This window comes from Aquila chrysaetos, chromosome 2, assembly GCF_900496995.4.
Source record: "Aquila chrysaetos chrysaetos chromosome 2, bAquChr1.4, whole genome shotgun sequence".
In the NCBI taxonomy this organism is placed as follows: domain Eukaryota; kingdom Metazoa; phylum Chordata; class Aves; order Accipitriformes; family Accipitridae; genus Aquila; species Aquila chrysaetos.
In genome coordinates, this window is record NC_044005.1 from 56,597,687 (window position 1) to 56,838,560 (window position 240,874).

Below are 240,874 nucleotides of genomic sequence, written 5' to 3' on the forward strand. Positions count from 1 at the left end.
CGATTGTGGGGGATCGAACCGAGCGGCGGAGAACGACACAGTCCCACCCGGCTAGACCGTAGCCGCCCCGGGAGGGCCGGCCACGGCGTGGCGCCTCTCCCTCCCGTGCGGGACGGCCGCCGGCAATGGCGTCCCGCGCCCTGCGGCCGCTCCGACGGCGGGATGAGGCCGAGGTTGCTCATGGCCGAGGGGTTTGCGGTTGTCCGTGTTGCCCGGGCCTGGGCTCTACTGGGCTGGGGGATGCCGGGGGCCCCCTGCTCGCCGCTGGGTAGCCCGCCCTTGGCTCGCAGATCGTGGTCTGAGCTGCTGCAACTCTCCCTGAAGTCGCTGAGGCAGAACTGCTCCCGCCTTGTTAACTCTGCTCTCACGGCACCTCGGGCACCAGCTCTTGGGCCCCTGCCAGCTCCATTTTTTTTTGCAGTGGGTTTCTCTCGCAGAGCGGTTGCCACTGGTGTGAGGTTTGCCTCTTCCCCCGTCTCCTTTTTCTACCCTGAAAAAACTTAGCCAATAATACATAATAGTAGTTTAGATAAATATTACTCAGTAATAATCACACACGGACCTTACCAGTCTGCATGCGACACTTGCAAATTGTTGTCCAACTGTCCTCCAGTCAGTGCTAATGCCATCACGCGGGGAACAACACGGTAGGAGTTTGGGTAAGTCCACGATAAAACATCTGTATTATTAGGAGGGAAACGTGGTAAAAATTCTAACCCTTATCTTCAGTATCGTCACCTCCAGCTGCACTGTAGAGAGCACCTGGAGAAGGATGTTTGGTCATCCCATCACTTCTTTTGGTGGACTTGGCAGTGTCATGTTTGCGGTTGGACTCGATGATCTTAAAGGTCTTTTCCAACTTAAGTGATTGTTGTATTCCCTCCTGACCACTGGGGAGAGTTCCCCCTCTGCCTCTCATATTCCCTGTCTCTCTCTGCCCTTTGTTTTTCCCTTAGGCAGCCTGAGTTAATGTGTATCACCAACAGCAGACTCTGCAAATAAAAATTTGTTTGTGTAAATCTGCCTCAACGTTTTGTGCAATGCCAACACAGGCAAACGCTGGGAAACCAAGACAAACATTCATGCCTGCTTGTAATAAAGGAGAGCCAAGCTAGAGCTATAAAGCAAATTTTAGTATGGTTTTGATTTGAGAAAGGCGCCATCAGAATGAAAGGACAGATGAAAGAGAAGAGTTATAATCAGGAAAATTCTCCCCTGTTTCTCCTAAGTGTGAGCTGGACTTGGGCAGTAAAGAGGAAACCACCAAATAAATCCCCAGCTTAATCCTCCATTTTACTTTCTTTCCTGAAGGTGTTTTAGTGCCAAGAGCCAAGAGACCAATAAAAATTCAGAAACTTTAAGGCAAGCTACCTATCATGACTACTGTGTGAGCTCCGGAAAGGTCTGTAGGACTGTTGGTAATACATAATTTGGGTATAGAGCTTTCTGACAAGCTTCTGTACCATCACATATTGTGGTGCTTCTGGTAGTGGGCAGGATTGCTAATGCTTTGCCTTCCTGCAAAGAAGTCTTAGAGTGAAAATATAAAAAAAGGGCTGCAAAGAAAACAACAGAGAATCAATTTTGCGATATGAACAGGAACCGTGTAGCAGCTGCAGTGAAATGACCAAACACGTTTTATTGGATGTAAATGTCAGTGACATCCGAATTTAGTTCTTAAAAGTGATAAGGTGACTGAAGTCACACACTTACTTTAGTTATCTTTCATTCTGCATTCTACTTTTTACCATAGCTCAGTTGTTCCTGCAGTATGATTAAAGTTGCTGGCTTTTTAATGAGAAGAAATAATTTTCATATTCATTTTTAAAATACTGTGTTTCTGTTCTAACTTTGAATAAGCAGCATGTAAAATAAATTGAAGAGCAGCATAAATAGATATTGCAACGTAACGGAAACTGCAGTGAGCATTGAATATGGGAGTTTCCTATGGCTTCCACTCATCCCTCCTGGCCATGCCTGCAGAGATTTTTATGTCCTGGGAGAAGGGTCTCCTACTGGGATCAGGGCTTGATTCCCAGGATCTCTTGTGATTTCACCAGACATGTGCCATTATTTGAACTCAGGTTTTCCTTTTTGCAGTTCTTGTGGGTTATGATATTAAATACATCTTCAGCAGTTATCGTAGTGTTTTATGAGGAATGCAGTGGCAGTTCAGTTGATGTGCTGGACACATGAAGCATCATTGTTGCTGCAATCTGCATTTTGTGAGGGCTATATACTAAAAATCTCTCCTTTTTTAGAATGAAAACAAATAGGACATATGTTAAATGTGACTGTTAAAAGACAAGACTCTAATCAGTGTGTATATATATATATATAAGGAAAAATGGGGAGAAAATGAAGTACGTAATAAAACAACTAAGATTACCAGCAGGGCAAGAACTACAGCTACAGCACATCTCCACAAGCAAGTGAAAACACGTCTATCATGTAACCCTGGGGGCTGGTGGGAATCCAACTGAATGATAAATGTGGTTTGTGTGTTTTTTCTTAAAGTCAGCATCTTGGGACTTTGTTGTAGCATACAGTCAGCAGGATCATGGCAGTCTGGGTTGTTGTTGTTGGATTTAAAATATCACATTCATCACTGTATTCATTTTTCATTGCGCTGTTATATACTTAGTGGTTAGTAAGGCATTTACCTCTGTTTTGAATCTATAAGGAATTCCAAGCACCGCATTACTGGAAATTTATGTAAAGTCCTTGGCAAAAATGGGTAAAACCTCAGGGTCTGCAGATGTCCATTTTAAGGAAGCACATCTTAAATGTAGTAAATGCCTAAGATTCACAGCAGACTGCGTTGTATCAATTGGTGCTTGGCAAGATGTGATAACAGGGCTTTTGAAGAGGTTCCAGAGGAGCGTAGCGCAGTTTGGGGTGGTAATAATAAATGAAAAAAAATTTAGTAGATAAGCTGGAGGGAACATATATTTAGTTCAATTTGTAAACATTTGTTCTCATTTCCAAATTGTCATTTCACCTGTGTGGAAAGAGAAGTGTGTGTGAAGTGTAAATACATGGTGGGTGTTTTAATAAGGAAACTACACCATCCAAAGAGGTTTGGGGGTATTTCATACCATTACATAACGATGCATTATTGGATTCTAGTGCCATTCACCGCCTTTGTAATCGTTCAGAAATAATGCATCGACTCCTGTGCTCAGAGCTTCGTAACCTTAGCTAATCCTTGCGTTTGTGAGACAGGTATGGTAGTAAATCCCGCTGTAGAGGTGGGGCTGGATGCGGCCCCAAGGCACGTACGGGGTTGTGCGTGCCATGCTGTATGACACCTAGGTGTGCATTTAAGGTGCCCACGTGTCTGTCCCCAGCAGAAGTTCTGGGTGAGGGCATGGGCAACTGCCCCGTACAACGCACTTGCCTGAGGCAAGCACGGCGGAGCTGTGTCTGGTGTCCCCTCACACGTGCTGTGGTACAGGCACTCGCTCAGCCCCACCGGGTTTGGGGGGAAAGGCTGCTTTTAACATAAGGAACAGGTAAAAATATATATGCAGAGTGGTAGTGAGGATGTAATAATGCTACAAGATTTTTCGTAGCTCTGTTAGAGATAGTGATACAGGCCAATGCTTTTAGCCTAAGGCAAGCCAAAGAGAGATGTCTTGAGACGAAGAATGGAAGGCAACAGGTAGAGGTGGGATGAAGCAGAAGGAACAGACATTTCACCTGCACAGCTGGGACCAACCACAGAATGAGGTCAGGCTGGTTTAGCTAACCAAAGAAAAATAAGGCTAACGTTTAGACGGAGTCTTCCTGCAACGGCACATCTATTTACCGTATTTGTAACGTGCATTTTTCTGTTGGCAATGGTGTAATACAGCAGTGGGCTCCGGCCAGCGTCAGGGCTGGAGCATGCCCCTTGCTCCTGGGAGTTTAGCTGTGTGCTCAAGGCTGGCTGGCTGATAGAAGATGCCTTGGCCAGCCTGGGAGCTTTTCAAGAGAAGGAACCTCAGCAGGAGCTCCCCAACATTTTCTCAGTAGGTGCTTTTAGGCTGAGGCTCTTGCATCTGGCCCCCGCCTGAGCTGCAACCCCACAGGTGTTGCAGCCCTGCCCATGCCTGGCCTTGGGCCCCACTGACCCGGCCTCCGGCTCTCACTGCACCCTGATGACCCGGACCAGTGCTTCTTCCCTCACAGCATTGGAGGTGCGGGCACGATTGAGCTCTGTTGAGCTGGCCACCCATTACTGCTTCTTAACATCCTAAACCTTATCAGAATTACAGTATCAAGATTCTTTCTATTACGTTTGTAAAATCATTCCACTTACCCGCTTGCTTCATGCAATAGCTGTATCACATCATTCCGATCCATTTGATATGCTGCATAGTTGATATTTTCAGTAAAGTTCTTTCCAAACCAGTCCTTTGGAGTACCTTTTTTCTCCCTGGAATTGGTGGCAGGAACTCCTTTGTCTCTGACTTATGGCTGGGGGTCAACAGTGGTGTAGTTAAGTGTATCCCAAGCAATCAGTATGTGAAGGACAACAGCAGAGAGCTGTAGCCATCACAGTCTAAAAATGAAAGTGAGGCTGGTCTGTAGGAAGATGAAATATGTTGTCTAAGACCCACCTGATGCATTTAAAATGAACATATACTTCAGCGATCCCAGGGCTTCCCCAGATCAGTGTGGAGTACCTACATAGCTGAGGAGCCGCACTTCTAATTTATTGGCCTTAGCAACCCTCCTGGGTCAGATTCAGAAACCCTCCGGCCTCAGATTAGGTGAACTACATTGTAGTTAATGACTTCATCCTCCAACTTTTGTCTGATCAGTACTTGAATTAGTAAGGGGTAGTGATTGGAGCCTACTGTCCGTGGTTTATTAGCAGACTGTCCTTGCAGTGTTAACACATAAGCCTGTATGAAGAAAATAACTTTTTATGTAGCCTGAGGGCTTCTTTCATCACTTTTCATTTAGAGCAGTTTCTAAGAGAGTGTTTTGCTGGAGTAAGAAGATCAGCATAAAACTAATAAAGCAAAACTTGGAAGATACCAATTTTTCTTACAGCAGTGACACATTACATAAATAAACCACTGTATAATCCGGTAAGATAATAGTTCTCTCAGGACACAGGTTGCTGCCATCTGCCCTTTACAGAAGGGAGTTTTTTTATATGGTTGCTGGGAAGGGAACTTCTCCAAAACCAGCAGCTGGCAATGGAACTCTTCACCTCCCCATCTGCAGACCGCCCCTGAATTTCCCAGCTTTTTGGAGACGCCGTGGCTTGTTTCTGGACTTGCATGTCCTCTGGATGCTTGCACACATCACTTCTCTGGTCTGGCTCTCTCAGAGGAGGCAATGCATTCCTACTGACTTGATTGGAGATGTAAGTTACAGTAGAAAATATGGCACAAAACATCATTTTAGATTGAGGTTAAGACAATTCTTCCTTGCCTGTTTCATTGTTCATCGCCTTGGGCTCCTTAAGCATATCCAGCTTGCAGGCACTGGGGACTCAGGGTTGAAAGGCACACTCTTTCTTTTAGGTGACCTCCTTAATACCGGATGAAAGATTTTACCACATTTTTTCTGGCAGAGTGTCCTGTCATGACCAATGCAAATACAGTAATTGTGGCTTGCCTGAAAGATCATTACGCCTGAAATTCAAAATCTTTCCTGATTGTACTCTCCTCATTATAACGTTTTCCATCTGGTGTAACTTCAACCAGTTGTCCCCTGCCCAGTGACCCTGCGTGGCTCTCCTAGATCCCGAGCGTACAACACCCTGTATGTCGTACATCCAGCCATCATACGTGTTACCAGGTCTGTGACTTTTGGCACAGGATCAGCTTTCTGATACTTGATCAGGCATTTGTCTGCCCTGAGGGATCCTGAACACTGCCCATTGCCAGAGCATGAGTTTCTGTGTTCTCACTGCTGCTCAGACCAGGTTGTTTGGACTCGAACCACATGCTGTGCTCTGGCTCGGTCCCTCATGGGGACACTGGGGACACCGGGGTGCAGCCACGCTACAGAGCAGAACGGCCGTGGGCGACCAAGCCAACAGCAAATAATAAAATCAATTAACTGGTCTTTTAGCATTTAACTGGTCTATAGCTTATGAAAAGTATTTGTCAGGAAATGTGTTATTTTATGAAGAAAATACAGCACTGTATTTTCATCTTTGACCCAGAGCTATGAAGTGAAAATAATTGCTCTCTAGGCAGTTCAATTGATTTGAAATGTTCCTACAGAAGACTTCCTATATAGTAGTCTATGTATAGATTGCAGAATGCTTTAGAAAATAGCAGGATAAAATGTGTTAAAGGCTCCTTAGCTAGCTACAGATACATAAAGGTATTTTAGGTTAAAGAATCTTTTTGGTTTGTACCACAAGTAAAAAAAAACCTAAATCCCCTTGCTAAAATTAAGACGATCTCTATACTCACTCAGAGCATGTGGAGATCACTCCAGGTCTATGCCCGCTTCAGGCATTCAGTTAAACATTTGCTGATTTGTTAAATTCATTCCCATTTAGCAAATACACTTAAGACCATTACTTCTCATTAAATCCGTGGGCTTAAGCTCGGACAAAATTAGGTCTTTCCTAATACTTGTCTAATGCAGCCTTTCCCACCTTACAGCGATGCTGTTTTGTGGGGTTCAGCGGCTCATGCGGCGAGCCGAGGAGCAAAGGTCGCTCAGCACAGAGCTCTTGGCAGCGCTGGAGATAGAGGCTGTACGCGGACGGTGTCCGTCTAGCCCTGGCACAGCAGGGCTGGTTTAGCCCTGGGTCTGCATCCAAGCCCAGCGAACCAATGCTCTTTCCTTTGAACTTCCAGTGCACTTGGTTATGGCCTCTCTTTCCAGGCTGCATTTTGATCTTCCACACATCTTCTCATCTTTTAATGCTTACCTGCTATCCTCTGCTGAAGCCATCCATACCCAAGCTCTGCACTGTACGTCAGAGAGATCTTGCATGTAAAAAAATCACTGACGCTAGCAATCATTGTGCGTTATATATTTGCATCCCCACGTAACCTTAAAATTTCCTGTTTTGCACTAACTTTATAAACAATATTTTTCTCTGTTTTAGTGGCAATAGTCACATTTTTGTTATTTGAGACCACCTGCCAAAAATAATTACTTAAAGCTTACGCCTGCTCTAGCATTTCCTGGTTTTAGCCTGATGCAGCCCAACCTGATTTCTAGGGCGTTACTTTTAGTTTACAGTAGTCAGTGCAGGATCAAATGTGTGGCATTCAGATAGGCTGCAGTCCTCCAAACATATTTTTTCCCTCCTTCCCTCTGAGATGTCTGAGTTACCATATGCAGACTACATCTGGTATCTGAGCTACACGGGGCAAACCTGGCAGGGCAATTGTGCTGTGGAGGTTGTGGTAGAGGCAGAATTTAGCCAGGAACAGTTAGCTTTATCCCTATAGGTGTGTATCCATCCGTCCACCTGTGCTTTAGCCATATGTGCATTCTGCCATATCTGCTTGTCTCTATATGATCGTATTGACACCATTTCCCATAAACTATAGACTGGCACTGAGATACGTTCACAAGTCTTTTTCTATACTCCTGTAAAAGTGCTTTTTAACAGCTTATGAACAATTTTTTTAAGCCAAAAGAACGTTTCCAAGCTATTCACATGTGCCAGTAGCGCTTTTATTTTTGCCTTAAGTAAAAGCCATCAAGGTCTGTAAAAAGCTGAGTGGAAAATAGCGCTCTACCTTACAGCAGGCAGGAAAACCAGCTGGTGATCATGGCTCAAAGGTCCCACAGTTAATAATCTTGCAGGCTACCGTAGGCCTTTCGTTGTAGGTAGGTACGACTTCCAGTCTCTGGAGGACCTCCGTGCCCTCAATCAGTTGCCTACGGGAGGGAGAAGGGCACAAATGATCCGTCTCCGTCCAGAGCCAGCTCTGCAGCCTCCGGCTTGTGGGGGGCTGTAATAAACCCAGGCGCCGGTTTCCTACTGACAGGCTGCACCCGCTCTGCTCTTTAAAAAGTTGTTATTCTCAATGAGGTTGCAAATGCCATCAGTTCTTGATTAAGTAGCCTCTAGTTGGCGTTTTAGGAGAGGTGGAAATACTATGGCTTTATGCAGCTACATTTATTAAAAGAAAAAACGTTGTACCGCGTGCCCCAGCTACAAATGGCCATTACTTTTGAGGAGAAAGAAGTCAAGAGACACGCTGTCAGAAGTGACAGCATTAGAAGTGACTCCCTGAGAAATATCTTTCATTTCCTTCATTCACAACGCCAACCTGAATCCTGAAAACAGTCCAACATTTTGCAATCTTTACGATTTTCAGCCTGTCCTGCTCCCACGCTACGGGAGCATGAGCTGTGCCTGCTGCAGGCGCCGGCACGGCGATGGATGCCAGCAGTGCTCCGGAAAGCTTCATACCATATCCCATCCCATCCCACCCCATCCCAGCGGTACCAAGCGGGGAGGACACTGCAGGTGGCCCTTGCCCAGGCAGGGACGTCAGAAGGACTGAGCAGAGCAGAGCTGGAAGGTGCCCAGCCGTCCTCGTCATATGCTGTGGCTGCTTTTTGCTCCCTCAGGATTAAACCCCCACCCAGATTTAAGAGGGCTTGGCTATAAGATCACGGACCCTGCACCTTTCAGATTATACAGAGCTGGTGTCAAGGCTGAAACTCGAGGTGAACGCTGCTGGTTATAAGTATATCCAGCCAGCAATTGCTTTTGGTTTGTTCTCTGTAGGTTAAATGGTTGTGCTTTTCGCTTCCTTTAAATATGCTGTCTTTCTCCATGATGTGGTTACATGGAAACTGCACTTGCTCTGTGGCAATACGTATGTATTTCATTCTCTTACAGCAAGCAAACAGCTCAGAGCAATAATCTTCCTTATTATATTCCTAAAAATCTAACCATCTTAACAGGGTCAGCCCCATACGTTAACCTACTGAGAACAAACTCCCAGCGTGCGTTCGCTAAAATAATTTCTTTCAGCTCGTGAGGCCCGGAGGCTTTGGTCAACACCCCCCCTGTCCCTCAGGACCCAGCTTCAGCTGACACCAAGCTACGCGGCCATCAATTTGTAGCCTTCGTCCTGGAGAGGCCCCGGCAGCTTTGCCATAGGGTTTTCCAGCTTGAGCAAGCCAGGCCAGGGCAGAGGAATGGCGGGATAGGTATCATTAGGTACTGCAAATCTGACTTGTCCATCCTCGCCCTGGCCAGAGGCATCCATCCGCGTTGCAGCTGCCGGAGGGATTTCATGGATGCTTCCTCCCGGGCAGCAACGTCCTGCGGGGCCAGGGCGAGCTCCCGCGCAGCGCAGCGGCGGCAAGCTTGTGCGTACTTACCCGAAAGCCACGTATTTTTTGTCCAGGTAGGGAGCTGGCTGGAGGGTGATGTAGAACTGCGAAGCGTTGCTGTGGCGGCCCTTGTTGGCCATCCCAAGGACCCCTCTTCCCTTGTGACGGATGGAGAAGCTTTCATCTAGGGAAAGAGTTCGGGGATGAAAGGCCGCAGTTGCGTTGCTCCCTTTGCTCCTATTCCCTTTTGCCAGCTCCCGCAAGCTCCCCTTTCCTTCTTCCCCGCTCTCCCTTTCCCTTCTCCTTTTCCCCCAAAGGTCTCGTTGACTCTCACGCGAGCCAAGTCCGGTTTGAATCCATGTCCTTCCTAGAAAGAGCTTCCCACTACTGCCTAGTGCTTAAGCCGGTAAAGAAGCTAATGAAAAATACCCATGAAAAAGCACTCTAGGTATTTCTGAATGTCACAGCCGCAGCAGCGACGCCTCCGGCTCTCCGTTGTCGGACCGTAATGCCTCTCGCTGGAGGAGCTCGGGGCACTTCGCATGGCATTTCCCCGCGGCTACTGGGGATTATTCCCACTGTACGGATGCGGAAGGCGGGAGGCGGAGCGGGTGCTCGAAGAGGACGAGATCCCCGGTGAGGGCAGGCAGGGCTGCGAGGGCAGGACTGGTCTCGCTGGGGAGGGATGCCCGGCTGCGCCCAGTGCTCGGCGGCTGGTGCGGGAGGGTGAGCGGGAGACTTCTTTAGCCAAATAAAATGACGGAGCTGAATAAATGGAGAGCAGATATTTAGTTAAGGAGGCTGGGGTGCTTCCCAGAGCGGAGGCTTTGTTCCAGGGCGAGGAGAGGAGGCAGGCGATGGGAGCGAGAGCTGTGAGGAGGTGGAGAGGGTCCTCCGTGCCGGCCGGGGAAGGGCTGGTGAGGGAGAGAAGAAAGGGCTCTCAAGAGGGATGATTGGGGAAGGATAGGCATTAGGTGTGGTTGGGCTTGGGGGATGATGGCAAGGACTTGATTCCTTCTTCTCCGTGGAGGGAGCCCGGCTACGAGGTGGGGAGCAGGGGGTCCACGGATCCTGACCTCCTCCGTCACCCATCTCTGGTCTGATCACACCGAGCAGTCAAGAGCCCCATCGAGCTCTCAGCAAGCTTGAAGAAATATTTAGATTCTATTGTTCTCTGATTTTTTTTTTTAATTCTTTTTACCCTGTTTGAGTGCCTTTCTCAGAAACTGATTCATAAAAATGGTAATTAAATTTTAACTGAACAGTTACTCCCTGACCACTGCCTTGCGGTTTGCAAAATGACTTCAGCAGACTAATTTTGGAGCAGGATGCTTTGTCCAATGACATGACGCTCCAGTCTGAGTGATTCTCTGTAATTACCTCAGTCCTTTCAGCTCATTACAGTAAAATGCGGTTGCGTCCCATTAATTTCAGCAAGCGCTGCAGCGCCCAGATGCGTGCCAAGCACGGAGTCTCCCAGAACATTGCTGGCTGACAGAGGCATGTCTCACCCTTTTCAGATATCGAAGATATTTGTCCTCTGCCCTCAGTGTAAAACAGTTTTGCGGGAAGTACTGGGAAAGCAATCTAAGCCTTAAAATAGAAAGGCATACCCAAGGGAACACCTTTCTCAAGGATGAAAAGCAACTTTTAATTAAAAAGGGGGAGGGGAAGAATTAGCAATCCTCTCCAATACATCAACACGTGGAGTATGTGCAGTATGGGTAATAAAACTCTTCCAGGGACACTTTCAAGGTTGACAGATTCCAAATTAAATCCACCGTAAAATCACTTAAGCGATTTCTGATGCATTGTCACCTTCCCACATGACACGGCAGCTTCTTTCCTGGGTGGCACAGGGAAAGCACAAGCTCTGCCTGGAGGAGGAGGATGGAGCTGGGCTGGGGCTTCGTGCGGCAGCGCGGGCAGCGCGCGTGGGGCCGTCGCTCTCCTGTATGCAGAGGTGCCCACGCACGCTCAAACTCGTTTTCCTCCACGGACGATTTCTACCCGAAGAGAAAGCGCGAAGGGTGCGAGATGCGCACTAGCACAAATCCATTAAGTAGCATTGCTGGAAAAAGAGGATTCGCAAACTTTTAAATCCTCGTTGACATCCGCCTTGCAAACAATTTAACAGCCAGTCCTATTTTTTTCCCAATACCAGCTTATGTTCTTTCTCAGATGCGTGCGTCCCCGAGAGTCTAGGCTTGCTGCTATTTCAGGAGCTCCAGCGTCAAGAAAGTGACTTTTGCCCCGTCCTGCCCGCTCGGGGCAGCCCGTAGCATTTACCCCCTTAAATCCCGCACGCCGGGCTTCCACCTCCAGCGGCGTTCCTGCCCGCCGGCGCGGCGACTCGGCCGGGCAGAGCGGGCCAGCGACCCGCCTCCGGACGGGTTTTGCTCCGTCCGTCCTGGGGCCTTGAAGGTGAGAGCGGCTTCCCCTCACGAGTGGGCTCTTCAGCCTCTTGGGAAAGAAAGTTTTCAGCTACGCTTGGCATTTCTGATCTCACTGTTGGCTGCTGCCCAGCCTGCTCAAATGTCACATCGTTTGCGCCATTGGCGGTGGGAAAGCTTTTATGTTAAGGGAGCATAAATCACTTTCAAAAGTGCTTTATCTGTCATAAAACTTCTTCGTGGGTAGCATTAAATCTAAACAGAAGATCCCAAACGTCTGTGTCAATTATATGGGTTGTTTTTCTTAAATATCGCATGTTACAATGTTCTTTTTTTTTATATTTTATTACTTTATACCAGTATGGGGGAACATTTTTTGTTAAACTTAGCTTATGTTTGTCATTTCTTGACTTTCATGGTTTTATGTGAGACTGAGAAGTAACTCCCCTTACATTCGCAGTCACATAGCTGCTGGCAGCGATGCCTGCAGCGTGCCCAAGCCTGAAAAGCTGCCCGAGGTCCAGGAAATGTAGAGTTAAAGCTGACTTACTTCCATTGCTTTAAATGCATTTAAACAAGTGGTATCAGATGCCTGGAGATCTGTAGCTAATCCACTTCTGCATTTCTAAGGTCCTACCCCCAAGGCGAGCATTTGCAGTTTGCAGGCAGCGGGTGACCACCAGCCCTCATTGAGGCAGGGACGAGGGGCTGGTGGACCTGAGCCTCGGGCAGGGGACACCAGAGGAGGGGGACGAGGTTACAGATCAAAAAGTGACCTCGCTAAAGCAGTCTGCTCATGCTAACACAAGCGGATAACGATTCTAACTGAAAAGCAAACCCTTTTGCTTTAGGGAAATGAAAAGATTCCCAGGTTATTGTGTGAATAAGATCAGGTAAACAACTTGATTTTTGTGGAAATTTGCCATTTTCGCAGTGAGATAGCTGAGGAAACATACCTTCAAAGGTGGGGCCATAAATTGACTCTCCTCCATCTCCCTTTCCAGTTACGATGTCTGCAGGGTGGATAAAAGTAACCATCAGAGACCAGGTTTATCACAGGCGTTATTGGGAGCTGTCAGTGAGCAGCTCTGCCGAGGTCAGACGCGGGCTGCGCATCAGCCTGAGGGAACGGCTGCATCCATCTTTCTGTTATACTACGAAAACGTTAACAGACCTTTGCTTCCATCCCAAGAGATGGTCTCTCTATGGAGAACTACTTCATGGGGTGCATTTAATGGCTGCCCCTCTGAGAAGGTCCAGCATCTCCTGCTGGGAGAGCTCCTGCGGTGGCAGCGCCCAGCCGAGGAGGGGACGTCCTGGAGAAGGACGTCTGTCAGGGGAGCAGGGTTAGAAGAAGGAAGGGTGAAAATGCAGCTGTGCTGTTATGGTGAGTTAAGACCACTAACTTGCCTGAGAATAGAGATTTGATAAGAGCGAAATTCCTGTTGAACCAGATTTCTGATGAGTGAGGCACTAAAGCAACCTGATGCATCTATTTTTAAATTTTTTTTTTTTTTAAAGAAGTCTGGTTTTGTTACTTTAGTTACACATTGTCTTACACTATCAGGTTATGGTTAGTCCTCTACAGTAGCAAGCTTGTAATTTTAGGTTGCTTTTATGGACTACATAGGCATCTGCATAGTTATTCATGAAAAGTAGGAGGTGTATCTTCAAAGTATAAACTTGAAATGGATTTACACACTCACAGTTGGAGCAAGGCAAACACAGCTAAGAAATACAGGTAGGTAAGATGTATGATAGACCAAAAGGGAGTAATGAAGGAAATATCTTCTGATACACTCAACTACCTTGACTTCCCTGAGGATGTCAGTCGGGCAAACTGCGTGACCCATCGTTCGTGGTGCCGTTCTCCTTGGTGCCACACTCCAGGCACTGAACTGGCGTTCAGACAACTCACCAGCACGTTTGCAAGGGTTCTGACACTTGGCTAAATGCCTCCCTAAGGTAATCGCTCTATAAGACAAGTAATATGTTTTCCTATGGATATCCTTAGTTTTTTCATGTTTCCAGTTAGTTTCCTAATCACTTACCAAAGAACGTCATGGAAAAGAGTTTTAATGTTTTCAAGTAGTTTCCTAAATTCTTTTGAAAAACTCTTGGATAATCAAAAGAACAAATTATCTAAACTTTTCCTATGTTTGGAAAGTGAGATGGCTAAAAGAGAAAATGTTTTCTGGTTTTTACATATATATTAATTAAGAGCTTGTCCTGCAGAGATTAGCTTTGTCATGCAGTTCAGCTCTGTCTCCATGGATGAAGGCTATTATTCATGCAGACCATCCCACCCTCACTTCTGCTGGAACTTGGATTTACTCAGGACACCTGGAAACTCACCTCCTCCTTGGATCCACCCGTTTTTCACGAGGCGATGAAAAAGGGAGTTTTTGTAGGTGAGCTCTCGGCCGTCGCAGGGAGACTTTGCTCCTCCGGCGCACAGGGCACGGAAATTCTCACAGGTCCTGGGACACGCATCTGAAAAGAGCTGCAAAAGTGAGAAGAGGAAAAAATGTGTGAAATTCCTAGCTGATGTCCACTGGCCGGATTTCCGTCCCCCCCTCCTTCAGCAGGTGAAACCACCGCGCTGGCTGTGCTTCTTCCTCGCTTTTGCTTTTCTCCTCTGCAACGTACCTCAAACAGCAGCCTCCCGACGGGCTGTTCCTCAATGGCTATCTCCAGGTACACGAACACGTGCTGTTTAAAGCAGAAAAACAAACGCAGTGAGGGAAAGGCCAGCTCTCTGTGCTGCACTCGCTTCCTCGCGCGGGCCAGGGTCCAGCTGCCTGGCGTGAATGGTCTCGGAAAATGTCCGTGGGATTGTCAATGCACAGCAGCGTTCCTACTATTTTGTTTAAATAAACAAAAAACTAGAGGATGTTTCACTTCATTCTGGGCAGAAATAATCCCAACAGTGTGTTAAAAGCAAACTACTGGGCAGGGCCCGCTTCTTCATCTCACGTTTATTTACATGCCTGTTGCAGCCCATACGATACAGGCAAGAATAAATGAATCCGCAGGAATAGCGGCCATCCCACCAACGTGGACATTTCTCACTCTTCCCAGGCAGCCTCAAATCCGCGTGCAATCGATGCTGCATCTTCTGCGGCATTCGTTTTGGTATGACATTTTATTTTCCTCTGCTCTCAATCCTGTGTCAGCGCTGGCAGCATCGCACCTTACGACGCCACGGCATTTCAGGGGGTCTTGGCTGGGAAAGGAGAGGCTTGGCAGTTGGGCTTTTGGTACCCAGGAATAAGGGCATCCAAGAATTTTGGTCGCTAAGGGCTGGGCGGTTTGGGATTTCAGAGCAGGGCATTTGCAGCGTGGTCAGCAACGCGCTTTCGTCAGACTGCCCAGCCCTGCAGCAGTTAATACGAGTTGGGCATGAGGGCTAGCGTTTGCCCTTTCCTGGCTGCCAAGAGGCACGGAGGCACTGCCGTCCTCAGCAGGGGATGCTCCCCATCAGCCCCTCCAGCCCCGACCCCACCGTCACGGGGCAGAAAACCAAGAAACCGCCGCCGGCGGGCTCGCTCTCCGTCCCCCTCGTGGTACCTGCCCTCTCATCTGACAACCTCTCCAGCCACTTTGTACCTTCGGGTAAAACACTGCCACTTGCCTGGCTGTTTTTCAGATGCTTGACGTAGAAATCCTCAGCAATCGCTTGGTAAAGTGCCTCGGGCTTGAAGTCGCGATAGTCCCACTCACGGTAAGACCACTCAAGTAGCTCCTTCTCGTCCCCCAGCAGCTGGCCGGCGATGAAGCACATCACCGAGGAGGCGTAAGCCCACACCTCGCCTCTCAGCTCCTGCATTTCAGAGAGACGACAAAGCCTCCAGGGATTAATTACGCACTTAGTGAAGAAGCAGTCAGTAATATCCACCGCAGGTAAGGTGGCCTGAAAAAATAAAAATCATCATTTTTATGCCTTTCCTACTTTAAAAACCACAAATCCCGCCAACTGGAAGGGATCGGGCAGCAGCTTTCGGTGAGGCGCGCTGACGTCGCACGCAGTTACGTACCCTGAAGGTCCGGATCCTGCTGCTACGGGACGGTATCGTGACAAGAGTCATCTGGGTATCGCTTTGGGGCAGCGCAGACTGAGCGGGAAAAGCGCCTGGAGAGCCCCATCCTGCCTTGAGGGTCTCTGAGAACGTTCAATAAATCGGGGTGGAAAAGCTCACTTGCGAAATCCGGGGGTGGCTCGGAGCTGGGAGGAGGGCTGCAGCCCCAGGGAGAGGACTCGTGTCTGAAACAACCGGAGGACGCAAGAGTTACCTTCTTTTTCTCCTGTAAATATTCACGCCATGCAAATTCCGCTAAAGGCTGTATTACAGGATCTGTAAACTTCCTTGGAAATTTCAGCTTCAGAGCCTGTATTTTCAAGGTGAGGAAAAAAAAAAAATTGTTTACAAGCAGTTTAATACCCTCCCACACTTTATCCTATCACAGCTTGTATTTCACTCATGAACTACAACCTAAGCCACGTTCTAATCCAGTTATTGCTCTGCGCCCCTCACGCCTCTGGCCTAATTCCCGACACTTGCAGAAGTACACGCAAATTGCTCTAAATCCCCGTTTGCGGGTGTAGTGGGTGTCTTGTTTTTCTAGGAAGGGCTGCTTCACAAATATTACTGAATTATACTGGTACCCCCCCGCCCCTCACGTGGAGTGGAGGTAAGCGGTGAGATATTCAAAGACGTTGCTGAGCATCATCAACTGCATTTTTTGCACGCATTCTTGCGTGCACGGGGGGTCACAGTCCCCTACTGTCCCAGGAGATTGGGCCCAGGGCCTTGGGGCGAGCGAGTGGCTCGGTGAAGGCTGCAAGGTGGATGTTTCCAGACCCTGTTTCTTGTACTATTCCCTCGGGAGCACACCGCTATTTAGATATGGGACATTCCTGTCCATCAATTTAGCCTTATCTCCATGTGGGCTGCGGCAAGTGCCACAAGCTGTGGCTCAAAGCCAGCCGAGCTGGCCTTAAAAAGAATAAAGCAAAGTGACTTTCTATTCAGCTCACGGTCCCTGTTGCTGTCGTTGGGATGGTGGCTGGAAAAAAAAAAGGAAAAAAGCCAAGAGGCACACACCCCCTGCAGCTATCAGCTTGGCTTGTCCTTAGGGCTGCTGATAGATTGCAGAGCTTCGTCAGCTGTAAATAATGGTGGGGAACGAGCTTGGCAGATAAACTTGTACAGGCAGGGAGGGCATAAAGGTCAGCGCTGCGCACCCCACAGCGGGCTGTGTGCTGGGCATCTGCCGCACAGCCGAGCTTCTCACGAAAAGTCTGCGAAGCCCCGTGAGGTTTGCAGCTTTTTGCTTTCTCATTTGCACCAACAGAGCTGCAGTAAGGACTTGTCAGAAGCTGCCGAGCAAGTCGGGCAGAGCTGCGATGTGCGTAACACCTTAAACAGCATTGCACGGCTGTAAAATCTCCTGGGGGTGTAGGAACGAGGAGGCGAGGATGCTGCAACAGACACCCCCCCCCCGCCCCGAGCAGCACCCCATAAAGCCTCAGTGCCTGCGCCCGGCAGCACCGAAGAAGAGCAGAAACCCAAAATTCGGAATATTTTCTTTCCGAGAGCCTCTGCCGCGCGCAAGCGTTCTTCTGCTTATTTACTTCCAGCCCACGCCGCTCCCCGCCGCTCCCAACCCGGCGCTGGGGTTGAAGCCCGGGGTTTACCTCTGCCGTGCACTTGGCCACGTGGAAAGCCGGATCCCGGAGCAGTCCCACCACCGTCAGAGCCACCGGCACCCGCCGCGGGCCCATGGCACCCTGGCCACCGCGACTCCGAGTCCGTCAACAGAGCCCGGCTCCGCGGCAACGCCGGACACCAACACACACACACTCCCCCGCCGCGTTCCTAAGCGCTTCCCAAGCCTAACACGAGCAGTTTCAACCCTGTCAGAGTGTGGGAAACGCTCCGATTTCTGTTTTTCCCTGAAGGAAGGAAAATGAGGTTATACAGAAAGCATGCGGCGGAGCAGAGGACCGAAGCCAGCTCTTTCCAGAGCTCACGAGGGATGCCGGTCAGTAGGGGTTCATTTAAAAGAAACGATGAAATATCCTGTTGCTAACGGTGGCTAATAGCAGACGCGCAGCAAAAAGCGGCGAGGATAAGCAAACGCGAGAGCAGTGCTTCCCCGTTACACTCCCAGCCTCTGCTCAAGGATTTCCCAGGATTTGTGTTTAATTCCCCTTGGTGGCTCTTTTTCATGTGAATTTCTTCGCTCTTCAGGCAAATGTAAATACCCGGACCCGCAAAATCCCGTGGCAACGAGATTTACAGCTTAATTACCCCCCGTGTAAAGCGTGCATCTCCTTTTGATGCAGAAACTCCTTCCCACGGCTGCATTCACCGGGCGCTGCCGGGACATCGTTCCCGCCGGCGGCGTGGGCAGAGCGGTACGGGGCACGGACGGAGCGGTTCCAGAGAGGTCACGGCTCCCGCACCAAAGATTTGTGCCACCGCGGCGGTTTCGTGCCCTTTCGGCGAACGCAGCACGTGCACGAGCAGTTTTGTGGGACAGCTGTAGGGTCAGCACGGGCTTCTGTCAGCGCGCCTGGGTCAGGTCGCTTTTCGTCTTTGAGGAGGATGAATTTTAGGAGACGCCGGTGTTCGAAGTGACAGAACTGAACTGTGTGTCGTGTCAAAAATTGGCGTAACTTTTCGTGACATGGTGGAGCGATGGAACAATCGCCACATCCCCAGGAAAAACATGTCTTTGACACGTCAAAATCCTATTGCAGATGAGACAGTTGTGATTTTCACGCAGAAAATATGTTCTGCAGAACAAACGTACGTTAAATGCAATAAAAACTGTATTAATTTCTCATCTTAATAACAATGCGCACTCTTCTTCTTTTTCAATTGTATATCCAAATGGCTTTACAAAGTGCTAAATTTGTACATAACCACAGAGTCAGAACCAGAAAGCCTATAGCCTCTTAGCTAGATGTTTCTCAACTACCCGGGCCTGTAAAAAATTCAGACTGAGAAAAATCATAGGTTGCAGAAGGGCTCCCCCACGTAGCCCTGAAGTTCCTCTGGTCCGCGTGTGGCTCAGTGAGATTTTCTTACAGCGATTCATTAGGGCAACACTTTTCTAACTATTTTGTTGGGATTTGCAGCAACGTTGGATCTGAAGAGCTCCATCCTCACGGTACCAAAGACGGTGAAGGTGATCAGATTCAGAAGGTTTAGCCACCACAGCCGCTCCCTTGCCTGAAAGACCCGTGCGCAAGATGTTATCATTTCATATTATGAAGTTGTCCTGCTGAAAAAAATGCAGAAAACTGAGGGCTATTGGACAATTTGGACAACGGGACATATTCCAATCCTACGGTAGACGAGGCAGTTTTAATTTACACGCAGATACTGGATGGCAGCAGACGAGCCGAGGCGTGACGGTCGCGAACCGCAGCAAACGGCGTGTGCGACTGCAGCTACGTTGTGTACAGGCTGTGACTGAGCGATGCAAAGGAAAGCCCTTTCCTTCCTCCTCCCGAGCTGCCAGAGCCTCTGCAGAACCTAATTTTAGTAGCCAGACCATATGGCTGCTGCTATTGCCAAAAAGAGTCTAGAGCAGCCTTATATAAATTCAGGAAGAGAAGCAGCATACCCGGAGTCAAACACAAAATCAGTAATGCTTCAGAAAATACTCCGCTATCTATTTTTCTCTACATCCATATTTTTAGCTTGATACAGATTAATACAACTGAAGTTTATTTGGCCTTTTAAAAAATGTCTCTTTCCTCCTTTTTGTACTACAAAACATAAGTATTAAAACCAGAGCAATCCACTGCATATTATTTTCAAAAAAACAGATTGATGTCTGTGTTTTGTAAATATGCTTAAATTTACACATAAACCCTGCTCCTGAAATTTAGTTCTGCACATACATATGACTGGCTCCTGTTTACTCCTTCTTCTTTAAAAAAAAATAAATATTTAGCTGGGGTTTTTTTACTGATAATTTCTAGCATGGAAATTCTTACTGCCATTGTGGGCAAGAAAGGGAATTAACTATAAGTCTAAGTCAATAAGAAAAGCAACAATTAGCCAAACCAGCGTAACATTATTAGCCAACGAGCTAGTAATATCACTAGCTGTACAGGACTGTTTTCTGCAAATTTATGATGGGCTTTTTTAAAAAACAAGAGCAAGCCCAGAGCCATGGATTACTTGCTGCCTCTATCCATTCTGGCTTTTATTTCTCCCCTTCTTTTCACAACATGTTGCAATTCAGGTACGTTAAAATCTATTCAACAGGTTGCCAATCATCATGATTACATATATCAAAATCTTAAACTGGATGATTACTATTCATTTCAGCCTCTTTCTGCTACCTGTTTATGACCAGATGATGATGCTGTTCTGCAAGCTTATTCATATTTCTTAGATGAGGACAGATGTTTTGCTGGTGTTAAGAGTCAGACGGGAGTTTGCCAGTCCCGCTGTGCTCTGCCAGCTGCGGCGGACGCGCCGTGCTGCATTCGGTTTGGAGACAGCGACGATTACCATGAAGAAAAGTACGGAAAGCACAAGAAGTTGTACAGCACATTTAAACCATGACACTGAAACCCTTTCAAAGGCCATGCAGCAAATGTTCTTGGAAACATGAAGTCCTTTGAAATGTGCACATGTGCCCTGACACGAGACCCGAGAATTTTGCTTCTGTGTGATTCTGAAGGCCTCCACGCTCCAAACCTCCCCACCTGCTGCGGCTGCGGCCATTTCAGTTCCTTTCAGTCCAAGATAGCATCTGAAAGAGACTGAGAAAGAGAACAGAAAAGCAGAATGGATTAAGAAAAAAAAAAAAAAAAAAAAATTTGAGAGCGATCCCGCACCTGAAGGTACTCTGGCAGGAGAGCTGCTAGGGGTCACGCAGCATCACTGTGCTGAAGGGTCACTCAAACGACTACGGCATCGCCCTGCTGAAAGCTGCATACAGAATAATGCTGCGCTTGTTGGAGACGCAAACGCCAAATAACTTCGCAGCAGATACCTGGAGAGGAAACACTGCACGGCTTCTCTGCTGAAACTGCTGAACCACAACAACGTGCTGCGATGACTAGCGGGAGGGCCACCGCCGCCGTTTCACGCCAGGCCCTCGGGCTGCCGCAAGTCCTTTCCGAGAGATGCTATGCAGGGAAAACGCAGCTGCCGGATCACCCACCAGTCGAAGCGAACGTGAGAGACTTCAGAAAAGGTCTTCCTGCTGCCAGGGAACGAAGGACAGATGCAGCTCCAGAAAGAAGGAAGACCTCTTTAAGCTTAGTCTTCCAGGTAGGAGGCAGAAACTGACACCACCTTATCAAGAAATTCAAAGCAAAGCCAAAGGGACAAGCTGATTTTGAAGATGACAATACACTAACAGGGCTGTCCGCAACAACCTGAAGTTCTCCAGGTGACTGCTGTAACAGCCACGAGGCACGCTGCCTTCGAGGGCAAGGAGGATCCCGTGGCTTGAAGGGAAGACCCATGAACACGTAAGAATCAGTCCCCTTCAGGAAGGCACAGACAGTGGGATACAGTTGCGGTCGTTAGAAAAACTTGCAGGACAGGGTAGGGAGCTGCTAACTAAAGCAAAACTCTGCAACCTGCTATTCCAAACATACTTTCAATTAGGTAGGATGAAAACACTAGCCAGAAATGAGAAGTAAGCAAAGTACAGCGAGATGCTGGTGTCCTGCTTTTGGCTGGGAAAGAGTTAATTTTCTTCTTAGTAGCTGCTACAGCGTGTTTTGGATTTAGTGTGAGAACAACGTTGATAACACACTGATGTTTTAGTTGTTGCTAAGTAGTGCCTATCCGAAGTCAAGGATTTTTCAGTTTCCCATGCTCTGCCAGCAAGCAGGTGCACAAGAAGCTGGGAGGGAGCATGGCCAGGACCGCTGACCTGAACTAGCCAAAGGGATATTCCATACCATAGAACGTCATGCTCCGTATATAAACTGGGGGGAGTTGGTGGGAGGGGTGGATCGCTGCTCAGGCATCAGTCAGTGGGTGGTGAGAAATTGCATTGTGCATTGCATGTCTTTTCTTGGGTTTTATTTTTTATTTTATTATATTCCTTTTCATTACAATTATTATTATTTTACTTTATTGTTAGTATTATATTTTATTTTACTGAACTGTTCTTACCTCAACCCACAAGTTTTAGTTTTTTCCCTGATTCTCCTCCCCATCCCACTGGGAGGGGGGTGGGATGGAGCGAGCAGCTGTGTGGTACCTAGCTGCTGGCTGGGCTTAAACCACGACAGCTGGTTCACCTAGGATATGCCTGGGTGGTTCTTCCATCCAGAAGACTTGCTTGAGCCAGAGGTGAACAGTGGTCCCTCTGTTGTAGAGCACCATTTATTGTTCACCATGTTTTATGGAGGATCTGAACAGGGATGGAGCATATAGGATCCTGCGTCATAGCTCACAGGACTGCAGGTCTGCAAGAAGCAGACTCTTTAATGCCTCTAACGAATAGATAAAAGAGGCCCTGAAATCATAGCTATGGAGATTATGGCATTACCTGTTCCTTCTCCGCTCCCGAAGAGAACGTGCGATAGCAGCAGGATTGGCAAAAAGCCTGCAGGGACGGACTTCTGACCACGGGAAGATAAGCGTCTCCAGGAAGCACCCCGACGGCTGCCCAGCTCCGGGGCACACCTGCTTGGCAAACCGGTCTCCTCCCAGCCGCTCCCAAGCGGGACTCGGCTTCTCCTTACACAGCCAGTGAGACAGTCTGCTGCAGAGATGGGAGACGTGGGGAGACAGAAAACGTACCAGGCTGCTATGTTCACATGGGCATTGGGTCAATGACTAGGAACGAATCCCATGCTAGCTTTCATTTAAGGCGAAGTGGGGGGAAAAAAAAAAAAAAAAATCCCAGCACACTAGGATAGGTCTTAGCAAACACCAACCATGAATTTGATCATGATGACTAACCAGCTAAGACAGTAAAACAAGCGGTTTACAAAGAAAGAGATGCAAGCAGAACTCCTTCCTGAACAACTGGCAAGGTCGACGCCAGGCTCAACACCCCTAACTTAACCTGTGAATAAGCATTCAGTTTGCAAAGAGTTCACGGTGAAGCAGTCATCTCCTCTTCCACTTAGACACTAGGAGGTTATTGCTGTAAAACCCCCAGCAGTGCTTTTTTAGTCCCTCTGAGCAGAAAAGAGAGCATAAAACAAGTATTACAAAACCCCCCAACCTTGCCAAGTAACACACACTAGGATGAAGCTTCTCCTCCTGGCAGAATAATTTGCTTTCACAGCTCACAGGAAATAAATATTCTGGTAGACACCTATCAAAAATGAGATGTTAGACTGGAAGGCCCACTGGACTAATCCACACTGCCAGCGTCTCGGCACAGAACTTGAGTGCCGAGGTCAAGAAATGCTACTTACAGCTAAACCATGAATATAATTGGGAAGCAGAGTAAGTGTACACACAATAGGCAAACACACGCTTAACACAGCCTGTTTGCTCTACCCCTCAAGGATTTGTTTCAACTTTCACCTGGGAATCAGCCAAAATCTTCAGAAAAATCCAAAATTTCATAAACTTGTAATTGAAAAAAGAATAGTAAAAACCTTTTAGAGTTCAACTACATGGGGTAACTTACAAATGGAGTTGAAGAAACACACAACGGTGCTAACTGCTCACAAAAATGGACCCTTCTGTAGTCATCTTATTGTCCCGCGTTTATGTCTAAAATCCTAATCTCATTTTAACATAGTAAGCAGTGAGATGGATTTGTTAAGATTAGTCTATGTGAGAAAATGAGAAGTTAAGATGTTTACTGGCTAAGGAGTAAAGCTATTTAGAGAGCTGCTTTGAAATGTAGTTTTTAAGGGATGCGTTTTTTTGCTAAATAGTTCTTAGTGGCAGCTGGACTAAAAAGCAAAGCTGAAGGGGTTTCCTTTCAAACTCAAAGCAATCCTATGCTTCATTTGCAGCCTTAAAAATGCACACACAGAAGAAGGATTCATTTTCATCTTTCATAGAAATGCGTTCTCTAGAAAGGAAGCAAATGGCGTCAAAAAAGCAACATTTGTGGTATGAGAACCCACACGAGCTTCTCAAGCGCAAGCTACAATGTGGGCTGACAGCTTAAGCAATGCAGGGTGCAAGATTAGTCACTGCTGTGCTATTCACAGCAGCTCATTTCTTCACTGGTCATTTGTAGAAAAACGTAAGAAAATTCCAAACCCAAAACTTCACTTTTTTTTTAGCTATAGGGAAAGCATCGAGCAATCACTATGTGATAGTGGCTCATGCATAACTACCACTGTACTTAATCCTGCAAGGATAACTTCATAATGAACAAATCAAAGTTCAAAAGAAGAGGAAAGTATTTAACAGTTACTTCACTGGTAGCCTTAGAATTTAGCTTGTAACCAGCTTTTAAGCATTTCAGGATTCATAAATATACGGCAAGAAGAATCTCAGTGCAAGCTCCTGTAAATTTATGACTAGACAGTATTATGGCTGCACATTACAGTATTTTAGATAAAATCCAAAGTTGTTAGGATGAAACTGCCAGAATATTTATTGTAAGCTTAAACTTATACAATTAATCAGTAAGATTTTCATAGGTGGTATAACAAGCTTTACTGTATTATTTCATCTGTTCTTACAGCATCAAGACTTCAAGCTTCTCAAGTAGAACTGCAGAATATGCTGGTTCTCTCTGGTGGCAGAAAGTATACAAATTTCATTTCTCCATTCTGAGACGAAACAAAAAGTGAAAAGCCTAGAGTTTTGCTGTGGAATGGATTTTTTTTTTTTTTTGCATTGATTTATTCCCACTGTCTGCCCTTTTCATGATCCATTTATATAAAACCTGATCTAGTACTTTGAAAAAATGGAGACACTTACCCAAACTCCTGCAGCATGCAGTCAGGAGCCGGCTGAGTAGTCTAGACTTGAATGAGGAACATCATCCAGAATTTGGGCTCCCCAGAACAAGACAGACATTGACATACTGGACTGAGGGCAGCAGAAGTCCACCAAGGTGATTGAAGAGCTGGAGCACGTGATGGAGAAGGCTGGGCAAGCTGGGTTTGTTCAGGCCTTAAGAGTAGAAGGCTCTGGGATGACCTTACTGCTGTCTTCAACTACCTAATGGGAGGGCGTAGAGAAGACACTTCTTGGAGGTGCAGCGGTAGGACAAAATGCAGTGGACAAAAACTGGAACATGGGAAATTTCAATTAAATATAGGAAACTTTTTTTTTCACTGCAAATTCACTGGAACTGGTGGCCTAGAGTGGTTGTGGATCTCCATCTCTGGAAGCATTCAAAACTCAACCAGACAATAGCGACATGATCTAGGCACACCTGCTTTGAGGAAGGTGATGGACCAGATGGCCTCTGGAAGTCACCTTAAATTATTCTATCGTTCTGCGCACTGGGCTTTTATGCCAGTGACTCTCTCTGGGCAGTCATATAAGCCAAGCACGCACAAAGATCTTTTGTTTTGCTTTTAAATTCACCTTAAGTTTTACATTCTTCATTTGTTAAAACATAAAATATCAATGTAAATCACAAGTATGACATTTTAAAAGTAAAGTGACGATTGAGCACATTGCTTTAAGTACCAGTGGCATTTTATCTGGATTTTAACACACTAGTACACTATGTGAGATGTTACCAGTAAAAGAACTTGAAAATGCAAAGCATGTATTCTGGCATGGCATTTTATTAAGATGTCAAATCTTTTTTGTTAGCAGTCAGTCAGTCATTGAAAACAATCTGTACACATCTAATCTAGTCAGCGAAAATAGCTGTACAACTTCAACATGATATGCCCCATTTACATAGCTTATTATGCTCTGAAGTGATTCTATTCATTGTTGAAGTCCCCACAAAAACAATTACCAGCTTTAACATATATTAAAAGTAACATTACATTCTGCTCTCAAAAGTACAAAAAAATAACACTTTAAATATACACTGGCTCCTAAGCTTAGACTGAATCCTGTCAGGAAGAGACTTTTGCACTTCAATAGACAGTGCCTTCAACATCAAGAGCTCTTCAAAGTGCTTGCCAGAGCGTGTGAACGCCATCCCCACTTACTAGATGATGAAATAAGGCACAGAGGTCAACTACCTTGCCCACAGTCATACAGGGAGCGAGTGGTAGAACCAACAGAGCAGAATTTGGGCTTTTCAGTTGTCCAGTGTAACCACCACATCTCTCTGCCACTATTCAAGTGCAATGGCTTAAGCACTTCTGAGGAGCAAAACTTGCACAGCATACAGTAAACAGAAAGAGCGATCCAGGGCCAGTCAAAGGCTGCAACAACTTCAACCCAAACCAAACAAATTTGGTAGTCAAATAAATCAAAATGCACTTCAGGGAATGATCACATAGAAAATCATACATTAACCTGCAGAGAGAAAGCTCATTAAACATAAGACATAAGGTGTTAGCTTTGCAAAAAGTACTGGTTATCTTAAGCTTGACAGTAGTTCAGGTAATGTTGACTTCATCAGAGAAGTCATACTTTCTGATCAGCAGACATCTTAACCACCATTCTTCTACCAGCAAGGGACACTACTCTGGAGAGTCACACAGAAATGCAAATAAGGGGCCAAGTATCTCTTCTGTAGGCATGGATGTGTATGAGGCACAAAAAACCCACATTAATCGCTTGTGAGGTATGGACTAAGTAGTAGAGAAATACCAATCTGGAAAAATAAAAAAAGTCTAAAATAAATAAGCTTAAGAAAACTGAAAGTCACCCATCAAAATCACCAAGAAATGCATCTTCAGATAGATTATGCTGCAGAAAAGAAAGTGTGATACATGTAATCACTGCTTGGATGAGAAGCATGCTATAGCCTAGCCCTCTGATGACAAATAAGCATTTCAGAAAGCCTGTCCTTGCATAGGATGCTCATGAGATGACTCATTTACGGATAGAGACTGCTGATGGGATTCAGAAACATGTACAGTTTGATTCTGTTCTTCACTGATTTGATGGGAAGGAACCGTATCTTGGCTAGAGTGAGGCTGTTGACTTGATTCCTGAGTCAGCTGCACGTGCTGAGCTGGATGTGAAGATCCTGCTAAGTGGACTTCTTCGTTTTGTCCGTGATGAGCATGGAGATGTTCTAGTGCTTCCTTGGAAAGAGCGATGACATGCATTTGTTCAGGCTGGGCAGTCTCTATTTGGTTTGCAATCATATTGATACTTTGGATTTGTTCCGCTTGCTCCTGCTGAGCTGAAAGCAGCAAGTTTTGCAACTGCTGTGGTGGCTGAGCCAGCAGCGTGAGGTTAGCAGCCTGCTCTGTTGTCATATTTGGGGCATTTTCTGCAGTAACAATACTAATGCCTTGACTATGACTAGGCATGAAGTTTATATTATGTACAGCATCTGTAACCAAGAGCTGAATTTCCTGCCCTCCAGAGGTGGAAAGTTGATACTGCTGCAGCTGAAGAATGTTTCTCACTTCTGAATTAGTGTTGGTGCTTGGGGCAGCACTGGCTTCCTGAAACTGCTTTTCCTTGCTATGAATTTTCAAATGAGACTTCAGGTTGTCCAGACGAGCAAACTGCAAGCTACATTCTGGGCAGGAGAAAGGCTTTTTGCCTGTGTGTAAGATACAGTGTCTTCTCTTAGCACTGGAATCGGAGAAGGATTTTCCGCATATACCACAAGAATATGGCTTTTCTCCTCTGCAAAAGAAAGTATTTGATCTCACTAAAATATTCACTTTGACAGTGCTGCTTTCTGCAACTTATTATAGAATAAAAAACTTAAATTATTATTTCGTTTTGCTAAATCATAAGCACTTAAGAATAGTGACATTAAAAATGTTCTCTATTTGACTTCCTAATTATTTCTATTTGACTTCACAAACCACACAACACTTTCATTAGCATATACTCAAGACCTCCAGAGATAACATAACCGCCCTCCTGTCATAATACCAGAGGTACAAACTCCATGCTGCTAGACCTTGACAAGAATGCAACAACTTGCTTTGCACAATTGTAAGCACCGACCATTTTAAGAACACTCATTAACAGTGTGGGTTTTAAAACAAAAAGAAGTGTCCAAATCCTAACTTACTGCCCAACTCAAAGGGATGAGAAATTTTACTGGAAAGGTTTTCTTTTACTTAAGGCCCACAACAGTTCTCCAATGATTTAAAAATCTGACACGCCTTTATGCAATACATCACACTGACATGGGTAAAAGATAACTAATGCTGTTAAAGAGACACGAGAGACTACAGGGAAGCAGGACAACGCTCCAATAACCTTGTTACACCATGGCTACTGTTCTGCTGTCAAACAAAAATTGACAGTAAAATTTTCACATAAATAATATAGCAGGAAGTACATTGTCATTACACAGAAAAAATTCACCAAAGAAGAATCTTACAATGTCTTGGCACAGTAGTATTTAACAGTGCAGTACTTACCACTACCAATTATTTCTTTAAATAGATTAAAGCAAAAATGTTAGTCTTTAACCATTCATCCAAAATGCAAACAAGCCCTGACCATTCTATAACTGAACAAGCACTACATACAGGTATCAGACTATAAGTTACATTTTTAAACAATGTAATGAAAATTAGACATGCTCTACCTGTGAATTCTAATGTGAGTCTGAAGAGAACTTTTAGCTGTAAATGATTTGCCACAAATTTCACAAGTGAAGGGCTTCTCACCTATCAAAAAGAAATTTGACATCACTTTTTATATAGCACTTCCCACCAATACATTAAAAAACATTTTATATTTTACCATACACAGTATCAAGTGCATACTGTCAAATCCTCACACTTCTGCCATGGGTCAGGACAGATATATGAAACTGAACGAACTCTCTAGCTAAGTGAGGGTATAGTATTTTAAATGTACATCCCTGACGTTTCTCCCCTTTGAAGATAAAGAATTAGATGATCCAAGCCCTCAGAGCAGCAAAAGACGTGCCTATGATACAGATGCAGGTGTTCCACGTAGAACAGGCAAATTTAAAAAGGCTGACCCTGAACTAGTCAGCATTAACGCTAGGCTCACGTGCAGCACCATGCAGATGAGTAAGCCTGTATTTCCAAACCTGAAAAGTGAAGCCATTATCTTAACAAGTTGGCTGGCTTCCTGTAAGGATCCATCATCCCAGGCCTATGATATCCTGGGAACACCAGTCAGAGAAAAATTAAATTATGGTGGGTTGAATAAATTGTGGGTTTGGTTGTCTGGGTTTTTTTATTGCATTTGGAATTTTTGTGTCTCATTGAGTAGAAGCAGAAGAGCCAAATTAAATAACAAAAAGGTTCACAAGAAACAGATACTACCCAATCAAAGCGAATCCTAATTCACACCATAACATTGTTGCATTGAGCTTCTTTAAGACACCAGACATGAGAATCCGGATCACCACTGTGGTAATTCACACCATCAAAGCACACCAAAACCAGGGATGGGGCAGGAGCAAGTTCCCAAGGAAGCTTCACATTTAGCACAGAACTGCAATGCTTATCAGCTTTCATATGGCTTTGGAGGGCAGGGGTAAAGGATGAGAGAACAAGAAACATTTGTCAGAAAGGACCTGTAGTCATCCAGTCCCAGCCTCCTACTGAAAATGGGAGTAACCTCCTAAGTAGACTGTATTCTTATGACATGGTGTTACAAAACTGCTGCCAAAGAAGAACAGTCGTATCAGTGTTAACACCTGTCCCCCAGACTCCTTAGAATTTTAATTCTTGCTTTTGAGATGGGACAGATCGATTGTTGTTTCTGCATTGTTAATATTGGTATCTGGCCTGTCTTTTCTGGAAGCAAAATACATTGCAAGCTAGTTTCTGCTAGAACGCATCTTAGTTCATCTATTTTTGCAACTTAACTTGCTAGTATGGTTCCTCTTCTCATTTCCCACCACCAAACTCATTTCCCACTACATTTATAGAGCTGTATCAGCTTCAGATACAAAACTGTTGTGTGTGTCAACAAATACTATGTTCTCTTCAACAGAAAATGCAGCATTTTTAAGTATAGCAGGTTAACACTACTCTGGATACACCAAAACCTCCCAAAAGCATGAGTTCTGACCCCATCATATCCCCGGGGAATTTAAAGCTGTGTTGTTTTCACTGAGAAAAAGAAGGAAATGAATGAGATACATAACTCAATCTTGTGCATACTTTATTACAACCGCAGGCAACATGCTTAAGAATAATTTGATTTTGGGAAGAAACAATCGCTAATGTTTATAGCTATTTTAAAAGAAAAAAATATTCACACATCATCTTATGAACTTATCCTTCACAGAAAATTATTTTAAGAAGCTTATGCTTTGTTACCATGAGAGGGTAGAGCAACATTTTTATCTCTGTTATCCAGCCATTCAAGTATCACCTTGCCCTCTGAATCTCTTAAGACACCCTCTGATGCACTTGCATTAAATCATCCCTCCCAGCCCATCTCCTGCCAACATCTGGTTTATTACAGCACAGTAAAAAGGTAAATGGAAATAATTATTTTTCTGGTCAGCAGCATTTTTCATAAGCACCCATCCCTCATAGACAGGGGTGCCCAACTCGTTTAGGACATACACTTTCTGTTACTAGTCAGCTCACTTCAAGCCCCGCACACGCTGGATGCGGCTCGCCTGATAAACTGAATTCCCAGTCCAGCATTCTATCACAGGAGAGCTAACTGGCATTTTCTGCAGCAGGCTTTATAAGAATGGGAAAAAAACCCTCTTCCTGTAACAGGCACTGCTTCTGCGCTGTTGTAATACAAGCTTTTTTGTGCTCCTGCATTCTTCATGTCAAATCTGTTCATTAGCAATACAGGCATCATTATGTGCAAGTAGAGCAGAAGTTCATCCCACAGAGACAAGTGTCATTTGCCTAACATCGTTTTGTCTGTCTGTCTTCAAGAAAAAAAGAAAACAACCAACAAAACATGATGGACTATATTACCTGTATGTGTTCTTAGATGTTTCTTTAACTGAGCTGCATCCATGAATTTGCGACGACACTGGTTACATTCCGGCAGTGAATGGCCTTGTCGCAATAACAAAAAAAGTGTCAGTGCATAAGTGATCCCCTGTATTTCTTCAGTGATCTTTGTTAAAGCACTTTCCTGTAAAATAACCACTTTGATATAATATAGAGGTAAAACAAAACGTGATTCACTGCCTCCTCCCTATCTTAACTGCCACACTCCTATTTCTCTATTTGATATTATCATGGCAAAAGAGGGGACTGACACCTGCTTCCCCCCCCAAACACGCTTTCTCCTGAAGCTTTGTAACTTCTGATTTTTGCTACCACTTCCTGTGTGTGTAGCTTAATCTCCATCCTGCTCCAGAAGTGAGGACACTTCTTAAAGCTTGTTTGCCATTACTAGTTCAAAGTAGTGGGAAACAAGGCAATTTGCACAACAGGCAGTGGACACAGTTGTTTATACAATTCCTAGCTTCTGGGCTAGGAGAGCAGGGCTAAAATAATTGAGTTGTATGTCAAATACGGCATAACTAATTTCTAATCATTGTAAGAGTCCTTCTCGATTAACTATTTTTCTAAACATTCCATTTATTATACACCATTTTGTCTTTTTCACCCTACTCACTGTTATATCAAGATACCACACATCAGGGTAGCAGAGACTAAATACATCACTGAAGAAGAATTTTTGGCTTTAGCCAATCTTCAGAAGGACAAATCACACAGACTGTAAGCCAGCTCTTCAACCCAAACTTGTTATACCTGTGTGTACTCGATAGTGGCTCTTGAGCTGTCTCTTTTGGCTGAAGTATTTCCCACACTGGTCGCACGTAAAAGCCTTCTGCCCTGTAAAGAAAATCACTTATTAAAATGTAAGCCACATACAAAGCAAGCGTAAGGAAATAAATAAATAAAACCAGCACACAAGAGAGCGCCTTTTTCCAGAAAGGCAAATTCCTGGGGGAAGAGCGGTTAGGTTTGCCTTGAAATATTTACCTGTATGTAGGCTCATATGCTCCAGAAGAGAATGTTTTGTTGTCAGAGCCTTACTGCAGACAGTGCAGGTGTATGGCCGTTCTCCAGTGTGCATCCGCTCATGGACTTGAAGGGAATGCTTCTGGGAAAAGCCTTTGCCACACTCATTGCACTTAAAAGGGCGCTCCCCTAAAAGCAAAAGATGACATTTTTAAGTATAGATGCATTATTTCTCACTAGATATTCTAAGCTGATAGTGAGATGCACTGCAATGTAGTAGCTACCAAAAAATGACTTTTGAGTAGCGATAAGGAGAATTAAGAGACAAGCTTCACACAGCAATAAAATAATTCTTTAAGTATTGCCATATAATTCAATGTTTAAACAAAGAAATGATTAACTAAACCGCAATCAAGGTAAGACATAAAGGCAACGAGATCCGCTGACAAGAATAAAACAGCAAACGCAGGAGACACACTGTAATTTGGATCAGCGTGCTATTTTGGACAGTTCTTGCTGTAGACAACAGCCCACGTTTCAACAACTAGCTCGCATTTAGCAACAAGTCGCTAAACCCTAACCTAGAAGCAGCAGTCTCTTAATGCCTACCTGTATGACTTCGCTGATGAATAGCTAAGAAGTGATTATATTTAAATACTTTGCCACAGTCTTTACAGCGAGCTTCAGGACCTGCACGTTTTCTTTTTCCATCAGTTCTCTTTGCCAGTCCTTTCTCATCCTCATCACCGAGAAGTTTATAATCTTTTAGTTTGATTGATCTCCTTATTCTACGTTTGCTATAACGGCTCTGAGTGCTCTGTACTCCTTCAGATTTGGGATCATAATTCTCATCTTTCTCAGCTGACAGATCGACAGCAGCTTCTGAGCCACAAGCAGGTTCATTTTCTTCTCCATCTTTCCTCGCTGGAGCGTGTTCGCTGGCAACTGTTTCTTCTGCTGCAGTGTCTTTTTTCATAAAATTTTGCTTATTTTGCATGGAGTTGTTCTCTCTCAGCTGCACATCTTCGGCAGAATTTGCTCCCAATTTTTCTTCTTGAACATTCCTGACTTTCCTCGGTCGCCCTCGTTTTCGCTTCGGTGGATCTTCATTCTTCTTGTCACTTGCAGTAACGGCTACAGAGGCTCCACTGTTAGCCGGAGCTGGTAACGTGTTACTTGGGCTACGGCTGGCCTGATAGTCTGTACAGGCCCATACCAAGTCAGTCACTTTCAGCAGCTGTGCAGTAGCCAGAATTTGTTCTGTGCTTTTTTCGCTGGCACGGAGGCAACCAGTGTAGATAAATTCTAGCAGTGCTCCAAAGGTGTCTGCAACCATTCCCTCCAACATGTAAATTGACTGCCCTATTTCACCTTCATCTACAAACATCATTGAGAAGTATTCACTGCTGGCAGCAAGCAAAGCTTTATGGGCTCTGAATTGCACATTCTCCACTATTAGTGTAATGTCACAAAGGAAATCCTTTTTCCTTTGTTCTTCAAAATTAGCTAGAATGGTATCTTTGTGAGCTTTGGAGTGGATGACGACCAGTTTCTCAGAAGCATCAGAAGTCGTTTCTGCCATTTTTATTGTGAATATGGAAGGAGAGGCCTGCAAGAACAGAATAGCTTTAATAAAGAAATATTTTAGAAGTCTGCATTATAAGTCACCAAGTACCATTTGCTTTACCAGTCAACAGAGTTCAATGGTTTCTGAACCAACCCTGAAGCCTCTGAACTTTCTTTAAAAAAATCAACACTAATGCTGACACAGATTTTCTTCAAAAGTGTTTCTAAATCCTAAGAAATGGCTACAGATAGCTGCTCAGTAATCAGAATTACTATTATTTCACTTCTGTCTGATGTACTGTGAACTGTATAGCATCTAAAAAAACGGCGACCCCTTCTCAAAACTCCTTGCACAACTAAAACAATCGGACAAAAAGAACTCTTTGTTCACAGCTCCTAAGTGGAAAAAAATAATGGGGGTGGGGGGAGGAAGGTCAACTGCAGCTTTACCACTGCAGATGCCACGTTTCAGATTATTCAGGGGCAAGGCTACGAAACCCTGTAATCAATGACAAAACTTCACTGGCATCAGTGTGGCAGGACTCTGTGCCTTCTTTTACCCACTTCTGAAAATTTCTCTTTCAGAACACTTAGCTGCTAAGCTTCAGCCTACAGAGGTAGGCAATAAAAGCAGAAAACCAGCAGCTTTTTAAAGAGCTCCATCTAAAATAGGGTTGCCTATGCTAACTATTAGCCACCAATTTGGCTTGCTAAGCTTCTTCAATTGTAAATAGGCAAAAATTGAAAACAAGCAAAAAAAAAAAACCAAAAAACCAGCAATGTCAGAAAAGTCCACCAAATACTACCATGGAAGAGATGTGCCAAAAACGTCCACTTCAAGAGCATCAGCTGAGCCAAAGGTGAAACAGATCAACTACCTGTCATCCTAACTTATAGAACTGTCACATTACATACAAGTACGTGCTCGTATTTGTATTTAGTGAGCGCAACAGTGCCAATCACTTGAGCGAGTGCTGTAAGAAACAACATATGCTCCATACAAACGATACTTAAATGCTACTGAGGTGGCTAACAGGTGATCTTTGAGCCCTGCTCAGCTACCAAACAGTTTGTGCTGGAGCCAGATTGTTTTATCTGGGAGCTTTAATTTCTGGAGGTTGCAGGTCTGACCCAACTCTGCCTTACAGGACCTCCTGAAGAGGTGCTGCCAACTCTGCCCGCAGCTTTCCCCAACATCCACACGTGTCTCGGATCGACCGGGTAGCGCACGTTTCGATCGCACGAAGGACTTTGGCACCCGATCGCGAGGTCTTTGGCACCCGATCGCGAGGTGACCTCGTCAGTACTTTGACTGCGAGATCCAAACCAGTACGCTTACCTAAAAAAACCCCTAATAACTCTAGGGGAAGGCTGCACGCAAGGGGAAGGCACCCGCACTGCCGGCACCGTGCTCGGACACGCTCCAGCCCATCTGCTGACGGGCTGCGCAAGGGCTCACGAGCAACGCGCCCGGTTTTGGGGTTTTTTTTGGGGGGTGCTGACCCCGCCAGGCCTGCCCCTCCGCAGCAGCAGCGCGGGCAGGCCCGGCTCGGCCGGCTCCCTGCGAGCGGGAGGCGGCCCGCGGAGCAGGCCGCGCTGCGGGGCGGGCTGAGGAAAAACCGGCGGCGGGGAGCGAAGACCGGCGGCACCGCAAACCCCCCCCCCCCGGCTCGCCGCCCCCCGCCAGCCCCGAGCTCCGTAACTCGCTCCCGCAGGTTTACGGCCGCCCACCCGGGTGAAGGCCGCTCAGCCTCCTCAGCGGGGCGAGGCGGTGCCGGGGGAAGGAGCGGGCGCTGAGCCGCCGGCCCGGGTTCCCTCAGCCCCGCTGCCGCCCGGCCCGTGGCCCCGGCGGGCCGTTGGGGGTGCGGGGAGGGGGGAACGGGACGCCCGCGTCTCCCGGCACTCACCGCCCCGCCGCCGCCGCCGCCGCCGCACTTCCGGCCCGAGCGGGCAGCGGCGCGCCTCAGCGTCCTGACGTAGGGCCCCGCCCACGAGGGGCGCGCCGACCCCGCCCACGAAGGGCGCGCCGGGGGGTCGCCGTAACAAAGGTGAAGCCAAGGCTCGACTTCGGAGAAGAGATTTTAATTTTAAGATGTCGCGGTTAAGCGACCGGGCCGAGAAAGCGTGGTGCCGTTCCCCAGCCGCGGGGGCGGCCGCCGGCGTTAACCGAAGGGAGAGCCGTGGGGCGGGAAGGACGAAGCAGGCAGCCCACGCTACGCCAAACCGGGGCCGGCGTCTTTCAGGGCGAGAAAAGCCTGCAGGCTGCCGTCAAAGCCCGGGGGCCTGGCCCGCGGCCGGCGGTAGGGCCCCGCCATGGCCGCCCCCAGGTAGGGGAGGAGGCGGCAGTGCTCCACGAACCGCGCCAGCTTCCTCTGGTACCGCTGCCGCGCCGGCTGCGAGCTCCGGGGGTTGTGCGCTGCGAGAAGGGAAGGGGTAGTTTAGCGTCCCCTCTTATCTTGGGGGGATTACGTTAGAGAAAGCGAAAAAGGGGTCAAGCCCGCAACCCATGTTTTCGTCCTTGGTGCCGTGGGCCGTGCCCGTCGATGCCAAAGCAACAAGTGGAGCCTGGTAACTCAGAAGCCCCTAACGCCACAAGGGTAGCCATACTCGGAAAGGTCGAGGCTTTTGTAAGCAAAAAACCAAAGCTACGCTCAGCTGCCTCAGCTTCCCGCTCCGCGGGGCCGTGAGGGGCCGGTGGTGCCGCGGGCAGTGACAGACGGGGGTAACGGGGCACGCAGCCTGCACCGGCGCCGTGCGGGGATAGCCCGGGCACGGCGTGGCTGGCGATGGGCCGCGGCGTCCTTGGCACGAGTGTTCTGTGACCTGAATGCTTTGTCCCGTAAAATATCGGGAGCTGACCGATAGTTCAGAGGAGGCAGGAAATGTGGAGGCCAAGAACTTTGCAAGGAAGATGGCGTTGTTTCTTTTCTTTCTCACTTCTCCGCCCTAAGCCCTGTTTTGGCGTACGTTAGTATTGAGTGCCAATCCTCAGAGCGTTCTTTATAATTCTAATTGTTACAGTGAGGCAAAGGAGAAGGAGTGATTTAAGACAGCCAAATCACAACACTTTTTTTCCTGTGGATGGTACTTCATATCTCATTACAAAACTGGACAACATGAAGAACTACGCTATCAGACACTTCAGCCCCACTAGCTTTAAATTGTAGACAACTGCATTTAACAGCTTCTGAGTGATTTTTCAAGCATAGCTATATGTAGAGCTCTTACAGGAGTCAAGTTTGAAGGGCACTAAATCACTCTAGTGATGTATGGTTTCATACTCTCTTTCTTTCTGGGACTAAGTCTCTCTGCATTTATGACTGATCGCCTGTACCTTCTCTTCTCGGATACTGAAAGCAATCCAGTATTGTTGTTAGAAAATCTGCAGGAGCAACTAAACCACTGTTTCTTGTCCCGTATTTAAATGTGAGATTAGAGAGTAACATAAGTTGCAGATGAGAAAGTCTTACTTCAGATAGAAATGGGATGTAAAAAATTTCCAAGGGACCACAACGTGAGGCACTTGGATCAAGTTTTTGATCAAGGATGGCGTGACTACTCTGAAGAGACACACAATAATAAATAATACTGTATTTGCAAGGGGGATTTTTCAGTGTACTGGAATGCTGTATCTTAAAGTTGGAAGCAGTTCTACCCAGCGTTAGAAAAAGATAACTTGTTTTCCAGGATTCCTGTGGTCAAACTGTTTGTCACTGCATGAGGAGAAGAGATTTGTGCACTTGCATAACCTCTCCAGTTCATCATCCGGTGCTAATAATGATTTAATGATGCAATATAGGAGCAAAGCATTCCTAGCATGGACATCATTACGTTAGCAAAGCTGTGCTAACAATAGAATGAAAACAGCCTTTGTGGGTGAAACAAACTACAGTATAAAAGCAGTTTTGCTGGCTTAAGAACTGTACGTTTATACAGGGGCTTATCATGTGCCGACGCTGTTCAGTGGTCTTCCTTAACAAAGCTATACTAGCAAAAATCTGCGATAGTCCAAGAAAATGCTGGAGGGCTCTGGAAACTGCATGAGGAAACACAGGATGTGAAGAACTTTAGACAAATAATAAAGATTGCCATTATCTAAAAGAATAAGTAAAAAATTTAAAATAACAAAAGGCAAGGTAAAGTTCAGCCACTGAACAGATTGGCTTATAAAAGGCAAAACTCATGGGTTGAAGAAGTGGCAGTTTTGCTCCAGAAATCTCCAGCAGTACTGGAAACCAGACCAAAGCTGCAGCAGAGCTGCAAACTAGGCTGTTGAAATCCTGAAAGCTGGCACTATTTAGGCTGATTGCAAACTGTTAAAGATTATTGGCTGCAACTGCTATCTTGGACTCCAAAAAAACCAAACAAGCAAAATTTCTAAAAAGTAGCAAATATGAACACAGAAGACAAAGCTTGAGCAACTTTCCTCAGTGGAGTAGTCCTAATCTCTGGTAGCTCCATGAGATGTTTTACTTTATCATTATTTTGTGGGCTGAGTACAAACCACCTAATTTTAATTTTGGACTGTTTATCTTTGTTACGGAAAAGTAAGGTGGTCAATTGGACTGTGGATTAAATAAAAAAAAGAAGTTAAATATAATCAACATACTGATACTCTGAACCACATTAATATTCAGATCTTCCCAGAAAATTTCACAAATAAGGAGGCTGATAAATAACATTTCATTTCTCTGTGCTAAAAACTTAAAAATCTAATTAAATCTGCATGGACATCTGTTCTTCTGTCCTGTGTAACTTAGTGTGTCAGTACTGAGCCCATGCTAAAGAAGAGCTTTTTTGAAAATGACAGGTGTTCTATGTGCACTTAAGCTGTTTTTCAATACAAAAATACAAACAGACCTCTCATTTACATATGTAGCTGATGTGTTGTTGGAGATGTGTATGATCAGAAATTTGTCTTCATGTTATCTGCAAAGCAAGGTTTGTTAATAAGTTTTACTTGACCACCTGATACAGTTGAAAAAAGGCAAGCATTCAGGCACCTAAACTATTCCTCAGATAGTATTTCAGCAGCCTTTTATTACAGTAATTTTAGTCAATTTTAAAGGCAACTCAGGTTGTCCATGACTAGTTTAAAATGTAGTACCACCTAGATTATAACATTTTACTTTCTGTTTAAAAACTCCAACAAAGCATGTTAGAAATGTTTTCAAGGCCTTCAGGTTGTTGGTGATAAAATGTCATTAAAGTCTCGTGATTTGTGAGAGACCACTTACCTATCTACCTATCCTATTAACCTTATTTTCCTCCCTGGTCCTTACACATTGCCAAGAAACTTGGCTGTGTGTACTTAAATTGGTATATAACAGTATTTTCCCAAGGTGGACATAAGAAAACTACACAAATTGCTTGTCAATGTTATATCAGATGATCGACTGCATTTATGTAATTAGTTATTTTTATAGCATATTATTTTATACACTACCTTTTAAGTGGCAGGCGACAAACAGCAGAGCAGTTTTTTTTACACTTAGGAATGGAAACTTCGGCTTTAAGCAGCCTACTTCATTCAGAGCTTTTATTAGAGAAGTTGCTACTCCCTAAAGAAAGAAAACAGTTTTAACAGACCATTACAGAAATCTTGAACAAAAATATATTTAAAGCCTGATCCTGTTGTCATGCAAATCTAACAATACAGGATGATACCTAAGTTGGAGAATTGTAGAAGATAACAAATAGTATAAAATAGGGAGGAAAGTGTCCATGAATCATTTTTTATTTCATATTCATGTCTCAAAATGTAACCAACTATCCTTAAATGATTCCAGATAGGCTTGTGTCTGTCCTGGTGTTAAAAATCAAAGTAAAATGTAATCTTAGAAGATACGATAATCAAAAGAGTCAGAAAGTCCATCATATGATATTGCAGATTATTATTCTCCTCTGATGGTCTTACTTGTATTTTTTCCATTAAAGCTACAAATATCTATTCTTTTAAAGCTTTAAAAAAATTCCTCTCAATTGCAAGTACGCAATTTTCAATTTAATATAATCCCATTAATAAACATAAGATTCATATTGCATTAAAAATGAAATAAACTGGGTGGGATATACTATACATTGCAAAATCGTGTTTTAAAATAGAAAAGCAAAAACTGGCCTGTTCAAGGTATCCAGCCAAAGGAAGTGCAGTGAGGAGTATTGGCTTCTTTACTGGAGGGAGTTTATGTGGAAGCTTCAGATTCCAGTACTTCTCTGGTAATCTAAGCAGGTAAAAAGTAAGCACTTTTAAGATGTTGTTGTGGTTTAACCCCAGCCAGCAGCTAGGCACCACGCAGCCTCTTGCTCACTCCTCCCCCACCCAGTGGGATGGGGAGGAGAATTGAAAAAAAAGAAGTAAAACTCAGGGGTTGAGATAAGAACGGTTTAATAACTGAAGTAAAATAAAATATAATAATAATAATAATGAAAAGGAATATTAAAAAACAAAAAGAAAAATAAAACCCAAGAAAAGACAAGTGATGCACAATGCAGTTGCTCACCACCCACTGACCGATGCCCGAGCAGCGATCCGCCCCTCCCGGCCAACTCCCCCCAGTTTATATACGGAGCATGACGTTCTGTGGTATGGAATATCCCTTTGGCTAGTTCGCGTCAGCGGTCTTGGCCATGCTCCCTCCCAGCTTCTTGTGCACCTGCTTGCTGGCAGAGCATGGGAAACTGAAAAACCCTTAACTTAGGATAGGCGCTATTATTTAGCAACAGCTAAACCATCAGTGTGTTATCAACATTATTTTCACACTAAATCTAAAACACACTGTACCAGCTACTAAAAAGAAACTTAACTCTATCCCAGCTGAAACCAGGACAGATGTATAAACTGTGACATGATTAAAGATTAAAATACAGTTAGTATATTCACCTCATAAACTTCAGAAGTTTTTCTTCACTTTCAAAAATATATACCTTATCTTGATATTTTGCTGCGTACTCGATGTTGCCAGGCACCAAAGCTTCATATCTGAAGAGACGGAGCAAGAACGACTATTGATTCACAAGAAATGTAAAACGTTTGGGCGGTGTAAATTCATGAGCTACTGAGAGCCTTCTGGTATTTTAGCAAGTACAGGAACTACAAAAAAGTAGCAATTGGATCATCCAAGTTTCTACCACGTGACTGACAGTTACAAGGCTCAAAATCTGAGAGAGTCTCTGCCTCAGAATCTGCTTATTAAGCAGCTTTTATAGTGCTTCTTTAGAGCTCCTCTAGTTAAAAGGCCAATCGTAGTTGTTCAGCAGATTAAGAAGGGACAGCATAGAATTGACTGTTACGGTTCTACCTTGCTGAGAAATTCCTGCACACTGAGGAAATCAGTGGGACTTTATGGTAGAGCTTTACGGATCTCTTATAAAAATCGTAGTAGCTAGTCTTGCATTTACTAAGGTTTCGTGAGATTTGTTTGAACTTTTGAAGACTTACGATAGACAAAACTCAAACTATATCCGAGGAGTCTTCATCATAAAAGACAGTAAGCCAGCAGAGATCCTTGTGGAACCTGTAGCCATATGAGTTTCAAAAGGTGATTTTACATTGATTTCCAAAGCCACAGGAACAATATAGAGATTTGTAATTGCTTTTCCTGTCCAAGCCCTGAACACTATTAAAAAGTACTTTGGAAGTATTTCCTCATTAATATGTTAATATAGGACACATAGTCTGTAATTCAGATTATGAAAACTGCAGTGATGTACCTCTGTTTTCCATCTAGGTAAGTGACTGGACAGTATCCCTGCATTTCAGCACTTATAGGGAATAAGGCCTTCACTTCTGCCGCTGTCAGTTTCTCTGGTAGCATATCTGGGGGTGGGAGAGGGTGAGGTGCCAGCGGTGGCACATAAACCTCTGGTCTGCTCAAGAATTTCTGTACAAAAAGAAATTAAATGTTTTTATAATGAAAGAAGCACTGTAAGACTGTTAGTCAAACTCCAGAGGACTGGCTCACACAATTTAGATACTTGTTTCTTCTTCAACACCTTAGTGTGCTGGCACTGCTGCTGCTTTCGGCTAAGTAATTTCTTTTCCAACCCACTCTCAGTTGAAGTCATCACTGTCCGCCCACCGTCCATCACTATCCATTGCTATCATTAGCCACTGTCTACCTCCAGTCTCCCCAAAACAGATGGAGAAAGGAGGAAACGGTTGTTTTAAAATGAATGTTTGATCTATGACAATTTGTTAGAGGAGATTTGGTTTGAATGGACTCTGCTGCATTTTGTCTGCCTAGATGTTTGATAGCAGAAGTACACAGAACAAAAGCTTGAATACTAACAACGCTAGTCTAATTCAGATTACATATTGCTTGTTTCTGTATGGAATCAAAGAATCTAAGCAACAATGTTCCCTCTTCCCGTAATCCCCTCCCAACCTGCTTTTTGACACTTACGTCCAGTTCTTCCTGTGAAGCCATTTTGTAATAGTGTCCTCGGAATTCCGCAGCAAACTGCAATGATGACATTACAGAGCAGTCAACCAGTTCACCCTTTTCTGCAAGGCTGACGGGACAGTACTGTCCAAACTCCCCCAGCCGATACTGCAGCTCTTCAGGAGTGATACATAAATCAGCAATGCCAGCTGCTTTTCCTGTTAATAAAAGCAATTAATGATAATGTTTTATTAATGAAAGACATAGAAACATCAAACATTTATATTCAGAAATGTTACAGTTTAGAAGATACTATAATTCATCATGTGAAAGTTACATGAAATAATGAGACTTAAAATAGCAGTTTTTTATAGATTGATACTACAATGAAGTTGCAACCCATTTTACCAATTAATTTTGATAACATTTTTCTAGCACTTAAGAAATATAATGATTATTAATGATGTGGGATCCTTTGCATGCTTAACTTATTAGTCTGTCTTCCCTGGGACAGTTTTATTTACGATTTATTGTTTTATTCCTTTGTGTTGCTAAGGAACATTTCAGCTATTATTTTATTTCTTTACACTGCTGAAGAAGAGTACAAGGTGTGATGAAAGCCTCCCCTTTATTCATCCATGTCTTGCAAATGCTACAGTCTATCTGGATGAAATATATTCAAAATCTTGAATAAAATGTCATATAAAACCCAATTTAAATTTAAAAATTGTGCTTTTCAAGATTGATGTGAAAAAGTTAAATGTATTTTAAATTTTTTTTGGCTTATGACTTCAATTTTTAAGAAGGGTGCAGCCACAGACATGTAAAGGTTAAATCCAAAAGGTGGGTATAAGATAAGGAAGTCTGTTTGCCCTTCAGAGGAATTCTAGTTAAACTGTACAGGCATGTTTAAAAGGCACATTTAATCCTGACCAAAGCTGACACACCAAAATGCAAGCGGGAACCATGTCATTTTAGACTAAAGCATTTTTCCTCCCACAGCACAAAAATTAACTTAGATGGCATATTTAACCTTAATTCTGAATTTATAATTAACATTTTCCCCCTCCTTCCCTCTTCCTCCACTGACACTTAAGTGAAACAGCAAGTCATCGTTCCCGTTGCATACTTTGGCTACCCTTTGTGATTTATCACCCAATGTTGAGGAATCTGCTGTGGACCTTGAGATCTCTGATGTCTTTCAGCTGTATTCTGTTACCCTGTTCTTTGGAGGATGTCCTGTAGTTGGTTTTTTCTTCGCCCTCTTCAAGAGATCTTTTCAAGATCTCTGCAGATGAGGTCAAAGAATTTGAGGGTATATATGTGCCCAAGAATTAGCTTCAACCAAAGCAAGTTGAAGTTGAAATGCACTCATTACATTGCAGCTTCTTAACAAAATGAATATTATTCTGAGAAATTTTGTTTCTCTTTTACCTTCTTTTACTCTTTCCAGGTATATCTGGATTTCTTTAACAACCACTTGAACTTCCTGCAGTACTTTGTTCCAGATCCACCACTTGCTCTGAAAGGCATCAATCACACACCAGTTCTGATGCTCCTTCTTATAGTAAGTCCTAATTGCATCAATGTGCTGTTTATAGCAGGAATTTTTAATAGCTAGAATCTGTGAGCTGTCATGTTCAGGGTAGAAAGGTCTGAAGAAAATGAAAAATAAAAGTCTGAAGATTAGATCGTTTCATTGAATTTCAGATGTAAATTCTAGAATTCACTTTAAGTCCTTTTTACAAAATTCTGCTTATTTGACACTGTAGAACATATTTGAGAAATGCAACTTTCTTATTAAGAATATTACCAGTTACATATGAAAAGCAGCATACTTCTGATCACACAGTTATGTTGAGAAACAAACAAAACTTTTGCTATTAATGTCCTAAATACAACTCAAGAATTTTGTAAAGGATTTGGAATGTATCATCACATATTAACTAACACACATGACCAATACACCTTTAAATGGTACCCTAGACAAAATGCTATGAGACTTTAAAACGGAAGTCAACCATTTATTGAAAAACAGGCTTAATTTTGAATTATGCTGTTGTTTGAAATCAAGAATTAGCCATAATCCTTGAATATATTTTGAAAACTATCTGTCATATTTTGATACACATAAATGAAAATAATCCATCTGACCTCTAAAAATACTATGCAAGACCAGAAGAGATATTTTGACTAGAGCATAGAAGCATTTCCTGTTCTGGTTCTTAATTTAAGTGTTGCCAAAAAAAAAAGATAAACTTCTGTTTTAATAGGATTAATTTCTCTGTAAGTTGTACCTTTCAGAAATATCTGATATTGCACATTTGATTTGTATTTAAGCCTATGAAATATAATTAGTTTGGTATTTAAAATGAAAAGTTTAAAGGAAATACTTTCAAAAAGACAGCATTAATTTAATTTTTTGCAATGCAAATTGCCTTTAAGCTTTCAGTAAACAATTAAGCATTGTACTAATTCCTTGATAAAAAGAAAGAGACAAAATGAAAGAGACATGCAATAATGCTCTAAGCTCTCTGGAACTTCTTAGAAACACTTCCTCTAATGAGAACCAGGTTCTTATACAATTAAATTTTAAGGTGAATGTTCTGTTCTTTTTAATTCTCTGTCTGTTTATAAACTACTTACTGCTTTTCCTCAAAAACAACCAACAGCTCTTTAAACAGAATATTTATCTCCTTAGAAAAACAAAGGAGAAGGGAGCGAGCTGAACTGAAACGTTTAGATGAGTAACTCATGAACTGTATACATTATTAAAATAGACATTAGTTCCATCTTTTGAAAAGAACTCCAATTAAAACTTACAAGAGAGCTTATTAGATGAAGTATCAATTTCCCTTATGATGATAATAATTGAATTGATGAATAATAAACTTCAGCAGCAGAGTGAACTACTAACATTTCTGATGCACGATTTCATTAAAACCAGTTTAACTAAGCAGTGGGTGCACAGCATTGCACATCTGTGACCTCAGTCATGCAATTGGGGGATCTGGCCAGAGAATGCCACAAATTCCTTATGTCTCCATTTCTGGTCTATGGAAATCAAAGCATTAGAATGTAGAGAGACTGGTGCCCATGTCTTTTCATATGTGGAGTTCGGAAACAGCTGGGTTATGGACCAGCTTAGATGCAGCCTCTCTGGGTATAGCCCTGAGGCACATAAATAGAGAAATGACAATATAATGTGGATAAAAATATTGCTCTCAGGGAGTATCACTACCTATTCGTGCTTTCCTTATCCAACAGTGCTCTTCTGAACACTTCCTTTGAATCCATTTCCAATTCAAAGATTTTCACTGGAATAATCCTAGCTGATTCCAGGAGGTTTACTTGTTTTCTTGTTACAGGATATCCATCAATTATAACTCTGCATACAAACAGAAACAAAAAGACGGTTTTCCTAAGTCAGTTTCTAATTAACCATTAAGACTATGTGTATTCCTAGTACATTCTCAATAGAGACAAAGGTCTACACCCATGCCATGAAGTTTTTGCTGCTCTGACTTGATAGACACAGTCTTCACTGCTAAGAATTTATAATAAAATAAAAAAAAAATCAAGTAGATAGAATAAGAAATAGTAAAGAGTAAAGAAAATACACAAAGGGCTGAAGGTATAGAAATGTAAGTGGATGGCTCTGAGTTATAAAAATGGTGGACTTTAAAATTCTGACACGTCAATCATTCAGAAACATAATTTTAACTATGGGAAATCTCCATATGGATTGGGAGGAGTAGTCTGCAAAGTGAAAAGTAAAATGATTTACAGTACTCAAAGAGTTTTTTAAATTGTATTGAAAAAGAAATGCTTTTCACATATTAGGCAATACTGGGGCTAAATATACTGAAACAATATTCCAGTATTTAACATGAAAGAAAAGTTGAAAGAATTCTGATCTCAAGCTCAAATAACTTTCAGAGATGATTCCAGAATTGCCTTTCCCTGTAACAATTCTCCTTTTTGGGGAGAGAAGTTGAATGTCATGAAATCATGATCATGAAGCTTTTTAAGTCTGCCCAGTTTGGAAGGTGTTTCAGTGGTGGAGAAAGAGCCTAGGAAATCAGGATCACATATGGATGAAGTGGAAAGACTCACTGGTTTCAGTTCCTCCTTAATAACTTCGGTTGTTAACAAAACCAGAAAAAACCCTGAGTACTGAACCAGTCTGCATGACCAAAGAGAATCAAATGTGCCCAAGTTGGTGCTGGAGTTGGTATAAGAGAGATAAAATAGTAGTTCTCAAAGGATAGTAGAAAATACTGGTTTAGTGACTGAAAAAAAAGGTAACTTTCATAAAGCTTATTACTTGAATTTACTGGAATATACTTACTTGAAAATTGCAGAAAATTATGCTTCAGTCTGGTTTCCCAGAGTAATATGAAGAACCTCATTTTGTATGGATTATTTTCGTAATGCATAAACCACTGATGTGTTTTAGTGAAATCATTTTACAGTGATAACATGGGAATCACTGCCTATGAAGGGACTGGCATGTCTTGAAAAAACCCCCGAAACCCAGACAAGACTCTTACCCGGTGGTATTACACACGTGATTCATCAGAGCCACATCAAGAGCCTGGATGGCCAGTTCATCAGGTACGGTCAGTCCTTTGTGAAGATGCCACTTTAACAGAAGTGCCAACTCACTCTCCGGCTGATTGTTTAACACTAGCCGTATGGCATCTCCTATGCTCAGGCGCAGTAACCCATATACACTTGCAAATTTCTTGGCAACTGCAAAACATTTTGATTTCAACACAGGACTTTTATGTAAGCAACATCACAAACTAGCAGTCTGTTAAAGTATGTCCTTAGTCTTAGAAGCTAACTGCTCAGCTCGTTCCCTGGGTCATTTCCAATGCATAATCTTGGTAAGTGGGTACCTAACCTTGCTTAGGCCCCTAAAGGGCCCAAACCTTTGCATACGTGCAGAGCATGCCCAATGCACTAACAGCGTTCCATTCAGCACAAACCTCAGCAGCAATAGTCAATATTATTACAAAATATCTTAGAAAATATGCTTCCACTGCTGCCTCTTTTACAGAACAGCCTAGCAGTTAGATCATACATCGAGGAAATGGGAAATATGGTTAAAAATTCCTCTTTAATACGGGAGAATTTGAACCTGTCTCTTCTTTTTCTAACACCCTATTCTAATCATTAAGCTATGGTGTAAGCTGAATTTTTTCCTCCTCCAGTTAAAGGCAGAGACCTGTGAATTGAAAGAGTTGTAGAGAAAGAAGGAGAGGGGAGAAAGACAGAAATCTTGGTTTTTTAGTCTAGAAGTTTGGAAACAGACTGGGGAATGTGGAGTTTTGGGTTCTGGTCCTTGATCCTAGGAATATTTCTTTGTTTTACATAAGATCATATTCACTGAAAGAAACAATTAGAAAAGAATCAGAAATAATACAAGGGGTATAAATAGTGTAAGTCTGGATTTTCTAAGTGCCAGTCCAGGTCACTAACTTCTTAAGAAGCTGGGGTAAATTTCAGATGGACAATGCATAAATATCTGACTGTAAAATGAGACACTAGAGAATGTAAGTAAAGGATTCTATGCTCAGCAAGAAGAGCAGGAAGCTCAACAATATTAATGGTTTATGATTTTTTAATAGCAGTAATGACAGATACAGCTTCAGTCATTAGATAATGTTTTGCTTTATAGATAATACAGGCTCCTACCTGTAGTCTTTCCAGATTTTGGAGGTCCCACAATTGCAATCTTAACTGGCACAGCTGGTTTAGGTTTTGGCTGACGAATATATTTGATGGGATTTTTCATAAATGTTTCTTTATTTTCTTTACTTGAAAAGAAATAAATGTATTGTCGATGGATTACAGGAAAGACTGTGTTTCCACGGCTTTGTTGTGGCTTGATTACATCTCCTTCACTTAGCTGTAGCATATATAAAATGGAAGCAGTTGATTAGGTTTGACAAAGCCTCCTCTCCCTCCATCCTACAGAAGTGGCTTTATAGGCAGGTAGAGGAGTACCAACTGTATGAAACAAACCATCAAAGCATTCTGAAATTCATACATATGGACATAATATATTGTCCGAGTCTGAGGAACTTCCATACATACACAATTCTTGTACAAAAAGATGAAGCAAACATTGAAGAAAGAATATTCACTATTTCCAGTAGGTGGTACCATAACACTTTCTGTCCGTCAAGAGAGTGTAGTCAGAGGTATAACATAATACTTCTTTTAATTTTCAAAGAATAAAGAAAATAATTTTATTCCTCTGTGAATTAAAACCACTTATCTGCCTGACAGTAGAAGATACACTGAGAATATTGTATTCAGCAGAAGTCATGCACAAATGAAGAAAACAGAAAAGAGTATCAATACTTACATTGTGGTGAAGTGTAAAACCACAACACGGCAAGTCAAAAAAGCTTTTAGTAAAATACATAGACACTGCTGATGAAATCTTTTCAAACACATCAGACAGCCCAGTAGAAAGTCTGTAGTGTTCGTGCATCATTGAGATGTAAGAGGAGCACTAATGGCAGAAATGGTCATTGCAGAAATACTAAATGATTTCCTTGCACCACTGTTCACTATGGAAGAACTTGGTCTATGTCTCTGTTGCAGCCCTTCTTGGAGGAACTGCCTTAAAGTGCCAATAAAAGATGTTTTAAAACAAAGTGTTGACATCTGTAGAAAAAATTGCCCAGACCAGATGGCATTCACCTCACAGTTCTAAAGGGACTCGGAAGTGAAATTTTTACTGACTAATGTGTAACCTATTGCTTACGTTGGCCTTCCTTCCACAAAAAAGGAAGGTGGAGAAAGTGATTGTTTTTTGAAAAGGCCTCCAGGATGGATCCTGGCAAACATAGTCCAGTAAATCTGACCCTGTACTGAGTAAATTGAAATATATTAAGGAAAAAAACAGTAGTTACAGGCATACATATGAAATAATGGGGAAGAGTCAACTCAGCTTCTTGTAGAGAGAAATCATACTTCACAAATCTATTAGTATTCTTTGAAGGAGTCAGTAAATATATGTAGATAAGTTGATCTGGTTGTTACAGTAAGAGATGAGGCTGTTCTACTGCGCAACATTACCTTGCCGGAGCCTTCTCTGATTCTTAGGTTCCTATTCCTGCATCAAGTCATTTCGGGGTGCTTGCCCTCAATTTTTAAGATGTCAGGAGTCTGTTCTACTGTATATCTGCTCCCATTCCTCCCTCAGCTCATCACTTTTATTCTCTGCTTATCTAATCAGTTGCATAACTACTTCCCTCTCCCCCAAATTTAATCTAAAAGTAATTGGCATATACTCTGTCTGCCTTTCTACAAAAAAACCTCCAGTCCTTAATCAATTTCATCATTTCTATTATATCCTAAAATACCCTCAAAATGATCCTATTTCCCTTTCCTTATTGTCAGCACATACATTTCTACTGTCAGCACACCACTCTGATTTTATCTAATAGCTTTCTATGACTTCTTTCTTCTAACTGAATTGTACTTTTTGGTTGGTAAAAAACCCCTATACAGCATGAATGAATGAATTGGAGAGATGGAATGACAAAAATGTAGCGAAATCTAATAGAACAAAGTGCAAGGTCTAGCATGTAGGGACTAATAAGAATTTCACATATAAGCTAGGGTTCAGTAATTGGAAATGACAGAAGAGAAGAAATATCTACTTCTATTAATATGTCCCTAGATTACTAGATGCCAATCTGATGCAGCCATAGAAAAGGCAATTCTGATCCTAAAACATTTTAAGTAAGTATTTTCATTATACAAAGCTATAATAAGAGCTGATCTATATACAATTCTGATTGGCAAGATTAAAGAAAGATAAACGTAATCTGGAACAGGTGAAGACACAACATGATGACTATACAAAAGGGAATAAAAGTTACTTGATTAATTAGTGTAGTAAAATAAAGGCCAAAATATGTTTCCTTCAGGAAATTCCTGTTTCCTGTATCTTGTTCACTGTTTGGTTGGTTTTTTTATCAATCCTCTTTTTTATTTCTGATTTACTTACAATCCAACCTGCTTTTATTTCTAGCATTAAAACCAAAAATTTACCCGCTAACATTTCACTTGCTACCTATAAAACTGTATTAGCCCACTTTTGAGGATAGACATTGTGGACACATATTTAGCTAACGGTTGCAAGAGCATTTCAGATGCCTTTAGAAGACCTTGAACAGAATAAACAAGAAGACAAAAAAAGAAAGATGCTAATTAGGAGAACGCAGGTGCACATTCCATGATAAAGGGAACTTGGCACAAAGAACCTCAATTTGGCAGTTTATCTTGACCAATTAGACTGAGACAAGTTTTGCATGTTTTAGTTGGTATAACCAATTACGTCCTATGTTTATGCGCGTGTACAGAGTTGGTATAACCAATTATGTCTTATGTTTATGTGCGTGTACAGAGTTGATATAACCAATCATATTTTATGCTTGTGCACATGTACAGTGACTTTGCAGAATATGTGATTATAAATATGTGTGTGTTTTAGCAATAAACGTCGTCTGCTTTCAACTTTACAGGCGTCCGTTTATTTCTACCTCCTGCAAGACATGAGTACTTTCTGCCCTCAACTTTCCAGATCTCTAGTAAAATACTATGGAATTAGATTTGTTGCTCTTCAACATTTCTAAATTTTGATAACATACAATTTTTGCTGATGAATTGCCTACATTTAACATTTTTGGTTTACTTTTTTGTCACTGCTATGGTTGGTGGCCACCTGTGTGGCTTCTTACAGATTCAAAACCCAAATCCTTTCAGTTTGTTTTCACTGCTTCTGGAAGGCTTTAATACCTCTGTTGTCCTGTGTTTTGTAGATCATTAAGAATTAGGCATTTCCTTCTGATTTGGTGATACCTTTAATTGTGTTGCTAATGCTAATGTAACAGATTTTACTAAATGCCTCTCAGCCTTAATTTAGCTGCAACACTTTTGTGACTAACACTTCTTATTATAGAATCATAGAATCATAGAATCATTTAGGTTGGAAAAGACCTTCAAGATCATCGAGTCCAACCATTAACCAAGCCCACTAAACCAAGTCTTGAAGTACCCTGTCCACTCGCTTTTTTAATATCTCCAGGGATGGTGACTCAACCACTTCCCTAGGCAGCCCATTCCAATGTTTGACAACTCTCTCAGTAAAAAAATTTTTTATCAATGCTTGCTGTATTTTGTGTATATTCAGTGGTGTAGTTTTGATTCAGTAATGTAGTTTTCATTAAATATTTCTGGTATTAGTTGCTACAGTCTGATAATATTTTTTTAATGTGAAATACATTTTTTAAAAGTATTACTTATTGAAAATATTCTTCAGCTATTTAAGAACATTACCTTGATTGGGTCCCACTGACCAAAAGAACTTGGAAATTTATACGAGAAAACTAGCATCTTATGTGCAAGTGGCAAACTTATTGGGTAACATTTCTCAAAAATGCTTGCACGATTTTCCATTAGAGAATTCAGCTTGCTATATATTTGGTAGCATACGATGTGAGGCTTCCGTCCTCCATTGATCTCAATTTGTGGTATTAACAATTTTTCAAGTTCTTCCTGGTTAATGAAAACATAATGAAATATTAGAATCATAAAGATGATCAGATTTTTAATAATGACTGACAGCAAGATTTTCTGTGAACTATCAAGGATTTCTTGAGCATGTTCTCAGATACTGTAAATCAGCAAAATTTGATTTGAGATGAGAATTGGTCTTCCTGCCCATTGAAGTTTAAATTACCCAGCCTATATTAATATCACACTACGTAAAAAAAAAAAAAGGACAATTTGACAGTTAACTTTGAGGAATCAACTGTGATAAAGCTAAAGCTTGAGAAGTATCTTTTTTTAAAAAAATAATCAAATATCATTCTTTCCCTACTCCAAACAATTTAGGATGGCATATTTAGTTGCTTTCTAAAAATCTTGCTGCTCTGTGGTGACTTCTTATTCTCCAGCTTATTCGGTAAAATATAAAACCAATCCATTTTCTGCAGAGTTTTTTGCAGTGACCTAAGACTTTTAGAATGCTGCTGTGTTTTAATGTCGTCATTTAGTTTTCCATAAAAGACCAAGATTCCATAATGTCAAAGAAGACAAACAATTAAAGAATGAGAGAACAATAAAGAAGAGTCTTGAATAATGAATCAAAAATAGTAAATTATTTAAAGTTATTTATAAAGGCATAAATGTTCTTGGAATTAAAAAAATAATGGGAAAAATACTGAGTAAGCTGTAATTAGGGGACATTAGTAGTATCTAGTCCCAATATGTAATTCTTTGTATGATACTACTTCTGTGTAATTCCTCAACTTACATTTAATATCTATATAGATCCACAGTCTTGGATCTTTCCACTTACTGTCATAAGCAGAACTCAATATAATGACAAATTCTAAAACACTAGTCACCTCTCTTATCACTGAGATTTATGTACTTCTTGAGAGAAACAAAAGTTGCTGACTCTTAATTGCTTGTTCCTTTTCTGATCAAATTTTTCATCAGTTTACTAATGCAACAAATTATATGCTCCCAAATGAGAGAGAGGAAAATGCTCCATGAGCTACAGTATTCCACTAGCTTTAACTTGAAACGTATTGTTCACATAAAGAGCTAAGTTTGTTACCGGGATTTCTTGTTTATTGTCTCTTGTGAGCCTTACCCTAAATTCTTTCCAATTCTATTTTGCAAATTCAGTTTATACTCAGGAAGGTGAAATTGGCAACAAGCTTCATTCAGAACCCCTAAAATTATTTTTGTGATTATCATTAGGATAGATGATTATATGCATTGAATAGTTCAATAAAATTATGACATTTTACAGTCACTTTTGAAAGTTGAATGTAGTTTCAATTCACCTTCTTCCAAATTTAATGGAAAGGTGAATCTTTCAGCACAAAACAATCTTTCCCACACAGCTTACACTTTCTTGTAGTGCAAAGAATGTTAGGAGTTTATTCTTGATTCATCTGACATTTAATCCATTAACTATTATAATAAAGTGAACCTTGAATCAGTCACACTTATGGTGTTGGTAAAGGTTGGATTTATTTTGCAAATCTTACATCTATGTCTTGGCTATCTACTTCTGTAAACTTTCTCTCTGGTCAGTGGGTAGAGTTTCTTCTAAATCATAATTAGTTTCCTCCTGAAGTAAGATACTTAGTTTATAGTAAACAAATGGCACCAATCTATTTATTGCCTTAGATGTGGGCATTAATGTTGCAGATATCTAAAGTTAGATGGGGTTACCTCGCCATAGGTAACTGCACTGATTTAAAGAAAATCACGTTATTAAGAACTGTATTAAAAAATTAGAGTTGTCTAATAAGAATTTTGCCTTAAAAATTATTTTGAAATACTGTTCATATATTTATGACTCTCTAGATTGGTTGCCTGCATCAACTGACCTAACAAAAAGGAAATAAGGACCCCAAGACTGGGTAGGTCTACCCAAAAGTTTCCTTTGTTTTTTTTCCCCCCCAATATTAGTCTTATAAATTATATACTTTTTAAAGTACATGCCTTCTCACTACAGCCTTCATCTTGCTCACATATTTAGATCATGAGTACAGCAGCATGATTTTTTAAGCCCTATAACTTTTGAATTTGACAACTAAAATAAAACTCTTCTTGCATCATGTGATTATACAATTTAACAAAATAAGCAGTGGATTAGTTACCTGTACACCTTGTAAACCGTCTAGTTCTGAATCAAATTTTTCTGCAATTTCATTTTGTATGCGGTCAACAGCATCAATCTCCTGTTCTTCTTCAGCCTCTTCTTCTTCTTCTTCTAAAAACTCTTCTTCAAGTATAGCTTCAACATCTTCATTTTCATTCTCATCTTCCTCCTCAGTGGCTTCATAATGGTCCTTATTTGCTAAAGCCTATAAAAGTAAAATATTTTGTTGTTTCATGTCTATGATACAGATGTTTTCAAGGAACATATGGTATACTTGCCTCTTTTAATTAGAAAATCATTAATTCAACAAAACCTCATTTTGGAGTATCCTTTATCGTAAGCAAAAATCTAGTAAATTCTAGAATCATATTTCAGAAGAAAATAGAGGTACTGCATATTACATACAGTGAAGCATTGTACCAGTTCCAAGAGTGCTTAAAAAAACTGAAGTGCTACACTGCAGTTTTGATAAGAGGAGTATTTTTTCATACATAGTATCGTAGTTTGGCAGGACTTTGTTATAAACAAGCTTATTAGCTGCAAGTGTAGGTGACAAGTTCATGAGCAGTCAAGTAGTACATTAATGCATTTATAAATATACTATGTAATGGAGTTTGGGCAGAAATCCTGGTACAATCCTATTCTGGATTAACCATGGATTTGACAGGGTACTTAAAACACATGCCTAATTGCAATTAGTGGGGCTACTCTTATGCTTACAAATTAGATGCATAAAACACATTTGTAAGTATTTTGCTGAATCGGAGCACATATTGAGAATTCTTTTAAAATTGTTTTTAGTGTTCATGAGTCAACAGTTCCTAAAACAATTTAAACATGTCAAATTATTTTTGAAAGTGGAAGTTTCTGACAGTCCATCACATTTTTACTATTCTACATTGTCCTGAAAACTGACTAAAAGCTCTAGAAATTTCTAAGATATGAATGCAAACACTTCTATTTAAAATCTTTTTATTAGCTTGTTTTCTTACCTCCTGTTTCTTTTGGTTTTTTTCTGCTAAAAGTTCTTCTCTTCTTCTAGCAATCCTCTCATCCTGTTAGTGAAAAAAAGATGTAAGAAGACAATGATATTTGCTAATAAAAACTGTCCTCTGAGTATTGGTAATGTGACCTAGAATGAATGTTGTACTTTCCACCTAAAAACTCTGTTTCTAGTTGCTTCTAATGTTAAAAAATATTATCTCTGCGGCTTGAAATTTTGCAGACTAGATATACCTCTCTACTAGGTGAACATGTAAGTAAATTTTAGTAAAACTAACTTGGCAACTTCTGAGATTGATATTGGGGGGGGGGAAGACTGTGATTCTGATCACACTGCAAATATAATATTTTTATTGGTAAGCTACAGAGTTTCTAAATTTATAGGTGGTCTCTGCCATTTGGCAAAGGGGTAGTATTAAATGTGTGCTGTTCCCTATACCTGTTTAAAACTGCCCAATTTTGACCAAGTTATAAGCAGTTGAAATATAGTCCCCCATACATACTCAGTAGATAAATGTCAAATACCTGATGGCTAAATCCTAACTCGGAAGTGATATGCAGAAGCATTCTACTTAAGGCCAGTGGGGTTGATGGGGATTCAACCTGTAATTGCTGTTCTTGCACACTGTAATGCTGTCACCTGAACTGAGATCAGAAAAACTGAGTATATCAACACAGGCAATAGTGCAATTTTAGAAATCCATGTTAACACCAAATGAAGTGGCCTGGATACCAGAGCATTCTAACCAGAGCAGCAAGAAACTCTGCACAGACTAATTTTCTCTACTTTTGTGACTAAACGCTGGTATTCCTGAATGACACGTCACTGCAGGTGTACTCCTTGCTCTCAGTATCCTGGTGCCAGCTTCTTTCAGTGAAGAAGGAATCTCTAGGGTAGCATTCAACTGGTCCGTCTGCTTTTCCCAGACTCTCTGTATGTCCTCCAGCTTTAGTAACAGAAGGAGGGATAACAGTACACCCAGCAATGCTGCATTCTCACAGCACCATCCGACTTGCTCACCAACTGGATGCTATGGAAAAATACTCAATGTGTAACTAAAAACTATATTGCAATGCACATAAGCAAAAATATCAAATTACTGTTACTCAGGAAATCCTGATTCTGATCTTTACTTACTTCTTAACACCTTTATCAATTTGTATCATTGTTCCGTGTATGTGTTTTAAATAGGAACCTGTTACTTTCCTTTGTCATCAGGAGCCATACTGATGCCTACACCGTTCATTCAAGTTTGGACCGTAGGATCTGTAGCACGGGTATTTACCACTTGAATTATCAGAGTAACTGCTTAGGGGGTGAGCTTAGTACAGCAGTGTAGGCTGGTCACTAGAATGCACCTTTTCCAGCAAGACTTTCAACTTGCATCAGGAAGGACTAAATTGAAAAAATACTTTAACTCTCATGATTATATGCATTCTCAGAGCCAACATTTAGCACAAGCAGTTCAGAAAACTTACTGGTATTGTATGAGCCTTGTACCAAATTCTGTTGTACTAACTTCCTGTGTGTCAGCTGCTCTGTAGTAACTTATGCTCAGACCTTTTCTGATAGTACATGTGAAGTACTTTATCTCACTTTTATAGAAAGCCAGGAACCTTGAATATATTGCATGTGCTGATTGTAAATGTCTGCATAGAGGTTTTCAGGTTACTTCAAGTAACTTGTAACCTGTTCAGTAGTAGGCATAGCTTTGTTCGAATGGGAGACTGTGCAGCTGCAACAGCACTGAGAATGTGACTTAGTGCTATTACATTTCTGTGCAGAGTATCACAGTTGGAAACACAGACACGTACACTGTACAGTACCTATGAAGTCAGCCTATGGGAGATGCAGATCAACTGAACAGCCCATGCGCAGGGAATCTGGGATGCAACAGCAATACTGTACTTCAGCTGTGTATTTGATTTTTCATGGCCATATTCACTCTCCATCTAGTTGCCTTTTGTCCAGGAGTTTCCAGATGCCGGCATTCTGTCAGACACTTCTTGGGCTGTGAGATATCTAAACTCCTGCATGAATTAATTGCACAGAGGAGGAAAGGAGCCCTAAATTATTTTTCGTTCCTGTGGTGAATCTAGGAATGCTGTGAATGTGTGGGGCTGTGTCTCCTGGCTCCCATATCTGTTTCTCTGTGTGCTCTTCACTGCTTTGGGAGTTTTAGAGTCTGTGTTCAGACCTGTGCTGCTGAAATTACAAAGAAGTAGACAGGACTGAAAACTTACCCTTATTTTTGCTTTCAGGTCTTTCAGTCTCTTTTTATTTTCCATTTTTTTATTCTGTCTTTCTTTCCATTTTTTCAGACGTGGAGGAAAAAGACGGTCAAGAACATCACTTTCTTCTACTTGAATATAAACTGCAACTTCAGGACAGAGTCCTCGTTCTGACAAATACTGGGCTTCATCTAAAGTACGAGGGAAACCATCCAGTATAAATCCTGTAGACCTAATTGGAAAATATTTATCATTACACAATGTAGTCTAAAGTGCAACACAGTGAATATGCAATTAATTTGGAACCCCCCCAAACCTCCCTTATTAAATGTGTATGTTAAGAGTAAACTTAAAAAATACTTTCAGGTATTATCTTCTGACAATGTAAAACTGATACTTCACTATGTATTTTAATTGGTGTACTAACATGTATTTCTTCTGAGGTTTTAATGTGCAGAGATTAATTATTTTAAAATAACTTTAAAAAAACAAAATAAAATGTGTCCTCAGTATTGCTTCTGTGATGCTAAAAACTTCTTAGCCACTGCTCTCAAAAAAATGGAAGGTGGCCCAAACATTATTTTGGTAACACCTGCCACAGAAAGCTTGTCACCTGAAAATTTATTTTTCAGAAATGCTGACAATTTCTCCTCTAGTGTAGAATAAGAATTTTGCCACTCAGCATGACCTACATCTCCCATCCTGCAGATACTAAAAACAGATAAGATATGTCTGGAAAGCTCTATGGCCTGTTGGAGCTCTTACAGTCTCAAATTAGATAAGGAGTTCTGTAAAGCTGAATGTTGTGTTAATAAGAAGCTAATATTTCTCTTCATTACTTTAGACATTAATAGGATACATTGTAAAACTGCAGAAAACCAAAGCAGCTACAAGGAGTAGGAGTGGATGGAAGAACAGGTGGTCCTGGATGCTGTGGGAAAAAGTTGGGGGGAGTATATCAATCATGATATACATCGTGATGAAGGTTCCCTTCTGCTATACAGTCCCTGATGAAACTGAATTTATATAATATAATATCACAACATTATGTGTAATTCTGGATATTTTTTTGTCTTTTTTCCTACAACTGATCTCCCTATTTTTACACCATTAAGAGAATGTTATCCACTATCTGTGAGCTGACAGGATGAAAGTTTATTTGAGGATCTTGTTTATTCTTTTTAAGGCATTTCTCGTACTGTTAGGAATTGAAACCTAATGGTCAAACTGCCAGCAGCTATGATCTGGATGGAAATGAATGGAATAGACAGGACATGGAAAAAGGGATTTTCCCTGCTGAAATTACATCATGAGTCTGCTTTCTAGCAGTCGATGATCTTATTTATTTATGCAACAATAATCCACATCTATCACAGTGTTATGCATGTACTTTCTGATAAGAAAGGAAATCTGTTGTGGATACATCACTGGAGTGCAGCTTGTGATGAATACACAACATAACCTGGTTCTGTGTTATTTTGGAGACCACTAATACTTTGTCTTTGCTTTCCACACAATATTTACAATATATGGAAACCCATGGTTACAGCTGGATTCCAGCTCTCCATGTTTATTAATTACATGAAAACACAAAAGGTTTATTTACATATCTATCCTGTAAGCCCACAAAAACTACCCAGCTATTCAGGAGATTTAATGCAATTCAAGTGCACTAAGCACTTTTGTCCAGTCCTGTGTAGATAGCATGAGACATTATGTTACTGTCAAAGTACCAATCAAAATAGAGCAACAAAACCAAGACTGAGAGGTAGGTCATAAGATTCATAAGAAGTACAAGAGCATTGAAATAATCTCTGCAACAGTTATTTGTAATTGTGGACACAATGGATGATATACTTCCTAAGATTAATTAAAGAAAGAGAGAATCTAATTACAGTTACCGAAATGGCTCTTTCCTCCACCAGTCAAGAACAATGTTATCAAGGACTTCTGGAGGTAGTGCCTCATTATCCATTAGATTTGCTTTGATTGCTTCTTCCTCATCAGTTAACTCCACTTCCTTTATATAAAAAGAAAATCCACAAATAAAAAGAAAAAAAAAAAAAACATAGAAAGAAAGAAAGATCTACCTGACACATTTATTATTTTTGACTGAGTAAGGTAGTGTCTTCATTTGATTTAAACCAGCAGAAACAAAGTAAACTCATTTGCCACATTTCACTATACTACGTGATACAATTTGGGATATTTTCCATGAGCTTGGGGTTGGGTACTTCCCTAGAGTTGGGGCAATTGCTGCTCTATGAGTTTTAATGAAACCTAAAACCAAGCACAATTGTTAAGTATTTAATTATACATATGCTCAGTTCAGAGGAATAGAAACTGAAACGATCACAGTTTCTCTTAATTGCCTACAAGAAGTTTTCCACTTACTTATACATGGTTTCATGCTGGAAGACTATCTGCTCTACATCAGAATGTTTTTTACCTTTTAAAAGCAACATTTATCTTTTGATGCAATCCAAAGAAAGATGTCAAAGAAAGATATGTAAGGTTACTGGGTATAGGCACATGTCCTGGTTTTGGCTGGAATAAAGTTAATTTTCTTCTTAGTAGCTGGTATAGTCTGCGTTTTGGATTTAGGACGAGAATAACGTTGATAACACACTGATGTTTTAGTTGTTGCATCCAAAGTCACTTGGAGAGAAAACTTAATGTGCAGCTAGGTATTCTCCTGTCCCTCTCAGCATATGGATTTAAGTTGTTCCCTGAGATTCTTTTGTGAATTCATTACAAAATTCTGCTGTCCTTTCCTCATGCAGCAGTCATATTAACCCAAGCAGCTCAAGAATTTGTTAGCATAACCTGTCAGAAAATAAAGGAATAACCCTTTTTAACAAAAGGATCCAAGGTGATTCAGGAACCCTCAAAATGATGGTAGGGAGCTGCTTGCTGCAAGGACTTGTCTGAGTAAGAATTCCTATGCCTGATAATGTAGCCAAAAGAACTTGAGAATATGCTGGAAGCCACAGGTCTAATGTAGTGTGTCTGTCAGTAATATTTCCTCTAGTGCCTGACACAGTGTATATATTAAAACATATTAATATGGCATAGCAGATACCTAAGAAAGCAAAGTGGTAGCCATATCTGTAACACAAAGGCATGTCTTGAAAGAAATGTGTGAAGTGGGAGAAAACAGTAAAACCCATATAAAAATGTATCACTGACCTCACCACTGCAGATGAACTGTTGAAGCGGCAATTGTATTTGACAAAAGAAAAGAAATGCAAGATGTATATTCTGGGTACAGAACACCCTGCACAGCGGTGGTTTGAAGGACAAGGCCGCTCCCCAGACCTGTCAATGCTGTGACGGGTTTGGCTGACGCATACTAAAACAACCAGGATGATATCTTTTTGCTAAACTTCCCGGACTGTATGGTATGTTTTGTTTGCCTTTAGTGTTTTTGCTTTGAATATTATAGCTGACATTTACCTTAAGCTGTGATAGATACGCTTGTAGTGTCTTGCGCCAAAGTGAATGATATAAATGAAGTTAAATGAAATTATTTTGGAGAGGTAGTGGGTCAGTGAAAAAAGGGATAGTCAGACAGTCTGGTAGTAGTCATACTCAGAGAAATGCTTAGGGAGTCCATAACCTCATCCTCTAGAGTTTTGTGCATGGACCAATGAACGGGTTTCTAAACTGAAACGCAATTGCATCAGCTGTGCTCCGGTCATGCCATCAGATAAAGCGCTTCACAAGAAGTGCGAGAAAAAATACTAATGTAGAAGAACATTGTTTGTCAGCAGATACAAAGATGAGGAAAAAATACTAACAGAAGTGCCTTTCTGTAAGACATGTCTTGATGACAAAAAAATAAAGCTGAGTGAGAGACAGCCATAACCATCGGTGACAGGAACACTTGCCTTATTTTTGGCTGTGATGACCAAGCTGTAAACTGACTTGCCAAAAGAACCTCCTCTTAGATTTAACTGATGAAAACCTGAATCTTTATTCTGACATCCATGATTTTAATCTGTACTCCATCTGTGTTGAAGCATTTGCTTCCAATATTACCTGCTCTTGTACTATTTCATCAGGAACACTACCTTCCAGTGACCAGGGACCTCCCCTGCTTTTCAAGACAATAGTGGCCTTGAACGCACCTTCGGCAGCTTCCTCGGCACCTGTGAATGCAACTCATTGACATGTATATGTCCAGATTACATAAATGATCCCAAATTTGATCCTACTCTGCTCTGAGTAGTACTACTCTTTACGCATGCTTTCCTATTAGGTACAGAGACCTAGAAGGCCACAGACTAGACTGTACTTGTAAAGACCACAATAAAGAAGGCATTGAGCGTCTCAGCCTTTTCAGTGTCTTTCATCAAAAGGTCACCTGCCCCACTCAGTGGCAGACTCATATTTTCTGGGTCTTCCTTTTACTACTGTTCTGTAGAAATTCTTCTTGCTACCCTTCAGATCCCTCACTAGTTTCCACTTCAATTGAGTGCTCGTCTTCCTAATACTGTGCCTGGATGTTGTTTCTGTATGCTTCCTCTGTAGCCTGCTTCCTCTCCTGCATGTTTCCTTAGATCCTGTAGTAGGAAGTCTTTGAAGGTCTTTGATGACTAGTAACTTGAAAGAACATGGCAGGTATCAGGAGTACAAAAAAAAATGGTTCTTAGAATGTGATGCAGAAACTTATTTCTTCCTGAAGCTTTGAGAGTTGAATAAACCCTCATTTGTATTGTCTAGGAGGTAGATTTTCAGTTTCTTTGTACTGTGCCTTTTTTCAAAGATTTATATGCTGTGTACCTGTGTTGAGGCTTCTCCACACAATAAAGGCTTTTATTATATCCATTGCTGTCTAAAGAACAATTCATTTGCATTGAAAACTTGTCTGTTTTTCCCAATATATCACTGCCTAGTAAAAGAAATCACTGTCTCCTGATAAACATTTATGTAAATGTTTATTGTTCAGGGAAATTACACCCTGTAAGAGATGGGGTTTAGAATGTATATTTATAACAATTTTGAACCAGTATTCAATCTGATTAAGAAAAAGAACTAATTTTCTGAAGACTATCATTCATGAATTATTTTACCAGTATCATGAATATCCAGCTATTTGAAACAGTTTTTTAACTACAAGGCATATTTTATGCTACTTAAAGATTTTTTTCTGGTTTGAAACTCCGCTGCCAATAGGCAAAGACAACACTATAATCCGGATTAAAAGACCTACTATATTAAAAAAATATTAACTTGCCCTGAAATATTTCTGATTTTTTGACAAGGGATGATCAGACTGAAGGGCTGGTAGAGGCATTCTAGTCTTTTGCCCCAGGAAAGTGCAGAGAGCACTGCTGGTGAAATCTCTAAACTCCTGTGCAATTGGAGCACATGTACCTGACTGAACCTGGGTATTATAAATACTTAAAGGAAACCATACCTTCCCATTAGTATTCTGACCTTCATTTTTTTTTTCTCAGTTTGTCTTCCTTTGCCCCATTTAGCATCTCTCTCTACTATTTAGAAAAAAACCTATACATCATTCTTGGAAATGTTTTGAAGAATGTTTGTGGCATTCATAAGAAAACATTGTCAAGAACTATTATTTCCAAATTTCATCAAGTAAATAATTTAACATAAGTGATTTTTATCAAGCTAGAATTTTATAGGAAATTCCTATTATGGTCTGAAAATGGTTATTTTGTGTATGGACATGAAAAAGATCAGATTATTACCTGTTTGCTTTTTTCAGTCTCAGTTTTAGTCATGGTCTGAGAGAAGTCTTCCAGTTCCTGTGATAGAATTGGCATTTTACTGTCATCTTCTTCAGGTTCTTCATCAACATGGGGCCCAACTTTCTCTTTAGTTTTGGGTAAGATCAGTTCCTGTAGATATTCTTCAAACTGAATATGGAAAATGCCTAATTTGTCTGCTATCCGTCGTGCACAAGTAGTTTTACCTGCTCCGTGAGTCCCAAGTAGACACACCCGTAAAGGAGGAGCCTATAGGAAAATATCGGTATATTTTGTAACAATTTGGAGTTTACAGTGCACCCCCTACTGTTTTTCACTTCCAAAATATCATTATAAAAATTGCATCAAAAACAGTCACATAACTTTGCATTTTAATTTTTCCAGGCTTTCTATTGCTGTTCCAGACAGACTACCTGCTCTCTGGAAATACTGAACAAATACACTATGGCAGTTGATTCCAGTAGGTAAAAATGAAAATTCATTAGACAGTTCTGGTAAATCTTCCCTTCTTTTACCCTTCGTCCGTTTACAAAAAAGAAAAGACTTAAAGGTAGTAAAAAAAACCCCAATATATGTGATTCGTTAACCACATTTTAGGATTATTGTAAGCCTTTATAATCTTCCTCTCTTTTCTGCTTTATTTGCATCATTAATTCAATGTGTACACTAAAAAGTCACTAGGGAAGCAATGTGTTGTATTTGTTTCAAGGACTTGCCTGATATATTGTTACCTAGAAAAAATTAGCAATAACAAACAATTATAAATGGGAATGGAAAACAGTGATTTTAATCTGTTATTATCTGCTTTAAACAATTTTGAAGATTCTCACTTGTATTGGTTCATTGTGAGCCACATACTCCTCAGGGTTCTTCAAAAATTTATCTCTGTACTCAGAAGTTGAAAAGTAATACATCTTTTCTTGATATTTAGCTGCATGTTCATAGCGTCCTGGGTAAAGGACAAAGTTCTCTTTCAGACTGACTGGACAAAAGTGTTTTGTGTCTCCCATGTGCCTTTTATTTTCCTTAGTTTTTTCTTCATCCTGAAAATATTATGAAAATTTTCAAAAACTATTTGAGTTCAGTAGTTCACTTAGATTAAGTAGATCAAGTAGATCAGATTAAGAAATGTCAAGTACATCAACTGAGCATTGAATGAGCATGGTATTCTCAGACAGTTTGTAAGCTGAATGCAAGTCTATGAAAATACACACTTTTTAGATTCAGAGTCAGGAAACAAACTGTCCAATCTAGTGAGAGAATTATTGAGAAAAGAATGACCATTTTAAATTTGAAATGATAATATCATAGTTACCTATTGAAGACCAAAATTAGGCTAGAAATATCTATGATAGAATCTTTTCCTGCTGTGATCTTGAAACTCACTTTCTGTTGCTTCTAAATGTGCAGAAGTAGACCTCTTCAGAAAAGGCAATGAGAGCTGGTATTATGCAGTCAGATTACTCATCCAACAAAATTAATTTCTAAAAAATCTATCCAATACTGCTCCAGTACAGTATATGGATATCCTGTACTGTCAAATTGGGGGATGGGAATCTCCCAATATAGGATGAAAATAAAAGAAAGGTGAAGCTACGCTTTTAATTTCATTAAAGTGGATGTTTGAAAATTATCAATAGCTGAGATGAAACAGAGGATTGCACATCAGGACTCTGCATCTTCTGATGTTTACACGATTGCTTACAGAATCATTTGCTGACAAATCAAAGTTCACATTTGTTTCTTTAATAAAACCCCTCTTTGCAATCTGGTAAAACAAGGTACATTCATTCTCTATTAGCATGGGGTATTTACGCTTCTCGCTGGAGTAAAACTACTGTCAGCTAGAACATAGGAATACAGCAAAAGTGGTCTTGAAGCATATGCTGATATTTATTCTGTAAGAAGGCTAAAACTGGATCATACAAAATCGGCTGCAAAATCTGACTTCTCTGGGGTTATGTTCAAACTGAAAATAAATGAGTTAAAAGCATAAATAGACAAAGCGAGCATGCTTACCTCTTCATTTTCATTTTCCTCTTCTTCAACTTCTTCATCTTCCCCTTCAGCAGCCAGATCTTCTGCTTCCTCATCTAAGTCTTCAGCAGATAATTCCCAACCATGATATTTAAAAGGCTCTGAAAAGATTAATTATTTTTTTTCTGTTTCAGTATTTTTCATTTGGCCATGCCAGAATGTATTCTCTTTGTCCATAAAAGTAAGCACATATGTGAAAGCAAATCATGCCAACTGTATGTTGCATTTCTCCTACTTATAAAACAAAATGTTCTCCCCAGATGTAGGAATTAATATATTGCTTCCTCCAAAAATGGAAATTCTACTGGTTGCTTTTTGGTTGGAGTAAATTAGTATTTTCAGTGGGAACTTGTAATACAAAACTATTATACAAACACATGCAGATAGTGCCATTACTGTTTGCAACAGGTTTTTTCCTGTTGTTCATTGGGGGAGATCATCAGTCAAATTTTATTTGATTGTAAAGCTAGCACAATAGATGTTTTGATTAATAAAACACTTGCATTGTAGTAATGATAGGAAAAATGTAGTATTAATATTTTTATCCAGTACTCAAAATTGTTAGAGATTTGAGCACACAAGTGAAGAAAGATAATTTGCCAAAAAAATATCAATACTGTAAAAATCTAGTCTTGAAACACAATCTATGCAGGTGGTTAGATTAGATTATTACACACCCTGAAAGTCTCCTTGACTTCAATGAATATTGTACATTAGTGAACCTTTGATATCTGTACATGTCTCAAACCACTATCCTGACATGAACAGATAGAGCAAGTAACTTTGGAAATGCGCTGTTAGGGAGCTATTATGTACATATTTGTATAGCCATATATAATTTTTTTCAAATATATACATTCCCCACTCTTCCTATGTCTTATAGGCTGCTAGAGTGCTTTTCAGCTCACCCACAGAACACAGCATGTCCTTTTTCCACTTCATGTGAGTAATACAGAGCTAAGTATAACCTACCCCCCCAATATATTCATCATACAAGCTCTCCAAAATCCCTCTTGGTAAGTTAAGTGTAAATCACATAAACTGTATTACTTACTTTCCATAACCAGCACAGTCTGATTAAGCAGACTTTCTGGAGTTTGCTCAGCAATCTCTAAAACAACAACCTGAACTAGAGATGACTGCTTGATTTCTGACTCCACGGTTTGCCAGTCATGCATGAAAAGGTCAATCTTCCTTTTAATTATTTCCATTTCTGGTATATCTGGAAAATCATCCTCTGCAAACTCAGGTAGTATGATTTCTGAAAAACAAATAGTGTATAGAAGGCTATGCTCCTCTAAAATATTTTGCATTTAAAAATCATCATTATGCTTTAGGATTATTTTTATTTTCCTCAAATATTATATTCCTCAAATAGATATTGTTAGGCCCTGAAAGTCCTGAGACAAAGTTCTATCTCAGCTAGAAGAAGATACAGAGGTGCCTAGATGAAACCATCACCTTGTCCTTACTAAATCACGAACAGTCTCTGGCAGCAGCAATGTGGTATTGTCACTGCTATTCCCATTCCCTGCACTCATGTAATTTTCAACCCGGATTTTCTTCTTTTTCTTATCATTTTTCTTTTGTGTTCTGTTTAATAAGTCTGATATCAGTGCCTTCAGCTAACAGACAGAAAAGCAGTTGAGAGCAATGACTTAAATGGTGTGATACTACTGTAAGTTTGATGGGACTTACAGTGTATGCTGTGTTTGTCTCTTGCCAGAAATGAAACTGCAAGAAAGAGCTTGAACAGCGGATGGAGTGATTTTCTACTTTGCTATAATTTTCCCCTCCTCTTGTTGTTTCTGTCTTGTTTTGAGTTTGAAAGAGCAGGAACAGATTTTGACACAAGCAACAACAGGTTCAGTCTATTCCAATGAGCTTTTACCTATTTTTACAAAAAAGGACCATTACTACTATTTTTCCTTATATAACTTCCTAAACATAAAAAGGACAGGTATTACTAAAAATGAAAGCCTTACATAATGCCTTGTATGTTAAAAGCTTTGACGATTTTCTTGAAAATACAAAACCCCAAAACATTAAAAAAACAGTGTTTTATGGTTACTCCCTGGCATTAAGCAGGCCAATGCTCACTGAAATTGCAGCATTGTAACATTCGAGTTTGCCCCAGCCTGAAAAATCCAAACAATTTTTCTGGCTCATGAAGAGTTAGATTGCTCTGTTACAATTTTCTTCTTTAAGAAAACTAGTATTTCCTCTAAGAACTGAATACCTCTGAGTCTTCTCTTGTGGATTGTTGAAGAAATCCACAAATGCCACATTTAATTTTCCAAAATAGAGCCAGATCAAAAAACCCTATTACCAAGTACATTGTAGCTGGATTTCAGTGATTAGGTACTGGTAACATTTGGCAGGAAACAAGACTAAACATAATGGTCAGAGTAGAGATGCTGCCTAACTTTCGTCTAACATGCTACCAACTAACGCATCGCCTGGAAGTGTCAATAACAGGTGGGATATGTGAGCGCCTGCAGGACAAGGAACACGTCTAACAAATTTTTCTGACTTGGATGGCTAAGCTACCTATGAAGCGATTATATCAAAGGTCAGTGCCACTACTGTCTTCTAGAAGAAAGCAAGCCAGTGCCCTGCCTCCAGTGAGTTAATTGCCAAAGAGGTAGTTAGGGACTCCTGTTCTTTTGTCATTGGCCAAATTTAAAAAGATGCAGGGTTTCAAATACATGCCTCCTCTTGCCCTTCCTTCATGGCTCACTAAGGCTGGCCCCTTGCTAGTTTGCTACTTGTTGTGCCTATTTCTACAACCCTTAATTCCATATATGAAGCCAGGCACTTAAAAGTTAGTATGGTGGTTTGGGGCACTGCAGTGTCTACATCTCCTTATGGGGCTGGGTCTTAATGTGTAGTCCTCTAGAAATATAGGAAATTTCTAGATACTTAGGTGCTTTTGAGAATTCTATTCTTCCACTTATGAGGCTGAAACTTTTATTCTCTCAATACCCCCATTTACCTCTACTCTACATATGATAAACTGAAATTTGAAATAAATCAGGCCCTCTATGGCAATTCACACGCTGGCTCAGGGCCCCGAGGGCACCCCCAGGCCCGGCTGGGCTGTCCCTGCCCAGGCCCGGGACCCCACGTCAGCCCCGGGGGCTGTCAGCCCGCGCCCCAGCCATGCTGCAGCAGGGCCAGTCTCCAGCTCCCCATGCGCGGCCGTGGGCTCTGCCAAGCTGGGCCCACCCGCGGGCCGACATCCCAGCTCGGCCTCGGCTCGTCCCTGTCCCCGGGGAGGTGCCCAGCGCCCAGGGCCAGAGCTGCCCAGCTCCTGACGGCCGTGTTGCCGCACTGTGCTGCCAGCTCCCTGTTCCTTTGGGAGCAGTTGGCCCTCGCGGTGTCCTGACACGCTGTCCCCAAGATGAACTGCTAAACTTTATTTTAATTGAGCCACTTCTAAATAATAGCTTAACGAATAAGCATTTCAGCAAGTATTTCTGTGATCTTTTATAACAAAGAATACTTAATGCATTTCCCCTCTTTTCTTTACAGCTTTGAACAACACAACTGTTAGATTGACACCTCAGTGGCTAACCTTCCCTCTGTTTGAATGATTATTAGTCCAAACATAAACCAAAACTGCAAAAGGGCATATCATTAAGCAGAAACACCTTGCAGATTTCAAATAGTCTGATCCTGAACTGGAAATCAATTTTTTTCTTGAAAATGTTTATAAACATTTGCATTTTACTAAATTACACATTCATTCTATATGGGTCATTCCATTAGTTATCCCCTGCAATGACATTTCTGTCTCTTGCCATGATTCTAAATAGGAACATGAAAATACCTTCCTTTTTATGTACGTTAAAAGATGTTGTGTAAATGGTACAATTAATTATGTTGCATTATGCAGTGATGTTTTCCAAATGAGATGGAGATGTAGCCAGGTAAAACCTGCTTCAATCTGGGCAGCTCTAATGCATTATGTAATGATGATTCCATTAGGAACACATATTTTAAGAAAATAAGCAAAGGATACATTAATAACTAGGTTACACTAACTGCTTTTTGCACGTGTTATCCCTGGCACATTGACACTGTAGAAATCACATGTGCTGCCTTGTGTACCACAGTCCTATTCAGAGCAATAAAGTATAGAAGATGGTAATGCGTGCTGTCTGGATCTAGCCTTCATCAGAGAGTCTTTTTTAGTCCTGCTCTTTAAAAAACATTCTGTTCTGAGTAGGTCATGAAACTTTGGAAATATATAGGCTATCTAGAATAATGGATTTAAATAAATACTTGACATCATCTGAGACAGAATATTGAACATGGTAACAAATCCACTCAATAGAGTGCTTCCCATATGAACCTTAACCTCAGAAACACTTACAATTCATGTTATACCTCTCTTGATAGGCTGTATTTAGCAAATGCTGGACCAGCATGTGTTCCAGCTTTGATCCTCTACTCTAGGCACATAATTCCATCAGATTACCTCTATCTGAGATTTTTTTTGCTTAAGGAAACTTATCCAGCAGCAATTATTGCATACTTATGGAGCTTTTAAATAGATTACACAGGCCTAAGTGAACTGCAGAAACTTTCCCCTGCTAAGTGGGGAGAAGTAACAAAAGAAGAAAGGATTACATTTGTAGGGAAGAGGGACAACCCAAAAACTGGAAAACCCAAACATTATTTGGTTTTGGTTTAGGTATTTGAACCTTAGCATAACAAAAATGTTGCCTCCCTGGCATTTGGTTTGTTTCAAACTGGGCCTCAGGGACCAAAAATACTGAAAATACTTTAAAGTAAGGCAGTTGTACCATTGCCATTAAATATAAGTTATAATAATTCTGCTTGCAGAGGTGATGTACAGTAAGAAGATATTTTTAAAGAAATAAGAAACATGGTCAAGAAAAATACTTGAAATGACAGTAATGGTTTAAAAATAAATGGATCTAAAAGAGCAAACAAGTTTCCTTCAGAGGAGGTGGTGGTCTATCCAACAGTGCTGTTCTTAATTTCTTTTCCTTATCACAGAGGTGATAGGAAACAATCCTCCCCAGCCCTAAATCTGGAGCTTTCACAGGGAATGCCTATATGGCAATCTCTCATATTCTTTTGCTCTGTGCCTCCTTTGCCTTTACTGAGCATAGTTACCATAGAGACACACAATCCTCAAAGGCCTTCTGCCCCCACGCTCTCTAAGTGAGTTGCTGGGGAAGGAAAGGCTTTAATAGCTTTTTTCCAGTGTTCTGCTAGTATTAGATATGACTTGTCCTGGCCTCAGTCCATATTCAGCAACAAAAAGATGAAAAAATCCTTCTTTCCTTCCCTCTCAAACCCTGCCAAAGCTGAGACAGAGACACCAGAAACCAGCATGTCTTCTTCATTAGAGTTTAACTATCAAAATAAACAGAAAGGCAAAATGTAGGATAATAGTGACACTTCCATTCCTTGGAACTGATATGTATTTCATTATGAACGTATTTTCATTTGTCTTTTTGAAACATGTTGTTTGCTTATACAGACTTTTCATTACTTACTTATAAATATATGCTGCCAAATAATTTTCAGCATGTTACAGTGAAATGTACTTAGTAGGCAAACTTATATTGTGTGTACTGATTTATGGTTTTTGGGAAAAAAACCCAGCTTTGTTTACAGATTGAGTTGATTCTTTCCAATGCATAAAAATGTGGGTATTTAGCAAGTTGCTATTTAAAATAAGATGTTTTATGTTGGATTTATTTCTCTTTTGCACTTCAACATATTCTAAAAATTCTAGTAGATAAAAGCTAAAATGTATATTTTAAAAACTAAAGCAGACTGTCTCCATTAAAGATGAGTTGCCTGCAAAATGCTTTTTGAGAAAAGGCTACTATAGGATTTTGTATATCTTTTCATTGGCTTATGGTTCTATGGAGTTCCCTGTGCTGCCGAATTTTACCTTATACCAAAAAGAAGAAAACATGACTCCGTGTGAAATCTAGCAAGCTATTAATAGGACAATGGATGACTAAGGAAAATACAGGACATATTTTGATCATTCACATCCAAAGTTAAAATTCATCCATTCCCATTTTTCCCAAGATCCCTTGCCACAGGGAATGGTCTAGTAATTTCTGATTAATGTGGGTATAACATTAATTTTAAAAACGGTCTGTAGAACCAGGGTTTGTTAAAATCACATGTAGGTGTTTGTGAATACTGCAATTTGATTATTTGCTGGGGTTTTTTTCCCCATTTTTTCCTGGTATTTTCTTCTTTCTACCTTTTTTTTGGGCGGGGGGGGGTGTCACAATCCATGAGAGTGACTTTCTAAAGTTTTTTTCCCTCTGATTTCCCTCCCTTATCACTTCATCCTGTAGAGAGTGCTCACGGATTTCTGAATACAAGAGCTTATCTCAACCTGGAATTTCAGCAATGCTCACCTTATTTGATATTTCCATAGATCTCTGTACACATTTATTAATTTGGTATTTAGGCAGTAGAGGCATTAGTGCGATTTTGTTGGTTTTCCAAGTGCAAATACCTTGTGCATTATTTTTAACAGGAAATGACAACATGCCTTTAATTGCATTTGTAAGTGTTTAATTAACTTGAACCTGACTATTCCATTATAAACTTCTTTAAAAGAAAAAAGTTAAGGTAAGGAATGATATTTACAGCCAATTTTCAAATATAGTAAAAGCTTGCAGAAAAGGAAGGCATACAATTCTTAATACTAGCCAAGTAAGAGAGATTATATGTGCTACAAGGCCAACCTGTAGGTTTAGATTCTTCCTTATAACCTGCAGAGTCAGTGGACTGTTTCTGGGGCATTTGTTCAGTTTCAGGTGGGAGCTGCTCATCATTGTCTTCAAATTCTGTTGGCACAAATGAAATCATTAGTAACTTTAACCAAGCCATTGAGGGGTGATGAAGGCACTATAGAAATAAAGATATTTTTGGATCACACTGCAAAACTTTTATTTGATCACCTGCAAAAAAGGAGTTTAATTACTCTAATGATCAGGTATTACACACTGACCAAAACATTTTAAGATCAGCTACCTGATCTATGGGGAAAGGCAGACCATCTGTCAGATGCCACATGACTGTCAATAAAGTGGAGAAGTACTTTATTTAATTCAGTGCTTTTATGTAAGAATATTTTTCATTATAATCTATATGTTCTGTGCTCAAACTATGCTCAAAAACAAGATCTTGCAAAAGAGCGCACTTTGTGTTCTACAGAACAGCTCCTATTGGGCAGAAGTGCTTCTGACCTGAAGAAGGGCTTGTGCACCTGAGGGCTGGTGTAATTTTTCCAACTGCATCCGTTGGTCAATAAAGAATATTACTTTTTCCTACAAGCCTTTTTTTTGCTTATGCCCTTAGACCACTGTTAGAGTGATAAAACATCACTAGTACGTCTCAAGTTATGATTACCCAAACCTCAAATCATATTAAACAAGAATGTATTTTAAAATCTGAAATTACAGCATTTGTTTTCAGGTACATCTCTTTTTTGGCAAAGAAACCACAAACATCATGAAAAACAGGTTGGAAGCATTGAATTTCTGATTTATGCAGAATCAGGAAACTTTATCTCGTAAACAAGCATCTTCTTATATGGTTAGCAGACAAAAACCCACAAACTTTAGCATGTGTCAAATTGAGAAAATTCTTCACTTATTCTAGTTCTTCATTTCCTTTCGATATATACAGGAATGCAGTCAAGCAAAATGAGTTTTGATGCTCTGTAATAAATAAATCAAGAGTCCATAATATACACAGAGAGGAAAAAGACATGCAGAAAAATATGTGCAAAATGGAAGACACTTTGTTAAGGCTGTCAACATGCAAATTCTCACATGCATACATAACTTAATCACAGACAGTCCTAGAGACTTCAATGGAAACAGCTGTGGCATAGAAGCTAATCATGTCTAAATTTTTACAGTGTGTCTAAACACTTAAGAGATTTCATTTACAAGACTGGTGCTGGATAAGGTCAAGGAAGACAGATGGACAGACATTAAACAAAGTAAATTAAGAAGATGTCCTTTTTCTTGTAGATATTCAGAAAGTGACAAGAGCTTTCAGAGATGCTGATAGCTCTAATCATAGCTTTTGTTCTTTTTTTCTGAGAAGGAATGCATAGCTGTACTAAACCAATACCCCTTAGCCTTTATTTCTCTGAATGAGAGACAAAAGAATTTAAGAACTGAAGGTACTTGGGATCTAATTGAGAAAGTTGTTCATAACCTTTCTGTTTCAAATTTTGAAATTTCTCTGCCTAAAATGCTGTGATTACAGGTGTTAAAATGTAATTATCATATCTGGCTTATGAAGGAGGGCAGAAAATGGCTTTGAAGATCACGCAACTTTGCTCAAAGACTGAACAAACTGTGAGGTTAATATCACTACAGCTTGCTTTGAAGTTTGTGGTACAAGTAATTTGCTATCCCTTGACTTCAGAATAATAAACTGTCCTTGTTCAAACTCTCTCACTGAAAAGCCTCCAGTTAGAGGTAGAAAAAAACCAAATCAGGATGCAAGCCAGCCAAGAAAAACAAAGTTTTTATTGGTTATATTTATCTCCAAATATATTTAGAGGCTGTAGGACTAAGCACACACCAACTGCCTGCTAAATGTTATAATTACAGTTGATTCCAAAAAGCATTTCTCTTCAAAGACTAAAGAGGAAATGTCCTAACATGCACAGGTTTAATTATTATTATATTTATTTTTTGTTGCTGTTTAAAATATCTTACTGAGTTTAACACAATGATAAAAATGATAAAGCAAGAACATAAAATAAAAGCTGAAGAGATGGATTCAACCCTCCACCATCTGTAATATGAGGAAGGGTGTGTTGGTATCAATATTAAAGAGTTCATAACAAATATTGATATTGACAGCTGTGAAGGATAGTCACAGGAGGCAATGGCTGGAATTATCAGCTCCAGCTACCCATTTATTTCTTGCAAGAGCTTCTGCCCAAATAGCAAGAGTAGCAGAAGAGACATCAGTGAAGATGGGGTTGTACTAACACACCACCCTGAGCTACTGAGGCATAGGCATACATATGCTCCAGTTGAGTTTGCTGTAAGAAGGGGGTAATCTGTGGCAGAAAAGCAGGGCTGACAAATAAAGTACAGAAAGTAAAAGTCTTAAACCATGACAACTGTTTACTTTGGTGGATAAGACTAATTGTATGGGATATTTTATTGCTGAAACGTGACATGCCAAGTTTTACTTCAGGAAGATTGGAATGAACTCACAGATCTACCTGAAGCTGTATAACTCTTCTACAATGCCTGAAATATATTCTCATGAATTCATATAGCTGTCTCCTAGTATAAATAAATCCATACTCATGCAAAGCTGCTGCAAAAATGCTTAAATACAGTAAGAAATTCCTCAAAATAATTTAAGCTTAGAATAATTGTGTCAAGGGACATGAAAAAAGATGTGGGGCTATAATTTTCAGCTAGACACTACAAGCAAGAGTTACCACATAAATTGTTTTGTGTACCTTCAACAGACATTTTCAGCACTGAACCTAGCTTCCTAACCCACTTAAATACATTTGTTAAATTGACCCAAATTCTCCTTCTCCATTTACTTTCACTCTCATTAAGACATGTGTAAGTACCTTGCTCATTACTGGAAACATTTTTTCCTTTTAAACACAAAAAATACAATAAATTTGAATATGTTCAGTCCTGAAGCAATCCCAGTTACTTCAATGTCCCACTGAGGTTACAAAAATTGCAATTATTGAAATGCACCTTTATTTATATAGAATAGAATAGAATAGATGATTTCAGTTGGAAGGGACCTACAACAATCATCTAGTCCAACTGCCTGACCACTTCAGGGCTGACCAAAAGTTAAAGCATGTTATTAAGGGCATTATCCAAATGCCTCTTAAACACTGACAGACATGGGGCATCGACCACCTGTCTAGGAAGCCTGTTCCAGTGTTTGACCACCCTCTTGGAAAAGAAATGCTTCCTAATGTCCAGTCTAAACCTCCCCTGGTGCAGCTTTGAACCATTCCCACGTGATATGATATATGAGACATCAAAAGAGCACAATTAGGGCTCTAGAGTATTTTTCTGAGCTTTCATTTTTATACCATAACTTCTATATTAAAAAATCCCAAACTGTGAACATATCATTCATTTATATTTTTGTAAAGACATGTCACATGGGAGAAAAGCTGCAGTCAATGTGCTGATGGCACTACATGTGAAATAAAACAGATGTCAGCCTAAGAGCAGCATGACTGAAGTGTTTTGGTGAGTCAGTATTTGATTACTGAAATCAAACGTAGGCGTAGGAAAACATGATTTTCTCTGAACAAGGACTTACCACGTGTTATGAGCACAAGTGTGTGTATGACATTATTACTTCTATCATTAATAATTGTTGTTTTGATGTACTCAGATCAAAATGAGTTAGATATTCAAAACTAAGATGAACTTTGTTGTATGAGACAGAGGTAATAGAGTATCTGTGTAGAACCCTTTCTATTTAATACTTCAGAAGTCATTCACTTTGGAGAAGAGCTATGTGTTTTATTAGAAACTAAAAAGAGTTATAATGTAGAAATTTTTTAAAGTTTATATGTCATTTAAAGAACCCTACAAAGCTAGAGTATTTTTTTCAGACAGTAGGTGAAGTGTTACCTAATTAAAAATTAAAAACATGTTATCATATTCAGTCTATCTTATACAAGCTTTACGACTTGGGCCTTGTTACATATATGTAAAATAAACGCCAGACTGGATAACGAAAGAAAGTGTATGTGAGACACATTGACAATAGAGAACTTAAGCTTGGCCATAATATTTTTCTACAGAAAGCAGTATGTTATGTTTGAAAGGAAGACAGTAATGGCAGTCCACAGCTGAGAGGAAAAAAAAAAAAAAAAAAAAAAAGTGGGCATTCATGCACTTCAATTTTTAATTTCAGCTCCAGGCATTAGGTGATAATTTAGGCTATGATGGAGAAACCTTGAGATCCCATAGCAGGGGAAGAAAATACTCTAAAGTCCCCAACCTAGTTCTTAATGTAGAGACAGATACTCGTGCATGGTACTTCATCTTGACAGCAGATCCAAATCAGACAGCAACATTCTTCTAAGAAAGTAGGCAGTGATTAAAGAAGGCAAAAAGGAAAGTACAACCCTGCAACTTTTTTGACTGTTGAGGTTCAAAAACATTGAAACTAACTGGAATTAATTCTAAACCTCGACCCAACTAACAGAATTGTCTGAGTTGCAAAAATCCAGCCTATTTGTGACAGCTGGCCTGCCCCCAAAATCTCACTCCTCACAGATTATTCACTCCTGCCCAGGACAATTATATTTTAATTCCTGGAAACAAAGTATAGCACAATTCTGGTATAAAATAGGATCTTTACAGGAAGTAAAGAGTGGCTAAACAAAAAATAATGTGGTTTTGTCAATACAGAAAGAAGCAACATAAGAAAGTCTTTACTCAAAATGTTTTATTAATATTGTTATTAGAGGGGAAACTTCATGTAATACACATAATTCCATTATTTTTTATGTTGTTAGGTTATGTTATTAAAGGCTAATGTCCATAAGCACAAAGAAGAGGAGGAACAATGACAGGTGGGGGAACCCCAATAACCTAATCAGAACAAACATAACCTTGACTTGGCTCCCCTCAGGGTCATTAAAAAAGGATGATGAAGGCATTGTCTGGGTGTGAGATCTATTGAGATGAGTCAACCAGAGACGCTCTCCCTGGCTGAGGGGGGATTTCTGCCTACAGGGTATGAGATTCATTAGGGGATGCCAGGAAAAGCAGTTTGGGATTGTGACAGATTTATAATATTATAAGGCATTTCTGAGAAGGACCAGAGGCAAGGAGAAGGGGGGATCAAAGTGGATTGAGGAGGAACTAGCATGGATAAAAGAGTAAGAAGAGGATGAAAGGGGAAATGGGAATACATGCTCAGACTCATTACTGCATGGTCCTGGGGACATGGAGCTGCCGCAGCCTCACATCTGCTGGGTGACATGGATTCAGTAATTCATAATGTATGTTGCTACCAGATTCAGCAATTCTTAATGCATGTTAAGAGAGCCACTCCTGAAATAATTTCCATTCCCCTTTAATTGCTTCAGGTTGAGCTTCTTGAAGGAAGAACAGAAAATCAGACAGTTTTGCGATTTTCTTACTAGCTGTTGGCTAAAGTTCTAACAATGTTTTCTAACTTGTGAGGGGATACAGATTTTTTGATGAGTAGGAAGTTTCAATACAGTTAATAACCCACTTAGAAAAGTTACTAGAGGAGACAGAGAGTCCTGTCCTTCAGATTTATTGAAAACCGTAACTGTGCTGGCTGATTTAATACATGTCCCTATTCTGTAACATCCATAAAGAATGACACATAGAAATGAGTGCCTGAATCAGTGAAGGAACGAAAGATAGTAATATAAAGTCATTTTTCTAGATGCTGAATGTAAAAATAAATAAATAAAATAAAATAAAATAAAATAAAACTTGTAAAATCTGCATAAAAACCAAATTGCTAAACAATTTGAAACACATAATTAGATAAAACAGAAGTCAAATGATACACACTTTCACCTTTCTCCTCAGCAGCCTCTAGAGATTGGTCTTCCTCTGATGTCAGTATTTCTTGCATTTCTTTTCTGTAAGTAAAAGATTATTCATCTTAAGACTTATATAAATGCTACTGGAGAAAGTTGCAGATATATTAAATGTAAAGTAAAGATGTGGAAATATACTGTTGGGAATTGAAATATAATTTGAGTTGTACGAAATAAAAATCATATATATTTTATCATCTAAAATGTTATTGTCTCATTGAATCAAAAAGCTGGACTAATGAAAAGCTAATGAAAATGCATTTAGCAAGAGAATCTTCTGCCATCATATTTACTGATCTAAATGAGATATTCCACAAAGTTAACACATATTGGCTTACTTCCTACACATCACAACTAGTCTTAGTGTACTGTTTTAGTACATTTGTGTTGATAAATGCACCGATACCTTTAACACAAAGGCTAGAATTTTCTTGTGCTCATTTTATATGTTCAGATATTTGGAATATTTTACCTTGCTTCTTCATCTTCTTTCTTTTCTAAGGCTTCATCTGTTAGTCTTTTCAAAATCTTAGAATTAATTTCATCCCTATTTGCTAAGTATGTCCTGCGTAGTACACAGGCTCCTGCAGTACAAGTACACAACAGTAACGAGTTTTATGCATCTGTATAAAATCAAAGTTGAGTTAAGAAAATTATTTAATAAATGATAGACAACTTTCTTACTTCTTTTTAAAGCCATATATACCACTGAAATGTTATTATACTGTTGCTTTCTAAGGTTTTAGAGCTTTGCTTTCAATTTCAAGCACCTAATAAACTGAGTCTGGGCTTTGGGAAGGTTATGATGAAGACTATAAGGGGAGACAGCACTGAAAGTATTTGTCTTATATTTCCGTATATCCTGCATTACTCTGGCATTTATTTTGTTTGTATGTGTACAAGGAAAATTATGAAGAAACAAATGAAAAAGATTCAAATAAAAATATAAAGAACGTACATACCTTTAGTACTACAGCTGGTTGACAGAAATAAAGAATATGCCGTTCCTACTAGGAACTCTACTGACTTATTTACTTTGGCAAATAGATTTATGTTATGTGGCTGCGTAGCTGAAATCCATTTCCATTAGTGGAGTTATGCCAGTTTAGACTAGTTCAGCGAATAGCTTAGAAAGTAATGAGTCAGAATGCTGTGAAAATGTGAACTCCACAACTACATTATTATTTAAGCAACAGAAATTAGTGGAAATCAAATAAAGAGTTAACACAATTGCTCAAATGAAAAAAAAAAAAAGAATAAGATGAAACAAAATAGCTGAATTCAAGGAAACATATCCATAAGCAAAAAGCTACACTTTTAGCCAAAACCTATAGCAGTCATTACCATCTAGTCTCTTTCACCTCACTTTACTCATACTTGTTCCTCCCATATCTCACGTGATCACTATGATCAACTAACACAAAATGTATTTTTATCTAAATTTGAACTGTGAGAAACATGTTACTTAGCTGTTAGGAACATTGGTGTTGATCTGAAGCAGATGATAATTTTGTGTGAATGGTTTGTATTTTAAACCAATACTTTCTATTAAATTTATTTTTGAAAAAGGGAGGTTGACTGAAGGGAATTTTTAAAAAATGTAGTTTGTAAACTCATCTTTACATAATTCTGTCTCAGTATTCTGCAAAAAAGTTGTGAGAGCTTTCAGTGGCTTTGCCTGGTGGCCCAGGCACGCACTTTCCCACATTTGTGTTTTCTCACAGTATTATGAGAAGCAGCAATGCCAAAGAGCATTAATTTACTTCATTATTCAGAGTCCAAATGACATTGAACTGAAGTGAAGCAGCTTTAATTACAGGATTATCATATGCAGAACATCCAGAAGAATCACAATTACTATACTATAACTAACCATTCTTTCTTCTTGGGTACCAACACATGTGTTTCTCACTCAAAGTATTCATTATTGTTTCATCTGATGAAGGATTTCAGTATTACTTGATCAAATTGAGCAAGTGACCTATAAGCCTTTAGAATAATGAATATTAAATTAGCAAAGTTCTAAGTGGCTAAGCTGAGAATAGCTGCTACTGGTATTAACCAGAAATAAGCTAGCTTGCTAATGGAGCAGGTTTGTAAGTAGCTCAGCTGATTCTGGTTGAAAGAACAATGTTCTTCCAATGTCCTGTTTTAATGCAACTGGAAGTCTGTTAAGAAAATCTCTATGCTACTATTATATTTCACTTCGATTTGTTATGATAGGCTACAAATAGTATGACTTGTATTCAGTTTGCACATGACTTGTTTCAAGCCAAGACAGTAAAAATATATGCTTTATCATTTAAAGTATGTTAATTCATTTCCTCCCACCAGTGAATGAAACTTTGAAGAAAAATAAGTTGTCATTGATTCATATGAAAGCCTGATACAGCTCCAGGGATAAAATTAGGGTATAGACTCATTATCATCTCAAATACATTAAAAATGGGAATCGTGTATTTATCTTCCAAGACTGAAATCTACTTATACATAGGGCCAAATGGGTTGTAATTAAGAAAGCAGTCTTTTTTGCTGTGTGTTATAAGGACTATAACAGTGTTAGTTCAAACAGAGGCACCATCAGGGTTGTGAGCACAAAATTTAAGTTTCATGAAGGACCTCTCTAAGTTCTAGGAAAGACTTACGCTTATACTTTAAAGAATCTGCCATCTATCAGACTAGAGAAACAGAAGGTGATTGCATGGAAGAGATGGCTACCAAGAGTATAAAATAGATTGTTCAGATTAGAACAAGTAATTGAGAGCTAGGTTTTGAGAGCTAGTGGGAATGGCAGAAAGGTGTACATTGCAGGAAGGAAGCACATAATTTGAAAGCCCCAGAGACGTCTTAATTTGAAAGCCTCTGCTATAGAGGCTTCCTTTCCCAAAAGAAAAAAAATGGGGCAGTTACTATTGACCAGTTTTCAACATGGTTTCCATGAAGAATTATCTATTCCCAAAGTGTCTGATCTAGAATAAAGCCTTTCAGGGACAATGAGACAACATTTTCTTTTATCCAATTAATTCACTAATTTGTTAAATTCTGAGAAGTGAAGAGAAAGTTAATGTAATTCTGAAAGCATCTCTCCCACCTCAGTCCTTTCCCTGCAGAAAAGGCTAGAGCTTGACTACTGTTGTTATTTAGTACACTGTATTAACAGTACATTACTGCATGCCAACTACACGAATAAGGTGCTTTTTGTGGTTGTAAGAAAGGACAATGCAGTGTGTCCCAGAAATCAGGTTCATGAACATTTCAATATGCTTGAAATGTCTGGGAAGCAAAGATGAGGCATGGAAATGCAATTTGTCCTTAAGTTCTTTCTGTAAGTATCTGAGATGAGGTCTTCTTGAGTCATAGGAACAGTAAATACAATTTTCCAACAAACACTGGATCTAGAACTTTCTCATAGAAATGTTCAGTCTGTATTTATTCTGTATACAGGCTCCAGCCACACTGGAAGACTTTTAGTTAAGATGTTTAAGGTGTTACAAAATTTTACAAAGCTATGTGACTCAGTAGTTTAGGTACCATAGCTGAGTTGTGAGGATGATTAGCTGACCAGAGGACATGCTTCTGAAAAGCTTTTTTTTTTAATGAGATATCTGTTCTGAGTAAACTGTGTAACCTTGATTTGCTCGGGTTGATTTTTATATTCAGGGACAACGGTTTGAAAAGGTCTCTGGATTGAATCTAATATCAGGCAGTTACTGAGCTTTCTTGAACTAAGTGTGAATAGACCTATCATTCTTTTCTTGAAGGGAAGTTTCTACTACTGAAAGGCCTTTTATTAAAGGACTGAGTTGAACAGGTAATGACCAAACATTGCCACAGGGCAATGAAACTTGTGGTGTGGTATGAATCAAGCAGGCATAATCCATTAAGACATGATTTGGCAGGCAAAACTTTCAACAGTGTACAAATCTGTTCAGTTTTTCATGCCAGGTACCAACCTTCCTTCCTGCTTGAAACAATATGGTAAAAATCCCTTCCTCTGAATTCATGGGTACTAAGCTATTGTATCAGTCTGTATAAGAAGTTGCTCAACTTTTTTTGACCCCAGGATGGGGAACAGGATACACCTGCATATAGGTATTTCTCCCCTCCTTTTCTCTCAAGCAGAGAAAGTTCACATCTATAACCTGATTTTGCAAGTGAGGAAACCAGTGCACAGGCAGGGAAATTTGACTGAGAGCCACATTGCAATCTGGTGGCCAGCCAGACATGGAATACAAAAGTCTGAAACTGCAAGAGTCCAGTGGTATTTACTGCTGATTGTAAATAGGATTATAAATAGGAGGAATTTCCTTTACTGGAATACTAAAGCATTCCTGTTTTCAATTCTGTGTAATTCCCTTAATCCAAATTGTAAGAAATTTGGGGTACCCTTGTTGATTCACTGGATTCTTCCTTCTCTAGACCCCTGAAAATTTATAAATGGGACATAACTACTAGTTTTTCTTATAAGTGTGTTTTATATACAGATAGCAACACAGAAAAATAAAAATATTAAGTGTCATTAGTGTGCATTTACTAACCATCTTTTTCTGTATCCTTCAGACAGACAACAGTGTCAGGTAGGAGTCCTTTTTCTGACAAAGCTGACCAGTGATCTACTGACAGAGGGTAGTTATCCGCTACCCATCCTCCTTTTTCTGGAGCACCAGGAAACCTGTCTTTGTTCTTCTTCATAAGCTGTTATGAAATGTCAGGTTCAGTAACATAAAAAGACTAAGATAGTCTGTGAATTGTTAAAAAAGACTGCACAATAAAAATTATTTGCTAAATCTTATGATTTTTCCCTATTGTCATTTCAGGTCAATAAAAAGTAAGACATTTGTAACTTTATATGACTGAATGAAATAAAAACATTTTAAATAAAAGGAGATTAATGTGCCAGTGATTTTTAAGGTTACCTATAAAGAATTTAGATTCCAGTTGCAAACATTTTAACACAAATTTAAAACAATTCGAGATTCTTGGATAAACCTTATATATAATTCTTTTCAAACACTTTTATCTGGTGTTGAGCTCTTTAATAGTCACTAAGAGTATAAGAATAGGGGAAGCATACAGTGATACTTCCCTCAGATAATTCTCCCAGCCTTTAACAATGTGTAGCCCAGGTACTTTGCAAGACAGAAATAATTTGTATATATACATATAGTCGTCCTCAATAGATTTGTCTTTCATGATCTTGCTCAGTCTCTCCTCAATCCTACGTAAGCTTTCAGACTATGTGATATAAACTAAACTGATCTTTCAAATGGAAAAATTAATAACATATATTGATAATGTATAAACTGTTACAGGTTGCTCTTAGAAAAAAAGTGCTTTGCTATATAGTACTTGTAGTTTTACCTCTGCAATAGCTCTCTCCAATACTTCAGCATATATTTCAGGTGACAGTGTAACTTCAGAGACTGATGCACTTTTTATGGCTTCTTCTACCATTGCTTGAACTTCTGGGTGGTCAGCAGTTATCTCTGATATTCCTGAAAATATAGGGTGTTTTAAAGCACTTCACAAAATTCTGAAATACTTATTTTCTTTGGCTAGGAATAACTGCTAGTCAATTAAATCCAGCCACTTCATAATTACAGTGCAGCAGTCATTTTAAGCAATATTACACAATCATACTGAGAAAGAATCAAATACCAGTTCTTCTGAATGCAGTTCTAGAGGGTATTTCATAAAGATAAGGTTTAAGATCTTGGCTTGCTCTCTCATTACAAAAAAACCCCTTTTAACTGTACAGTATTTTCTACCACTAAGTGAAATATTGTTTCAATATGAATGGAATGATGTTTGTGTACTAGAACAATCAGGCACCTGCAGCAGCTGAGATTTGATTTCTCTATGATTCCTAAATCAAAAGGTTGACCAGATTAATTTAAAAATCAATTCAAATCATAGATCAAGACAGTATATTGTCAAGAATCAAGAAGCCTGCATTCCCTATGATGCAAAAAACGTTCATATTGGATCCATATTTTGTTACTAATTGCTGACACAATGGACTGTAATTGTTTAAAACATTTTTTAAGGAACACTCAGAGTTAGCTCACAGTTTACATACTAATTTGATAAAATTTGGTGAAGAACTGTTTTAAGCAACTGCAATATCTACTATGTGAAGAGTATAATTTGGAAAAAATGTCATATTTACTTTCTGTAATTATGCCAAGAGTTTTCACTGATTGTGTTGATACTTTTTACATGCACGAATTTACCCATTATCAGGTTATTTTTGCCAAGTTACAAGCTCCCTGGGAAAACGACAATATCTTACTGTTTCCATTCTGCAAAAAACCTCAACCCAACCCAATCCCAAACCCAAACAGACTTTACAGTTATCATAGCTAAAGATATTATATTCTACTTCTCCAGTTCAAGAAATAGATCTTTCTTTAGTGCTCTCTTCAATGTCTTTTGCTGGTATAGAATGTCATAAATTAAAGGAAGAATATAATTGAAGGAACAAATGTTTTTCTTTAACAAGACAACGAAAATTGTAAAACTACCTCACAATCCACATGTATTTAATTTCCATTTTAGATCCTTATAAATATATTTCATTAATGTCCATTAATTGAATCTACCTAATAATCTATCTTCCTTGGTTGAGATAAAATATCAGTCTGTTCTGTATGAAAAAAATACTACTATTTTTAAACCATGTCAGGCTTACAAACCTATTTCATTTGTTTAAGGATATTTCAACAGGTTAATTAAAACTTAGCATACTTTTTAAGTTTCTCATATTCAAGTGGCAAAAACCCCTACTCCTGAATTCAGATCCTCTCTTCACTTATTTTTTTGTTTGTGTGTGAATTAACATCTATTCTCCTTATCTATTAAAAAATTCTGAAACAATCTTATGCTATAAAAAGATAAGTAAGTGAAAATACCAAACTTTTAATCAAAATACATGCTTAGCTCCTACAAAGGTCGGTAGGAGTTTTTTCCCCTGTACACTACTGTAGTATTAATGGGTTAATATCTTTCAATGACAAAATTAACCATTTCATTTTAGATTTCTCAAAACAACAGTATCAGCAACAAGGAGAAAATTTTAAATAGTCCTACAAGTGTAAATGAGGGAGAAAAAAAGGTTATCTTTCACTTTTTAATTTGCAAGACACACTGAAGGCATGGAATGACATGCTTAAAATAGCTAAGATTTACTTTTTACTTTTTTGGATGATGGCAGATTTTATAGTAGTCCCCTCTTCCAAGTTTATTCCCTCTCTGGTGTTAGTGGGTTCTTCAGAATCATCTCCTTCTTTGACACTACTATGTTCTTGCAAGACTCCTATAGTTTTGAAATTGTATTATATTCACAGGAACCTAGATCAGTAGAAAACCCTTTTATACAAGTACTTCACCACAAAATCCATCTGACTAAACCAGCTACACGTCAGCTTTCTCTTCATCTGCAGCCTCCCAATGTGTGGAATCCCCCAACACACCTCCTAGGAATCACAAGCACTTTTCCAGCCCTAGTGAAGGCAAAACTAGAACCCATCAGCGTGTGAGACACAAACAGCTCTCTAGCAGTAGCATTTTTTATATGCTTGTTTCTCCCCTTAAAAGAAAAGAGATCAGAAATATGACAAAAGCCAGAAAAGAATTTAAAAAAACACAAGTCCTAAACACTTCTTCAGTTCAACACATTTAATACCTTCCCCTGTTTTCCCCTCAAACAGAACAATGTAGTTCTGTTTGAGCTGGATGTCATCTGAGCACATTAACAGACTGAGACCCTCTGAGCGTGTGTATGTTACCTTTTTAGTTTGAATCAGAAGAATATGTTTTAAGTGAATCTCCTCATCCTTCCCATGCTTTGGTACACTTGGCAAAGCAGTCTTGGAACACGCAAACTAATTGATTCCTTCCAGAGGCACATTTACTATGCTGAAACCATTAAGTGTTCAGCCCATAAGATCACAATAGAGCTAGTCTGAAAGTCCCCTGTGCATGACATGGATATTGAACCCTTAGCACCAACTGCTTCCATCTCCTGACCTACTCTGACAGCAGACAGAAACTCTGCAGACTTCAGTGGAGTTTCATAGCCTCACTGTCTATCCCTGAACTGGATTTGGGAGCACTCAGGACAGTCAGGGGACCATTTAACTAATTAAATTGATATATGTCTTCTGCATAATTTTTAGTGATTCTCTGTAATTCTCTCAAAAGGCAGAATTTACTAGGTAATTAAATTAATAATTTCATTAGGAATAGGAAATACTGTCTGGGATAGTTACCTCTAGATCTAGATTCAAGCTTCCAAAAATATTTAATTTCCCCTTCTGAAGCTTTCTTACTTTCTATGACAATTTACATCCTTCAGCTGTTTGCAGTTCTGTTTTGCAATAAAAGTGTTTGAGCTCTCCAAGGTTATTAATTAGGATTAAGTTCTCATTAATCCTAATGTGATTTCACAAACCTGTCCTCAAAAGTATTTACATAGCCAGGAATTTGGAACATGACACTGTTTAATGGTTTTAATTTTGGTGTCATAGTTCACCATTATTCTTACTGCAATGCCAATGGTTTTTGTATCACTGTCAGCTTCTATGTTTTGCACCACCAGAGGAATATACTGACTTCCTGTCAGATATGTATCTACCCATGAGTAAGTCAAATACGGTAATTCCTTACTTAGTTGAACAAGGCAAAATGGCCTGATTGTCCATTTGAAACATAACTAGAGCTAACTGGAAAAGGCCATTCCAATTCAATGAAAAATTTTCATTTCAAAAGAAATAATTTTGAAAAAAAAACCACTAAATTTCCTGCAAAAAGAAAATCCAAATTTTGTTTAAAAGATATTAAAAGAACATGTTATTTTCACCTTTTCAAAATATTTTCTGAATTCATCAAGCTGCAAAAACCTGGGCAGCTTAAGAAGCCTAAATGTGACCAGAGCTGGAGAGTCTTGTGAATGTGCCATCTGAGACAGCATACTTGGAAGGCTGCTCCAAAGTGGAAAATCTGTAGATTGTGGGTTCACATCAGCCTAGCTGACAAGCTGTTTTCTTGAACAAAATTTCAATTTTGCAGAGATATAACTTGTCAGAAAGTCATTCGAAGTTTCCAACCAGTATCAGTCAGAACCAATTTCTTTTTTCAAAAAGAGCTCAGAAAACTCTTTCTTACATATCCATGGTCTCAACTTCAGGGGATTTATATATAATATCAAAAATACTGAATTCTCAAAAATACTGAATACTCAGCTATTCCTTTCACTGCATGTTGTTTTAGTTCATATTTAATGCACAAAAACCATAACAACTTCTGTAATATTTTGTAAGTCAAAGTGACAGCAATTGCTTCAGTTAAATAACCTAAAGCAAATAAGATAGCTTCAAAGACCATGGAACACCTTATTCACCTGATTCTCTTGACTGTTTTTCTAATTCCAACCTATTTTTCACTGCTGTTATGGCCTTTTCTACTGTATCCCTTCGCACTTGCTCAATGCTTTCTTCTCTTGATTCTTCCATATGGGGTTGAATTAGTTTGGCCATATCAAGAACCTAGTGAAATGATTTGAAAAAATAAAAATATCACAGAAGAGAAATATAGCATCTGATCCAACTTCTATACAATGAAATTCATTCGGAAAAGCCCTGCAAATTTCAGAAAAATTTACATAGCATTCAACTCCAGGGTTTTTTTTTTTGTGGAAAAAATAATTTCTAATTTTCATTTACATTTAATTATCTTATATACAAAAGTTATTCACAATATTCTTATGCTAAGACAAATAACTGACATATAAATATTTATCTTACATAGAGGGTAAATAAAAAGTATTTTTGAAATTTAGCTACTTTTATATAAATTAATTTCACTAAATTACTGTTTCCTGTGTAATCCATATGTTTGCAAGGTGTATGTTAATCACACAACACAAATAAGAATGTGCTTAACTGATTCCCAAGCCCCAGCTGATACCCTTGTTACATAAGACATTTATAAACCTACCTTTCCTTTATATTTGTGTGCAATTAGGTTACAAATAGTTGTTCTTCCAGAGAATGGAGGACCAAATACTAGTACTTTACAAGGAGGAAGTGGCATTGGTGGTAACAGGTAAGGCCGTGGATTCAACATAAATGTTTTCAATGCCTCTGGGGACGACAGTACGTACATTTTTCCTAGAAAACTTAAAGCAGAAGAGAAGCTAACAGTTAATAGACAGTTATCTTATAAAATAGAAATAAAAATAAAAAGTGTTGAATTCTGCTAACCTGACAGCCAAGTCTGGGTTTCCCATTACAATATCACCTTCCTTTAGAGCCACAGGACATGCTTGCCCCCACCTGCTTCTACGCCATCGATATCTGTGTGCTATTAGTTTGTAAGATGACAGAACCCGGAAAAGTTCATCCTATTTATTAAAACAGCAATAACAGCATATGTAATTTTTGCCTGAAGCTACATACACCTTGTTCTCAGCCTGTTTTGAAATATTTTGTTGGAAAATAAGCAAACCTAAAAAGAAAATCACATCATACTCTTTAAAATATTTTTAAAAAAATACATATTTCAGAATTGTAGGACAATTTTAAGGAGAAACTATTTATTTTCTAAATTTTATTTCATAAAAATAGTACTTAAAATAGTTCCTGTAGGCTTCATTTATTATTTATCAGAAGTTTAGAATGATAAAGAGGTACAAATCAGCCATTTATTGAAGATGACAGAAAATGGCCAAGTTTTCTTCTAAAGGGGATGAAGAAAGGACCACAGTCTGTGTGGGGGAGCAGCAAGGCCAAAATATCTCTTTTAGGCATGCAGAAATGTCATGTGATAGGAGTAAGTTTAATAGACCTTTTACAGAAGGTGAATAACGAGTGAATCCTAAATTTTATGGTGACTAAATTATTCAGAATAGTACAGACAAATGCTGGCTGTGAAGAACTGCAGAAGGACCTTCAGTATCTAGGAAGCCAGGCATTAAAATAGCAGTTCTACACAGAAAACGATGAGTTGTCATTGACTGTCACTGCTCATGAACAGATCTTGGAATTATAAAATATACTTCCATGAAAACTGGTCAGTGCCCAAGAGCAGTCAGAAAACCAACCCAAATGTTAGGAATATTTAGCAAAGAGAGAATAGGAGATAAAGGTTTATTTTTCTGTTGCGTAAATCCTGCCCTCATGTTTACTGCTATGTGCATTCTGCTACCTTAATCTCAAAAAGTATGCAGTAGAATTGGAAAAGTTTCAGAAAAAGGTAATATGACTGATCAGTCATACAAAAAGATTTTCATGTAAGAAATAAGATTAAGTAAACTGGAACTCTTCAGTCCAGGAACAAGACAGCTACATAAGAACAGGACAGAAGTCTGAAATAATGAGTTATTAGAGGGCAGATACAGAGAACAAAACTATTTACTGACTTTTGCATATCAGCAAGAGGACACTGAGCTAAAGGTGGCAGGTTCAACACAAAGGGAAGCAATTCTATATATAATGTCTAGTTAAGCTGCAGAACTCCTTGACCCAAATATCGTGGACGCTAAAAGCTTACACACAGACTAACACAAACACACAGACTAAATAACAAATACAGATGACCTCTGACACAGAAAGTCCTTCACTTGTGAATTTGTCGGGGACTGAGAAAACAGAAGAGTAAAGGAAGGGTGTTTCTCTGAAAATGCATAGCAGGGCCTCCCAGTTACAGTACCATTCATATATTCAAAGTTTTGTTTAAGAAATAGGAAAGATGACTGCAAGGGAATATAGGTGAAGACATTTATGCAAAGACTTCTGTTTTTCAGTTTTATTTGGAAGGGACGCAAATTATAATTGTCATGATTCAGCAAAATTCAGCACTAACTTTTCATGTTTCTAATTAATTACAGGAAATACGACATATGTGATTTCACCCATGCAGGATGCTGCTAAATTTGTATTAGCATGCTGTTTCTCATTCAGGAAAATAGTAAAGACTGAGCTAAGAGTCAGCTGCTGAGATTGTTACCTTTTGGCTAAAGTTTCTTTATTTTCTTGGAAGGCATTAATTCTTCCTCTATTACTAAAACAAACATTTTGTTCAAAATTTTATTATAATAATCTAAATTTTTTTTAATGACAGACTTTCTTCTTTTCATGCTCTTTTAAGTGGATTTCAGTCCCAGAATTATCTTAAATTCACATTTCTGGACAATCAAGGCTCAGAAAATGCCCTTATTGCATGGTAAAACAAGCTGGTTGCTGTGAAAGAAAGATGTTATAAGCTTACAGCAGAAAATAAAAAATATTTTTATACTTATTACAGTCATTTACATTTTAGAAAAGCACACTTACATTTTCCAGTCCCTCCAGTATTTCTTCTTGCTGACTTTGAAGTCTAGTTATAGGAGCTGCATTTCGAACACCCAGAGATTGAAGTCGAACTACTACTGACTGAAGAGAAAACAGCACTTGACTTAGTACCAATCAAAACTGCTTTTGTGATCCAAAAGGACCCCCAAAATATTTTTTAAATTGTAACTTATTATTTATATAATGGCTACATATAAACTAAGGCCCAGTTCCTAGCTTGGAGTCATGCTACTTATTGAGCTGAGTTTTAACAAGCTATTTGGTAGATACAGGCAGTGCAAAATGCTGAATCACAGCCTTTGTATCTCCTCATCATGCTATGAATCCCAAGCCTTCTAAAGGAATAGGCTGTGAAGGATTCTTTCCCACAAAGCAGTGGAAGTATTCAGATGAGCTCCAATCTGAAAAGGAGGAAAGTCTCTTTAGGAGATCAGATTATACACACTTGGAAGTAATACAACTTTGGGTAATTTATTCTAAAAGATACTTAAACCAGATGTCTGCCAATGAGAATCAGATGATATTAAATTTAATTGAAGTATTTCCTGAATGTAATCTTGCTTGAATGCAAGTGTTCTTGAAATGAAAAAGCAAATTTTGTCATGTTTGGACTAGTTTCATAATAGGTCTTTGCCTTACTTATAACGGTTGGAATCATTATACAACTTGATTGCCTTTACTATAAATTTTCTGTTGTAATGTTCACAAACAGATCATAAAGGAGGAAATTTTATGTTCCAACTTTGCAAAATTAGTGGGTTTTTTTCCCATAGGACTGTTCTTGGTAGTAAAGTTAAGCATAAATTAAAATAATACTTACAGAATTATAATTGATTCAACTTGTTTCAAACAACAGAGGGGAAACTGCAGGAGCAGCTCACTTCCTACATTGTCAAAGACAATCTCTCACTTCATTTGCAACCCCATACTTTAGGTTCTGATTTGAAGCAACTCTTATTTCTGAGGCAGAGGATATGATTATTTATCTTCAAATTTTATGATTGTAGTTTTTTAAGAGGGAGAACGAGTTGTTATGTTATGAACTAAAAATCTAGACACAAGCACTCAGCAGAATTGTTAAAAGAATGAAGTGTCTTCTATTACACTGTAAAATATCAAAGTTCATTAAAAATCTGCCATTATTTTAGACATCAGCACAAAATAAGCCAATTCTCTAAATATATCACACTGAAAATGTTTTAATTTCTCATGGTAATAATGATATTTTACACTAATACACAAAATAAAGTGCTAAAAACAGATGGATACAATAGAAAAGAGTTGTTGTTGCTGCCTGAAAATATTCTCATGTAACATAAATGTAAGCCTGGGGGCAGTGCAGTGAATCTTATAATTGTTTTAACAGAGCACCAAAAGCAAGCATTTCAAAGGTCATGTTTTCTAATAATAATTAAATGAGTTTTATACGCAACTTAAAATTTTGCCAACACCTTAATATAGAAAACACTACACAGAATTGAGAAATTATTTTCTAGCGGAGGTTAACTAAGTTGGTGCGTAGCTTACTTACTACAAAGAGATCATCTGGTTGCTGATTTCCATCAACTTCAATAAGATACTGGCAATCCTGTTCAGCCATCAAGTCCTGTTTAAGAACCAAGATATACTCATCAATTGAGTATAGTTAACCACATGATGAGACTGAAGCTCATTCTGTTCCTATACATATCAAAGGCTGGACTCCTTTGGACTTCAGCTAAACCAAGATTCATTGTATTGGGAGAGAAACTTTTATTTGGTGATGGATAAATACAGAGAGAATTCCAAAACTGGAGTTACAATGGGTTCAGAAAACAGATTAGGTATTCTAGCTCAAAAGCAAGAGAGCTACAAAGAATCAAGATGCAGTAATGTTTTGTGTACAAATTCAACTTCTAATTGTCTAACTACGTTAATTCTCTGCCGGAAAATGGTGACAATGTGAATTAACAGATTTCTTGGAAATAGCAGCCATGTTTTCATTTTGGTCCTGACCCTCACTTTCTGTAAAATTTGAACAATATATTTGATTTTTCTTATATTCAGTTTTCCCATTAGTAAATAAGATATTAGACTAAAATCAGACATCCCATGTCCGTTGTTAATGTCTCTGTCTGAGGACTGAGAATACTCACTCTGTTCCTGACAGATGTTGGTCTAACCCCAGCTCTGAAAAAGCCTAGTGAAGGTGACTTTACAACTTTGTAGATAATTTGTTCCAGTTCTTCACTACACTTATGGTCAGAGTTCATTTTCTTGCATCTAGTCTAAGTCTTCTATACTATAAATTATTTGTCCTACCTTTGGTAGAAATAGGTAATAATTAATTACTTCTTTCTAATATTCTTCTACAGAGGAGATAATAGTTTGTGTTTCTCTTATACACAATGGTCTCACTAGTACATCCATAATATTTGCTTTTGTACAATAGCATCACATTTATTGACTCAGTTTATGACTAACTAAAACCTCACAGATTGCAGATTGTCTGAAGTACTGAGGTCTAGCCAATTATTTCACGTAGTAGTTGTTCATTAGGTTTCCTCCCTAACTGTAGTATTTCACACCTATTTCTACTCAATTTCATCCTAACAACTTACCAAGAAATCAAAGTCTGTTCTCCAAAGTTCTTTCGACCTATCCCAGTTCACTGCAAACTGCACATCTTACAAGTTTTTTACAATTTCATCATCTCAACCTCTACCTGGGCCAACGATAGATCTGTATGTTCTTTTAATGTATTAGTGGATCACTAAGTATGTTCACTAATACATTCATCATTAGTGAAGCCTACGTAAGACCTACCAACTAGTGGCATGTGTTGAAAGTGTTGAAGTTTGGTGTACATCCTGAAGTAATTTAATCTAAACAACTTTTCATTAGTTTGCTTACAAGAAATCCATGTGAGATTGTATAATGATTAAAGATATCACATTTTGTGCTTTCCCCTTCACAGCAGTAACAAGTTAGTTACTCTAGCAAAGAACAGTATACCAGTTTTACACAATTTTATCTATAGGTTTATCTAATCCATAGGAAAATTGAAGGGCATAAATAAACAGAAATTGTCAAGTGTACAGCACACATGAGGCTTTTGCATTTGCTTGTACCAGGAGATTAAAAAAAAAAAAAAAAGAAAATAACTAATTATTGCTTTGGACGTGTTCTGGTTTGGGGTTTTTTTGGGGGGGGGTGAAGATACATAGTAAATCCGACTTTCCTGAACACAAAAAGGAAAGAAAAAAACAATGTCAGAGCTGCAGAAATTAAATAGGTGATAAAGCAAACTGATGGGCTAATTATTGTGTATATAAATCTGCAGGCAATGAAGCAGGTGAGGAAGGGATTCTATTCGAGTTGAAGGCAATGAATGCAAAGAGCAGATTTTTTATGGGATTGAATGCTAGAATGGACTTCGGTAATGGTGCTGATACACTGGGCTCTTTAAATACTTCACTTCCTAGATTTAGGAAGTGCCTGTGGTGGCAGGTATCATTTCACTTTTAAAACTCAAAGTTGATTACTTTATCTTGACTCTAGAGTAGAAACAACACCTACAGATGACAACTTTGTATCATTGATTTCAGTATGACTTTCAGAACTTGGGGATATGTTGTAGCATACCTTGTGCCTACCTCCATACAATAATTCTCAAACTAAAAAAAAAAATTAAAACAGTACAAGATATCTTAAAAAATCTTTTGTTATACATAATCATATTATTTTGCTTTGTCTTACTTCTAAAGGACGAAGCATTATATCCTTATACATTCCAACTCTTTCTTCTGCATTTTCAAGAAAGTCTTCAGGCCGCTGCACTATTTGATGCAAAAATTCTGACATCCTAAGTGGATCTTCTGCAGTCTGCGGAATGAAAAGTTAAATATTTCACGATACAGAAATAAAATAATGTACTAAACTAATTTTTGTCTTTACTCAAAGGTAAATAAAGTAGCTTTCCAGAGTATTGCAATGAGTATTAGTCCAGTGATTGCTGACTGTGATCCTATCCTGATGAAGTGTAATTTCTGCAAATTGAGAGGAATGTGCCTAGAACTTGCATTGATATATCTATGGCCAGCATTATAAACCAGAATAATTCAACCTGAATTAAAAATTAATAGCTTCATGAAAAAAAAGAAAATGTATTTGTAGTGGTCTAACACCAAAACCAGGAAACAAGCTAGTATCCTGCAAATACTAGAAAAACTTGCTACAATAAACAGAAATTAATAACGCTTTTATTTGCTTAGACCCAGAAACAGACAATATAGTGTCACCATTCTCCTGATACACCCTTTTAACTTATGGCAAGAAACAGTTCAGTGACTTCTGAGTTAGAGACTGAATCCAGGTTAAGCTGTACAATAATCACCATTTGCTGTCATTTAAACCTACCATTTAAGTATTATCCCACATCTCTTAAAGCAGAACAGAAACTGAATTAAGATTAAAGTTGAGCAAAATTAATTCATGATGTAGTATGGTGGTATTTTAGAATATTGGAATTTGTTCTGCTTTGTCTTGAGTACATTATAATACTTTGCAGTGTTTAGAAATTGGCAATATTTACCTCTTCTTCCTGCTCTTCATCTTCTTCTTCACTCTCTTCTTCATGCTGATCTTTCTCTTTCTTATGCTTTTCAATAATGTTAGGATCCCACTGGTTCCTCTGATATACCTGCCCAGAATCAGGGTGTTGCTTTTGTCCTGATATTCTTTGGCATAAGTCATAATCTGAACACTAGCAAGGAATAATTAAAAGGAAATCATGTGTTTATGTACTGCTATAATAATATTATTTTCCCTGAAACTGCAGAATGGAGGGTAGGAGTCTGTTCGGGAAATCTTTGGATTCATAAACTTCTCCAATAACATTCTGAGTAAACAAAATTTTCAAAAGCAGCAAATATTAAAGAAAGACTTAAACACTTGCATAGTTTTTCCCCATCAGCATTTTACATTCCGTATCAGGAGCGTAGCCACTACTTGAGCACATTTTACCATGCAAGTTATACCTTGTAGTATAAAGAGTGTAGGTGTAGTTTATGGATAAAAGTGTTCTGCAGACAGGCTTGTGATGGCTCTTGCAATTAATGCCAAAGTGGTTTAAACTTGAGCAAGATCAAGTCAATTTTATTAGGTGCCTCTGACCTCTCAGAGCTCTACTACTACCCGAAAGCATAGTGCCACTGTGTCAGAGGCTAAAGGAGTCCAGCAGTTTGGAGCTCTGGAAGAGTAAGCAATGGTCTTTCCATAAAAAGCCCTGCAGACACAAATTTAGTTTAACATTAAACACAGATAAATCTGGATGTGGTCTGTGGTGGTGAAATTATTAATATTTAAGATTTGAGAGGTCTGCTGAAGAAGTTTACCCTAACTAAAACATTCCTAACTAAACATCCTAACTAAAACATTTACCCCAACTAAAACATTCCTTTTAACTAAAAGCTAACAGTCTTGTGATTCTTTCCACCTCCCCACTTCTGAGCTAAGATAATACTGGGTGTGCCACTCCTATAGGCTCCTCCTATAGAGCCTTCTTTCTACATTGCCACATTATGTACTGTTTGATTCCTTCTTAGAATTGTGGCTGTTAGCAAGCTACTAAAGGAGTCAATCCATTCCGGGGATGGATACCTGACTTTGTTAACATTGAAAGGATTGTTTTTCCTCACCTCTTTCTTTTTTTTTTTCTGAAACAAAAAGCTGGTTGAGTGTCTGTAGTCACTTAACAGAGAACAGGGGAGCAGAGGGGGAGATGCTGTCTGAATGTTCGCTTACTATGATCATAGTTAATAAAGCTTCTGTCTGACCTGTCCTAAACTGTACTTGCATTAATACACACTTGGAGTCCTCTGATCTCCAAGAGGTCTTAAGATGGGTATCTTAAAATTCTCCTATGGAATTGGGGGTGGGGCACAACAAAAAATAAATAATCATTCTTCCTTTCTAAATCACTAACACCTACCCTTCAAACATATACGAAAAACCTGAGATAACAAGAAAATATTGTAGCTGTTAAGGTCAAATTGTTACAGAAATGAAGAATTGATTTCTACAGAAAATACAGAGCTTTTGAGATTGCATTGCTAGTGACAGGCATACTACACTCACTTTCAGATCCCATTGCTAGCAATAGGCCCACTACACTCATTTCCTGAGGTATCCCTTGAAGTATTACAGTACTTCAGGATATTTCTATATTTCTCTGGTGAGTCATACAGCTGACATGACTGCTATATGACATAGCACATTTTGAAATAGGGAAGGAGAAATTTGATCAGATATGGTTCTTTTTTCAAAGATGCATTGTCTGTCCTTTTTCTTGGAGAGACAAAATTTCTCTAAATTGGTCTGCTAATAACAGTATTTCATTATTCCCAGAGCTATCTAGAGTCTCCCTTCTTCCTTTCTTTTTGATATAATGAAAATGGTTACAATTCTGACATATCTGTGAAAACAGCTTGAACCCACTGAAATCAAAGACAAAATTATTCATTTGACTTTGGGGCAAGGATTTTTAATGAGCATTCAGTCTCAGTCTTCTTCCCGGAGGAGAAGATAATGTAACTACATGAAGTCAAGAATTATGTTTTCTTTCTAGTGTAGCTAGTATCACTCTTCTATTTCTACTGTTGCACATGAAACTATACAACATATATTCTCAAGAACTGGGATTTCTCACTCTCTGGCATTAAAACAAAGGTTTTCTGTAGCTGGAAAAAATCAAAACTGCCTGAAAAGCAGCACAAAAATATGTTTCTCTGATGTTTTAAGATCTTTCCATGAGCATAGAAAAAAAGGTTTGAAGTAGGCATTCACAAATTTTCATTATGCATGGTGAAACAAATTAGGTATCAAAAGTATGGAATTAAAACCAACACAGACTTAAGTCTGGCAAAGTGATAGACTAGGTCCACGCACTGAAGCTTAGCATCTGACAAATCACACAGATATGACAACTGGAATCAAAGTCCCAATGAGAATGGAGCACAAGACCAGAGGCTGATTATTCAGAGTTGCCTTGGCAGTCATTCTGCACATTCAGAGTAAAAGGTGGAAATAAACTAGTTGATAATAAATAAAACATTGCAAGAGGAAGGGCCTGAACCCTTGTTCATGATTATATATACCGTTATTTTGTCCGCATGGAGTCTGGCAAAGTTTGGTATGGGCCAGCTAGTGTTCTCCCTGGTGAATAGCTGGGCACAATCTGGAGAATGGCACAGGCCTAGGGCCTTTCCTAGCAGGCAGTTTGGACATGGCCAACCCATTCTGACTAACAAGACAGGTGAGCTATGTTCTGCCAAAGCAGTTGGCCTGATATCTAAAGAGTCACTGTTGCCTTGTTTTATTTACTAATCTGGACATAGCCAGCAAGTCCATTCTTTTAAGTTCCTTTGAGAAAGTCCTCATAATCCTACACTAACAATGGTTTGTGTTTCTCTAGTTATATCCAAGTCACTTTTGTAAAGTATCTGGTATGTCACGTTACTACTCATGAAGAAATTGAGATTTGTAAATAAGATGAATGAATAATGACCAAGAAGCAGTTTCACAATTAGTGAGGAATAAAATAAAATAAAATAAAATAAATAAACCAAACCAATTTGCTTTGTAACTTCCATATGTGAAAAGTTTCTTCCTGAAATACATGAATGGCAGGTGTACATGTATGCAAAATCCTGTAATAATCAAGTTATTCAAAGCTTTTTTTCTTGAAAATTTGTATCTTCTAATTCATAGAGGTGCTACTACACCTGCTACAGAACTGCTACTGAAGTTTTAGGAAATGTTCATTATTTTACATCAGCAATGCTTATAATGGAACAAACTAGTGTAATCACATACCAATATAAAAGAGAAAAATTTATTATTCCTCAATAAATACTGTACTGAAATGCACAGGGGAAAATACTATCTTTTGACTTATGCAGCATATGAATCTACTGATTAGAAAAATTACTAGCAAGTTACTGAAGATGACATTACCTTAATGTTAATCAGGAAATCCGGTTTTAATTTTAGATTCTTTATTTTCTCTATTTGCTGTGAAACAGACATGTATTCCTCTGAGAGAGAAGGAAATCCACTGAGAACATAACCTGCCAAATACATTTTATTAAATATATCTTTTAGAAGGTTATGTCAAATATAGGACTAGTCAGACTCATCTCCTTTAAACAATACATTTACTTAGTGGCACAATTTTAAACCATGTACATGATATAACACTATTAAAAAAATTGTGCACCCATGTCTACTTCAGACGAAATACAGACAAAAAAGTGTGTTGTTTTCAACTTGATATAGGACTCTCAAAGTTTATTAACTCAGTTAAGAAATTGTCCTGGTTTCACCTGGCATAGAGTTAATTTTCTTTCTAGTAGCTGGTATAGCGCTATGGTTTGGGTTCAGTATGAGAAGAATGTTGATAACACACTGATGTTTTCAGTTGTTGCTAAGTAGTGTTTGGTCTAAAGTCAAGGATTTTTCAGCTTCTCATGCCCAGCCAGCAAGAAGGCTGGAGGGGCACAAGAAGTTGGGAGGGGACACAGCCAGGACAGCTGACCCAAACTGGCCAAAGGGACATTCCATACCATGTGATGTCATGTCCAGTATATAAACTGGCGGGAGTTGGCTAGGGCAGGTGGATCGCTGCTCAGGAACTAACTGGGCATCGGTCAGCAAGTGGTAAGCAATTGCATTGTGCATCGCTTGTTTTGTATATTCCAATCCTTTTGTTATTATTGAGATTTTATTATTGTTGTTATTATCATTATGAGTTTCTTCTTTTCTGTCCTATTAAACTGTTCTTATCTCAACCCACAAGTTTTACTTTTTTTTTTTTCCTGATTCTCTGCCCCATCCCACTGGGTGGGGGGAGTGAGTAAGCAGCTGCATGGTGTTTAGTTACTGTCTGGGGTTAAACCATAACAGAAATATAAGAAATAGGTAGACATTAAAGCTCATATTTGGACCACCTGCTTCATGTGCCTAGCTCAGACATTGTAGTGCCTAAAAAGTAACGAGTTTTTAGTGACCATTTTTGCCACTAAAAGACTTTGTAAAAGGCATTACAAAAAGTAGCCACTCTATGATACAAAGCATTTAAAGGAGAAGTCTAGGCTTTTTATACAACTTTTAAAGGTATTCGGTCCTATAGGCAATGAAGAGAGCCTGAACAACTCTCTGGGATACATAGTGTTCCTGGATGTTAAATCCTCTCAAAAGGACGCACTATGCACGCAGTATGCGTACTGAGGCACCCAACTTGGTAAGCATCCATTCACTCAGGATTCACAATGCTGACTCCACTTTGGCAAACAGACACCGACTATATATGACAGGCATGGTGGTAATAATACCTTTTTCTGGTATTAGAGTGCTCAGCCCCACAGATGAGTAGGGCTTCATGTTCCTAGCAGAGTACTGTAACTACTAATGGCTGCACACAGTGCAGTAAGAACTACTGTCTAGCAAGGAACTCAATATTCATGAGGCCAGAATGAGGAACTAAACAAGAATCAGGTAGATTTTTTTAGCCTAATAATGAGAATATTGACTTAGAGAAATGGTGCATGCTCCAAATCCTTAGAATTTTATGTGATAACATTTAAATGCAAGCCTATGCAGCACAAAAACATTCCAGCAGTCTTTGCAGGAGGTATTAGGACTGAAGTCTCCTCCTTTGGGGAGCTACTATCCATAGATGCAAAATTTATAGAAGAGGATAAGCAAGAGAGAGCTTAATGTATAGTCATTCCTCTGGGAAATGAAAATCCTGGATTCTAAGTTGTTGATGCCTTCAGGGAATTCTAACTGGTAGTAAGACGTGGGGAGTCTGCACAGTCTCTGCTTATCAACACATCCCGGACAGCAACAGCTGATGTCAGAGGAATGGGAGTGTCACATGGGAAAATATTACCCCAAACTGTTTGTTCTCTGAGAGGGTGTTTGCCCCCAAACCAATAATGTTGTGGGGAGACTAACAATGACAAAGTTTACCTAAGGCAACCATCAACCAGATCAAATAGTAACCAGGGGATTACCATGAAACTTTTGAGGAGAGAAGGAACCACCTTGAAAAGAAGCATCAAAATTCATGACTGGGGGAAGAGACCTTAGAGTGAGAGCAAGGTAAAAGAACAGCAGCCTAACCAGGTTTGATGTGCCAGCACCGCAACCTTCTGCCTAGGCCTGGCAGAGCAGCCTCCCTGTTGGATGCTGTGAGCAACCTGCATTTCTACTACTGGACTGACAGAACAGGGTTAAACTTAAACACACAGTGACCCACACCTCGAGTGTGTGTAGGGGAGCTCATGGGGAGCTTTCTCACTAGTGTGTGCATTAGTAGACTGTAGGAAATGGCATAGACAGACAAAGCTAGAGCACGCACATTTCCAACAGAAAGGGTGCTTAAATAGCTGAACATGCTTTCTCAGAAAAGGGAATGTGTGCTTGTAACTTCCACCCATCTTTGAGAGAGAGTTTGCATGCATAACCAGGCAAGTTTGAGTATACTCTTTGGAATTAGTTTTAGGAAGGTGTTCAGAAATTTGTAGGTGTGTATTAATATTTGGCAAGTGCCTAGTGCTGCGGCTTGTCTGTTGTGTAGCTGATACTGAACCTTTTCACTGATACCAGTTCACTGATTGTCAGTTACTTGCCATTAATAAATCAATAAACAACTTTGGTACTGATTTGATTTAAATCATGCTAATTGAGCAGTTTCCCCCCGTGATAATGACATAGATTTTTCCTTTGCCAATATTATTTAGGCTAACATGATATGAACCTCTGGTTGTCTTCTTGTTCTATTAAAAAAAAAATTAGCAAGTATATCAGCTACATAGAGGTTATAATTCTGTATTTTCTTACCCATAATACCCTAAAATAAAAGTATGCTTGTTATTTTCCAGTGCCTATGTTATTTTAAAAAGAGACACTGCTTATATCAAAAAACAGCTTTAGAAGTTTTGTATCTGACCTCCCTTGGAAGTAAAAAAATAACCCAACCAAAACTCTGGTTTTAGTGACTTACAATTTTTAAATATTATAATTTGCTTTAGCACTTCTGAATATCTTTGACAAATCAGTCTCCAGCATAATATGTGCTTATTATTTAAGTCAGAAAATATAATAAAAAATAATTCCTTATTGTGTGTACTGTTTAGAAACTTGTATTTTACACTGTTAAAAACAAACATTAAAAGTAAAAAACTCAGCCTCTCATACAACACTGTTTCTAAAATCTTTAATGAATAATTAATAGCAAATTGACTGATTAGTTCCTGCTGAAAGCCTACTTAACCTTTCCAGGGATTATATTAAGATAATAGTTGCTAAACAAAAAGTTATTAGAACTAGAAAATACTTCACAAAAATCAGTTTTGGAGATGAGTTCTAGTTGGTAGGAAAAATAGTGAGGATGTAGGTTATTCTACACCTTGCTACCTTGGGGCATGTGTAATACAGATGTTGGCTTGGCTACAAGAACGGAACTTTCACCAACTTTATAGTCATGTTTCCAGTCTCTAGGATCTCTGTGGTCCTCTGTCATATACACATCTTAGGCATTCATCATCAGACTGACTCAAAGAGGGGAACTCAGATGACACAGATGTCTCTTCAGGCTTTTATTAAAGTCCTGACATATGGATTAAGAGACTGGCATTTCTGCTGCTACTTCTTCCCTCAAATTTTTGTTTCCTCATCATCTCCTTTTTTTTAATTTCTTCACTATTTCTCTGTCTTTTGCCTACTGTTTTAAAAGCCTGGTTTCACCAGGCAAGGCTGCATCTTTTGCAAAACGGTTGACTAGAGAAGGGGCAAAACCCACGGAACTGAAAGCAACTGAAAGCTTATAGAAGCGTGCTAGTTTTCAGAGCAGTAGAAACTTAACATTTTCTTGGCACTATACCTGTCTCTCTCCTATAGTGGGAATTTCAAATAAAAGTCAGCACCAGAAAAAGAAACTGCATTTTCTTTTACTTCCTTTCCACTTAGCAGTATATTTGTTTTCTCTTCAGGAAAGCAGGTTCAGAATCCAGTAAGACCTGTAGCACTAGTCTTAATTGCCTCAATTAACATAATCTTTCCTCAAAAAGAAGAATTATTCCCCCTACCAATACTATTCTCATCTAACTTACTCTCAGTGACAAAATGCAAAGGGAATAAACAATGTTGTAAGAAAAAAAAAAAAAGACTGTAATACTTTGCATTTTCAATAATCTGTTTTCCTTCTTTTTCATTATTTTAAACGTTTAAAATATTTTTGCTGGTGTTTTTCTTTTTTTGTTGTTGTTGTTATAGAAGTATTCAAACAAAAAAAAAAAATCTGCATTTTTAATCCTAAAGCTTTTCAAACCAGATAATATTGTCACATGAGAGTCATAGCAACACTTAAAATCTGGGACAAATTAATTTTCTCAAAAATTAACACAACATAGGACTGGTATGACACATTCTGATCTTCCATATTGGTAAATTAATCCCTAAATACACTCTCAGTTTATGGATATTCCACAACCTGGGGAGCACAAGAAAAAGTGCTACAGTCTAATGCAAAATAAATTATATTTGAGCAGTAATGGATGCAAAGTGTGTCAAAATTATAGCTAGCTCATCCTAAGAAGTTTAGGCTATAAATACTTACCAAAATGAGCAACTTCTGGTGACTCAATCTTTTTCAAAATCATTTCTGTAACCAGTTCTTCTGAAATACTTTGACCTTTAAAAAGCAATTCTTGACACTAAGGTAAAATGCAAAACATAGTCTTATATAATATGTATTTGTCAAGAATGTGACAAAACATACTAGAAGATTAGACCTTTACCTTAAGCCCATATTCTGTTTCTTCATGAATATTCATTTGAATTACTTCTAAAGCTGAGGAAGCACATCAGACAGAATAAAATTAAAATAATTAATAAAAAATATTTTATATACAGACATGTACATGCAGATACATACATACACACACACATAGGAATATGTATGTGTGTTCCATGCAACCAGACTATTTTTGAATGAGTAGCCATTATATTTAGGGCCTTTATTATATTTTGTCCATCCAGAACTTGGTGCCTTCCGACAACGTCTGGGTAGATGTTTTTCCCTACAATTTAACCCTATAGATACTACAGACAAATGCACAACAGCAGCCTTGCAGGGTTATTTCAACTACTAATTTATATCAAATTAGCATTACTGCTGTGTAATCCAGAGATGAGTATTTGAGCTCAAACACTTCCCAAATTTTAAAAGCAAGTTTTAGAAAACGAACTGTTCAGACACACAAACCCATCTGCTTTAAAAAAGCCCTTAAAAACCTACTCCTTATACAGTCCAATTATCTAAAATTAAATACTAAATTTGACACCCATCAAATTCAAAGTCCTGCCCTCTGTCTCTGTGGACAGTGACATCATAGCAGAATGATGCTGGAATTCTTTCACACTTCTATACCGTTGAAATAAGCAGACAATTAATGAAAGTTTTCAAGAATGACCCTTAAGGCTACATCTATATTACTAATAAACCAGGCCAGGGAAAGATCCTGAAGCCAGGTGGCTCATGCCTATACAGCTAAAATCTTTCTTCCCAAAACATAGTGGCTGTTTTCAAATGGTTCCTATGAGTAATGATGACTGTTGCACATACTATCCTTCATACTATGAATGGATGTTTGGGAGAGCAGTATTTGCCATGGGCCAAAACTGAGACAGGGGATGTACTAACAAACAACACAGACAACTGAAAATCAGCACTGTACATGTACCCTGGCCCTGTTTTATTTATGAGTATTGACATATTAATTGGATAAATGGATAGAAAGTATTTTGTCAAATTAAAAAGACTGTGAACACCTTTCCTATTTAGTAATTCTCTATCTTGGATTATTTTTTAAATAAATAACACAGTGCAGGACAGATATTGATACACTGCAGCAAGTCCAGTGGAGGGCACCAAGATGATTAGAAGTGTTGAACGTACTAGGAGAGGCCAAAAGAACTGGCCTTGTTCAGCCTGGAGAAAACAGGGCAGCTGTAATTGCTGTCTAAAACTACTTACTGGGAAGGCACAAAGACAGAACCACTGTCTTCACAGAAGTGCAAATAGGACAGCAAGCAACAGACACAAGTAAGAACAGGAGAAATTCCAATGGGGTAATTAGGAGGAATTTTTCATCGTGAAGGTAGTCAAACATTGGAAAGCGTGCCCAGGGAGGTGGTGGAGTCTTCGTCCTTGGAGATACTCCAGATTTGAAACAGCCCTGAGCAACCTTCTTTAGTTGACCCTGCTTTGAGTGTGAGGTTGGTCTCAGTGACCTCTGGAGGTCCTTTCTGAGCTAAATTATTCATGTTTCTGTATGCTGAATTTGTTTCTTTCTTTTTTGATGTGGAAAATGAAAGAGAACCATTAGCGAAAGTTGAAGGAATGTGTGTATGTACACATGTGTGGGTACACTAGACAAAAGGAGATTAAAAGAAATACCATGAGCAAAAGAAGAAAAGAATAATTCTTTGAATCTACTAGAAATAAGGCACAAAAATGCAATAAGTGAGATTTACCTCAGTCATTAAGAAAAACCTTCTAATGGCAAAGACTGTGTTACAGAGATAGACAGCCCAGAGATTTTTAAAAACAAAATTGACAGACATTTGTCAGTAATGGTTTAAATACATTCAAATAGTGTGGATTGGCTTAAGTACATTCCTAACATCCCTTCCGATTTTGGTTTGATCAATGTTTTGGGCCAGGTATTAATTTTTTGTTAGACAATCCAATGAATTAAAAATTCTATGTTTACAAAAGTCAAAAAAGCACTGAATTTTACCATATTATAGTTCCAAATCTTCAAAATAAGATAAAGATACTTCATTTGATAAATAACCCTACATATTCACAGGAATATGAAGTGTTACACTGTCCACTAGAGGGCTTTTATTAGAGCAATAAAAAATACTAGGGGGCACATTTAAAAGAAAAAATGTAATGAAAATCAGTATATAAAGAGTTAGTTCATAATCAGAACAACTGTATACATATAATCCATAAAATCAGATTTATAATTTGGTGTCCCCAAAGAGGCACTCAAGAAATTGCTTCATAGTTAAGGTTATTATGTGCTTTCTTTTCTTCTACTTAAAAAGATTATATTAGCCTTCAAACTGGTAGCACAAATTTGGTGGAAAAGTTTTCTTTTTTCAAAAAGCTTAAGTGAATGAATTTATGAATTATAATGTCATGGATACAAAAATATTACCAGGGCTTTAAAAAAAAAACAACAGATTTTTAAATATTTTTTTAGTTACTGCTGGCAAAATTAGTACAAAGGAAAACTGCCAGAGACTTTATTTTTTCTAGGAACCTAATTTCATGCTGAGATGCCTCCAAAATGAAAAAAAAAATCTCTAGCAATATGTTGATAGGGAATAAGATAATGTTATAAGCAACAGGTTTTACTCTACAGATCTTCAAAAATCTTTATGAGAGGGACTATCAGAAATGGAGCTGGATAGCTTAGAAAATGAAATGATGTCTTGTGTTCTGGTAAATGCATGGTGGGAGAAATTAACTACACCTTCTGTAATAAGCCAATATTTTTGTTTTAGAAATTTTAAAGTGCCAGGTCCCATTCCTTCCATTATTACTTACACTGATACAAAAGTTACACTTCTGTTTCCTGGAGTACATCCCCCCTTGTATTAGGCACTGCACAAACAGAAAGGAAAGATCTTCCTATTTTTTCATGGTCTGTATTGGAAAATCTCTGTGCTCTCTGGAGTTGAATGAGTTGCTTCCATGTGAACAAGAAGGGTCACATGAATTACGTTACAGGATCGGGAATAGAATTTGATTATTATGTGTTACGTGTATCCACTTCTGGGTTTAAAAAAAAAAAAAAAAAGTTATTTTCTAAGCCTCTCTATAACTAAAAGGCTATTTTTCAGCAATTGCATTTCTGGCAAAATGGTCCTTATCAGTAGTCTTTACTGCAATCAGAAACATGCCATTTTGAATTACAGGGAACAGCAAGTATATTCTAAGCCAAACGATATTATGAAGCCAATGCAATGTTCCAAATATAGTGTATGTTTACCTTCTATGAAAATGCATTTCCATATTTCTGCTAGTTTTCTAGCTAATGTTTTCTTTCCAGAACCCTTCAAATGAAAAATACACATTTAAACGAAAAACAAGCAAAAGGAAAAAAACCCCAAACATATTACATAATAAAGAATATATTTTCATATGATAAAAACAATTAAAAGCTACCATCAGGATTAGGTCCTCTGAGTTATGCACTGTGCAAACACAAACACTCTTTTTAATACCATCCTCTATTTTATACTGCCTAGCATTGCTAATTACTGTTACTGCCCTTTGCAGTTAATTATCTCCAGAGTAATTAGACTGACTTTGTTTCTGAGTAACTCTATCTAAAACTCCACTATGATTTGCCCATAAATTCCTATGAGAAACTCTTTAGACTGAAATTTATTATCTTCAGTCTCAAAGCAAATTATGACGCAAACCTGTTCAGCTGTTTCTGAGCAAGATACATAGGGATAGTATTCTTTGACTAAAACAACAAATACATAAAAATTGCCCTTGTTAGTCCACAAATCTGGTTTAGATACTGACAAAATGTTTATTTTATCACTTACATGAATCCTGAGGAACCAACATAACCAAGAGTAATGAGGCCTCTAAAAGCACAGCTACCTGAATGGGATTTTGCAAAACTCACCACCTTCCACCCTCTAGGATTATGCCCTTTTTTCAAGGGCATACAAGACGACCTTTTTGACAGTCTGTTTGCCCTAGATAAATTTTGTGATTAAAAAATAGTAAAAAACAACAAATAAATCACATTGCCAGTTAACAGTGTACCAGCATACACTCCAGACTACTCATACCTTACTTTTTACAGGAGTGATGAGAATATATGTATTTTGCTTTGCTTTAATGGCACAATGTTTTTAACTTAAAAGATACATCTTAAATAAGATAGATGCTCTACACATAAGCCATATAAATAAAAGATATTATCATAAAAATAGAATATTTAATTTCCTGCTCTCCTGATGAGGCCTGTGCAATTTCAACCCTTTGTTAAAATTTATATTAATATCAAAGCATCTACTGAAGGCAATGATTTCAGATGAGAATATATATTTATTATATGTTTTTTGCGTGTCTTTCACTGAGTATTTTATGCTGGTTTGGTCTATAAAAATGTAAAGTTTCCTTTCTCATGTAAGGTTAGAAATTTGGTGTTTGTTTAAAACTAAGCGAGCCAGTCCACTGTGACTTTCTACTGAGCTGAATGCACTCTTTCAAGTCTCATGGTGACCATAAGGCACGCTTGTTGGCTATCACTTTATACAGTCTCACTGTGATGTTTGCAAGTCATCCACTTGCAGAACACCACCCTGCCTCCTTTCTCAGTTTGGTCAGACGTAAAGATGTGCAGTCAAGCATTACCCAGCAACTGGAGCCAAGGAGTACAAAAGGATGCAGACCTGTGCAAACGCTAGGGACTGGGAGCCTTCTAGCCTGCTGAAAGTCTCTGAAGAAAGGAAACATAGCCACATCTTAGCACTATGCCCATTTCGCATGATATAATCTGCCACCATCATGTGACTATGTGCTGGCATACTGCACCGCATAGGATGGTTCTCCATTAGTATGGGGTGTGGTGCAGAGAGGGACTGGGGCTTGATTGGGTGGGTCAACTGGAATTGAAGTTTGGGTTGATTGCCAGCTCTAGGTGCACACCATTGACCTCCCCACCTGCTAGGCAGCGCAAAGCAGATTTCTGTATGGTCATTTCAGGCTCTGTTGCGGTACCTAACAGAATCACACACAAACGCAGATGGCAAGCTGCTAGAGGACCTTATGTTCACACCGGCTGTGGGGTGCTCTGAAGGCAACTTTCATGGGCAACTGCAATGTTCAAGAGGAAAGCAGCTTTCAGGGCACCAGTGCTGTGTTTAAGTGCATAGCAGATTCAGTATAGTCATAAGGCAAACATGCACCAAAAAAGAACCCCCTTCAGCAAACTAAGGCACTAATGTAAAACCACCCATAGAGTCTCCTGCACTTGGGAAAAAGAAAACTGAGAAGTCTAGGATTACAAAACATCAAATTTTCCTAAGTAAAGGAGGCCACAAATTATTTGAGAAAAAGACAGACCTTGAATTATAGTTAAAATATAGTACAAATCTCCTTACCAGGACACCTTGGTGGACTTCCATTATTCCCAAATATATGACATACAATTACGTCAAAGTTTGAATATTAAAGTTAAAATATCTAATACCTCATTGCATGTCTGTAAGTCAGTACATTAACCTGAAGGCTCTTTTGTGCCTATTTATGTCTTTAATCTGTCAAGTTTTTTAAAAGTTAGACTACTGAAATAACATAAAAAAAATCCAGTTGCCAATGTGAAAAGAGAAGAAACTTTTCAGGCTACATGTGACTTTTAAGTACAGTAATAACACTTTTAATTGTAATTGACTGGTCACTCAGGCAAAAAATTTGCCTTATTAAATGAGATCAGAATCTTTTACACACTGTGCAGGATTTGCAAAGTGGAAAAGATAAAAAAGTAAGTCTTTGATCTTTTTGGCAGCATCACTAAACTAATGTTTTGAAAGGAAAAGTAAAATTGTTAGCAGAATATCTGGAGAAAAAACTTCTATCAGACATCTTACTGGCTTTCCAAAGATAATGAAGCAAGTGGGCCTGGACAACAGAAAGGATTTTTCAGCTTCATCTTCATCGAAGATGTCTGCAAAGGGCTGAGCTTGCTTTTCCTCTTGTGAAGCCATATATGATCTCAGACTGGGAGAAAAAGAAAGCTTCTTATAAAATACAGTAACTTACATATCTGTAAAATGACACATACTTAAAAATGGAACTGAAAAATAATGTGATACAAGGCGAATTGCTTTGTAACAAAATTTGCTGTAAGAAGAAAAAGCATTTAGAGAACATACTACAACGCACTCATTACTAAGAGAAGAGCTGCTTCTGAAAAATAAGGGGTTGTTGGAACCACCCCCGATCCCCAGCTGCAGCTATATGGTTGTTGATAATGACTTCTTCCTGACTCTCAAATTGCCTGTTGCTCTTTTTTAAACAGCATGTAGTTGTTTCATTGCCTTTTCCTTCCTGTTCCAATTACCACACAGTTGTAACTTCTCTGTGGTCCCTGAAATGGACCATGGCCCTGCTAAGACCTTCGCTTGTGAGCTTCAGACACAGAAGAGCCCAATCATGGTCAATGGAACTACTAGCTGTGTCCACAGCTAGGTACACGAGTAAGGCTTTGCAGAATTAAATCACGGTTCATGATCTGTTCTGTAATCCTCTCATAACTCCCAGCTCTTCCAGGACTGCACGAGATTGCACATCCAGCGCTATGCTACAAAGTAAAACAGAAGCAAGTTTCGAATTAAGGTAAGCTGGAGCAAAATTTGGGTGGGCCTTTCGAGCAAATGGGGTCCAAAAACGTGAGATTGATGAAGCACAGCTTCGAGAAAGCATACCTTTTGAGAAGCATTTTTTCGAGAAAACATTGCTTTCTTTAGAGGGCCACTTAAGTCTCAGCCCCCAGCGCACCCCATTTTTAAATTAAAAAAATTCTACTACAGGATGAAAATCTGAAAAAATTTGTTTTGAAACATCAAACTGAAACGTTCTGACACTTTCAGAGTAAGACCTTCTGAGCAATAGGGACAGTATTTCAATACTAAAAAACCCACCACACACAGACCAACCCTCCATTTCTCTCATGGAAACGCACTAGGTGAACTTCACCTGACATTTCCAGCAGTTTCACTCCTTCCCGAACCTTCACAATTACGGCGCAATTTCCTAACTACAAAAAACACCCCAACCAAACTAAAGAAATAAACCACACACCCCACCCCCCCCCCCCCCCGACTAAAAGCTAGGAGGGGCCTTGTTCCCCCCCCGCCCTCCCCGCCCCTCCAGCACGCCCCTGACCGGCAGCGCGAAGACGACCGCCCCAGTCGGCGCCCCTCAGGAACGGGGCCGTTGAGGGGGGGGGGTCACTTACGTTGAGCGAAATGGCGGCGCGGGGGGCACAGCGCGGCCCGCGCCCCGCCGCCACCGGCTCGTGTACGCCCGTAACCCGGGCAACCGAAGAGCACCGCCCCCTTTCCCTTCGCCCCGCCCCCTCGGAAGGCGGATGAAGGCGGACACACCCCCCCAAAGCCCGCGCGGGGAGGTGCCGCGGGCGGTAGGGGGCGGGGCTTCGGAGCTGTTCCTGGTACTGACCCCTGCGGGCGGACCCGCAACGAGGGGAGCCCGGCGGGAGCAACAGCGGCTGATGCCGCCACCTCGCCTGCCCCGCTGAGCCGCCCCCGCCGCGGCGGGACCGGCGCTGCCGAGGGGCCACGCGTGACGCGGCTCCACCGCCCCCTCGGGCGGCGGCGCAGGCGCTCTCTCTCTCTCTCCTCTCGCCCGGCCGTGGGCGCGCCTGCGCGCCGGCACTTCCGGCTTCCACCCGTCCCGGCAGCGGGGGCCGGTCTCCGGTCCCCAGCCCCGTCGCGTCCTCGCCCCCCGTCCCCTGCCCGCCTCACCGGCAGGAGCTCTGCTTTCCCTCGGCTGCTGGCGGGCAGCCCCCCCTGCCCCCGCCGTGCCTTGGGGCCGGGGCAAGGCCCGAGCCCTGCGCGGCCGCCATGCCGGCGGCGGCTGCTGCTGCTGCTGCCGCCGCCCCCCTGATCAGTTCAGTGCAGAAGCTGGTGCTGTACGAGACCAGGGCTGTAAGTAGCGTCTGCCCCCCCCCGCCGCCGCCGCTGCCGGGGGCCGGCGAGGAGCCCCGCCTGGCGGCCCCCGCGCTGGGGCAGAGCGGGGGGGGGGATGTCCTTGCTCCCCCGTCGTGGGGCTGCCGCCTCGGCTGGCCTGCAGCTTGTCAAAAAACCCTTCGTGACCTTTCTCTTCTTTTGTTGTTGGTTTAGGGTTTTTTTTTTTTGGTCACTCATCCAAAACATACCAATAACTAAAAAAAGTCTTTAAAATTCTAGTCTTCCCCGTGTCTCTCTGCCTTGTGACTTAAAGAGCTGGTTTCTAACCTAAGCCTGGGGTCTGTAAGCTCGGGCCCCTGCGCTGCCAGGCGGCGGGGGTGGTGGCTGGGGCGAGGGGGGGTGAAGTTTAGGCCCCACGTTGCTGTCGGTGTTTGCGCAGCTACCTGCTTGTTTTGTTGTGTGGTTGCCGTCACTCAGCCCGGCTAACGGTGCTGACTCGTATACTGTGAATTAAAACTGGACAGCTGAAGTTGTCTGCAATTAAAGATTTAAGATTTGAATTAAGAATTTAAACAGGGTGGCTGCAGTGGTTATCGCCCGCACCTGTCTCTCTGCTACTTCTAAGAGATTCCAGTGCTCGTTGTCTGAGTGGCTTGTGGAACAACTCCAGAGTTTTCAGCCTCGCCTCTGGAAGTCAGCTGTTGAAGATTTTTAGGATTCCTTAATATTCCGTTGCAGAAACTGGAGAGATGTGTTATTCACAGAACTTTTGCTGTGGGCAAAGTGGATTGGAGGTTTGAGTGATAATTGCTTCTTTAGCCATGTGATGAGCACCATGTGTGAGTCAGAATCTGAGTCTTACTGTAAATAACCTGAGATAATACCACTGTGTTTATCATCCTTTAGCTCCCAATCACATTTCTTTGTGTAGTTTCTCTTGTTTCATAGGATGGGTTTTTTTTCACTTGAGGTAGTTTTGGATAGAGTTAGGTACCATGGCTTTAAATGGAACAGTTAGCTCTAGTGCCAAGTTCAGCTGTTAGCTGCCGTGATAAAGATAGTTTATACACTGAAGTCAGTGTAGCCTCTTGAAAGCTTACCGAAATGGCTCATGTAGGCTGAAAGGAATGCAATTTGGCCTGCGCAAGTGGTCCCAACGCAAAGAAGAATCTGACTTGCAGCTTTGGTTCTGTCAGAAGTAGGTTTGTGCTTTTTGTGCTAATTCCCCATTAAACAGCCTGTGAAACAGAGGAGGAAGATTAAAGCATGCAGAATTATTGGTACCAGTAAATGAAAAACATTGAGGTTACCCTTGCTTTCCAGAATGTTATTTTCTTTCCTATGCCTAAAGGCGTTTTGATGGCTGTCTTAACTTACTCAGCATTGCTGGAAAACACTTGTTTTATTTTCAGCTAAATTGTTGCTATATGGGGGGAGGGCAATGGGGAAATGAGTTTCCCAGGTCAGGTCCTGAATTACTGCGTTTAGTTGTTCTTGATTCACAATTCATACTACTTTTCAGATAGCTGAGATTTGGTTTTTTGTGACTGGCATGCATGGATATCTGGCTTCTCTCTGAGCTTTAAGGCTCAGTTGCTGAGAGACAACCTGCTATTTACAGAGACAACGTTACACTTTAGGGTTCTGTCAGCTAGCTACAATTCTCTAGGCCTTTCAAGTTGATCCTGTTAGTTCAGGAACCGCAGCTTTTCACATCTGGCTACTGGTAGCTGGCAGTATCTGCCCGAGTGGGCGGGTTTGCCCATGCTTTGCTGTGTTCAGCATTCAGTCGGGGGCAGATCCAGCAGTCCTGATTGCTTCAGGAGGCAAGATGGTTTTGATCAGCTATGAAAGGCACCGGTTTGTGGATCACCATGTGCCACTTGAAATGTCTTAGCTGAGTAATGGTGCCTCAAAGCTGTTTCTTCAGTCGCTTCTTGTGGGTGATGAAAATGGAGTATTTTTCCTGAATGTGGTTATGTTCTTACTTAAAAAATGAAGAAGTGCGAATTGCAGCGCTTTGAGTTTTGATATTCAAATTCTAGTCCTTTTTTCAAAAGGAAAAATGCTATAGGAATCATTTTGGTGTAATTATTTGAAAAGGTTTGATGCACTTAATAAACTCACAGACTAATGTGGGTTAGAGGGGACTTCTGGAGATCATCTGGTCCAGCCCCCTGCTCAAAGCAGCTTCAACAAGAGCATGATGCTCAGGGCTGTGTACAGCTGAGTTCTGAATACCTCCAGATACGTAGATTTTAAGCCTCTGCAGAAAACTTGTTCTAGTGCTTGACCACCCTCATGGTTTAAAAAAAAGGGGGGGGGGGGGGGGGAGAGAAATTCCTTATATTAAGTAGGAATTTTGCATGTTTCAACTTGTATCTGTTGCATCTTGTCCATCCACTGTTCACTCCTTGGAAGAGTTTGGCTCTGTCTTACCTACACCTTCTCATTAGATAGTTTTAGACAGGAGTGAGATCCTGCCAAAGCTTTCTGAAAGCTGAAAAAAACCCAGTTCTCTCAGTTTCTCCCAATACAACATGTGCTCTGTCCTCCTGATCACCTTGGTAGCTCTCTGCTGGACTCACTGTGGTATGTCAATGTCTATCTTGTACTGCAGAGCCCAAAACTGGACTTCAGGCTTGATCAGGTCACGGAGAATTTTAGAGGGAAATTGGCCATTACAGCTGATTCAGTGTCACGTTGGGCTGCTGACAAAAGTTTCCACTTCTTCTCCCCAAGGTGCCCCTCATGCAGCCTCCTTTGCATAAAATCTCACAATCATGCAGTTACCAGCTGTGACAGTTAGTCACTGATGTGACAGAAGCATCACCCAGACATAAAATTGAATAGCTTTCTCCTGGTTCAGGTTACTCTTCTGATTTCCCTAAGGCCATATGCTTGCTAGATACCATGTAAGCATGTAGGACCTGGAGTTGTGTCAGATATAGGGTAACATGAAACTGTAAGATTCCATGTGGAGATCTTGAGTGGGCAAGGAAGGGATGACTTCATTTGTCAGCAGTGGGAGAAACAGTGGTGTTTACACTGATCATACTGCTTATTCCTGTAAACCCCCTCCATGTTAAAGCAGGAAGAGATGACATGGATGAGAAAGTGGAAAAAGTGGAAATGGTTTAGGGAGAGGTTTTTTTGGTTGATTTTGAGTACAGTAGCATTATTTAAGTCAAACAGGAAAGGCTCTGGTGGTGTTACTGGCATCAAACAAGAAAGACTCCTAGAGGCGAGGAGAAACTGAATTCACAGGGTCAATTGAAGCAACAGAGAGCAAAACTCTGTATTTTCTATTAACGTTTATATTTAGGGTAGTTGCTGAGACCTACTTTTTAAACTGATGCTTTGGGACAATAAATACCATGGAGATGTGAATTCTATCTCCTCTTTGTCCTGGGAAGTTGAAGGCTTGTTCAGAAGTCAGAAAAATGAGCTGAAACAGTTGAAATATAATTGGCATTGATCTGAATACATTTTATGCATATATTTACTGCTGAAATGGACACCAGAGGGCAGTAAAGATATTTCAGCAATATGACTAGTAAGAAACAAAAGATATTTTCCTCTCTTCTTCAGAAGATGGAACTTTTGTGTATCCCCCAAATGAAGCCCACCTGAAAGCTGTAGGTTAGTTCATTGGAAATTCTCATTTCCCTGAGGTGGTGTGACATTGAACAAGTCAATTTGTGCCATCTCTATAAAGGCATATCACTTGCCTATCTTTCAGGATATTATGAGGCTTAATTAATATTATTTTATTCTAATCAGGTTCTTCTACAGTCTCCATCTCCACAGTATCCAAATGACTTGCACAAACTTATTAAGCAATGTGACTAGCATAATTACCTGTAGATTTTTCTGCCCTTTTCCCCAGGGAAAACTGTGGGTTTGGTTTTTTTGTGTTGTTTTTTTTTTTTTTAATTTCATTTCTTCTAAAAATAATTGGAACATTTTTATATTAAGAAAAACAAGGTTTGCTTATTTAATGCTGAAGTTAGTTTGTGGTCAAATTGGAGAAACTTTAATGTAGAAGATGATTTCACAGAAAAAGCTACAGAATTTTTACTGAATTAGGAAGTGCACTGATTTATATAGATGGTTATCTGACGCATTTAAAAAATGTTGAAATTAGTGAACAATCTACTGGGCAACCATTAGCTATCATAATTTTCTACCTAGAAGTGGCTGTGAAATTTGGTCTCTCTGGAATGGTTTCATGAGCAGAAGACAGCCCCTTTCGGCTGACTGCACTATTCCCTCTGTAATGGGGTTCTAGAAATGGCAATGGCGTAATGGAGCAGAGGATAGAGTTGGGACAAGAGAATGAGTTTTGTGAAACTCAGGAAAGCACTGTTTCTGCCTTAAATGTCTTGATATACTGCCAGATATATGGCCAATAAAATAGAGAAACTTAATCAACTGGTGTATGTGGGATCTGAGATCATTTATGTGTATGGCAGATAGTTGGTGGAATAGCAGTGATGAGAATACCACAAGTTTTGAAGGGTATATGCTATTCAGGCAGAACAAAAATAAAGTTCAAAAGAGGTAGCACCACACTGCATGTGAAAGATGTGCCTTCGAATGTATGTCACCAAAACAGCGTAGGCAGACGTTTTATTTCTTTTGTCCTGTGTTGTCCTGGGTGTCTTCATGTAGTCACTAGATCAGTGGGCGAGAGACTCTCTTATAGATTTGGTTTTATTGTGAATCCACTTTTCTGGATGGAATGGTGATGAGGGTTTGAGGATAAATGATCACAAATTGATGTATTTAAATGTAACAGAAGGATGAAGAAAAATAGGTATTTTCTTTCACTATTTTTTTATTTTCAAAATGAAGTTTGTTATGGCCCTAAAATTAAATGAGTGTTTTTCCTTGTTTAAAGTAAGAATTTACTTTATGAGTACAAATGTACTGAACGAGGGGTGAAGATAAAATGAGTAACAAGAATGAGGTTATGAAAAAGGGAACAATCAGTGTTGGGGTAGAAATAAAATTAAATATATTCAACATGCAAATTTGAAGATGTAGGCATACTAAACAGTGGAATGACTGTAAATATTTTGAAGTTGTTCATGTCAAGGGTGGTGCTGTGACTGGAATGTGACAAATGGATTATTTAATCCATCCTGAAGTCCTGTACATAATTTTCTGTAGGGAAGTAATAGAAAATTGAGGTAAATGACATAAAATGCAGTCTAGACTTACAAAGATGCTATCAGATTAACCTGGTTGTTTTGCAAATCTTCATCTAAAAAGTAGATGGCCTTATGTATTTAAACCAAATCCTCTATGGAGGTGCAGTGCCACAAGGAAAACCTCTGGCTTTGCTAATGGAAGGAGGGAGGTTAGTAGAGAAGTCAGTGTGGAGTGAGTAAGGAATCATCTCATAGGGTTGATGTTTTTCAAGTAACGGTTTTAGGACCGATATACTTCAGCATTTTCAGTAATGTTATTAGCCCAAAATGTGGGTCAGCTCTGATTAGAGTTTTGAAATATTGCAAATAATTAGGATAATCAGAGCACAAGATAGCAAGAAATGATGACCCTCAGGAGCAGATGAAAGAAATAATTTGAAATAGAATGGTATACTGTGAACCTTCATGCACCTTAGGATAGATTACACACCAGTGAAAGTTTGTTGAGAGTTTCTCCATTCAGAAGCAGTAGAAGGGGAGGAAGAGGGTCTGGGTGTTTTATCTGAAGAAGTGATGGGAGGTTGAGCTGCCGATGAAGTACAACTCTGAAAAAGGCAGATGTGATCTTTTATCATATGGTCGTTAATGAGAAATACTAATGTATCTCTATAATGAGACCTTGTATGGTATATTGTGTACACTTTCTGTCCATATTCATTTAAGAAATAAGAATTCAACCAGGAACAGGTCCAGTGAGGTGACAGATGCTAGAGATGTCTTGGGAGGAGCAAAGGGACAGCAAGATTTCTTTAGTCTATTGAAGTGAATGCTGAAAAGGCATCCAGTTACTTATGTTTCTGAAAGCATCCAGCAGAACAGGTGCTAAAGAGGGGAGAAGTATTTGGCTAAAGGAAAATATATACATTGACAATTAATAGATGTAGCTGAAAATTAGAAGGGAGAATCTTGAGGAACCCCTCAGTGGAGCAGCAAGAGCAAAGTCCTGTTTGGGACAAAAAAGCTTTGGTTGCCCTGGGACAAAAGGGAATTACCGAAAGCTGTGACTGTAGGATGCAGAGTGGGTAGTCATTCCTACGTGCCCTGAGAGTGGTGGTGCTTGGCAGGGTGCGTTATTAAAATTGCTCATCTTGAAAGAGCTTCTTTTGAAGAGTTTCAGCAGATTACGGGAAGCAGACAGCATGCCAACTGAATTTTTGCTATTTTCAGGTACCCCTTTTTGCCCCTTATCATCTCTACCTTTCTTCATGTCATTCTGCCACTTTCTATGGGAGATGAAAGATACTCCCTGAATTCCTGTAGCTTCTATAGAAAGAAAGAAAGAACATGGTAGAGTTTTTGCTGTACTTTACATCTAGGTGTAATTATTTTTCTCCCGTTCTTTGGTGTAGTAGAGGAAGAAGGCTGAACCTATACCTTTTTTAACCCTATTTAATATCTTGTTTATGCCTTGAAGATTTCTGATCTACCATCAAGTTCAGTATGTATTAAAACTACCACAAAAAATTGAGGAAGAGGCTTTTTCTTGCATAACTTTATGCCTGTTGTGAAGGAGGGCGGAGGTTTGATGGCAGGTGACAGTTACCATTGCTCTGCCCAGTTAAGCATAAATTAGAGACATCACAGTGTGCTGACCCAAAGTCAGCGTTCACGTGAAGGTTTCTCATCTGGCAACCCACTGTGTTTCTTTAGTCTGACAGAAGGTGTGACTAGCATGGAAATACCTTCCTGTATTGGGTGCAGGTGCCCAGGTGCTGCAGGGCGGCCTCTGTGAGGAGAAGAGGCCGGGGCTGCCCCGTGCCGGACACGGCCGGTTCCAGCCGGCTCCAACCGCCGGGCACGGCTGAGCCCAGCAGCCAAGATGGAGGCACTCCTGTGATAGTGTATTTGAGCGAGTAAAAACAGCTGTGCAGCAGCTGCGAGAGAGAGGAGTGAGGAAAATTGTGAGAGAAACAGCCCTTGCAGACACCGAGGTCAGCGAAGAAGGAGGTGCTCCAGGCGCCAGAGCAGAGACCTCCTGCAGCCCCTGGGGAGGACCACGCTGGAGCTGGGGGATATCTCCTGAAGGAGCTGCAGCCTGTGGAGGGGACCCACGCTGGAGCAGGGAAAAGTGTGAGGTGGAAGGAGCAGCAGAGAGGAACTGTTGCAAACTGACCACAACCCCCCATTTCCCACCCCCCTGCGCTGCCCAGGGCAGGGGGAAGGTAGAGGAGTTGGGAGTGAAGCTGTGCCTGGGAAGAAGGGAGGCGGGGGGGGGGGGGGGTGTTTTGGGTTTGTTTCTCGCTATCAGAACCTATTTTAATTGTCAATAAATTACATTCATTTTCCCCAAGCAAAGTCTGGTTTGCCTGTGCCTAAATGTTAGGCAATCTCCCTGTCCTTACCTTGACCCATCACCTTTTCCATCTTATTTTCTCCACCTGTCCTGTTGGGAGGGAGTGAGAGAGTGGCTGGGTGGGGGTCTGACAGCTGGCCAAGGTCAACCCACCACACTTCCTTAGGGCTTTTTGGTTTTAGACAAATCCGTGGGCTCAACAGGTATCTTTTGCAAGCATTTTGTATAAGTTCTTAAGTGTTCTCTTTATGCTATTTGCAGGTTTCAAAATTGGCTGCATTGGTGCACCGCTGTATTTTTCAAGTAACTTTTAGTGTATTTTCACTCTTTTTTTCCCTGCTGATTAAGCTACGTGTTGCCTTTTAACTGATGAGTGAAATAAGTTGTTGACAGTTCTAACATTCCTTAATGATAATTAGTCCATACAAAGAAGCAAATCATAGTTTTAGATCAGGAGTTCTAAGAAGTATTCTTCTTAAAGAAAAATAAATAAATAATTGTGGGCAGCATGTCTGATTTCAGAACTATTATCCTGCCATTATAAACAACAGTTTGCAGTAAGAAGTTTTTATTTTGTTTAGACTCCTTTTAGAAGAAGCTATTTTTATTGGTTTGGCTGAATCAAAATATTGATGAAAGAGGGTGCAAAGCCTTTCAGTTAGATTGCTTTGGTTAAAACTTAGTCCCAGGTGGAAGTGACTAATGATTGTTCCTATCTTGTGGTTGCTTAGTGATAATTGTGCAATAAATTAAGCTTCAGTCCAGATCTCATAGCTGCATGGTGCACTGCTGTGGTTGGTACAGTGCACTTGTTAACAAGTTTCAGCAAAGGCCAAGGGCCAGCTAAAACTGGAAACAGCATGTTTCATCTCAGGTGATGGTTGAAGGACTTTGGCACAGTAGTTAGTATGAGGAATTCTGCACAGTTTCTCCTTGTGTACTGTTCTGTTGAGAAAGTACTTTTTTGGTCAAGGTTGTCCATTTATCTAAATGCAGTGGCTTTGCTGTGGTCTGGAATTAAGACACTTGGAAAATGCTTCAATTTATTCAGTTGAACTTAGTAATAAATGGAGTAAGAGAATAAGGATAGAAACTCCCAGAAAGGTTTCTGTAGCTTACCTGTGGATTCTCGTTTCTTCTACTGTAATGATTTTTGTTAAAATAGTTGCAAACAGTACAGCGCATTTTAGCTGTGATTAATTTTACAATTATATTACAACCTCAGAAATTAATTTATTTGATGTTGCATGCTCAGTGTTGTGTTGATTTGGTATTTTTCTTTATTCTTTCCTATTATTCATGTGATGGCAAATTTAATTGCAGTACATGTCACTGATATGGTTTTATTTGTGCTCCATGTCATCCAGTAAGACAGACTTATTTATTCATTAGATGCATAAATTTGGCAATAGAAGCAGCTAATGCTGAAATGTCTTTTTTTTTTGTTGAATTTTTGCATTGTTAGTTTTCCTATCATCTATGTTTTCATTTCAGATCTTGAAGGTTGAATATGAGCTGGCATATCATGCCATTTTTCAAGTGATTCTGGGGTTGTTGATTGTTAGCCAGTCCTGAAAACTTCCCAGGCAGAAGTCTAATTTTGGCTTCCTAGTTTTGAGGACTAGCCCAAATTCAAAAGTTTTTGCAGATGTTTCCTTCTTTATTACTTCCCTAAGAATATTCTCTAACACACAGTGGGTAAGCTTCCCATTTGCTAAATAGAGATTTCCCATTGCCTGGCTTTTGAAGAAGGTGGCTTCTTTAACTCCATTGATGCTGGATTTTGATGCTGTTCTCAATTGACCTTCCTTAATACATTACACAGCCTACCTTTCTAACTTAAAACAAAACCCCTAAATTAGTCCTTAAAGGACTTCAGAGAGAGATTAAGTACCATTCATTATGGTGGTTGCTACCATAGTCTGCAGATACAATTACTTCTCATCAAATCTAACTGCTGCTGTTCTATGCAGCAGCACTTAAAGCTGTGCATAGCTCACTGTAGCAGCTGCCAAGGTGATGCGAGTGATGCATTCCTCATGGTGTTTCCTTATGTTTTATCAGTCTATTAAAATGGAAATGGAGAAGTATGCAGCTGAACTTCCTTAGTAATAGCATTTGCAACTGTATACCTATATCTATCTCTGTCTCTTCCTGAGTGTCATGTGCCATGTTCCAATTTTAAATGTGATCTTTGGTCCAAACTGCTGTTTGGACAAGCATCTTAAAGTTGTACTGTTCTGTTTTTATTCAGGATGATTTGTCGGTAACCATAGGTGTCACTTTGGGAAGAAATTGTGCTCATTTAATGAGCTGGATGGACATGGGGGGAGATCACTAAGCTGTGTCATAGTATTATGGACTACTGAAAATTGTTTAGCTTTAATTAACAATTTTCAACAAATAGAGAAGCAGCAGTCTTAAAATGCAAATTAACTTATCATCTGTGTATTACAAATGAGTATGATATTTCCTTCTGCCTGTTCACCTTCTACGGCATGAAGAAAAAGGTGGTGTGATGGCACGGTCTAAGCAGGTGTCTGTCTTGGTGGTTTGGTGTTTCTTGCTGGCAGGTGGTACCAGCAGAAGAGCTCCATCGTCCACCTTTGTGCTATTCAGTGCCATGCCGTGGGAACTCTGACCCATTCCCTGTTGTTATGATTTCCCTCCTGGGAAGCACCGATCTTGGCACTAAGGGATCTCCTGTGGAGAGTCCTCTGAGGGGGCAGGCTCGGGAGCCTGGGCTGTGCACAGCAGCACGCTGCTGCTAAAAAAACAGGAGGAAACAGTTCCCTGTGGCAAAGTGCTGCCTCAAAGGCTTCAGTGAGGGAGTGCCGTGATGGCATATGACTTTGAAGGGCCTTCTTTATTATCATTTAGGAGTAAACAGCAACGCTTGCCACTCAGTAAGTGCTGTGATGTCAGTGTAAAAGGTGGAGCCAGGAGTTGGTGGTGTTTCCTTTCATAGCTTTTAAAGTTGAGTATTTTATTTTCTTTTTTAGAGCTGACTATCTAGATGCTTTTGTTATTTCAGGGAGGCTGAAGAGGGCTTTAAGTTCTTCTTTCACCCTAAATATTTTGACATAAAGATGCTTCTTAACATCTAATTGGTATAAATTATGAAGTTCTGAGGTTTGTGTGAATGCTATTATTGATTTCCTCTCCCACATCTTAAATCCATGTGACTTTTAAAGTTAAGAGCTGGCTGCATAGATCCACATGAATTTGCCATGCTTTCCTACTAGGCTGAGCATTATTAATGAGTTACACCTTGCTGTGTGGTAGCACCACACTGATTAAAAGAATGAGTAAAACAAAAGCTGCTTATAGCAAGTCAGTCCTGTAACCTGTGCTTACTATCAATTCCTCTAAATGTAAAAATTCATTTATAGTTTGATTCCCTTAAATCAGAACTGGACACATTATATGTTTATCTGTGGTCTTTCTTTCCTATTTTAAATGCGATATATAGCTAATCTTTTTCTAAAAAGTAGTATTTTTAACCAGCATGGCTGGTCAAATTAAACTTGAGTGTTGTAGAAGAACATTGGTGAGAAGTCTATCATAGCAAATCTAAATAAAAAATGAAGAAAACTTGCAGTACTGAAGTACTTACAATTTTTCTGTGTTTAGTATGGACTAGGAAAGACTAGTTGGCAGAAATAGCAGTGGACTACAATATAGCAACAGTAGTTTTAGATCATGGGAAGTTACAAACTCTTGTGTATAAGCTTCTGCTAAATTTTACAAAGCAAATGGGAAGATGGTAGTGGCTGGGGCAAGGCATAGTTGGACAGTACCTTGTGTAAGTTACGTTTTTTCCTCTCTAAACAGGTTTTCACCTTTCTTCAATTTTTCTTTTCCTCCTTGTGCAGTGGAGAGAATGAGGTCTTTTAAGTTGTAAAGGTTGATTGTATACAAATGTACCTACCTAGGGCACTGATGTCTAAAAGAGTTTATTAACAGTCCATATGGAATATTACATGTTTGATGTTAGTTGAAATGGTTCTAGTCTAGAAACTATATAAATGGCATTGTTGATGTCTTGCGTTACAATGGGCTTTGGTTGCTTTATCTTGTATAATACTCTGACTTTTTTTTTAATGTAGCGATATTTTCTCGTTGGAAGTAATCCTGCAGAAACCAAATACCGTGTTTTGAAAATAGATCGCACTGAACCAAAGGATTTGGTTATAATTGATGATAAGGTGAGTGCCTCTCTATTTAGGTTTCTTTCAGTTATTCCAAATAATACCATCTATATGGGGGTGAATTTAAATATTACACATTTAGTCTGTTTCAACAAAGGTATGTTACAGAATTGTAGAATCATATAACAACTGAGGTTGGAGGGGATTTCTGGAGATTGTCTAGTCCTACCCTCGTGCTCAGAGCAATATCAACTAGATCGGGTTGCTCAGGGCTATGCCCAGTTTTGTTTTGAATATGGCTGGAGACTCCACAATGTCTCTGGGTAACCTGTTCCAGTGTTCAACCATCCCCACAGTAAAAATGCTTTTTCTTATGTTCAAATGGAATTTCCCGTATTTCAATTTGTGCCCATTGCCTCTTGTCCTTTGACTGGATACCACTGAGAAGAGTCTGCCTCAGACTTCTTTACTTCCTTCTACCAGGTATTTATACACATTGATAAGATTCCCTCTGAGCTTTCTCTTCGGCAGGCTAATCAATCCCAACTCTCTCAGCTTCTTCTCATATGTCAGATGCATACAGTATTAGCATGAAAATTACTAGTTACAGTATCAGAGAGGCCACAAGATCTCCAAACAGCACGTTCACTTTAATGAAATTTTCCCAACTTTTTCAGTTTATTACATATATGCTCCCAATGGTTTTCTTATGTTCAGCTATGCTGTTCTAAGTGCAAAATACATGTAATTACTATCTAGCCAAATTTTTAGTGTTTCTGATACATCATGTCTGAAGCAAAATAAACAGCAGTGACAAGAGTTTTAACGGACACACTTGATTCCTTTCCAGGAAGTTTATGGTTTAAAATCTTAACACTTAAGATTTAGAAATGTTTGAATTCGTATGTGACCATGACTATTTCTATTGCAGTGAACAGTGAATTTTGTGCATAAAATCTTGTACTTGTTGGTAGGACGGAAGCAGGACCCAGAAGATGTAAAGCAGACATTTAGTTTATTGTATATTAAGTAAATTCTACTATTCTCTGACATGAAATAACATTTAACTACCAAAGAAGTAACTTCAGTGACTTTTATTTTAAAGCATGTGTATACGCAGCAAGAGGTGAGGGAACTTCTTGGCCGTTTAGACCTGGGAAACAGAACAAAGATTGGGCAGAAGGGCTCTTCTGGGTTATCTCGAGCTGTCTCTGCTTTTGGCGTAGTAGGTAAGTGTTTTGTTTGGTTTTATAAAATCTCTTATTTCTTAAGGAGGTGAGGCTTACTGTGTCATGCTGTATATCTTTCTGTCTCCCTTTGATTTTAATTTTTTTTAAACTGAAGATGATTGAGAAAGTTCATTCTCAAAGTTAAATAAGTTTCTATGTATTTTGTGAAAACAGGTGGCCAGTACAGGGGTGAGAGTTGTCCTGTAAGTAGTTTCCTCTTTGTCACTCAGGCAGAGATCTAGGAAATAGCCAAACTCTAGAAGTTTGGTTGAAGATCTCATCAGACTCATCTGATTGTAGGATACAAATCACATGGAACCTGGCCTCCTGAATTCCAGAGCTCACAGAATGCTTTTTTAAAAGAGAACAAAAGTTGACATCCTTTATTAGGTTGTGTTTCTTCATCACGCACTATTCAGAAAGGTGACTTTAATTTTCATTTTGGTTAACTTTTTGCAGTGACATATTAAAAGATTTCTTTTTCATGTTTGAACAAGTATAACTGCCTAGTATATCAACTGAATTTTTAAATGCTGATCAGCTGCCCATAATCCTAGAGAATTGCTTCAAGGATTTAATATCTTCTAACTTCTTCTGAAAGTCACTACTTTCCTGCCTATTGTCAGATACTGAGGTCGCTACATTGATGGGTGATGTCTCCAAAGTAAAAGTTAATGTGTGCTCTGACAGCCCCCAAGAATACCCTGTGCTTTATTTGCATCAATATGCACCTGGACATCTAAATCCAAAGCTGCAGAGGAGATGAAGAATGCAATTACTTTAAAAGATGCTCCTGAATTTTGTGTAACAACCAAAACATAAGAAAATATTATTAGTATTCTAAAGTGGCAGATTAAGCAAACTTTCTTCTATATTCTTTTTGCCCATGAAGCATTTTGGAACTTATTAATGGATCCACTTTTCTGAAATTCCTCAGATGAGGTTTATGTGCCTTATTAATTTAAGAGTATTAATAATATGGGTAAATGTAAAGAAACTTCTAACAGTCTTGCAACATTGGCTTTTTTTTGCACAAGCTGTCAGTGGTCACTATCTAAATATGTGATAATATATTCGGTTGGTAAGTGGTTGTGTTCAATGAAAATTTTGCATCCCAATTGTATGTTTGTTTATATGTACTCTTCATAACAGGAAAGTTTCTATTCTGTAGCTGGACAAATGTATTGGTTATCAGATATGGTGTACTATTTCTAGATTATTTTTTTTTAGAAGTAACATGCTGTCTTAGTGATCTTTAGATTATCTTGCACTTTTAAAGTATATGCTTTAAATGTCTTCTGTCTTGATCCTATCTAATCATATCTGTATAAACATGTAATTTGAGGGAATGCAACTGGTCATTTATTTCTGCCTCCTGGCTCAGGTCAGGAGGACAGGACTATTTTTTGTAGAATTGGAAAGGGCGGGTTTGTTCTGTTCTCTGCTTGTTTCATTAACCAGAGACAGTGCTTTCAGTGCACTCAGAATGGGGGTGCTGATAGGCTAAGTTCTGCTTCACTGTATAGTGTTTGAAAGTAGAAATAATTTTTAAATGGAGAGAACCAGGTCAAGGGGAAATGCTGGGTTACTTATCAGACTTTGGTATAACATTTGGTGAAATTCAGAGGATAGAGGCTGTTCATGTAAGTGATTTCGGTACCTGGAGGATACAGGAAGAACTTTGACTGCTATTTAACAACTGAAAGTCAATAGTCTGGCTGCTTCAAATGGAAGATTTTGTTTCTTATTGTCAGCAGGGTCTCCTGTCCTTGTGCAGGTGAGAGCATTTTTCCCAGGGGGGCTAATAAGACAGAAGAAAAGTTTGCAGTTCATTCGATCACATTGCAGCCTCCAGCAGTGACAGGGAGGAAAACGTGTGCTTTGCTCATCCTTCTTCTTTAATTTATAATGCAAAGCTAAAAGAACTGGATATAAATACAAGTAAAAATGTGAATTGTGAGGGTTGGTTATTTCCCCCCCCCAGTTAATATATTTGTTGACAGTGCAGCAGTGACTGAGTTTCAGGCTCTTTACTAGTAGCAACCCACCAAAGCAGCTACTTCCAGGAGCTAATTCAAGTAATTTATTAGTTATTAAAACTTAGTACTGCTGTATGTATTTGAATTTATACATTTGTATTGTATTTAAAGGTTTGATATGCTTTTTCCTAATGATATGTAATAGAGACATCCAAAGAAGCAACTCGGTGAAGAAGCATGGCTATGCCCTGTAGCAGCGGGCATGGTTGATGGTTGGACTTGATGATCTTGAAGGTCTTTTCCAACCTAAATGATTCTATGATTAGGGAATGACGGTGGAGGTTTCAGAAGCCTTCTTTTCATAGGCAATAAAGCCAGACACTGCCTGTTCTACCTCCTCAGCCCTCTGGACTTCAGTAAGGTCAACTGTTGGTATATGAGAGAGGAAATAGAAAGAAAGGATTACCCCTGATGCTCTGAATGGCTAATTTGGGGGAGATGCTGCTGTAGACAGGGAATTTAATTCCCTACTGTTAAGGAGGGTGAGCACAAATGTGTTGTAGTACCCTCAACTCCTTTTGCTGTTCTGTGCCCCTACCCAGTAGAGAATACATAAACCTGAAAAGAAAATTGGAGATTGAGATTCCTCCTTGCCCTGGAAAATTAACCTTTTGGTATCTGAAGTAATTGGGGTATGCCTCTCTCTGAACAATGAGAGTCCTATAAAAAGCAAATACAAGTATCTTAAGTAGACAGCAACTTACTCTGACTTTTCAGTGCCTTAACTCTGCTACCTAATATTAAAAATATGCACGGTGGAAGGGAAAAAAAGTAAAAACTATGTACTTCATTGATTAACACTTGCTGGAGGTAGATTGTAAGGCTCTGTGTCTATGTATATTTTTGCATGTGTATATATATGCACATCATATATATATATAACGTTAAGAACAAACAAAAATTCTATGAAGTCTTGAAACAATTCTGATACTGTTTTTCCAAATACTTTTGATCAGATCAACACAAACATCCATCTCATAGCATTTTAATGCTGTTTTAACAGGTTTTGTCAGGTTTTTAGAAGGCTACTACATTGTGTTAATAACAAAAAGAAGAAAAATGGCAGATATTGGAGGTCATGCAATATATAAAATAGAAGATACAAATATGATCTACATTCCAAATGACTCTGTAAGAGTCACTCATCCTGATGAAGCCAGGTAAATAATGGTGGTAAACAGTGTGTACTTTTTGAATATTTTCTAAGCAATGGTGAACTGCAACTAGAAATTTCGGTCATGGATTTCCTTCTGTTAGTATGTCAATCAAGCCATTTTATCTTAGTTGATAAATTAGTGTGGAAAAATGGAGTATGGGCCACAAGTTCTGTGGCCTCTAACCTGGAGGGTAAATATAACTGTTACAGTCTTTCAGAGCTTTTTGTCCACATCTCCACGTTACCTGCATGTCAAAGCTACATCCTAGCAAATGTGCACCAGGAAGCATCCAATATAAACATTGTTCTTACAAGGGCAAAGTAGTGCTAATACTGGTTTATATTGTTTGAGGTACTGTTCTTTTGTTAGTAGCTCTAGCATAACGTTAACATCACCTGAAGAGATCTTTTGTGCCCTTCAGAAAGTGGCGAGTAGATTATTTAATGATTCTGTGCTGTCAGAATCTTGTGAATGTTGCTGTTGTAAAGGGTGATAAACTGACCCACTGGTAAGTTTAGCTTCTTTTTTCCGTTGTGACTTTTTTCTGAAGAAAGAAATTTGAGCCTTTGATCAGCAGGGAACCTTCTATGAAATGTACAACTACGTCCTGGCGGTGTTTTTATCAGGATGGGGTAACTTCTATGAAATACTAGGCAAATGGTATTAAACTGCTTTTCAGTCTGTACCAAGTGTGAATAGTCAAAAAGTGATGGATTATGATAAACTGATGTCAGGTAATAAATCAAGCCAATGATAACTATTAAAAAAGTTTCCACTTTAAGGTATGACTGATCGTAAACCTCAGTCTCCCCTCTTAGAATGCAGCAGACCATATTATCTAACCTGTATATTGATGGTGTTAGCCATTTTATCATTCACAGACAGCGTTATGGTTTCTTCTGGGAATTTGCAAGGGTATGACAGATTGAAGTAGAAATTTCTTCTCTTGTTCATTTATTTGAGAATAACTGTGAAAGTCTTTAATTCTTATATAGTATTGTTGGGAATTTGCTTGCGTAAGTCCTAGAGAATTTGAACCACATATATGGAAAATAGAGCTACAACTTTATCTACAACTGCCTAAAGAAACTGAATATGTATGTGAGTAGACACTGGATTAAAAAAAAAGTCTATTTGATTTATTTAATCCAGATGCTGATATTCTAGTGGAATTACCTGTCAAAGCAATAACAGTAAGATAGGAAGGGAGCATATGGCAAGAGTCAATATTTATATGTAGTTTAATTTCAGAGATACTCTGAATGACTTCTTGGGGTCTGTCTGGTTAAACTAATAATTTCCCCTTTAACTTGAATTATTTTGCTAGGTATCTGAGAATCTTTCAAAATGTGGACCTTTCTAGCAACTTCTATTTTAGGTAGGTATTAGTTACTAATTTCTTTTAAAAAACTGTATACTTACACTTGCTATAAGATTCTTCTTTTGGATTTTGATACCCAAGATCTTTAGGTTGGTATTCTGGGGAAATAAGACACATGATCACCCTGCTTGTCCATTTTTGTCTGTGTCTTTTGAACCTGCTTTCTCCTTCAACAAATTGATTAGGAATGTAGTCTCCATGGAGTTAAAAACTATAGAACTTTTCCACTGTCTGTCAAGCCTTGCCAGATTATGCAGTTCTCTCTTTGGAAAAGTTTTCAGGGGGGTTTGCTTGTCCTGTTAGTTTTTCTTTGTTGATCTCATTTTCTAGAAATAAAGCTTTGTCTTGATTCAGAAACAAAGATAGAGAGATAGGTCCTCATCTAAGATACACCCTGTGTAGGGTACATCTTTCATAGGGCCTTCTAGGCATTGCTAATTCTCTTGCTTATTGTTTCACAAATGCCATACATAAGACAAGTTTCTGTGTCCCAGCTACTATTACATATGAGATCTTTGGGACAGCAGAAAAATGGGGGAAATGTGGTGATAAACCTGGCAGTAGTAGTTAGAAGACTTTGACTTAAACTAAACAAAAAAACCTCTTCTTGCAAGTACTGAAAGGTGTATCAGTCTAGAAGAAACTTCCTATTGGAAAATAAAGGCTTTTTGTCACAACTGTATCTCTGAAGACAAAACCTACCAAAGGTTCATGTCCATTTTGTGGCTTTGCGTGGGAAGGCTTTTTCACAGTATAAAACCTGAGGTTTTCTTCCATGCTTTGTGTCCCAGCCCTAACATTGTACAACTTTCTCCGCCCCCCCCCCCCCCCCCCCGCTACCCCGCCCCCCAACTTGGAGATGATGCATATATACTGTTTCTGTGGCAGTACGTAGAGGGGAAAGGAGAAGGTTCTTTTATCTCTCTGATAAACACATTTATCAGCTTAATTTAAATTGTTCGTGCCTGAAATCATAGCATATTTTTCTGCATGGTTTTCATATAAATCCTGAACAGAACTAGAAGTTAGTTATAACAAAACCTTTGGTCTAAGGGGAAAATGGAGGAATAGCCTGAACAAGTCTTTTACTGGCATACTATTTAAAGCTTCTGTTACATACAAACTGAGCATGTAACAGATCTCCCCCCGCCAACAGATAAGCCTGTCAGGTCATTATTATGGGTTAGACTTTGTTATCCTTAGTGATAAATCTAAATGTCCAATGTTTAAATAATTTTTTTTAGATCATTAATGAATATCTAGAACTTACAGGAGAGCCAGTAATCACTGATACTGTCTTAGGCTAAAATGGAAATCTGTGTGTATTTCTGATTCAAGTGTTATGTAAATTTGGTTTCTCCTTGGGGAAATGAATCCTAGTGGCTTATAAAATTTAGCAATTAGTGTAGAGTGTTGTCAGTATAAAAGACACGAGATGCAGAATTTGTTACCATTGTGGAACTAATAAAAAAAAAAGAACCTTTTGTTTATTCAGCAGCCACTGTCTTAAAATGCATCTGTGCTGTAATCACAAATTTGAGGACAGATAACAGTTTTTGTGGACCAAATTTCTGGCTGTTTTGAGTTCAGGTAGTAGTCAGAGAGTAGTACTTAAATCTCAGAAGACTAGGTTTTCTCTGTATATGGATATTTGGGGTGGAATAGCTATTTTTGACCTTCAGGACTGCTTCTTGGGACATAGTGAATTAAGTTTGTTGATATGCTTTGTTCAAAAGGCATGTTCAGTTTGCAGTTATAAGAAGAATATAAATACAATTTCAGCTAATGTACTGTAAGCAGTTTCTATGTTTGTAAAGCTCCTTTTGGAAATAATTTGTATAGTTTGCCATTGTAGAATCAGAATCTGTGTATCTTGTTTAAAAGTCTTTTTTTAATGGATAAAATAGTACTGTTAAATATAAGTACAGATGGAGAGTAAGGGTTTCAGAAAAGCCCTGTGCATCTACAATTATTAATAAATGTTAACTGTCTATCAGTTACAGCTATGATCTATCTCACTCCCTTCAGTATAATCTTACTGTCCTGAGAATGCCACTTGAGACATTAAAAACTGAAACAACCCAGACCCGACAAGAGAGTTTTGATATATTTGAAGATGAAGGACTTTCAACACAGGGTGGAAGTGGTAAGCAAATATGCCTAATTAAACTAATGTTGTTGGTCATGAGTACAGTTAGAATATGTTCCACTTAAGTTTACTTTTAAGAAACATTTGGGTCTTCTGTATTGATCAGTAGTCTCATAACAGTCATAAGTTAATAAAAGATTATGTAAAGTGCTAATTACAGACATTTGAATTTGAACAATGCCATTTCTAGAGGTGATTAATAATTGTTTTGTTAATTTACATTGCAACTCAGGGAGATAATTGAGCATGCTGACTTTTTTTAACAATCGATTATTCAACTGACTTGTAAAACTCCCAATAGGAATGAATTACAAAGACAGTGGGAAGCAATAGCTAATTAAGTACTAATAAATCTTTTTGTTTCATGTTGGAAAATATTGATGACAGAAGAATTGTGTGAAGTTAGTGTCAACTTGATGTAGTAAGTACCATCAGGAAGTCTAAGCAAAATTATTGTTTTCAGTTGAAAACTACAGCCTTCACTTTCGATTTAACATATTCATAAGAGTGTAAAGATGACCAGACAGCTAGGAAAACTATTTTCTCTCCCTTTTCTTCACGCACGCACACGCATGCGCGCACACACACACACACACACACACACATAAAAAGTTTCCCCTGAAATTCTTAATATTGGATTTCATTCTGTTGAAGTTGATGTTTTTCACGTTTTATTGTCCTATGAATTGTACTAATTACCTGGATGCTTGTCAAAAAATTACATTTTATTTTTTTTTACTTTTTGGTATTGTATATGTGACACCACTTTTTTCCTTGTTTAATCATGAAATATCAGAAACAACAGTGCTATCTTTGATTTATATGGAGTATGTTGCTGTAAAAGTGGTCCCAAACAGCTGTGGAGATTCAACTAGCCTTTTTAGGCAGTAATAGAACATCATGCTGTTTAAATACATCACTGATAAGCAAAACAGTAGGATAGAGAAAGTCTGCTACTATTTTGCTTAACACTATGGACTTGATATGGAAGCCAGCTTAGATAAAACATCTGGATCTGTGCTAGTATTGGTTATAGAGAGGCTCAACAGCCTCTCTGCATTACCACCCTTATTTGTAGTCACCTGCTGTATAACCTCTGTTCCACAGAAAATATAATACCCAGAGAAATATGATACAAAAATCCCACTTCTCCTAAAGTAACTCTGGTTCTTTGAGATAGTGTGAATTGCATGACTCATCTTCCATCTCTTCTAACCCAAAATGAATCTTCCGAGGCACTGAAGGAATTTATTGGTCCTGTTTTCTGTGCCTCCAAAGGGGACTGCAAAGGTCTGACAAGCACATAGTTAAAATACAGAAATGCCTGAAACAATCCCTGACCCAAATTTATGCAAGATAAACTTGGACACGGTTTGTCCACCCTTTTGTTTTTGACACCCTTTCATCACAACACCTAGAATAGACCTACGCTGACTACAATTCAAAGAATGATAATGAACGTTAGGTAAGTAACTAATCATCTTTGAAACTGGAACTTATTATCTTAAATACTTGTAAACATCTATCATACTCTCATTTAAAAGCCTAAAAGTAATGTTGTATATATACAGTATGCCCTAAATCTAATGGCAAAATGGAAAGATAATCAAATAATGTATTTCCTTTTAAAGAAGAGTGATCCGCCCCCCCCCCCCCCCCCCCACCCCCCGAAAAAGATACTACTAACATGGAGATATATATCAGGATATCAGGAATTGGTTGTCAAATACTACAATGGCAGAAATGACCATAAAGAGCGGAGGGAGCAATAATTCCTCCTCTGCAAAGGCTTTATTAGCAAGATCCCTCAGGAGTCCATACAGTGGCATCATCTCTTCTATGTCTTTGTGAAAACATTGGGAGATAAAGATGCCATAACCTTGACCCCATCAGCAGTATGCTGATAGCACACACAACTCCATTTTCAGTAGATATTAGTAACATACCTGTTGATATGATAGAACATCTGTAAGAAATAGCTGCCTGTCATTCAAGAACAAATTACCACCAAAGCAATGCTGCTAGAAATGAAAGAGGACAAATTGCTGACCAAGTGCTCGTGGCCAGGTTCTGCTGAATGTATACACTCCTTCACCAAAAGGGTTACATCTCTTTTCCCTGGGCTTACGGTATATTGGGTGACTAGGTAGCAACAGTTTGTTCAACAGCTGTATTTTCACCTTCAATCTGTTATGAGAACTCATCTTTTTCCTGCAGCAGAACATTTGGCTGCTATAACTGACATACATACTGCTACGATATAACGTCCTGCCAGAAATGTAATTTGAAAAAACTACACAAAAAACGTGGGTAATAGAGTTCTTGTCCTATTCCTTCTCTTTAAGATTCAGACTCTTTCAATTCCCTTCACCACCTTTTAGTGCCAGTTGTCATCTTGGTCCTGATTCTTGGTGTCAGTACAAATTAGGAAAACCATGGTAAATTATGTAAGAAGAGGATTGGCATGCTTTTTGTAAAGGTGGCCAGGGCTCTGCATGGTCTTCCAGAGCCTAATAGGTAACTCCAGAGCTGACCCAGATTTGGAAAGCTTATAAAGTCCCCCTATGAAAGTATTTTTGTCTTAACTGAAATTCACAACTTGATTTATTTCCCTTAATATCAAATCCTCTGCTGCTACCATGCAGAGATCTTTTTCAGTACTGGAAGTATCAGAAACTTCTGCATGAAGGCACTCAAATGCTACAGTGACTAGCAACTGTAGAAAAATTGTAAATCCTCGTAAATGCTGAACTTCAGCATGTGCTTGAAGTTATCTGTGTATGGCAAGCTTCAAGGATGTGAGTAAATGATGTGCTGAGTTCCAGTCAAGGGAAAATCAAAATAAAGGTCCAATGACCTGGATTTTAAAACAGTCCAATGCAGGTAAGCTTGTTTTTTAATTGCTAATGCATTTTCATTGTAACAACTTCCTAGGTGTATTTGGGATTTGCAGTAAGCCTTACGAAAAGTATGTGTGGAATGGCAAGCTTCTGGATGCAGTAAAAAATACTGTTCATCGTGACTGGCTGCTGTATATTATTCACGGATTCTGTGGGCAATCAAGTATCCTTTTACCGTTGTAACAAATGTTAGTGTATCCATTTTTTTTTTAAAGAAGTTTGAACATGTGAAACACATTGAATTTCTTTGTCATGTAAATACTTTTCAATTTTAGAATGATTGGTTGGCTTTTATTTTCATTACTTTTCTAGGTTTTATGCTAAATAAAAAATATGGTTATGTTCTTATAACAGGGCCCTGACACAGGTAGAGTGCATTCTCAGTGAGGCACTGTCTGTTAAGCATGGCCTTTAGTAATAAAGAACTTGAGAGGTTTTTAAGGCTCAGCTGTATTTTTTCACAGGTATTTGAGGAAAGGGAGAAAAGCTAAACCAAACTGAATTGCTGACATAGAAATGTTCTCTTACTAATCTTCTTTAAAACATTTTTTAGTAACTGAGATTTGCAGAAATTCTTGTATTTACTCTGTTTCTCTTGAAGATGATGATAGAACTTCAGGCTTGCTGTGTGAAGAGGGTTAAGTAAACTCTAGAACATCTGAAAATCTTTTTTTTCTGACTATGTTATTTAAAATATGTAAATGGGTCTATGTACATTGTAGTAGGAGGAGAAAAAGTCCAAATGCATATCACTCTCCAAAGAAATGCCATCTCAACATCTTAGTTGATAAGGACAGAGACACTCTGATCATCAACAATATCATGTTAGTTTAAAAACCCATCAACAAATATCTGGGGAAGCAAATACAATTATGAAGTTAAGGTTAGTGGTGTCTTTGCAAAATTTAATTTTGCTTTTTCATGATTCTAAGGCTGCTGGTCATTGGTTTAGTCCCCAGACAGAAAGCTAGATCTGTTTTTATATAGCACTATTTCACCTGTGGTCTTACTTAATCAAAGTAGTAGCTGTGGATCTGACCACCAGTATTATGCGTGCAGCTGCTTAGTGAGTGACAGTAGACTTTGCTGTAGGTATTTGATGAGCAAATGTAGTCTTCCCTCTTGTGCCTCCCTTATGCTAAGGAAGCAGTGATAGTCACGCTAGACATCTGAGTCTATCTTTTTTTTGTTTTTAATAAAAAATAAAAAGCCTAAAAGAAAGCCACTACTGTATCTGTAGCTGTTTGCCTGTGGCTTTCAGTTGTTGTTACTTAAGTAGTTGCAATTTATCTGCTTTTCCAGATCTGAAAATAGAAGCTCCCAGGCTTTAATCCCAGTATTCACAAAAGCAGTATTTGCAGGCCAAGGCGATTCTTATACCTATTTCACCTCCATTGTCACTTCATAAAATAGAAATACTTCTCTTCTCTATCTTGTGAAAAGTGGTTGATGTATTGTAACGTAGATTCCATTTTCAGAGTTCTTCAAAGTGATTGTTGAAGAATCTCTCTCCCAGCTGCAAAAGAAATTTGGAAGTGATACTCATCACTGTTAAGGAGATTTTAGTAAATCAGATGTTTCAGTGTCATACACCTCTTTTACAATTTATTTTTGCTTGCATGAAGTAAGTGAACAAAAAATTGCATGTGACATGTAAACCTTAACTTCTCTTTCAAGAACTGTTAATATACGGTCGCCCTATATATGTCACTCTGATAGCCAGAAGATCAAGCAAATTTGCTGGAACACGTTTTCTGAAACGAGGAGCAAACTGTGAGGTAAATTAAATGTGATTTTAGGGGTTTCCCCCTATCCCCCAACAATATGAAAGCTTGAGCTTGACTGACTGGAGAACTGAAATATTTTAGAGGGTTGTTAGGGTTTTGGCTGTAAATGATGCTATTAAATAATGTTATCACAGCTATCATTACATTTTTAATTGAGATAATAAAGCTGTCCTTAAAATAATAAGTCTTAACAGGCATTTTTTTTTTTCTACACTTAGAGATAATGTTATTTCCCAAATAGAGGAAAAAAATTAGAAATCTGGTAATATACCTGTAGGGACAAATGGGAATTTAACCTTCAGTGGTGTTCTCACTACAATGATTTGGTGTCTTACAGTTTAATTGTACTCTGTTTGTAAAGATCAGTTCTCTATAATGCATGCAGCTCTGAAGTGTCATGTCTACATCATATGTGTATTTCTGGGGTTTTTTTAGGGCGATGTTGCTAATGAAGTGGAAACAGAACAAATACTTTATGATGCTTCAGTTATGTCATTTTCTGCGGGGAGTTACTCTTCCTACGTTCAGGTTCGAGGATCTGTCCCTCTGTACTGGTCTCAAGATATTTCAACTATGATGCCTAAGCCACCCATAACATGTACGTACAAATTATTCTTTGTGATAGATAATGGTTAGCGCTGTGTTCTAAAGGAACACCTGAGAGAGTAAGTGAAAACTAAATTTGCAAAAATGAACAAATTGTCTATGCATTTGTTCTTTGGGAAGCCATAATTTAAGGTGAGTCAATGTTCTTTATAATAAACATCAAGGCATACAAACATTCAACCATATAAAAAGCTGCATTTGGTGAAATTAAATAGAAAAAAAATCTTCATCTTAGACTTCACATTCAGCAATGGAATACAAAAAACTTCTGTTTGGACATGTCAGCTTTCTTTGTGCTCACTTTGTATACAGAGTTAGCTACATTCATCTTAGTATTGTGGATAAAATTTTGAACCTATTGAAAATAGTGGAAAACATCTGGGCTAAGTTTAATGGGGCCGGAATAATTGCTCTTTGTAAGCATGTCATGAAAGTTTTGGTTAAAAAGTTGCTTCCAATTTGGAAAAGGAAAGATCTTTTTTTAACAGCTTTTGCATGAAAAGAGGGGCAAGTATGTAATTGTATGATTACTATCAGAGAATTAGTATGTATTTTGTGAAGAGTACTTTTAAGGGAAAACGATTTAAGTGACTCTACAGCTCACTTAATATCATCCTGAATATATGTATTTATTGCAGTGGACCAAGCGGATCCTTTTGCACATGTTGCTGCTCTTCACTTCGACCAAATGCTTCAGAGATTTGGCTCTCCCATTATTATTTTGAATCTTGTGAAGGTACAATATTGTGAATGTGTTCTATATGTTTTCTGATTTTTAATATTATGCTTATTTCTGTAGAGTCTCTGTGTAATTTTGGTTGTGTTCTAAACTAGTATTAGCTTATAAATGGAATATTTTCTTCATAAATCTCATCCTACACAGTATAGTACATAACTCTCTAACTGCTTCCACTACTGCCCTTCAAAAAAAGAAGTTTCCTGTGTTTATAGACTTCTTACAGTAACCTTTCTCTGTTGGTTTCAGGTTTTTGCTATTATCCCTTACATGAGACTAAGTCCAAATAAATTTACCACTAAATTCAATTTAGCACTAAAAAATACTAAAATAGCATGGTTCCATGCAAAGTGAGGTTTGTAGGCTTCTTGACACAGATGACTGAGTTATTTGAAATATTATGATAAAGACTTATCTTCTGTTGTTTGCTCCACCTGGTAGACTTATGGAAGTATGAGCGGGAGGGAAAACTGAAGCATCGGATGCTAGCTAACGGGCAGTGCCATTGGCAGCAGGGCTGGACTAGTAGGGGGAGCTTCATGATTGCTGCAGTAATTCAATTCAATTCACTGCTGTGTGAGAGGCTGTGGTACAAACAGGTGGCACTGTAATTTTGGATATTACATCTTGTATTTGTGTTGGGTTTTTTTTGTTTTGTTTTTTTTTCTGTTCTGATCCAACAATTTTCTGTGGTGGTGTACGTTTCCACATTTGAGTTTAATAAATTGATTTGTTTTGCTTGAATCATATCTTATTTCTTTTTAGTCTTTTTTTTAAAGATTTAATTTATCGTGTTGTAGAACATTTTATATTCAGTAGAAAAAAGGATCTTTTTATGTGCATGTAGGATCCGTTCCTAGTATTAAAAAAACAGGGAAAATACAAAAGGAAGGCTTTTAAAACTCTTAAGTTGTAATAAATGGCAACTAGATAACCTATTTTCTATTTCTAGAAGCTTTCCTGTGTAGGAGTGCTTTTAAGACTGTCCAAGAGTCTGTGGAATCAACTTGGGATAGCATTTGTTGACAAGAAGATGATTTTATCTCTTGCAGCCATAGCTTTCAAAAGCCATTGTTACGGTGTGAGTCTAGGCTCACATGACCTTGACACGTCAATCATTATATGCTTTTACTCACAGGGCTTTTGATATGGTGGCTGAAAATGCATCTCTTTCTTTCCCTCTCTGTAGATGCTCAATAATAAGATGCTAAAATTCATGTTCCTTTATTACTTTATGTACCACTTTAAAAAAAAAAAAAAAAAAGGGGGGGGGTAAACCCCCCAATCTGAACACCTTTTTTTGGATGTTGCTGTTGCTTTTACACAAATGCTAAGTACTTCTATCTCCAATACTTTTGTTATTTGATTTCTTAAATGTCAATGAAATATAAATCTATGTCCTCCTATATCTGTCTATCAGAAACTTGTTAACTAGTAATTAATGTATTGTGATTCCTTTGGGTTTGTTTATTTAGGACTGCTATTATATATTTAAAGCAGTTTCTACAACATGAGTTCAGTATAGGTTTTAGTTTGGATGAAGTTGAAAGGAAAGCCATACTAATATATAGAGTACTAAAACATAAGGTATATTCAGAGAACGGTAAGATAATTCTAATTTTTTTAGAATTATTTCGGAGATGGGAGCTGTTGTTCCCCATCTCCTGTCCGTAATGGAGAAGAATTTGCCTGAATCCTCTTGTACCCCAGAACTGAATGGGATACTTTCCTTTCTGCCTGTTTTTTTCCTTCTCTTTTGTCTTTGTCCATTTCCTCTGTATTACCACTTTTGTTTCCATGTGCTCTTCTTTGCTTTTATAGCGTTCCATTTTTCAACCAATGATTATGCACAGTTGAAAAAGGTGACTTTTACTACTCATACAGATCAATTGTTACAAACCCAGAATGTTTAGATTTTTCTGTCTCTTCTGTTCTTAATTTAATTGTACTAGTTAAGAACTGCCTGCTGTTGTTACAGCTTCCACTTTTAATTTCTGTTATATATACACAGATGTATATGTGTATGTGTATGGGTTATGTACATTTGTTAATGAAAATTGTAATGTTAACTTCCTTTTCTTTTTGCTAAAGGAACGTGAAAAAAGAAAGCACGAAAGGATTCTTAGTGAAGAACTTGTTGCTGCTGTGACATATCTCAACCAGTTTTTACCCCCAGAGCATGCAATTATATATATACCCTGGGATATGGCCAAATACACAAAAAGGTAGAAAAGATCCTTCTTTGTACTGGTGCTCGTAGCCACAATACAAATAACTGTGCTACTGAGTATGTCGCTTTCCAGTTGAATGTAGCTTAGGAATGATGGGAGAATTTTATTAAGATCTATGGACAGAATGAAACCTTAGCTTTTTTAAGGATTTTTAATGTTTTCTATGGTTTCTTACCAAAGTGGAGCAAGGCCTGAAAACTTTGTAATTCTCTGCAAAGGAAAATTTTAGAGAAAAGTCACAAAAAAGCCATCAACATTCACTTTTTATTTTGAATTAATCAAAACATTGTATTCTGTCAGGTGTTCCATTTCAGTCATTGAATTTATTGAGTTACAAAATTTTGGAAAACAAGGGGTTTCATATCAATCAGTCTTTTCCATTTCGTCTTCCAAAAGAAAATGAGGGCATTAATTTCAATGTTACAAAACATTTAGATTATTAGAAGCATGCATCTTAGAAAGGCAAATATATTTTGTAACTTTTTATTCTATAATTTTGGACAATGGAATGCTGTACTATGATCATGTGAAAAAGATGAATGTTCTTCTAAATGTAGAAATATTTACAAGGCATAAACATTTTAAATTACAGGTATAGACTGCTATTCTTAAGTAACACACAACTTGGTTGTAAAGTTCTCTGATCTGCATATGTCTACTGTATCTTATAATGCCAGAAATTCCAGACAAATTATAAGAATTGTTGGATCAAATTTCAGGTATCTGTTAATTTAGCAATCTGAGCAAAACAATGGAAAAACTGGTATGGTTAAAGGGCAGGAATATAATTAATGTTAATTAATTTTTTGTGAAAAAAGCTTTGGAAAACAATCCTTATTTGCTATTTGAGATTACAAGTTGGTTGATATGGTTGGTCATGTAGGTGTGAAACTGTTACTTTAAAGTTTAACATGGTTTCACACTACTTTTTTATTTTAAAATGGCATTGTGTACAGTTAGGTGTATATGCAATTGTGGTACAATTAAATAGCAAATCTCAAAATAAGGTTAGATTTCCTTTCAGAAGATATGCTAGATGCAAGTTCTTGGGTTTCATATGGAGTGATGCTGATGAAGTTTAGTGGTCTGTCCTATATGGGACAGATACCAGGTGATCAAAGCTTCTAGCTTTAAGCTTGAGGTATATTTATATACATATCCACCCTAGTACAGATATAAAAAATACCCGAGGGCTTTGAACAAGATTAATTATTTATACGAGCAAGAGATACTTAAGAATGGAAGATAATGTATATGCCTGCCTAAAGCATTGGCAGTTTCGGGAATACTGAGAATGTGTTTGCTTTAACATGTAGTTTTGAAGTAAGTTTGCTAGAAAGTAGTACTGGTGGAAATGTTCCAAAATATTGCTTCCATCTCAGTATAAGCAGTCTTTAAAAAATAAATATTTGGTTTTGTTACTTGAAATGTAAACACTGTAGTAAAAACTTTGAAAAGAAAATTATTACTAAACAGAAGTTAAAGTCCCCCACAATGAATGGATGAATGCCCTGATCTGAGCAGGAGGTGCGGGACATCATGAAGGCCACACATGGAAGGAAACAAATGGTAGTGAACAAAACAGCACTTTGCAAACAAAATGAGGGAATATGATTTAGCATAATCATATATCCTTCTCTGCCTCATTCTTATTTTGTGAATCACAGAAAGTCTGGTAGAGGAAAACTTGTATGATTTAAAAGTCAAGGAGTTTTAGGTTTTTGAAGTCTTCCATTTCTAGTTTATGTAATATGTTTTATTAAAAAGTAAACAAAATTGCTCACATAAGGTCAGTGTCTCTTTCCTAAGCCTGTAAAATGTAAGAAAACTATAGACATAATTACTGTTGGATAAATAAAGCTGTGATGTGAGTCTTCCTTTAAATCATTTAAAGACTTTCCAAGCAGTGAAAATTTTTTTAGTATTAAGGTATCTTGACTGTGTAATTTTTTTTTTTTTTTTCTCTCCTCAGCAAACTTTGCAATGTCCTTGATAGACTGAATGTGATTGCAGAAAGTGTAGTAAAGAAGACTGGATTTTTTGTTAATCGACCTGATTCCTACTGCAGTATCTTGCGGCCAGATGAAAAGTACGTATAATTTAATTGGTGCGTAATGAATAACATCTATTCCTTGGAAAGTTGTCTGGAATTTCTATGTCTATTACATTATTTCTTATTTTAAGGCTTAAATTAATATGAAAAAATATCACTTGTTAGTAAGTTATAGCTATAAGGATTGCAGTCAGAGGCACATGCTAAGGAATAGTAATACACTGAAAGAGTACAATTATGCTGCTGCTGTTCTACTTATAATGAATTCTTACTTCAAACCATTATTTGTAACTTTTAATCTGTGCCATGTGTGTTTACATAAAGTTGTTTGGGTTTGGTTTTTTTTTTTTCACCTTAACCAAAGGAATCCTAAATTTGGGGGTAAATTTAACAAAGCAGACAGCATTTGGAATTTAATTAAGCGGCTTCTTTTGAGGCATACTAATAAGATAACTATCATGTAAATGTTACTGAGTCTGGTGTTTTCCAATGGATTTTATGGTATTCATATGTACAAGATTTAAAACATTTTTTTAAAATAGAAACTGTATCTGCTTAGGCTGCTGCAGAAGTACAGTGATTTAATCAGCTGAATTCTCTCAAGTCCCTGAAAATCCAGAAGTAAAATAAATTCCACATTAGAAGTTCAATAACTTTTTGATTCAAGTCTTCATGTTAGGGATCTAATTCATCACTACTCAAATGGGCGTTCATATTTTACACAAAGAGCATCCTTGCCTTTTTAGGCTGTCTTCATTTAGAAACAGTCTGAGCTGAAAATTTCATAGGCTCTCTTAGAGCTTTTCTCTGCCATGCAGTGCAGCGAACATGGCAACTGTAAACTAGCAGGAGCAAGATCAATACATCCATGTAATGCTGTGTTCTGTAGAGATAGTCTGGTGAATCTCAAATGTAGTATATAGGCTTGCCACAGGAGTGCTCTGGTCAGGCTAGGTTGACCTAGCCCTACTAACTTGAAAATATTCAGTAGTTCAGGGGTTACTTGCACTGAGCATAACTTCTCCTCTACCTCAAAGTGTCATTAATTTCTGATTCATGTTCTTTGGCTCTGGGGTACAGTTAAGGCCTATACAGAATTGCAACACCTGGACAAAATGTATGTATGTATCCAGCATGTATGCCTAGAATCAGTATGAGGGGGAGATTTAAATCAAACAAACAGCTTGTGCTACAGCGTATGTTATGCCTTTACCTTCCAGTTGTTGGCATTGTACCTGCTTCAATTTTTGTGCACTCAAGACCCAATCTAGCAACACTTGTGTTGCTCATACTCTGTTTTATGGGGATCAAAGGAAATATGGCTTTGGAATATTTCTACTTCAAGACTAGATTTTTTTTTTTTTTTTTTCCCCAACGTAGTTTAAATACATCTTACTGCTGCATAGAGCTTTCACTGCTTTCTGCTATTCAGGGATATCAATTTTGCTTTGTGGCACGTTTTTAATTGTCATCCTTTTTCACTGGGCAGGTCAATACATGGTATGACCTGGTTTTTTTTTAAATGATTTGTAGGTCATTCTGTTTTGTTTCTTTTTCAGGTGGAATGAACTGGGAGGTTATGTTGTTTCCACTGGTCGCTTGCAGGTACTAAAATATACTTTATTAATTCATAGTTATAGTGATGTAGATCAGCACTCCCAAAGCACCAGTGAACAATTTCACTTAAATACCTGATTGGTGATTCACAAGAGTGCTCTTAAATTAATATTTATAATAAACAGCATTATTGCTGTCCAACCCAGAAACCCAATGGGGAAATAGGGCTTAAAATTCTTGCGTGGTACCACAAAACTTTATGCTGTTGGAGTTGTATTTTTGCTGGAGGTAGTCTGAGAAATGCTCATATTTTAAACTAGTTTCCATTACTATTTAGTCTGTAGTGTTACCAATGCAGTGAAAGTTAAACTAGCAGCATTTTAGCAAACTGCATAATATAATGTTATACAGAAGAGGTGAGGAATAAGCATACTGAAGCCTGGTGACATATTCATACATGTGAAAATGGGTTATTAAAAGCATTTTCACTAGTGCTGAATATTCTGTACACTGTTACAATTTCCATCACTAAAAGATAAACTAGAAACGCTGCTTTCTTTAAGGACAGAAGAGTGCTGACTAAACTGTAAACCATACAGTACCAGATTTATACCTGAATGTTATGATTATATACTCTGAACACAGGGCATATTCTTAAGAAGCATTAGTTGCTTTTGACTTGCCATTCATGTAAGTTAGAAAGCATGTGACCATTCCTTTACTAGCTGATCACTGGGATATGTTTGCTGAGGGCAGATAAACAGCAGAGTAGATAGAATTTGATCTGGTTTAAAATAAAACATATCAATGCTAGTTAAAATTTTAATTTTTTTTTAAATGTTAGTCTTACAGGTTTACCTGTATTAGGGGAATGATTATTTTATCTATCTTTCAACTTTAATTATTTGAGGTAGTCACCAATGGCCTACATGTAAGCTTTTGGATCACAGTTCATCTCAGAATAGACATCTTGTGAGTCACACCCAAAAAGTGCTTCTTTATTAAGGCGATGAAAGGTTAATTGACTAGCTTGGATGTAGCCATATATATTTGAGCAGAAGAATCCCCTGTTCTGTTACATTAAAATATGTTTCTTGCAGCTGTTCATATTGTAAAATAACTTTGCTTGCATTATGGATTTGAGGAACGGTGGTGCAAGCAGCATAAAAGAATATGTGCGTGACTGACCTTCAGCAAAATGTTCATGTATGTTGCTCCAGATAAGGAAAGCTTAAAATACAAACATCATCACAGTAGAACCAGAGCAAGTTAGAAGCGTGCTTTATTTTTTGCAGTAGTTACAGCATACTTGAAAATAAGACTTTCTTCACTGAAATAAAACATAGCTTTTCTTTTTAAGGTAAATCTTCAGGGTTGTTTGAGTTGAAGGAGAGATGCGGTTTGTGTGATGATAGAAGCAAGAATATTTTGAAAGTAGGCATTACAACAGTCTGATGTAGCTTGCTAGAGATGAATTGCTCTTTAACACATTTTTAGAAATGTCTTTCCTCAAACTTTTGTTAACTGACATAATTTGACATTTGACAAGTCTTGGATAGTAGGGGAAAAAAGTAATAATCATGAGTGTTGTAATTTGTTAATTAAGAAAAATCTCTTACTTGGATTGCTTTACCAGACTGGAGTTCTCCGAACTAATTGTGTGGACTGTTTAGATCGCACTAACACAGCCCAATTTATGGTGGGAAAATGTGCTTTGGCATACCAGCTCTATTCATTGGGATTGATTGATAAACCAAATTTACAATTTGATACGGATGCTGTTAGGTAAGATATGTTAATAAAGTGTGTCATGGTTTTATTTTTTAATTTTGTGTCAAGAGATTGAGGAAGATTATGTCTATGTAGAAGAAAAGTGCAATTCTTTGTATTTGAATGATTTAATAATATTTATTCATGCAAGTTTAAAAAAATCTTCCATACTTGAAATCTTCCTGAGAAAATCCAGTTGCGCTGAAAATTTGCTCTGCTGGAAAAGTATGTTAATAAGGCTTCTTATGAGATAACTGCTTGACTTCATTCTCTTTATATGCCTAAACTTTAAGCTAAGAGTTTTCCTTTTAAATAAATGTGAAGAAACCCCACCCCAGTCTTTTACTTCACTTGCTTGAGGCAAAATGCTGACAAAAAATGAAATAAGTACATGCTTTTATGGAGAACGCCAAACTGATATTTGTATAGAAGTACATCTTACCTTGCTATTTCCTACTTTTCCTTTGGAAAAATTTTGTGCTTTTTGCTTTATTGAAGAAAAGTTTTCAGCAAAGTTGTTCTCTCAGATCAAGTATCAATGATACTTATTCAGGCATCCTCAAACCATTTGAGAAAACCCAGCATTTAAATTGAAATGCTCTGGGGGAACTAAGCTACTTGTGAATATGCTTCAGAAATTAATGTAAGAGTCCTTCAGGTGATGTGGTTTTATTTCTTAAAGCTGTTGTCATGACTGTAAAACTTATGGCTTCATTGCTGGTTTTGGCTCATTGTTTGATAGTTTTAGAACGTGAAGATGTAACTCGTATTTCAGAAAAGACAAAAGTACTCAGTCTCCCCTCCCCTTTACTCGAGACATATCTTCAACTCCTCTTCTTTCTCCCATTAGCTTCCAGCACTTGCCTGGTGCCAGGAGCTGGTATGTGCCACAGAAACAACCTCACTTGCAGCATGTTGGCTCACTGTGCAAGCGGTGGGTCCCGGCCCCTGCCTGATGGCCAGGGAGAGCACCCGCTGGCTGGCTTCCTCAGTGTGCTAGCAATGCCTCTCATCCACCGCGTCCCAGCTGCTAGGTGCTGCACGTTTGCCTCTGGGAACAAACAATTGCTGCTGCAAATACCAGTTGCTGTGCAGCCTCCTGGGGACTCGGCAATCAGGACTCTTGGGTTGTAACTAGAGGGGATCAGGAGGTGGACAGGTCTCTTGTATCTACTCACTGTGGTATCCTCTACAGCTACCACTTATTTCAGCACCTCAGGCTGCATTTTGCTATCGTTCCTTAAGCTTTACTACCTCCCCGCTTCCCATCCCTGTTTTGGGAGCCCAAATTTCATCTGTTGCTTCCTGCTGCAATAGTCCCATGTTTCCTGTCTATCTTCTCTCCCTCCTGTTTCCTCTCTATGCCCCAACCACCCAAATTTCCATCTCTTACCATCATCTCTTAAGATTATAGTCGTTGCTTTGTCTCTGATTTTCCTGATACCTTATTTCTCATTATTTCTCTGAAATGTAGCTATTAGCCTGGCATAAAAGGTTACTTTTATCTGCCCACATTTGGCTTACTTTTTCCTCTCCATTGCACTACATGTATGCCTGTCTGAAACCGATTTTGTCATCTGTTAAGACTTGTTTCTGAATTACTGTATTCAGAATAATTGAAAGATCCTGCTCCGTAATGCAACAAATTCTGAAGGCAGGCATGTGCTATATTGTCTCTACATTGTGCAGTCTTTCACTTTGACCTCCTGCATTCTTGTTCCCTGCATTGTCTCACATCGAGTATCTGCTTTCTCTGTATTCTGCTTCTTCATTTACACTCTTCTAACCGGTCAAAGAGGGTAATCCATAGCGATCTGTCTTCCTTAGTTTAGCCAACATGTCTGAAAAACTAACTTCTTTTCATCACGTTCTTTGACTGTCCTTATAATTCTGATTTTTCTCATATGGTCTCACTGGCTGGCTACAATCCAGAATTTCTGTTGAACTAGATTTCTGAAGTCAGCATTTTATTTCAGTTGGCCATACTGAGGGATAAAGAAACCATACAACTTCAACAGTCCAATTTTGTGTCTAGCAAGATTAATCTTAATGACTTTGTTGCACAAGACCATTTCTGCAAGCTATATTTCTTAGTGATTCCTTTAGTGTAATTGTTGTCCTATCTAGGAAATTTCTTAGACAAAGTGTACCTTAGCAGCTTATTTTATCATATGTAGTTAAGTTTTCTCTCTACAGAAGACTAGTCTTTGTTTGACTGCAGGCTTAATATTTTGAGGCTGTGGAAGGGTAATTTAATTCTACAAGTCCTTTCCAAATCAAGTGGATCAACATCCTTAATGAATTTACAGTTGTCTGGTTTCTGTGAACCTTTACTGCAAGGTCATTGGAACTCTGTTCATCAGTCCCCCATGGCTGACTGGGAAATTTTTGAGAGGTATCATCCTTTTACCTGCCAGTTTTTGCCTTCAACCAGTTTTTTAGCTTTAGTTGACCAGCATTGCTGTCTTTCCCTGTATATTAAAAAAAAAAAAAAAAAAAAAAAAGTCGGGTTCCCCCCCCCCCCCCCCCCCCAAACAAACAAACCAACCACCAAACCCAAAGAAACAAACAGGAGATACTCATACATGACATACATGATATCATGAGCTCTGAACAATTTGTGTGGAGGCAAGTGGGTTTTGGTTTGTTTCTTCTGTTGTTGGTTTGGGGGGAGGGGGGGGGGTTAAGTCAATAAGCAGATGTTTCCTCCTAATTGATCTTTTTGTACTTGACCTTGGGCAGAAGATTTGCTGGACAGCTCTTTTGTTTTTACAGAAATTGATTTGCTGCTCAGATAAGTGTTCTTCATCCAGAACCTTTTGAGGAGGACTTCAGTCAGATGGTTGCTGGGTTACTTATGCAGTACTGTCCCTTTTTTGGAAACTTTCTTAAGGGAATGCTATTGTGGTTTTGTTTTGTTGGTTTTTTTTTTAATTTTGTTGTCATTTTGTTTTGTTTGTTTCTACCCTCCTTTCCACTTCTTAAGGACTTCTTTGTTCTCAGGTATTACAGTGTGTCACATGCAGATGCCTGAGTTACTGTGTCTTGCTATACTGATGTGAAATATGTTTCTACAGGTTTGGTGGCTGGCTTTTTGTTTGTTTGTTTTGTTCTGTTTTGGTTTTTGCCTCTTAAACTTTCAGCTTCTTTTAGCAAGATGTCATCCTTGTTGTTGTCTTGCTCAAGCAAGGCCATAGTCTCCATTTCTGAAAAGTACTTTTCAATCTGTTATCTTTTAGATTGGGTGTCATCTCCTTAGGATAGCCTCGTTTTCTGAGACTGTTGTCTTGTTTTTGTCATTGATGGGGAGCTTCTTGATAATTTTTGCTATTTGGACTGCTCTCAGTTTGGAGGCTGTCAACTTCTTGATGCTATAGGACTGTGTTGCTTTTAGCCAGCTCTCCTTGTTCATCTTAGCAGCCAACTCTTTCTACCTTCTTGCATCATGTTTTTCCAGCTCCAGCAAATAGTATCTGACTGCCATTCACATTTCTTACCAGCCATGTTTATTTTGTTTGTACCTTTGAGCCATCATTATTGTAACTAGGGAGATTTTTGGAAAGTAATGCTAATTTCATTCCCAGTGGACTTGATCGAAAACATAGCCTTGAGATATTGATGTGTTCTGTCCCATTTAGTGTATTTAAAATACCTTAGTTTGTGAAGGTATATGATTTGTTTTCTCCCCACAGACTAGTAGGACATGTTAATTTTCTCCCTGAATCTATAGAAGTGCATATTCTGTAGTGTGAATGCATTCTGATATATTATAAATTAGTGAAAATCTTATAGTCTAACCCTTCTTAGTAATTATTATATCTGAATAAAATTTCCACATATTTATCTGAATAGAGAATAGAGACATAGCTTTTAATTTGTAAGTTGTTTGTAAGGTAATAGCATGTTTTAATGAAATACTTGTTTTTGTAAACTGGCATAGGAACTTAGGAGAAGAAGATTTATTGCTTGTTAAACAGAAAGACTTTATTATTACAATACTTTATTATTTTTCTCTTAAACTCTTTTCTGTGGTTTGATGACATATTTTGCTTTTCGTTCAGATTATTTGAAGAATTATATGAAGATCATGGAGATACACTTTCTCTGCAATACGGAGGTTCTCAGCTTGTCCACAGAGTAAAAACCTATAGAAAGATAGCTCCATGGACTCAGCATTCCAAAGATATTATGCAAACACTCTCAAGATACTATAGTAATGCTTTCTCAGGTAAATTTTATTTTAAGTGCTTTTTTTTTAAGCCATTATTTAAAAAGCATCTTACTTGTGATGTTTCAGTAATCCATACTATGATCTTATGACAGAGATCCTCTCTACTGTAATTTCCAAATAATTCAGTAAAATTTGATGGATATCAAATGGGTATTCTGATTTGATGAAGTATTTATATCCTATTCAAATGCATGTTGTAGCATGCAGCCTTATTTGATAAAAGTTAGTGAACTGATGTAAGAAGTATTTGGAAAATGTACACATGTAGCACTGAAACTGCCAGTGACATTTGTAGATCAATAGAGAAGCAAATAGCTGTTATAGAGCTTTTAAAATGATGGACAGAAAGTCTTCAACACATATAAGGAAACTGGTAAATCTAAATCTAAACATGAGTAGAAGGCTTCAAGTGGAGTACTTCTTGTGATGCTTTTGGGGTCTTCAAACAAAAAGCAAGCTCGGATGCATATAATTGTTTTGTATGAATAGAAGCTACTAACTGTTGAATTTGTGGTCGAAAAGACAAAATTAAATTAAAAAAGCAAGGTCCACCAAGTAAATAAGCTATTTTTTGAGTTAAATAAGTTGTAAAATATTAGCTTACTCCCTTACTAGCTTGTATCAGTCACTGATACTGTTCTACTTTGTTCTGCACAATATTGCCAAGAGAAAACCTCTTTGAAAAATGCTGAGCCATTACTTACGCAAAATAACAGAAACAAAAAATGCTTAGTGTTTTTAGAAGTCATGAGAAAGACTGTCCTTTGATCATTCTTTTAGATCTAAGACATGTCAGGATGACAAACATTGAGTGTTGCTGTGTTCTAAATATTGTGTCTGTCCTCTGTTACTCTTTTTCACAAAAGCTGCATAGCCAGGGAAGGAAGTAGCCACTTTTTTTTCCTAGTAGACTGCAATTATTAAGAAACTATGAACTTTAAAACAGTGAGTTGGAAAGTGGCTAGAAATACTTAAGTAACCGCTGGTTTCTTTAACTGAAGTTATTACTTTTGTTAGTGGCAGTTCTGTGCGTGTAACAAAATGTGAGAGCACAGCATTTAAAGTACTGTTTCTGAATGTAATTCATGTAATTTGTGTATCACGTTCGCCCAAATTAAAGGAGAAATGGAGAGCTTGTTTATTTCAGTGATATAGTCTCTTATTGTTTGCAGTAGCAATAAGGTATGGCTTCATCAATTCTTATGAGCAAAAGGAAGCACACTTGCAGTATCACCTGTACTGATAAGTACAAGATGGAACAAATCTCTGAAGCTGTTCGCCTTTATGCCAGCCACTTAAATGGTTAGGTGGAAGCTTGAGCAAATTTCTAGATCCACATTTGGCGTTGTGGCCTGCTTGCAAGGATAGTCACGATACACGTGTGTTTTGGTAATAAAAGAATTTGTTCTGAAAAAGATGTTGCAGAAAGAATACAGAATGAAAAACATCCCTCTTGTCACCTGGGCGAACTTGTAGCTGAGTACATAAACAGATGTTAGTCTTTACTGAAGTCAATATGAAAAATGAAACCTTCATAAAGGTGCCGCACACTTTCCCCAATTTACTTATGGTTTTGGTATTTGATCCCATTTGAGCCAAGTATTTTTTGGTGCTTTATACATTCAGTGTGTTTGATTTGAAGATGGCATTGTTAAAACATAGCATTCAATGTTGTATTTACTGCATTTTTAATATGAAATTTTAAAAGATCAATTTCAGTGAAATTTAAAGGTTCATTGTCCAACACTGCCTATTATCTGCAAGCCTGTTAATGTGACACAATAAGAGAGATCTTTTTATTCTTGAAGTTTTCTCAGAAAGCAGAGATGAAGCATTTTTAGAACAAGATTCTCATTTGCTATACTGCACTTATTACTGTTATATCCATCACATATCCTTTAAAATACAAGTAGAAATCTGAGGGCTAGCCACTTCATGAGCCATCATTTCCTTGTGTTTCTGATCTGAGAAACTTTTTTTTAATGCTTGTGAATTTTATGTACCAGTAGTAAACAGACTCAGAAAATTTTAGTGATTTGCTTGAAGTCATACAGTGTATCAAATTCAGAACAAGATTACAAGTGGCCTGCTAACAGTGCCTCCTAAATATATCACTTAGCCACGCTTGTTCTGTTTGTCTGTCTTAAAAAAATACATGATTCTAAAAGTAATTTATGCTTTTAAGAAAATGGTTTCATCTGTTGACCTCAAAGCTCTTGGGATAATCACTATTAATTAAGCTGTACAGATGAGAAAAAGACATGTATTGGTTAAGTGACTTGCCTGGAGATACTAATCTAGTAGACGAGACTTGGACTTGTAAGAAAGATAACATTGAATGCAGTTTCACCCTAGTTCATGACATGTGGCTTAGCTTTTCTATGGATTTTCTGTACCTATAAATTTGTAGTATGTTGCTTATGTAACAGAAGAGTGAAGAATTAAAAAAATATTCCCAGGATCAAGTTAGTGACTAAAGCTTAGAAGAAAACCAAGGTTTCCTCCTAAAAACATGGGACAATTAATTTTATGGTAACTTGAAAACATCTTACAGGTTTAGGCAAAAATTTTGACTTTTTTCATGTATGTTTTTTTAATTCTAGCATTTGAAAGAAGTAGAGGGTGTGGTGTAGTTTGGGAAGTCAACTGTTTGAAGTACCCTGGTTATAAGCAAGTGAGTTGTACCAGAAAGAAGAACATTATCCAGCTAAGAATTAGGTGTTCCTTCAACACCTTCTCTGGCAGGCATTCTGATTAGTTGAATTCTAACATTTTTCTTTTATTTGTGATTGTCAGAGAAATTAGGAAATGGTATTCCATATAATATTCTTCTAGTTTTATGCATTTTAGAAAGTAATGTGACGTTGCAGACTTAAGTGCTAGAGTTGCAACATGCATAATAAGCTTCTGGAATCTGGAATAATCTATTTATCCACAAACAGGACTGGACATAGTAAACTACGTTGTAGTGTTGTATGAAAGTAAACTTAATTACTATAACCTTTTAGTCATGGGATGTTATAGTCCCAATTGTGTTGAATCTCTCATGATTTAGTAATTTGTCATGTAGTGCAGTTGCAAACTCAGATTGAGAGCAGTAGATTATTTTAGGCTAATTCAATTAAATGGCCCCTTCAGTTCCTGTTTTCTCAAATGGTCTTAAAAATGTGCTAGAATACACGTACATTGCAGTATCTTTTGAAAAATTGGTGCAGCCTTTCTACTTGCTTGTACATAATTACAACATTCGATGCTAACAATGAAGGGAGAAGACCTGTTTGCTCTTTTGTCTGTGCTCCACAGTGTGTTGACACATTCATATTTATTTATTTATTTTTGAAGAGAGATTATTTTTTTCTATCTAGATAAGAAAACTGATCTGAAAAGCTCAATATCCTGTTTTCTGTGGCCAGTGTTTCAAAGACAAAATCTTTTGTTATTTTTGTTCAAAACTAAGTCATATTGTTCAACCCTTAAGGTAAGGTGTGCAGAGTTTTTGTCACCTTTCAAATTAACTATCTACTTTCCCAGTCACGTATATGTTTGTGCCTGCTTGAAGATGTATGCACAAAGGATCTTTAATGTTATGGTTTTTTACCTACTTTTAAATTACAAGTTGAGAAGACAGACAGTAGAAAGACATTTCCTGATAAATGTCCTGTATTTCTGTTAAGTATAAAACACAAGTGCACAATTGAAACAATAAATGCAAGAGAGCTTGAGTCCTTTTGCAGTTTAACATTTAACAGCAGTCATTTTTTTAACTGTGGAAGAAAGGTAAGAATGCTTTAATGAACTGCTGTTATAGGCCATTTCAGACAATGAATTGGTTAATTCAGTTGGTATGAGTTTAAATTCAAGCTGTTTTTCACAGAACAAATTTCATTTAGTTTTATTTCATTTTAGCATCTGTCATATAAGTAGTGACATAATTTAACTGAATTATCTTGTTTTACTCTAATTGTTTTACAATTATTTAATTAACAATTTCAGTATACCTTCTGTTCCTGGCAGGTGAAACAATGGTAAATGGACAAAGGAGGCTCATCTCTGCCTTTAGCTTTCAGAAATTACCACCAATTTTTGCTCACGTTAAGTAGTTTTGTCTTTAGGGCTCCTCCAGTTTCTATGCTTAAAAGTAGAGAGCTTTCTTGGGTTTTGTTCAGCACTTTCTTTAAACCACTAACTAACTTGATCAGGAGGAAAGAATACATGTTATTGCTTGTGACTTTTCCTTTCTTTTTAACTCTCAGCATCCTCAACGAGGTTTCTTTTGTTTTTGGTTTGTTTTTTTCAGACCTTTTTGCTGAGTTTTGCATAGCTTTCTTGCACTGTTCCTGGCCTTCCTCATTCTCTCCTTATGTCTTGGTTTAAGTTGTGACACTATTTTGCAGAAACAATATGGCCTGCAAATCATAAGGACCCACACTGAGTATTACTGTGTAGAAGAGTTAATGTTTGTAAGTTGATACTCTTAAGAAAAATGGGAAAGTAAGGAGCAAGAAAAAAGGTAAAATAAGTATAATTTTGGAAGAGTGCTCTCAAGGGACAGTAAAAGTATCTGGAGGGAGTATGAGTGGACAGAAAAGGAAGAAAAAAGCCAGATTCCAGATGAAAGGCCCTCTAAGTAGGGAAGGAGAGCCAAGCAACATCAAGAGGTTTCCTCTCTCGTCCCCCCCGCCTCTTTCCCTTGCCCTGTTATATACCATGTGACTGTTTATACAGAAGATCCCACTTCCAAATACTGACCTCTGCATATACACACTTCTGTAAAGTACCGTACTTTTCTGTAATCCTATTGTCACCAAATTTCTACATAGCACTTCATTTGTCAGCTGGTTGTGTGCCTTAATTCCCTGTAAAAAATATTGCTTGTTGCACAGAGGGAAGACATGTTTGAATTCTGGGGAGAAGGAGATATTGACTGAAACTTTGGTGGTGGCCAGGAATCAACTTTGTCCTTGCCACCACCGCTTTGTGAATTCTGCCTATTTTTTTAGCTGCTTTCTGGTATACTGAGACTTCAGTTTGTCTTTTTGATGCAGTGTGTTGCTAAAGGGATACTCAGCTCTCATAATGCTCTTTTTGAAATGTGGAGAGAACTGAAGGAGTAACACTATCTATTGAACTCATCTGAACTATTCCTTGGCTGATGATTACTGAAGTGCAAACAAGAGTGGATACGAGACCTTTCCAAATACCAATTCCTCAGGGCACAAATAGAGTTCAGGTCTCCACATATTTCCCCATATCTGAAGCTCCTTTGCGTGTAAGCTGCCTTCTGCCCCTACAAGTCTGCTTGCAAAGCTGTCTTTATCACAGTTCACCATCCCCAAGCCCTCATCTGACTCCAGCTTTTTCTTCATATCTGTTGTAACTCATTCTATCTGCAGCTAGGTAGCAAGAGAGATTTTAAAGTGAACAACATTTCTTGTCATGCTTCATGTACAGTGGTATGTAACTACTGGATTTTAGCACTTGCCCTATTTAGTTTGGTGAAGCTTAGAATATGGTAAGAGAAATTGATGATTTAAACTGTGTCTGTGAAGTTTAATCATTTTACTGACTATGTTTTGGCTAGAAAAACCCAAAGAATTCATAATTTGTGTGTTACGTGGGAAACTTGTGTATTGTATGGGTACTGTTTAATTACATTAAATCATTCATTGTGATATGTCAGATTCCCTGAAACATGCATAAATACATGCACATGCTTCATGCATACACATACATGCAGAGGTGCGAGATGGAGCTGCAGCGTGAAGTCTTACTTCTGCAAAGCCTTTAAGCAGAGCTTCTGCCTCAGCTCCTGTGAGAGAAGCCAAGGAAAGAGGCAGTGCTGGTACCAGCCCCATGTGCACTGCAGTGTGGCAGAAGGTCAGGTCTAAATGAAATTTCATTACGGTGGCTGAAACCCAGAGGTCATAGGACATACACACTCTGTCTGTGAGGAGCAAACATAACAAACAAGCAAATGTCTGAATGGGCTTGAGCTCTGCGATGTTCCTGGTGTTAAGTGTACCTCTTGTCTAACAGATGCAGACAGGCAAGATTCTATCAATCTCTTTCTGGGAGTATTCAAGCCTACAGAAGGAAAACCTCATCTCTGGGAACTTCCCACTGATTTTTATTTGCATCACAAGAACACCCTCAGTCTGTCACAGACCAGGCGAAGGTATTTTGCTGTTATGTTTTGTTTGGTTGGTATTGCTCTAATAAATATAAAAAACCCTATGTTGTTAACCAAATTATTTGGTCAGCCTGTCAAAAGCTTGCTTACTGTTTTTTAAGTTTTTACAAAAACTTAACACCCACCCACGCCCCCCCCCCCAACCTTCAAGAGATTACCAAAAATGTTGGATGTTGGTGTTTTGAACAATTTGGTTTAGTACGTTATTTTCCTGTTGTACTGAAAAAAAGAAATTTCATTTCATATGAAATTCTATCCTGCAATGTGAAATGCTTTACTATTTTACTGAAGTACAGCTACCACTGTCTCATTAAGCAATACACAGGTGCATTTTTGATGGTCAGATTTATTAAGTCGTATTTGAGGTTAGGTGATGAGGATAATATTTGTTTAATTTTTTTTTGTGTAATGCACTTAGTCTGCAGCTGTGCATACCAAGAAGCCCATGATTTTCTACCTTCCTTTCAGCCATGTCTAGTCTGTTTTGAAGACTATTTTTCTTCATTTGCATTCCATTGTAGTTGCACAGTAATATGCAGAAGTAATAGAGCTTAAAGTGTAAAATTTTTAAAGTAATTGTAGAGTGCTTCACAATGTAGAATGGTTTTGTTAAGGATTATAAATACTGTGTTTTAAAAAAAATCCATTTTAATAAGGACAGTAGTAGACTTGTTAACTAAATCATCTTTTAGGAATTTCACTGTTTGTATCTTTGCTCATTCTGTGAGTCTTAAAGCTCTGTATCAAAAATGGTAGATCTGAATTAGATTTTTGTCTAGGGAAAATTGCAAGTGTTTACACAGTGCATTCGATCCCTGTTGGCTGCTTATTCCATTAACCCATCGTGCCAGCTGGCACATGATATGACTGTTTCTAAATTTCAAACCTTTTGTCTCCTGATGCTAGCTCATATCAGTCGTGCAACCAAGTGCTATTTCAGGCACACAGGAAACATGCAACATTACTTTTATTGCCTACTGGTTCCGAGCATTATTGTATGTCAAAAATGAATTCAGCTGATACATTGCAAATGTACGAATGTCCTAGTCGCCCTTTCATGTGTTACTCTGTTAAACAGCTGTCTCTTACTTGTCACAGATACTGTTCCTAAACAAGGTGGAACATTTAAAAAAAAAAAAAAATTGTTGGTATTCTTGATTCACTTGTTAATTAGTCTTACCTTTCGTTCTGCCAAAATTTCTTCTGAGCACTTATACAACCGAGATGTTTTCTCATGTGAACAGAATGACACCTCCACGTAATACATAGTTAGGTGAAAAAAGCTCTTCCAACTAATTTTTTGTTTCTGCCAAACTATTGGACAAGTTCTTCATAAAACTTCTTCCTGCCTCTCTGTGCAGTACCTCTTTTGGATTCCTTGGGCACAGCAGCAAAGGAAATAATGAAAAGTCATAATGAAATCAAGCATATAGGAAGAGAAGGAAGATGTTTCCTGTCATTGAGACTTGTTTTGACTATGTGCTTTTCCTATGTTGTATTTGCCTCTCCATTAGAAAGAAATTTCATAATGGGTTTTATATATTACTCTTATGTAATTTGTGATTCACATGAAAGGACAGTGAGCACGGGAAAAGGAAACTTTCTGTTGCCATATTACTTATCAGTTATTGAAGCAGCAAAACTGGATATGTCTGCATAGTTTCTGAAGGCGCTGGAGAAGATGGCTTGCTAGCATGGCCTGAGACAGTACTCAAGAAGACACAGGACTGTCAGGCATAACTCATTCCTTTCTGTTAGGACATACACAGTTCTTGGAATTGAAGTGTGTTGCTCTGCCTGTTCTACACCGTTTGCTAAGTCCCACTAACAATTCTCTCTCTGGGCATGGGAATACACCCATTGTTTTTGCTCCAGGTGGCTACATTGACATGAGTAGGAGATAACCACATTAATACTCTGATTACAGCCCTTACAGTATTGTGAATACACACATATTTGAAATAAAAATCAATGAAGATAAATGTCTTTTCATCCCAAGTAATGAAATAGAAGAAACTATCAGAATAATTTAGAGAAGAAATTAAAGTATATTTGAGAAGAGAAAAATATGTAAACATGAATGAAAGATAAAATGTGCTTTATTTTATGAATGTTGCTTGACTTCCTTTGTTGTTTTTCAGAAATCCTGAATAAGCTTCCAGCAGGGCCTGGTTCTTACTGTTAGCTATGCCAACATAGCTAAAATGTAGCTAAAATGTATTTCTATGTGTAGAAGTCAGCTGCTGTGACAATCTTCCAATTTTATTATCATTGACCTTCATTTCTTCATACCCTTTTCCAAAATTTTAGGAAACAAGTGCTAGGTGGAGTGGGGGTTGGTGCTTTTTTTTTTTTTCCCAAAAGGCCAGAACAAGAGGAATACATAAATACCTTCTATATGTACTGAGACCTTGATTTTCAGTACTGTAGAGGTAGGCATCTGAAATGTATTTTGTTAAATGGAACAAAACCACTCCTCCCTCCATACCTGTATTGAGCTTCATGTGTTTAAATTTTATAGCCTGAGAGCAAAGTAGTAGTATTGGGGCCTGTTGAAATCCTCCATCCAAGGATAATTCTTTACTTTCTTCCACACTTGAATTATAGAGAAACATTTACTAAAGCGACAGTGTCTGGTTGGGTAACCGTTACGTGCAAACGTTTAGACTGGATGCAAATCAAATCTTCTGTATCAATTGTGTGTCTCTTTTTCCTGTACAGCTATACTTACTGGTGGACTACAGGTGTGCTAAAGCATTTACCTCTTCCTTTTGATGAAGGTAGGAACTATATTTGCTCCTTACCTTACAGAGTATCTTGAAAAAGAAGTTTTAGTCACAAATGCTTTTTAACTGATTTAGATCCCAATTCTGAAAAAAAATTTAATGTTTCCATAATGATTGCTAAATACTCCCCCCCCCGCCTCAGTGAGCTATGATTTTTCAACTGCAGGATGCAAGAGATACCTAACTGGCTAAAACTTGACCTGCATATGTTAATGTACCAGGGCACACTTCATTCTTCTTTTTTTTTTTTTTTTTTTTTTCCATGCCTGTTAACATATATTTGTAGTCTATGCTGGTGGTTACATTCCTGTTGCAGATGACAGGGTATAGCTAGTATGTCTTACTTCTCTAGGATACTGTGGAGCATGTTTTACTAGGAATTGTCGTCATGAAGGGAAATCAAATTATGGTGGTTGATAATGCATATTTATTAAAGATGTGCTGTGCATCATCTTCTTCATATCATGTTTTCTTGTCTTAGAGGGGATATTGCTGTAGAAAAATGCCTGGTAGGATGGCTAGGTAAGCAGGCTACTGTTTGTTTAGATTTGTGCAGACGTAGTACTTGTTAGTAAAAGGATTATTTTTTTCTTTTCCCCAGTGACATGTGCTGAAAACAGACGCAAGTTGACAGTGAAGAAATTCCACAAGTATGAAGAGGAAATTGATATCCACAATGAGTTTTTTCGGCCATATGAGTTGAGCAGTTTTGATGAGACCTTCTGCTTGGCGATGACCAACTCTACACGGTATATTGGGATGATTTGTGACTATAAAACCTTAATTGGAAGTTGATTTGGTGTGAATAAAATGTACATTTGATTTATTTGGTTAAATATGTGTAACATGATAGGTTTTGTGTGGTGTTTGTTTTGGGGTTTTTTTAAGCTTCAAATTTAGCATATTTCTAGAAACTAAATCACAACACTGAAATGGAAATGCTACTCTAAAAAAAGTTTTGTTAAGGCAGTACTTAAATTTCCAATTATTTTCCATTATGGGGTGACAAATGTTTGGGCATTTGAAGGCTGAGAAATGAGCTTTTCTCTGTGGACTCAGATCACAGAGACTACCTTCAAAGCAGTTGTTTTCTAATTGTTCTGCTCTCATTTTACAATTGTTTTCTTCAGTTCATCAAGCTGGCCAGATAGTGTGGGGTTTTTGTTGGTGGTTTTTTTATTTTTTTTGTTGGCAGCAATCAACTGGATATTCTAAGCATAATCTTAATCATGCTTTAGCTAAAGACTTTCAGGCAGATTGTTCCATGTAGTTTTTTGACCCAATTTGAGTGTTGGCAGCATTTTGAAAATAATGTAGCTGAGTTACAGGGCTTCTTCAGGACAGGAATGGAGCACATTGCTCTAGCCTCCTTGGCAAGTTATAATGTTTGCAGCTGGTTTATGGGACTAAATAATGCAATTGAAAGCTTTTTAAATACCTAGGGGGGTTATATTTACATGACTTTAACTTGTAATGATGAAGTTAGAACTTGATATTTCTTTTTAAAATTATTATTTTTTTAAATTCAAAGGTAGGTGTTAGACGTGGTTCTTCCAGAAAATTTAAAAATTTTATGTGTTGAACTTTTCTCATGAACAGTTTTTCCTTTATATTTTGCCAGAGATTTTATGCCTAAGAATGTGGGGATTGATCCAAGTCCATTTACTGTTCGTAAACCTGATGAAACTGGAAAATCAGTGTTAGGGTAAGTCTGAAATATGAAATTTTGTTCTGGTTTAATAGTAGTGAAATCGTAATGCAAATACATATACTCAAGGTGTGTGTCTGTGTAGCATATTCTCTATTACATGGGAAATGAAGAAAATCATTGGTGTTATAATGTAGAATTGTACACTTTGAAAATCCTATCTAATTTGAGATTTTTATTTGACACTAGGAATTCTTTATTCAGACTTGCTTAATCTTTTCTCTTCTCTTGTACTCCTCTAAGTGAAACCCATGAGAAAGTTTTATCAAGAATAAAGGTACAGAGGTTGTTAAAATTTGATCATCTCTTCATACTAATGGCAACTGTATTCTCTATTGGAGATGACAGGCTTACTTTATTGTTGTCTTTTAAAAAAAAATTTTTTAATAAATAGAACATATCCTGAAACAGCAATAAATGCCAATTTCAGCATAGTTTTTGATAAAAAATGTTATTAAAGTATTTATAGATAAAATTACATAAAACAATTCAGCAACAGTTATTGGGACAAATGAAATGACAAAAAAAAATGCTTTTAGATTATTTTATTTATTCCACTGTTGTGTTTGATCTGCTGTATCACACAAGGGCTATGGGGACTCTTCCTGAACCAATTCATTCTCTCTTTGATACCTCATATTAAGGAAACCTTTTGTCAGTAATGACTAAACCTGTGCTGTCACAACATTATAGTTGTTCTGAAAGCTTGCCGTACTGTTAAAAGCTACAAAGTTTGACTGTCTCGTAAATAACATCCATTGTGCCTTGACCATGAGGGACTCGCTATCAGTAACTATTGAGAGAAGACTATGCTTATCGCTAGTAGAAGCTGATTTCATGCTACTGATGTTCCCTGGGAATAAGCAGAAAGACTGTTCAACAGTTACACCTCTGCTAAGAATTGTGAGTTTATGGGTACTTTTGAGAATAAGCTTTATTCTTTCACTTCAGTATGATTTTATGTCAGATTTTGGACTAACTAATTTCTCTCCAGATATTCCATTAAATACTTGACCATTATACATTCTTCTCAGGCACTTTGCTGCAAGCTCTCCACTGTGATTTTTAGGGATTATTACGAGATAGAGAATCAGCTGGATCAAAGCCATGTTCCAGGACTCCCTGGGTATTGCTCGTAAGGCTTCCCATGCATTGGCTGTGTAGTGGGGTAAAAGGTGGCTTCAATCTTCCACCTTACCCATATTTAGCCCTTGGTAGAGGTGGTATTGCCTTGCATGTTCGTCATCATCTTTTAATCTACTATGACATTTCTGGAGGATTTGCTGATCTGTTTTCATTTGTAAGTGTCCCCTAGGACAATTAGATCTTGGCCGCCTTCTGAGTATGCGTTGGGAGTGTGGTTATCACCCTTATCAGTGTTTGGCTACTTGCTCCATTCTTCAGCTTTCAGAAAGGACTGCTTTTCTTGTGACCTTCACCTCGTTTAGAAAAGTAGGGAAGATAACCTTAATTTTCTCTAAAAAGAATGCAGTGTGTCATCATAACTTTCTGTAAATTTCAATCTAAGGAGATGACAGTTTCTGCTGAGTCAGAAATTAAACTTACGTGTGTTGGTTTTTTCCCCTAAGGCATTTATTCTAGCTGTAAGAATTCTTCTGATATATTAATGTCCTTGGAGGTGGGGTGTGCTCTCAGATCAAGAACCTTTGGGAGGACTCTCCTACTTGTTTATATGTGTTCCTAAAGCATGTAAAGTTTAGGTAATTGATTACAGGAATAAACTGCTGTATGAGTTTGACTGCAAAAGGCAGAACTCTTTGTGACAGTCATGGTGTGCTCCACTAGAGCTCAGGTGATACTGGTGACCTCCATGCCTTTGCTCATGAGAACACTAGAGCTGCAACTCAAAATAGCATTTGGACCAAACAGCATGCTGTTGTTCAAAGCCTCTTAGCATGCTGCTGTCTTCCTTTAGGGCCTTTCTTTACAGTAAGTCACACACAATGTTAGTGTATATATGGACAGTCACCTCAGCAAGGAGGAGATGTTGCTTCCCTGTTTCCAGAACTGATTTGTCTATAAACATATTCATTACCTGCCTTCCAGTCCCTCTTCCTCCAGAAAGGAAGATTCCTGAAAGATTGTAAGTGTCTGAGAGGGAAGTGCAACCACATACCCTTCTAGGGCCAGTAGGAAAGGATATAGAGGACATAAGGGTGGTGCAATTTCTGATGGGTAAACTAACGCATACCTTTCAGACCTTGTACAGTTAAACCTAGTATTAGCCTACTAAAATATAGATACTGTATCTTGAAGAATTCTTACAAATAAGGCACCTCTTTATACTGACTAGAATTTCTGAAGTGAGAAATACATGCCGCATAAAGAAATGTTGCTGATTAAAGAACTAAATTGAGGGGATGGGTATGCAAAAGGAAGGGGAAAAAGTGACAGTATGATTAAGATTTTTGGGCCCAAGATTAAGAAAGCTAGTGGAGTTGGTAATGTTGTTAATCAGAAAGTGAAACTTTTTCCTAGATCAAAACCAAAGATGTTGTTTCAATGAATTTTTATTCCTTTTTATTCATTCAGTCTGGGGGAGGGATTTAAGTAAAGAATCAGAGCATTGAAGAAAAGCTGTGACATAATCCTTTGATCTCTCTTTAAATGCTGTGCAATAAGAAGAGATTGAAGAAAAGTAAATCAATTGGGGGATTCAAAAGATGAGCACCAAGTTGCTCCAGAAGGTAGAACTCATTTCCCCCAGTAAGATTTTAACCAAAACTAGAAATTTTAAATACTTGTTGTTAATATTTAGCTGATTTCATAAATACACACTGCCTTTCATAATAGGAACAAAAGTAATAGAGAAGAAACGGTGCTACAGCGCAAAACAGCTGCTAGTGCTCCTCCACCCCCAAGTGAGGAAGCAGTGTCAAGTAGTTCTGAAGATGATTCTGGGACAGACAAAGAAGATGAAGGTGCTGTTTCTCAGCGTTCAACTCCAGTAAAAGTGACTGATACAGGAGACAATACAAAAATCACAGAGGTAAGAAATTATTGTGGCAGGCAAGAAGGCTAATCATGGACTTAAAATTCACATTTCCTTAAAAAAAAAAACAAAACAAAACAACAAGAAATGTGATAGAACAGACAGAAGTGTAAAGCACTGAGAAATTAAGTGAAAAAGGTCTCCAGTGTAATTTCTTTGTGTAGATATTAGCACAACTGCTTATAAAACTTCACTGTTATTCTTGTGTAATAGTGAAACACAGCAGAAAATAACATTTTTCAAAAAATGAAAATTGCTGTTAGAAAACTGTCATTTGAAAGGTACTCAGGCCAGGTGTAGTCCATTACATAAAACATAAAATATATCTATGTTAGTGTGTTAATTCAGAGCAGTACTGCACTTCTGATCGTTGTCCCTTACCATGCTCTGGCTCACATCATGAGGTGGTTTTGGAGCATGCAAACGGGATTCCTTTTTGCATGAAACTAAACTGGGAGATGCTTCTCCAGGAATGTACCTGATCTACCTACCTAATCAACATTTAGTCTGTGGGAGCTAATCTGGAGCAAACCCCCTGAAAGACATGTAGTATGGATCTGAGGTCCTGAGCACCACCCCTTTCAATTACAAATCTATTCCTTTTGAATAATGCTACTTGCTTGGGTGTATATAACTGTAAATTAATGATCAATCTGGCTAGATTTCAACCTAATTTATGTGAAGATTTTTAAATTGCTGTTTCACTGTTTCATAATTATATGGTCTGACATTTCAAAAAAAAAAAAAAAAAAAAAAGAAATTAACTCCAAAAATGTGCATGATAATATTGTCGCATTGGTCCTATGCTATTACTACTACTAAGGTTGAAGATAGTGGCAGGGTAATAGGGAAATCGTGTATGCCCAGTCATGTGAAGAGAATGTGTATTCTCAGTTGTGGGCTATCAATCTTTTTTTGCTAGCATAACTCCAATTCTGTTGGAATTCCTTGGGTGCTAATTTAATGAAAATATTAATTTGTATGAAGTATTATGGAAATACCTATTTTATTAATTTATGTAACGTTTCTTCAAGTTCTTTCTTGTAGATATCCATTTTGGGTACCACTGAAAATGTCTTAGCAAAAGGATATGTTAATGGAGACTATACAAACCTGGAAAATACTTACGTTGTCGTGGGGGTGGGGTGTGTGGGGAGGTAGGGTTTTTTGGTTGGGGGGGGTGGTGTTTTTTTTTTAAGGCATAGCTAATTTAAATGGCTATAGTGTTATGCTTTTACATGTTATCACATTTGAAGAAACTTCAGTATTTATGACCTTAGTCAGTATAAAATATAGTGCCTGATAGGCAACAGAGAATAAAACTGCCCTTTTTTCTGCTACAATTTAAATTTTCACTTCATGCAGTCTTTAGCCTAGGGTAGTGTGTTCTCAGATAATGGATTTTCAACCTTCTGTACAACATGGCCTGCTTCCTAACCTTAATGAAGTATTTTCAATAAAATAACTATGAATTCATGTGGTATTAATTTTGGACAATTTGGATTAATTGTTATGCCAATACAAGTGCATTTATTTCTGTTTATGCAAGGTATTTTAGCTGAAAATTTTCCATTATCTCTGAATATTAGAGTACCTGTTTTCCAGCAAGTCAGATTGTTTCCAGATGGTTTTTTTAACAGCAGAAATCCAACCTGAAATTTTATTCTTGATTTTTACCATTGCACAAGTAATCTCATGTCAATTTTTCTATCTGTGTATTGAACACACTTCAACACTCAGACCTTAGATAACTTTTTTTAGATTTTTAAGATGCTTAACTGAGATGCATGTAAACACAAAATATGATTTAAGATAGTATTGAAGTTTAATGGCTTACAATTGCGTGAGCTATTCTGATTCTTATAGTAACGCACATGAAGAAATATTTTCCATTTTATTAGCACCTTTTCATGCATTGAATTTTAGTCATCATTTGTGTTGTTAATTTGTGTCATTGCTTATTAAAATTGCAGTGCTGAAAAGGATTACCTATTCAGTTATGCTGAATTGCTATGTTAGCAAATAACTTGGGTTATTGTTAATGTCTGCCTGCCATTGTAAATTTTTTTATTCTCTTCAAAAGTACAAAGCTTTTCTTAGATACATTATTTCTGAGGGCACGATGTTTATGGAAACTTTCTGTTCAGAAAGCAAACATAAAAATTAGTAACCTTAAAGACTGTGTTAGACCTTAGATTTTAACATGTTCACCAGCTGATCTTTATTTAGCTTGTGAAATGTTCTTTTTCCATTACCAGGCTAAGCAGAGCATCAAATATAGGTTTTTCAAAAAATGTTTCAGAATTATTTTTCTGGCAATTACAATTATTTGTTTTGTCTACATATGTGGTTAAAAAGTTTAAAAAGAAGACCTGTAATGGAGGGTTTCAAAACTTGATGGCTAAATTGAATAATGTAACAAGAAACAAAACAACTTTAACTGGAAAAGGTGATAATCTATCTAGTTAATTAAATAAGCGTCTATTTTCTAGAACTGGTAAACCATAGAAATGTTTCAGATACGTTTGGTTTTTTTCCCCTCAAGTTAAGCTTAACTTTAAAAAGAAACTTCAATGAAGTTATAAGCCTAAGCTTACAAATATTCCATTTTCTGTCTCTGTTAGTTAAACTGACAACTTACTAGCACTCTAACCAGTGTCAGTCTGCACTTTACTGTTTTCTCATTTGTGAAAATGGGTTGCATCTAGTATTCTTGAACAATACTATAAGTTTGGGTGAAAAAATATAGTATGGGGTATTCTTGTGTGTAAAAGAGTTGATATTTGTAAGCTTATATTTTTAAGTGCATTCTTGAGTAAATATGGTTATTCCAGAATGATTGGATGTTTGGTCAGGGATTTGAATTTTGGTATTTTTTACATCAGCAACTGTAGAGTAGAGAAAAATTGTATTGTTACGGGCGGGGGCGGAGGGTGGGGGCTGGAACCAAACAGCTAGTTCCTTTCTATTCACATTTCATAGAAGTTAATGTTAAAATGCTTTTATACTTCTAGTCAGGACATATCTTTCAAAAGTTCTTCTTTGACTTTAGATCTTTTTGAACTGAAAGAAAACTATTTTTATAGTTGACTGACTTGCAGTCACATGTGTCTTGTCAGTAAACCCCCTCAGTTTAACACTGAACCATTAGACATAGTGAAGTATTGCATGTGCATTGGATCCTTGTTCTAGTTGACTGACATGATTGTGTAATGTATAAAACAAAAATAGTTTTGTTCAACCTGAAGTATGTAATTATTTCAGAATTGACAGCAGAAAATGTGAAGGCAAATGTGGGAGCATGTTCTGAACGAATATGATTTATTCTATATTAAGTTTCAACACAGAACGGAATTGAATACCTACATTGTAATATGTCCTATAAATACAATTTATTCTCTTAATGTGTTGTTTTATTTGATGTTATCTTTCAAGAATCCCTTCTTTTACTTGTTGAACAAATGTCTTGAATAATATTTTTGATAAATTTTTATTTAAATAAAACAAAACAAACCAAACATGCACAAGCTAAGATTACTATGTATATGAGAAACTTGTTTGGTTTTGCCTGCACTTCTGAATTTATTTTCAGGTTTAGAAAGAATTCCTTGCTTGAAAGCATACTTTTCTTTGGATGTTGTTATGGTATCCTCAGTCTGAATCTTTCTTCTTATGTTCCAGAATGTAGTGCAATCAACAAAAGATGTGTATGGACTCAATCTTTCAGATGTTCCTTCAGAAGATGATCTCACAATATATGCTAGGTGAGATAGACTTCCAGTGGTAATCAGTAAAAGATAATTGGAGCTAGTTAAATACAGCTCATCAAAGTGCTACCTTTGATTGAACTTATTTAAATTATAAATTTTAGAGATATTTGGCTATATATGCTGTTCTGTTTTTAAAATCAACTGTTTTCAGGTGTCTCTGTCAACTCTGGTTTTGGTGGAAGTTACGCAGATGTCTTTGAAGGCAAAATTTGGAACTTAAAATCGAATGAAAGATGCTTCAGTAGAAATACTTGTCACTTAATATAGTCCTAGAAATTAATAAGCAAGTTCCATATTAGGAGTGGTTCCATGGTTCTAAGCTACATAGTCTATGATTTTTGCATTTTTCAAATGTTGAATTACACTAATTCAAATTAGTCATAAGTGAAATAGCCTCTTCTATAAAAATGCATACAAAACAACAGAAGTTGTCTTTTTTAAACGTTATGTGTTATTCGTAGAGATAAGTGTTACCTGTTACCTTTTACTCAAATTTAAATAGTTGTGTGACTTTTGTTGTTCAAGGAAAATTGCTTTTCTGAATAATATTCAGCCTTTTTCTTGAAACATTTTGGCCTTTTGAGCTTGAAATAAACAACTGTAGATTTTATAGGGAGACCTTAAGACCATTACTAAATCTGGTATAGACTATGAGGAGAAGAGTTGAGAAAAGTGGCCAGAATAACTCACACTGTAGAAGTATGGATAGCTAAGTGACTTTGAGTACTGTAAGTTTCAGGAGAGGGAGAAGTCAGTTTGGCCGTTGCCATTATTGGAGTTTCATGAAATAACGACATGCAAATAAACATGGTTTGAGGGTTTACGCGTGTGTATGTATATGCACAGCACCAAGCGTAGTGTGTATAATAATGTGCTCTTGCACACTGCGTTTTGAACAGCATCATACTGCCACTTGTTCTTAATAAATGGTTTTGTGAATTCAAACCATACGTACAGGAAATGAGTAAGAAACAGCATAGTGCAAGACAAAATACAGCTCCTTGGGTGGTCCAGCAAGTTCCCACTCAGTTCCTGCACTTTGAGGTAAACTGCTACAACGTGAGGCAGCATGCTGCACAGCACCTGCAGGCTCTCCTCAGGAGCTAGGAGCTGCTGGCTTACTGTGAGCAGTTGGAGGTGGGAGTTGGTGAGAAAGCATCAAGGTATCACCTTCCAGCTCCAACTACTTGAAAACTTCTGCTTTTATTCAAGGGTAACTTGGACTTTTATCCTCTACAAAACAGTTGTCACCACTCCTGCAGGAGCCATGAACTGTCAGCTCCCCAAGAGCAATCAGCAAATTAATGGTGTGCTTCTCCAACAAAAGGCAGTGACTCCCATTGTATCAGGAATGCTGTTTCTGAATTGCCATAACCCCATATAGAGCGCTGGCTATGTGTTGCCATTGTTAAAAAATATGTACTTACGCTATTGTTCTCAAATTCTCTCCTCAATATCACAAAATAACACTGAAGCCGAAAAGAAACTGGTTCAAATCTTCCTTTTTTCTTAAATTGGAAATTAATTTGAACCTTTTGAATTTTTTTTTAATTCAGACCAAAACTAAGCTAGAATAATTTCAGTTATAAATGAACTAGAACTGAACCGAAAAGTTACTTATTCAGTTCCCTGGTGGAGGAGATTCTTTCCTCAACTGCAATATTTTTCCTTGAAAACTAGTCAGAATCATGGGAATTTAGTACTGGAGATCAGTTGGAGAAATTTAGATCCAAATTGAAGACCCTCTTAGTTCCTAAAGGCTTATGCAGTTGCCAAGAGAGTGATTGCTTATGCAAGACACCAGGAGTGCAAGTCAATTACATTTGCTTAATAAACCACTGTTTCAAACACCTGCTTAGAATGTAGAATTAATGGAGTTTGAGAAAAGGGATGTAAGAAAACTACCTGTTGTCTCAGAAAAACACTGTGTGTATATTGAAGTGAGTACTTGGGAGGCATACATTGAAATGGGCTTGTGTGTGTTTGTTTTTATTTTCTAATGTGTAATAGCACTGATTACGTTGTTATATTTGAAACCTTTTCAATTTGTGAGAGAAGTTTTAATTCACTGTATCTTCTCATTTGGTGATATGTGATGATTAATCCTGACTCAGTTCATTAATGCTCTCAAAACATTATTTTTACTTAAAAGTCTTTTTCTGTTAATTTTTTTTTAAGGGTAGCTACTTCTCTTGCACTCTTTAGTTCTTTGCAAATTCCCATTTCTACCTATTTCCTACATGTGGAGTAATTTGAAGATAGTACACTTGAATAGGGTTGAGGAGGATGTTTCTCAGTATCTCTGAAATTTTTAACTTCACCTATGCCTCTAACTTTGGTTCTTTATTTTAATCACTAGAAAATGGATGCCAATTTGACAATTACCCTTTGGTATACTGGGTAGTTACTGTTGCTCTGCAAATGGCCCAGTACAAGCTGGTGTCTACTACGAGTCACTTTGTGCAGATGAACAGCTCTGTGATAACATCCAGAATTGCAGCTACTTCCCGTTTTATCATTCTTCAGGCTGGACTAACATTCAGCCTATTGTTACAGAAGTACTGTAAACTCCAGGGGGGCTTTGAAGCTCCCTATTCATATCTTTTCAAGACAAAAAAAGTTTGCATGTATTTCATTTCCCTCAAGCAATGCAGGTTTTAAAAACAGAACAATTACAAATTCCTTACCTCTTAGGTAACAAGGCACAGTGCTATTTATAGTCTGATGTGCTGATTTATGTGGAAAGTATAGATTTTCCTGACATCCTTTATTACAATGTACATCATTTGAGAATAGCAGCAATTTATTTCACAGTATGATTATAGTTCTCACTTTGCGTCTTTTTTTATTTTTCGTAATAAGGGAAATGGAGATGCAAGTTCCTGACTCTACTTGACATCATTGGACATGTTACGTATTTTTTTCTTCATTAGCATCAGGGATTCACAGATTTAAAGTACCTCAGGTTAAGTTACTTTTACGTCAACTGTTCTATATTAAGTATATATGCAAATACAAATTAAAAGTAATTTGAGTCTGTCCAGCCCATTTTCACTGATGGCTGACATCTTTTGTGTTAATTCTCATCAAAATAGAGATCACAGAACCACAGATTGGTTGAGGTTGGAAGGGACACGGGGTCCCTCAATTTGAGGATGTATATTGCACACCAGCTGTGCATCTTACTGATGTCTGATAACTTGCTTGTGTTAATTTAGGCCTTGTTTGTTTCAGAATATTGGATCATTTGAAGCAATTAATAAAAATATTTGCACCTTTATTTTGCTTATATTTGGTTTTTTAAGCTTGTTTCAACAGCAAGCTCCTGCACTAGAGGATGTTAATTGTCTTTATTTCCACTTAAAATTCTCTTATTTAGAAATGTAACTACTTATTCTTTCAACAGCCAAAGTCATGTCTCATGTTTCTGAGGCTTTTGTTTGTACAGTATAGAATCTGAATGGAGCAGAAAGAAAAATCACAATAAGTTGTTTTAGGGAATGTATTGTTCCTTTATCTTCTGTACATGCTTCCATGCAATTCCTTTTGCACTGTTAATTGTCCTCTGTTAAAATGCAGTAAAGATTTCTGAAATAGACCAATAAGTCTATTTTTAAGCTAAGTGTTTTTAACTATTAAAAAAAAGCCACTGTGTCAGAAAATTAAAAACATCACAACTAACATTTACTTCTGTTTTCAGTAGCACAGATGTGTTGGAGAGTGAACAAATTGAGTTCAAGTGTGAGATAACTACATATCCTTGAAACCCTCTGACTTTTCCTCTTAGACTGAGTGAATAAGATTAGGATTAACTAATTTTTTTTTTTTTTTCAATTTTGCTCCAATTCATTGCAAAGAAAAAAGCTGTAACAGTATGTTGCATCTTAATGTCTTTCAGCAGCCCAACAGATGCTTGGAAATAAGCGTGCTGGGCTGACAGTGTTTCAGCTGAATAAACTAGGTTGAATTTGGCTGAGGGCTGACTTAAACCTAAAACTTGAGAGACTTTCTATTTCTTCTGTTGACTTTTCCCATAGGCTATTCATCTGACTGATTGCTTTGAAAAAGACAGGAAGTTAACTGTAGCAGGCTGCCTATTTCATAGGGTAGAGAAAGTTTCTATTCCATGACCTAGGTGACACCAATTAGTAGGCAAATCATTTTCAAGCTAAAATAAGCTGCTGAGTTCTCATATGCACCCCCTGCAAAGTTTTAAAAATCTCTCTTGTTTACCAGAGAGGTAGTTCATGATCAGTAACTTATGTAACATGACTTAGACTCATTTTTTGGTGTCAATTTCTTTCATTTGCTGAATTTGGGGGGATTGTTCTTTTATTTTCTTTGATTTATTCTCCTATCTACTGCTTTTCCCAGGTTTGTTCAGCTGGGACAGAGTCAGCATAAACAAGACAAGAGCAGCCAGCAATTTTGCTCAAAACACCACTTGGATAGGGTTATAAATTTGTAAGTACTCTTTTTCTTTTTCCCTTTAGCCTATTTCTTTCTGCTTTTGTCATTAGACCTGAAAGTCTTCAGGTAAATTTGATGTTAAATTGTTTGAGAGTCATACTTCGGTTGCTTTTACTGCATAGGGGGTTTCAATGCATAGTATGAAGAATTAGGTTCCTACTTCTCCCTTGTAATTTAAAAAAAAAAGTGCATTGTGTTTTGTCGTTTGTTTTTTGGTTGGGTTTTTTTGTTGGTGGTGGTTTTGGGGTTTTTTGTAATTTTTTTGTAGTGCCAAGGTTTTTGTATTCAAAATTCTTAGCAGTCATGAGTTATCACAACACAAAGTGCTGAAGCTACTGAGTTTAAAAGGCAATTTCTTCTTGCTGTGATAGCTTTTGAAAGAGATAGTTTGAAGGGATTGGCAGACCTGCTTATTCATCGTTAAAAAAACATTCAAAGTTGCAACTCAGTCTTTAGTGTGCAGTTATCTGAAATTATTTCTTCCAAGAAGGCTATGAGTGCCCTGTGTTTGTTTTAGTGGACATTTGAGGAGTCTTGAGGGGTCAAATGGGATATTTTTATATTTTTATTTTTCTGGTGAGTGGCCAGGTGCTGGAGAGAGTACTCCAGTAGTCAGATGTTAATTTCTCTCCTTTCCCAAGTGTAATTTCCATGTGTTTCCAAATAGTGGAAGTGTAAAAGTCATAGAGCACACAAATCTGTGCCTCCTGTCACTCCTCTTCTGGAAGTCATGTAGATCATCTTTCTCTGCCAGTTCTACCAAATGTTCTTGTCTGTTCCGATCTGACAGGAAACACGGTATCTTATAGTTGGTAATTTTTTTTTTTCCTGAAAGTATATCTTTATACAGCTTAAATTTTTTTTTCAGCTTTTGTTCTGCAGCTTTTTTTAAAAACACTTAAATACTGTTTGGACAGTGTCAGATTGTTCTTTCAAGAAAAGTCATAAATGTAGCCATTCTTCAAAGGCATGTTGTTCAATTCTGAAACAAGGAAGCTTTCTCTTGCTGAGTTTGAATTGCTGCTCTGAATCAGGAATTTCCTTGGAGAATACTAACTTTTTAGAGATAAAATAGCATGAACATACTATACTCAAGATTAGGTCGAGAGAGAGTGTTTTCAGTAATAGCAGCTGAGGCACATCTTGCACTTGTTGGACTGTATACTGCCTTGTTTCTCAAGGAGTACTTGAAGAAATTGAAAAATTATGCTAACTTGTATTAATTTGATGTTAGGTGCATTTTAAATTGAAAAAAATCCGGCAAATTTGATTCTCTAGTTGTTCCTTCTAGATACAAATGCAATTAAACCTCAGTCCTTTTCATAGTAAAATGAAGTATTCAATCTAAAGCTTTGGTTTCTCATCAGCAGTGAGATATAATTTACGCTTAGGTTAGTTGCTGTCATTTCCGCACTTTTCAAGAAAATCTTTTTCTTAGATCCTTTTTTGATCTTAAGGAAAAAAAAAAAAAAAACCACACCTCACAACCTTAAACTTTGTGGCCATTTTTATCAAATACATAAAGCGAATACAAAAAGAAATATTTCTTATTTTTACAATGTCATTTAGTGATATTTATGTACTCGAATATGCATTGGAGAAATACTGAAGAGAAGCTTCTGGCTTAAATTTAGAAACTGCAAGTATAGATTAGGAACAAAAAATGGGTACTTGAACAGGGACTACAGTGATGCAGTGAGATAATACTGAAGAGGAGTGGAGAATGTGGAAGGATATTGAAGTTCCTGGTTTTGTTCATAGAAATTCCATGAAGGAAAAAAGGGTAGAATTTTAGAGCTAAACAGAGCTGGACTGCTTTTAGCACAATCTATTATCATGTATGCAAAGGGAGACTTTGAGTACTGTAGTATAATTACTGTTGGCTGACACAGTGCACCTGTTCCTAGTTCCATAGTACTCATTGTGGTGTGGTGTAAATAATACTGTAGAAAAATATCCTCTCAATCGCTTCCCAAATGCACTTCTTGCATCTAGGAGTATGAGAAATTTGATTCCCTCCCGAACAGGGAATTGAGTGTTTTGATTCACTGCAGCACTTCTGGAGAAGAGTACTGTGCCTGTGCCTGTTGTGGCCTATGCAATATAGCAACAATGCTTGTGCACCAACTTTAATTCATCCATAGGTATCTACTCTCCTGTTTGGTTTTGTGGGGCACTGATGATGCTCAAGCAGGAGAACACTTCAGTGAGTGATATCTGCAGCATGGTCCAGGGCTATGTTCTCCTTAAATATTTTAAAAACATACGCTGCCTTTAGAGATATATCATATAGTCCATGTTTTCAAAAGTTACCTTGATGTTAAATGTGTAATTTTTTTTTTTTCAAATCAAGACTACCTAGGTTCTGCTTGTCATCCAAGTATTGATCAAACAACTCAAACTGAGTAGCAACTATCTACAAGTTAGCAGCTAACTATGTACAAGTAGTATATGAGCTTTTTTACTGTTGTTTTCTGTGTATATGCACATTATATACATTATTTTCTCACCAAGATAAAAGTAATCAAGCAAATTTCAGTGAACAATGGAGCACTCTATATTTACCATTTTTGTTAATTAAATGCTCTACTGGAGTATTTTTAATCCATAGTACCACTTTAAAATATAAAAGTAAAAAGAGCAGTACATTTTCTAATTTTACTGAAGTGTTTTACAACCCTAGTTACTTTTGAAAGCTGTTGCCTCAGTTTAGAGCAATTCTCTTGTTCATTCAGTACTTCCATATGACTTTGTTAGTATAAGGTCTATTTCTTGGAGGATTAGATTAAAAATAGCTTTATATTTGTAAACCTGGCATTATCATTGCTTTGTAACTGTACTAAAGAAAAGGTTGGTATTGAACTTTTCTCTTTCTGTGTATTCACATCTAGGAGTTCTTGGGGGGGTTCCTTATATTGAAAGGCAGAAGTAAATGAATAAAGGATGTTTAGATTGTGAAGTATATTTATTTTTTACGTTAAACCCATGCAAAATATCTAAATAGTTTCTTGAGACTGCTGTAGAAACATTGAATCAAAAGGTGTTCATAATTAGTCAACAAGCGACTTTGGAAATTACAAGTTATCTTGGATTCTCAAGTGTGTTGATAGTTTCACAGTACAGTGCTTTTTTTTGCATTCTCTCTACTTCAAATATGCACCCCAGTATGTTGCTTCACATCAGAAATTGAGACAAACTTCAATAAAAGCATTTATTCACAAAACAGGGAATTGTTATGAATATTCATGGAAATTGTAGGTCAAGAAATTGTTTATATTGTCATCTGTTTACACTAAGCTTAAATCACAAAGGTCTCTTATCTAGTTGTTGTCTTCTGATAAGGTGGCAGTCCAGGTTTCCTTTTTTTTTAAAAAAAAAAAAAAAAAAAAAATTCTGCACTTCAGTAAAGCACCTTCTTGCTAGACAACCCTTCGTCAGAGCAGCATCTAGTCGTCAGCAAATTTTTTATCCTTAGTGTCCCCTTTGAAATCTCCCAGAGGGTCTGAATAGACACTGTATTTTTACCTACAACTCATTTTATTTCTTCCTTTTCTTGGAAACAGGATACCTATGCCTCTTAATTAAAATAAGCATGGCTTCAACTCCTTGGAGATGTAAATATCTGTGTTAAATTGGAAGTCATCTACCTTACTTCTCTCCTTAACTAAAAAGTCTTTGCTTCTATGATGGGTGAAATTCTTTCCTGTTTGGTGATTATTTGGATTCATTTTACTTTGAGATGTCCTGATCTCATATTCTTTACAGCTGTATACTAAGAAGCATATATGATCTAAACCTCTGTATACTTCTAAATAAAAGAAAAAGTATGTAGCTCGCTATTAGCTCTTGATTCAGAACAGAGATGAGGATAGTTAGCCACTTTGGGTTAACTGATCCAACACAGATGTGTTACAATAACTTTAATTTCTCTTTTTGACTCACGTATATCCACTGTTCTGGTATTCTAAAAATAGCTTTAAGGATTAGTCTTCCTCACTTAATTTGAATCTTTGCTCTTTCTGACTCTCAGTATTTTAAGCAAAGCACTTCTGTGATTCTCTGGCATTTATTGCCCGTGTGGGTTCTCTTGAGATTTACTGGTCAGGCTGTTTATAAACTACCCGGATTTTGTCTTCTCTCTGAAGGTGAAAGATGGCCCCTTCATTGGGATTCTGAATGGCTTTAGTGCTGTCTGTGTGCTTGTCTCTTGCAAAATGGCTTGACTAAGCTGCCTGTTACTGAGAGTATGTTCATTTTATATTCTGGGCCAGTGGTTTTAAAGTCACTGTGGGCACTTTCCCTGAAAGTACTTGGTACTTCATGTTAGCTAGAAAAGACAAAAGAGTGTCAGGAACGAACACCACATAAAAGGAATCATTTTGTCATTTTGGGCTTGAATGCTCTGTTCGTTTTTAGTCACACATCTCAAAAAGAATACTACTGGGAAGGGTCTGGGGAAAAGCAATAGTATGTATGATCAGAGCTGTAGGACTCTCCTGAAGAGAGCTGGCTGGGGACTGAAGGAAATAAGTAAGTCCATGTTGTGATGGTTTATGAAATGCTCTACTGAAGTTTGGCAGGTGAAATGGTTTGGTATTATGATTTAAGTCACAGCATGACTAGATTTGATGGGAGAAGTTAACGAAATAGCTGAACCAATTCTAACAGCTCATTGCCACCAAAAGGGGGGGGGGGGGGGTCCTGCTCTTTCCCTCCTTCCTTATCATGTACTTTTTCAGTTACTTGTGCAAGCTCTGCTACTTATTACAGTGCTCCATAAATCAGTTCAGCTCATCAGTCTGCAGCAAACTAATTCAGCAAAAAAAGCAAATAGTATCCTGGTAGATTAATGTGATTATTTAGACCAGTGAAGATCCCAGTTATCACTAGGGCCAGTACAGACGAGCCAGAGCCACCAGGTCAAACGCAGCAGAGCTTTCTTATGTGGCTGGTGGCAATTTGTTAGATTGGCTCAGTCATCTTGTATAACACCCTTATGCCAGATCAGGGAGCAGAGCGTGAACTTTTTCCAGGGATCTGGGGAAAATGGTTTTAACTCCTTGTGATTCAGATCCCCATGTATACAGGAAGAACTATCTTTTTCCCATTCATCTGTTCTGTCAATATTGAGCTCTGAGCTTTTCACATGAAAAAGCTCACGTGCCTAGCATTTTTGGTAGAGTTGTCAAATGAGATGCTGAATATTATTTTAACAATAAAACTGTTAGCATTTACCTGCCTCATACTGATTTAGATCATAATTTTCATTTATAGATGTCTGTTTCAAACTAAAAAAAATAATAAATATGTTTTTAGTACCCAAAGTACACTTGATCTCTAGGTCCTCTATATTTCCTCCCTCTCTACACTGAATCCCGAATAAAAAAATCTACAGGTCAAATCTCATACCATCCATTGATGTAAAAAAAAAAAAAAGGCTGCGATAGTGGCATGCATACCTTCAGAATGATACATGAATTATGATGAAATTTAGCCATCATTCTTCAAAACCCAAGGGCTTTTTTTAACCTGAAAAAATACTTTGAGCTATAAAACAATAGTTCAGTACAATTCTGACTTGACGGGGACCTTGTTACTGCACCACACATAAAAATTTAGTTTTTCTGTGTCCTGCTGTTGGCCTGGTTTAGCATTTCTGTATGTCGTGTGTTAAAAAGATAATGCAGTAGCCTTACAAGACTAGAAAAAGAAACATTTTGAGTTTTATAACTGGTCTTAGATTCTTTTTTTTTTATGTGTCAAAATACGTTCTGTTATTAAATTTGCCTCTTTGCAAATTTTAAATGAAGAACTATTGTATCTTTTAGTACAGTGTTCACTGTTAAACTGCTTCAGAAGTTCTGTCTTGAAGCTTGGGGTTTTTAATTTTCTTTTGGGGTTAGTGGGCTGGTGTTTCTCACTTTTGGCTATGAAGTCTCATTGTGATCTTCATGTCAGCAGCATTGAAATTATATCCGCTAAAAATGTGACTGTAACAAATTCCTGTGAAATATGACAGTAAATCTAGTTATTTCTACATTGTCTATTACGGTTTTGTTGAATTTGGAATTTTGTAGTATTAACAGTCTCTAGCAAAAAACAGAAAGTACTAAACTATATGCCACCTTAGCCCATCTACTTTTAGACTTTTAAATGAAAATTCTCAGGACCCTTCTTCAGTCTGTCCCTGTCTTGTCTGTGAATTGATAAATTTCTATTCATCAATTTAAGAGACGTGTCTTCCTCAAATAATCCTATCTGAAAAAGTTAAGTCTAAGCTTTTCCTTTCCAAAAAGAAACACAATATTCCTCCTCTTTTTTTTTTTTTTCGGAGTTCTTTTGATACTTGTTTTGTTTTGTTGTGTACTACCCCTAGGTTCCTTTGTGTGTTCAGTCTTTAAATTTTGAATTAGTTTGTGGTCAGCATAAATCATCCCTACTTAAAAGATTTATCTTTCCTCAGAGATCACCTTTCTGTATCAGGTGTTCTGACCTTCTCTCATATTCCTTCTGTCTGTAGAGAAGCTGCTTCTAGTTTGGATTGTAAAATGCTCATTTAGATGTGTATCTGTGTAAAGACAGTCTCTTCTTTCTCTAACCTTTGAAATTGTACATGCAGTTGGAGTTTCAGGTGATTGTTGTGGGACCTGGATGCAGTCCAGGTTTTGCTGCTGGTTGGTTTGCTTAAGGCACAAGTTGCAGTACTGTTGGACAGAGAAGGTTTCCCGTTTTTCAGTCCTCTCCGCTCACAGAGAACGTGACTGAAACTTTGTAATACGGAGGTGTTGGTGCCTAAGGAAGGAAAATTCTGTTGAAGGCTTTTTCAAGAGCACAGCAAGCAATTTAAAGGATACAATTGGGGGGGGGGGAGAACCCAAACAAACTCTGGATTTGCCAGAGTTTTGTAGGTCAGATATATTTGCTTAGGATTCAAACAAGGCAACAGAGTACATTTTGTCTCCTTTAGATATCCTTCAGAGACTTGAGGAGAACTAATCAATGTTGAAACAAATGTGGTGGCTTTCTGGTGACTGCTATATTTCTGAGAGCTAAGCACATCACCGTGCACTTTTCCTTCAAAGTATGGAACATCCTCATTGTAACTGAAGATTTTAGCTGTGTCTTCTTTTACTGTAGAGATGATGCTACTCTTGGTGAAACCATAACACCATGAAGCCTGCTCATGAGTGGGGTGAAAATAATTGCACTTTGCATGTGAAGGCTGCTGTCCTTAATGATATGGTGTTTATGTTACTATCTATGTAATTTTCTTTGGGAGGCCATAGAGGTACAGGTCTCTAGGGAGATCTGATAGCCAAGTCATAAATAGTGTGCTCTCTTTCATGACTCTATTGTGAGATATTAAACTTATTAAGTAGATTAGATTTTTACATGAATAGTGTTAGAGAAATGACTTTAATTAAATGACTGGGTAATACAAGCACTCTACAAATAGTTACAGCTTAATACAGGGTTATTAATCAAAACTGGCATGCATGAACATGTGGTTCTTTCAATATATTTTTATCATGGTGAAGCAAGTAGGTGGAAAATTGAGATTTAGTTGCTAAATACTCAAAATGAAATACACTTTGCTGTCCAGCTTCCATTGTGCCTACGGAAATTACTTTTGACTTATTAGTGCTTCAGAAATGTCATGTCTTAGAAACAAATCAAGAAATAGAGAAGGCATCAAATTAGTGTTATGGCTTTGTTTTGTTCTTTTAGTTAATTGTTCACTTGCTACTGGACTAGACAGGCTAGGTACATTTGAGTAAGTGACATCTTTTGCTGTTAGATAGTGACAGTGGTAATTTAGTACAGTGTGCTAGTGTCAAACACCATTGCTAGTCTCGGCTCGAATGCTTTAAACTAGATAAATAAGTATCTGCAGAAGCTATGGGTGCTTTGAAAAGCAATCTACTTTTAAAGCATCTAGATATGAAGTTAGATAGACTAATGTTCGGTACCAGTTCTGAAAACACCCACCTTAATGTTTTGTAATAAACTAGAAGAAGTGATAATGAGAAGAAACTATCACTCTGTTGGGGAAAAAAATAGAAAGAAAAGGTTAAGTATGATAGAATTTTCAAAGTATTATTCATACAGTTTACCAACAGAAAGTAAAATAAAATGCTGATTTAGTGAAAGCATAATAGCAGAGGTTGGACTCTTCAGAAGAGCTTCAATGCTTTTGAAATGAGTTTTGTGTTGTTTAAGAAAAGCATAAAAATGCAAGCATTTTGGAAAATTTATCCTGATCATCAGACAGGTAACTTGCTCACATTTTTAGTATTTGTTTACATTCCACTGTAGTGCCACAGAATGCTAAGACTAAGAAGCCTAAACAGGAATTGTAATACAGTCTAAAATAAGGAAAAATAAAAATATATTCTATGCAGTAAGGCTTCACTTCTTGCAAACTCTTTAGCTTTGCTTTTTTCTCCAATTCTAGAATAGCCAAATGTTTCTGTGACATAACCTAGCAAATTCTGTCTACATCCTGGTAAAATGTAACTTGGTTTTAAGTATGCAACCAGTGTGTAACCAGTGATTTTATTGTCTCAAATTCAATAGTATACCTGTATAAGTAGTTCCATCATTGCAGTGTAAGTATAATCAACTTGAATGTATTGCTGTGTAAAATGGAAAAATACAAATTGAAATATTAAATTGAAAAATATGACTTTAATATGGAAACCTTTTTATGTTATATACCGTATTCCACTTGTAGTGGAATATTAGGCATACTATACTGCATGACACATTGCGGTCATTTTATAAGACTAACGAACCATCATGTGATGAAACATCCGAAATCCAACATATTTTAATAAAATAAAAAGCTAAAAAGAGAGTAAGTTTTTTGGCAGTTTTAATAGAGATCATGGTTTAGAAAGAGTGTCAAACATTAGTTTGTGCTTATAATGCAACTAGAAGATTATTACTGCATTTCATTTATAGAAGAGCTCTGCCATTGTTCAAGTGTTCCAGTTCTCCCCTGTTTTTTCCCTTTAAAAGCAGATACTATTCACATAAAAATAACTTCCTGTCTCTTGACATCAGCAGGATGTCAAGAGCACCCAGATAGTGAGTCATGACTGTGGCTTCTGTGGAGTATGGCAACGATGCAAATATCTGAATCTTCATTGCATTTGGGCTGGTCAATGTTCACTTTTGGAAATAGTGAGCTTTGACAGTAAGTTGCTGCTGTAATTTCTTACCTGAAGTTTTGAGCCCAAAAATATGTGCATACGCTAATACAATGTTTAACAATAGCATTCTGACTTTTTCAGCCACTGGCACTGTCTACTATTCCAATATGCTATTATGGAAAGTATTTAGAAAATTTGTCTTCAGTAGCTAAAATAGTAGATGACAAATGAAAAGCTAGTGAAAAAAATCTCACGTATTAAACGCAATTTTGGTCCTCGCTGCATTATCAAAGAGAATGGAGTAGACCTTGGAACTCTGCATTAATGGCAAGGTGAAGAGGTTGATCAGAAAATAACTAGTGTATGAGGAGAGATGAAATACACTTGGTTGTCTGATAGTGATGTAGAGGAGGCAAACAGAGAATGACTGTTCACCATTTCTCCCAATGTAAGAATTACGAGCAACCAAGGCCTATGATAACAAATGAAAGGAGTGTCACATCAGACACAATTAAGTAATGGAACTTACTCCCACAGGATTCTGTAAGTCTCAGAGATATTAGAAAAACTAGTGAAGACCTATGGAAATCAGTTTTCATGAAACAGTAGTCCAGTTTCAAATTCTGCTTCAGGTAGATCCTAAATCCTGGTTGCTGAAATCTGGGAGGATATACTGGAGAAGGGATTGTTCAGTACCTGTTCTGTTTTAATAATCTGCCCTCAAACATTGCTGCTAGTTACTCCATGAGACAGGCTACTGGGCCCCATGATATTTTGGGTCCACCTCTAGGTAATGATCTGATGTAGGAAAGTGTTCAGTGTATGTGGTGGTAGGAAAGTGAGTCTTTCAGAATTGAAATCTTTGTGTTGTACTGAATACCTGGGCAGCTTTGTTTATTATATAGAGTATTTATAAAGCAGCAGCAGTATTTTAATAGCTATCTAGAAACTAAATCGTCTTCTCCAGCTGAAATATGGGCTAAAAATTTATTAAACTGATGATTTAGAGAACTCTAAAACACGTATGTCGTTTTTTCATAACTGAGAAATTTTTTTTTCTCCTATTTAGCATTTATAGGTGCATTGCATCCACTGTTCTAGGTAATCATAGTTCTGTCAGGTTTTTTTTCTTGAAGTTAATTTCAAACTTTGATTTCCTCTAAATCAAATAGTATTGACAGAAGGAAAAGTTATGCATAGGTTACCTTCAGATGGCAAGTATTAGTCATTGAATGTTCTGTTGTGGAATCGAAACTGATCTGCTATCACACAGGTAAAACATCTGTACTATTCAACACTGGGAGTGTTTTATAAGTTACTAAAACATTGCTGGGAAATGTACATGGTGTATTAATGAATGAAGCTTTCACAATAGCTGAAGTGCTTCAAAATGACAATTACTTACTACAAAGATACTTTTAGTGTTTATTCATTTATTATGTATTGAGTATAAATAGTTTTGTTGCTATCGTGCAGTTGGTTGTGGAGAACACTTGCTAGTGAAGAGTTTGGCTTAGAACCATAGAATATTAAAAACTGGAAAGGACCCTGGAAGTCGTGTGATCCAGTCCCCTGCTCAGAGGAGGACCAGATTTGATGAGGTTGCTCAGGGCTACATACACTTGACTGTCGAATATCCTTAGGGAGGATGGTTCCACAGCCTCTCTGAGCAACAGCAGTGATTGACAACCCTCACAGTGGAAAATTCCCTTGTATCTAATCAGAATATGCCATGTTGCAATTTGCATTCCCTTTTTGAAATTTGTCTTTTTATCACACACTCCCAGAAGAGTCTGGCTCCACACAGACACCCTTCCATTAGGTAGTTGCAGATAGCAATAAGGTCCCCTTTAGCTTCTCTTCTCTGGGCTGCACAAACCCAGCGCTTGCAGTCTCTATTTGTATGCCATGTGCTCCAGCTCTCTAATCATCTTGGTGACCTTCGCTGGACTCGTACAAGTATTTTATTGTCTGTCTTGTACTGGAGAGCCCAGAAGTGGGCACAGTGCTGCAGATATGGTTTCTCAGGCCCTGAACAGAGGGAAACAATGACTTTCCTTGACCTGTTGGCTATGCAGTTTTCAAGAGTTATGGTTAAAAGACCAGCTTCTACCTTATGAGTGAGTCTGATTGACAGTAGTGCTTAGAAGAGGTCTGACAAACTCGGGTTCTTGTAAACTTTCAAACTTCATGTATTCCTCATGAGTAGGTTTAAATATTAGGATTCAAAGATAGTATTTATTATATGAAGCTATTTTAAACAATATTTTCATAAAATATCAGCAGTCCCAATGTACAGAGTGCTCTTGCTGGTAGTAAGTTGTCTGTTTCCTGATAATTAGATAGAAATTTCTTATCTGATAAATCCTTTCTATATGTTGGTTCAGAGTATAATCACTTGCTTGTTATAATTGCTACTGGATTGCTAATGGGTAGCTCTATAAAGTTTTTCTATTATCTGCTATAATGCATGGCACAGATCTGTTTCAGCTTGGGTACTTACTGACCGTAGCAGATCTGAGGGAGGGTGAAGAAATGAGGACAGAGCGGAGGGAAGTGAGAAAGTATTCTGTAATGTGATTAGTGACAACTTACCTAATTACCCTACTTGGAAAGCTGGGTCTTATCAGGTCTGCAGTAGTGATAAAAATCTAGGTAAATGAATTATCTAGTGGGAAGTTGCCCTTTCATTGACTCTCATATATATTTCAAGGAAAAGAAATACTCTTCTCTCTGTGGAAAATTTTTACCTAAAGTTCCAAATATTCTGCATGTTTGTTTTGGTTTTTTTCCAGAATACCCATCTCCTCCTTTTCTCAAGACAATATTTATGAAGTGCAGCCTCCAAGAGCTGATAGGAAATCAATAGAGATTTTTCATGCGCACATTCAGGCTGGAAGAGGAAACATGCAGCCCCTGGGAAAAGATGACTTCCTCATGTACAGAGAGTACATTCGAAACAGATACATGTAAATACAAGCTGGATTCTCCTGCCAAGTCTACTGTACTGATAGGTCATAAAAGTAATTTTAGAAAGGAAATCTAGTTTTGTTATTTTGCAGTAATAAATTTCTTATCTACCATTTCTATTTATTATTCTTTACTATTATCCATTTACAGTATTGTGCTTTACAGGAAAAAAGTGATTTAATATCTGTTCTTCAGCTGAAAGAGAAAGTGTATCTTAAGAGACTAAGTGAATAATCAGAGCACCTACAGTCACTGAAGAGTATGTGGCAATTTATGGCAAAGAAAATATGGCATCTTTAGGTTTTTGTATTAATTTTTTACATTGTTATGTTTGCTAGTAAAGCCGAAGTGATTCATACGTAAGAATCAGAAGACAATAGTTTTCTTCCTCTTTGTTCCACAACAGCAAACAATCTTTTTTACAGCAAAACGTTTTCTGATATTTCTTGAGATTTTTAGAAAAGTGAGTGCTAAAATGACTGCTTGTAATTTGCTGCTTTCTGAAGCAAAAGTGAAAAATGTGACTTATGTCAAAATCAAAATTTGCATCAAGACTAACAAATTTTGTAACCCTAATTTGTGTCAAAACTAATCTCACTGGTCCTAGTGGCTACAGAATCTGTGCCACATGCAGGGCGAGAATGGCTTGTGACTAATTATCATGGGCTTCTAGTAGGAATCTGAGGTGAATCATTGACTGTGTCTGCAAATGAAGGAACGCTCTCCACTTTACTGGGTTTAGACTCTTACAGGGCGCAAAACCATCCTGTCATTTTTCTGTATGATAGGCCTACTTTTTGCAGCATAGTTTTTCCATCCCTGTATTTGTGCTCCTGTGAGACGCTTTCAGGTTCAAGCCTACAGCCTCCCAAGAAATCAGTATCGGTAAGTGACGTGTGGAGTCTGGATCAGCTGGCTGGTCATGCAAGAGGAAGCAGCAGCTGGGTTAGGCAAGACTGAACATTATGCCCAGTGCTGGACAAGAAGTGGAGAGACAGCAGGTATCTGAAATAAGTTGTTTAATTTGGATTTGTGATTAAAAGAAGAAGAAAAGGGGGGAAAAAAGCCTATTATTTGCAGTTACAAGCTAAAGTTCCCAACACTGCTTTCTAGCCCTTTGCCTTGAAGAATACTGACAGTATCAGCAACATCCTTGGCAAACCATGTTATTCTGCAAGATTGTACAGACCATATTTCAGAATTTTCTGGAATAACTGAATAACTGTTTTAGGGATGCCAGCCAACTGAATGTACTAGATGTAGAGAACGTGTTTGTTTGTAGTAAATCGCTTGCAGGCAGCTACTGCAGATTTTTGCTGCATGCTGCAGACATTCTGAATATGTCTGAATATTTTATGAAGTAATTTGCACTTTTGTCAGTAATTCAGTGTAAGAAAAGATGCAGTGGGTAAAGGGAAAAGAGAAGTTTCTTGTGATAAAAGGTTGTGTGTTTCAGGGAGTGACTTGTATGCAGTCAGTGAGAGAACATGGTACCTCAAGCTATCAAAACATTTTGGTGTCCATTTTTCCATTTTCTTTTGTTAATTGATTAATATTGTTTTGAGAGAAATAGATGTATTTTAGGAGACACAAGAATGAAATGTCATTTTAGATAATACTTCACTGCAACTGTCAATTTTTTTTTCTCTGGAAAAAAACCTGTACTAAATTCTTTTGTCCAGTATGAAAAATAATTTGAAGGAATAAATGCTTGCTTTGGAAATAAGTAGAGCTGGAGTCCTTATCCTATTGAGGCAAATGCATGCTTTTCTCACTGCACTTAAACTATTGCAAAGGATGTTTTCTAGACTATCATAATTCTTATCCTTTTGTTGTTCATAGGTACTGGTAATTCATAAAAGTTGCCCTTGAAAGCATACCACTTAACCACAGATAAGGCAAAAGAGGATGCTTCCTTTTTTAACATCTAATGTTGCTGTAAAATATAGGAATTGTAGTAATTTTACAGCTCTAAGAGAAAATAGGTTCATCCTGCAGCAATTCAAACACTCCTTGGGAAAAGAGGATTAAAGGGGTTTGTTTTTACAGTTCTGGGAGATGAATGACATCAGTCCATTATCTGCACTATAATGCCAGGCTTTTCAGTGTCTCTCTAAATGGGTGCCATGACAGTCCTGTCGTGGCATCCCCTTGAATCCTTCAGGATGTATAACCGCTCCTTGTTTCTCGTAGCTGCTTACAGGGGTTTAAGCCATGTGCATTACTTCATATGATAAGATGCTTGGGTGTTAATATTCAGGTGATAGCTTGTATGATCTACCATCACTGTACTCTTAGCAGCGGCTAAGAATACTTCAGGGTGCTACCGTCAACTGTTTACTAAGTTTGTTTAAAAAAAATAAAACCATGCACAAACCAAGACTCCCAGCTTAACACTGCCTGAATGATAAACTTTCAACAGTGTGAATAGATCTGCCGCTTAATGCATGTAAAGGGTTAATTTAAGAAGAAAATATGCTCATCACCCATCTAACAAGTTCAGTTGTACGAAGGACCCCAGAGATGCTGCCTCTGCATGTACCTACTTTATCCTGGTTTTGTGATAATAAGGTTCAGTTCTCAACCATGTTAGAAGTTCTAAATAGGGGCATATATATCCCTTTCAGAAGCTGAGGAAAAAGCGTGTAAAATAAGTACAAACACAAAAAGAATGGGCTGTGTTGGCTCTGAAGACTAACATGGTGCTCTTTTTGACGCTTAAGTGCTAATAATCATCTTTAGCATTAAATTATGTGGACAAATAAAATATTTATGAGAAATGCATTGGTTTTCCTCCAAAATATATTTAGTTTGTTTCAGTGTGTTTGAAGGTTACATTGAAATACAATACCAAAATGTACACCTGGAGAATAACGACTTTGGGTTCTTTTCTTGTGGAATTGGGAAGCACAAACATCAGATTAAGACTCCGTCATTTCTGAACCAGTGGTTCTTTGATGCCAGTCCAACAGCCTAAGCTCTGTTCTATGACCCTCTTCAGATTGATACTTGTGCCCTTAGGAGCAGTTATTCCCCAACGCTTTCATTGCTAGTTTCCCCTCCTCGTGAGTTTTGCTTCCGCTTGCAATGCCCGCTGACTTCTTGTTCTCTCATTCCTTTCCAGAGAGACTCAGCTGTGGCCCTGAAATAGGATCCTTGTAATGTGCACACAGCTGCAGCTACAAGAGGGGAGAAAGTGAAAGAGCTGTACGTAGTTCTGGGATGGCATTTGTGGTAGCTCTTTGTTTTGGTGTTGAGTTTTTGAGATTTTTGCGCAGGATCCCAGGAGGGTTCTGCTGGCTTTCACAGACTTGGGCCAGCCTTCACTTGTATAAACTCCGAAGCATGTAACCTGTCAAATGGTCGTGTTTTACAGTAAGGGGAAATACCAGCTTCACTCGGGAGATCATTTCATTCTCCACAGGAGTTTCACCCTATCAGTACTCCCTGAATAATTACACATCCAAGTACAGTTCACTGAGGATAAAACAGTGCGTATGCCATACTTCAATAGTTGCATGAGTGTTGAGTTATGTGTAAAGTCTTGTTCCGTTTGCTGGCATGGATTGAATTAGATTGATCACCCGGAGCCTGATGTGGAAAAGATATAATTATGTGCTTGGCTCCCAAATGCCTCCCTCTGTCTGCTGCATATTTAGAAAATCTAATTAAAGTTGTCACTTTTGGTGGTGATTTAAAAGTAATACGGAAGTAGTGCAATACGTTACAAAATATCAATGAAAAAAATCATACATTGAAATTGCAACCCTTGCAAATATTGATAACGAGCAGTTCCCTACTGGAGTTCTAAGATCTATATGCTACAAGGAAAACTGTTCCAGGTAATCTGTCAGCTGCTAATCTGTCTACTAGAATCAACTAAAAGAGTACCGAGAAAAGGCACGAAAAACAATGTTTAGCATTACTGTATATTTCTGGAGGAGCAATACATGCTTTTTGCCAAATCTCACCCAAGGTTTGAATGTAACATTTAAATTTCATTCTTTTGAACATATTCTTCTGTGAAGAATAAAGAGATACTGTAATAATGATAGGACAAGCAAGCAGCATGTAATGAACCATCTTTGATGGCCCATTTGCATTTTCCCATTCTAGGTGTACCTGTGCTGCTGGCACTAAAGCCCGATGTGGTTTTTAGGCATGACAATAGCCGCAGAGTATGCATTTGTAGTGGTCTTCCCATTTTTAGCGTGCAGCATGTACAAGATAGCGTGCACACTGCAACCCACAAATCCTCTCAAAACCCCTAGGCCTTGAGAGAGCACTGTTATTTTTTATCCCCGACAGCTCAGGTGCTCTTTTTTTTTGTAAGGGTTATCTTTTGTTATCCTATTTCCCTTCCTTTTCTTCTGGGTTTTTTTTGTAGTTTGATTTCCCTTCCCCTTTCTTCTTCACCACCTGTAGTTCAGAATCCTTTCTCTTACCCAGAACTTTGCCACAAGTTGCGGTTTGCCCACTATATCCATATCCTTTTGGAGCTTTCACTCCTTGAAGGAAAACTGTAAATTTTATCCTTTTCTTGAAACACCTTAATGCTTTCTTCAGCAACCCATATCCCTCCTTTCTAAATGCAGGCTGTGCCATCATCTGCCCTGCCTGATTTCCTACCTCCTGTGGTGGCGACAGACGTGTGTATCGTCTCTCTGGGGTTCTCTGTGTCTTGGTAACATATTCTTGAGAAGTGCTTTCTGCTCGGGTACAGGATGTTAGTGCTTGAACAAATTGTAGACATCACTTAAAATCTTTTTCTCTAGAGAAAGTCAAGCACTGCTCTGATTAAGGAAGTAAGAGAGCGTTTAAAGTGGTCCCCTCTGATTGCCTCTAGTCCTGCTATAGCAGCACTCTGCATCCTACTGCGTGAAGTCCTCCAAGGAGGAGGGAGGAATACTTTTTTTGTTCATACTCCCAAGAAAGTGGATCCAGCCCGTTTGAATAAGCTAGTGTTGGCACATGTCAAAGTTCACGGGCATGCCCAGTGAGAGATTTTGCAGCGATAAGCCTGGCTCGGGTCGCTTAGGGGTTTTTATCCTTTCAGTTCCGAGGCCTCTATTCCCTCCCAGTGCCTCTTCCTCGACATTAACATTGGGCTCAGACACGCAGAGGGCTGGGACTCGCATCGCCGTCTCCTGCAGCCGTTCCCTGTGCTAAAACCGGCATTAGCTGTGCTGCAGGGTTAAGCTCGAGTGCAGGCTCTGCCCCCGCAGGGCTGAGCCTTCCCGAGCCCCAAGAACAGCCCCTGCCCGGGGGACAAGGGGGGGACCCTGTCCATAGGCAAAACACGGTGGCCCTTCTGGCTGTGCTGGTTACACGAGGGAGGATTCCGTTGTTTCTCAAAGAAGGAAAATAACGAATGCCGATGATGTTATTGCCCAATTATACCTACTCTCTTAATCCTGGGATGTACTCAGAATGCGTTTTGTTGGCTTAAAATCAGCCTCTGACAACTTTCATCTGAGTGCTTTCAGAAAATATTTATCTGCATCCATTCCTTAAAACATGCGTTATCATATCTCCGATATCTTGACCAAATAGGGTTAAAATGTCTCTAAGATATAAGAAAAAGCAGCTTACAAGCTGTGTTATTTATTATTCTTAAGATAAGCAACACATTACTTTAACACTGCATCAGGAGCCATTTTTTCTGTGACACAGACCTTCCCGTGCAAAGTGGAATCCAGTCATCACCGGCGCACACCCTCCAGCAACAGCACTCGCCATTAAGGTGACAGGCGACACTGTTACGAGCTCATGCCGTGTCTGGTTCACAGAGGTGGCACTATCTTATGTCTACTGCAGATGTTTCCTTCAAAATTCAAGCATCCAGATAGAGTTATCAATAACATTGTGTCTTGACCTGGTTTTGCAGAAGTGCCGGTGCTCAAAATCCCACTGAAGTTCAAATATTCTCCAAAGAGACAGCTTCTTTATACCCCAAATCCTAAATAATTCAGACCTGGGCTTTTGCTGGAAGATCCTTTGGACTTGGGAAGAGAAATAAAAATGTAAAATAATTAAAAAAATACAGAAAGACATCTCTTAATTTTATCATTCTTATGAATGCTATATTTACCTTGTCCTTCACCTTTCTGTTGTCATCTTTATTCTGTAAGCATTACTGTACTCTCTAAGTGAAAACCCAAACTTACTGCAAATGATGGGAGAAGCCGTTACTGCAGACTTGCGTGGTATTTATCCTGTTTCTTATGATTGCTGACAAACCTATGAGACAATTAACCTAGTAAATACTTACCGTAAACTTTACTGGTGAAAACAGCATTCCTAAACGCACACCTTAGCACAGCCCTGCATGTACAGTGGATACCCCTGTCCTGGCCCCCGCGTGACCGTGGGCACGTTTGCCATCCTTGTTTGACATCGTTTGCTGCGCTTGGCAAGGGTGTTGTATTGCTGTTGGAGTTGATCTATGGGACAGGTTGGTAAAAAGTCTATTATTTTTGTAGCCTTCTTCAGAAGCAGTTTTGCCCTGCCAGGATGTTCAGGTGAGGCATTTTCATACTTCTGCCCCTTCCAGCCTGGGCTGACCTGTCTGTCCAGCAGCCTGTTACGAGCCTTCCTGGCTTTGGCGGTTGTATTGCTGCACTGAGGAGGGCATTGTGCTGGAGACGACTGGTCCTCTGCTGCTCTTGAGCTAGCCAAGACGACGAGATGCAGTTGAACTCGGCAGGTACCAGTCCCGTCTTTTGCTGCAGCATCCCTCACCGTTGACCTGTCTGGCTCAGAACGATGGGACTTGCCCTGCCGAGAGGGGACCGCCGGCAGCACCTCCCCACCTTCCGCGGGAGCAAAAGACCTTTCGTGAAACATTGTGAGATGCCTGCCCCAAGCATCGTCCTCTCCCCAAACGTGCAGTCGATGGAGGCCAGACTACTGCCTGCAAGCTGCCTAACTCGGGCTCTGCAGGCTTGGGGCCAACCATGCTGGCACGTGCAAGTGGTGTTACTCTGCTAACGGAGACTTGTGGGGTGCGTAAGACTGTAGTTTTTCCTATGATTAGTGGAAACTGCCGATATGAAGGTCAAATTATGCTTTTTGCTAAACCTGCAATCCTGATTTCCCTTTGGGGGTTTTGTTTGCCTGTTACTAATACATTCAAAATTGGTATGTATGCATCACTAGCTGCATATTTCATTTGGGGATTTTCTGCCTCAATAATAGTTAACTCGGAGAGAACAGAGTTCCTAAATTGCATTGAAACCCTCGATGGGGCCTACGGAAAGTCGCGTGACTGCAGAGTTTGAAGGGTACTGTCCCATTGGCAGGTGTGTAGCAGTCGGTTGGACTATGGGTATATAACACCAACCCACCCGGCAGATATTGCGATCATCATCTAATACTGTTGAATCCCAAATATCCCAGTAAGTTACCGTTTACTGACTGAGCAGTTGTTGAAGCATCTAGTGAAGATTTGGCCATCTTGCATTTTTCTTTCCATAATTAAAAAAAAAAAACAAACAACAACAACTGAAAAACTCAAGCATCAGCAGCCCAGAACGGGAGAAAGCCTAGATGGGCACTGTCAGGATGCTGGACACGGAGGTGCAGGTTTGTAACAGCAGACCTCCTGCTTTTTGTCACCAGCCTACGAACGGATGGTACCCGAAGTTCCACAAAGGCCCTTTCCACTTTTCCTGGGATTTCTGATTCAGGTGGCCCAACACAATAATTCAGCTGTGGTAAAAACCTGACTCTGTGTTATTCTAATAGCATGACAAAGGTGCTAAGAGAGCAGTATATGCACATTTTTTGCCTGGTCTGTATTTCTAATACTTTGTCTTGCTTGTTTTATTACTGAAGTATTCAGAGTTGCCATCAATAAGTCATTTTAATTTTTCTTAGTTTGTTTAATTTTCCACATACTTCCCTGGAAATACAGTGTGGATCATGTAAGGAGGAAGGGAAAGGAAAAGGAGAAACTAAGGCAAAGGGTCAGATTTCGACTCTCAATCAGACTTAAACCCATCTCACTGCATGCAGACTTTCTCCACAGCCCAGAAATCCCATAACAACAATAAAAGTTCATGCCACGTTCTTCCCAGGTTTTTCTCTGATCAAACTATTGGATAATAGACTCAGATGCTCACAAGTCCAGGCTAGGAAGCCTGTTGCTAGGCTTAAGGCTCTGCACTCTGTTTTGAGAGGGGTTTTTTTACCTCCTCTACAGCAACAGAAGGACAATTTGGTGAAACCTCTCCTAACAGGGGCAGGATTTTAAGGAGGAGTTAGACCTGTCATCTGGTAGAGAATCGTTTTTCCCCCAAACTCGCATAACCTTTCCATAGCATGGCCTAGGTATTTTTCCTTTTGCTCTCCCTTCTCTCCCCATAAATCACAGTCCCTTACAGTGGACTTAATAGCAGTGATGAGCAAGAGCTGGCACGCATCTCGGTGAGGCAAGGGGAAAAGGAAAAAGGCAAATAAGGGAAGAGCTAGAGTTGTCTGGGTGAAAATAGAGGGCTGGACCTCAGCGAGGTGTATTTGAACAACCAAGCTGACGTACAGGGAAGAGCAGGTTGGTGGGGAGGCTGGAACGTAGTCACTGGGACCTGCAGAAGAGCCGCGCGTGAGCCTGGGCGCAGGCACATCGTTTGCTTTCGCGTCGTCGGGCAAGCGGGTAGGGTGACGTGACGAAGCCGGAGCGCGCCGTGCGGCAGAGCCCCAGCTCGGCGTGGGTCCGAAGGGTGTGCTGCCGCGGCGGGGAGGCGGCTGGCTCGCAGCACGTGTAAAACAAGCAGCAAGCCTGCGGTTGAGACATACCCCGTACCCACGTGAACCCTGACGGGAGTCACGGCGCTCGCTTGGAAGATACACGTGGCAAGCCTAATTTGAATTTCCAAAGGTCACATTTGTCGCTCTCGGTGTACCAGCGGTCTCATTAACAAGTGTCTCCAGCTGGTGCTGTGCGTCGGCCTCGGGACGCGCTGTTGTAACCACGCAGCGCGGCAAGGGCTACCACCGATGCCTCGGGCTCGTCTGCTCCGCTCTCCGCTTAGGGGACGTCGCAGGAGAGGGGCTGTGTACCGGGCACACTACGTAGGTGACCGGATTTTGACCTAGCAGGCATGTCTTGCTGGATGTTGCGTGAAACCGGTCGAGCGGCTTTCTGGAGGTGTAGGTTGGTCTGTAGGACCACTTGATTGAAGCCCGTTTTACCTGACGGCAGTGGCATCGAAGCCGGGTAGGCTGTAAACAGAGAGGAGGGCTTCCAGAGGCGAGTCAGCTCACCCGTCTTAGGGTAGGATGAGTTACCCCTCTGCAGGTGCTTATTTCTCCCTGGTGTGCCACCTCGGAGGATCCTACACAACTGGCTTAGCCAAGACACCGGCATTTAAAAAACTAAAATTAGATGAGTCCTTTGGTAGCCTTTATAAAAACTGGCAGAGCTGTGAGGTAAGCAACCAGAGCTATAACATTATAGTCGACAGCAAGTCCCTTACAAAATGATTTTATGGCTTTAACCTCTGTCTGAACCACTCCAGACACAGGTAGGTACACCTCTGGTACAATGCTTCTCTAAAATAAGGGCATATGCCACTTCATGTTGCCAGGAGTAGATGGCACTTCAGATCTATCACCAGCCGGGGCACAGAACAGGCTGCTCAGGGTCAGCAGAGCTTGTCAAACATCGGTGGCTTTGACCAAAACAGGACTTGTCTGTGTCTCCATCGCTGGTGGGTTGTGGTCACCTCTCCACCCGTCAGGAGCCTCGTCCAGGGACCAGCTCTCCCCGAGAGCCAAAGCTTAGCTCTGCTCCTCCTCTGCCTGCTGCCAGCACGTTCTCCGTCTGCTGCCTCGGCTTGGATCTCTGATGAACGTTGTGTTATGGAATGGCTTTTCCAGTAACATTTATACCATTAGAGAGTCTACAGACCCATCCACTTCCCGCTCGTTAAATGCTTTTCCTTCGAAGGCTGGTTTTGGGTAGTGTCGGCTTGCAGTGCAGCTTGCTGAGCAAAAGCCACACGCTCGAGCTTCACTCTGCCTGAAGCACAGGGAAGTGTCCACAGCCTGAAGATGAGGCTACCTGCTTTTTTGGTCGGAAGTAATTGGTCACAACTGGGAAACTTCACTTATTTGTCATATAAATACTGCCTGACCCCTTACCTACCTCATGTATCTTGCCTTCGGATGTTCAATACTGTATGTGTCCAACAGATACCGAATCTGCTGGTCTGTTGTAAAAACCACCACTCATCTCCTCCATGCTCCCATTTATTAAATATTGGCTGCAGAGCATACTGAGGTAGCACAAATACTGCATTCGTTTAGTTGTTTCCCAGATGGGCCCTTTACATTTTTTTTCTTACAACTTCTAACTTACAGGTGTCTTTTTTGCCTGCTTTCATTCTACGTATCTTTGCCATTGCTGATTTTATACATCCTTCTGCACACCTCGAGTATCGCGGGTCTGAGCACAGGGCCACGATTCCTACCCCGAGCAATCACAAAACTGCCCTTCACCTTTCCAGCTCTGTAGTCGCAGATGTGAAGCTGGGAAGTTTAGTCAAGGATGTGTTTCTTGCTAATTCTTCCTCCAGGCATTAGTTTGCTTCTTCATTGTTGTTTCTGGACTGCAGATTTGGGCTGACTTGGAACTAAATGTCTCTGTTTATATCCCCTAATATTTTCCTTCTGTTTAATTTTTTCTTTTCCTCAGCAGAGGCTCAGTGAGTTGGCTATTAGCTGTGCCTGTAGAAATAGAAGCTGCAGCTCACAAAGGCAGTTAGCACCCCTTCCGTGCTCTCAACAGGTTGTCGCTGACTGAAATTGCAGCACGGTCCGAGTGCTGAGGGTGCGGTCCCGAAATACCCTTCTAGGGACACTTCATCACATCCTTGTAAGGGAAAAGGCTATTCAGAAAAAGCCTGAGGAGACAGAAACGTCAAATGTCTCTTTTCCCACTTGAACTTCATCAAAGCCTCGTCTCCCGCAGTTGCCTCAGCTCTCTCCTGCTGCCACCTGAAGCCTCCGACAGCCCTTCACCCCCATGCGCGCGCAGGTGGGGCCTCTTGTCCGCTCCTGCGGAAGATGGAAAACGTTCCCGGATCCCACCCCTGTTCTCAACTGCACGAAAGTGTTTCAGACTGAGCATCGCTGGGTCTCTGCGCGGCTGTACGTCAACGCGCGGGCACAGGCAACGGAGAAGGGCCGGCTTGGGTTGGCTCGTGTTTCCAGCGCAGCGGGAGGTGGGAGGCATTTTGAAAGCGTGTCACTTTTTCCACAGAATCCCCTGAAGCTGAACGGTTTTAATTTTTGTTAGAGGATAAGTTTTTCCAGTACAAAATAAAAATATCATTAAAACACCGTCAGTACTACAAAGCGTTTGGTACAATGTGAATTTTCTCAAAGGAACCGCTTAACTTGAGCTGATTATTGGATCAGTCTGTAAATTCTCCAAAAAATGTTTATCCTCAATGTAAGTGCTATGACTTTGGGAAGGATACACATGCATTCTTCATAAGCATAAGATGCTTTTCAGCTTCTAATCATGGAGCAATCACAAGCACCCCTATAGAGAAATTAATGTGCTTTGATATTTGGATGTGATGCATATTTCTCTCTTTCTCAGTTCCTTTCTTTTTACTGGCAAAAAAAAAAAAAAAAGATTTGCCGATGCTTTTCTTGTAAGTGCCGTGATTTTAGAGCATACGTTTGCACTCGGTTTAGGGTCCTTCTGCGCATTGACCTGTTTGTAACTCAACAGCTGTATGGCCGGGAGCACAAGTCTCCAGTTCTCGTATATGCCAAGAACCGGCCCCAGGTTTTGTATTCTCACAGCCTTACCCTGCTTCGAGGGGCTGTAGCGCAGACTCGTGCCAGGCGCTTGCTCTTTGAATCCTAACTTCAAGGCTGTAAACATCCCCTTTGCTGACAGTCTGCTTTTTGCCAGCATGGCTGCTAAGCTTCCTCGCACTCGTGCTCTCTTCCTCGCTCTCTCACTTCATTTTCCTTCCCCTCCTTTGTGGTGGTTTATTCATGCTGGAATGCCACGCTTCGTGGGCTCCGTCTCAGATAGTCTTCCAATAACCTCAGGGGGGTCTTGGAGATTTGCTACTCGCTTTAACGTGCCTAAAAGCTGTTGCTCTCACTTCAGTCCGGGCAGAACATCCTTCATTGCAAATGACACCAACGTGAAGGAAGGTGCTTGTTGCTTCAGCTACGAAGGCTACAGCGGAATTTCAACTCTGGAAACAGGATGGCGGAAGAAAAGTGTACACGTAGCCTTGTCCCTCCCTCATTGATAAGAATTCATCTTTAAGAACATTGATGTCTAGGGCCAAGTCTTTCTCATGTGGAGCTCTGTGGGAATAGTGCTTTGCGTTCAGTTGGAATAGCATCAGGCCTAAAACGCAAGCATAAAAACTTTCTAAAACCTGTGGTACATGGGTAGAAATTTGCCATACTGTATACGTGCAGTATTTTCATCACGTTGTCCAGTAGCACCACATTTAACAGCAGTGAGGGAATGATGTAACCAGGGGCATCACGCTAGTGACACCGTGAAGATTCCCCGGACTACAGACATCTTTTGTTGGCTGTAAAAGCATTGATTTTTCAACCTGTGTTAGGCAAGAATAACTGAAAGAATACACTGCAAATCCTGTCTTTCATTTACCTAGTACTCCAGAAAATACAACCAACAAAACCAATTTTCCTCAGAAAGGTCTTTGTAAAAGAAGTGGCCTCTTCCCTGGCCAGACTCCCAGCTCTCTGGTAATTGCTTTCCATGCACTTCACTTTCCCATCTTGTTCTTCCTCTCTTCCTACCTGACCATATGAAAACTATTTCTTTGCTATGCTCACCTGTGGGCAGAACAGAGTGGCTAGATAACAAAGCCACCATTTCTAGGTGAAGAGGTAGACTGGGAAGGAAGCCAGCGTGGGAACCAGAAGGAAGGAAAAGCAAGTGCCCGGAGTCCCAGTGCTGTGTCTGCAAGCACTGCGTTTCACGGGGGATGAAAGGAAGCCTGCCCTGTTGCTTTCGTATTCATATGATAAGTATTCTAGCACCTCTTAGATGTTCAGCTAATATTTTATTAATATAATATTTTATTAAGACATGGAGACTTTAATGTCGGGTTTATTGAGCTGGGGTTCCTGTCAGGCACGGTGTGGTCCAGCGATGGTTCTGGGGTAGGACTTGAGGATCTTCTCTCTGGTTCCCAGTGCTGACGCTGGCTGACTTCCAGGGATGGATAAAATGGCTTTCGTAAATAGCACTTCGGCATATGGAAAAGAAGGAATCTATGTAAGTGAAAACACATTGTACAAAGAGGCTGCAAGTGTGAGAGACTGAAAGAGTGAATGTCTCAAACGTTGCGGTGGGGCAAGTTCTGCATAACAGTGAACCTGCTCAACGACGAGCCGCAGGTGAGAAGCCGGTCAGCAACGGGGCGCGGAGGCCGTGCCGGAGGGTGTGCAGTTCCCTGTTCGGATACGCGGAGCAGGGCAGCTCACCACGCATGGCCAAAGATCAAACAACGGTCATGCCTGCAGGGAGGGAGAAGTTACTCCCCAAACACCCCCCAAGCCCACCGACCCATTTCCCGAAGGTTCTGGAAGCACAAACCGTGCATGACACCTAATTAGCCTAATGAGTTTAACTGTCTGTCCGAAGGAGGGGCAAGGAGATGATAAAAGGATGCAAACTGAAGCGCCACGCACCCAGCGGAACTGGACCCCTCGACTGGCGGAACCAGCGCTGGATCCAGGACTGGTGAAATCTTCCTCTTTTCTCTCCCTCTCTCTCTTTTCCCGTAATCCCTACACTTCATCCCTTTAGAGCATTGACCAAGTCTGGGACTAGGAGTGGATCCAGCTGCCCCTGGGCTCCTCTCTGAGAAGGAGCCTAGAAAGCAAGGGGGTCCGCTCTGAACCTCATGACTCAACGGGAGGGCTCGCCTTATTTTCTTCCCCAAACTGATCGCCAGATAAGCAAGGCTTGTAGTATATGTTTGGCGACATATGGTTAGTACGTTACACAGGTTACCAATGTAGTTTCATGCCAATTCTTGTTGTGAGCAAATAAAAGTTGAGTTTTGTGAGTTAAAGGATCCCCGCTATCGTTTCACCTTAACCCTGACCTGGGACTCGGTGAACCTGAGTCATCATCCTGAGAAACTGGGACGTGACAGCAAGTGATATAGAAAAATAAATAAGGAATGTCTCCTGGTATCAAACATGGATCGTGCTCTGTGCACAGGCACCAAGCAGCTCTCTAGAAGCCATCTTTTGTGCTGACGGTTGGGATGTAGCAGAGCATCAAACCTGCAACGATGCTGGTTGAGATAAGCAGCATTTTACAGTGAAATAAACAGCATTTTACAGTGCTCCTGGCCATCTGGAAACCGCAGCTCACTGCCCACTACATGAAAGACTCTGTGTATGGTAGGGGACTAATTCATGTGTGTATGAGGAGGCTGACGTCTTCCGCATGCCTTGGGCTACTGCTTAGGGACCTGCAAGTGCCAGGGGTGCGGGGTACGTGGAGGCATACATGGGCCAAAGTCCCATCTGCTGCTTCTCCTGGAAACACCTCAGATCTTGTTCTGTGCTTTTCCTCACATTCTCTCTCAATCGACAATGTTGTTGACTCTCAAACAATGCAATTTTGACACGCTCTTCAGGTGGTTCATGGCCAGAACGGAGTCACTGGGTCCACGGCCCCGGCCTTTACCGCTTCGGATCACACAGCAACCCACAGTGCTGCAAGTCGTGACCTTCTGCGCCGACTAACCACAAGGAGAGCGTGAAATAGATGTTTCTCTGACATCATCTGGCACAGGGGCACCAAGTCTGGGCAATCTCATGTTTATTTCAGGTTCCGGTGGGAATGTGCTGTAATCGTTCTCCCCATCCTCTTTTCACCTGCCTGGTGTTAACAACCCACTTGCTTTCACTCACATATTTACACTTTTCTGTCCTAACATCTCCCTGCTGTTCTCTACATCCCTCTCAAGTGATGTCGGCCCCTTGCATCCCCGACCTGGGGCGTGCTGGCGGGGTAGGCAGACGTTGGAGCACACCGATGTACCTGGGCCGTAAGAGGGCACGGGTAAAGGAGACCAGTAGCGTGGTCTCTGACTCGTAGTTAGGTGGTTTAGGTTTAGGTGGCCATCGCTGATGGCTTGTGTATTTAGATTGATGGAGACTCCAGGATGGATTTGCAGGAGAAATTTCCGATTTCTTCCCACCCAACCATTAACTATAACACTACAGGTACACGGTATTTTTTGAGTCGAATGAGTCGAGGCTTAGTCTTATCAGGCATGAAATAAATAACTTTCTGCTTAAGCAATAAGGAACTTCACTTGCTCTCGGAGCAGAGAGTTCAATAAACCATACATTGATCTGAGAAGAAAATCATTAACTTCAGGAAAAGAGGGGGTATATTTCTCTGAACTGGAGTTAGTTCCATTACCCCTGAAAGCTGGTCTGCTTAGATAAATTGGCGTCTAGTGACTTTGGTCACAGGGAAGATAGGGTCTAGTCAATAGTTTAACAAATAGTTTCAAGGAAAACAGGCATGGTTGACCTAGCTGCAACCAGACAAAGGCCATTGTGGATGTATTGGGTTTGTGTGGCAAGGTTTTGGTAGCAGGGGGCGGTTACAGGGGTGGCTTCAGTGAGAAGCTGCTGGAAGCTTCCCCTGTGTCCGACAGAGCCAATGCCAGCCGGCTCCAGGACGGACCCGCCGCTGGCCAAGGCCGAGCCCAGCAGTGATGGTGGTAGTGCCTCTGGGAGAACAGATTTAAGAAGGGGGGAAAACTGCACAACTGCAGCTGCAGAGAGGAGTGAGAACATGTAAGAGCACCAGCCCTGCAGACCCCCAGGTCGGTGCAGAAGGAGGGGAGGAGATGCTCCAGGCGCCGGAGCAGAGATTCCCCTGCAGCCCGTGGTGATGAAGACCATGGTGAGGCAGGCTGTCCCCCTGCAGCCCAGGGAGGTCCACGGGGGAGCAGATCTCCACCTGCAGCCCGGGGAGGACCCCACGCCGGAGCAGGGGGATGCCCGAAGGAGGCTGGGACCCCTTGGGAAGCCCGTGCTGGAGCAGGCTCCTGGCAGGAGCTGCAGCTCTGTGGAGAGAGGAGCCCACGCTGGAGCAGGTTTTCTGGCAGGACTTGTGACCCCGTGGGGGACCCACGCTGGAGCAGTCTGTGCCTGAAGGACTGCAGCCCGGGGAAGGGACCCACGCTGGAGCAGTTCGTGAAGAACTGCAGCCTGTGGGAAGGACCCATATTGGAGCAGTTCATGGAAGACTGTCTCCCGTGGGAGGGACCCCACGCTGGAGCAGGGAAGAGTGTGAGGAGTCCTGCCCCTGAGGAGGAAGGAGCAGCAGAGACAACGTGTGATGAACTGACCCCAACCCACATTCCCCGTCCCCCTGCGCCGCTGGGGGGGAGAAGGTGGAGAAAACCGGGAGTGCCGTTAAGCCCAGGAAGGAAGGAGGGATGGTGGGAAGGTGTTTTAAGATTTATTATCCTACTCTGATTTGATTGGCAATAAATTAAGTTAATTTTCCCCAAGCTGAGTCTGTTTTGCCTGTGATGGTAATTGGTGAGTGATCTCTCCTGTCCTTATCTCGACCCATGAGCCTTTTGTTATATTTTCTCTCCCCTGTCCAGCTGAGGAGGGGAGTGATAGAGTGGCTTGGGTGGGCACCTGGTCTCCAGCCAGGGTCAACCCACCACGGTGGAAAATGTCAGTAAAATCCAAGATTAAATAGTCCAGGTTAAGGATGAATCATCAAGAGTTTATGACAGAAATGACATTTATTTTTAAGATTACTCAATAGGAAAGCACTGACCTGCATTTGGTTTGAATTTTGAGTGGTTTGGCTTACCTTTCACTTATTTTGAGCTGAAAATGTGACTAATTTAGAGTGTTTATCCTGCAGAATCTGTGACACATTATTCATCATACAGCATACATGGCACACACAGACATAATAATTACCAGAGCGTGCAACCCGTCGCAGCCCCTATGCATTTTCCTCTGAAATGTATCCCAGGAATTGTGCACATTTATGAAACACTTAGATGCATGTGCATCTCAGACTGTGGTTGTGTTTCCAGCTTTTCTTCTCAGCGGCAGCACAGGTGGCAGTGACATCCACTACGCTTTCCTGACCATTTCCAGAATCCTGGTTTTGGTTGCTACGCCTTTTGCTGAACTTCACTGTCTGGGCTGAAATTGTTCATGGCAGGGCAGCGAGAAACTTGGAGCTGCTGTTGTTGGTTTCATGCTGTCCCTTCAATGTATGTTACTGTCTGGTATAAGGAAGACAGGGACCACCCTTTATATATTAATATAATATAATATAACATAACATAATATAATATAATATAATAGGGGTTTTATATATTTATATAATTATAACCCAAACTGGATGAGCTGTATTTTTTGCCCCAGCACACCTAGGAGAGGAGCCAGATGGGCAGCCTTTCAATAGGACAGTTTTGTTTGTTCATTTGGGCAATCCTTGCATTATTGCTGGGAAGAAAAAAAATGGTATTTTAAGATCTCAGACGTGTCGTTTAGCCTTGATTAGGATCCTGAGGACTCTGTACTATGGGCTTTCTGTCAATGGCACTGCTTAAACACTTACAAGCAGGCATGTGCTTAAGTGCTTTGCTGATGGAGGGCCAGAACACTTGGCAGCTTGCTAGGCTGAGCTCTGTCCCTCTCCTCTCTGCCAGGCACGGCACTGGGAGGGAAGGAGCTCAGCTATGTCCTTCAGTCATAACTATTTTAAAAAATGCAAGGGAGGGGAGAGAATGAAACCAAACCAGCTGACAGGCAGCGGGAACACCTTGAAGGGGGACTTCTGTCCCCTTTATTTTTCTCTGGCCATCTTTACAGCCTAGCAATCGTATTGATTTCAGTGGACTAGGCTGCTCTTTGGCGTATATTTAGCAGACTGTGGCCATGACTAAAAGCAGTGTATACACTCATAGATTATTCATAGGATAGGTAAAGAGCTACGGTATGAACCGAGTGAAAGTAACTTGAAGATGACTACAGAGAAGACCAATATCCATCTGAACTCCAAAGATCCAGGCTACTGGCCTGACGGTCAGGCCAGCAGGCGTATCTTTTTCCTCCTACCCTGCCTTGAATATTGTTTAGGTGGAAGAAGGGAATTTGACTATTTGGCCGTCAGAAGAAATGTCCTGGCCACACAGCAGCTGCGCTTGGCATGGGTTGGGTTCCCTGCACACTACGTCTGTACTTCTGGGGGTGATTTCCCAGATAAAGAGACAAGAGCACTACCATGTGCAGACCTCAAAGGCATTTAATGCAATGTACAATGTATAGCAATAGCTTGAAACGACAGAGGCATCAAAAAACCCCTCTGCAGCTGCTTCTTACTGCAGCAAATACATGAAAGGACAGTATCAGGACTTTTTTTTTTTAATTTTATTTCCTAACAGGGGATCAAGCAACAGATCAAAATTTCACCTGCATTGAAGTGAGGGACTAGACCACAAAAGTCTGATTTCTCCGAGCTGACTATGTGAATGGATTTTGAAACCAGGTGCTTAAAGCGCTGTCCTGGTACTGTGAGCAGAGAAGGGGGTGCACTGGCATCCCTGGAAATGAGGCACGGTTGCCCCTGAAGGGCTGTCGAGGAAGGTGCTGTCAGCACTGTTGGAGCAGGGAGCGATTCATGGGCTTGCAGCAATCTAATAGAGGGGAACAGATGACCAGAATCAGCATTTAATAAGTTTATTCAGCATCCTTTGAACACAGCTGCCCTATCACTGCATTTTTTTTCCACAGACCTGGAAATAATAGCCTTTATTTAAGTGCTTATATTCAGCCATATCAGCACTGCATGTTCCAGCATTAAGGCTTTGAAAGGGATATTTGATACGAGGTGATTATTTGCTAAGCCATCAGGTTTAAAAGTAGATTTTTGGAAACAGGCATGACCACAGCTGTTTTTTAAAAGTGACCTGCAAGCAGCTTTTTAAAACTCAGCAGCTTTGCTTTTTCACTGTACACTGCCTCATATTCATCAGGAACCGAGTTCATTTCTGAGCACTGACATTCTCAATTCTTGACATCCAGCAAAGTAATTGTTTGGGTTTTTCAGGTGTCCCACCCATGACCTTGTGAAACCCAAATGTATTTCGGAAACGATAATATCGTAAACTACATCATGATGGTTACATTTGGGTCTCCCTTTTGAATCTTGCATATGCTAACAGTCAAGTACTCCAAAATAAAGTATATTTTGGTGCTAAAAATAAATGACTGTGTAATGAAAGGCATTGTAGATAGCATTAAATGAATACTAACTGTAATTAAAATGCATTCTTAAATTCTTCAGCTTGGATTTTTGGTGACTCACCCAGTGCCTTTCTCTCTGTATCCAGATATTTTCAGAGCATGGATGAATTCCAAGTATGAAATCTCAATTTAGACAGGACAAAAGAGACAACAACAGGTTGTGGAAGCGACCAAAATAAAGGCAGATTTATAGCAGCTGCTTTGATGAAGATGATTCCTTCTTTTCTGCCTCAGCATCTTGACTCCCTGCTCTCACGAGACGAGGGTGTAGCAGCCGTGGCTAGGACAGGCTGCTTTTTCTCACGTGCTGTTGAGTGAGGATTTGCAGCTCTCTCCTCCTGGTGTACCCTGTGCTACCCTACTCAGCGACCATGTCATGCAGCAAGACTAAAGCCCACTGGAAAGCTGCGCTGGGACAGCTACATCCCAAAATCTCTGTTCTTTGTGCCTTTGTATAGTTGCTTGGATAGCTGGTATCCATGGTGCAGACCTGCAAGACTGATGATCCTGTGTCTGCTTCTGTGTTTAAAAATATATGGTCATTATTTCCACTGGGTCCTGGGGGCAGCTCACTGCTGCGAGGAAGCACGGTTTTAAAGAGATTGTAGGGCACCTGACATCTGTAGAGCCCTCCTTTACAATCTGCCCAGTGAAATAGGTGCAGAGAGGTCACTCTCACACATTTTCTTCTCAGCCTTTTACTTTCCATGGGCAGGAGCAAACTATTTCTTGTTGTTATAATTCATCTTGCGGCCCAGAGAGACGCAGCCTGCTTGCTACGCAGGCGGGAGTCCTGCCATGGCCAGTGCAGCCCCCATCCCTGTCTGCCTCTGCTCAGCCCAGCGCCGAGGGATTTTTGGCTTGTTAGTGCCACTGGCCAGGGTCTGTAGCCTCCCAGGCCACATCTCATCTGCTGGAATGCCCGGTCCTCAGTTAAACACCCTTTATTTAAGATCTCTCTTGGTATCAATCATTGCTGTCGCTGGGCGCTGAGGCTCCCTGCGAGCCGCAGGCATGCCAGCTCTGTTGCTAATGCACTGGCATGGGGCTGTGATCCAGAGGAAAGCCCTGCCTACACATATTTCAATGCAAAATCAACTTCCACCTGGGAAAAACCTGCGCTCCCTCCTGTCCATGAGACTACAGTCTGTAAATAAAATCCCAGACTTATTTGTGTCAAATGTCAGCCACCGGGCCAGAGGCTTGCAAAGAGTGTGCGTGCCCTCCAACACCTTCCCATCTTCTCTTGCTGTCCCACTCAATGCATTTCTTTCTATAGCTGTAATTTTTACCATCTACCTGCCTCTGCCCTCCCGAGAGCTGCTAGTCATGCGGGTTTGCTGTCTCTCGGCTCGCTGCCACCCAGATGGATATCAAGTCATCCCCGTGCAGGAATTTTAGGCAATTCCTTGAAAACGCAGGGGCAGCACAGCACAGGCTCCCCATGCCACGGCGAGGATGGTGGGGGAGAAAACCCCAGAGCCAGCGGCCTGTCTCGCTCTTTCCTCTCCTCTGGCACGTACAAAAGCAATGCAGCATGAGCGAAGGATGAAATCCCTGTGTACGGGTGTACATCTGGCACTGGTTGTCCATCCGCAACCAGCTGCCGAGCAGCAGCTCCTGCATTTGGAGAGGTCCAAGGAGGGGAAAAGCCCACGTCCTTGAGGAAGAAGGTTTTTCTGTGCCAGTCACCTTTGCATCATGTTCTTCCCCTTGCTTAGCAACTGCATTTTCCTCTCCAGTCGCTCAGCTGTTCACTTCCAGGATTTTTTTAAAGGTCCCTGGTACTGCACGAGAAAGGAATAAAAGCAAATTTGGGTGGTTAGAAATCGAGACATCTAATGCAACCCAAGAGACCATCGTTGGACCACCAACTCTGAGAAAGTTCAGATACATAATACAGGTGGACAGGTATCCTAACTACCAGAGATTAGATCCATTAGATCACTTATTGGGTAGAGTAAAAAAAAAATTGTGTTTTAACTCTGAGTATTGTTGGAGAGAACTGTGAGATAACCAATAAAGAAAACACCATTAGAAGTCTATTAGCATGACACCAAAAAAGCAATGCTTGTGCTTGATTTTAGCACTGCACATGAACTCAAAACCAGTAATAAGGTGGTCATTACAAACGCACTAAGGGATGCTCCCCTGAAAATGAGCTTCATGTCTTTTTCAAGCCAGAGCTGAAATCTTCCCCTGCTCCCATAGCAGGGCAGCAGCTAGGCACAGCAGGGGGATGTGTGGGAATGCAGGAGTGGCTCATCTCTAAAATTGTACTGGGATACTTTCAGATAAATTAACAAAGATTATTTTTTTTCACCCTGAGAGTGAAAACTAATTTAGGAAGTTGTCTGGTCTTGTTGATCCACAAAAGGTCTTTAACTAGAGATGAACTCTGACCTTTGGGACATTTTAAAATAAACATTTGTATGCCCTTAGATAATAAACACAAGCAAAACCACGTTAGCATTTTAAAAGTCAAAAAGATAGGTAAGCATCATTTTTTGAGAGCTCTTACAAAGTAGCTGGTTTTCCTGTCTTTTGACTCTCGTGAGGAATTTACAACAAGGTTTTCTGAACAATTCAGTTTAGACACCAAAGTTACTAAACAATTTGCTTAGAGAATGGTACCTGAGTGTTGGTGAGTAAATGGTGTTGTCCTTAGCGTCAATGAATAGCTCTTTGTGAGATATTTTAATGTACCGTATCGGTGTTTTAACATGCAAAAAGAGGCTAGGCTCTACCTGAAGTTTATCTGGCTAATGTGTAACACAGACTGTGAGTATCAGAAGGGCAATGAACATCATGGAAATCTCTGATTCATGTTTGATGATACAAAGGGTGTCCAAAAACCACCGGCACTGGGATGAAGCAGAGAAAATGCCGTGAAGCTTAGTGCTCGGCATCTTCCCGTAGAGCAAAGGGAACTGGGACGAGGCCGAAATGCTGCTTTGCCTCCTGCCTGGCATAACGTGTGTGGCAAGAGGTGGCACCGTGGGGTGGGCACCGAGGTCCCCCAGCCTCCTGCCGTCGGGGGTCCTGCTCCCAGCTACGGCGGTGCCGCAGCTTTGGACCCCGTTGCTGTAGGGTTGTGCTGCTGAATTTGTTTTGGCTGGTCGCTCGGCTTTTGGGTTTGCACCTGTAACGTGAAAAATCGGGATCTTGTGGTCATTGTGAACCTCAGGTACAGGACTGAATTCTCGTAGGGATCTCCTTGAAGAGTAGGACTTGCTCATTCTCCTCCTCTCTGTGTGCGTGTGTGCATGCGCACAATGTGCAGGTGTACGAATGTGTGTGTGTGCGCATATAAATAAGGCCTAATAATATCATTAAATTAATTCCTCCTGTTGCTATGGGAACACACACTTACTGTTGCATCAAGCGTGTGCAGCAGAGGCAGGTGATAAGGCCAACATCAGAGCAGATCTTTGGGCTTATCTGCTAATGTGTTTTCTTTTTCAAAGCAGACCGGGGAAAAATCAGACCAGAGTGCCTGAAGCCCAGAGGTGCAAATCAGGAACTGGCGATCTTTTCCCAACTTGCGGACGAACCAATCTTTACACCTAATATTAGCAAGCCCCAACTGGCATGCCAGCCTGCACCTGGGACCGGTTCCCGAGGAGATGAGCGGTGGGCTGGCAGGGCGGCAGGAGGAGGCAGCACAAAGCGTCTGCCCTTTCAACACCGCTCAGTGATTCATCAGGGTGGGGGAGAAAAAACCCTGTCCCCAAAACCCACCTGAGGAGCAGAGGCTTGCAGGGCGGCTAAGGATCCTAAAGTCACGCCTCTTCGTGCCAGGAGGGTTTGCTCCTGGACTATCGGTGCTCTCAAATCAGTGTCCCCATGCCAGACGGCAAACGTGCGCACAACCATCCTCCACCAATGGGCACCATTTCGGAGGCATCCTGGTCCAAAAGGTCTGGTGGTGAGGAACCCCCTGCCCTGACCACCACCTCAGGTTCCTCTTGCCCCATTTGCAGCACGGAGAGCAGTATTTACCCATAACTTGACCGGCAGGGCCACACAGATGTCTCCCTGTGATGGGAGACAACAGGCTACAGCCCTCTTGCTGAGATGGGCAGGTCACCTCAGGGACATTTTCTTCCTTTCCATCCTCACAGCAGGACTGACTCCTCTAAGGGGAAGGACCTTTTTCCCTTCCTTTTGGTTTCTAGTCCAAATCCCCGCCCCAGCCAGGCAGCCTGAGCTGGAGCCGGGGACACTGACCACCACTCTGCTTGCTGTGGGATATTTGTGGGGACAGCTTTGTTTTGAAGGGTTTTCCCTCTTCCGCCTGTCCCCACCATGGCATGTTGAGAAGCTATTAGCCAGTGTGCTCGGAAGAAGCTCGGTGCTTTTACAGAAGAAAATGAAAAATGTCAAAAGTGTCAGGTGTCCCTTTAGAAGTGTGACTGTGTTTAAATAATTTGTTATTAATAAAAATATACTCCTAGCATCAAAACAAGTCAACAGCTAAAAAAAGAAAAGTCTAATTGACTTACTGGACCCATTGCAAAACATTCTTTATCACTTTCTTTTCAAAATCGTTTCATCACACTGGGTTTGCCACTCTCTTTACAATCTTTTACAATCTTACTGAAGACTGTAAAGGCTCTGACACAGAGCTGTGCCTTGCAAGCCCCTCAAGAGTATGCTTCGAAGGATAACCAACAGCCTGAATGCAGAAGTAATGTGAATGAAACAATACTGCGGACAGAAGAGCAGCTCTGCCAGGTTTCTGTTTGACTTGCGCTGGGGTAGAGTTGCAGGCAGGGTGTGAGCTGGCCGAGACCGTATCATAGCGTTCAAAATGATGAGGGCACGCAGGAGATGGAGCTGGAGGAATTTGGGCATATTATTACTTCCAGGCAATCAGATAATCAGCAAACAACCAGTTACCTGTTCATAAACCCCACAAAATGCTGTTAGCCCCTGAGTCAGTCTCAGGCCAACAAGGCGTGACATGTTTTGGCTCTGGCTCTTGTCTTGTTTCGTTTTGCTTTGTTTTTCTCATTTCCATAGCACTTCAGATGAGGAGGGACCAGCAGCACGAGCTCCCCTGTGCACTGCGCCCCGTGGCCAGCCTGAGGAGCTGAGAGTAAGCGGTGGGTAGCCTCCACGAGCTCCACACATCCCTCCGTCCCTTGTAACAGCAGGGGATTGACGATGGAAGATGAACCCAGTATGCAAACCATATCCTCCCTTACAATCAGCTATACGAGGCTATGCCAGCCTGGAGCTGCTGGTCAGGACCACCTTTTAGGATGAAAAGGAAGAAAAGGAAAACCTTTGCTATGTCACCTCAGAGGACACAGCTGGCCAATATGTTAGATACTTGAGAGGAAGGTAAAGAAGCACCTTGCTAATGATTATAATAACAAAAAAATTAAGCCAGCTGTGCAGTAGGAAAAAGCAACTCCTTAAGACTCTGTTTTGGAGGAAAAAAACCCTGTTATATCCTTTGCAGGCAAGCAGCTGAAGCCTTGACACATGAGGTCTGAAGACCTAATGCAGAAATGCAGAGGCCTGCAGAAAGCTGTGAAGCAACTCACGAGCTGGAAGGACTCTCTACCCCAATGCAGACACCCGCACTCATCCAATTTAATGCTATCCATCCCTCCACACTCCTCAGAGCCTGGCTTATCACTCACCTTTAAAATTATTACTCATTTCCACTTTAACAAAGCAATTTCTGATCCAAAACTTAGATGCAAGAGTGGTTATCCATGTCAACCACCAACTCTTCCTTTGAGTTGCAGCTCTCCTAGACAGGGCTGCACCCTCCAAGGAGACTTTCTGGGAGTTTTTCCCAAATGGCTCGCCTGGCCTTTAATTGTAACTGAAATACATCTGCTCAGGTTGCAATCCTTCAACCAAAGGACCCCGCTCTTCCCAGAGCAGTAGCTTGTCTTCTTGCTCCTTACAACACCACTAATCTTTGTGCTGGCTCTGAACTTTACCAGTCTTGTTTTGTTGGGCTTTTTAATCATTTTCTGGTGTGTTAATACTGGGCAATTTAGAAAAAAACAATAATTACTAGGAGACATTAGTGAAGGGAAGAGCCTTTGATTCCCCCCTACCTCCCACTTCGCACTATTTGCTGTGATCAGGTTTTGGCCCCTACGCCGTACGCCTTGTTAACACCACGTCACGCAAATCTCTAACATCACAATATGTCACGCAGTCCCAAGTCACACGCTTTGGAGAAACCCAAGTGTATTTTTCTGCATAGAGGTGTTTATCCCATCAAAGGGGGGGTCTAATCCCATCCCATAGGGAAAGGAAAAATTATGTAATGCGATCTGTCTTCTGAGAAGCCGTGCTAACCACATTAGTTAGGTTTGCAGCATGTAATAATTAGCTGCTAGAGCTACCTGTGCATCTTCTTTTAACCAGGATGGCTTGTCCCCCAAAAAAACATATTGCAGGGGTTTTTGGAGCTTTTTACAACATTTCTGGAACTCTATCTGCAAGAGCACCCACAGAATGATCTGAATGATGTCCAGGTGGCATCAGCACCTCCACCATTAAACTCACGTTCCCAGCCATTGCATCACACTTCGGAAAACAGGCTGTTTTAAAGCCCTAAATATACATCTGAGTGGTTGGTATTGCAGTGTGTTTGCACAACGTAAATGTCAACAGAGCCTGACCAGGGGTACCTAGGCAACAGCTGATTTTGAGGTCAGTGATTAACTCTTCTTTGTCAGAACGTAATTTACCATCAAATTATCTCTAGCTGAATACAGCACTTTCTGGATTAAAAAAGACCTTCTTCCTATTTTTAGACACTGAAAGCTATTCTTATTGGTGGCAAGTGATGTTTGCTCCATTTTCTCCTGGTTGAAATACTGATGTTCATGAGGGGAGCAGTCTCTTAGGGATGCTGCCCCCCTACTCCAGGATTCCCAAGAAGAGGAACCGAAGGCTCAGCTCAGCCGCTGCACACCGTGCCGCTGTGTTTGTGGCCCTAGCAGGGAGCAATTGATTTTTATTTTTTTATGGCACATATACACACTTCCTTGATTAGATAGAAAGTGGATGCTACCAATTAGCACATACATCAACAGCTTAGTAAAGTGTCGACACTGAACTTGGGTTTTGCTCCTTCCCTCCCTCCCCAGACCACTTTGCTACCTTCAGCTCTTCAAACTCCCTCATTTTTTCATGAACTTCTAGCTAGTGACTCAACCCATAATTCTGAGTTTAAAGCTCTCTATATTCTGGCACTGTGTTTCAAACCCATTCTGCTATCTCATAGGGCTTGTTTGAAATAATAGCAAAAACCTGATAGTGTATTTTAAAAGGTCATTCTAGCGGTCACCTCAGGAAACAGGCCCCTCTGCAGGGATTCCAGAGATTAAACAATCATCCTTCTGCCTGGAAAACTACACGTTTGTGATCTACATCAGTCTGAGCATTTGTTTGGAGGGGTCCAGACCGACGGCTATTACAGCACTGGGCTCTGTCCCTGCATTTGGTGCTGCCAAGCTGAGCGTGTGCTCACCCGCGGGGCGAGGAGGAGGAGAGTGGGCTGGGTGCCTGCGGGAGGGTGATGGGCTTTGCTTGCTGCCAGCACATGAGCATTGCTTTGCCCATGGGTTTTTGCCAGCCTTTCCTGCTGCCTTAGGAGATGTAACCATCCCGGCCCCTACGCTCTGCCCTGTAAGCACCCTGCAATGCTAATAACTTCAACCTTGCCAACTTTACCTTTGGTTTACCTTGCATTAAAGCTGACAACACCAGAAAAAAAAAAAAAAAAGTTTTCTGAGAATTTACAATTCTCTTTTACTGCCGCAGCTAAATAATCATCAATTTGTTTCTTGCTGGCAGGGACCCAGGCTGTTGAGCAATAACAGGCTTGTTTTGAAGTTGCTTTAATTTGTTCTCTTAGAAGAAAAGTCTTTGCTAAGTGTTGCCAAGCTGACATGTAAAGAAATATGAAACTATATTCATATCTGGAAGACTCAAATAAAATATGTAAAGCACTAAACTTCATAATAATAAGGGTGTGTATATATATATATGTAGATGTTATTGGTTTAAATCCGAGCCATTAATGTCTCTGGGTAATGTCTAATCTGACATGTACTACATTTGGCTGGGAGGTATGGATTTGTGCCTGTGATGCCAAATTCCCAGGCCAAGCACCCCAGGACAACATTCCCACCGGTGGGCAGGGACCTTGCTCTCTCCCCGTACAGCACCCCGCTACTGAAAGTACGGCCTTCCTCTCTGCAGTAGCTCTTCGCCCACTTTCTCGCCATTAACAAACAAGACCCTAGCTTTTCTTCTGTGTCTTTTTATTACACAACCTTCTCTGATGTCTAGGTTTTCTTATAGTTTAGTGAGTCAAGCCCATCCAGTGTTTTTTGGCTACCACCTTGTAATTAGGAAGGTTAGCTGAGCCCCAGAAGAGATTGCCTATGGAGATGAGACAAACTCCACCTACACCCGCCTGTGTAGTAACTAATCAGCAACTTATAGGATCACTGAAACAACACAAACATTTTAGTGAAATAAATTTGCAGCTTCTTTTTACAAAGCTGCAAAAAGGCATTGGTTAGGTAGACTCAGGACTTCCTCACTTAGATGTGCAGAAAAGCCCTTGAACAATTTAAAGGCTAGTTTGAAGCCATTTAAAAACTTGAGCAAAAAGGTTTTGGAAACGTTTAAAAGAATGAAAACAATAAAAGACCTTGTTCCATTGCACTTGATGACACATCTAATGATGAATGACCTTTGCCACTGCTGATTTCTTTCCATTAAAAGAACAAGCAGGGCAAGGAAGGAAAAGATACAAAATACGTGTATTTAGCTTCAGTATATTCATCACTAATCTCTAGAAATAAACAGAGTGGACCAGAGGCTATCTTTTTTAATAAAGGTAAGCAATGACCGTGCCTTTCCTAATGAACTCTATACAAAACCATGTGCAGCTCTTTAGCATCCAAGTGTTGCTGGCAAATGTTATTCCTTCGGAAGCTAAGCCAGGTCCTCTGGCTTAGCCTGGCTGGCTGGTGGAAGTGGTCTGACAGATGTGGAGATTGCTAAGCAGATGTGTAGATCGTTCTTGTAGTCACTGGGTCCCTACCAAAAGATGAGATGAAAGCTCAAGCACCTGAAAAAAAATAAACATCCCTGGGTGGTGAGCACTCAGAAGAGGCACCTCCCAGGGCAGAGTCCCTGCCTGACTAAGCTTTAGAGGTCAAAGCTGCATCAAAAATTCATCCCGGCTGAAGTGGGAGTGGTAGGAGGAGAAGGGCTCATAGCCTGGGACCGTGCCACTGTCAGCCCCGGGCAGAACCGGCAGCTGCCGAAACGATGGGATGGGTCAGGGAGAGGAGGGGCTGGGTGGGACTCCTACCCCGCAAAGTAAAAGGGGAGGAGGAAGACTCTCGGTTAAATTGTTGCAAAGAAGTCCTTTGAGAGCCATAAGTGAAAGCTCAAAATAGTGTTCGCTATGATTCTATTTTTCTGTACATTTTACATTTCCTTCTCACTGAAAAATAAATGCATGATAGCTCAAACTCTGTGGGTTTCAACCTAAGGTTCAGTCTGAGTTCATCCCTGACAATAAGTATTTGCTACACTATTTAAAGCAGGTTTTGTGAAGTTTGTCCCTGTACTTTCTGCTAGAGATTCAGAGACCACATAAGACATAGTACTGCTTTCTGAAGCACCCATAAAATCCATTTGAGAAACGCAGTTTTGCGAATGCAACAGAGTAACCCAGGATTTTCATCCCAAGCGCGTGCTAGAAAAAGTGTGATAGTTGTGTTCATGTGTTTATGTGGTCCCATATAGCCTTACTGTGCAAGTAAAATAGATTTTATAGACATGCAGGCTGTTTTCTCGACTGTATCTGCATGAGGCACAGAGCAGCCAAGCAGCTGAAGACTCATCAAAGGGGACTGACAGCACCATGAGTGCTCCATCAAGAAGCACAGTCAAGGACCGCGTGGGAAACGCGATGTGTGGCGGAGAAACGGGACTGTGTAGGATGCGATTGAAATTCTAAATGGTGCCTGAACCCCTCTGAGGTTTATGTCATCAGTAGGTTTCAGAATACAGGATGTTTGCAGGTGGACACCTGTCTAAATCTGAAGCATCATCCAGGGGGTATCGTTAACGAGGACCTAGTCATCGGTGACACCAGGTGACGAGGCTGAGTTCACCCAGTCAGCAAAATGATAAACTTGAAGAGGTGCCTAAATGCATTGCTAAGTGTTTAAAACATCTTTTCACACCAGCTGCATAGAAATCTCTGAAATGTCAGTGCTGGTTAGCTCACCATCTGTGTTATCCCCCTCTCTCCTCCCCTCCTCCCGCCTTTATTTTAAGGCATCTTTACGTTGCCAGAAGAAAAATGATTCTTCAATATTTTCAGCATGTTATTGGAAAGATAAATTCTGAAGTGCTTTTTTTTTTGGTTCCAACTCATGCTATGTAAAGCGCATTTAATAATACTTAACATTTACTCAGCCTACTTATTAATCATTAAAGAATACCAACTATCAAAATAATCCATAGTTAACCAAAATTAAGTAATCACGTATTAAAATTACACTGCAATATTGCTCAGCTCTCAGAACAGATGGAGAAGTCAAGCAGAGAGTTTTTAGATTGTTTATTTCAGCAACTTTTTAATTTTGTTGCTGCTTAATTTTCAGAAATTCGCTGAGGTAATTACTGAGTTATATCATATGCTGCGCTTAGGTATGCACTGCTGAAACATAGCTTTTTATTTTTATATCCTCCCGTGAGATCTGAGGATCCAGTATCAGCTCGGAAGCCAAGATGAAAACATCTTGATGTCAGTGCAGGAGGTCTGGCCAGACTTCTCTCTCCGCTGCTCCTTATGGTGCTGTGGTAAATGAGTGTGGCTGTTAGACGCCAGCTTTATCTACGCTTTGAATCCTCTTTTTCCCACAACCAGTTCAAATTAAGAGCAATCCAGATGGCTCACCTTTTGTTGGAAAGAGTGCTGCGAGCAGCTGTACTAAGAAGATATAAAAGGCCCTTAAGGATAGCTCTGGAAATACAAAGAGTTCCCAAGGAGGTGTAACCATTTGAGTAAGCGTGGAGCTGGTCACTAACCCTGCCGATGGGTACTCGGCAACGTGAGGGAGAGGAGGGAGATGCACAGTGCTGCTCGCTGAGCTCAGTAAGAACCTGACATGGACTGTAAGAGCATCCTCCTCTTGAAAGGGTAAAAGTCCAGAGAAATGCAGGGACTAAAGAGCCTGAAGAACTTGGAAAACACCTGACAAGGAGCAAAGTCAAGCTGGACACGTGCATCTCCCTTTCAGAGACACACTACGATGCTTGAGCAATTCTTTCACTGAGTGAAATACGTGACAACAGGTAAGGGGTGTGACACTGGACTGGCTCATAGGTTAAAAACTCTTCCTATGTCTTACTCTGAGATCCTAATGCTCTCATGAGGTTCCACCACACATGAAATGGTGTCTGCCTTGATAGCATGGGCTCTCAGTGTTTTCAGTTATGGAAAAAGTATTCGAGCACATAGAGGTTTAAAATTACCTATATCGAGAATATAAAAAGCGTACACTGCCTTACGATATACGTGCTACTGCAGAGAAGACCCACCACATACTTGCTTCCCAGAGGTAATAGGTTGGTGAAAGATGTGACAAATCACCCACAATCAAGACCTTCCACACCGCATTTCATTACTGAAAAGCAGATAAATTACATATTTCTCTCTGTGCTTTATAGATGTCACAAAAATACTGCAGATCTTACAGTTGCATTGTGCAGCCCAGCTGGTTCATGCTTGTAAACCTGACTTGCTAAGTTTGAATGGCACCATTTTGAATGCATTTTGAAAAATGTTTGGAATAATTTATTCTGTCACAGCCATTTTAACTAATGTTGAGATAAGCCACCTCTGTTTGGGGGCTAGATTGGAAGATTTCCTCTGGGCATGACCAAAATTTTCCTTTACCTTGGATTTTACTTTACCTTGGGTTTTACTTTACCTTCTTTTGCCTTGCTCTGTAGCATCCGCTTCTGCACAGCGATTCTTGTGGTCTCGGTCTTAATCTTAAGCCAAGCTAATGTTGACCATACCCAGCCATTCTCTACAAGGCAAAGGGAATAAGATAACACTGCATTTTCTGAACTATAGTGGGGATACATGACCAAGTGCTTGAGCCGGGTAGACCCGCAAACCCTTCTTAAACCTTCTCACAACCGGTTTTGCTGCAGTCACAAATGCTGTTGCAACGCCTGGATAGGCATGGGAGAATACACGGGCAGCGGGACACCACGCAGGACAAGGGGCTGCGGGCACAAGTTGCAGTGAAGGAAAGTCCGACTAGATAAAAGGGAAAAAACTTCACAGCTGAGGGCAAAGTACAGGCGCAGGTTGCCCTGAGAGGCTCTACCATCTCCTTCCTTGGAGATATTCAGACTTGACTGAATGAGACCCTGAGGAAAACCTTTGCACGGTGGACGCTGTCCCTGCTCTGAGCAGGTGGTGGGACCAGAGAGGCGCCCCAGACCTGACCTCCACGCGTCCCTTCCAAATTAAACTATTCTGAGATTTGTGTTTCAGAAACCTGGGAAGCAATGGCTTCGGTTGTTTACAGAGATACAAAGCGTCTGCAGCCTGTCTCGATAATAGTGTTTAGCCTGCAGGAGGACGCAGATGAGGATGGATGTAATGAGTGCTGACACTCTAATTCCCTCTGAATGCGCCCACCTTTTACCGTGGCGTGGCCTGTGTGCCGCCTTCATTTGGACTGGGCGAGGCAGTAAACACATTCTTCCTCCAATGAATTTTTCAAAATTGTATCTAAGTGGTTTGCATGCTGTTCCCACAACCGAGAGGTCATTTTATTTCCACATTCTTTTGATCAGCACTTACAGAACAAAGATGTTCTACCAGGATGGCGGGGCGGGGGGGGGGAACCTTTCGGCTTGTCCCCTCAGCGCTGGGAAAGCCACACTGCTGCAAGTGGGAACCGATACCGGGTTCGGTAGCGCTTGGCAGGAGGCGGTTGTCCTTTGCTTCGTCGATTCGTGCGCGTTAGAGCGGCAATACGTCGGCTGCCGGTTCGCAGTGAGATGAGGAGGGAGCTGCTATTTTTTATGCCCGTGCGACCGGGCCTTCTCTGCTCTGACCTTATCATTTTGGGGGACCTCGGGAAAGAGCGCGGACGCTTTCGCTGGTCGGACCCTAGAGTCTGCCTTGCTCGGAGAGGACGGGCGAGAAGCGGGCTTTTTTTCGCGCCGATTCGCAGGGCCGCTCGGAGACGTTTCCCTCGGGCGGCGTACGAGGCTCCCCGCTGGGCTCAGAGCCGTCCCCGCGAGCGCTGCCGGCACGCAAAACCCGCCGCGTTCTCCTCACGATCGCCCCGCGGACCGCGTTCGAGGCGGGAAACACCCCCCCCCCCACACACACACACACACACACACCCCGCGAAGCGGGTCGGGGAAAAGCGGGAGCGGCGGACAGAGGGGCCGGACGGGCCCTCCTCCCGGCCGGCAGCTACAAGGGGGCCTTCTTCCCCCTCCTTCTCCGCTCACCGCCCCCGAGCAAACCCGCCGGCCCCGGCGCCGAGCGAGGCGGCCATGGCGGCCGCCGACCCTCCCGCCTCAGCGCGGCGGAGCCGCCCCAGCGCCGTACGCCCCGCCCCTCTCCCCTGCCGACGCCGGGGCGGAGCGCGGCGCTGTGAGGAGAGGAGGGCGGCCGCCGGGCCGGCGGGAAAAACTTCTCCGTTGTTCAGCACCACAGACAGGGCGGGCGCGGCGCCGCCGGCCCGGTATGCGCTCCCCGCCGCCGCCCCGCAGCCTCCCCGCCGCCGCCGCCGCCGCCGCCGCCGCAGCCGCCCCCGCTCACCGCCTCTGTCCCCGCACGGCCGCGGCGGCGATGGAGGCAGCGGCGGTTCTGAACGAGAGCGGAGCGGCAGCCCCCCCCCCGGCTGCCCGGCGGCGGCGGCGGAGGAGGAGGAGGAGGAGGCGGCGGCGGCGGCAACGCCTCGCTGGAACTGTCGTCGCGGACCCCCGCGCCCGCCGCCCTCAACCCTTGGGACGTGATGCTGTGCGTCTCCGGCACCGCCATCGCCTGCGAGAACGCCCTGGTGGTGGCCATCATCTGCTACTCGCCCGCCCTGCGCACCCCCATGTTCGTGCTGGTGGGCAGCCTGGCCACGGCTGACCTGCTGGCCGGCCTCGGCCTCATCCTCAACTTCGTTTTCCAGTACGTGATCCGCTCGGAGACGGTCAGCCTGCTGACGGTGGGCTTCCTCGTCGCCTCCTTCGCCGCCTCGGTGAGCAGCTTGCTGGCCATCACGGTGGATCGCTACCTCTCCCTCTACAACGCCCTCACCTACTACTCGGAGAGGACGGTGCTCTGCATCCACACCATGCTGGCGGGCGCCTGGGGGGTCTCCCTCTGCCTGGGGCTGCTGCCCGTCCTGGGCTGGAACTGCCTCCGCGACCGCGCCGCCTGCAGCGTCGTCAGACCCTTGACCAAGAGCAACGTGACGCTGCTGTCCGCCTCTTTCTTCCTCGTTTTCCTCATCATGCTCCATCTCTACGTCGAGATCTGCAAGATCGTCTGCAGGCATGCCCACCAGATAGCCCTCCAGCAGCACTTTCTGACTGCTTCGCACTACGTCGCCACCAAAAAGGGAGTCTCTACCCTCGCTATAATCCTCGGGACTTTCGGAGCCAGCTGGCTGCCTTTTGCCATCTACTGTGTAGTGGGGGATCCCGACTACCCTTCCGTGTACACGTACGCCACGCTTCTACCCGCCACCTACAACTCCATGATCAACCCCATCATTTACGCCTACAGAAACCAGGAAATCCAGAGGTCCATGTGGGTGCTCTTCTGCGGCTGCTTTCAGGCTAAAGTGCCCTTTCGCTCCCGGTCCCCCAGCGATGTCTGAGTGACTTTTCTCTCTGTCGTACCGCACCGAGTGACAATCCACCCAGTGCCTGTTCTCAACTTCAAACTACGTCGTGAAGTCGTTGGAAACATGCTTAAGTATTAGCACTTTATACATGTTTGTATCTCTGAGAGCGGTTCGGGGTACGGAGTTTTGGGTTCTGTGAAAAAAAAGCGTGGTTGTATATAAATTTGCACATCACATTTGTAAAGTGAAGACATTCCGATACTGCTTAATTATAGCACCTTATTTCTAGCTGCTGACCTGCCAAAACAGTGTTGCCTTCCCAAAGGGCAGAGAGAAAGAAAGTTGTGTTTGTGTTGTATTTGTACGTGTGTGTGTTGGGGGGGGGGGTAGGGGTGGGGTGTATGTATGTATGTGTGTATCTATACTTTGCAGCACAATATTGATAAATTATAACATTTTGTATACAAATAAAAACATGTAAGATGCAATATAACTTTGTGTGTTTAGATGCTTTTAGAAACAAGGGAGCTGGCAAATTTGCCAGTTGAGCAAAGTCCCTGTGTTTACTTTCGAAAGCTTCCCGTGTAATTCTGCCTGAAGACATCATCATTCACTATGGAGATGAAATACTGCACCAAGAAGGGCACCTTCCTGCTTGCTTGTTTATTTGTTCTCTTCTTTAGTCTGGCAAAGAGAGAGTAACGAAGAGCACAAACTCCTTTTTATTCTCCAGCAACCAAAGAAACAAAAAGCCCAGTCAAATAGGCTGCCGATGACAATTACTCGCCAGGTTTCCAGTAGCTTTTATCTTCAAGCTGTAAGTTAGCCCTTTATGATAATGCTCCATTAAAAAGTTACCAAACTGTGGGAAAAAAATCAGACTTTAAGCTGGGCTCTTTTTTCCCTCTTTTAGTCTAACCTGTAAAATGCCACAATAAATTGATTTTCCTTATCATCCACAGTTCTGAAGGGAACCTGAATTGTTTCTCCCCCTCCTTTTTTTTGGATTGCATGCTGTAGAAAAATCATTTAAGTGCATCTTTGCTGTCTGCCGGTCTCGGAGCAGTATACAGTTTTCTGATAATCCCACATCTTAGTGGCTTCTAAGAGCCCATCACAGGTCAATGTTGTTCAGAGTTCGGAAACACTTCTTCACTCAGGTTCAAATTCACCGGCGACTGATTTATTTAGAGCAATAACGTGCACGGCAGATTTCAGAAGCAGTCTTGCTGCTTATTTAGTTATAGTTATGCTACATTTACGTCCCGGTTATGTTATAGTTTATCACTATCATTTCAATTTGTATTTAAGGGCTGAAAGAGATTGCTTTTATGTACATAGTACCATATAAAAACTTTGGACTAATGTGTTTCCCAGCTTATGACTGGGCAATGCATCAAGCATTTGCCTGCTGGAGCAGCTGGGGACACAAGGATCCAACAAGCCTCAGCGAGGCTGTGAATCGGTAATGCTGTATTTATGTGAGTGCAAGTATTATGAAAACCAGTATCATGTCACTGATAATACAAAGATATTTCATTTAAAAAAAAAAAAAAAACCAACTGTATTCCAGACTCTGCTAGCCCCATTATTTTTATCAATTCTAATAATCACAAATGTGACATTTTAATTGATGAATACCTTCAGGCACGCAGTTCATCAGGGCACTGTTGCAGTGATGTTACAAATACGTTTTAAATCAGATCTTACGGTAGGTCAAAACACCGCTCAGATTAACAGCTCTAAAGTTGCTAGTGAGAAAGCTTATTTTCTTCCCATCTTTTAAGCCCTCATCTCATACCCTACATCTAAGCTAGTGAATAAGAGAGGGCAAGGCCTGTCCTCCAGCCCTGGGGCCGGGTGGCACGGAGCGTGCCTAAGCTCTTTTCCCCCTGCGAGGTCAGGGACCAAACTGCTGGCTGGAGCATCCTGGCCCTCCTCTGGTAACCTGCACAGACTCAGCCAAAGATGCTGCATCACCCACTGTAGCAACTGCTGAAAGAAAAAACCGACGAGTGCTTCGGACTGGTGAAATCTGGCAAAACTTTCTAGTAAAACTGGAAAACTTGCCAACTGCTAGGCTTTAGTCTCATAAATCCTTGTCGTTCCTGCACGGAGCGCAGTGGAACTGCAGGGCAGGGTTGCCATCGGTTCCCGCCCCGTTCGCTGCGGGCAGCGCTGCATGCCGGGATGCAGGTCCTCACACCCTGGCACTGATCCTGCACCCAGGTGTGAGAGGCTGAGTAGGACCCGAGCAGGCTCCTGGGAGCCCTGTGCAGGCTCTGAAGACCAGTATTGGCTCTAAAAAGCCCTAGGAGAAATTTCTTCTGTGTACTTTTAGACCCTGAAGTAAGGAAGGGAGACAGAATCTGCTAGAGACCACCCCTGACGCCACCTCCCTCCATTCACTCTGTCAGGAGCTGGGCATCAGGGACTTTCATCATAAATTCATTAAGCTGTGACAACCTGTATGAAAATTAGATATAGAAAACTTAGATGGATAGAAGCCTACTTCAGTAACAAACCACTTAATCCAGGAGTGAAAAGGACTTAGGTAAATTACTTCTCTCTTTTTAGCCCAACAGGTTATTTGCTTTGTTTCGTTTTTTTACTAAATGACCGCATTTTTAGTTCAGCACTTTCCCCAGTGATTTACTGTATCTACAAAATAAAGCTGGATCCCTCCTGTTAAAAATACGACACTTTTAAGGTATTTCCCTGAGCATTCTTCCCCTCTTCTAGGAAGCAAATTTGGGTTACAGCGATCTTAGCCATTCATTTTGTTGGGACAATACAAAGGTGAGGTTTTTTTCCTATGTATGTGCCACGTTCAGAAAGCTTTTGCTGACTCATAATTTCTGGGAAATACTAAGGCAAAAGAGGAGAGAGTATTCTGATGGGTTTTGGTTAGCCCTGAGAGTGGAATTGACGTCAACTCACTTGCAGTAAAATACGGCTTTTCATTTTCAAAGCGAGTCCTGATCTGCAGGGATACCTGAGCAGAATAACATAAAGCAGGCTACATAATCTCTCGTCTCCCCAAATAACGTCTCACTTCAGAAGAAGAAGAGCTGCAATTCCTACATTTATTTGAGAAAATGGTGTTACATTTGCAGTATCTGGACCCACAAACTCCTCCTGTTGTCAGACGATGGCACTTTTACCTTGGTCATGGAATGATTTGCAGAAGACAAAAATTCCTGGACCCCCCCCCCTTGCCGGTGGCTGGGCATTGCATCGCCCTGACCCCCACGCAGCCCCGGTGGGGAGCCAGCTTAGGGGGACAGCCAGGTACTGTGCGTGGTCTTGTATTTCCAAAAGTCAGCGGGCAACTTTGCCCGCGCAGAGCCTGCAGAACCGCAATGGAAATCGCCGTTACGGCGGGCGAGCACGGGTCTTGCCTCGTCCCTGAGGGCCCGTGTGCTCAATGGGTTTCGCATTCCCGCGTCAGCGGGGCAGGCTGTGAGGGGAGAAAACACGCACTGAGCTAGCTGCAAGGATCAGGCCCAGTGTTTGGTAATGATATATTGTATGTAGCCTTTACTGAAAACGGAAACGAGATTTCCTGCTTTACCACCCTTAAAAGTGCTTTGGCTTATTCTGAAGTAGATCAAATAATGTCAGTCTTGTTCTAAAGAGCTCCCAGCCTTCTCCCACTAAAACCAGCGATGCTCTATTGCACATCAGCCAAGATAATGGCAGTACCTCATTATAAAAAATTACCATTTTGAGGCAGGAAGTCCTCGGCCTCAGCTCCAATTTTCATTAGAAACTAACGGTTTATTACCAGCCTTGAAAATCTTACGGGACTTGCGGTGCCTCGAAAGGCCAGATCCTGGCAATTTGGCTTGCGTGAGGTACCTCTCTGTGATTAGCTCGCTCCTCTCAGCGGGAGCAATTACAGAAGGAAGAGCACGGCTCTGGTGAGGAAGGCCGGGTCGGGAGCCGGGCCGAAAGGCCCCCACGCCGCTTGATTTTCCGTGGGCCTTCTGCCGAAATCAGCGGTGTAACGGTGGAAACGAGATCGACTCTGCAGGCTGCTTCGTATGAGTCACCGTATATTAAAAAGCCAGCTGGATTCAAAAATCACAGGTCAAACAAAACCTCTTTATTTAGCTAAGCAAACAAAAGGACAAAACACTTTTAAACCTGAAAAGTGAGTCTGTACATATTTTTATCAATGTAATGATCCACAGGTACTAAGTAACACCCGGCAAAGCACTAGAAGCTCTAATCTCGATTCTGCCGCTCTCATTTTAAAAGGATAAATTTTTTTAATGAGGTAAAAATAATTTCTGATAGCGCAGCTGCTCCTAAGCTCTTTGGCTAGCTTTTGTGGCAGCCACTTAAAAAGAAAAAAAGACAAGGGGGGAAACAAAAAAAAAACCATGTTTTCTCCTTCTTGCTGCTTCATGACGGAGACGTGCGCCTCGGGGGGCAGGGAGGGACCGAGCGGGCACAGTTCAGCTCTGCACGGAGGACGAGCGCGCCTGAAGCTCGCCCTAACGCCTGCTGGGCTTGCTTGTTTGGGGGACGCTGAGTTGCGAGGAGTCTCCCCATTGCCTGGTCCTCAGCGAGTGAATTCCTCCCTGGGACCTGCTGCAGCTGCAAGCTCGCAGAGCGGCTCCTGAGCTGCTGCTTTTTTTGCTCAGGAGTGCCGCACAAAACTCCCCTGGGTGGAAAACCGGCATGCCTTTCACCGCCGTCTCGATGTTTAAGCTCTTCTCTCTGACTACTGAAAGCTCTCCCAGGGAAAAAAAAAAAAAACATTCCCCCAGGGGCAGTTCCATTTATCGAGGGCAGAAACTCCGCATGGAAATAATCCAGCTGCTGCTGGGGCGCCTGGAGAGCCGTAAGCGCTGACTCAGCACTGACAGTAGATGTGGCAACCGGTTCAGCGGAGGCAGGTCTGCTCACGTCAGCTCTGTCTGCTGCAAAGAAGTGACAGAAGGCAGCGGGAGGTGAAGCAATGGTGTGGTCTCCGTGCAGGGTCCACGCGTTACAGCAAAGCCCAATAGCGAAGGGGGTTTTCCAGCAGATTCCCATCCTTTTTTTTATCATTGTGCTTTGTTGGCATCATAATATAAGTGGTAGGAGAGAAAGATGCAAGGGAAAAGACGAATGTGCTAATATCTGCGTTTTCGGGGCCGAGCGCAGTGGTTTCAAGGTATGACGCACAACATGGAAGGAGCTCCTCCGGCGGGTACCTCGGATACCTCAGGTGAATGTGGGTCGGTGCTGCGCACAAGACGAAAGACCAAAACCATTTCTTCACTGCAGCATCGTTTGAGTTATCATCACTCCTAGACCCCTCAAGCGGACAACTGCAAGCGCAGGCAGATCCCTTGAGCTGCCCAACCAACCGTACAGCCTTGTGAAGGAATAAAACGTAGTCCAGACCCACCTTTCACCCTGCTTTTGAACACAATGCAACTTCCAGCTGCAAGGCCAGATTTAGCAACCACCTACAAGACAACATGCCTCTTCCACCCCCGGCGTCCCTGACACAAGGTGCTAGGGCAGAGCGTCTTCGCACCAACCCTCGCACCTTCCCCCGCACTGTGGGCTTTCTCTCCACCCAGGTAAGACCAGAGCAGGAGCCAGGCGCTGTGGCCACCATCGCCTCCCGCACCTGAGCGCAGCCAGCATTGGGCAGTCCATGCTCCTTGCTGTTTTCCTTACAAAGCAGACGTTTTCCTTTGTTTTCAAACAACGGAGCCTGTGTTTCTATCCCGTATGTTTGGGTCCAGAGCAGGAACGTTTGGCAACCAATTATGGTGCATTAAACGCATGAAAAAGACCAAAACTATTAAAAAAAAGAAACAAAAATCACAACGTCCCAATGGTACAGAAACCAAGACGAGTCCTCAATGTCTTTGCTACATCCTATTTGTGTTTGCTGGTTTTTCCTTGTCTTTCTGTGCGCTTTATGTCACCCACACCGATGGACCGCTGCGCTACTGTGTTACCTGACGTGAGCTCTGGTTCATGCCTCCACATCTCCAGAAAGCTGTGCCTTTTCATGGGTCTTTCGGTTCCTGGAGCATCTCCTGAAGGTGCTGTTTCCTACAGCGGTGTGAGACAACGTGAGCTTGCTCTCGATCTCGCTCACAGCTGGACACAGCGTCAGAACCTGGCTGATGAGGAAAATACCTGGGAAAATTATCTGCCAGCGTTTGACTGCACTTTGGGTCCCAGCTTTTGCCCATTGCTGGTGCCCACAGGCGTTACAGGAGGTGTTGAGTGGAACTAGCAAATCTGAATAGCTATTAAGGGAACTTTTTTCTGAGTTGGGCTGTATCTCTCTACCCATGTATTTCTTTATAACTAAGTAAATAGGAGTTACAGTTCTGTAATCAAGAAAAAGAAACAATACTGTGTGAATTAGCTCCTGATTCTGAGTTTACCTACCTCTCCAGCTTTACTCAGAAAGGAAAGAGGATTCCTCATTTTCCTTGGTAGCGTGTAAAATCTGCACGATGGCAGATCTTTAAAGATGTGTCAGCACTTAAAACTGAGAATTAGATGCTTAGGATCAGAATTAGGAAAAGGATTTAAGCACCCATAGTCCTAAAGGTGGGCCCTGCGGGGGGGTTATGCCCTGGACGTTTATCAGCACTGTTGGAAACACCTTCTCTAGCACAGGGTGTTTGGGTTCAATGGCACGGGGAGGGCAGGGGCGGGCTGGCTGCGATGCTTCGGGCACAGGGGCTGGATGGGGTCAGGAGGAGGCGAATCGGCTCGGGGGGAAGGAAAGACATTCTGAGCTGGGGCAGTATTTTCACGCCTTTTTTCCCTCTACTCATTGTTTAGCTCCTGGCTGGTTTAAAATAATATTGTTTTTCCTGGGAATGAGTTTCTCCAAGTGGCCTGTTTTTTGTGTGGTTGCTTCAGTCTGTAGCTTAATTGAAAGACTGAGATTTTTCGGGGAGGGCTTGGGAAAAGGTTTTAAAAATTAGCTTGAACCTTCTGTCTTTTTTGAGATAAGGCGCATTTTGTATGGATCAGTACTCATTTTCTCACCGACAAGATGATGGCATGCAGATTAATAATTACGTTTAAAACCAAAGCAGAAGGAGAGGCTCTGGAAATATTCTCCAAGAAGTAGATTGTTTAAATAAAGGTTGAGTCTCCTATAAAATGTAATTAGATCTATGACACGCTTTGAATGACTGATTATTTTTTTTTTTAATTATCACCTTCAGTGACACATTATCCTTTGCATCACAGTGAGATAATGTGATTGTATACTTGCAGGCAGATATAATTTGTCACTTCTAGTTGTTGCTGCTTTTTATAGAAAGAAGTGCATCTAGGTAATATTAAGATGTTGTCAAAAGAAGTCTCTTCTGTTGGAAATTGAATGTATCAATAAATGCGGGGACCTTGCTGCTTCCCAATATCAGTCTCTGACTTTCGATACTGTGCTGATTTTTCTTAATCAGTAGGAAGTTAGGTTTTCCTAAAGCATTTATCATTTTTCCAAGCAGTGGTGTATTCTGTTTTAAATGTCATTGTGCAGTGGCAAATAGGGACAATGGGAGACAAATAGTTTAAGGGCTTCACCTTTCTGTACACTTGCTGTTCTATAAATGGGTTGAAGAAAATAACAAAGTTGATTGAATTACACTGTCAAAATAAACACGTCAGAAAGCCTTTTGCAGGGACAGTTTGGAGGTGAAGTGTGATCCACGCCCCAAGCATAAACCCAAGACTTTGAGCAGCTCCCCAACTTGACGAAGCTGAAGATGGACTCCTTTCTCCTGGGGATCTGAGCTGCTCCGTGGCAGTCAAAGACCGTCACGTGGGAGACAGGCATTTGCAGAGCAATCCATTGTACGAGGCCTCGCTCGTAACACTGGAATAGCGAGCCCTAAGAATAATCAGACACTGCCTATTTGTGAACGAGAACAGCTAATTGCATTATTTTCATTTGAAATGAAATTGGAAAGATTAGCATACTTCGCTGTAGTTGCTGCGCTGTCAGACAGCATCAGTTCCACAGGAGATGCGTTTGCGGGAAATAAAGACTGTGAAGCACCACAACTCTCCCAGTCGTATTTAGGTAAATACCCTGGCTGCTAGCTTGCCTGCTGAAACCCGGCGGTACATTAGCAGCACGTGGCACTTATTGTGCAGACCAGAACATCTCCAATTTTCTTCTTTCATAAGACATTTTTAGAAGTTAGGAAAGGCTCTGGGTGTGCCTTCATTGTCATTAAAACTGGAACATTTTGCCTAACCATAGCATGTCCGTAGTATTGGTCAGATCCATAAAAGCTTCCTAATAATACTCTTCCATCCTGCCGTGCTTTGTCTGAAATGACCACTTGTTACTTTACCTGAGCAGGCAGAAACACGCTGAATGTTTCTGATACTTGAATTGGCAATGCCAATCCAGCTTCTCTATCATGCAGGCAGCAATACTGGTTTGCTGCCCAACCAGTTGCTTATCCCGTTTTCCTGCCAAACTACATAGCTGTGTTTCCACCTCTCCAGTGATTCTCTGGTGCCTCAGCCAGTGCTGAGCAGGGCACAAGCCCCCCGGCACCCCCTCCCCATTCTATCCCTGCCCCAAACCGAGGGGTGTGTTGGTGGCACTCGGTGCTGTGGGTGCTCCCCGCTTCTGATGAGTCCAGCATACCACTGGAGAGTTCAAGGCACGGAAAGTGTCTTACCCCGCTCTGTGGAGCATCCCTCCATAGTAACAGGTAAGAGCTGGATACCTGCATGAAAACCTGTGCTTTGTAATCTTCTTCTTCTGCAAGGCAGAAAATTATGGTATGAGAAAATGAGGTAGCAGTGAAATTTGCTTGGGAGCTACCAAAGAACATCAGAAAAGTCATTTTGCTCCTGGAACGAGGTATTTGCATACAAAACATGGATAGGATGCATCTCTTCTGTTCACATTTTGGAAACATCCTTATGTGTCTGTAATTCCTATTGCTCTCTCTTCTTGCCCTGACATCCCTTTCACCTTCATTTCTGCCCCAGAGGTTGCCTTTCCTTCTCTCTTCCCTGAAGGCACTCTGACGATGTCAGGCTTCCCGCTCTTGGCGTGAACTGCCTTTCCTCAAACACGTCTCCATTTTCCTCTGGTTTCAGATGGCGACGCTGCTTCTCTCCGAGAGGTTTCACGTGTGAGGAGTCGGGTGGACGTCACCTTGGAGGGGAACAGTGTTACTCCTGTGCCACTTCTGCTCTTGCTACACCTGGGAAAACTACAAGTGAGAGAGATCTGTAGGTCAGTCTGGCAGAGATGCAAACAAAAATGACTGTGTCTATCAGATCTGCAGTTCGCTTTGTCTCCTCGTGCTCCTCAGAAGCATCCGTAAGCGGCCAGAGGAGTTCATTCCTGTCTTTTGAAATTCACCTACTGCCAGAGGTGAAAAGACACGACAAGAGTGGTATTTTTCAGGATACCCAGTATACTACCAAGGAATCTGGAGTGAGCACCAAAGGCTTAGCCCACCTCACTGTTACGTGCTGATTTGTGGCCAGGATAACCCTAAAGGACATGCCGTGCCGCTGGCTACCCGAAGGACATCTTCAAGACGTGCCTTTGAGGTGTGATAGGCAACGCAATGCCCTGTGGATCGTTTGTTCCGGGCGCCAGGGTGGGAGCAGAACAGATTAACGTGGGTGTCGTGGTGGAGTCCCCCTTACAGAGCACAGCCAACACGCAGGCGCGTTCAGCTTGGTCTAAAAACACTCCACGAGCTGCTTTTGCACGTATCGGAGAGGTCGGTCAGACCCTTTGGTGGAGGTAAACGCTCTTCCCCTGTGGCAGCGCTTCTGGTGATGACTCCCTTTTAATCCGGACACGCAAGCCTGGCTGCGGGCAGGAGGCAGAGGCGAGGGGACAAACCGGGCAAGACGGGGACGGCAACCCAGCACAAGGGAGCTGCGGTAGCCAGCTCGGGAACAAGCCCCTCCGCGGCTCCGTCGGGGCGGTGGGTGCCTCATCTCTCCCACCCGGGTCACACAAACCTTGGGGGGGGCGGGCGATGGTGCCGTGCCGCTGGGGACCTCCCCCCAGCTCTGTCCTGCTGCCTCTCAGAGAGGCTCCAGTCATGGTCTGTAATTTGGTGGCTTGCTTAATCAGAAACTGAGACTGAGAAATCCACGTTTATGTCCTTGAATGTATCACCAGCAGGCAATAAAAATATCTTTTAAACAACCTAAGCCAGCTTTTACATCATCTTGCCTTCGCTCCATTCCCAAATGCCTTAATATGATGTTTACAGCTTTTCTGTCCCGGTATCACCTCTCTTTGCTTGCGCATAGAAGAGAAGTTGCTGTTCCTGCTTCTCAATATCACTCTCAGGTGACCTCCCTTTAAAATTTATAACCCTGTATAAATCCATAGCAACAATTTCTCAGCTGTTCCAGCACTTTGGGCTATCGATTGGCTGTGATGTGCTCACTGTGCTGTGGTTAACCAGGTCCGTCCCCCCGGTTCACCCCAAGCAAAGGCGAGAGAAGAACTATTGCTCGGCGCAGTTTCCCGTCAAGCTGCGTTTCTCAAGAGCTGCTTGCACACATCATCCATCACATAGATGTCGTCCATCTTTCTGCAGGCTCCTTTATGCTGTGACCCAGCAGCGGTGGTTTCTAACTTTTGAAAATGTTCCTTCATGGAGAGGTACAGTGGAAACCTTTATGGTTTATATTACTCTTCTTCTGGTTTTAATTGTTAAGGTCTTACCTGGAGCTGACGTAGGCAGCATGACTGGTGAATCTGCAGAGCCTGAGAGCCTTTTTATTGCTCCTTTGTGCCTCTTCTCCTGTTGTTGAGTTGATTTTGTTTCTTTTTCTTTCTACAGATATGACAGCTGCTTTATGCAAATGTCCTCCATAAGCACAGTGGAGGAAGAAAGCCTGACACAAACCCTAATTCTTCTGTGTAACCTCTCAAGAGCATTGAGCTAGTCTCATAAACAAGGGAGGAGAGCTTGGTTTGGGTGAAATTTCTCTGTAAAGCCCCCTGTGAGAGCAATCCCTGGGGGGTGTGCTGCCAGAGCAGGAGGATGTACTGAGTCATGTTTCACAGGTGTCTGTCTCAGCCAAAGTGTGATTCAATTTTTTCATAAATGACTTGGGTGACGGAGCAGGGACAATACTTACTCAGTGTGCAGCTATCGGGCAGCTGGGAGGGGCTGCAGTTACCTTGGAGGACCGACCTGATGTTCAACATGATCTTACCAAGTCTGAAAGAGTCTGGGAAAAAAGGAGATAGTCTACTGGGGCAAGGACAGAAAATCAGCAGTGCAAATCCACGAGGGGGAGTGACCAGCCACGCAGCAAACCCATGGAGGAATATCATGAGCTGAGCTTGGTCTACAGCATCACCTCACCATTTGTGAAGGCTTGGGAGAGCTTCTCCAGTATGTGAAAACGGCTGTAAAAGTGGAAGGAAATCTTGTGCATCCAACATCCGTGGTTTGTAGAACAACGAATGATGGGCTTAAATGACAGCAAGGAAGAGTCAGGGTTGACACTGGAAAATTGCCAGAAATAAAGGAATGCTGGAACAATCTGTGTAGGGAGGTTGTGGGGACTTTCATCACTGGAAACCTCTCACAGCAGGTCGCAAGCATCCACCAGGAACAACACAGGGAGAACAAGTCTGTCTCCAGACAGAGCGGCAGGTTGAATAAACTCATGAGGAGTCCTCCAGCGCTATTTCAGTATGTCACTGTTATAGTCACATGTACTTCTTTAATTTGCTGTTTGCAAATACTTGGGTAGCAGGTAGTCAGATACTACAGATGCTACAGTTCTCTACCTTCCGTTTAGGCCAGAATTCGTGGTTACTTTGTTATGACTGCTGCCTCCGAGGGCCAGCAATTCTTCTCCCAATTCATACAATGTCTAGACACCAGGACAGAGCCCATACGAGCAGAATTGTTTATTAATAAATATGGCCGGCTTTTCCCCAAAATATTTCCTGCAGAGTGTCAGCATCTTCTTAATCAAACATTGAACGCTTGAAGTTTGCTTGTGTATGTATACACACATCTTTTTAAATCAAGTTTTCTTTTGTTGGACTTTGTTGCTTGCAAGCCCATTGCTAGGAGGGAGTGCTACAAATCATCCCTCATGGTAAGAAGTGCTTTGGTACATTTCCTATAATGATTACACCCAGCTGACCTCCAAGTTTTTATCGAGAAATGACTGAAGTCATCTGAGGACAGCTGTACCTGCACGTACAAGCTGAAGCATTCTTTTTCTTTGAGATCCCATGCAAAAAGGTTATGGAGTAAACCATCTTTCCTCTTTAGCTAAAGCTGGATTTGGAAACTGGTGACAAAGGAATAACCGTCTAGGAAAAATGTCCCAAGTAAAGTGATTTCCATGGAGATGTTCTTTATTCCAGGTTATCTACAACCGATGGGAGGGAAGGGTTATTGAATCACTGCGAGCTCCTAATACCAGACTGCCGGCCCCTGTTCGCCGCTGATCTGAGCCCTTCCCATCGGTATGGTGTAAGCGACCGCTCGCCAGGCAGAGGGAAGGGCCTCCAGCGAGCAGGGGCTGGTGCTACCAAAAATAGCAGGGGGTGGAAGAAAAACTCCTTGAGATGCTCAGGTCTGTCGTACGTGCTCTGTAGCAACTGGCATAGCACTATAGAGACTTCAAATTAAATCATAACGATGTGGATAAACAAATGGGGTCAAATTCTAGTCCCTGTCATTAGGACACAGCCATTCATTTTAATTAATGGCAATTGTAATGTAATAGTGTCTGACAGCAGAATTAAGGTAGGTGTGCACGTGCATACATGCACAAGTCAGTGTCTGCCACCTCAGAGGACAGACCTTACGGCTTTGACAGAAAGGTCGGGGTGGGAAGGATCTTAAAGGATCACCCAGTTCCCTTTCTGCTCAGCCCAGTCAGGGAACCTGTGGAAACTATCAATCAGAAAATAATGCCAGCCCTCTGAAAAACTTTGGCCAAGCTTTGCTGAGAAAACTGGAGAAAAGCAAAAAAGTCTTCGTGAAGGGTGGTCCCCCAAATTGCCAAACAACTCCACCAACTTCTACAGCTGGTAAATACAAAGGGAATCAATATGTAATAATGTAGCAAATAACAAGCTGATGAGTGAGAAGCTGCATGTGTTCATACCGGATAGATCACATCAGACAAAACCAATAGTTGCCTTTGTCAAAGCTATAGGCTTGGTGACAACAGTAGACATTTATCTAAATTATAGTAACTTTCCATAAGGAACCTTGTAGAAAACCTGGGGGGGGACGCAATCTGTTCAGATGTTCATGCTGCTGAGTTTGAATTAGTCAAACTTTGTTAGTTAAAAAAAAAAGGCAAGAATTCAGTTTTCTGGACCCTCTGAGGGAGGCTGACAGGACACATTCTGAATAAGGATCAGGGGCCAGATGCCATCCAACACCCACAGAGCTGCGGGGTGCATGGATCACCCCATGCAGAAACCCTACTCATTCACTACCCATAATAATTGTTGACTGAAAGCCTTTATATGGCTTAGAAAATCTGGGTTACAGAGCAAGTTTGCTATGGCTGGTGTCATTTGGGTGCATCTTTCCAAGGACATGTGAGCCCCAGCACCATCCCATGGACGCACTGTGCAAAGAGTTGCAAGAAATGAATGAAAGAAGAGGCAGAAGGCTTCTTGGGCAGTGGAAATGGTGTGAGGGGAGTCACGGAGACACTTGTTTCTGGGGCAGGCAGGGCAGCGTGCGGCAGCGAGTGCCTGCGCAGACACGGCTGTTACCCAAAAAGGACATTTCTGCCGTGGATACGGCTGGATACAAGATTCACAGCACTGGGTTTGTCGCAGGACTCCAAGTGTTGCGTCCTCAGCAATGAGTAGATTGGCCAAGTCCCTCGTACGTGGTCCGGCTCCATGGCCAGGGTTTGGGTTAGGGTTATGGACTTGACTCATTGGTCTTTCATTTTTGGCAGTGCACATCCGTAATGCACTCTCTCTGTACTAGTTCCGCTGCACGTACCCAGTGCTACTGGTTACCAGCTTTAAAATGGTCATAGCAAAGCATGTAACAGTCATGTGTGATCAACTGCCAAATAAAATGTTAGCCTTGCTGATATTTTGCCAGAGCATTTACTTTTCTGTGAACATCAGGTTAATAAAGATGTTTAGCACAACCACGTGATTGCAGTAAGAGTCCATATTGTTTTATAGCTGGCGCTTTGTGTTGCCTTTGCCTTGAGGAGAAGGGGAGGGGAGACTTTTACAGCATTTTCTTTCTGTACTATTAAAACTGTTCATGTTAGAAAGGCATGTGACATGGGAATATGTGCAGTTATCAGTGACAGTAAAACTCTAAATCCGCAGACAACTAGCCAAAAGACAACTAGTAATTTAGCCAACATTGGCAGCCTGATTTATTGGAGCCCGTAAAAGGAAAATCTGCGCTTAAACAAGCTGTCAAAATCACGGGCACCAATACCTCAATATCCGGTCGCTGATAAAGGTACGGCCGCCGCTGTTTGCATGAAAACATTTACGAGAGAGGGATCAGTTATTTCATTTAAAGGGACTCAGGGAGCCGTTTGCCTTGCCAGCCGAGTTTATTTCTGAGCAGGCTGGCCTCTCGCCTTGAAGCCACGCTGCGTCGTGCCGCAGCTCAGCCCTGCCGCCGCTTGCCCGGGGTCGCTGAACGGGGCAGGACAGGCACAAACCGGGGAGTGACACCACCCCACGCACACGCGGGCGGTCTTGTGGGGCAGCAGGCTCCGAATTTATACATACTCACCGGTCTCCTTTTGGGAAATAGCCTATTCTGCCGGCTCCATGCAGAGAAGCGCCTCGGTGAGCTGGTCACCACGGGCGAGCAGCTTTGTCCGGCTGGAGGTCGGGGCTTGTCCTGCGAATCTGAGATGCAGAGAGGTCTCGGCGTCATCCCTGCCATTCCCCTTCTCCTTCCCAGGGGTGGAAAGAGGCACTCCGTGCAGGCTGCTCCTCCCCAGCTCCGGGCACGCATTAGGAGACGGGTACGGCAGCAATGAGTAAAAGCCCAGGGATTTCTTGGTGTGCTTGCCTGTAAGATGCTCGTTGTTTTAACCTGAGTGACGCTCTCGGGAAATGCCACTGTGGCAGCCCACCTGTCCTCAAAGACAAGATACGTTTTCTTGCAATGTTTCATGCCTACAGACGAAACGGATATTCAAAACTTCATTTGTAGACCTTAGCTTTCTTGAGTACTGCAAATGTTTTCGGCCAAACTACGCTTTCCTGCTTTCCAGCATTTCCACAGAAGAATAAAAGCCATTTCCCAGGCTGCTGCTCTGAAATGTCTGGGAGATGCTGGCATTCAGCTTGTCACATCATCAGCTCCTCTATTTACATGCTTAAACCGGGACCCAAGAACTCAGCTTTGGCCAGCTCCAGGCAGGACTATTTTTTTACATAGCTGTGTAGTGCCTAATGCAGCGGGGGCCAGGACCTAGTTTCTGCCCCGATACAAACACTTACATGATGGTAATGATCCAGCACACTGTAAAACACCTCTTGTGCTGGTGGGAGTCTGTAAGCGTGCACAGCACGCGGGTGCTGTACATAACACCCGGTAGCTAGCAAAGACGCGCGCTTGGAGGGGAGCTCTGACAGCCGACAGCCACCCTGCCCCAGGAGCAGCCCCGGCAGGCTTGGTGTGGGATCACTCGTCCTGCTGGACGTGACAAACGGCCAGGAGCAGACAAACGGCCACAGTGGGTGGGACGGCTGAGCCCAGCACCAGCTCTCGGGCATGACCTGGACGGGGTGCCCACGAACGCTAGCAGTGGTGGGGAGGAGATCCCCAGACCCCCCAAGGAGATGCCGGGGCGCGGAGGCACCGCACCGAGCGCCTGCTTTAGTTTCTTGGTGCGTATGGAGACCGAAACCCACGGGCAAACCTCCACCAGCTCTTATCTCCGCTAGTGGTATGAGCCACTCTGTCATCTTTGTGCAAACGAAAAGGCCAATGTTGAAGTGTCTGTCACCGGGGCCACAGAGCTTCAGTGCAGCAGCCACGGCCCGCGGTGGCAGCTTGAGGGTCACGCAGGGTAGGGAAAGCACAGGGAAACTCATTGGGGAAAAAAGGAAGACTTTCTGAGCCTCGGGGACCAGTTGTGCCATGTGGTGCCTGAGAGCCAGAAGGGTTCACCTTGCCTCGGCGATGCCTAACTGCTAGTGCCACGGCAGCAAACACGTGGGGTTCGGATGCAGGACACCACCAAGCCTGTGCGGACGCTGGTGTTAGAGCACTTGTTCCGTTGGGGTATTGGGTCCCGCACCATGGAGGAGATGTTTAGCCATGCCAGTCGCACTCATGAAGTTACCGGAGGCTACAACCAGGGCTCTGGGCTTGGGGCTTCAAGCCAGAGGAGCAGCCCTGGATGCTTTTGCTCGAGGGTGAATCCGTGCGGAGACGCACCGAGGGACGGTGCCGGGGAGGCTGCTCGGGAAGCCTCAGCACCAGCCAGGCCTGCACCACCAACCCGCCGCTAAAAACAACACTGCAAAAGCAAAGAGAAAAGGGGAAGGGACAACGGATGCTTCCCCTCAGCCCCTTCTCCCAGGTCAGCCCTGCGGAGAGGGTTGGGTTTGGAAGGAGGTCGGTCCGGGGGGGATGCGGAGGCACGGGGCACCCCGGCAGCGGGGCTCGGGCACGCGCCGGCACCCCACAAGCGCACCTCCGCAGCGGCAAGTCCCGCGGGGGCTTCACCCCAAACCTGAGCCCGTGGTACGGACGCGTAGGTTACGCCCGGCAAAACAGCGCCAGGACGTAACGAATTCACAAACGCGTGACTGGCAATTACGTTACTTGCCGGGTGTAAGTGAAACTTAATGAGATGGAAACCCCGCCTTTAAGTATTTATAAAAGATGATACCAACCTATTAGGAATTAAACCTTCCTTAAAACGCCCCTGTGTTTCCTCGACTGTGCCATGAAGATCACAGCTTTCCAGCAGGTGAGGGTCTCTGCAGAAACACCATTTCAGTGCAGAGGAATAGCTGTGTATGAGGGGTGCTCTGCTCCTCCTCAGGGAATGGCTCACTTATCCTACACCACGTGCCTTCTGCTGTTTCTGGCCGGTCTGGTTTATTTAGTAAATTAGCACTTGGGCTTATTCCCAGTGCCTTTTTCTGCACCTGAGGGCTGCGCTGCTGGGACCAGCGTCCCTCCGACCAGTTTACGACCACTTTACATCAAGGTGTGGCCTCTGGCTCTGCTTCTCTTGTGCGTTGAAATGCCGGCACTGTCCCGCCTGCCTTCCTGTACCCGGATCCTAGAGATTAACGGTGATGGGCTCTGTCTACAAAAAGAGCCACGGTCGCAGTTTTTCACAAAGGCCTTTGGAAATGTCCCACGAGATTCTTGGAATAAAAGATGAGGCTGTTTTCTGGGTTTTTTCGCTGGTTCTTGAGGAGAGTGGCTTTGGCCAGTGCCCACCGATGTTGGACCCTGGCTGTGGGTTAGCAGCCCCTTCCCACGGCAGAGCTGGGTGTTTTTCCACTCAGGAGCCTTTTGCAAACAAAGGGAAATATTCTCAAACCAGCTATGTCCGACCGGCAGAAATGGCACAGACATTTCCGAACGACCTCTTGGGCTCCAAAGCACCGTGACTCCTTTTGGAAAATTGATCTCAGGTTATCCAAAGTCATCTGGGTGCTTTTTTTAAAGTGCTCTCAAGCTCCCTTGGTTCTGAACTGATCTGTGGTCTGCAGGAGGCTGAAGCTGGCATGCTGAGGGCAAGGAAATGCTTTGGGTTTTAGGAGCATTTTGGGCAGCTGATAGGGCCAATTGATTCAATGCCCCAGAGGAGCAAGAGCTCTGCATCAGAGAGGAGCGGACGGGCATCGCTCCTGCGTCAGGCTGCTGCCTTCTGCAAAGAAAAGGTGTTGCAGAGCTGTTGCTAGAGGAGGCAGCCCAGATTTATGTTTTTTTTATTATTTTCCTGTGGTTTATGGCCTTCCCCGGGAGCTGGAGAAGACCAGGCCGGTGGGGCTGTGACACCGGCGCAGCAGGGAGGGCACGGAAGGGTGCGTGTGGGTCTGGCTCTGTGCTGAGCTCCCCGCGGGTCCCTTCTCGGGGGTCCCCCGGGCTTCGTGCCGCCCGCGGTGCGGAGCTGCGCACAGAGCCGTAGCGGTGCCGCCTTCCCCTTCCGAGACCACCAGAGGAGAGGGATTTCTCACTCGCTTTAGGGGCTCTCGCAGGACTCCCGCGGGGCTTGTTCCCCCCTCCCTGGGCAAGGCAGAGGCTGGGGGGAGCCCCGCCGCAGCCCCCATCCCCTCGAACAGGCTGCAGCGAGCATCCCACGGGTGACAGGGAAGACCTGGGAGCCCTCTCCTTCGGCGCACCATCCTTGCTGGGGCTGGGGTGAGCAGCAACACTCGGGTGAGACCCTGGGGTGCTGCTGCAGGCAGTTTGCTGTCTTTTTGCTACCTATTTTAACACCTTCTGTCTCTTAAAAAAAAAAAGAGAGAGAAAAGAAAAAAGGGGAAGAAAAGAAGGGGAGAGCTAAACAAATAGGAAGAAGCGGTAAATGGAAAGTATGCCATGCCAAACGTGGGCCTTGAAAGCGAAATCACTAAAAATGGCTTCTTTCCTCTTGGAAAAAGCACGGTAGCTGCGGGAGGTGCCTGTTCCCGGCCGGTCCCCGCTCCGGGCCGGGCTCTGCACGGCGGGGAAATGCTGCCATCTCCTGATGCGCATCTCCAGCTCGGCGGAGGGGCCCTGGTCCAACTGCGAGAGGTTTTTTTGGGGGGGATGCTTGAGGCTTTGTTTGGTGCATGTGAAACACCGTCACCCAGATGGTTTTCAGCACGGCCTGAAGGGGTTTATGGTTAGCCCCGGGGGCAGGCCGCTCAGGGATTAAGCAAAACCGCGCACGCCGTCTCCGGGCACCGACGGCACAGAAGTTATACGTGACTTGCGTTCTGCTAATTTGCGGTGGTTGATCAAACATTATCTGATGGTGGGTGCGAGTGAACGGGCAGGGAAGCAGCAGCCTTTCCATAACAAAGAGTCAAAAGGAAAGCAGGTCTCTTTTAATTACATTTATTTCATTATGATTACGTTTTAATTATTATTCTTGCACTGAAGGAAGGCAGAGAAGTAAGGTGGTAAATGTGGGGATGAATAGCTCTTATGGTCAGCGCAAAGTGGCATATATTGTTCTTCTAAAGGCTTATGACCTGCAAAGGGAGAAGGAAAACTTCAGAAAGCCCAAGGGTAGCCGTTCCGCACAGGCAGATAAAAGTCTTCTGGTGGGTCTGCCTGTCTGCCTTCAGCTCTCCCTGTGCAAAATGGAAAGGCTAAAACATCCCCACTGACATGGCAGGAATGGAGTGAAGCCACCGTCCCAGGAGTGGGGCTGCTCCTTGCAGCGAGTCAGGGGCAGAGTCAGGGCGTTTCACCGGCTGGGGCACTTGGGAACAGCCGAGGATCCGATTTTGCATCCGGGAGAGGGATCGCTACTAGTGAGAGCAATAATGGGAACTGAAGGAACAGCATCGCCCCACGGTCGGGCTGGGGGAGCCACCAAGGCTGGTACCCACCGAAGGGACAGGGTGCTCTTCTGGAGGCTCCCACGGGGGTGCGGGGGGTGCCAACCCTTCATCCCAGAGCCTGGATCCGGCCCTGTACCGTGCCACGATGGGGACAGTGCTCGCACAGGCTGCAAGTGCCACTCCAGGCCAGCCTTGACGGGTTCAGCGGGTGCTGCCGGCCCCCGCTTGCGCTGCCTTCCCCGGGGGGGTGCAGGCAGGCAGGGCTGGCGCAGAGGGCTGTCGTTTGTGCTGGTAATTACAGCGCTTTCCCTCGCTCTCCCTTTCATCTATTAGATAAAGCGCTTGCAGCTGGAAGATCCCAGCCGACGTGCGCAAGAGCGGCTGCAGAAAAGCGCACCGAGCCGTTACAGAGCACCCAGCCGCCGGCCACGCTTCTGAGCCTGCTCCGACACGGGGCCATATTTTGGGATGCAAAGCCCAGCAACCCGCTTTTCACTTAAGAGGGTGTAGATATGTATTTTTAGGAATAAATGCAGCGTGCAGTCAGCACGCTGCCTGGGCACAACGGGGATGGCCACGCTCCCCAGCCAGGCAGGGAAGCAGCCGAGGGCAGTGGGAGCATGAGAGAGAAGGGGCTGGGATTTCACTCCAGCAATGCAAGAATAATATATACGATCAAAAGTCCTGTTTTTTTTCTGGGGATTGTGAGTCTGCTGGATGTTTGCTGTAGGAAATAAGAGGAGAAGAGCTGTTTTGGAAAGGCTGGAGTGGCTGAGAAACAGCAGCAATGCACCCCTCTATTTTTGGATAGCTTTCTGTCAACGGCAGCCTGTAGTTTGCTAACCAGCTCCTGATGTTTTAAAGCATGGTGCTAGTCAAAACTGAAGGTTTGCAAGGGCCTTTTTGTTGCATTTCATTGGAAGAAGTGTTTTTAGGGGCGTTTTGAGCACAAATGAATTGATACATCCTCTTGCCTCAACCTGATGAACAGGGATGAAAGCAGAAAAGGGACAGAGTGGGGGACCTGTGGGCTGGAGAAGCAAGAAGCCACCTTCACATGCGCTCACCTGTACTTGTGGGTGTTTTATCGGGGCCAGCCCCTGCCATGGCCCCAGTAAACCAGCCACAAGCAGAGGTGAGGGCTGCAGTCTTGGGGATGTTCAAGAGCAGCACCGAAGCGGCTGCGGCCAGCGATGGCTGCAAGTGTGGCTCGCTGCTGGCTCCTTCCTGCTGCCGTCCTGGTCTGTGCAGAGCTCGGCTTCCTTTCATGTAATCAACAAATTAGGTTCTGTAATTTACCTTACAAACAAGATGCTCATACGCTCGCTCCCTCCTTTTTTTTTTTTTAGAGGTTTAGCAAGCAAACAGTGGGAGACCAAAGAATTAAAGCCATAAAGTAATCTGCATATAATCAGTCATTACCGTGAATCAAACCCTCCTTCAGTTCAGCTGGTTATTATTTCCCTGATAATGTAATTCTCTGCGCTGACAAAACTAGGAAATGCTCATTTTCACCAGAATGGTAAATAATTTCCCGCTGTGAATATAATACCGTATCAAGCAGTTTAGTGACCACATAAATCCAGCTAATGAAATTTATGGGGAATGTAAGGACTATTAAAAATGGAGATAAAAACCTGCAGAAGTAATCACTCCCATGCGTGTGGGGAGGGGAGGATATTTTGCCAGCAAACTTCTGTTAAACACCTTCCTACGGGTGTCACTGACCGTGCCGACGCCGGGAGTTGACACGGATGACGGCGGGGTGCTCCAGCAGGATTTCTATTCAGCCCGAACACAGGGTGACGGCCACGTGCGACTGCGGCCACGAGAATCCCTTCGGTTTTCCCCGGTGGGACCCACTCAGGCCTTGTGGCAGCCGGCACCGCGGCGGCAGTCCCAAAAATGCCTCCTGGTTGCAGGGGACGTGAAGTCAGCGTTGCCGCAGCTGTGGGGACCGGGCTGGCCGCACCCCACGTTTGCAGACCCTCACATCCCAGGATTACGCACGCTGCAGAGATGTGGCAAGTCGGTGGAAAGTTTCAAAAATCAGGAGGCATCCAAGCCCGGCCTGAAAATCCCTGGGATTTAGGGTGGTAACTTTTCCCTGTGACCTTAGAGATCTCCGTCAGAGAGATCTACAGAGAGCGTAACCTGCAGGAGCCGCCTGGGAAGCCCAGATATGTTCGGCTGCTTCCAGAGCTGGGCTCTCCCTGCGGGGGGGACAAGGGCTGAGTCGCCGCTTTCTACCTCTGATTCATCCGAAGATGAATCATCCGCACCGAAACTCCTCCCGGCAGGCGCTGGGGTACAGCAGCCATGCAGAGAACAAAGTATATAGACGCAAAGGAGTTATCCTAATGTTTTCTTCTAATTAATCACCACTGAATTACTGCCAGGAATCCCACCGGCCAGCAAACAATGCTGGCTCGTGGGCAACACCTCTCTCCTTTGGGAGCATTGCTAACTTCTTTGTGCTTTTAAAACCCAGAAGACACAACCCTCTCTGGGGCACAGTGAGGGAGGGCAGCCCCCCAGTCCCGGCCGCTTGCTGGGCCCCCCCCATCCCTGCACGGGGCCGTGTTGGCCACACGTCCTGCTGGCGATGCTTACAAACTGGTTTTTGGCTTTGCCGAAACGCAGCCAGAAAATTTCAGCCTACACCGTTTGCTTGGCACGAAGGGGGAGAGCTAAAGCTAGAGCGGCGTGCCGACAGCCGGGCTGCGCGCTGCTTTCTCCTGAGGTTAGAAGTCTTGGGCAGTTTGCTGGAGTTTTTTCTGGCTGGTACTGAAGTGCAAAATCAAGCTGTGATAATACGGCACTGAGCGTGGATGCTCGCTCCACGGGAGCGACTGGGGGGGCCCCAAGGAGTCCTGTTCTGAGATTTTTAAATTGTGGTGAAGAAAATGCCTCGCTGAGGAGTGGAAGTGGCTAAAACACAGTGTAGAATTGCACTGAAGGGAGATAATTTTTGAAGCTTTTCTTGGATGCTGCCATGAAGCCGTGGTAAAAACTCACAGGTTTTGCAAGAGCAAACACTATTATTTAAAGGCATTAAAATGGGGGGAATGGAAAATGGAAAGAACCTGTCTGTAGGGGGCCCTCAGCTTTCTTGTGTCTGAAAGTGAAGCTGTTGAACTATCAGAGAAAGAAACACAAGGAGGGGAATGTTCAGCCCTGTTTGGCAAGAGACACTTGATACCTGCTCCGATCCGTACCCAGATGTTTCCCGTTGCCAAAAGGAAGGTAATGGGACAACTGCCCAGAGCCTGCAAATACTCTAAAAACAAGAATTTCAAAGAAATGGGATGGATGCAATTTTCTTTAGAGGCTGTTACTGATGCTACTGCCAGGGGCTGCTGGCAGTCGGGGAGCACAAGCGATGACTAACATGGCAGAACCCATTCTCCAGGCAAAAGTGTTAGCGGGGGGGGAGTAGGGGAAGACATCTGCTCGCAGCGTGGCAGGGATCAAAGAAAAAATCACGGGGGCTGCGCAGCATTGGGTCTGTCACTCCAAAGGGGAGCAGGGCTACGCAGCTCCAGCCTCGTGGGGTCTGCTCTGTGCCTCAGCGCCCATTTCCCGGGGCTTTTCCACGTGGCCTCTTCTAGCAGCAGCTGGGATGGGGACGGTGTTCCCGTCCCCTGCCTTCTCCTCCGCAGCTGCCTGGTGGTGTGCTGCCAGGCATCCACCTCAGAGGTGACAGCCAAGTCACTCGCAGGAGCGTTCCCTCCACGCGTGCTGTCAAAAAAGCGGGTTCCTGAGTTGCCAGAAACCTGCTTTTTAAGCACTTCGACCTACCGCAGCTCATTAGGGCTGGATCGGGTGAGGGAGTGCCGTCCCAAGCAGCTCAAGGGGCAGACGGGGAAACTAATGTCTACCAGGGGCTGGTGATGTACCCAAGAAGGAGTTTGGCAATCAGTAAGGTCTGTCCCAGCTGCAGCCACAGAGGGTGTGTGAAATGTCTCCCACGGGCAGGCTACTTGCCCCCGAGAGTCATTCAGGTGGGAAAAGTAGTTAGGGGTGGAAAGGAGAGGGAAAAAGCAGCCGGGCAGCCCCCAAAAGGGAGACCGCTGTTGCTGCCCCTGGCCTCTAGTTATGAGTCCTCTCCCGGGGTTTACCGTTGCCACCTGCGAAAGAGAATGAGCGAGTAAACCTCTCTCACTCTAACCTGTAGCTGAGGAGCCAGAGCAGACACTTGATGCAGCTCAAGTTGAATTTCCATCAGATGTCTCGCTGATGCAGACCTGGGCTGCAGAGGCTGTGCTGAGGCTTTGCCTCCACGTCTCTCCTCTTGGAACTGCTCTGGTTCGTGCAAATGCCGGGTTTCGGGGCTCTGACTGCTGACATGATCCTGTACTTCTATGGGTACGCTGCTTTGAGCTAGCAACTGTGCAGAGAGCTGTACCCGGCTGTCAGGCCGGGGTTTCTGCACGATGCTCCGAAGCTGGTGTTGACACCCCGTCCCCACGGTAATCCACGGGCTGGGGAGACCGAGATGTGGGAGCCCGCAACAGAATCTGCATTTCTGTCTGCATTCTCAGGGCTCACGGCCACCGGGTAAGGCGAGCGGGGATGCGCTTCAGGGGTGGCAGCTGCATCCGAGGCGAGGCGGTCCCAGCGTCGCGGAGAACGTCCGTCGCAACGCACCTGGGGCCATCGGTACCTGTCTGCGCGCTCGGGTCCCACGGCACCTTTTGAAGCCGACTCTGCATCAGTCTGTGCGTTCATCAGACAGGCGATGGTGTGTCAGCGTCCCGCCGAATGCCGAGGAGTGCACCTCTGTGCCACACGCAGGGAAGGATGATTTTGTTGACTAAAGGTCTTTTTAAAATGCCTCCTGCTTTTTTAATCCCAATTTAACAGGAGAGAACATAATCCCTTAATGATATCTAGTATCTAATGGCTGCTGTTCACAATACACCACTAAAAAAAGAACCAGAATTATGTCTCTCTGTAATTTTTGTTTCTTCAGTACTTGTTCTCTTCCATTTACCTCTTTATTTTTGGTCTGTCCATGATGGCTGTGTCATTGTTACTACTTTACCTTTTGATAAAAACCCCGAGTGACCAATTTCGCACCTCCCTAGCCATCTGCTCTGGTTCTGCCACCAAGTACCTTTTGTTTCTTCTTTCTACGGTTTTTATTTTGTTCTTTTTTTCCCCATTTTGCAGTAGAAGAGGTAGATAGTTTTTAACTGTTCCAGATTACAGTTCAAGAAAGGTGTGAAGTTGAACAAAGGTTTCTCTTCACTTATATTGAATATTACTGACACGTTAATTTTGTGGCAGACTTTGAGCCTTTGATGTTAACCAGCTGCTGTAAACGTACAGAAGTAAACAACAGACTCTGTAAACAGTTCAATACAGACGACTTGATTTAGTACCTTACAAGACAAAGCAATCAATAATCTATTACGCATGTAATCACAGGCATGAATAGCCCAGCAGCCCTCTGCACAGCATTCCGCCAAATGAGAAGGGCAGTAGGAGACCACACAAATCACTGAAATTGCAAATGCAT

At 40.8% G+C, this 240,874-nt stretch overlaps 4 protein-coding genes and 2 long non-coding RNA genes across 16 annotated transcripts; 4 read left to right on the plus strand and 2 right to left on the minus strand.

The window, feature by feature from the left end:
• Window positions 1-7,628: 7,628 nt before the first annotated feature.
• PPIL6 (peptidylprolyl isomerase like 6) lies at window positions 7,629-24,286 on the minus strand. 2 transcript variants are annotated; one of them, XM_030007378.2, is made up of 9 exons: window positions 22,206-24,286; window positions 17,362-20,454; window positions 15,957-16,052; window positions 15,298-15,486; window positions 14,313-14,375; window positions 14,019-14,166; window positions 12,620-12,676; window positions 9,319-9,454; window positions 7,629-7,857 (listed from the first exon to the last, which is right to left on the minus strand). In XM_030007378.2, the coding sequence occupies exons 2-9, from the start codon at window positions 17,446-17,448 to the stop codon at window positions 7,746-7,748; spliced, it is 888 nt and encodes a 295-aa protein (XP_029863238.1). In that variant the 5' UTR covers window positions 17,449-20,454; window positions 22,206-24,286; the 3' UTR covers window positions 7,629-7,745. The 2 variants fall into 2 exon arrangements, with proteins under 2 accessions (XP_029863238.1, XP_040983175.1); XM_041127241.1 differs by lacking the exons at window positions 15,957-16,052; window positions 22,206-24,286 and adding an exon at window positions 15,701-15,927 and having other exon boundaries at window positions 15,298-15,576; window positions 17,362-17,449.
• A 1,076-nt stretch (window positions 24,287-25,362) lies between these two features.
• On the minus strand, window positions 25,363-110,011 carry LOC115338651 (zinc finger and BTB domain-containing protein 24-like). Of its 8 annotated transcripts, none has more exons than XM_030007371.1 (37): window positions 109,911-110,011; window positions 108,015-108,144; window positions 105,392-105,455; window positions 102,122-102,174; window positions 101,941-102,037; window positions 97,275-97,387; window positions 93,853-94,023; window positions 93,018-93,143; window positions 90,811-90,885; window positions 89,262-89,360; window positions 87,192-87,331; window positions 86,926-87,106; window positions 86,330-86,474; window positions 82,291-82,424; window positions 81,468-81,624; window positions 77,402-77,513; window positions 76,907-76,971; window positions 71,054-71,155; window positions 65,353-65,559; window positions 64,281-64,399; window positions 63,092-63,304; window positions 62,244-62,510; window positions 58,428-58,546; window positions 56,539-56,758; window positions 54,285-54,347; window positions 53,291-53,497; window positions 50,946-51,164; window positions 47,283-47,496; window positions 46,133-46,334; window positions 44,821-44,967; window positions 43,014-43,234; window positions 41,601-41,797; window positions 40,909-41,078; window positions 40,079-40,177; window positions 39,317-39,419; window positions 38,642-38,756; window positions 35,257-35,611 (listed from the first exon to the last, which is right to left on the minus strand). In XM_030007371.1, the coding sequence occupies exons 1-37, from the start codon at window positions 110,009-110,011 to the stop codon at window positions 35,409-35,411; spliced, it is 5,370 nt and encodes a 1,789-aa protein (XP_029863231.1). In that variant the 3' UTR covers window positions 35,257-35,408. The 8 variants fall into 8 exon arrangements, 7 of the variants coding, with proteins under 7 accessions (XP_029863235.1, XP_029863233.1, XP_029863234.1 ...); XM_030007370.1 differs by having other exon boundaries at window positions 76,901-76,971; XM_030007372.2 differs by lacking the exon at window positions 35,257-35,611 and adding an exon at window positions 37,655-38,124 and having other exon boundaries at window positions 76,901-76,971.
• On the plus strand, window positions 43,051-56,694 carry LOC115338655. The gene is made up of 3 exons (XR_003922487.1): window positions 43,051-43,146; window positions 46,055-46,196; window positions 56,617-56,694. It is a non-coding gene; the product is annotated as an uncharacterized LOC115338655 (long non-coding RNA).
• On the plus strand, window positions 109,980-184,407 carry FIG4 (FIG4 phosphoinositide 5-phosphatase). 3 transcript variants are annotated; one of them, XM_030007377.2, is made up of 23 exons: window positions 109,980-110,093; window positions 121,694-121,792; window positions 122,841-122,964; window positions 126,007-126,163; window positions 127,488-127,538; window positions 129,539-129,687; window positions 132,625-132,753; window positions 134,268-134,368; window positions 134,813-134,975; window positions 135,622-135,719; window positions 137,811-137,944; window positions 139,923-140,039; window positions 141,563-141,608; window positions 143,197-143,345; window positions 147,392-147,558; window positions 153,598-153,736; window positions 156,473-156,531; window positions 157,139-157,286; window positions 158,159-158,242; window positions 161,060-161,255; window positions 164,940-165,022; window positions 169,403-169,492; window positions 181,449-184,407. In XM_030007377.2, the coding sequence occupies exons 1-23, from the start codon at window positions 110,010-110,012 to the stop codon at window positions 181,624-181,626; spliced, it is 2,745 nt and encodes a 914-aa protein (XP_029863237.1). In that variant the 5' UTR covers window positions 109,980-110,009; the 3' UTR covers window positions 181,627-184,407. The 3 variants fall into 3 exon arrangements, with proteins under 3 accessions (XP_029863237.1, XP_040983166.1, XP_040983169.1); XM_041127235.1 differs by lacking the exon at window positions 109,980-110,093 and adding an exon at window positions 115,658-116,458; XM_041127232.1 differs by lacking the exons at window positions 169,403-169,492; window positions 181,449-184,407 and adding an exon at window positions 165,236-169,396 and having other exon boundaries at window positions 164,940-165,058.
• A 2,996-nt stretch (window positions 184,408-187,403) lies between these two features.
• On the plus strand, window positions 187,404-196,040 carry LOC121233624. The gene is made up of 3 exons (XR_005933526.1): window positions 187,404-187,414; window positions 193,696-193,699; window positions 195,661-196,040. It is a non-coding gene; the product is annotated as an uncharacterized LOC121233624 (long non-coding RNA).
• An 18,362-nt stretch (window positions 196,041-214,402) lies between these two features.
• On the plus strand, window positions 214,403-216,221 carry GPR6 (G protein-coupled receptor 6). The gene is made up of 2 exons (XM_030007311.2): window positions 214,403-214,919; window positions 214,957-216,221. Exons 1-2 carry the CDS (start codon window positions 214,757-214,759, stop codon window positions 215,883-215,885), a joined length of 1,092 nt encoding a protein of 363 aa, XP_029863171.1. The 5' UTR covers window positions 214,403-214,756; the 3' UTR covers window positions 215,886-216,221.
• The last annotated feature ends 24,653 nt before the right edge of the window (window positions 216,222-240,874 follow it).

What these genes read in the sequence shown, in the direction of transcription:
- PPIL6 (XM_030007378.2), bottom strand. Translation starts at nt 17,448, where the DNA reads ATGGGCCCGCGGCGGGTGCCGGTGGCTCTGACGGTGGTGGGACTGCTC. An exon ending in TGGCCAAGTGCACGGCAGAG is followed by an intron (nt 16,053 to 17,361) that starts GTAAACCCCGGG and finishes TTGAAAATACAG; the next exon opens with GCTCTGAAGCTGAAATTTCC. An exon ending in AAAAAATACGTGGCTTTCGG is followed by an intron (nt 7,858 to 9,318) that starts GTAAGTACGCAC and finishes TCCCTCCCGTAG; the next exon opens with GCAACTGATTGAGGGCACGG.
- FIG4 (XM_030007377.2), top strand. Translation starts at nt 110,010, where the DNA reads ATGCCGGCGGCGGCTGCTGCTGCTGCTGCCGCCGCCCCCCTGATCAGT. An exon ending in TTTCCACTGGTCGCTTGCAG is followed by an intron (nt 141,609 to 143,196) that starts GTACTAAAATAT and finishes TTGCTTTACCAG; the next exon opens with ACTGGAGTTCTCCGAACTAA. An exon ending in GCGATGACCAACTCTACACG is followed by an intron (nt 157,287 to 158,158) that starts GTATATTGGGAT and finishes ATATTTTGCCAG; the next exon opens with AGATTTTATGCCTAAGAATG.
- LOC115338651 (XM_030007370.1), bottom strand. Translation starts at nt 110,011, where the DNA reads ATGGCGGCCGCGCAGGGCTCGGGCCTTGCCCCGGCCCCAAGGCACGGC. An exon ending in GGAAAGCAGAGCTCCTGCCG is followed by an intron (nt 108,145 to 109,910) that starts GTGAGGCGGGCA and finishes TTTTTCTCCCAG; the next exon opens with TCTGAGATCATATATGGCTT. An exon ending in GGAAGAATCTAAACCTACAG is followed by an intron (nt 65,560 to 71,053) that starts GTTGGCCTTGTA and finishes TTTGTTTTTCAG; the next exon opens with AAATCATACTACCTGAGTTT.
- GPR6 (XM_030007311.2), top strand. Translation starts at nt 214,757, where the DNA reads ATGCGCTCCCCGCCGCCGCCCCGCAGCCTCCCCGCCGCCGCCGCCGCC. An exon ending in AGCCCCCCCCCCGGCTGCCC is followed by an intron (nt 214,920 to 214,956) that starts GGCGGCGGCGGC and finishes GAGGAGGCGGCG; the next exon opens with GCGGCGGCAACGCCTCGCTG.